At 39.9% G+C, this 234,490-nt stretch overlaps 5 protein-coding genes, 1 long non-coding RNA gene and 1 pseudogene across 9 annotated transcripts; 5 read left to right on the forward strand and 2 right to left on the reverse strand.

Moving 5' to 3' along the window:
• Positions 1 to 12,699: 12,699 nt before the first annotated feature.
• LEO1 (LEO1 homolog, Paf1/RNA polymerase II complex component) lies at positions 12,700 to 46,909 on the forward strand. 2 transcript variants are annotated; one of them, XM_055537958.1, is made up of 12 exons: positions 12,700 to 12,857; positions 22,004 to 22,765; positions 24,565 to 24,669; positions 27,227 to 27,321; positions 28,328 to 28,473; positions 29,202 to 29,286; positions 31,297 to 31,391; positions 31,948 to 32,082; positions 33,269 to 33,404; positions 34,601 to 34,787; positions 37,515 to 37,612; positions 46,666 to 46,909. In XM_055537958.1, exons 1-12 carry the CDS (start codon positions 12,800 to 12,802, stop codon positions 46,768 to 46,770), a joined length of 2,007 nt encoding a protein of 668 aa, XP_055393933.1. In that variant the 5' UTR covers positions 12,700 to 12,799; the 3' UTR covers positions 46,771 to 46,909. The 2 variants fall into 2 exon arrangements, with proteins under 2 accessions (XP_055393933.1, XP_055393934.1); XM_055537959.1 differs by lacking the exon at positions 12,700 to 12,857 and adding an exon at positions 13,213 to 13,231.
• A 1,118-nt stretch (positions 46,910 to 48,027) lies between these two features.
• LOC129622104 (RNA polymerase-associated protein LEO1-like) lies at positions 48,028 to 57,728 on the forward strand. The gene is made up of 8 exons (XM_055539007.1): positions 48,028 to 48,755; positions 52,018 to 52,115; positions 52,730 to 52,875; positions 53,624 to 53,708; positions 54,937 to 55,031; positions 56,266 to 56,400; positions 56,880 to 57,015; positions 57,603 to 57,728. Exons 2-8 carry the CDS (start codon positions 52,032 to 52,034, stop codon positions 57,726 to 57,728), a joined length of 807 nt encoding a protein of 268 aa, XP_055394982.1. The 5' UTR covers positions 48,028 to 48,755; positions 52,018 to 52,031.
• A 218-nt stretch (positions 57,729 to 57,946) lies between these two features.
• Positions 57,947 to 60,119, forward strand: LOC129621469 (RNA polymerase-associated protein LEO1-like). Its single transcript, XM_055537972.1, has 3 exons — positions 57,947 to 58,071; positions 58,550 to 58,647; positions 59,645 to 60,119. The coding sequence occupies exons 1-3, from the start codon at positions 57,969 to 57,971 to the stop codon at positions 59,702 to 59,704; spliced, it is 261 nt and encodes an 86-aa protein (XP_055393947.1). The 5' UTR covers positions 57,947 to 57,968; the 3' UTR covers positions 59,705 to 60,119.
• A 3,654-nt stretch (positions 60,120 to 63,773) lies between these two features.
• Positions 63,774 to 151,291, reverse strand: TMOD3 (tropomodulin 3). 3 transcript variants are annotated; one of them, XM_055537970.1, is made up of 11 exons: positions 151,098 to 151,290; positions 149,119 to 149,214; positions 110,985 to 111,180; positions 105,748 to 105,904; positions 83,495 to 83,617; positions 82,215 to 82,304; positions 80,081 to 80,211; positions 78,254 to 78,361; positions 74,103 to 74,246; positions 72,387 to 72,531; positions 63,774 to 66,782 (listed from the first exon to the last, which is right to left on the reverse strand). In XM_055537970.1, exons 3-11 carry the CDS (start codon positions 111,108 to 111,110, stop codon positions 66,748 to 66,750), a joined length of 1,059 nt encoding a protein of 352 aa, XP_055393945.1. In that variant the 5' UTR covers positions 111,111 to 111,180; positions 149,119 to 149,214; positions 151,098 to 151,290; the 3' UTR covers positions 63,774 to 66,747. The 3 variants fall into 3 exon arrangements, with proteins under 3 accessions (XP_055393945.1, XP_055393944.1, XP_055393946.1); XM_055537969.1 differs by lacking the exon at positions 149,119 to 149,214; XM_055537971.1 differs by lacking the exons at positions 63,774 to 66,782; positions 149,119 to 149,214 and adding an exon at positions 68,701 to 68,965 and having other exon boundaries at positions 151,098 to 151,291.
• On the forward strand, positions 104,281 to 104,830 carry LOC129621468 (prefoldin subunit 4-like; annotated as a pseudogene).
• A 9,139-nt stretch (positions 151,292 to 160,430) lies between the features above and the next one.
• Positions 160,431 to 216,689, reverse strand: TMOD2 (tropomodulin 2). Its single transcript, XM_055537968.1, has 11 exons — positions 216,531 to 216,689; positions 199,968 to 200,162; positions 198,326 to 198,482; positions 194,732 to 194,854; positions 191,942 to 192,028; positions 185,633 to 185,763; positions 183,536 to 183,643; positions 176,963 to 177,106; positions 170,568 to 170,712; positions 168,271 to 168,301; positions 160,431 to 168,122 (listed from the first exon to the last, which is right to left on the reverse strand). The coding sequence occupies exons 2-11, from the start codon at positions 200,091 to 200,093 to the stop codon at positions 168,095 to 168,097; spliced, it is 1,080 nt and encodes a 359-aa protein (XP_055393943.1). The 5' UTR covers positions 200,094 to 200,162; positions 216,531 to 216,689; the 3' UTR covers positions 160,431 to 168,094.
• On the forward strand, positions 177,226 to 185,134 carry LOC129621470 (uncharacterized). The gene is made up of 3 exons (XR_008699380.1): positions 177,226 to 177,502; positions 177,781 to 178,074; positions 184,914 to 185,134. It is a non-coding gene; the product is annotated as an uncharacterized LOC129621470 (long non-coding RNA).
• Positions 216,690 to 234,490: the final 17,801 nt, after the last annotated feature.

The raw sequence follows: 234,490 nt of genomic DNA on the forward strand, positions 1-234,490 counted from the left end.
GAAGTGATGGGACCAGATGCCATAATCTTAGTTTTCTGAATGTTAAGCTAAATTTAAGCCAACTTTTTCACTCTCCTGTTTCACTTTCATCAAGAGGCTCTTTAGTTCTTCTTCGCTTTTGCCGTAAGGGTGGTGTCATCTGAATATCTGAGGTTATTGATATTTATCCCGGCTATCTTGATTTCAGCTTGTGCTTCATCCAGTCCAGTATTTCTCATGATATGCTCTGCATATAAGTTAAATAAGCAGGGTGACAATATACAGCCTTGATGTACTCCTTTCCCAATTTGGAACCAGTCTGTTGTTTCATGTCCAGTTCTAACTGTTGCTTCTTGACCTGCATACAGATTTCTCAGGAGGCAGGTCAGGTGGTCTGGTGTTCCCATCTCTTTAAGAATTTTCCACAGTTTGTTGTGATCCACATAGTCAAAGGCTCTGGCATAGTCAATAAAGCAGAAGTAGATGTTTTTCTGGAACTATCTCACTTTTTTGACGATACAACGGATGTTGGCAATTTGATCTCTGGTTCCTCTGCCTTTTCTAAATCCACTTTGAACATGTGGAAGTTCACAGTTCACATACTGTTGAAGCCTGGCTTGGAGAATTTTGAGCACTACTTTGTTAGCATGTGAGATGAGTGCAATTGTGCTGTAGTTTGAACATTCTTTGGCATTGCCTTTCTTTGGGATTGGAATGAAAACTGACCTTTTCCAGGCCTGCAGCCATTGCTGAGTTTTCCAAATTTGCTGGCATATTGAGTGCAGCACTTTCACAGCATCATCTTTCACGATTTGAAATAGCTCAACTGGAATTCCATCACCTCCACTAGCTTTGTTCATAGTGATGCTTCCTAAGGCCTACTTGACTTCACATTCCAGGATGTCTGGCTCTAGGTGAGTGATCACACCATCGTGATTACCTGGGTCATGAAGATATTATTTGTATAGTTCTTCTGTGTATTCTTGCCACCTCTTCTTAATATCTTCTGTTTCTGTTACGTTCATAATATTTCTGTCCTTGCGACCTAAATGCAATTCTATGCATCCTTAGACTAGGAAGATAGTGGAGATTTGACACATAAAAGAGAAGGCAATATGACTATAAAGGCAGAGATTGGAGTGATGTGGCCACAAGCCGAGTGTCAACAGCCACTAGAAGCTGAAACAGGGAAGAAACAAATTGTTCTGCTATCTCTGGAGGGAGCAGAGCCCTGCTGACATCTTTATTCAACCCAGTGAGGCTGATGAACTTCTGGTCTCCAGGAATGTGAAAGAATACATTTCTGTTGTTTTAAGCCATCAACTGTGTGGTAATATGTTATAGCAGCCAAGGTAAACTAATACAGTATTTTATATTTCAAATGTTTCTATACTTTCTTTCTACTGTTCCCCTTCTTTAGCCTGGGGACTTCTCAGGTGGGTCAGATGGTAAAGAATTTGCCTGCAATGCAGGAGACCCATGTTCAACCTCTGGTGGGGAAGATTCCCTGGAGAAGGGAAGGGCTACCCACTCCAGTAATCTTACCTGGAGAATCCTATGGATAGAGGAGCCTGGTGGGCTATAATCCATGGGGTTGCAAAGAGTTGAACACAATTGAGTGACTAATACTTCACTTTTTTTTAGCCTATGTATGTGTGTGTGTGTATATATATATATATATATATATATTTTAACTCCCATTTATTCTTTTTTTCCTAATAAATTTTTCCTGTGGGTGTCCCTAAGAAAACAACTTTTCATATCTTTTTCAGTACTTAGATATTGGGTTTCAAAACAATTTAAGAAACATTTGAAGACCATTCACTGAACCTCTAGCATTGTTTAGAAACTCTGGGGGGACAGAAAGGATAAATATAAATTCCATCCTTAAGTATCTTCATCCTTAATTAATTAAGAAAGTTTACATAATGTTATGGCCGAACATGTGATAAAGTGCAAAGATAAACACCAAAGACAGGAAGTGCTGTAGAAATTCAGAAAAGTGAGTAGTCTGCGAGAGGTGTAGAGTAAATTGGGAGGGTTTTATTGAATAGGTGGATTTTGAAGTCAGGCATTTGGACAAAGGAAGAGTTAAGATTTCATCCTCTGGGCAGTGATATTTCATCAAGAATTTCATCCTCACTGTTATTTCTTTTTACAGTATGAAAGTAGTCTAGACTTTTCTTAAAATATTTTAGAGATATAAAAATCAGAATGTAAAAATTTCCTTATAATTCCACTACTCCTGGAGAAATGCTTTGCTATCAACTTGACACATATTCATCCAGATTTTTATCTGTAGATAATGTAATGTTGCTTATATACTTATTACGGAAATGGATTATGCTGTAAATATCTGTTTGCCACCTGCCATTAAAGATGAGCAAAATGAAAAGGAAAATCATATTGTAGGATGATTAATCTTTTGGCAACATATATGTAGATCTCTTGCATGCACATTTCCTGCATCTGTTCTAATTATAGTATAGACTGTACTTAGGGGAGAAATGGAAACAAAGGGGAGAAGCTATGGCTGATAAAACAATCTGGGCAAAAATATTAGGGTAATGGCTATGGCAGTAACTGACAAAGTAAGAGACTGGGGAATTTTTCTATTAAGAGTTAGGAAATATGTTTATATATTTATAGATTTAGGGCCACATAAATAAAAGCTAACTTCTCCTTTTAGCTTTAAGAGAGGGAAAAAGATGAAAGATTCCATTTATCCACATTTTAAGTTAGTCATATGCTCTGATTGTAGTAATAGCAGTCCCATAGGGAAGAAACTGCTCTGTGAGCAGTGACAGCAGGGTTAAGTATTTTATGTATAATGATGTCTTTCCTGATTATGAAAGCATTATATAATTATAAAAGCATTTGTAGAAAACATGGAAAATATTGAAAGGTAAAACAAAAAATAAAATCATCCAGAATCCCATCACTCAGCTATAACCACTATGTATATTTTGTCATAGTTCCTCTCAGACATTTTCCCGTGCAAAGGAATGCACATAAATGAAACTGAGATAATACAAAATACTTAAAGACGTACAATTTTTACTTGACAATGTGTCATAAGCATCCTCCCCGGTATTTACATATTCTTTTAAAAATCTTTGTTTTCTTAAATGGGCATTTTTATTCTTTTGGTGGATTACAACAGTGGTGAGATTTTGTTGTAAAAAAATGGAAACGAACACAGAGGTGTGTAGGTAGGACATGAAAGTCTTCTCATAAGCTCTCCTCCAAGAGGTACAGAGACTTCTGTTCAGTGTGCTGGAGTCTGCTCACACTGGCTCGTTGAGCTAATTGTGTGCATCTTTCTCTGACTGATTTCACTTGCATAATGCCCTCAAGTTTCATCCATGTTGTCTGTAGCAGGATTTCCTTCTTTTTATGGCTAAATAATATCCCACTGTGTATTTTTACCATATTTTCTTTATCCATTCATCCACTGATGAACACTTAGGCTGTTTCCATGTCTTGACTATTGTAAATAACATTGCAATGAATATGGGGGTCCAGATTATCTCTTTGAAACAGTGATTTTACTTCCTTCCCCAGAAGTGGAATTGCTGGATCGTATAGTAGTCTAATTTTAAATTTTTGAGGCACCTCCATACTGTATAAAATATCCACTTTTTCTAGTTGGCTTTGGCAATCCAACAATGGATTACAATTATGCCCTCTACTTCAATATACATTCATCAACCTAATCCTTGCTTCTTAGCATTTTACTCTGTGACTGCATTAGAATTTATTCGAACAATTCTACATTGATGGGTACTTTCATTGGTTCCAGTTTCTGGCTATCATATACAAAGTTTCAATGAATATTTTGTACATTTATATCTGCATGTGTTCTTCCCAGGTGGCTCACTGGTAAAGAATCAGCCTGCCAATGTAAGAGGCGCAGAAGTCACAGGTTCGAACTCTGGGTGGGGAAGATCCCCTGGAGGAGGAAATGGCAACCCACTCCAGTATTCTTGCCTGGGAAATCCCATGGACAGAGGAGCATGGTGGGCTACAGTCCACGGGGTCATGTAGAGTTAGACATACTGAACACGAGCATGATCTGCATATCTCTTCAATTATTTTCTTGGGATAAATTTCGACAGGAAAGGTTGAATCAAAGAATATTCCCAGTTACAATTTAGACAGATGATAACAAACGGCCCTTTAAACAGTTTCTTATACTCACATCATTGGTATATGTTAATATCCTGAAAAACATACTTTAAATGATTGCACAGTATTTCAGTTTATAAGTGTCTGATAATCTATTTGATCAATTTCTTACTATGGTGTTTACAGCACTTCTCATTTCTTTAAACAATGTTATAATCAGCACCCTTGTTCTCATGTGACTCTCTTGTTTTCCTAAGAAAAATTCTTTGATAATGGAACTACAGAGTCAAAGGTAAGAATATTTTGACATTTTTATACATATTATTAGCTTTAGCTCAATATTTAGAACTTAAGATTCTTTTAAAGAATTTACTTGATGTTAAGTAAAAAGAATTTTTTTTTAATGACTAATATTGTTCTTGCAAATAAAGTCTTATGGCTCTCAAATAACCTTTAGGCTATTTTCCATTTAGTTATTTCTTTGAGATTTTAGCCCCAGGATTCTACCCTGTTCCCCCACCCAAATTTTGTTTCTGTGTTAAGTAGCAGATAAGATATAAATGTGTTTGCATGTTGGAAAATTAAATATATCCATATATCATATGAATCATTATTAACCTGCAGTCACACCAATTAAGACATAGGATTAACCCTACCTGTCATTTCCTTAAAGAGTAAGGAAATAAACTGCAGTCAAAGAAATGAAATCTTCAGTGGACTCTTTAAGTAAATTTCATTTTATGAAGCACAAGGAAAAAAATTTTAATTTTCCCAAAAGGTAACAGTTACTTTATTTAAACTGATCACTTTTCAATAGATACATAAAAATCAGAATGCCTACAGCTGAAATATTTCCTTAATGTTTGCTAGTCTTAAATGTACTGCTTTTAAAAATCTGGGATAAAGAAAACAAGTGGACAAATATTTCCAACTTTTTAAATATGTTTTTAATGTTGATTACTATGTAAAGTTAGTTTTTCAAATCTCTCCTTCACATCTCCCTGCCCATTTCCTCAAGTCAATTTTTTGCTAGAGGAAAAACTGGTGAGGGGGGTGGGTACGGGTGGTGTGTGTGTGTGTGCACATCATTTTGTAGAAGACAGAGGTGTGTGTGTGTCATTTTGCAGAAGACCTGGGGTTTCTTCAGGGTATACCATCACCATCTTGTGGCCTGTTGCCATATTACTGTTAAATGTTTTAACACCATAATGCTTTTCTTTTTGTTTTTTTTTTTGCAATTGCAAGCATGAAATGCAGTGTATCTTCTTCTGGTAACCCTTCTCTGGATTAGATGAAATAAACTGAGGGCCAGAAACTGCCTGCATGCACAGTTATCACCCTATGGAGAAATGGTATCTCTGCATTTATGTTGTATTCTCACATGATGCTGAAACAACCAGGTGAATAAGGAAATCCAGTGAAGAGATGTAGTTTTACTATAAACTGAAATGTTCAGTTATCTTTTGTATCTTGTGTGTGCCAAATCTGTTTTAGTGATTCCTTCTGATCTGTAAAAATATTGGTTGTCATGGGAGCCTGTAAATCTTTCCCCTCTCTTTGGTTATACTGCTGGAGTATTTTCTCATTTTTGTTTCAATATTCCCCCACTTTAGTACTATTTTATTATTATTTAAAAAATTTTTTTCATCCTTTTCTCTTGTAGATGCTTCTTCTATTCTTTTTGTCTCGTTAATACATTTTTCCTTCTTTTCTCTCCCTCCTCATCCTCACTTTCAGTTTCTTTGGTATCCCTGTAGCAGATCACTTGACTTACTCTGTGGCTTGTACTAACGTCTGCACCCACGGTGCCCCCACCTTCTGTTCTGTATCCTCCTTTCTTTGTTCCTTCTAACTCCTTCCCCCAGTAGCTGACGTTCCAGCTTTTCTAGTGTGGAGAGCACTGACCTCATCTGATCTTCGGCTTAGGTCTTTTAAGGACACAGCTTCCTGGTAACCCTTAAGCTCCCAGGAAGAATCTAAATCCTACCTCTTCAAGGAAGCCACTCCCTAAATTTAACCCTAGATTCAAGAGAAAAGGTTTCAAAAAGACAATCTTAGCTCAGTCCTAAGAAATAACTGACTTGTTGTCTTACTTCTGTTCTTTTTTCTCAACACAAGTGCAAGTTTTCATAGGAAGTGTACCAGGATGTTTTTCAAACTCATATTTGCATGTCCAAACTCTCATTTGCATAGGGAACAATTACTTACTAGTGCTTTGGAGTTGACATTTGTCTTATAAAAGTGAGTTAGATTAATGACAGTGAGAAGAAAAAGATTTGGCCAAAGGGCTTGCTGTCATTTTGGAAAACAGCTGAAACTGTATTGTGAGATGTATATTTCTGTCTTTTCTTGTTTCATCTTCCACCAAAATGCTAGCTTCTAAGAACAGACACTTGTTCTATTTTGTTCTCTGTTGTGCCTAGAATAGTTTCTGGCACAGAGAAGGCACTTAAATCCTTACTGGATGAATGTATCCGGTATTTTATTAGTTTTGTTTCCTTCACAGTCTGTTCAACCTGTCCTCTCACGGAGCCTTCGGTCCTCTGGTTCCAATCTGGACCAGCGTCCCTCTAGGCCTGCAGACCTAACTTTAGTCTCTGCCTCTGTGCCGTCTTAAATTTCCTGCTTCTCAAGTTTTTATCTTCCTTGGTTTAGTCCATCTTTTTTGGTGGGCCACATTCATCAACTGTACAGTTTTTGAGTAACTCTTTCAATTGCTATTGTTGTGTGACAGACCACTTCAATATTTAGTGGCCTCATGCCACAACATTCACTTATTATCTCCTGGTTTCTGTGAGACAGACATGCAAGAAAGGCTCAACTAAGCACTGGTGGCCTATAGACTGGAGCTGGAACTGCAGGGGGTGCACGGAAGCTGAGGGCTGGCCATACATTTCTATGTAGTTCCTCTGCATGGGCTAGTTGGGTTTCTTCACAGCACGGCAGTCTCAGGACTGCTGACATATAGGCTGGTTTCCACTGAATCTTACTGCTCTTCCTGTGTACCAAACGACAGTTTGTCGAGTATAAAAGTCTAGAATGGATTATTTTCCTTCAGGATTTCAAAAGCAATTCTCCATTGTTTCATAACTTTCAGAATTATTGAACAGTTTAGTGTTAATTCCAAGATCCTTTGAAGGTCAGCTGATTTCTCTCTCTAGAAGTTTTTAGAATAATCTCTTTATCCTCAGTGTGCTGGAACTTCATGAAAATCAAGGAATAGATTTGATAAACTAACTGAAGTTTTGCTTGATTGAATTTTAAGTTCTACTCAATTTTATATCCTGATAACTGGGGATAATCCTCCCATTACTCCTTTATTCTAGCTTGAATCATCCTGTCTGTCTTAAGTCTGTTCTCATTATTATAACAAGATACCACACAGAGGGTAGCTTATAAATAATAGAAATTTATTTCTCACAGCTCTAGAGGCTGCGAGGTCCAAGGTCAAACTGCCAACATGGTTGCATTCTGGTGAGAGCTGTCTTCACTGTTCATAGCAAAAGGCTTCTCACTGTGTCCTCACATAGTAGAAAGGGCTAATGAATTCCATTCCGTGGGATCTTTTTAAAATAAGAGTATTAATCCTTTTAAAATGACCTAATCACCTCCTGAAGGCCATATCTTCTAATATCATCAATTAAGCACAAAAATGATTTCAACATGAACTTTGTGGGGACACAAACATTCAGACCACTGTACTAAGAAACCTTTTTCGACTAACTCCTAGGGATATTAATCATTTTCTGGCTCCCCATTCTTCAGCACTTGAATATAATGTCAGCTACAGTGACTACACTAAAGCCTTTGACTGTGTGGATCATAACGAACCGTGGAAAATTCTTAGAGAGATGGGAATACCAGACCACCTTACCTGCCTCCTGAGAAACATGAGTGTGGGTCAAGAAGCAACAATTAGAACCAGACAAAGAACAACGGACTGGCCCAAAATTGGAAAAGGAGTAACACAGGCTGTATATTTAACTTATTTAAGTTATGTAACTTCTATGCAGAGTACATCATACGAAATGGTGGGCTGGAATCAAGATTGCTGGGAGAAATATCAACAACTTCAGATATGCAGATGATACCACTCTAGTGGCAGAAATGAAGAGGAACTAAAGAGCCTCTTGGTAAGGGTGAAAGAGGAGAGTGAAAAAGCTGGTTTAATACTCAGCACTCAAAAAACTAAGATCATGGCATTCAGTACCATCACAGCATGGCAAATAGAAGAGGTAAAAGTGGAAACAGTGAAATTTTATTTTCTCAGGGTCCAAAAACACTGGAAGGCTTCCCTGGAGGCTCAGCAGTAAATAATCAGCCTGCTATGCAGGAGATGCAGGAGACACCCATTGATTCCTTGGTCAGCAAGATCCCCTGGAGGATGGCATGGCAACCAACTTCAGTATTCCTGCCAGGAAAATCCTGTGGACAGATGAGCCTGACAGGCTATGGCCCATGGGGTCAGAGAGTCAGACATGACTGAACAACTGAGCACATAAAATCACCACAGATGGTAAGTGCAGCCATGAATTTAAAAGATACTCCTTGGAAGGAAAGCTTTGACAAACCTAGACAAGATATTAAAAAGCAGAGGCATCACTTTGCTGATAAAGGTCCATATAGTCAAAGCTATGGTTTTTCCACTAGTCATGTACGAATGTGACGGTTGGACCATAAATAAGACTGAGTGCTGAAGAACTGATGCTTTCAAATTGGGGTGTTGGAGAAGACTCCTGAGAGTCCCTTGGACTGCAAGGAGAACAAATCAGTCAATCTTAAAGGAAATCAATATTGGTTTCCTTTAAGAAATCAATTCAAAGTTGAACTGGAAAAGTCATTGGAAGAACTGATGCTAAAGCTGAAGCTCCAATATTTTGGCCATCTGATGGGAAGAGCCGATTCATTGGAAAAGACCCTAATGCTGGGAAAGATCGAAGGCTAAAGGAGAAGGGGGTGGCAGAGGATGACATGGTTAGATAGCATTACTGACTGAATGGACAAGTATTTATGCACACTCCAGGATATGGATGTGGAAGACAGAGGAGCCTGGCGTGCTACAGTCCGTGGGGTCACAAAGAATCAGACATGACTCAGCAACTGAACAACAAACTGGCACTTGCCACTTACTTCTACAAAAATTAAATTATGTGCTGCTGCAACTGCTGATTTTCAACACTCCCTGAAAGGAGCTCAGGATGGTGAGCAGAAATGAGGCACTCTGTGCTGGGGGTGGAGGAACTGGCAAAACATGTGTTCAGATATCAAGATAATTTCAGGAGTCAATTTATGAGTGCAATTCTTATATCACTTCATATCTAGAAAAGCACCAAAATCCTTCACAGTGATGATTCTCTTTCATGCATAGCAGAAGCTTCTGGAAAAATATGTGCTTGACTACATGTACTCCCCCTTCACCAAAATCACATATATACTGTTATTCCCCCTCTACCTCTTCAGAGCAGATTCTCAGAGCTATCTGAGGCTCTGTCTCCTAGGCTGCAGTCTTCATTTTGCCCCAAATAAAGCTTAATTTGCAACTCTCACGTTGTGCATTTTTTTTAAAGTTGACAGTAGTTCAAAGCGCTTCTATATATATGAAAAAATCATCTTTGCTCTTATTTTTACATCTGCATAGCACCCACTGCAGGGACTCAATTCAGTAAGAAATCTAATAAAGGCAGATGATAAGTGAACGCTCTGTGTTTTCCAAGAAATGAGCTGCCCCATTGTTCATTCGGGGCTTCCCAGGTGGCACAGTGGTACAGAATCCATCTGCCAATGCAGGAGACTCAAAAGAAGTAGGTGCGGTTCCTGAGTCGGGAAGATTCCCTGGAGTAGGAAATGGCAATTCACTCCAGTATTTTGCCTGGAAAATTTCACGGACAGTGGAGGCTGGTGGGCTACAGTCCATAGGGTCATACGACTGAGCACAAACACAAGCACACACTGTTCATTTGCTGCTGGAGAGACTTTGGGAATTCTTCTCTTTAGCTTAGATCAAGCTGTGCCTTCTAAAGGCTAACTCCATCCACAAAGTACTCAGAAATGAGCCACACGATCCTCCCATGGGGTGGCAGTTTACCATAAATGGAGTGAATTTGCAGTTAATGTATTGTTTAATCAAACTGTTGTTTTTCCTCTAAGTCTTTCAGATGTTATACAAACTTTATAACAAATATTTCTGTTTTGCAACTTGATGGAAGCATAGATTTTTATCAATTTTAAAGATAGATACCTTATAGAAGTGTTTGTAATGTTACACTAATTGTGTCATGTTATTTGTGTTGTTAGCCAACCTAGTTTAATCTTTGTTCTTTGACTAGTGGGTATTGGTTACTATTTTGAGGATCTTATGAAGGCAGAACATGGGAAAAAGACAAATTCTCAAAAACTGGAAAAAAATGATAAAGCTATCCTGGAAATGTTTTATCCAGTTACTCACCTAACATATGAGATTTTCCATCCCTAGAGCAAAAGAAAAGATTATCTTAATGAATGAATAAATGAATGAATCTTAATATCCAAAGTTAAAGTAAAACACAAACCCAATAGGAAAAACCTGTCCAGCTCTGCTAGTAAATGAAAAGGTTATTTGAACACTGTAAACATCAATGATAGTGATCTGGGTGTAACCTCAGGCAAGCACTACCTGTGACTGATTAAGCTGAAATCTAATTAAATGTGTTAGATCCTGTCTAAAGACAACTTGAATAGAAGAGCAATGTATAGCAAAAACAAACAAACAAACAAAAAACAAATCAAGGAACCAGAAGTTATTTGTTTTGCACTATTCATATGAGATAAACACATTAATTCTGCTAGTCAAGGTGGGTAGGGTGTTTCAGCAGGCCTCACTGTAATTCAATTTGTTAAGATTTAATCAATGCTCTTTTCAAGGATAGTATTCCAAATGATATTGAAACTGAATCACAATCACATAGAATACTGGTTTTTCCAGCATTCCAGAAAGTTTTAAAGCGATCCCGTCTACTTACTCTTATATTACCCATTTTATACACAATAGCTCTAGGATAACATACTCAGTCCCACTTCTTGTCCATTTAAACCTTATCAGGCACTCCAGTTTACAACAAAAATATACCTCATAACCTCCAAACTAAAAAATCTACTGTTGCCTGTCCAAGATCAAAGCCCCCATATTGAGCTAATCAGATAATATCTTAACACTGGATGTACATTTCTGAAAATTCAAAATTCCTAGAAAAGACCTAGTTGTTTAACATATCCAAGTCACTTCATTTCTTTGAGCTTCTGTAAAGCAAAAGGGTTTATCTAGCACTGACCTATTAAAAAATTCTATTACTGCCTGATTTTATAATGTGCAATTGTTTAGCCACATTCCCCAGCAAAATTAGTTTTTTTCCTGAAAAAATAAGTCAATGGAATCGAAATTGTGTTTTTCTAGCTGCAGGCTGCAAGCCATTAAATAAATCACGAAATCAATTTAGTAGATGCACTGCCTGTCAGCATAAAACAAAACAAGCTTAAACAGAATAAAATAAAAGAGAATAGGAAATCTCAGGTTGCATCTTAGTAATCAGTACTGTTTTGTGATTATTTGTTTCAATTTTATATAAAAGTGTGTACCGGGTTAGGATGGCACATTTTTGATGTCTGACATATGGTACTCTAGAGTTGTGGTCTGGAGAAGGCAATGGCACCCCACTCCAGTACTCTTGCCTGGAAAATCCCATGGATGGATGAGCCTGGTGGGCTGCAGTCCATGGGGTCGCTAAGAGTCGGACACGACTGAGCGACTTCACTTTCACTTCTCACTTCCACGCATTGGAGAAGGAAATGGCAACCCACTCCAGTGTTCTTGCCTGGAGAATCCCAGGGACGGGGGAGCCTGGTGGGCTGCCGTCTATGGGGTCACACAGAGTCGGACACGACTGAAGTGACTTAGCAAGCAAGCAAGCAAGCAAAGTTGTGGTCAGACTGGTCAGAAGATGACCCTTTCAGGGGTATGAGAGGTCCTTACTCTCCTCTTCCAATCACACACATATGTGTGTGTGAGGACAGATTTTCTTCACAAGCTTCAACCAAAACCTTTCTCAAGATTGAATGCAGAAGCAGGTATGAGAATTCAGCTGTTTTCATTTGAGGCAGATACCAAAGACGCTTTCAAAACTGTAAATAATTCCACTCTTCAATTTTCAGAAATAAGTCACTTAAAATCTTAAAATGCTATTTTATGTTAACTCGTTTATTATTGTACAACGACGTTTTAAAATTTCTGCCTTAATTACTATTACAGTAAATATCAATAGATACAAGCCACATAAACAAAAGCATTTTGAGTCCTCAACAATTTGAGAACAGCTGATCCGTATAAAACAAAGGACTGCAGGCCTGACTCCAGGCAGGTTTAACACGGTCACAGGTCCTTCCTGGGAGCCCCCAAGTACCACCCCCTCCACTGACACTCAGACCTGATATACCCAGGTGAGAATCCTCGCGAATAAGAACAGATATTGACGAAGGGCGGGGTTGCTGGACGTAAGAGCGTGGGCAAGTGCGGGTTCAAAGTGCAAGCGAAAACAAGCTTCCAGTAGAAAAGGAGACTTTTTAGCGAATCTTTGCGACACTGTCGCGTTTCGTTGGTTCCGTGCCGTAAACGCAGTCGGGGAGCCGCTCCCGGTCAAGACTGCGGCGGACGTGCGCTGCAATGGCGGATATGGAGGACCTATTCGGGAGCGACGCCGACAGCGATCCTGAGCGTAAAGGTGGGGTCCGCAGGGCTTCGGTGGAGGCGAGCGTGGTGGGCCTTCTCCGGCGGGAGTCCTACAGCGACCCGATTCCGGGTCTGTGAACGCTCTGGCGCCGCTGGCGGATGGCGCTTCCTCTACTTCTGCCTCAGCGCCCCCTGCCCTCCCGGCGGTGCCAGCCTTTTCCCGAGGGAGGGGATGAAGGGACAAATGCAGAGTGTGTGCCTCGAGATTCTTGATGTCCATCGAGCAAGCCGAGCCCCCTAGGCGCGGGGCAGGAATGGAGGCCGGTGAGCCGGCGCAGCGACAGGAGGAACCTTAGAGTCCTGCTCTGTCCTGCCTTGCACATGGACTATTGTGAATGAATGGAAATTACGTGTTCAGAAACATGGGTATGGACAGGATGAATTTGCAGAGGGGCTCTGATTGTCCTTTTGAATGAAACCAGAACGTGGCGTGATGGAAAGTTTAAAATGTCTGGGTGAGAAGACTGGCAAGGTTACTGGGGTAGGGCTGCATATAGGTGTTACGCGATGGAGATAATGTGTCCTCCGAAGAAGTGAAGTCGCTCAGTCATGTCTGACTCTTTGCGACCCCATGGACTCTAGCCTACCAGGCTCCTTCGTCCATGGGATTTTCCAGGCAAGAGTACTGGAGTGGATTGCCGTGTCCTCCGAGAATCTGTACAAAACTCTAGAATTTTCTTTGAGTCGGTGGTATTAGATTGGGGAGCATATGAAGTCTGTGTTTGGAGAGAAGGGATGAAGGATTTGGTGATGAAATGAATTAATAAGTGTATGTTCATGATGCAGGGGAGCACCAAGTGGAATCTGGTGTGAGGGCTCTACCAGGATGGATGTCCTGAAGGTTCTGGTCAGGATAGATCTGGAAGTATAGAGCCCTTATACTAACTCTTGTTCCACTTACTTTTCTAATGTTTTTATTACCCTATCTGCTGTATTTGTCCGTATCCCATTCACCCTTCTAAGGAACCGGAGCCATGTGAACCCTGGCATCACTCACTTCCATGAAGTTCATTCATTCATCCTTTATAGATCCTCTATCGTGTTATAGCTACTTTGCTAAGTGTAGGGATTATAATGATGCAAAGATCATCACCCTCCCTCAGTTAACTTCATCGCTTAATACATAAATAATTGAATAGGTAGAAGCAGTAGTGAGCGTTTGAAGGCCTCCTGCAGAGGTGAGGGTTGGAAATGGCCTGCTGCAGGGACAGGGGCACTGGCAGCTGCAGTCCTGGGAGGCATGGGTTGACGTAAGTCCTTTTGGGAGGTCCCCGGTGGTCCTAACATAGAGCCTGTAGACTCCAAGACTGGGTTGCCTCAGTTGTTACTGTTTGTCACTCAGTCGTGTCCAGCTGTTTGTGACTCTCTGAACTGTAACCCACCAGGCTCCTCTGTCCATGGAATTCTCCAGGCAAGAATACTGGAGTGGGTTGCCATTCCCTTCTCCAGGGGATCCTTCTGACCTAGGGATTGAACCCACATCACCTGCATTGCTACATTCTTAACCATCTGAGAGTTGTTAGGCCAAACAGCTATCAGGGAGGGAGCACAGCCCAACTCATTAGCAGACAATTGAATTAAAGATTACTCGGCAAAGCCCTGCACCGGGAGAGCAGGACCCAGTTTTCCTCCCAGCCAGTTCCTCCCATCAGGGAACGTACACAGTCCATCAGACGGCAGACAGAAGCAAGAACTTAATAATCCCACAGCTTTCAAAAGAAAACCAGGATCACAGAAATCTAACCAAAATGATCACATATGAAACTATGAGCCATGCTGTGCAGGGCCACTCAGAATGGTCAGGTCATGGTGGAGAGTTCTGACAAAACGTGTGTGGCCTGTGGGATCTTAGTTCCCCAACCAGGGTTTGAACCTGGGCTATGGCAGCCAAAGCTCTGAGCTCTAACTACTAGACTGCCAAGGAATTCCCAAGATTTCCTTCTTTTTTTATGGCTGGATAATATTCCTTTGTATATATGCCATATTTATAGTGGCGTGGATAATATTTTGTTGTTTGTATGCACCACATTGTCCATAGATGGACATTTAGGTTTTTTCCATATTTTGATAATGCTGCAGTGAACATAGGTGTGCATATATTTTTTCAAATTAAGTTTTTGTGTCCTATGGATAAATACCCAGAAGTGGACTAGTAGATCATATAGTAGTTCTGTTCTTTTTCTGAAACATTTCCGTATTGTTTTCCATAGTGACTGCACCTCTTTACAATCCTACCATTAGTGTACAAATGTTCCCTCTTCTCCATATTCTCTCCAACACTTGTTATTTTTTGTCTTTTTGATAATAGTCATTCCAACTGTGGTTTTGATTTTCATTTCTCTTTCAATTAGTGATGTTGAGCATCTTTTCATGTACCTATTGGTATGTCTTTTTTGGAAAAATGTCTATTCAGGTCTTCTGCCCATTGATATGTATATATATAATATGAGTTCTTTATATATTTTTGGTGGTGTGCTGCGATTCGTGGGGTTGCAAAGAGTCAGGCATGGCTGAGTGACTGAACTGAACTGAATCCTTTATCAGATATATGATTTGTGAATATTTTACCCTATTCAGTAGATTACCTTTTCATTTTGTTGATGGTTTCCTTTGCTGTGTAGAAGTGTTTTAGCTTGATATGTCACACTTGTTTATTTTTGCTTTAGTTGCCATTGCTTTTGGTGTCAAATCCAAAAAAATGATAACCAAGGCTGATGTCAAGGAGCTTACTGCCTATGTTTTCTTCTAGGAATTTTATGGTTTCAGGTCTGAAATTTAAGTCTGATCCATTTAGAGTTAGATTTTGTGTATGGTGTAATAAGATAGTGGCCCAGTTTCATTCTTTTACATATTGCTATCCAGCTTTCTCAACACCATTTATTATTCTTTCCTCATTGTGTATTCTTGGCATGCTCCTTTGTTGTAAATTAATTGACCATATATGTGTGGCTTTATTTCGGAGTTTTTTATTCTGTTGCAGTGATTTATGTGTCTGTAATACAGTTTGAAATCAAGGGCATGATGCCTCCAGCTTTATTCTTTTTTTCTCAACATTGCTTTGACTGTATGGGTTTGTGTGTATGTGTGGTTTCACACAAATTTTAGAGTTCTTTGTTCTATTTCTATAAAAAATGCCATTAGAATTTTGATAGGGATTGTGTTCAAAATGTAGATTACTTTGGTTAGTGTGGATATTTTAACAATATCGATTGTTCCAATCCATGCGCAATCTTTCCATTTATTTGTGTCTTCAGTTTCTTTCATCACTGTATTACAGTTTTCACTGTACAGGTCTTTCACCTTTTTTGGTTAAATTTATTCCTAAGTATTTTATTCTTTTTGTTGCAGTTATAAGTGGGATTATTTTCTTAATTTCTCTGTTAGCTTATTATTTATGTATAGAAACACAACTGTGTATTGATTTTATATTCTGCAACTTTACTAAATTTATTTATTAGTCTTGAAGAAGGAAATGGCAACCCACTCCCGTGTTCTTGCCTGGAGAATCCCAGGGACAGGGGAGCCTGGTGGGCTGCCGTCTGTGGGGTTGCACAGAGTCGGACACGACTCAAGTGACTTAGCGACAACAGTTTTCTGGTGGAGTCTGTAGGACTTTCTATATATAATGTGTCATCTGCAAATAGTGACAGTTTTAGTTCTTTTCAATTTGGTTGCTGAATATGCCATTTTTATGTGAACAATGTAGTGGTATTTAGTACATTTAAAATGTCCTGCAGCCACCACCTCTGTCTAGTTCTAAAACATTTTCATAACCTCAAAATAAAACACCACACCCATTGAGCAGTTACTTACCATTTGCTCCTTTCACTAGCCCCCATCAACCACCAATCTGCTTTTTACGTCTGTGGATTTTCTATGTTCTGGACATTTCATATAAGGAGACTCATACAACATGTGGCTTTTTGTGTCTGATTTCTATCTCTTGCCATCGTGTTTTTGAAATTCATCCCTATTGTATGTATCAATACCTCATTTCTTTTAAATGATTGAATAGTATTCACTCTATGTATATATCCCAGTGTTTATTTAGCCACTGGTGAACATTGGGTTGTTTCCATCTTTTGGCTATTTAAATAGTGATGCTGTGAACATTTGTTTACAAGTATTTGTGTAAGTGCCTATTTCCAGTTCTCTTGGGGTGGAATTTTATATATATATATATATATATATATATATATATATATATATATATATACGTAGGGGTGGAACTGCTGAGTCATATGATTCTTTGTTTTACTTTTTGAGGCGCAACCAAACCATTTTTGGACCAGCCAACCATTTTTGTAACCATTTTACATTAGCACCCGCAATGTTTGAGGGTTCTATTTCTTCACATCTTTGCCAATATCTATTTTACCTTTTCTTTATCCCTTTTTAAAATATAGCCATCATTGTTGGTGTCAAGTGATATTTCATTGTGGTTTCGATTTGCATTTCCTAATGGCCAATGATGTTGAGCATCTTTTCATGTATTTGTTTCATGTTTGTGTAACCGTGGAGAAATGTATATTCAAGTTCAATGTCCATTTTTTAAAATGGGTTGTTTGTTTTTTTGTTGTTGTTGTTGTAAACATTCTTTATATATTCCAGATTGTTGTTGTTCAGTCACTCAGTCATGTTCGACTCTTTGCGACCCCATGGACTGCAGCATGCCAGGCTTCCCTGTCCTTCACCATCTCCCGGAGCTTGCTTGAACTCATGTCCATTGAGTCGGTGATGCCATCCAACCATCTCATCCTCTATCATCCCCTTCTGTCTTCAATCTTTCCCAGCCTTAGGGTCTTTTCTAATGATTCGGCTCTGAGCATCAGGTGATCAAAGTATTGGAGCTTCCGCTTCAGCATCAGTCCTTCCAATGAACATTTAGGGTTGATTTCCTTTAGGATTGACTGGTTTGATCTTGCAGTCCAAGGGACTCTCGAGGCTTTTCCAACACCACAGTTCAAAAGTATCAATTCTTCAGTGCTCAGCTTTCTTATGGTTTAGCTCTCACATCCGTACATGACTACGGGAAAAATCATAGCTTTGACTAGGTGGACCTTTGTCAGCAAAGTATTGTCTCTGCTTTTTTAATAAGCTGTCTAGATTTGTCTTAGCTTTTCTTCCAAGGAGCAAGCATCTGTTAATTCCATGGCTGCATTCACCATCTGCAGTGATTTTGGAGCCCAAGAAAATAAAGTCTCTCACTGGTTCCAAGAAAATAAAGTCTCTCACTGTTTCCATTACATATGCGTCATATATATGGTTGGCAGATATTTTCTCCCATTTTATAGGTTGTTTTTTCACTTTCTTGACAATATCCTTTCTTGCACAAAAGCTTTTCATTTTGAGGAAGTCCAGTTTATCTTGTGTTGTTGTTTATAATTCCTTCATTTTTGAAGAATAGTTTTGTTGAATATAAAGTTCTTGATTGACTCAGCACTTTGAATATTTCATCCCATTGCCTCCTGGTTTTTATGGTTTCTGATGAGAAATCAGCTGTTATCCTTACCAATGCTCCTTTGTATGGGATGAGTTGTTTCTTTTTTGCTGCTTTTAGGATTTTACTTTGTCTTTTAGGTGGTTTGATAATGATGCGCTTGGGTGCTGTCTCTTTAACTTTATCCTTCTTGGTATTTGTTAAACAGCTTCGATGTGTATGCTCATGTCTTTCATCAGATTTGGGAAGTTTTTGGCTGTTATGTCTTCAAATGTATTTCCTGTCCCTTTCTCTTTTTTTCTCTTCTTCTGGAACCCCCATTATGCATAGATTGGTACACTTGCAGTTTTCTTACAAGTATTTTAGACTCTTCATTTTCTTCATTCTTTTCTCTCTTGTTCACCAGACTGGATAGTCTCAATTATGTATCTTATAAGTTTCCTGATTCTTTCTTCTTCTCACTCACGTCTGTTGTTTACCTCTTTAATGAATTTTTCATTTCAGTTATACTTTTCAACTCCAGATTTTCTGTTCAGTTTTTGGAAAAATAATATCTGTCTTTTTATTGATATTCTGTATTTGATAAGATATCATTTTCATTGTCTGGGCTTCTTTAGGGACAAATTGTAACCTTTCTTTTACATGTATGGGCCATACTTCATTGTTTCTTTGCAGGCATTATAAGTTTTTATTGATAATTGGACATTTTGAAATTATATTGCAGGCAGTGGCACCCACTCCAGTACTCTTGCCTGGAAAATCCCATGGATGGAGGATCCTGGCAGGCTGCAGTCCAGGGGGTCACTAAGAGTCGGACATGACTGAGCGACTTCACTTTCACTTTTCACTTTCCTGCATTGGAGTAGGAAATGACAACCTACTCCGGTGTTCTTGCCTGGAGAATCCCAGGGATGGGGGAGCCTGGTGGGCTGCCGTCTATGGGATTGCACAGAGTCGGATAGGACTGAAGCAGCTTAGCAGTAGCAGCAGGACAGCACACTCCCTTCCCCACCCCCACCCCCAGCATTTATTGTTGCTATTTGTTGTAGTAATTATTGTTGACTCTTTTGAACTAATTTTGTAAAGTCTGCAATTTTTGTATGTGACCACTAAAGTTTCTGCTCCATTAGCTTAGTGGTCAGCTAGTGATTGGACAGAGGTTTCCTTATATGCAGAAAAAGAAACAACAGCAATCACAGAAGAACTTCCAGATTTCACAGGTTGTCTCTGTTTGTGTTAGGGCACGGTTTCAGCACTCCAGCAAGTAGCTTACGCCCTGTCTTTGCTTTCATTTCTTGCTTTCATGGAGCCTGAAGGTCAACCAGAAGTGAGGTCTTAGGGCTCTCTTGGTTCTTTCTTGAGCATGTGCACAGCCCTGGGGAAGTGCATGGCTTTCCAGATTGCCAAAACTATATGGGAGGGTTTTATTTGTTTGTTTGTTTCATTTATTGTGGGAGGTTTTTTTTTTTCTCTATAATGAACTTTTGATTTTGTATTAGGATATAGCCCATTAACAATGTTGTGTTTGTTTCAGGAGAACAGTGAAGGGACTCAGCCATACATATACATGTATCCATTCTCCCTAAAACCCCCTTCTCATCCAGGCTGCCAAATAAAGTTGAGCAGAGTTCCATGTGCTATACAATAGGTCTTTGTTGGTTATCCATTTTGAGTATTGCAGTGTGTACATAATCTTCCCAAAGTCCCTAACTATCCCTCCCCCCCAGCAACTATAAGTTTGTTTTCTAAGTCTATGAGTCTCTTTCTGTTTTGTAAGTAAGTTCATTTGTATCATTCCTTTTTAGATTCCACATATAAGGGATGTTATACGATGTTTCTCCTTCTCTGACTTATTTCACTCAGTATGACACTCTCTAGGTCCATCCGTATTGCTGCATATGGCCTTATTTCATTATGTTTTAATGGCCGAGTAATATTCCATTGTATATATGTACCATGTTTTAGTCCATTCCTCTGTTGATGGACATTTAGGTTGCTTCCTTGTCTTGACTGTTGTGAATGGTGCTGCAATGAACATTGGGGTGCATGTATCCTTTCAGATCATGTTTTCCTCTGGGTATATGCCCAGGAGTGGGATTGCAGGGTCATATGGTAGCTCTATTTTTAGTTTTATGAGGAATCTCCATACTGTTCTCCATAGTGGCTGTACCAATTTACATTCCCACCAACAGTGTTGGAGGCTTCCCTTCTCTCTACACCCTCTCCAGTGTTTGTTGTTTGTGGATTTTTTGATGATAACCATTCTGACCTGTGTGAGGTGGTAGCTCATTGTAGTTTTGATTTGCATTACTCTAATAATTGTCAGAGAATCTTCCTTGGTGGCTCAGATGGTAAAAGCATCTGCCTATAATGCAGGAGACCTGGGTTCAATCCCTGGGTCGGGAAGATCTCCTGGAGAAGGAAATGGCAACCCACTCCAGTACCCTTGCCTGGAAAATCCAATGGACAGAGAAGCTTGGTAGGCTACAGTCCATGGGGTCGCAAAGAGTCAGACACAACTGAGCGACTTCACTTACTCATTCACTCAGTAATTAGCAATGTGCACATCTTTTCATGTGCTTGTTGGCCATCTGTATGTCCTCTTTGGAGAAACATCTATTTGGGTCGTCTGTCCATTTTTCGAGTGGGTTATTTGTTTTGATGCTGTTAAGTGTCATAAGCTGTTTGTAAATTTTGGAGACTAATCCCTTATTGGTCATATCATTTGTAAATGTTTTCTCCCAATCTGTGGGTTGTCTTTTCATTTTGCTTATTGTTTCCTTTGCTGTACAAAAGCTTTTGAATTTAAATAGGTCCCTTTGTTTATTTTTGTTTTTATTTCCATTATTCTGGGAGATGGATTGAAAGAGCTCTTGCTGTGATTTATGTGAGAGAGTGTTCTGCCTGTGTTTTCCTCCAGAAGTTTTGTCATCCTTTTAAAATCCTTAACTCCCCATATTATGTCACTCCTCAGCCTTTTCATGGAGAAGGAAATGGCAACCCACTCCAGTATTCTTGCCTGGAGAATCCCAGGGATGGGGGAGCCTGGTGGGCTGCCGTCTATGGGGTCGCACAGAGTCAGAGACGACTGAAGCGACTTAGCAGCAGCAGCAGCAGCAGCCTTTTCAACCAAGCTTTTTAGTTAGTCTATTGTTTGCCCTAACTGTTATTCATTGTCCCAAGCAGACACAACTAATACATCTACCTGTAAAATGTTTTGAGTAGCCACCGTAGCAACAAGAGTGTTCCAAGTTATGTGAGATAAAGTCAAGTCCTTTGAGCCAGTCCCTTCAGTGATTCACCAGACAGATCAGAACTAACAACCATGATTCTTTGCGAATGAGGTGCTGTCTGCTCCCTCCATTAGTGGCACATGGGCCAGAAATTCAGGGTATTATATTATCTTCAAGGCAGTGTTGACCAAGGGGTGGGTTGGGGGCAGTGGGGGGTGGGGATAGGGACCAGAGTATGTTAGAAGATCCCTAAGTTCTGTGTTTTTACTGAGATTCAGCTTTTTTTTGTCTCATTAAACATTCCCCTGGTTGTTGCAACTTTTATTTTCCAGAGTCTGAGAAGATAGATTCTAACAGCTTTTAAGAAGTTTTTTCCTTGCTTTTATGTTGGGATGGACTTTTAGTGTTCCTTATTCTGCCTTTTTTTTTTTGCTTACATCACCCTGTGTTTATATGATCCCATAGATTCTGACTCTGGATCTGGCTCGGATTCTGATCAAGAGAATGTTGCTTCTGGCAGTAACGCCTCTGGGAGTGAAAGTGATCAAGATGAAAGAGATGACGCAGGAAAACCAAGTAATAAGGAACTGTTTGGAGATGACAGTGAGGATGAGGGAGCCTCTCATCATAGTGGGAGTGATAATCACTCTGAAGGATCAGACAATAGATCAGAAGCTTCTGAGCATTCTGACCATGAAGACAACGATCCATCAGATGTAGATCAGCACAGTGGATCAGAAACCCGAAATGACAATGATGATGAGGATGATGGTCATAGATCAGATGGAGGGAGTCATCACTCGGAAGCAGAAGGTTCTGAAAAAGCACACTCAGATGATGAAAAATGGGGCAGGGAAGATAAAAGCGATCAGTCAGATGATGAAAAGATACAAAATTCTGATGATGAGGAGAGGGCACAAGGGTCTGATGAAGATAAACTGCAGAATTCTGATGATGATGAAAAAATGCAGAACACAGATGATGAGGAGAGGCCCCAGCTTTCAGAGGATGAGCGACAACAGCTGTCTGAGGAGGAGAAGGCTAATTCTGATGATGAACGGCCAGCAGCTTCTGATAATGATGATGAGAAACAGAACTCAGATGATGAAGAGCGGCCACAGATATCTGATGAAGAGAAAATGCAAAATTCTGATGATGAAAGGCCACAGCCCTCGGATGAAGAACACAGGCATTCAGATGATGAAGAGGAACAGGACCATAAATCAGGTAATACACTTATGAGAACCAAAGTGGTTTAGTAGAAGCATTGAGGTACAGCGGGGGCTCATTGATTCTTCTTACAGTCCCACCTTTAGTACTCTGGTTTTTCTCTTTTGTTCCTTAATTTCAGCCTTTTCTAACTCTATACATTTTACTCGTAAACATTTTGCTAATCCGTGTATTATTTCTGTCTATTCCCCTTGCATTTCATTAATGATAGATCAGGAAGAAAAAAATTTAAAGAGGAAAGTCTTAGAGTAAGGTGTATAGTGCTAAAGTAGCTAGATAGTGAATAGAGTTAGTTCCATTTTTGTGGGTAACTGAAGAGCATGCCCCAGATGAGAATAGATGTGCCTGGGGGGGAAGTTATAAAAATTGAATTGCAAGATTGTTTCAAGAGCATCAGTTATTTTTCTCTTATCATTGTATCCTTTGGGGGGAAATCTGCATTGGATACCAAATTGTAAGTCAGGAGGTTGCCTGAGGAGCATGATATCCAGAATGACAACACAGGCTGGATGATCTCAGTGAGTTATGATAGCCTGACACATGCATCCTCATCCTGGGGAGATGCGCTTGCATTAGAACATTCATTCCCTGAAGACAGCGGGAAACATGGAGCGGAACTTTGGCTTTTGGATTCCTTTTCATAATAGCCACTTACACTGTTTTCTTGAAGTTAACACGTTCTTTATATAAAATATTAAAACAGTTAACCATCTGATTTCTTTGTGTTATACAAAAGTCACTTTGATTAAGTTGGAAGTCTTCCTGTAGTAATGTCTGGGTTGCTTCATTTTTATAAGTAATTGATTATAATTATATATTGGTTCTGTCTTGTTAGAGAGCTGCAGTATGGGGAGTGGGAGGTCTTTTCCTCTGGAATACATACCTCAGGATAGCTTTTAAGATTGCATTTTAACATTATTTAGGAGAGGAGGTCAAAAAGTTTCCAGAGATGGATATAGGTCTATATAGACTATAAAACTGTGGTAAGTATTCAATAACTAATTCTGGGTAGAGTTATTTGTACTGGGAATACCCAGAATCATTAAGGCTTACGCACTACTTCCCAAATACTAGCAGACTAACATAAAACTAAGAGTGGGAGTCTTGTCGCTGGTCATCCTCCTTAACTAGTTCTACAGCGGTTGGGTTGAAAATTGCGTGAACAGTTGTTCCATCCAGAAATGACATATTCATGTCTTCCATTACAGCGTATTTCCTTCTCTTTTGTCTTCTGTATTGAATGATATATAAATTTAAAGTTTCAGAACTGCTTTTCTCATTCTCCCAAGTTTTTCTGCTCACAAAAACCAATGTTCCTTTTTTAATTTTATTTCAAAATTAACCATAGTAAGTTGATTTGTTTGTGTGTATGTCGAGTTCTCTTAACATTAACGCATGTGTAGATTTTTGTAACCATCACCGCAGTCATGATATAGAAAGGTTCTCTCAGCCCTAAAAAACTCCCTCTGTCCCGTTTGTAGTCATACACTTCCCCAGCTGGGACCCTTAACAACTCCTGCTCTGTTCTGTCACTGGAGTTTTGTCTTTTTGAGAATGTCATCTTATAATGAAATCAGACAGTAGTGGCGCCTTTTTTCTTTCACTTTCTGTAATGCATTTGAGATGCATCCAAATCGTTACTTGTATCGGTAGTTCATTCTTAGTTATGACTGAGTAATCTTCCATTGTATGGGTGGTCCATAGTTTATCTATCTCCAGTGTTGCTTTTCAAACACAAAAAATCAAAGTGGTGGTATGACTGTGATTATGCAGAACTTCTGATTCTCCTCTTACAGAATCTGCAAGAGGCAGTGATAGTGAGGATGAAGTTTTACGAATGAAACGCAAGAATGCAATTGCATCTGATTCAGAAGCGGAGAGTGACACTGAGGTACCAAAAGGTACTCTACTTACTTCTTTTATATATCTATATTTCCATTCCTCTCTCTGCGTTTAACTGTGGTACATTCGCAACCCTGGGTGTTTACCCCCGACTGCAGGACTCACAGAAAAGAATGTGGATACGTTTAGTGTACCCAGGGAAGTTGTACAGATATGAGAAACTGCTCACACTTAAGTAGCTGAAGGACCTGCTTCGTTTGTAGTCTGAGTGAGTCTGCTGTTAGGGGCCCGAGGCTCTGTTGAGGAGGAAGTGGCATTGCCTGTTCTTCAGGTTGAATCGTGACAGTTCCAGGACAGCTTGTTAGCTTGTTCTTAGGTTCTTAATAGGTTAATATGAGATGAAGAAGCTGATTCTTCAAGCTATTTTAGATGAAGAGTTCATAAAAACCCAGTGTTAGATAAGGTAGGTTTTTTGTAAGGATATAAGATCTGCCTGGACTTCCCTGGTAGCTCAGCTGGTAAAGAATCTGCTTGCAGTGCGGGAGACCGGGTTTGATCCCTGGGTGGGAAGATCCCCTGGAGAAGGGAATGGCTACCCACTCCAATAGAATAGCCTGGAGAATCCCCGTGGACAGAAGAGAAGAGCCTGGTGGCTATAGTCCATGGGGTCACAAAGAGTCAGACACGACTGAGTGACTTTGAGGGGGTTCCCTGAAGCTCAGATGGTAAAGAATCTGCCTGTGATGCAGGAGACCAGGGTTCAATCCCTGGATTGGGAAGTTCCTCTGGAGAAGGGAATGGTAGTCCACTCCAGTATTCTTGCCTGGAGAATTCCACGGATAGAGAAGCCTGGAGGGCTACAGTCTATGGGGTCGCAGAGTCAGATATGACTAAGCGACTAACACACACACACACACACACACGAGATCTACCTGTTTATCTCTATGTATGACTACATTTCAAATGGCAAATTATTATACAATAAAGATGTTAGTATAAAAGTTACAATAACATAATTTTGATAATTTACACAGCCATTATTGTGCTGAATGGTAGTTAGGCATTAATGTTAAATAGCTTATATAAATTATCACAAGTAACAGTATAACTAAAGCAAACATTTAGCAGGTCAACTAGAGAGAAAAGGAGACAGCTGGACAGAACAACAAGCTCTGGGATTTACTTAAAGATCTTTGGGTCTATAACTCCTAGTTATGTACATGGACTTGGGAATCAGATAACCCAAGTTAGAATCTTTGTGGTTCTACTTTCCAATTGTTTGATTTTGGTTAAATTAATTACTTACTAAATTTCAGTTTCTGATCTGTTAAGAGAGAGATGATGCTATCACCTTAAAATAGTGTTGTTGTGAGAATCAGATATATTAATTACTTTATTTTGTTCACATTTATTGAGAATCTGCTTTGTACTAGTACTATTCTGTGCACTCGGAATGTAGCAGTAATCAAAGACGTCTCCCTGTAAAATCCACATTCTGTTGGGGTCAGGGTAGGGTGGAGAGACTGATGATAACATGGTAAGTAAATGAAATATATAGCATGTTAGATGGTGATAAAACCTAAGAAGAAAATAATCAGGTGGGCACATGAGCATAGTCTGGAACCAAACCTGAGATATCTCCAAGGTATTCCTGTATTCCATGGTCTGGATGTATCAGTTTATCATTTACGAACCGAAAGACATCTTGGTTGCTTCTAAATTTCGGCAATTATGAGTAAAGCTGTAGACATTTGTGTGCAGGTTTTTGTGTTGATATAAGTGTGTACGTCCTTTGGGTAAACACCAAGGAGCACAATTTCTGGGGCATCTGGTAAGAATATGTTTAGTTTGGTAAGAAACTGCAGACTGTCTTCCAAAGCAGGTGTGCCATTTTGCATTCCTACCTGAATCAGTGAATGAGAGTTCCTGTTACTCCACATTTTTGCTGGCATTTGATGTTGTCAGGGTTCTGAATTTTGACCATTTTAATAGGTTTCCTTCTCTTTTTCAGTGGTCTGTCCTTTACCTTCTCTTAGTGACTCACTCTCATGATTTTACCCTAGACCATGTCATTACCAAAATTGCAACGCTTCTATAATCTGTTTCAAGCAGTCTACCTATTGACCACCCTCCTATCTTCCTGTCATCTCCTTTACTACCCCACTTTGGTTTATTACAGATTATAGTTGATGTTATTGTTTTGCCTGTTTTTGGGTGAAGTTCTTCCTGAGAGGAAGGGAGCCTGGGTAGACATGACCTGTAATTTTAAAACCTGAAGGATGACGTGGAGAATAGGCCTGTATGGTGTGCTTAAGCCCCAAATTTGAGTATCTGGACTGTAGGAGGATATTTGGGCTCCTGAGGAATAAAGGAAAGTGGAAAAACAGTAAGTAAAGGAGGAAAGGAGTGCCTCCTGTGAACTTTGCACTTCACTGGATTTGCCCTCTTCCTTTGCACAGACACTCTAGTTAGATCCCTGAATGCCAGGCTCAGAGTTGTGTTTGGGTGGTTTCCAGGTGCTGGGTCTAGGAACTTTAGGAATATGTTGAAGTGATAGCTTTGAAGAATCATTGTTACAGGTATTAAACACTGTGCCTTTTTCCTCTTGCATTGAAGATAATAGTGGAACCATGGATCTCTTTGGAGGTGCTGATGATATATCTTCAGGGAGTGATGGGGAAGATAAACCACCCACTCCAGGACAGCCTGTTGTAAGTAAAATTACCAGTGAGAACTGGAAGAGAGAACTAAGTGTCTCTTTTATGCCAGGAAGAGGAAGTCGGTAACTGAATTGCAGTATGGAAATACAGTGAATGTGTGACTTCCTCATTTATGTAGAGAACTCCTGGTTATAAAGAGGATTAGAAAAAACTGTCTTGAAACGTCCTTCCGTGGAATACTACTCAGCAATAAAAAGGATTTATAGATGCAGCAACTTGGATAAAGTTTACTGATAAATGAAATTTACTGATATATGCAGCAACTTGGATGAAGTTCCAGGGAATTATGCTGAGTGAGAAACAGCCAGTCCCAAAAGGTTAAGACTGTATAAATCCACTCCTATAACAGTCTTGAAATGACAGAATTATAGAAATGGAGACAAGATTAATGGAAATTACAGCAGCAGAATGAGGGCAAGAGGGAAGTGGATATTGGCAATAAAAGGGCAGCGTGAATCCTTGTGGTAATGGGAATGTCCTTTATCCTCCTGGGTCAGGTCAGTCTCCTGGTTGTGATATTGTACTGTAGTTTTTGCAAGATGTTGTCACTGCGGGAAAGATGATAGAAAGAAAGAACTGCCCAGTGTGAGGTGGGCCCACACCTTAAGAGACTAGACTGCACGGACCTGTGAATTGAATAACATTTATTTGAATGTTTTTCTTGTTCATGTCAGCAAGTGTGTTTTGTTGATAATTTTCTCTAATTTTAATTGATAAAGTGACTTCATATTCAAGTGTCTGTTAATTTAACATTTCTGTTGGTGAGTATGTGGAAGATAGATTTATCATAAAAGAGATGTTTTCTTGCTTTGATGCTTCTAAACCGATCTTGTTTTTCTGTGGGGGTTTTGGGGGGTTGGTTGGTAGGGATGGATAATAGCCCTGAAGTCATGTCTCATTATGCTTCTTATCTTCCTAAACGATTAAAGTGTGGAAATGGAGCTGGACCATCTCTAAAGTCCCATCAAGCTCTAAAATTCTGTGACTCTTTTACTAGGATGAAAATGGATTGCCTCAAGATCAACAGGAGGAGGAGCCAATTCCTGAGACCAGAATAGAAGTAGAAATACCCAAAGTAAACACTGATTTAGGAAATGACTTATATTTTGTTAAGCTGCCCAACTTTCTCAGTGTAGAACCCAGGTAAGGGGATCAGTTGATAGTTTTTTAATATTGGATAGGAATATGTAGAATGTTGATATTTTTCTTACTTTGTATAGATTGACTAGTCACAAAATGGAAAACTGGTTATATATCTCTGAAAAAATAAAAACCAAATATATCCTTTTATAGAAAAAGTATGGACTATTGGTAAAGGAGATTTATAATGCTTGTAGTTGTTTTTAGCAGTCTGTTACTTTCTTATGAATTAACAGGTGTCACTAGTCTTGGGTGTTTCTGACTAATGAAGCCCTGAAAAAACTGAAATTGAGAGTAGTGAAGTTTGCTAGAAAAACTGCAGATGTCCTCTATAGCAGCCGTTGTGGATCTAGAAAAACGAAGGGTTTGGACTGTTAAACAGCACTGATGGATATTATTCACTAAGTTACATGCAAGCTCTTTGTGCTATTTAAAAACTTGTTCCTAGCAAAACGTGGAAAGCTAGGATATACGTGGCCTACTTGTTCAGAGACTTACATAAGAATTAAGAGTACTTGAATATTTCTCCTTGCTTGCTCTTTATTTCGAGCAATATGTATTAATACCAAATTTCAAGAAGGTGCAGTAATTTGAATACATCCTTATAGTTGAACATGAAGATAGTTGACTATTATGATTTTTAGTTATTAGGATTTTTTAAAGTTGCTTTATGTAGCAGGAATATTTCTTACAAAATATGACTAATAATTTATTTTAAAAACAATTTGTAGACCATTTGATCCTCAGTATTATGAAGATGAATTTGAAGATGAAGAAATGCTGGATGAAGAAGGTCGAACCAGGTTAAAATTAAAGGTACCATTTTGTGCTTTACCCTTTTCTTTTTTTCTTTTATAAAGTAAAACCTGGGGATACTAACTTGAGACTTAAGCTTTTGAAAATGATCTCTGTTTCCTGTGTGGTCAACAAGTTAATCGTCTACCTTTTCAGAATAGTTTTTAGAAAGAAAATAGCATAGCTTTTTCTCAAAAAAAATCACAAAAAAAACAAAAGACATCACTTTTTTTATCACTTTTTTTTTTTTTTTTGCTCTATTACATCTTTTGGTGCTTTAAAAAAATTATTAGCTACTTTCTTCATAATAAGTTGTACTGTGGTTTGTGTTTAGAACAGCTCCCTCCATATTTGTTTTGGGTTAAGTTCTAGCAACTTCCTGCAAGGGGAAATTATCTTCAGGTTCTTTGATCTACGGATGTACAAATCATATACAAAAGAAGAATTTATTACTGGTACTTAACACTTCACCACATGGGTGTCTTTGTATTTTTCCAATTGTTCGTGTTCACTATTAGGAGGGATTTTTATTGTGCTAAATTCCTATTAATGCTTCTCTTTGAGATCTTGTACTGTCTGGTTACTCTGTCCAAGGACGGCCTCTAATCTTCCTTTAATCAAGGAGGATGTAGGTTTAAGTAGAAGGTTTAGAGCTGAGTTGTAGCACAGTAACAAGAAACAGTTGAACTCATGATACCAAAACTGGTACTATGCATTTTAAATTCTTAAATCTGAAGATTTCCTGTAAATACTTTCTTTTTTTTTTCCAGTAGATATTGTACATGGTATTAAAATATTAAGAAGTGAGAGTCCGGCCTTCTTAGAATTCAGGGGCTGAACTTTTAGAATAATTCCATCTTTTCAAGTTTAATGGATCCATAAGTACCTAAAGAACCTTGATATAAACTGGTTTCTGTAAAATGCATGAGCTTCCAAAGGTTTTCAGTGAAATTTCATTACTCCTCCCACTTAATGGAAATGTAAATCAGATGAGGAAATGGAGATAAACAGGCACCATTAACTTGGTCAAGGTCACACCATTAAATATATAGGCTCTTTTTTTTGCTCTTTTTTACTTCCCCTCCTCTGTCTCCATGTTAGGTTATCTCTTAATGTTTCCCTTGGAACATGTGTATATCTATTGATTTAAGGGTAGCACTGTTAATTTTTCGTGACTGATTTAGTACCTCTGGAGTTACTCTGTTGCTTTTATTTCTCATCATTTATATAAATTAATGTGATAGTTCCTTATTTACTTACTTTTTACTGATTTTTACATTTTCCCCTTATCTTTTATCATGGTACATCAACAAGTGTCCATGTATCTATGTTTTAAGGTCACATAATACCAGACTCTAATATCAGCATTAATGTCTAGAAATAAATGTTTTACTCTGAAACCTTAGTGTGTAGACTACAAAATGTCAGTGTATAGCAGACTATTGTTTTTTAAAACCTTGATGGGTGATGGAAAATAACCTTGGATCCTTGGCTTTTTTGAATGATGCTCTTGAGACAAGGCCTGCCATTCTTAAAGAGTCAGTTGGTGGTATGATTAATTCTTTAATGAACAAAGAGCCAGGTCCAGTTTACGTACCTCTCTGAGTTCTGTGTCTTTAGAAGTGCTTTAATGTGTCTTTCATCCCAATAGGGTAAGACCTAGCAGAGTATTCTATCATAGCATCATTATTATTTGAATCACCTTATGTAATAGAAAGCGTTTTTCAAAGTGGCTTCACAGTTAATAATGGCCCCTGTGTTTTCATATTTGTATGTGGCTAACCTGTTTTATGCTTCCCTTGTGGCTCATGTGGTAAATAGCCTGCCTGCAATGTGGGAGACTTCTGTTTGATCCCTGGGTTGGGAAGATCCCCTGGAGAAGGGAATGGCTACCCACTCCAGTATTCTGGCCTGGAGAATTCCATGGACTGTATAGTCCATGCTTATTCTGTGATTATGTGATTATGTATCTCTTGTGGAGAGAAGACGCAAAAACGACAGTATTCTAAGGTACTTGTGTTTTTAAAACAGGTAGAAAATACCATAAGGTGGAGGATACGCCGGGATGAAGAAGGAAATGAAATTAAAGAAAGCAATGCTCGAATAGTCAAGTGGTCTGATGGGAGGTGAGCACAGATGCCTGAAGAGTGTGGAAACATACAGAATGTGGCTGGGAGGGATGATGTTTTGCAGTAAGACCTTATTTGGGGTATACCTCTTATTAAAGGATTTCTGTTATTTAGTCTCTGGCATTTCTCTGGTATAGAAAACCTCAGAAATAAGTAAGCAGTTGAGGGTCGTACAGGCTGGTGGGAGACTTGTTAAAAGTAGGCTGGAAATGTGATCATCCTCTGGCTATAGCACCGTAGTCAGGAAAATTAGACCAGCTCCCCTGCCCATTGCGTACTACTCCCTAGAAGCTGACACTTTAGTAAAGCTGCCCTTCGCTGGGAAGGTGGTGGGGGCTGAGTGAATGTCACAGCATGTTTTGCTTCCTAAACATAAGCACACAGTGTTCTTTACTTCTGTGTAAGTCTTTTTTCACATCATGCCTTTTTATTCTTCCCTTGCTTCTGAATTCTGTGTTAGGAGAGAAAACAGCCATTGAATCACATTCGAAGTGAAGTAAAATGAGAGAGTGAAAGCTCTCTGACTAACATGTGAAGTGTTCCTTCTTTTCAGCATGTCCCTGCACTTAGGCAATGAGGTGTTTGATGTTTACAAGGCTCCACTGCAGGGCGATCACAACCACCTTTTTATAAGACAAGGTACCGGTCTACAGGGACAAGCCGTTTTTAAAACCAAACTCACATTCAGGTAATTACTCTCATCAACGTACTATTTGTTAAACAGTAAAAGCAGTGACATACAGGTGGTGTTCAAAGTGCCTGACTCCTGATTGGCATAACCTCACAGTATAGTTCCCCAAAGACCAAGATCTGGTTCTCAGCTCTGAAGGTTCAAAGGCTCTTATGTCAAGTGCTCTGAAAGTTGCTGCTTCACAGGGAGCCAGGTCGTGCTAACCAGAGCTCCAGGAGACTGGTATGTAAACCAGAACGTCAGTATATTAATTCTAGAGATTACTATAGCTGCCAGGAGACCTAAGAGTACTAACTGGGCAGTGTATCTTCCTTTTTAGTAAAATTTACCTGTGAGACTGATAGTTAGAGGTTCTTAGTGGGCATGCGATCAGAGGAAGGGCAGTGAGTTGGGGGGTATGAAGGCCAAGGTCATCTGTTCTTTAGGGCCCTGCATCCATTGCCTCTTCACGCGGTCCTGCACACTTGGGTCAGCGGGCAAGTGCGTTCCCCCTGTCGAGACAGGACAGCAGCACAGTGAAACGTTCATGTTTTTCTTTCCTTGATTCTAAGCAGATCATCCTCCTTGGGTAATGCTTACCTTACCTTTAGAGATGGCACAGTATTCTTGGTTATGAATTACATTTTCAAAATTGTGATGGTCAAGATTATAGCTTTGGAATCAAATAGACCTGTATCTGAGTCTCACTTCCACATGCATGACCTTGTGCAACTTTTCTCAGTTTTCCTTACCTCAGTTTCCTAATATATAAAATGTAATAATTATCTCATTAGAGGAGCTATGACAGTGAAGTCATGTAATATAGAATACACAAGAGTACAGTGCTTCGCACTCAGTATTCAATGAATGCTTCTTGGTTTTTGGTTTTGTTTTCTTTCTTTCTCTTTTAATTTTTAATGAATGCTGTGTGAGCCCATCAATTTACTGCTTCTAGAGGGTGATCATGCTGTGCAAGCCTTTTTTACTCAAGCTTTCCATATTTTACTTCACTTGTGGAGGTGAGAATGGTTTAGTAAGCTGCAGAATGAAGAAAGGTTCGAATCCCCATCTAGTATATTGTTTTGTGTCTCTGCCTATTTTTTCTTGAGAATGGGAAATGCTCACTGGCCTCGTCTGATGTTGGTATGGCTGGCTCACAAATGTATTTGCTAAATAGTGAGATATTTTTGTTCCTTTCCTGCAGACCTCACTCTACAGACAGTGCCACACATAGAAAGATGACACTGTCACTTGCAGATAGGTGTTCAAAGACACAGAAGATTCGAATCTTGCCAATGGCTGGTCGTGATCCTGAGTGCCAGCGCACAGAGATGATCAAGGTATGTTGGCTGAGCTTTATCCTAGAATTTTGATATATTAAGAAAAGCATTTCCCAAAATATTGTTCATCATCTCTTACTGACCCACCTTTCCTCCTTCCAGCTGGCATGAACAGGGAGCTGGTTTCCATTTCCTAAACATTTGGCAAATAAGGGTGATGTGGTGAGGGTCCTAAAACAGACCCTGGCTTGGTTTCTCTCCCACCAAGTGCTGAGAGCAACCTGTTGACTAAAGGAATCTGAACCTTCACAGATAATTTTAAGGATGATGAAATAAGTCATCCATGGCTGACTTGGCGTCCATGTCAAAAATCAGTGCAAGTGCTCGAGAATTAGTGTAGATAGAATATAAAAAGACCAGAAGTTTCCTCCGTTTTCCGCTGAAGGTAGCGGGGCTGAAGGACCTGCAGACTCCAGGACCACGTTGAGAGATGCCCAGGCCCTCCTTCACTTCCCCAACTCCTGTGGAAATGCACAAGGAATCCACTAGATTGTTTTTAATCCATGTTCTGTTGACAGTGATTTTTACAGGATTAGAGTTGTATGCAGTAATAAAGCAATTAAACAAGGAATCAAGGGAATGCCAGAACATCCCTGACCTCTCATTGCCTGGGCCTGCCCGGCGAACCCCAAGGTGTGGAAGCCAGGCAGATAGAAGAGAATGAAGGGTCTATTTGGGGGCTCAGAGCCCCTCTCCACCAGCACCCGCTCATCCTGCTATTAGCTGTGGGGAGTTCCCTGGGTTGACGGCCCCAGGCAGGAATATCTGGGTGCCATGGTAGTTTGGTGGAGCCTGGGTAAGTCAGGTGTGTCTCAGGGTGAAGAGAACCTGCTTCCCTCAGGCATCCGCTGGGCATGAACGCGGCTCCTCAGGCTGGTCATGCCCTCTGGACTGTTCCTGGCAGCAGAGGGATTGCTGCAGCTCCCAAAGCCATGCCCATGCCAGTTGTGATGGGGCGGTTGGTGTGAGGGAGCCTTCTGCCTCTCCACCCTGTGGTGTCTTCATGCGTTAGAATTGAACATGATGATGACCACCTGTGGTAACAGAGGTGTGAAATGGAGGGAACTCACCCTGAGGACACAGGAACTGGTGTTATCCCGGGCAAGGCATTTTCATGTTCTTTAGAGTGAGGTAGTTTTGAGTGGGCATTAAGTGAGGTCATCTTTTTTAAAGTTCACTAATTTGCTTCTTTACAGAAAGAAGAAGAACGTTTGAGGGCTTCTATTCGTAGGGAGTCTCAGCAGCGCCGCATGAGAGAGAAACAGCACCAGCGGGGACTGAGTGCTAGTTACCTAGAACCTGATCGATACGATGAGGAGGAGGAAGGCGAGGAGTCCATCAGCTTGGCTGCCATTAAAAACCGATACAAAGGGGGCATTCGAGGTGAGTTTGAGTAGAAATGAAATTTCATCATTTCAGGGTTGTGGAATTCACCTTTGCATTCAGTATACTGTGAATGCCGAGTCATTGGGCATTTTATTTTTAAGGAATCAGTGTTAATAAGTGAGACGTTTCAAGGTCTCAAGAGCTAGTCGTTGTGAAATTCTTTGGGGTCAGCCTAAAAGAGTAGAAGCTGCTTGTATTTGCACTTCTAGATTCGTCTCTTGAGCCTCTGCTCCCTGGTTTGAATGTCTGCCAACTGTGTATCTTGGAACTTTTCTCAACTTTTAAAATTACTAATTAGAAATCAGGAAGTTCAGTTTTTCAGAGAATACATGTGTTTTCTTTCAAACTTCTCCATTGTATATTCTTTTCTTTCACAAGTACCAGTAATTTTTAATGGTCATTTCAGCACATACTGAGTTCCAGGCAAACACTCAAACATGGATCCTGTTTGGTCCTCATAACAATGTTATGACCCAGTTACTATTATTGTCTTGTTCTTTTTAAAAATTTTTTAATTGAATACTAAACTCATTGCATTAGTTTCAGGGTTATAGTCTAACGATTCGGTATTTGTATGTATTGTGCAATGACCACTATAATAAGTCTAGTTAATAACTTCTGCCACCAAAGACAGTTGTAGAATTCTTCTTCTTGTGATGGGAACTTTTAATATCAGCTCTCAGCAACTCTAAAATATGCAGTGCATTATTATTAACTTCAGTCACCATGCTGTACATTATATCTCCAGGATTTATTTATCTTATAACTGGAATTTGTACTATTTGACTCCCTTTGCCTCCACCCTCCACACCACATCTCAGGCAGCTGCTAATCTGGCTTCTGTATCTATGAACTTGGTTCTTGGTTTTCCATTTTTTTCACATCCCACATATAAGTAAGATCATACGGTGGTTGTCTTTCCCTGTATGACTTATTTCACTTAGTATAATGCCTCAGGGTCCATTTTTGTCTCACCCTTATTGAGGAAACTGAGACTTGGAGAGGTTGAGTGGCTTGTGCAAAGACATAGCTGGTACACAAAGAGTTCGAGACTCAGGCGGCCTGACTTCTGAGGCATCTGTCTCGGCCACAGTACTGCCTCCAGAAGTTTCCCCGCAGCCAGCGAGTGAGATGTTGTGCTGAAAAGTAAACTGAACCCGAAGGTGGGAGACCAGGCTGGACACCCTGGTTCCGCCTGCTCTGATCTTAGCCCTGCCACTTTTCAGCTGGATGACTTTTGGAAAGTTACAGTACCTCTTTTTTCTGTTACCTTATCAAGAAAAAAGCTGCTTATTAGTAAGTGTTTACACCATGAGGTTGTTTTGAAAATTGACTGACATACTGCATATTAAATACTGTATCCAGTGCCCAGCATATAACAAGTACTGAATAAACGCCACACAAAACTATCATCGTTGTACTTAGCACTCATCAGCTTCAGGAGTGACTCCACATCTCTGAATATACCACATTCCCCATCAGTAAAATGAGGATCAAATCTTCTCCAGATGAGCTTTAATAGAGCTTTGGGAATCACTGTACAAAACCTTGGGTCACCTTGTTAATGGTTTTGCTCTGTTAGAATGATAAATTTTAAGAACACCCAAATTTCTCTTTCTCTGACCATCCCATGGGATGCCTTTCTCCTTTTTTTTTTTTTTAAACAGCAACTGCATTTGTTCTGGTGGACTTTTTACACCCTTCCTACCTGCCTATTATTTATTTTGGAACTACAGTATAAAGACCTTTTATGTTTTCAATAGTGCTAATTTCCCACAGAAAAGATTAATTGTAGAAAAACATGCCATATAAACTAAATAAAAACAAAAAATTGAGGATGTCTTTAGGAGAGAGTTGTATAATATTCAGTTCCCCAGTGATTACAGTCCTGACAGGCAAGTTTATTAACAGTCAGTTCTGTCAGGTAGGCAGGGAGTAGGGGGAAAGGCAGGGCTTTGGGCTATGAAGTGAGGAGGTTGGTCTAATAGCAACTGTTCTTATTTCACCCATGCTTCACCTGAGCTGGGGTGTCAGCACAGACTTATTCATCTCCATCTCCCTTGGAAATGTCTACCTGGCAATAGGTGGTCTTACAGGCCCTGGAAACCACCTCCTGTTTTATCTCCAAAGCTTGAGTTAACTGTTACCTCTATGAAAGAATGACTCAGGCTATTTTGGAAGAATACTGATGTCTGTCTCTTTAATCATCTTGCACACAAACCTTAAAAAAATTGTTTTTAAATCAGTCTTGTATTTGAGAGGACAAGTACTTCGCTTCAACAGATCTCAATTTACATTTATCTTTACATTTTAAAAATATTTATTTTTTTATTTTTGGCTGCTCTGGATCTTCACTGTTGCTGCAGGCTTTCTCTAGTTGCGGCAAGCAGGGGCTACTCTGTCGTGGCGCTCAGACGTCACTGCGGTGGCTGCTCTTGTTGTGGAGCATGGGCTCTAGAAGCGCAGGCTTCAGTACCTGTGGCACGTGGGCTTAGCTGTGGCGTTTGGCATTGCTCCTGGACCAGGCATTGGATCTGTATCCCCTACATCGGCAGGTGGATTCTTGTCCACTGTACCACCAGGGAAATCTGAAATTTTAAAAGTTCTTAATTATTTGCTTCTCTGTAAACAATATACAGAAGGAACTGAAGACATACATCAGAAGAAGATCCAGGAATGGATTATCTTTGAAAGTCACTCACAAATCTTCCTCTTTGCTTTCAGAGGAACGAGCTAGAATCTATTCGTCAGACAGTGATGAGGGATCAGAAGAAGATAAGGCTCAAAGGTTACTCAAAGCGAAGAAACTCACCAGTGATGAGGTAAAACCAAATTTATTCAATTCTAGAGGTTTACCCTGTACCCACATGTTAATGACTGAAATGAGGAGGAGCTCACAGCCTAGGAGCACAGACATATGTCTACACACTTCACTGAAGCTCAGTGAGATAAATCCAGAAACAGGCTGGGAGTGGCCCATTAGAGCGTCTGATACCCCTGCTTAGAGAAGGAGACCTCTTCTTGGTGTGTTGAAGGAAGAATGCTAGCACAGGGCACACCAGCCAGGATGGGCGTGCCAGGTAGATGGAGAGGCCTGGGGGAAGACCTGCCCTGAGAGAGCCAGGCTCTACTAGAGAGCTAGTATAGAAAGCATTTAGTGTGGGTAGACTGTGTATCTCTTCTTTCTTTTGCTCTTTTTAAAAAATTTTCAATATGTTTTTAAAATTACAGAAATAATTCTTATGGTAGAAAAATCTTTTCTTTTTATGTAGATGAACTAGTATTTGAAATAGTATTGAGTAATTCAATAAAATAAATTTCCATGTGTTACTGAAATAATAAAATTTCAAAGAAATTTTAATTTATATTTTTAACAGTATCCTTTTCAAATTATGAGAGTTCAGGTACTGAGAAATTTTAAGTTTTTTTTTCAAGATATATGTAACTTGATACATGATATGTGACATATAACTTTATGTGATGTTATATTCAGGTGTACAGCATAATGATTTGATTGATACATGTATATATTGCAAAGTGGTTACCACAGTAAGTCTAGTTAACATCCATCACCACGATAGTTATGTATATTTTTTTTCTTGTGATGAGAACTTTTAAAATCCATGGTCTTAGCAACTTTAAGGTGTACAATAGAGTATTATTAACTACAGTCACTGTGCTGTGCATTACATACCCAGGACTTACTTATTTTACTTAAGTCTTTATAGATTATTGTTATTTTTGGTGTTCTTGAACTGTTCTGTGGTATCCTACTTTGAATTTCTTTTGATTTCTCTGATTGGGATCTGTTAGACTTTCTGAATTTATAGATTGATATCTTTCATTAGTTCTGAAAATTTCTCAGCTATTAATTCTTCAGATATTACTTCCTACCATTCTTTTTCCTTTCTTCATGAAACTCTGATTAGATGCATGTTATTCCTTCTCACTTTATCCTCCATGACTCTCAAGCTGTCCTTCATATTTTCCATGTCTTTTTAGCTTTGCATTCTTGGACAGCTTCTTCTAGTTCACTGTTTCTTTCTTTAGCTGTCTAATACATTGTTGATCTCTTTTACTCAATTTTTAATTGTTTCAGTTTTTTAATCTCTAGAGGTTTAGTTTTTCAAATTGGTCATTTAAAAAAATCCTGCTCCTAATGCATATTTTTCAGTTTCTCCTTTATGTCTTTAAGTATTTTAAACCTACCGGTATGGTCTTTTATATCTGATATTCTGAAGTCTTTACATATGTGGTTTTACTTCTGATTATTTCTGATAGCTGTTTTATGATGACTTATTTCTCCATGTGTTCTGTGATTAAATGATTGATTTACTCAGATCAGTGGAGATTTTTATAGCCTAAATTGATGGCTCTGAAGATGATATAAATTTGCTTCTGCCGGCTACCTTGGGACTACTTCAAATTATATTCTTGGAACAGATCATTTTAGTTATTGGAAGTATGGGTTCTGACTTGTTGTTATGAATTTTCCTAGAAATGTTTAAATTTTTTCTTAATCCCCTCTTAATTAGTTCAAATGTTAGAGACTGGAAATTACCCTTGCAGGCATTTGAAACAGGGGTTGGCAAACTACATCCCGCTGACTAATCTAGCCTGCCACCTGTTCTTTTTCAAATAAACTTTTTTTGAAATCTACCCATAGTTAATCATTTATGTATTGTTTCTGGATGTTTTCCTTCTGCGGTGACAGAGTTGATTAGTTGCAACAGAAACCATATGTCTTGTAAAGCCGAAGACATTTGGCCTCAGGCCCCTTACCGGAATGATTTGCTGACCCCTGCCTCAGAGAAAGGGGCCTGGGCTTATCTGTAGTTCACCTGAACAGTAAAGATACAGTCCTTCGGGGTCTGTTGTTCATCTGCTGCACTTGGCCTTGGTGTCCTGTCCTTGGCACCCTGCAGGGCATAAAAGCAAAGCTTGTAGTTCATACATTTCGGTAACTGTCTTCAAGGAGAAAGCCTGCTTTAGTGCTCTGCTCGTCTCTGTGGGTTCTTGGTTTTGCTTAATTTTTGGCTTGTGATTATACCTTATTTTCTTGCCATCACTTGGGTTTGTTTATAGTTTTTCATCATTGTTATTTTCAGAGAGAGGGTTATTCGAAGGACTGTTCTGCCATATTGTGGAAACATTGTTGTGTTCCTGTTACTCATGATTTTAATGTACTTTGATCATTTTGGCCTTCTATGAACTGTGAACTTGCATGAGCTCTTTTCTCATGTGAAACGGAATTTTGTCCTTGTGTTATTGTTTGTTAATCACAACATTTACTATTTCCCAGTCTTCCTTGGAAGTGGTATGCTATGGAAGATAAATAGACAAAATTGTTAAATTATTCTGCAACATATTTGTTTTAAATTAGATAGGAGATGTCTTAATGATGTATTTACAGTGTGTTGAACTGTTGGCAAACAGCTGTTGTCATCTAAGCAGATGCCGTTTTATTTATTGGCAAGCAGAAACTGAATGAAAATTGAGAAGTGTCATGGGACTTCTGTTTATTCCTAGAATTCTCAGAAATGAGATTTCAACCTGTGATCCATCAGATAGCCTTCTTTGAGGCCGGGCCGTTACAAACCTGTAACTGCATGACTTAAAAATATCTCTTGCGAATGCCTCCTAGATGTCTGTTACAGGGGCTGCCCTCTACCTCCCTCACCCGAATACGCGAATACTCATACTCGCTGTTAAGTCTTCCTGTCGCTCCTCCCCCAGCCCCCCTTCCGCTTCTCCTTTCCTGACATCAGAGACTTTGCTTCTGCCTGGACCTCCCAACCTCCTCACTACCCCAGTTCAAGTCCTGGAGTGGGTTACAGTGGGAGAGTGGAGGGAAGGGGAACCTGCTCTAGGCCTCTCTCCTTATTTGCACACTAAACCCCACCCACACGCCATGAATCTAGGTATTCCTCTGAGATTAAGCCAGTTTTCAAACCTTAAGTTCCCGCACCAGAGAATGACCATTGTCACGAGAGCATTCCTTGATATGGGGGAAAGGACAGGGCTCTGGATTGCTGAATCTTGGGGCTACCCTCTACCTTTTATATTGGCTTGAGCAAGGCATCTCACATTTCCAAGTCTGTTTCCTCACCTGTTCTATGGGACTTACGCTGTCTGCCTTATAAAGTTGTATTCTAGTTAATAACCGATATGAAAGTAGGTGTCACAGTGAATGTTCATTTCCCTTCCCCAGTAGGGACTAAGTTGCGAAAAAAAAACAAAGCTTTTTATCCTCCCTTATTTTTGTAAGCAGAGAAAATTTTAGAAAACCTAAATTACTCCCAGAGTGAAAGGTTGGTAGTAGTAGAAGAAACTGTGGAAAAGGGAAAGATCCCGTGGAAAGGAACATGCAGACGATGGGAAGAAAGGGTGGCATGTCCAGGCTGCAGCTTTCTTGAGTAAAAGAGGCGACCTGCTGAGACTGCCCAGAATGTGGTGCTGGTGGTCTGCTTCCTTCTGTCTCTCTCTCCTCCCCCAGCTCTGCCTCATAGAACCTTCATTCCCCCCTTGGCAGCTTTGCCTTTTCTGTTAGAAGCCCCTGTCTTTATGGAGCCATCAGCAACTTGGAACAACTGTAGCTCCAGCTTCCCCTCCAGTGTGAGGCTTTCCCAAGGCCGAGGTTCAGAGTATGTTTCCCTGGAAGCCTTGGCTGTCTGTGTGTTGGTTTCTTGTACTTTCAGATCAGATCAGATCAGATCAGTCACTAGTCGTATCCGACTCTTTGCGACCCCATGAATCGCAGCACGCCAGGCCTCCCTGTCCATCACCAACTCCCGGAGTTCACTCAGACTCACGTCCATCGAGTCAGTGATGCCATCCAGCCATCTCATCCTCTGTCGTCCCCTTCTCCTCTTGCCCCCAATCCCTCCCAGCATCAGTCTTTTCCAGTGAGTCAACTCTTCGCATGAGGTGGCCAAAGTACTGGAGTTTCAGCTTCAGCATCATTCCTTCCAAAGAAATCCCAGGGCTGATCTCCTTCAGAATGGACTGGTTGGATCTCCTTGCAGTCCAAGGGACTCTCAAGAGTCTTCTCCAACACCACAGTTCAAAAGCATCAATTCTTCGGCGCTCAGGCTTCTTCACAGTCCAACTCTCACATCCATACATGACCACAGGAAAAACCATAGCCTTGACTAGACGAACCTTTGTTGGCAAAGTAATGTCTCTGCTTTTGAATATGCTATCTAGGTTGGTCATAACTTTCTTTCCAAGGAGTAAGCGTCTTTTAATTTCATGGCTGCAGTCACCATCTGCAGTTTTTGGAGCCCAGAAAAATAAAGTCTGACACTGTTTCCACCGTTTCCCCATCTATTTCCCATGAAGTGATGGGACCAGATGCCATGATCTTCGTTTTCTGAATGTTGAGCTTTAAGCCAACTTTTTCTTTTTCCACTTTCACTTTCATCAAGAGGCTTTTGAGTTCCTCTTCACTTTCTGCCATAAGGGTGGTGTCATCTGCATATCTGAGGTTATTGATATTTCTCCCTGCAGTCTTGATTCCAGCTTGTGTTTCTTCCAGTCCAGCGTTTCTCATGATGTACTCTGCATATAAGTTAAATAAACAGTGTGACAATATACAGCCTTGATGTACTCCTTTTCCTATTTGGAACCAGTCTGTTGTTCCATGTCCAGTTCTAACTGTTGCTTCCTGACCTGCATACAGATTTCTCAAGAGGCAGGTCTGGTATTCCTATCTCTTTCAGAATTTTCCACAGTTTATTGTGATCCACACAGTCAAAGGCTTTGGCATAGTCAATAAAGCAGAAATAGATGTTTTTCTGGAACTCTCTTGCTTTTTCTATGATCCAGCAGATGTTGGCAATTTGATCTCTGGTTCCTCTGCCTTTTCTAAAACCAGCTTGAACATCAGGAAGTTCACGGTTCACATATTGCTGAAGCCTGGCTTGGAGAATTTTGAGCATTACTTTACTAGCGTGTGAGATGAGTGCAATTGTGTGGTTGTTTAAGCATTCTTTAGCATTTGCCTTTCTTTGGGATTGGAATGAAAACTGACCTTTTCCAGTCCTGTGGCCACTGCTGAGTTTTCCAAATTTGCTGGCATATTGAGTGCAGCACTTTCACAGCATCATCTTTCAGGATTTGGAATAGCTCAACTGGATTCTATCATCTCCACTAGCTTTGTTCGTAGTGATGCTTTCTAAGGCCCACTTGAGTTCACACTCCAGGATGTCTGGCTCTAGGTCAGTGATCACACCATCTTGATTTTCTGGGTCGTGAAGCTCTTTTTTGTACAGTTCTTCTGTGTATTCTTGCCATCTCTTCTTAATATCTTCTGCTTCTGTTAGGTCCATACCATTTCTGTCCTTTATCAAGCCCATCTTTGCATGAAATGTTTTTGGTATCTCTGATTTTCTTGAAGAGATCCCTAGTCTTTCCCATTCTGTTGTTTTCCTCTATTTCTTTGCATTGATCGCTGAAGAAGGCTTTCTTATCTCTTCTTGCTATTCTTTGGAACTCGGCATTCAGATGTTTATATCTTTCCTTTTCTCCTTTGCTTTTCGCTTCTCTTCTTTTCACAGCTATTTGTAAGGCCTCCCCAGACAGCCATTTTGCTTTTTTGCATTTCTTTTCTATGGGGATGGTCTTGATTCCTGTCTCCTGTACAATGTCACAAACCTCATTCCATAGTTCATCAGGCACTCTTATCTATCAGATCTAGGCCCTTAATCTATTTCTCACTTCCACTGTATAATCATAAGGTATTTGATTTAGGTCATACCTGAATGGTCTAGTGGTTTTCCCTATTTTCTTCAATTTAAGTCTGCATTTGGCAATAAGGAGTTCATGGTCTGAGCCACAATCAGCTCCTGGTCTTGTTTTTGCTGACTGTATAGAGCTTCTCCATCTTTGGCTGCAAAGAATATAATCAGTCTGATTTTGGTGTTGACCATCTGGTGATGTCCATGTATAGAGTCTTCTCTTGTGTTGTTGGAAAAGGGTGTTATGACCAGTGCATTTTCTTGGCAAAACTCTTAGTCTTTGCCCTGCTTCATTCCGTATTCCAAAGCCAAATTTGCCTGTTACTCCAGGTGTTTCTTGACTTCCTACTTTTGCATTCCAGTCCCCTATAATGAAAAGGACATCTTTTTTGGGTGTTAGTTTTAAAAGATCTTGTAGGTCTTCATAGAACCGTTCAACTTCAGCTTCTTCAGCGTTACTGGGTGGGGCATAGACTTGGATTACTGTGATATTGAATGGCTTGCCTTGGAAATGAACAGAGATCATTCTGTCGTTTTTGAGATTGCATCCAGGTGCTGCATTTCGGACTCTTTTGTTGACCATGATGGCTACTCCATTTCTTCTGAGGGATTCCTGCCCACAGTAGTAGATATAATGGTCATCTGAGTTAAATTCACCCATTCCAGTCCATTTTAGTTCGCTGATTCCTAGAATGTCGACATTCACTCTTGCCATCTCTTGTACTTTAAGATACCTTAATTGGTATATAGTCTTAGGTATATTTTGGGTTAAGTAAAGTCTGAGAGCTGTTTATAATGTGAATTTTATAATCAACCTGAAAAATAAATTGTTAGAAGATAGTTCCTGTATAATTGTGGGTTGCCGGTTCTTTTGTCTTTAGGGACCTGCATTCATGACTATGAGGCTTCCCAGGTGGTGCTAGTGGTAAAGAACCCACCTGCCAATTCAGGAGATGTAAGAGGCTTGGGTTCGATCCTTGGGTCAGGAAGATCCCCTGGAGGAGGGCACGGCAGCCTACTCTGGTATTCTTGCCTGGAGAATCCCCTGGACAGAGGAGCCTGGCAGGCTACAGTCCATAGGTTTCAGAGAGCCGGACATGACTGAAGAGACTTAGTATGCAGGACCTCATTCATGACTATATTAGGAAGCTTTGTGTTCATCTAATATACTTTTGTCATGTGTTGTATTTACATGGCACAGGGGTTTATTCCAGCTTAGTTCGAGGCAGAATCCCACACTCCTAATTTCTTAAGATGAGATCTCCCGAAGGGTGCCACTAGCTTTCTAAATCCTGAGAGTAGCAGGCCTGCATGCCTTTGCTGGACTTCACTGTGCTTCTCTGTAGCTGCCAGGGCAGTCAGTCTTGGAAGGGTTTTTCGAGCTGAATTCTGGAGCATTTTATCCCAGACAGAGGATTAGAACTGGTGCTGGTTAGACCTCTTTGGGAGAGCTTTGGCCTGGCTCCTGCCCTCCCAGCTGCTGGGCATTATCTAGGACCCTTCAGGACAGTTGCTCCCACCTTTTAGAAAGCTGTTCTTTTATTCACCCAAACCCATTAAAAAATTTTAGAGCTGAAGAGACCATACACACTGAAATTTACTTGGGCAAGGTTGCCACAAACAGGCTTGCGTGTAAAGTGTTTATTAAGATAAGATTCATCAGCTGAAAATAAATGAAAAATAGTGGCAGTAGTCAGCGTCCTCCTTGCTTTTGCCTGAGTGGTCTTGGGAGAGAAGTATCTGGGTTTGCCCAAGGCTGGGAAGTAGATAGGAGGCTAGTCAGAGCCTGGGGGCAGGATCCATCTTCCAGGCTTGCTGTTGGGGTAACTTTACTGCCGCCTGCCGGGAAGTAAGTGCAGGGGACCTCTGGATCTCTTCCTGTGGGTTCATAACTGTCCTGTTTGAATTCTGTGACTTCGGATCTGTGGGGATGCATTTGGGATAATAAGGCAGGTGTGAGGTACGATCTTGCTCCTCAGAGGCCAGGCATAGGGACCATCAGGAAAAGTGGCCATGCCTGCTTGGATGCTACGTCCAGAAGCAGTCCTTTGGACAGGGTAGTAAGAGGCCTCGCCTTCCCCAGCTTCAGCCTTAAACTGTTCACCCTGTCTTATTTTTGGTGACGAGTTTCATTAAGGTAATTCTGGAGTGTCATATTTAGTATCATTTCATTTTAATCAATATTTGATTAAATTCAAATATTAAATTCAAATATTCAAATATTGATATTATTCAGTGTTGATCTGTTTGAATTCTATCTGTAAAAATTGTTTTAACTTCCTGAGTTTTTTGTTTCTGTTAGAACACTGTGCAGCATGATTTTAAGCTTTGGAAACTTCTGTATGAAGGCCTTTAATTTCTTCAAAAATTGTTTAAAAATTAAAAAAAAAAAACCATATATGGCTGCGTCAGCTCTTCGTTGCATCGTGCGGGGTCTTCATTGTGGCACACGGGCTCGCTGGTTGTGGCAAGCCGGTTTAGTTGCTCTGCGGTATGTGGGATCTTAGTTCCTAGACCAGGGACCGAACCCACGTTCCCTGCATTGCCAGGCGGATTCCTAAACAGGACCACCAGGGAACTCCCTCAAATATTTTTTAAAAAAATCTTTATGAGTTTTTAGTACATCCAAAACAAGAAATTATTTTTTTAATTGACAATCTTTAAAAGTTTTTTACATAATGAAAAAGTGAGGTCTGAGGAAGTGGAGAAAAAGAGTTTAAGTAAAATATTCAGCAGGACAAGTGGTTCACAGGCCAACCTCTTTGGGAGAGCGCTAACCCTTCCCGGGGCAAAGCCGGTTTCCACTTCCCTGCAGCCCTTCTCCATGTACAGCGGCTTCTTCCCTCTGTGAGACTGGGTCACAGCTGCTTAGCAGTTCACCCTTGTGGTCCTGAAGTTGGGTTCTAGGATCAGTTTTGTAATTACTCTGGAGTCATTTTGAACACCTCTAGTACTTGTAAGATTTGGAAACTGCCATGACCTGAACCACTGGTTTTATAGCTGGTAAACATTCTTATTACAACAGTTATGTTATTTTGGGTTTTCTGAGGGCTATTCAGCTCAGAGCTACTTTTGATAAACCTTTCTAGAAATATTCTCTATGAACTTTTAGACTTTAAAGATTTTTATCTGTTTAGGAGGGTGAGCCTTCTGGAAAAAGGAAAGCAGAAGATGACGATAAAGCGAATAAAAAGCACAAGAAGTACGTGATCAGTGATGAAGAGGAAGAAGATGATGATTGAAGTGCAAAATGTGAAAACTTTATATATTTTACTGTACAGTTTGTTTTATAAATATGATGTAAACATGAGTTATTTTGATCAAAAGAAATCGATTTGCTTTTGACTAACTTTAATTGTAATAAAAATTTTTAAAAAGTCAGTCTCTGTTCAAGAAATGGACTTCTTCCGAAGCCGGTTGATTTTGTTCATGCTTTACACTAAATCTTAGGTTTTAGTACATTTCTCCCAGGCCCTGCAAAGAACCTGGCCAAGGCCCAGTGAAGAAAGGAGGCATTCTTCTGGGGTGCAAAGTTTTTAAAAATTGACACAAAAAGTTTCCATAATTGTATTCGTTTGCTAGGGCTGCTTTAACAAAGTACCACAAACGGGAAGACTTCAAACCATAGAAACGTATCCTCTTTTAGGACTTCAGGCTTCAGAACTATATCAAGGTGTCAGCCGAGCCATGCGCCCTCTGGAGGCTCTAGGGAAGACCTCCCCTGCATCGTGTTAGCTTCTGGAGGCTTCCGGTGTTCCTTGGCTCGTAGCAGTGTAATTCTAATCTCACCTCTATCTTCGCATGGTTGTTTCGCTGTGTGTCTGCTCTGTATTGCCAGATCCCACTCTCCTTTAAGGACACGCACTGGTAGGTTTAGGGTCACCCCTAGTCCTGTGTCCACTCATCTTAATAATTACATCTTCAAAGATCCTATTGCTAAATAAAATTACATTCTGAGGTTCTGGTTGGATATGAATTTGGAAGGGTCCCTATTCAGCCCACTACAATAATCAAGTTAAATAATATTGTGATACAGCATTTTAAAAAATTAAAATTAATGCAAAAATATGATGGACAAAATGTCAAAAATTCACATAAAGATGATCTAGCAGGTCTGGGATGAGGGTAAGGCAAGTGACAGGAGTTGTACAAGTCCAGAACTCCATGGATCATCTCTATTTACAATTTTGATGTTTTGTTCAGTGGGATTTTTTGTGATTTAAAATGTATTGCAATATTATTTCTCTCGATCACTGAGATTTTGGCAGCCCTTAAGTGAGTGTCTCATTTGTCGTATCCTAGGCATGGCCCTGCTTTCTCACAGATGGTGATAGGCTTCAACAGTGAGCACTCCAAGAGAGCTGTTTTACCTTTTCTTGAGAGTACCTTTTATGGCTAGCACTGAAAGTCATATACAGAATCCAGCACATTCTGTTCATTGGAAGTCAATCACTAATGTGAGCCCATACTCAGAGGGAGGAAAATTTGACTCCCCTTGATAGTATAAATGGCTGAGTTAGCAGATAGATATATTTTAAATCTATAAGACACATATTTGTGTTTTCTACAGTGCTCTTCTACACGAACTAATCTTTCCTTTATGGACTAGGGCTGTTAATACAACCCAGGAATGGTGGCTATCTATGGGAGGCTCTCCCTGAAACCTGGTTATAGAGAAGTGGCACTGAAGGAGAAGGTCCTAACTCACCTTTGTGTCACTTTTCCTAACTCACAAACCTGTAGCCCCTTTGCTATTGGCTTATCAAGTTGAAACTGATGTCTGGCCCTTGAGAGCCTTCATTTTTGACTCTGTCCTTTCTAGGACAACATAGTTTCTGTTTTTTCACTAGTAGATACTTATGTGACAATGACTGAGCTCTTGGAGTCTCTCATCTCCACACCTGCCCTTTCTATGCAGAGCTTGGTGGTGAAAGGTCAAGCCTCTGCAAGCACATTTCAGCTTTGCCAGCTGCCCCCTGTTAGGGGGCGCTGGAGAAGAACTGGGAGCATAGATAACAAAGAATAGATTGCTCCTTCCTGTTTGCTTATAGAACTTTGTGGGGGCTTCCTGTTGAAGGGAGCCAACCAGGAGTTGTTCATCTCAGCTGAGGCGGTATATTCCCACAGCTGCTCAGTCCAGTTTGCAGTTTTACGAAGACTTGAAGAGCCAGCTTCATTGTATTCCTGAGAGACATCAGTACCAGCTGGACACTTCTCTTCCTCAGGTGTGAGTTTCAGTTCCAAGGGGCTCTGTTATAAGTTTTTAAGTTTAGGAATAATTCTACATTTTCCGTTTGTTCCCTTATCTGTAGGGGTGGAAGTGGTTCTCTGAATTTGCTACTTTTGTCATCCCTTAGGAATTTTCTTTGTATTTCTTGTAACCAAAATCAACAGCTCTAAACCTAATTGTGATTTTTAAAAAATACTAAAATGTATCTGTATAAACAACCGGTATGTTTTCTGTGGCCCAACCTGGACCTGAGTGGTAGTCCATGAAGCAAATCCTCAAAGATGAGGTGCATAGGTTGGTTTGGGTTTGAATGCAGGTCAGAGTTCCTCACCAAAGGGAAACGGTGATGCCTTGGCATCATGATGAATCAGATTATCCCCTGTGGTCGAGGGCTCAAGTGGCTGCTACACTTGTTAGGCAGTCCTGATGACTAAGGACTGGTATGGGGTGCATACCTCTGAGTGCCCTGGAGCACTTACAGAAAGTTTACAAGCTTAGGTTGGCTTTTTTTTTAATTGAAAAATTGATTTACAGTGTTAATTTCTGCTGTATAGCAAAGTATTTCAGTTATATGTATATGTTCTTTTTTATATTCTTATTTATTATGATTTATCACAGGATGGGAATATGTTTGGATTCAGACAAAGGTGAAAAACAAAGTTTGTAGTCTCTCTGAGCCTCTCTTGCCCGTGAGAAGCAGTTTGCCTCTCTATGTCTGAGGAAACTATTAATAGTTGTGTTTTTTTTAATATATAGTTGATTTAAAGTTTCAGGTATACAAAAATAGTGATTTGAATATTTTTTATAGATTATACTCCATTTAAAGTTATGAAATACTGGCTATGTTTCGTGTGCTGTACACTAACTATATCCTTGTAATCTGTTATTTTATGCATAGTAGTTTGTTCCTCTTAATTCCCTACGCCTACTATGTCCCTCCCTGCTTCTCTCTCCCTACTGGTAACCACTAGTTTGTTTTCTATTATCTGTGAGTCTGTTTGTTTTGTTATATTCACTGGTTTATTTTTCAGATTCCACATATAAGTGATAATATACTGTATCTGTCATTGTCTGGCTTATTTCACTAATAAGCATAGTACCCTCTAGGTCCATCTATGTTGTTGCAAGTGACAGAATTTCCTTCCTTTTTTATGGCTGAGTAAGTAATATTTCATTATATATATATATATATTCACACATCTTTTTTTTATCTGTTGATGGGCTGGTTGCTTTGATATCTTGGCTATTGTAAATATTGCTGCTATGAACATTGGGGTACATGTATCTTTTTAAATTAGGATTTCTGTTTTTTTCAGATATAAACCAAGGAGTAAAATTATGAGATGGTAGTTTCATTTCTGATTTTTTTAAAAAATTATTTTTGGCCGTGCTGGGTCCTCATTGTTGTGTGGGCTTTTTCCTCTAGTTGAGGGAGTAGGGGCTACTCTGTAGTTGTGGTGCATGGGCTTCGCAGTGTGGTGGCTTCTCGTCTTGCACAGCACGGACTCCAGGGTGCGTGGGCTCAGTAGTCGCAACTTGTGGGCTCCGGAGCACAGGCTCAGTATTTGTGGCACGCGGGCTTAGTCGCTCTGCAGCCTGTAGGATCTTCCTGGATCAGGGATTGAAACCATGTCTCCTGCATTGTCAGGCAGATTCATCGCCACTGAACCAGCAGGGACACCCCTACTTTTCGTTTTTTGAGCAACCGCCGTAGTATTTTTCATAGTGGCTGCAGCAATTTACATTCCCCACAACAGCATGCAAGGGTCTCTTTTTCTCCACATTCTCAGTGATACTTGCTGTCTATAGACTCTTTGATGGCAGCTATTCAGTGAGGTGATATCTTACTGTGGTTTTGATTTCTATTTCCTTGAATGATTAGGAGTGTTGAGCATCTTTTCATGTGCCTCTTGAACATATCCATGTCTTCTTTGCAAAAATGTCTATTAATGTTTTCTGCCCATTAATCAGATTTTTTTTATATTGAGTTGGATGACCTGTTTATATATTTTGGATATTAACCTCTTATTGGTCATATCATTTGCAAATATTTTCTCCTATTCAGTAGGTTGTGAAAACTAGTCTTCTTGCTTGAAAATCCTGTAATAACATCACTTGGGTCAGTTTTCATTCTCCTCAAGAACCACTCAGCTGAGTGCTGTCTTACCCAATTTTTACCAATAGATCCATCACTAGGATCTTATACACTGGCAAAGAAAGCGTAAACTTCAACTGAAGAAGAAATAGCTTATACATCAAAACAATTGCAAGGTGTTGCTAATACATATGGGCAAAAGCCTGGGGAATATGTGGGAAAGTGGATTGAATGTGAGATGAAGGAAGAACACTTGACTACCTTGGGTGTCAAATGTACTGATACAGGTGCACTTATATATTCTGGACACGGCTCTGTGCTTGACTGGTTAACTAGAAACACTCAGTGGTGGCCTACATTTAATGAAGTTGAGACACCAAAGCTTCCCTGGCATTGTGCAGAGGGAATCCAAAAACAGAGACAGGAGTGTCGAAGTAGACATGTCTTGTATGACCTGCACACCACCCCTCACCTTCCCCAACTACATTCCCTGAGAAGGCCGGCTTAAAATAACAAACATTTCATATATCTCACAGTCTAAGGGTCAGGAGTGGTGTAGCCCTGGCCCAGGGTCTCTCACAAGGCTTTAGTCAGGATGTTGGCTCATCCAACATTGAGTCAGGACATTATCTCAGGCTGAAGGATCTGTTTCCAGGATGGCTCACTCTCATGGTGCTTGGGCGGGGGGACTTTCTCACATGAGCCTCTCCATGGTAGTTCATGTGTCTTCACATCGTGGTAGCTGGCTTCCTCCAGAGCAAGTGACCCAAGGGACAAAGAGTGAGGCAGAAAGGCCATGATGTCATGCTGAGCCTTGGAAGTGAAGCTATATTCTGTTGATCACATAAACCAACCATGATGCCTGTTGGAGGGGACTGCACAAGGGCAGGAATACCAGAGGCAGGAATCCCTGGGTTCCACCTTGAAAGCTGGCCATCACAGCAACTTGACTTCCACCAACTAACTGCCATTTTCCTTCTCTGTAGTCACTCTTGCTTGTTAGGCTTCTGAGGCCCAGGCTCATGGAGCCAGTTTCAGGATGGCTTAATAAAGATTTGGTTTATGAATCTTGGAAATATAGTGAAATGATGGGCCAAGAACTATGTGAAGAACTTCAGTGAAGAGAAATTAATTAATATGATGCATTCTTTCCCAACATTGAAGATTATAGTGGGACAATGGATCTGTTTGGAGACATAGATGACATTTCTTCAGATAGTGATGGGGATAATCAACCACCCATTCAAAGACAGCCTGTTACAGTAAGTACAAATCTCAACTGAGCCCATTATTCAAAGCTAAGAAAAAAGTTTCAGAGGCTGATGGGCCTGACTCTCTCATATAGAGAGAGTCTAGAACATCTGATGAATAGGTGACTTTCTTAGCTATGTTGGGAATTTCTGGATATTAAAGGGCATAGAAGGAATTGCTCAGAATGAATTTGATGCCAAACTTTAGGGGCTAGACTGTGAGGACTCATAATTTGAAAACCTTTGATTCAAAAGCTTTTCTTACTCAAACTTGTGCCAAGAAGTGTGTATTATTTGACATTTTCCCCTGATTTTAATAGTTACTTAGTATTGAAGTGTTGTATAATTTCACACTTGTGTTGCTAAATATCTTATGAAAACTAGGTATGTCAACATTTTTTTCTGGTAATGCAGGCTGACAGGTCTTGTTTTGCATGGTGATTTTGGGGGAGTAGGATAGAGAGGATGAAATTTTGAGGTGAGGCTGGAGGGGCTGCTGACTACTTTATCTCTGAAGTGGTTTCTAAATTTACTTCCTGTCAAACCTGCCATCTGCCTGCTGCGGAAGGACAGCTAGAGCATTTCTAATGTCACCTCAAGCTCTCACATTCTGATTCCTTTCTTAGGATGGATGTGGAGTGCCTCAGAACCAGCAGGAGGAAAAGCCGATTTCTGAAACCAAAATAGAAGTAGAAATTCCTAACATCAATTCGGATTTAGGAAATGCATTATACTTTGTTAAACTACCCAAATTTCTCAGCATAGAATCCAAGTAAGAGGACTGATTTAAAGTTTTATTTTTCCTGCAAGATATTGAGTAAAAGTATGTGGACTGTAAATGTTCTTGTTTGTAATGCGTTGGCTAATCACAGAGGTGGGAGATTTTTCATGTAACTCTGAAAAAATAAATTTAGGGTGTGCTGTGGTAGAAAATGATGAATTTATTGGTATGAGAAAGCTTTATTGCTAATAATTCTTTTAGCATTTTGGCACTTTCTTATCAATGAGCAGATATCATAGCTGATGAAGATGTTTTTTATTCTCATAAAGCTGAAAAATTGGTAAACGAAGGTGAGAAAGTTTGCTGGAAAAATCACAAAAGTTCAATGCAAAAGCCATTGTGAATCTAGAAAAGATGATATTTGAAAACAAAATAGTGTGGATGGATATCAAGATGGTTCACAAGTGCAAGCTCTTGTGCAATTAAACATGATATCTTTCTTTAAAAATTTGAAAAGGTAGATCATGTGTCACCTATCCTTTAGAGGACTATTTCACCAAACAAGAAAACAATTTAAAAATTTTGAATTATTAGTCACATTTGGATTTTTTTCAGGCAAAAAAAATTTTAAATAAAATTTAAAAAAACAGTAATTTGCATACTTCTTTGAAGTTTTACTTGAAGTTATTTGTCAACTGTGATTTTTTTTTAACATATTGGTACATGTTATAAAGACTTATTTTATAGTATTATATTCATACTAAAGATGGCTAATACAACATTAAAAAACAATTTTTAGGCCTTTTGATCCTCAGTATTATGAAGATGAATTTGAAAATAAGAAAATGCTTGATGAAGAAGAGAGAACCAGGTTAAAATTAAAGGTATCATTCTACACTTTATTCCTTTTTTTTCTTTTTTAAGCTTTTTATAAAATAAAACACAGGGATAAGTTTGAGATGAACTTACAAAATGATCTTTATGTTTATTTTTTGATCAATAAATAAGTGTTTAGAGTGAGGAATTAAACGTCTTTTCAGAATATTATTAGGAGAGAAGGTACATATCCTTTTAAAAAAATTGTTGTAGAATTATCACTTTTCTAACCTTTCTTTGGCAGTTGTAATTTTTTGACAGCAGTCAAGAATTCTTGAAAATTGTTAGCTACTTCCTTCAGGATAAATAATAATATAACTAGATATACAGAACTGCCCCTCCAATTTTTATCATGGATAGATCTGAGCTGCTTCCCATAGTAAAAATATTTCAGACTATTTATGGAAATTCAGCTTATGTACAGAGAAGAGGTCTTGTCATTAGGGGGTCCCCCTTGAGAAGACCTGGAAAGCAAAACCCTACCATTGCTCTCATAGGAATGGCATTGTCTTTAACCGGGTATGAAATGAGCGTCTGCCAGAGGCCACAGTGGTAGCAGTGGCAGGAACCATTCTTATACTACTTTTCTAATTTGGAGTTTCTCACCATATGGATAAAGCAAAAGTCTCAGGTTTTAATTTATTGTTTATTATTGAATTACATTTTTTAAAAAATTAATGCTCAGAGCTTTCTTTCCTACGGGGCCTTTCTTTAGTCCTTTCATTGGGTTCATAACCCTTCAAGTGGGGCTGCAATAGAAATCTCAGTTATAACCTCCTACCTCATATGGGCCCTAAGTTTTTGCTTCCACTGCCATGAGGTGGAGCTCAGAAAAGATTAAAACAGAACGTCTGGTGAATTTAACCAGTGTCTATAGGTATCTGTAGTAGGAGGGTTTCCGTGTTGCCTAATCATCTATTTTTCGGTGAGCTTATTTTCTCCCCACCTCTGAATTCTTGGCATGTGATTATAAATCAGTTGAGAAGAAAAGAACATGCGGTCAGTCTGGTTTTGTATGTGAAAGTGTTAGTTGATGAGTCATGTCTCTTTGCGATCCCATGAACTGTAACCCATCAGACTCCTCTGTCCATGGGATTCTCCAGGCAAGAATACTGGAGTGGGTTGCCACACCCTTCTCGAGGGCATCTTCCCGACCCAAGCACCGAATCCAGGTCTCCTGCACTGCAGGCAGATTCTTTACCAACTGGTTTTGTATGCCTTTGTGTTTTATATCAGATAGAAAATACTATACGATGGAGGATACGCCGGGATAAAGACGGAAATAAAATTAAAGAGAGCAATGCTCGGATAGTCAAGTGGTCGGATGGAAGGTGAGCACAGACCTGAGGAGAAACACCCAGAGGGAGGCCTGGGATGAATGAAGTTTTCTGTGTAGGACCATATTTGGGGATCTTTTTTCATTACAGAATTAACAAAATCTAGGCCTCTTAGACCTCATCCAGTAGTCATGTATGGATGTGAGAGTTGGACTATAAAGAAAGCTGAGTGCCAAAGAATTGATGCTTTTGAACTGTGGTGTTCGAGAAGACTCTTGAGAGTCCCTTGGACTGCAAGGAAATCCAACCAGTCCATTCTAAAGGAGATCAGTCCTGAATATTCATTGGAAGGACTGATGCTGAAGCTGAAACTCCAATACTTTGGCCACCTGATGCAAAGAACTGACTTATTTGAAAAGACCCTGATGCTGGGAAAGACTGAAGGCAGGAGGAGAAGGGGATGACAGAGGATGAGATGGTTGGATGGCATCGCCAACTCAATGGACATGAGTTTGAGCAAGCTCTGGGAGTTGGTGATGGACAGGGAGGCGTGGCATGCTGCAGTCCATGGGGTCGCAGAGTGGGACACGACTGAGCGACTGAACTGAACTGAACTGAGGCTCCTGGCATTATCTGGGAAACCTGGGAGAAATAAACAGGGTTGAGGTCACAGTGCTGTGCTGGAAGACTCTAGACATAGACCCAAGAAGTAAACGAATTCACAGTATCTACCTTATTGAGATGAAAACCTAATGTCAGTGCCCATATGTGACCATTAGACATTATAGATTGGTATGTTTGAAAAAACGATTTCTATTTTACTAATGAAGTCGTAGAGATTGGGAAATGATGAAACAATTAGATTTCAAGTTGAAAGGAAGATGGATTTTACCACCTTTTACTTTGAAAGGAGGTAGGTTAGTTGTTTCTAGTATCTTTTGTCTGTCTTAAATCTTCAGTATGGGGACAGGATCCTGCAGTTCCACAGCATTTTAAGAATTGCTAACAGGGTAGAGGAGACTTCCCTGGTAGCTCATGATAAAAACCCCATCTGCCAATGCAGGAGATGCAGGTTTGATCCCTGGGTTGGGAAGATCCCCTGTAGAAGGAAATGGCAACGCACTCCGGTATTCTTGCCTGGAGAATCCCATGGACAAAGGAGACTGGCGGGCTACAGTCCATGGGGTTGCAAAGAGTCGAACACAACTTAGTGACAAAACTTGACAGAGTGGATGCTATAGGATTTGTTAATGATCCATCCTAATAACTGAACTATTTCTGTTTCCAGCTTGTCCCTACATTTGGGCAATGAGGTGTTTGATGTCTACAAGGCCCCGATGCAGGCCAATCACAACCACCTGTTCATCAGGGAAGACAATGGTCTGCAGGGACAAGCCGTCTTTAAGTCCAAACTCACCTTCAGGTAACTATTCAGAGTGACCTATTGCTGCTTGGCAGTTTGAGCAACAGGTTAGAGAGGCTGGATGTGCAAAGAGCCTGACTGACATGATGTTGAGGTGCAGCTCCCCAAGGCCCATGGTCTGGTTCCCATGCCATTTTTCACCTTTGCAACAAGTTCCTGTCTCTCAGGGAGCCAGTTCATGCTATGGAAACCAACACGAGGCTGCTGTCTAAACCAGAAGACCAGTTATTAATTCACATTGATCAGCACACCTGGTAAGAGGCCTAAACTGTCTGTGCCACTCTGCTGGTCAGCATGTCCCTTCTCTTCAGGGCCTTTTACCCGGGAAGCCGGCTGATTGCAAGCATGCTCTTGGTGTGTGCATGTGCCAGAGGAAAGGGCTGTGGGTGCCGATGTTGCTGTCCGCCGCTGTTTGCTGTTGGTGTGATTGCCTGCAAATGTTCTTAGTAGAGTGAGTCATTTTTGTCTGTTTCCCACAGACCTCATGCTACAGACTATGCCACACATAAAAAGGTGACCCTGCCATTTGCTAGTAGATGCTCGAGGATGCAGACGATTAGAATCTTACCAGTGGCGGGTCCTGATCCTGAATGCCAGCGTGTAGAGTCGATTAAGGTATGTTGGCTGAGCTTTATCCCAGGATTGTTTAGGGGCATTAAGAGCTGTGCTTTTCAGAATATTAAATCATCTTATTGTGACAGTCATTTTATTTCTTGTAGTTATCAGGGAGCCAGTTTAGCTTCCAAGTGTGTGGTTAACCATAGAAATGGTCATAGCCAATGGGCCAGTGGTGAGATACAGCAATCCAGACACTCAGGTGTTCTCTCTCCAATCTATGAGCTCTCAGAGGGAAACTGACAGTTTTTAAAAAAACATAACCTTTGATACATATCATTAAACTGTGTTAGCCAGAGGAGAGGTGATGTAGGAAGGTCAGAAGGACATTCCTGACTCAGTCAACACTGGCCCTACCCTTGGAGCCCAACATGTGGAAGCCAGGTGGATGGAAGGTAACAAGGTCTCTACTTTGGGACTCAGGGACCCTCCCCACCAGCACCCCCTTCATCCTGCCATCAGCAGCTGTGGGGAGTGCCCTGGGTTGACAGCCCCAAGCAGGAATATCTGGGTGCCATGGTCGTTTGGTGGAGCCTGGGCAAGTCAGGTGTGTCTCAGGGAGGGTGAACAGAACCTGCTTCCCTCAGGCATCTGCTGGGCATGGACGCAGCTCCTCGGGCTGGTCGTGCCCTCTGGACTGTTCTGGCAGCAGAGGGGACGCTGCAGCTCCCAAGGCCGTGCCCGTGCCAGTTGTGATGGGGCGGTTGGTGTGAGGGAGCCTTCTGCCTCTCCACCCTGTGGTGTCTTCATGCCTTAGAACTGAACACGACGACGACCATGTGTGGTAACAGATGTGAAATGGAGAGAACTCACCCTGAGGACATAGGAACTGGTGTTATCCCAGGCAAGGCATTTTCATGTTCTTTAGTTTCAAGCAGGCACTAAGTGAATTCATTTTTTTTAAGTCCTTACAGAAAGAAGCACGTTTGAGGGCTTCTGCTCACCAGGAGACAATGCGTCTGCAGAACCAGGGGGTGCCAAGTGCCCCCTACCAGGACTCGAGCAGTGACGAGGAGGGTGAAGCCGTCGAAAACCACGACCAAGGGGAACGCAGAGGTGAGTCTGGTGACCACTGAGTGTCTGTCCTGCTGTTATTCACTGAGGACAATGCAAAGGCCTTTTCTCCTGTTTTTGTTAGGACCACTTTCTCACATGAAAAGTTGGCTGGGAAAATAAGGCACCCCCATAATTAAGAAAATCAACTAAATAATTTATGTCCTCATTGTAAAAAATGTATAATAGGCAGTTTGCCTGATTGTAAAATGTGTGTCTGCAGCCCTGTGGGTATTTAAAAGTGATCAGTCTCTCTGAGGGGAAAAAACCTCTCCAATGTAAGTCATTTAAGCATGTTTGAAAGCTGTATGTATCTCTTCATGACAACTTAAAAAAAAAAATGGTTGGCGTCTCAACAAAGGTAAATATACAGTGGGAAGTAAGAACATTCAACAGTAAAAAAAAATTTTTTTTCAGGAATAAATGGGTCTTCATCTTTGAGGGTCAGTCCCATATCTAAAGTCCTCAAATTTGCTTTCAGAGGAAGGGGCCAGAATCTATTCTCCAGAGAGTGATGAGGGACCAGATGAAGATGGGGCTCAAAGATCACTGACAGCAAAGAAACTCACCACTGATAAGGTAAAACCAAATTTATTCAATCTGAAGGGGTTTGCTCTGTAGCCACAAGCCGACTCCCGGAATAAGGAGCTCACTGCCCAGGAGCACAGACAGGTGTCTACACACCTCCCTACAACTCAGTGAGATGAATGCAGTAACAAGCCTAGGCGTGGCCCTAGGCTGACACCTGTGTGCAGTGGGAGGCAGCCCAGAACAGTCACCCTCTTGTTGGAAGTTGAAGGAAGTGTAAGGGTGGGTGTGCCGGTGGACAGAAAGGCCTGTGAGAAAAGACATGTGGCTGAGACACCAGGGCCCAACTAGAGAACTAGAAGTAGTTCAGTGAAATAGATCAAGGGCCCTCTCCCGATCACCATGAGCATAATAATAGTGCAGGGTTATTTCATTTCCATGTTATTAAAATTATCTACTTTATTTCCTTTTCCACTTAAAGATCACAAGAAATTTTAAGTCTTAATTACACAAGTGACTCCCTCTGTTGTTGCCATTGTACCATATCCATTTATCCAGTGTGTTCTGGACACACAACTCACTCCACTGTGGGTCTTGAGTTACAGGTCAGAGGAACCATCCCAGTAACAGAAATGGCTCTTACTATGTAAAAGAAGCACTCATTTTTCATGTGAAAAAATCTATTTAAAACTTGGAAACCATACTGAAAAAAGCACATCAAACACAAGCAGTCCTTTAAAAAAAGTCAACAGGCTTTAAAATAGTGAGAGAAGGTGAAGTACTGAGGAAGCAGAGGAACATATTTCAAGTAGTAATGAGGGGAATCCACACCAGAACAGAGTGACGTGTCCCTTGGCCCTGACCGCTGGAAGTCCGGGCTCCCCTTGCCTGACCTGTAGAGACAGTGTCTGTGGACAAGGTCATTGCTGGGGGGGTCGAGTTCTAACTTGAAGGGCTGGCTCCCCCACCAGCTCAGAACTACTTTAGACAGAATTTCCAGAAACATTCAGTATTGAATTTTATACCTTCTCTCTTGTTATCTGTTCAGATGAACCGTCCAGAAAGAGGAAAGCAGGGGGTGAAGAGGAAGAGGATGACTGAAGCATAGAACGTGTACTCACTATAAATATGGTTTTCAACTGCTTGCTTTAAAACAATGATGAAATGACTTGGGATTGAAGTGAGGAACTGAATTCCTTTTGCATAATCCTCGTTGTGGTTTTAAAATGTTTGGAAGCAAGTCTGTGACTTTAGAAAATCCATTGTTCCCAGGTGAGGCCATTTTGGTAACAGTTTGCACTGTGTCTTGGGTTTTTTTGTCAGGGCAGGCATGGCACAAGAGAGCTCACTGGAGAGTCAACGCTTTGTTATGTGTTGTATGGGCCTTACCAGTTCTAATCCTCAGAACTCAAAGGGCTGCTGCTGTTCTCATACTACAGATATGGAAGCTAAGTTAGAACTTAAGACTTTTATCCAAAGCTTTTTATTCTCAAGTTAAAAAAAAGCATTTTTGAGGCAAGGATCAGGAACTTATGTGCACGGCCATCACACTGCTGAGCAGGTCTGTTACTGACCTTAGGGAGAAAGACATCCAAAATGCGGGGAGAAACGGTCACCAGGAGTTCAGAGGAAAACAGAGCACTGGGAAACAAGATACTAGATTTGACTGTTAGCTTTTTGTCTAGTGCAGTAGCTGGAACATAATAGGTACATGAAGGTTTTTTTTGTTGAATGTACAAACCAATGATGTTACATTGGGCAAGTTAACTTCTCTGAAGTCAGTTTGCTCAACTTGGTGGGGTCTGGACTTGACCACTGTGAATCTTTCATGATTTAATGCTTATATTCCTCTACCTCTGAGACGTGAAAAAATATGTTGTTTTTTTTTTTAAAGAGTCTTATTGTTCAATAGAAAAGGTTAAAGAAAAATGGCCCACTTACCATGCAGGAAACCTGGATATACATTATAATTCCCTCCCTTTTATATATTTAAAGTGTAATTTCATGCAGTAAACACAGCCATAATTAGCACCAGCTCCAGAAAGGCCATTTAGAGACTCATCTAAATTGCTGAGAGGTACTATCACAGTTCAGTCATAAGGTTGACTATTCTTTACAATTTTATTGAGGTATAGGTGATTTACAGTGTTGTGCTAATTTCTTTGGTACAGCACAAGTGACTCAATTATACACACATAAACATGCTTTTCCATATTTTTTCATACTTTTCCATTATAGTTTGTCACAGGCTATCGTCCCCTGTGCTGTTCATCCATCCTGTGTATAACAGGATGTCTGTTTCTGGGCCAGTACCACACTGTTTTGGTCACCATAGCCTTGTAGTATTATCTCAAGTCTGGGAGGGTTATGCCTCCTGCTTTGACAATTCTGGGTCTTTTATAGTTTTATATAAATATTAGGATTATTTGTCTTAATTCTGTCAAAAATGAAATGTGTTAATTTGATGGGGATCGCATTAGATCTATAGGTTAGGTTGGCTATTTTTATAGAGGTGGCCTTGAGTCTCTGCTACTTTAGCAACAGGACTGGGGCTAAAGCTGGGCTGAGCCTAGAGGCCACCAACCCTTGCAGACATGCTGGAAAGCTTAATATTTGGTACCTAGAGGAGTGAGGTGCCATTGGCTGAGCAAGAAGGCTCTCTCCCCACGGCTACAGCGCCTGTCTCCATGGCCCCTCGGGGAGGAGCTGAAGTTAACTGACAACCGAAGCACCCAAGCCTCTGACTCACCAAAGTGGACGGGCATCAAGGCTTCCCGCATGTGAACGTAAGCCCAACAGGCATTCTCGGAAAGCCAGCCAATACTAAAGATTCAAGAGAAATTTCTTTATTCCTTAAGTTTCAAAGCTGAATTATTTGATATTTATCCCTAAAACTTTCCTCAAACCCATTACACGTTTCATTGATTTCCTCTTTTGGTTGGTGGATTTAGGTGACTGATAAGCAGTATCTATGCTTTACCTTAGAAATAATCTCTAATAGCAGGATTGGCTCCCCTCAGGCCCAGAACACACTGTATCATACGTCCCTCTTTCAATTTGTCAACTCAGTTTAAAAAAAAAACAAAAAACAATTTGACTTTATGGACAGGCCAGACTGAGTACTGATGGTATGAGACTGAACCATATGAACTTACTACCTTATGGGTATAAATGGTCAAGTACTGACAGTTTCAGAATAACTCAGGGAAATTAATAAACTTGTTCTTAAAAGGTATGTAAGGAGTGAACTTTAGAACGTAGGAATTAAAGGGATTTTCCAAACAGTCTAAGTCTACAGTATATTTGATAGACTTTATTGAAATTATTTGTTCCAATATGAAATTTTAAATCCTAAATGCCTGTAATCCATATTCTTCAAAAGAAAATTCACTGTGCTATTATGAACCAGTATTATTAATATGAATATTCTGTAATAGTTTATTAAAATTGAAAAAGTAAGCACTTACAGCATTTTTATATTTTAGCATTAAAAAATGTATTTAAATGCCCAATTTCATGTGACAAAGAATGCACTGTTACAAAAGTAATTTTCAAGCTTTTAAACGTACCTGAAACCAAATATAATTCATCCAAAAGACTAAAAAAAAAAAAGTGGGCACTTTCTCAAAATTACAATGGTTTTTATATACTCTGCGTGTGTGCATGCACATGTATGCATGAACAATTTTCTTAAGCAGACAAATCTAAACAGTTTAAACAGCTGAATCAAATTGTTTTCCTTTTGACTTAAGGTGAAATTTAAACTAAAAATTTGCTTTACACCCATGAACAAGCACCCAGAATTTGTTTTTAAACCGTACTCTCTGATGAACTACAATATCTGACAGAAAAATTTTAGACCTATTAATTGCTTTGCAGCATTTAAAACATTCTGATTGTCTGTAGAAAAGGAAGTTAAGCCTCACTCACATATGTGTGCTCTAAGAGAGTTTGATTATTTTAAAAGTGTACAAACTTGAACAATAGTGCTAAATACAAAACATGGCTGGTGGTGTTTCACAGTGTTACAATCTATTATCTAGCTACCAGAGCAGATATCCTAAGTAAAAGTCCTTATATATCAGTGAAGGCTGTGTAAAATGCCTGGTAGAGGTTTAAAGATTGGCTTCTCTGAATGATCAGGCTGCATGTTAGAGTTTAGCATTAACAAACTTATAAATGTTTTATTATTATAAATTTCCAATGTGTTCAGTTTTTGTAGGGAAAGACATACAGAACTAAATTATAACACACAAGAAATATGACATAAGAAAGAATGACCAAATTAAAATGAGCTAATATAAATTCTTTGCTGATTGTAAATATAATTTTCTCAATTTAAAACTTGGTGAAGAGTTCCTTTGAGTGAGAAGTAGCTAGAAACATGAATGTTCAATGAGAAGTGATGGAAAAGAGGGTTCTGTGGATGTTTAGACTGAAGAACTCACACCGCTTGACAGGACTTGCTCTGACACATCCAGTGTGTTTGGGTCTTGTGGGCGCTGTGTCTTCAGTTAATACTGTACGAAAGTGGAGTGGCTTTGAGGGCATTATGTTAAGTGAAACAAATCTGAAAGGAAGACAAATACTACATGATCTCGTGTATTGGAACCTAAAAAGACTAAATCCATTGATACAGCCAACAGACTGCGGGTTGCCAGAGCTGGGGTGTGGAGAGTGGGTGAAATGGATGAACGTGGTTAAATGGTATAAACTTCCAGTTCTAAGAAAAGTAAGTCCTAGGAATGTAATGTCAGCATAGTGATGACAGTTAATAATACTGTATTATTACATATTTGAAAGTTACCTAAAAGTTCTCATCACAAGGAAAAACATTTTTAAAAACTATGTGAAGTGATAGATGTTTACTCAACTTACTGTAGTAACCATTTTGCAAGTATGTGCATATATCAAATCATTATGTTTTATACCTTAAACTATGTTATATGTCAACTATCTCAATAAAACTAGAAAAAAAAATTTAAGTGACGTGACATTGTAATGGAGGGAAACCAGGCAGTACTGAACTTACAGAGAATGGAAACTGCTGTAGATTCCAGAAAAACAATGATCCTTTTTTCTGCCAGGAGATAATGGTGATTCCTGATTTTATAAGGAAAAAGTTAGAAGTTCTAGGACCACAGAGCCAAAATTTTACAATTTTATGAAACCTCATGAATTGTTTAATCTTATTTTAATGGCAGCAAGGGTTAAAATAAAGTAAAACAGAACATAACTTTTTATCAAAACATGTTTTCTTTTATAATTTTCTTTATACCATGGATTCCCCCTTTTAAATGAAAAAACATCAGATACTGTCAATGGAAAAAAGAATTTACAAAGCTCTATACCTGTTAACTTTTTGAGGCAGTACCTACTGCACAAAGCAAGTATGTGGGTTATTTCATTCAAATCATGAGAATCTGCAAGTTAACAATCAAGGTAATTCTCCTTAGAATTTCTTACAGTCTAATTTTTTTAAACACAAAATGTTTATTTGGTCTTTTAAATGACAGGCACCCTTAGAGAATGTATTCCACCTATTCTTTAGACTGCTACTAGGCTTTAGCTACAAGTATATAGCACCAAAATCCATTTTAATATCATCATTCATATTGATTTTAATACATATAATCTCATGTAGACAAACTGGAAAAATTAGAACTTCTGACAAATATGAGTATAAAATTTTATAAAATGCGAAATTAAAAGCTTTTTAAAAAAACAGCCATTTAAAAACGCAAAGAACAGTCTTTGCTTGGATAACGAGGTAAATCTATACTGGTTACACTACAAAAACTTATATGTCTTAGAAGATCTTTGGTTTAAAAATCAAGACTATTTCACAATTCTATTATAAAATTTTAGCATAATACAGAAATATTGAAAGTTACTAAAAGGATAAGAAGTGCCAGATTTTGTTTTTTTGCGAGGTGCCAGATTTTTAAAGATCAAAGTAAACATCCGTTTTCTCCCTTGTGTTACAATTTGTGAAGGATTTTCTGTATTCAGATAGATGAATGCTCACCTTTAGTTAGTTATTAACAAATCTTTTCTTCCATTATATAATGAACTGTAGCTCAGAACTGGAATGGTACAAGCAAAACCCTCAACTTCTTCATACTTTGATAAATAATAAATGAAAAGATATTACTCATAAGTATAATACAGAATTCTAGGTGGGGCCCTACCTACCTATATTTAAAAAAAAAAAAAAAAAGACTTTTGCGAAGACAGGGTAACATACTTATCAATTCATTGACTTACAGGGCAGGGCAAAAAAGGAAGCCTTGCTAAAAGTGTTCTGGCGGCTCTGTACTCTTGCTCCATGCCAACCCCCCCCCCCCTGTTGGAACTGTGCAGTCTCTAAAAATCAAGTACATTTCCAAAGTCATTTATGAAAAAGGAGAGAGGGAGAGCCAGTGAGAGTGAGCCTGACTTGCTAACTTGAAACAAAAAAAAATCTCCAGCACCCTATAACCAAAAGGGAATAGTGGAACAGTGCAAAGTCAATCTTTGGCCCCTTTCAAACACTGGATACTGATTCCAAAGAAACTCACACTCAGTCCTTATGAGGAAAGCTTTCACCTGTCAAGGCGGCTTATTTCTATAGCATGCAGGGAGCCATCCAGCTCGAGACAAACTGACTAGTCCAAGACAAAGGAGCAGACATTTTATAATTTGGTTTCAAGAAGTTTAAAAAAAAAAAAAAAAAAATTAAGAACACATCTCTCCCCTATTCTGGAAAGAGATTCCTCCCTTTAGAAAAATCTCCCTGTAAGTGACACAGGCAGGCCTGAATTGTTCAGATTCCTTTGTGCCCTGTCCTCTGTAGCTGTACGGCCTCTGCCACCTCCTGCTCCCGGGACTGCCCTGGAACCTGGTATGAATACAGGTCCACATCGTCTGTCACACTACTGGACCTGGAGTGGCCTGCCCACCACGCCACACTGTTCAACCACTCACTTTAATACTCTGAGTGATAGGAAGACATCTTGTTATGAGAAACTACTTTTGTACAGTATGGACCAAAAAGTTAAAGATGAAAGGAAACAGTTAATAAAAATTAGATTTATCAAGAATAGTCATTTTCCTTATTGGTTGGAAAATCTGTAGTAAGGGGTGATTGTATACCATCCAGACAACTCTGCACTGCATACAGGAACATCTCACTATCTTGTGTAAACTCTTAATTTATACGCAGGTCAGCTTCTGATTTACTTTACAGTAACCATCAATTTAAAGGACTATTCTGCATGCCCCTGAGACTTAATCTCCACCATTTAATAAGTCTGATTTCATGTGTTTAACAACAGCTTTTTTTTTTTTTAACCTTAAATAACAGAGTTAGTTAGCTGTATGCCTTTTACAGGGAAGAAAATAGCTTTCCTTCTCAGATTTTATTTTTACTATGAACTTTCACAAAAATTTAATAATTCCCACATTATTAAAATGAAAGCCTGTGAATTTAGACATAGCTACTTTTTAAACCAAGTGTGTAACCTAGCCAAGATGATGACTTTGTTTAAAAAAACTGTAGGTGCTGAGACACCTCAGACAGGTGCAGTGTTGGGGAGGCACAGGAGACCGCTTCCTCTTGCCTGGAAACCTGCTTTGACTCTAAGACAGATGACCAAGTTTTAAGTCATCTGTTTTAAGATGATGGCATTTTGCTTTTTGCAAGAAAGAAGTGTGTGTGTTCTAGAAAACATGGAAAAGTCTCCATGCCATGGAATGAGGAAAGCTTTGAAGTGCCTTGTACCTAAGAAGTACGACAGCAGTTCTGACATCAGCAATGTCCCTTTTTGACTTAAAAAATATTGGTCCTTAAAATGTTCATATTATTCTACATAAATGACTTACTAAACTTTTTTACAACCGTATTTTTTTTAACCCAACTCATCACAAAACATTTAATTAAGCTAAATTAAAATCAATTTTAGCAGAAATAATGCTTTAGTATACAAAATATCACCTACTATTGATTTTGCAGTTTGAAACTGGTAACAACCTTAAACTAGAAAAAAGATACATGTAATTAAAAAAAATTTTTCCAGTCTTTTCCCTTCTACCCAGGAAAATTTTACATCTGATATCACAAGAACCCTCGATGACCCTTCAATGTCTTCCAACTATGACAGGTTGGCAGACTTACTGGTGGTCTCCTTCAACTCGTCTCTTGCGAACTATGAGGAAAATAAAGAATGTTAGAAATCCCTGTTAGTTTTTACAATGTTGATTTGCTTGTGACAAACAAGTTTCTGTGCAATCCAGTTAGAGTTGTAAAAAAATGGATTGTCCATTTGTAGTTCACACAGCCATTAAAATAAAAAACTCATATCCTTTATTATTAAAATAAAAAACTCGTATCCTTTACTGTGTTCACTTACCTGCTGAGAACTGAGGAGCTAAGCTCCCCTGTGCTCATACAACAGCAACATTAGAAATCCACAGTAGAATGGTCAGCAGTCACCTTCAACTCACCGTGCCTGTCTCATCCATGTATTAAAAAATTTTATACCTCCATTAAAAATGGTAACTTATCATATTAAATTTTGAAATAACACACAGGCAGCTGGGATTAGAAAGTATTAAAGGTAATTTGCATGCCCTTCTGGTTATTTCCTTAGTTGGTGAAAGAACATACCAAAAATACTTTTGAAAGTTTCAAAGGTAAGTGAGTTGCTACTACTGCTCTCCAAATTTTCCTTATCTCCTACAAAATGAGCCAGTTTGGGGCTCTGAGAATACAACAAATGCAAAGTAATGCAGATGTTAGACCCTAGTAACATGGTGATGTCACCTCTGGCTACCATAAACTCGGGAGGTCAAAGTGGTTGACCCACAGTTAGCAGAGTAAACAAAGGTGCATATCTGAGGGTGCCCAGCCTAGGCACGGGTTGGAGACCCTGAGCTGCGAGGCCAAGATTGTTGGCAGCAGGGTGAGGTCTTCAGTCAGGATCTTGCTACCTTCTCTCTCACCTATCAGCCACCAGAGAACATTTGCTGAGAGCTGGCAGCTCAGGGCTCCTCAGCATTGGGCAGTGGGAACCTGCTGCTTTTTGTAGTGTGCTCTTTGGCAAGCAAGGCAACCTCTCTGAGCCTCAACTCATCCTCTGTAACAGTAGAATAGTGACACCTGAACCTCATGGCTGTGCAATTCAAGGCTGCTTGAAAGTGAAATCGCTCAGTCATGTCCGACTTTTTGCGACCCCATGGACTGTAGCCCACCAGGCTTTTCTATCCATGGGATTTTCCAGGCAAGAGTACTGGAGTGGATTGCCATTTCTTTCTCCAGGGGATCTTCCCGACCCAGGGATTGAACCCGGGTTTCCCGCATTGCAGGCAGATGCTTTACCCTCTGAGCCACCAGGGAAGCCCCAAGGCTGCTTAGTATTGTGTTAATATAGAAAGCATTCAGTGGGGTTAAGGAATGGTCCTGAGGCCAGCCATCTTTTCGGGGTGAGGAAAGCCAATTTAGCCTTTATAAAGTTAGAGGATCTGCATGTACACATAATTGGTTTTGATACTCTTACCAGTAAGTTAAGTTCCTCTGTGTAAGTTACATGGTTGGTCTGTTAATTTCTATACTCTCTTCTGTGGAAGCAAGCAGGAAGGCACCTGCCTCTGTGCAGCCTGAACTGGCTGTTTTAACAGAGGAATGAAAAGCCAACAGGTGCACAGGCCTCCTGGCCAGGCTACAGGTCTTGCTCTCATGTCGTTCTGACTGCTGGCTTCTGTTCACTGGCCTTTAAGAGATGATACTGGACAATCAAGTGATGTGCATAAAAGCCTGTCCAGCTATTGGCTGGGCGCTGGCTAGAAAATGAAAACCAGGAGGGCTGCAGTTTCAGGTCCCCATGAACATTTATATACACAGTTATATATATATATATAACTGTGTGCACCTCAACTCTAATTTTAGCCCATGTTAACAAAGAACAAGTTTACTGAAATACTAGGGGAAGAAATCAAATGGAGAACTGAGTCTGCAAATACAAACTTAATTCATGTATATAGATATCTGAACCACATGGATATATCTGAAAGGAAAATCATATTCTTTAAAGTAGAACATTTCCAAGAAAATTTTGAATTGCAGTAGTGTTTGGATATTACTGGCAGACCATTTCAGATATTAAAATGCATATTATTCTAAAAATGCACATTAAAAACAAGATCGATAGGGCAGATAGAACAAAGTATAGAAAACTGATTACATAGTTAGTGAGTGTCAAGACAGGAATATAAGACAGAGTTCAGTCGAATGTTGCACATACACCATATAACCTCTTTGCTGTTATAGCCGTGATACTTCTTAGCTGGAGAGATGGCGAGTAGGTAGGATTATTTCAGTGAAAAGTTGAGACTAAGAAAACAATGAGAGAGGAAGATGTTATCAACATCGGGACACTAAAGCTAGGATACAGCCCCATTTGCAAGGTAAAGGAAAATTATATGCCCCAGAGATGCTGTACAAGTTGTTAAGTCTTGTTCTCTGATATCTCTGTCCAGTTACCACATACTAGAATGCTTGTAAGAAAACAGTCTTTAGGCTTGCCATCTTGATCTACAGGCAGAAATCAAAGTGCAGGGTAACAATAAAACCAGCTGAGCGTGCAGGGAAGGTAGGCTGCCGCTGCTGCGCGCACAGGACAGCAGAGGATAGGCAGAGGCCACTCCTGACCCCCGTTCCTCACTGGCGCCACGTGTTACCTCAGCAATTCCTCAGTTCAGCCCATAGATGAGAGACTAATACATTTGGCCCTATTCACAATTCTTTAGCAATTTCTTTCCAAAACCCCCTCCACTAACATAAGTTCTCCATACTTCATGATTAGTCAATTGCCAATAAATCCTAACTGATCTCATTTCTTCTCCATCTCTAGAAGAGTAGTAAGAATTGTGTTTTTGAAGCATCATTTTAATCATGCACTCAGTGAGTGCCCTAAAATGGCTCTCAGATACCTCCACATAAATTCCAAAGAAATCTAAGTTCCTGACCATGTAACTTTAGTGCCTCCTATCAGTATTCCCTCTTAATCCACTGGCAGCATTTTATTTTCATTCTGTTAGCTTCAAATAGCAAGTACTTGTGCAAAGTTTATTCTGGATCCTGCATCCTGTTAAGAAAGTCAGTTCTCAAAATCGGCAGGCTGTCTTCAGCATGGAGAAGGCAATGGCACCCCACTCCAGTACTCTTGCCTGGAAAATCCCATGGACGGAGGACCCTGATGGGCCACAGTCCGTGGGGTTGCTAAGAGTTGGACACGACTGAGCGACTTCACTTTCACTTTTCTGCACTGGAGAAAGAAACGGCAACCCATTCCAGTGTTCTTGCCTGGAGAATCCCAGGGACGGGGGAGCCTGGTGGGCTGCCATCTATGGGGTCGCACAGAGTCGGACACGACTGAAGCGACTTAGCAGCAGCAGCAGTCTTCAGCATATAAATAACTTGCTTAGTCCCAAATCTGAGCTTCTATCCATGCAATTCCTCACTCCAGGAATGTCCTTATTCTCATTTCATGCCTGAGACCCGTGTCTGAAGCTCTGGTTTGGACCAGAATGAAACAGCGTGGGGAGGGCAGACGGTTTGTCTAGAGAGCTACCAGCACAAAGCCGTTTGCCCTCAGCTTGGTGTCCGACTGCATGGCCTCTTTATCCTCTTACACAAGCCTATGCACAACTCTTAACTTCCCAGTGTTGACAGAAGGCAGTCCAGGAAATTGTTTTCATTTGTTCCCTGCATCTTCCACCTGCCAAAAGTCTTTCTTGCTCTGATATCAGGCCTTCCTTTCTGACAGAGATCTGGACAAAGCATCTGCCACAACATGCACGCAGAAGAGCACAACCGCTGAGCCTTCAGGGGCCGGCACCCCTTCCACGTGCAGGGTTGTATACATACAGGCCCTTGCGGTGCTGCTCCTGCCAGACGGCTGCTGGCACCTTCTCTAGGAGGGACATAGGTGACAGATGGCTAGGGCTACAAGGATGCTGGTGGGATCCCAGGAAAGCTAAGGTGGTTTCAGAGGGGAGGAAGCATGGAGACTCTCTCCATTCATCCTCTCCATTCTTCCTCTCTGCTATCACCCATTCTGGAAGAGTGTCCCAGGAAAGCTGCTTAGTTATGAGAAAATTCAACTTTGAGCAGGATTCAAATTCTACTACATTCTTTTTTACTTAATAAATCTTACCTACTATTGTCAGACATGGTTTTAAAGAAAGCTGTGGATTCAAAAGATACACATGGCCCCCGACCTTCTAAAGTTTAAAGTCTTAGAAAATAAAATAGATTATTAGAATGAAGTATAACCTAGTAAGTAAAAAACTAACTTTTTAAAGCCAATAAGGTATATGTTCTTAAGGTTTTCTAACTGTGAAGTTCAGTTAGACTTGAGAAACACTGCTGTAAAAGGCAAAATTTAAATTCCTGAAGTGTAAAAAACAGAAGCTAACTAATGAAGAAATACTAAATAATCAGCATACTTTCCGAACTACATCTAAAATAAACAACACACACCAAATTTCCCTTTAAAAAAAGGCTAAAATCTGCTACGAGAAATTACGGTCATCAAAGAACAGAAAGTCTGAACTAATATTTTTCACCGTGATCTGGATTAAAGGTTTTTCTGCTCCAGAAATCTTTAAAAATGCAAAGGCAAATATGGCTGAAGCCTAAAAGAACTGCATCACAGTGGAATGTGACTCCCTTTAAATAGACTGCCAGTCAGGTTCGATGCACGAGACAGGGCGCCCAGGGCTGGTGCACTGGGACAACCCTGAGGGATGGGATGGGGAGGGAGGTGGAAGAGGGGTTCAGGATGGGGGACACCTGTACACCCACGGCTGATTCATGTGAATGTATGGCAAAACCCACTACAATACTGTAAAGTAATTAGCCTCCAATTAAAATAAATTAATTAATTTTTTAAAAAGAAGTATTTTAATTCTCTGCATGCATTTTAAAAAATACTTCAATGAGAAGTGTTAGTCGCTTAGTCATGTCTGATTCTTTGCGACTCCATGGGCTGTAGCCTGCCAGGCTCCTCTGTCCATGGAATTCTCCAGGCAAGAATATTGGAGTGGGTAGCCATTCCCTTCTCCAGGGGATCTTTCCAACCCAGGGATCGAACCTGGGTCTCCCATGTTGCAGGCAGATTCTTTATAGTCTGAGCTACCATGGAAGCCCCTTCAATAAGAAACACCAAACTTAAAATTCAAAAACTACATGTTCGATGCACGATACTGGATGCTTGGGGCTCGTGCACTGGGACGACCCAGAGGGATGGTACGGGGATAGAGGAGGGAGGAGGGTTCAGGATGGGGAACACGTGTATACCTGTGGTGGATTCATGTTGATATATGGCAAAACCAATACAATATTGTAAAGTTAAAAAATAAAATTAAAAAAATTCAAAAACTACAACTATTTTATATATCACCACGTGAAACTGAATTTCTAAAAGGGTGAAACTTTCTGGTTTGATCAAAAGGGTAAAATTTTCCTATAATGTTGAATTCTTTGTTTTAAAACCTCCAAGAGGTAACTTATAACTGAGAACAAAATATCTGTTGTATAAAACTATTTCATATTTCACTAAAAGCTACGAAGTAGGTTCTCATCCACTAACCTAATAATCACTACAACTTCATTTAAACCGAACTCTAATTCAGTCAGTATTAAAAGAACTGCAAATCCTGTGTAAAAACTTACTAAAAACAAAGTTCCTCCAATACATTAGCTTAATATTACAGTTCAGAATTTTGATTTCATACTAAGTATGTCTTACCTAAGTCATTGTTTTTTGTTATTGCATTAGCTGCCCTGGTTCGGGGTCCTTGCTGAGTAAACTGATATCCAAATTTAAGGATATTGGTATTTTCCTCAAGCATGTTGGCCATTTCCAATTCTACAGCTGTCCCCAGCTGCTGCCTCTGGAATAATTAGAAATAAAGAATAGTATTAATAAGCTAGTTCAAAATATAAGTCAAGTCTAAGACATTCATGTACATGCTGATTCTTTAAAAACAGTTTCCCAATTCTTACAACATATAAGAGAAAAAAAAAATTAGTGTATAATCATATAGACATCAAAAAAATGTGGATTATTACAATGAGATACCACTTCATACTCACTAGGATGATTATAATCAAAGAGATGGACAATAGTAAGTATTGGCAACATATATGGAAAAATTAGGAGCTTCAGACAGGCTGGAAGGAATGTAAAATGGTGCAGCTATTATGAAAAGCAATTCGGCTATTCCTCAAAAACTGAAGTGCAGGGTTACCATGTAACCTAGCAATTACACTCCTAGGTATATACCCATGAGAAATGAAAACATATTCATAAGAATTTGCACCTGAATGTTCATAGCAACATATTTCTACAATCCAAAAAGTGGAAAGTATCCAAATATAATAGATTCTTCAACCATAAAAAAAGAATAGATACTGGTAACATACTACCACATGAATAAACCTCCAGAACATTTTGCTAAGTGAAAGAAAGCAGACACAATAGACCGCGTATTACATAACTCCACTTATATGAACTGTCCAAAACAGGCAAATGCATGGAGACAGAAAGTACATCAGTGGCTGCCAGAGGCTGGTGGGACAGCTGAACATGAATTGACTGCTAGTGGGTTTGAATCTCTCTTTGGGGTGATGGAGGTGTTCTGGAGTTAGGCAGTGGTAATGGTTATACAGCTCTATGAATGTACTAAAAACTGTATGTATACTTTAAACAAGTAAATTATATGGTATGTGAATTAAATCGCAACAAAAGATTGGAAACATTGATTAAATAGCATTCTGGTTAAATTTGAAGATATAATTCTATCTTCATAATCTACAAAATTTATTTATGTTGAGAATTGAGGGAGTCATTTACCACATATTAAAAAAAAATATCTGGATTCACTTTTCAAATAAAATAAACTGAAGTATTTCAGTCAAATGTATATGTTGTTTTATTTTTAGTTAACTACACTACGGATGGAAACATTTCTAACATGTGTTTCTCTACTTCTCTAAAGATAAGTACATCTGGCTCTGGGTGATCCAGCAATATTTTACGGGGTCAGCACCCAATGTGGCTGGACAGAAGCTGTGCCCTCAGGGTACCCTGGATACTGGAGTTTTCTGTTTTTCATGAACTATTCTGTTCACCTCGTGTCTGAGACTGACATGTTATAGCCACAGAAAGGTTATTATGTGGCTATTGCTACCTAAGAACTGAAAACTTTGAGGCTGGACTGTCACCTTTAAGAATCCTTCTAGTTCAAAACCACTAGCCATCTCAATCCTCTACAGACCAACTAGGGACAGCTGCTTGTATACCTTTCTATACATTAAGATTCTGGATGCCCCAAAAGTTCTCATCCCTTTTCAGGCCTTTGCCTTCCCAAGGGCTCCCTGGAAAGCCTTCCTCCTGAGTTCCCAAGCCCTGCAGGGAGTGTGGGCTGCAGCTTCTTCAAAGCTGCTGCTGTAGACCACCGACCTGGTTGTCAATTTTCAGCTCCATCAGGGTTTCGTTCTCTTTCAAAGCATCAATCAGTGCTAGAATCCCAACTCCTGTAATAAAGTTGGATTCCATATTTAAGCTCTTCAAATTTTTGTTCACTCTTAGCATATCTGCAAAAGCCTGGAAATTACAGAAAATAATTGGAGATTAGTTTGACAGCACCTGGTAAATAAACACTGAACAAGCCTGAAGAAATACACAAATCAATACAGCTACCTTAATGTTTCTTATTAGATTGTTTAAGCTTGACAGGCCACCTCACAGATCTCACATGTATCTACTTTTCACGTGCACTTGGTCACAAACTTTAAATTTGTTGTCATGTGTAATTCTCTGTTGCTAACACTCTCTACTGCTATTCATTCATGCTTCTGCTTCTTGCTTCTTTCTCCCATATTTCTCAGACTTTCTCTCAGTCTCTGTGTAGGAATAACTTCATCAATGTCTCTTTGGGACAAGTTTTCTTACTTGGGTCCTGCTGCAGCTAGGTTACAGTGAAGCCCAAATGAGGGGAAATTATGAACTAACTGCCAAAGCAAGAACCAAAAGGCCACAAATAACTGGAACTGCTAGAGCACAAGAACTATGGAAAAGCAGGGCCTAACTAAACATTCACCACCTCAGAGAAAAGTGTCTTGCATCTGCTTGCATTACAATTTCTCACAGGATGTGGCAGTGCTAGGCATTTGACCCAGTGCTTAATAAACACTATACTGAATAATTAAAAAAGCCTGTAAGTGAGCAGAGGGGAAAGAGAAGGGCTGGGGAGGGGGGTAATGGAAGAATATGAATGTGAGTTTATTAATACAGCCCTGCAGAGGGGTCAAAAGAAAGGCCCAACTCCAGAGAACAGGGGGTAAGATCAAACTTAAAGTCGTTAAAGGCAACGGGGCAGCCACACTATAAAGAACTTGAGACAGGTATCTACACTCCTGAACTACCTATTAGCAACAACTGGCTATGTGACCTCAGGTAAATTCCTTATCCATCCATCCGTACCCACATTTATTAAAATGTTACTAATGGCCTTAGAAAGGCAATGCCAAAGAATGCTCAAACTACCACACAATTGCACTCATCTCACACACTAGTAAAGTAATGCTCAAAATTCTCCAATCCAGGCTTCAGCAATATGTGAACCATGAACTTCCTGATGTTCAAGCTGGTTTTAGAAAAGGCAGAGGAACCAGAAACCAAATTGCCAACATCCGCTGGATCATCGAAAAAGCAAGAGAGTTCCAGAAAAACATCTATTTCTGCTTTATTGACTATGCCAAAGCCTTTGACTGTGTGGATCACAATAAACTGTGGAAAATTCTGAAAGAGATGGGAATACCAGAACACCTGACCTGCCTCTTGAGAAATCTGTATGCAGGTCAGGAAGCAACAGTTAGAACTGGACATGGAACAACAGACTGGTTCCAAATAGGAAAAGGAGTACGTCAAGGCTGTATATTGTCACCCTGCTTATTTAACTTCCATGCAGAGTACATCATGAGAAATGCTGGACTGGAAGAAACACAAGCTTGAATGAAGATTGCCGGGAGAAATATCAATAACATCAGATATGCAGATGACACCACCCTTATGGCAGAAAGTGAAGAGGAACTCAAAAGCCTCTTGATGAAAGTGAAAGTGGAGAGTGAAAAAGTTGGCTTAAAGCTCAACATTCAGAAAACGAAGATCATGGCATCTGGTCCCATCACTTCATGGGAAATAGATGGGGAAACAGTGGAAACAGTGTCAGACTTCATTTTTTGGGGCTCCAAAAACTGCAGATGGTGACTGCAGCCATGAAATTAAAAGACGCTTACTCCTTGGAAGGAAAGTTGTGTCCAACCTAAATAGCATATTCAAAAGCAGAGACATTACTTTGCCCACAAAGGTCTGTCTAGTCAAGGCTATGGTTTTTCCAGTGGTCACGTATGATGTGAGAGTTGGACTGTGAAGAAGGCTGAGCGCCGAAGAATTGATGCTTTTGAACTGTGGTGTTGGAGAAGACTCTTGAGAGTCCCTTGGACTGCAAGGAGATCCAACCAGTCCATTCTGAAGGAGATCAGCCCTGGGATTTCTTTGGAAGGAATGATGCTAAAGCTGAAACTCCAGTACTTTGGCCACCTCATGCGAAGAGTTGACTCATTGGAAAAGACTCTGATGCTGGGAGGGATTGGGGGCAGGAGGAGAAGGGGACGACAGAGGATGAGATGGCTGGATGGCATCACTGACTCGATGGACACGAGTCTGAGTGAACTCTGGGAGTTGGTGATGGACAGGGAGGCCTGGCATGCTGCGATTCATGGGGTCGCAAAGAGTCGGACACGACTGAGCGACTGAACTGAACTGAACTGAATGGCCTATTTTTGATAGGCACTGCTCTATAGATTCTGATGTAAAACACACAAGTCTCTATCTCATGGAACTTACATTTTAGTAGGGGGCCCAGATAATAAACAAGAAAGCAAAACATAATGTCAAATGGTAAAAAGGACTATAGAGGAGGAAAAAAAGGCAAAGCAGGGTAGATGGGGAGTGTTGGGAAAAAAGCTGGCTTGCTATCTTATATACAGGGCTCAGGAAAGGCCTCCCCTGGAGGGTGACATCTGAGCAAGGACTCAAATAATTTAGGCGATGAAGTGAAACTATGTGGAGCATCTTTAGGGAGATAGGAGCAAGGAGGCTGTACAGCTGGAATAAAATGAAAAAAATAGCAACAAAGGAGGTGAGTCTCTTCAGCTAAGGCCTTACTAGGCCACTGAAAGAATCTGATTTTTACTTAGTGAGACAGGGATCTGCTGGAGGCTTCTGAATATAGGAACGAAATCATTTAAGAGTCACCTGTGATGCTGTATAAAGAGCTGGCTCTGGGGCGGGTAAGGTGGAAGCATGCAGTTAAGTTAGGAGGCCACTGCAATAATCCAGATTAGAGAAGACAGTGGCTTGGACCAGGGTGGTGGTGGTGAAGATGGTGAGAAGTGGATGGATATAAAGGAAATATCTGAAGACAGAGTGGGATATACATTTAAGGTTGTGAGAAAGGGAAGTCACTCCATTATTATTATCTTGACTTGAGCAAATGAAAGAATGACGTTTCCATTTAGTGAGATGGGGAAGAATGTGAGAGAGGCAGGTATGGGATGGAAGTCAGGAGTCTGGTTTGGGATTTCGGTCTGAGACGTCTGTTAGACATCCAAGTAAAGCTGTTAAGGAGAAGCTGAACATGGGTTTGGAGTTCAGGGGTGAGGTATGAACTGGAGATGATAATGTTGGGAGTCACTGGCATACATGGATAACATATGGCAATGAAACAGAATGTGAGTGTAGATGAAGAAAAGAACAGGGATGACGGCCAAGCTCTGAGCCGTTTAGAGGTTCAGATGCTGGGGAGATGAGAAAGAACCAGTTTAGGGACCAGAGGAAGAATGTCTAAGCAGGTAGGAGGAGAATGAAACGGATCGATACCCTCAAAGTCAAGAAGAAAAGGGTTTATATCATGGTCAAGTGGGACTTCCCCCAAAAATGCAAAACTGATTTAACATACAAAAATTAAGCAATGTAATACATATTAATTGAATAAAGGACAAAAACCACATGATCATTTCAACAGACACATAAAAAGCATCGATAAAAACCCAACACTGTAGATCCATAAATGGAACCCTCCATAGGTTTAAAAGAATGATGTAGAACTTCATATGCTGATAGGAAAAGACCTCTAAGATATATTAAAGTAAAAAATTTAGTTGCAAAACAGCTTACACTGCATGACTCCATTCATGTTTTAAAATTTTCAAAGAAGGGAAATACATGGAAAAAATAAATATAAAAGGATAGTAAATAATATATTGCCTAATACTGAGTAATCAGAAATTGAAAAAAGAGTAAAAAAATTTTTTTAAACTGATACTTGCTTTTATTGACTGCTGAACATCATGGTTACTAACAGTAGCTCTTAGAACACAAAATTTTTTAAACTACACTAAAATTATTTATTTTTAAATTTATTTTTATTGAAGTATAGTTGAATTAAAAAAAGCACATCTTTTCATAAAACCAGTTTAATCACCTTTGTAACATATCCTGGTATTACACAGTCATAATTTCAATATTATTAGTCACAGCTTACTTACAATAGCAACAGGGTCATTGCTTCGGGTGGCTGCAAGACTGAAATATTTCACATGTGTGTTGGTTTCCAAAGCCTTTGCAAAATCTTTTAGGGTTGGAATTGGGATATTCTTGAAAGACAAAAATGTGAAACATCATTATATTTTAGTTTTCAGTAAATTCAGTCCAATAATCAAAGACATCTCTACTTTCTCTTTTGCTTAAAATGTACTCAGAAATTATGTAACATATAACCACTGTCCTACAAATGAAAACTAACAACTCAGTCACCTCATCTCTTTGACTTTTCTAGTACGGTATATCTGCACAAACTGTTGGCATAGAGCAAAGCATACATCACTGCTTTTCTAGCACAAGGTTAAAGAAAATTCTCACTATTCTCTTTTTAATTATTTGTATTATGAGTATTTAAAATGGTTCCATTTTTCTACAAAGAGAAAGATACGGGAATCTACTTATAGTGATTTCTGAGGCAGATGACATACTGTTCTCAGTCACAAGCTGTAAGGTGTTAAGACAGATTAACTTGAAATGAGGAAAGAGACAGTTTTAGGAGACACCTGTTTTTCCTCTTAGTATCAAGACTTCAACTTCCTGTAGCCTGGTTATTTTCAGATCATTACTATTGATTTAGAGACCAAGATACATAAGAACTAAATTAAAAAAAAAAAAAAAGATTAGTGATCAACTAGGCACATTAGCTTTTCCCAAGGCATTCCTGCCTCAACTCACAGGAAGGAACACCCACAGAAAGAGCACAGAGGTCTAATTCCCTAGGTTCCTGTAATTTCCAGATGTTCTCTCTGCCTTCAATTCAGATAAATTAACATTTAAAATGAGGAATCTGTAACAAGGCTATTATACAACGGCTAATAATACCTAAGAGATCATCTGAGTTTACTCTTTGGTAATTAATTATCCCTATGCTCTCCTAATTCATTTCTTCTTTCTTTACTTCATGGAAGAGTTGCATTTTAAAAATCCCAGTAAGATCCCATAAAGCCCACTTCTGGGTGTGTAATCAAGAGAAATGAAAACACATATTCACACAAAAACTTGTATGTGAATGTGTGTAGTGGCTTTATTTATAATTATCCCAAACTGGAAGCAACTCTTAAGTCTCAAGTCTATCAGCTGGTGGATGGACACACAAACCATGGCACATCCAAAGAAATACTGCTCAGCAACACAAAACCGCAAACCACTGAGACATGCAACAGCACGGACGACTCTCACAAGCATTATGCTAAGTGAAGAAACCAGATTCAATGGCCACACACTATATGACTCCATTTATATGAAATTCTGGAGAAAGCAAAACGATAATGGAAAGAAAACAGATCCATGGTCGTCAGGGGCTGGAGCTGGTGGCAGGAATGAGGACAGAGGGTGTGACATGTTCTACATCTGACAGCGGTGGTGGTGGTGCGATTGTATGCATTTGCTTTAACTCACAGAAGTGCACACTAGACAGGGAGAATTTCACAACATCTACATTATATTTCAAGGGACCTGATTAAAAAGACAAAAACTGAAAGACTAAAATGCTCCTATAAAAGGGCGGTACTTCGGAAGCCCAAGACATATACTGCCATCTGCAGAGTTTATATTTCTATTAATATATGATAGCCTTTAAAAAGTAAATCAGAAAATACTCTTATATCTTAACTTCTAAAATAGAAGAAATCTCTGTTAGCATACTACTAGAAGTAAAAACTTTACCATTAAGTAGAAGGGATCAGTCTATATCAAAACTGCCCAGCTCTCAGCCGAGATCCAGCTGAGTCAAAGCAACTCAAAACAGCTTTCTGCCTGCTTATCACACCTACCTTTATATTATTCAAATTAACTTCAACAAGATAAGCATCATTTTCTTTAATCCTCTTTAAACTTTCTTCAACATTGGTTGGATTTGGGGGCTCATCGAATACTGGAAGAATCTTTTCCCCTTTTACCACATCTGCAGTAACAAATGGAAAGAGCAAGCATGTCACTGATTGACACTATTACAGTGAGAGCATATATTAACTTGGAAACACATAGTACAAACACACACACACATTCAGTAGAACTAATTTATAAGTTTCTTTCCCCAAATTTCTAAAAGATCATTTATGTGCTGACACACAAAGCACTGAAATAAAATTTTACTGAATATAAGTACCAAACATAATTCAACATTTAATTTGCTTGCAATGTATCAGCCTTCAAAAATGAGTATTTTCACTGCCTCTTGCCTCCTGGTGTTATTATAAGATATCTTTATCACAAAAATATATTTGCTGATACAAGCTGACACAAATGGTGATCCCATTTACTTTTAGCAATGTTCAAGATAAAGTTCTAATATGATAAAATCTCATAACTCAAAGTTCTAATATAATAAAATCTTAACAACTGTTAAGAGATTAAGAAGAAATGAAAAAAAAAAAAAAAAGACAAGCAAATGCAATGCATGACCCTTCTGGATCCTGACTTGAACAAACCAGCTGTGCAATGACATTTTTGAGAGAATATGGAAAATCTGAATGTGGACTGGTTATTGGACGACATGAAAGAATTACTCATAATCTTTAAGTTTGATAATGGCATTGTGGTTATGTTACAAGAAGAGCCTTTGTGAGAGACACATATGGAAATGGGTGAAGTAATATAAACAAACAGGATTTGCTTTAAAATATTTCGGGGAAAAAAAGAAAAAAAAATAAAACAAACAAAAAAATAAATAAATAAAATATTTCGGGGAACAAAGCAGAATGGATGGGAGGGAGGCAGTCGGTGACGAAACAGAGCTGGCAAGATGTGAAAAACAGTTGAAGCTGGATAATGGATATGTTATTCCCTCTTCTATTATGTATGCTTGAACATTTCCACAATAAAGAGAAAAAAAAAACCAGGAGAATGGCCAAATATAGAACATTCATAAAATGGAATGTTATAAAGATGTCTGAATGAGGTAAATCTATATGCACTCACTAGGAAATGTGGTATGTTGCTAAGCAATACATTACATAGCATAGATCAAAATCCTCACCACCGAGTTCATGGGATATTAAAGCTAGTTTCATCATTCTAAAATTTCAGCTCCTTCACAGGCAAATTAGAGATGATAACACTTATTTCATAGAACTATTGTGAGAATTGAGAACAATTTACATTCAAGAGCTGTGCACAGACGAACATGGCCCATGGAAAGCATTCAAAAAAAAAAAATTAGCCAGCAGTATTATTACTGAAAACTTAAGTAACAAAAAATACTTCTTGTATGATCCCATTTTTGTAAAAAAGAAAAGATATTTATAACATGTGTACATATATAAGTTTATATAAGTATAACATGAAGTCGGGAAGGATATATTCCAAATCGTTAATAGTCATGGCTGAGGGTGGGGTGGTGATGTAGGAAGTAGAAGGCAGGATGGCTGTGAATAGAGACACTTACTTCTTGTGCATATAAGTCATGTTTGAATTTACTACACAATATGCATTATTTTGGTAGTTTTAAAATGTCTTATACATGAATTTTTAAAAAAGCTTTGCTTTAGTCTGTCTAACATTGCATCAGACAAAAAGGTTTAGGGTCTGAAGAAGTCTTTGCTTTCTCCTGAATCTGATTTTATAATCTAGTTTCTTTGTCAGCACTGTTGTAGACGTCCTGAAAATTAGGAACACCGAACACAAAATGTCAATTAAAGCCAAGTTTGACTGGTTTTTATAGCATTTACCATTAGCATTATTTAGTAAGGTGAGAGTGGTTCCTATTATGTCTGCTGACACATTAAGCATACAATATTTGATATTCTATTTTCAATGATTTTCTATTGTCAATACCATATAACTGGAATCTCAGGATTCTAGCACACATATGTAACATTTGGCATGCAAATACGGAAGTAGTTACATGCAGGAAACAAAACATAATTAACAAAAGATTAGAATTCACAAAGCATTATAAGTTCTTACTTGAAAAATGTTCTTGGTCGACACCATTACTACTTCCCACTATGTTGCAGAACTGTGTATTTGTTATCAAATTGTGCATCCCAAGAATAGCTATAAATATAGAAAAAAAAATGTTATTGTATACCCCCAAATTTCTATCAACGATTTTAATATTATCTGGACATTTTCATATTCAATTAGACACACATTTTTTAGCCCAAAAAAGGAGACAACATGATTAAAAAAACCCCCTACAATCTCTTTCTTATCAATGCCCTTGTACTTTCTCCCCACTTCTGAATTTAGACACAGCTGGAGCCAGCTTCACCCTATATGTAAACCTGTGCTTAGCTCCATCTGGTGGCCAAGAGAGAAAATGGAAATGATCTACTGCCATCCATCCACCCTTCTCACAATGTTTCTTCAAACAGAATGAGATAAAAAACAGATTTTTCAACTTAACCTTGACTCTTAATAATTAAATTTACATTTGTACTTCAGCTGAGAGCAGAGTACTAAAAAGTACAGTTGAATTCTCACATTTAAGATTAAAATCACATTCCTTAGGACTAGAAATAAATGTGGTTTTGTTTTTGCTGCCCTTTGCACAAATGAGGCAGAAGCTACTACTGTCCTGGCCCGTTCCATTCTGATGAGTGTACTGTTTACAAGTTCATAGTCCTCAGCCCCCCAGGGAATAAGATACCTGCTCCAGGTGTGGTACCACACCCTGACTGTCCTTCTCTTGTTAATTCTTGGGGTTATTTGGTACTAAGATCTTCCCAGGCATCATATTTTTCTATCTAGGAAAATGGGCGTGGGTGGAGGTAGCTGGGGCAGACACTGGTCCAGATAAGAAATGGGTAGTGAAAAATCACAGGGAGGTTTGAAGTTCCATCTAACTTCAGAAAAGTTAGGAAAGTGGGATGATAGCTCAGGACTACTTTATCTAATTTCCAGTTACCCATTTCTGGGTCTTCTGATAAAAACGGGATACCAGTTGACCTTGGAGATAGCTTTTAGCTGAGCACCGGCTGAAGAAAGTCTTTTCTAAAGACTTTCAAAGATGGCAAGAAGGGGGAAAAAAAGACATCCAATAATCAATAAATTCCATTAACATTGAAATTTGATCATTAAGAGAATTTAAAGAAACAAAATCCTTTATGTCAGATTTAGTGTTAAAAACAAAGCCAAATATATGGTTACATATTCAAAGCCAGCATTTGTGTAGTGACTACAGGTGTGTGTTGGCATTTCCCCCCTCTATTCTCACTCACAAATTAATTTATTTTAGGAGATACCTGCGAGGTCACACAATTCTGTATCAGAAGCACTCGTCAAAGCTTCTTCTAGTTCTGGATCAAGAGACACTTTTTCTTCTGTAAAAGTCTGTACAGGTTTCTGTTTGGGGATAAATATTTTCCCTGTAAAATAAAGCAGTTTGTTAATTTCACTATTACTGCTAGTAACTCATTACCATTTTGTTCTAACAGAAATTATTAGAAGTATGTACAACTGAAGCTGAAATAAAAATCAAGATTAACATCTAAAACATATGTATATATGGCTGAGTCCCTCTGCTGTTCACCTGAAGCTATCACAGCATTTTTAATCGGTGATACCCCCTAAAATAAATACAATTCATTATTAAGAACTCTTAAAAAATAAATAAGGAAAGAAAAAAAAATTAACATCTACAATAATTCTTTTCATCTTCAGTGTGTATTTATAAGTTTCCAATGCAATATTCTGGCCATAAGAATCAGAACCAAAAAAAAAAAAAAAAAGAACTGAGAACTTTTCCCATTTGTGAAAGTAAATAGGTTCTTTTTGAAGTAATAATGAGTTATTCTACAAATATTTAAAAAAAAAACTAAATCATAAAAAAATCTATAAAAAGATTAAGGAAATAAAACAATTCACTTTCTTATTCTTAAGCCAAGAACTGCTAGAGTCCCTGGGGGATGGCAGAGGCAATTCAACTTCCAAAAATTTGGACTTCCCTGGTGGTGCAGTAGTTAAGAATCTGCCTGCCAATGCAGGGAACACGTGTTCAGTGTTGGAGAAGATGCCACGGGGCACAAAGCAGCTAAGCCTGTACACCACAACTACTGAAGCCCTTGAGCCCTAGAGCCTGGGCTCTGCGACAAGAGAAGCCACCGCAATGAGAAGCCTGTGCACCACAAGAAGAGTCGCCCCACTTGCCCCAACTAGAGAAAGCCCTTGCACAGCAAAGAAGATGCAATGCAGCCAAAAATAAAATAAATACATTTTAAAAAACTTCCAAAAATTTAAGTTTTAATTGAAAAGAGATTTCTGTATGTACTGAGTGGTCATCTGAAACCTTCTGGCACTGTTCTTCTAAGTCTTGATGGACAGTAACAAGGTTACTTAAGAAAATAGTTCTTCTAGAAACCCACAGTTCTTGGTACGTGAAAATTGGATATTTTATTACCATATGTTCAATGAAAAATGTAAAATGTGAAGGGAATGGAAAATGATAATGATATAACTGCAGCACAAGCTGACCAAACAAGATATATTTACACATAGTGGGACCAAGTTACCAAGACTGCCTCTCATTTACTTCCCGAGAGAGGTGAAAATTGTAACTAAGTGATCTAGGAAGGCCTTCACAGGTGTGTCTTCACAGAAGTTCAATTATTTTCTTTTCTATCAGGAAACTACCAGGAAATAAATCTATGCAGTGTTCTATCAAAAGAAATGTTTGTGGGCTTAATAATCAGGGCAGTGAGTAATGTATAATTTTTGTTCAAGGTAAACAGCAATCAGTGTAACTCATAAGGAAACCTCCCACAATGCACACTGCTCCCAGGAATCTGGCCAAAGCTTGTCAGGTATTTTCAGCTCAGTTCAGTTGCTCAGTCGTGTCCGACTCTTTGGGACCCTATGAATTGCAACACGCCAGGCCTCCCTGTCCATCACCAACTCCCGGAGTCCACTCAGACTCACATCCATCGAGTCAGTGATGCCATCCAGCCATCTCATCCTCTGTCGTCCCCTTCTCCTCCTGCCCCCAATCCCTCCCAGCATCAGAGTCTTTTCCAATGAGTCAACTCTTCGCATGAGGTGGCCAAAGTACTGGAGTTTCAGCTTTAGCATCATTCCTTCCAAAGAAATCCCAGGGCTGATCTCCTTCAGAATGGACTGGTTGGATCTCCTTGCAGTCCAAGGGACTCTCAAGAGTCTTCTCCAACACCACAGTTCAAAAGCATGGATTCTTCGGCGTTCAGCTTTCTTCACAGTCCAACTCTCACATCCATACATGACCACTGGAAAAACCATAGCCTTGACTAGACGGACCTTTGTTGGCAAAGTAATGTCTCTGCTTTTGAATATGCTATCTAGGTTGGTCATAACTTTCCTTCCAAGGAGTAAGCGTCTTTTAATTTCATGGCTGCAATCACCATCTGTAGTGATTCTGGAGCCCAAAAAGCCCATCTAAAATATCTTAATTTCTGATATTATATTTCTTATTTTTTAGTATTTCCGTTTCTTATTAAAAAAAACAAACAAAAAAAACCAGTTTTAATGTTTCTGCAGAAATTCCTCATCTGTTGATCCATGCAGTGCACCTTATCCACCAGATCTGGTATTTCTGTCATAAAGTTTCTGACTCATAATACCAATATCTGGATCACCTCTGGGTCTTCTTTTGATTGTGTTCTTGATTATGGGCCACATGTGTCTTAAGATCTTTGATTTTGTATTGGGCATTTTTGTAGAAAAGTATAGCAGAGACTAAAGGAAATTATATTTGCTCCCAGAAAGGGGCATGGCCCTCAGGTCAAGACTGAAGTTACATGCTTTACAGTTGAGCTGAACTTGGGCTTTTTGTTGCAACTTTGATTCATTTCCTCACTTGAGGAAAGATCAGGACTTAATCTTCAGCAAGGCCTGGGATTAGAGCTCTGGTGAGATTTTGAGAGCTCTGTGATGCCTACTTCTTTCAGCCCTGCTCTCGTGTTGTCTGCTCTACACTTTGTGAATGTGGTGGACGGAAAAGGATTTCTCTCAGTTCTCCTGAGCTAAAACCATGCCTCAGGAATTTTCTCTCAGCTTTGCTTCCCTGCCTTGGTTCTTAGAGTAGGATCCCTAACACTAAATGAAGACCTAAAGGGCAGTGCAGTCTCACTCTGTCTCATGCAATTCACTGTCCAATACGGTAGCCACTGGCCATATGCGACTAGGTTTAAATTAATTAAAATTAAAAATTCAGCTTCTCAGTCACACTAGCTACGTCTGGCTAGTAGCTCCCACACTGGTTAGCACAGATCCTGAACACTTCCATCATGGCAGAAAGTTCTAGTGGACAGAACTTTATAACTATAAACTATTTAGTTATATAGACTATAACTTCACTGGTTTATACTCTATCATGTTAGCCCATACACAGCCATTAGAAGTTTAAAAGTTAGGCTGACTTCTCCTTATTCCTCTGTACAGGCTTCTGCTTTTCCGCTATATTTCAGTCAGGAAAGAAGGCAGAGAGAGGGTCACTTCTCTTATGGAAGACTTACCACTTTCTGGAGTCACTAAGATTTGTGTCTTCAAGCTCTCTGGTATTTTTTTTTTTTAACTGTGATTATGTAGTTTATATTGCTTGTTTTGGTGAGAATAAGAAGTTTCTTGCAACTTCCTACATCTGAATTAGAAGTCTTTTTAGCAAACTATAATGCACTTATATTAGTAAGGAAGCTTTCAACTGCATGTAACAGAATACCCAATTCAAAGTGGTTTAAACTGGTGCTTCTCAAGCTTTAATGTGCATGTCATCCATCTAGTGATCTTATTAAAGTGCAGACTCATGCAGTAGGTCTGATGCAAGCCCTAAGAATCTGTATTTCTAACCAGCCTCCCAGATGACCAATGATCTACAGATCACTCTCAAAGAACCAAGGGTTGGAACAGTAATTATTTTTATCTCATTTAATAACTCCACAGGGAGGTGGCTGAAGGTTTAGTTCAGTAGCTCAATGTTGACATAAAAAATTCAGACTATATTTTCTCTTTGACTATAACCAGCATGAAGGCCTTTGTTCTTAGGCCATTAGTCTCAAGATGATCTTTGTAACACTACATATCACATCCTCATGCAGCAAGGTCATGACAGGAAGGAAGGGAACTTTCTCAACTGCTAACTTTCGTTAAGGAAAACTGTCCGACAGATTCCTCCTCTGGTCTCACTGACCAGCACTGGGGCCATGCCCCCCTGCAAGGGTAGCTAGAAAAGCAACATCTGGCCTTTTCAGTCTATTTCAGAGATGGATTCTGCCAGCAAGGAAGAAAGGATTTGTGAATGGTTGTTAAACAGAAAACGATCACATTTGTCCCAGTACTGAACCAGATGAAGCACTGTGCTTCCTTAATTCCCTGAACATTTCACTATAGCTACACCGACACATTTGGCATGTTTGCCTGTCCTCAGTGAGCTTTTCAATGTTCTGTTCCATCCCCACATTCCTGCCTTGCTCACAACAGGCAATTCAATTTACTGAATAAATAATTTGGTGATTGCCTCCAGCTCAGTTACCTCATTGTATAAACTATAACCTAAATACCCTGGTTCAAAGTTACATGGCAGAGTGAGCACAAGAACACGGGTTCCCAAACTCTCAATCCAGTAATTTTTCCAATAAACTGGTGGTTTATCAAACTTAACCCTTTAACAGTGGACATTTCAACTCAAATCCCTATCCATACAGCAGTAGTGAAGTGAAAGTCACTCAGTCGTGTCCGACTCTTGCAACCCCATGGACTGTAGCCCACAAGGGTCCTCTGTCCATGGGATTCTCCAGGCAAGAATACTGGAGTGGGTTGTCATTTCCTTCTCCAGGGGATCTTCCCGATCCAGGAATTGAACCCATGTCTCCTGCATTGCAGGCAGATTCTTTACCGACTGAGCTAGGAGGGAAGCCCCCATCTATATGGTAGAACATAATTAATCTTCTTAGCATCAAATTTTGGAATTCTGGTGATTATTAGATAATCTTTTATCATTGGTTCACAGGCAAAGGCAAATCCAAATCATAACATCCTGATAATTCCATAACACTTTTCACAGTGGCTGATGTAACAAAGTGGCATACAATTCAGATGGTATGCCTTTAATTGCCATTTCAGGATAATTATATTTTCCTGAGCAAAATTTTATTGGGACTTTCAAATGTCTATCACCACGGCTAATGCTGGCTGCACAGTGGATTCACCTGGACAACTGTGATAAATCTGATGTCCAAGTCCCAACACCCTACCCCACCCACTGAGATTCTGATTTAATTGGTCTGATGTGCTGTATGGGACATCCGGATTTTCAAAAGCTCTCTAGGAATTCTAATGCATAGCAGCCAATGTCAAGAACCACTGGATTAGAGTATTCACTTGGTAAACAAAACTACATAAACTATCAAATAGCTGCCCACATCTTATTCTAGGGACCAATGGAATCTAAAGTGTTACAAAACTCTAAAATGTTTATTTTTGTAATCCTTACCTACAGGCCATAAAGGCATTATTCATATCTAATTTGCCCCCAAAAACCTTTGCTAATACTTACAAATACAAAATGAATTTCATCAGAAAAAACAACAAAGCAAATCAAAATTTCCAAGAACTTAGGGAAATTCTGTGACAGAATTTTGCTTAATTTATACATCTGTGAAGTAATTTGATGCCTCCTCTGATACTCCTCTACATAATTCCTCTGTATGTAGAGATTTTTGCTGTAGCAGTATTTAGTTTATACAGTTTTGTGCTTTTAACAATATAAAAAATAATCACTTCATATTTCTTCATGATTAGTTTAACATGAATACACTGTAAGAATTATACTTTAATGAGTATGCATAAAATCTTACAGAAAACTAAAAGAAAATATTTCTAAAAAAGGATAAAACAGGCAGAACTTAAGTTTAGTATTATGAATACAAAACCTAAGGGGTCTTCCCCAAATTGATTTACAGACTTAAACAATCCCTTGAACAAATCTCAGCTATTTGCAGAAAGTGACAAGGTGACACTAAAATTCATGTAGAAATCCAAGGAACCCAGAATAGCCAAATAATCTTGAAAAAGGAGAACAAAGCTGAAGGATTCACACTTCCCAATTGAAAAACTTAATACAGAGTTATTGTAATTAAGATAGTGTTTTGATGTACAAGGAAAGACATTTACATCAATGAAACAGGGTTCAGAACCCAGAAATAAATTAGTATATTTATGGCCAATTGAATTTCTGTCAGTACAAGGATATCAAGACAATTCAATTGAGCAAGAGTTGTCTTTTTAACAAATGGTGCTGGGACAATAGCAAAAGAACAAAGTTGGACCCTTATATCGTACACCATACAAAAATAATAATTCAAAATTAACTACAGATCTAAATATCAGAGCTAAAACTATAACACTAAAAAAACAAAAACAAAAACATAAGAGTAAATCTCCATGATCCTGAATTAGGTGATGATTTTTTAGATATAACACAAAAGTACAAGTAACAAAAGAAAAAATAAATTGGACTATATAAAAATCTAAAACTTTTGTGGGACAATTGACACCACCAAGAATGTGAAAAGACAAGCTCTGGAATGAGAGAAACCAATTTCGAATTACATATGTGATAAAAAAATCTAGAATATACAAAGAATATTTATCAATAATAAATCAAATATTGACTGACAAAAATCAGCAATAAAAAGACATCAATTTAAAAATAGGCAAGGATTTGAAGAAACACTTATCTAAAGAAGATATCAGATGTCTAAGAGCACATGAAAAAATGCTCAATACCATTAGTCATTAGGATAATGCAAATCAGAACCACAGTGAGTGTTATCACTTCACAGCTACAAAGATGGCTATAATCAAATAGACAAGAGTTGACCAGGATGCAGAGAAATGAGAACCCTAATACTGGTGGTGGGAATGTAAAATAGCACAGCCACTTTAGAAAACAATTTTGCAGTTCTTCAAATTGTTAAAAAAAAACAGTCACCATATGACCCAGCAATTTCACTAGTAGGTATAAACAGCAACTTGTACACAGGAAAATGGAAAGCAGGTTGTGTTCTCAGTCGTGTCCGACTCTGCAACCGTACAGTTTTCTCAGCAAAAATACTGGAGTGGATTGTCATTTCCTCCTCCAGGGGATCTTCCCAACCCAGGGATGCAGCCCGCAGAACTGGCAGGCGGATTCTTTACCACCACGCCACCTGGGAATCACAAATGTTCACAGCAGCATCATTCATAATAGCTAAAAAGTTGAAACAATCCAAATGTTCATCAACTGATGAATGGATACACAAAGTGTGTGTTTCCATACGACAAAATATTATTGATCCATATAAAAAGGAATGAAGCACTGATGCATACTAAAACACAGATGAAACTCCCAACCCAAACATCAGGCTAAGTGAAGGAAATCAGTTGGAAACACATATTGTATGATTCCATTTATTTGAAATGTCCAGAACAGGCAAATTTAGAGAAAAAGTTGATGACTGGTCTCCTAGGGCTGGAGCGTTTCAGTGAGGAGTAGAGACTGGCTGCTCATGGTTTAAGGTTTCTCTCAGGGATAATAAAAATGTTCTAAACTTAAGACTGTGCTGATCATGACACAACTCTGTGAATGTACTAAAACCCATTGAGTTGTACAGTTTACATGGGTAAATTTTATGATAAGGGTTGCATCTTAATAAAGATGTTTTTTAAAAAAACACTAAGGGACTGCAAGGAGATCCAACCAGTCCATCCTAAAGGAGATCAGTCCTGGGTGAACTCCAATAGTTTGGCCACCTGATGCGAAGAACTGACTCACTTGAAAAGACCCTGATGCTGGGAAAGATTGAGGGCAGGAGGAGAAGGGGACGACAGGATGAGATGGTTGAATGGCATCACCAATTCAATGGACATGGGTTTGGTTGGACTCCGGGAGTTGGTGATGGACAGGGAGGCCTGGCGTGCTGCGGTTCATGGGGTTGCAAAGAGTTGGACACGACTGAGCGACTGAACTGAACTGAACTGAAGGGGCTGATGTATTAAATAAGGGCTTTTTTTTTTTTTTTGTCGTTTTGATTAAATTTATATTTGGCCCCCTAAATTATAGATTAAAAAAAAAAAAGTAATTTTCTGAGACACATTCAGCCAGACAGTGTGTGTGTCAAAATCAGCTGTTTTCTGAGAAATACATAGTTAACAAACTGCTTGATCAATTCCATATTAACAGAAAATACCTTTGTAAACATGGGTGTTAATTTAGTCTCATATAAATGAGATTTAAGTTACAAATCTTAATTACTAAGAGACGCTGATAAATAGATTTCCATTTTAACAATTAATGTGATATGTGCCTTCAACATCTTACAGGATGAGTGAAATGCTCAGCTTTTATTCGATGTACAATTATTATGTAGGGGTGTAAAGGGGTGTGTGTGTGTGTTTGCAGCGGGTAGGGAAATGCAAAAATTTGATACTACTTTTATCCAAAACCATCTGTTAACAAACTTCATTAGTATACTATTTTATTATGATCATCTTCCTTCTGATGTGTTTTTTCAAATCATGGATTCTCAATCTCATTCTGATAAAATGATTTAACACATATAAAGCAACTGGTATACAGTAAACACAATAGACCCATGTTAATTCTTTATTCTTATTTTCTCTGGAATTTCTTGCATGTGTATGTGAGAGAGAGAGAATTTTCCAAAAACAATCCTGGAGTACTGAAAACCATTAAGTCCCAAGTGTCTATATCCATGATTCTTTAATTCAGAAAATGAAGATTGGCTAGGATTGGATATTTTTGAAAATGCTCCCTATATGGTTCTCATTTTTACCTACTCATGTTGATAAAGTGGTAATCCGTATAATTACAGCTCTTAAAAGATTAGGATGAGTAATCTGTACTAATTTTACCTTTTCTCTCCTTGAAGTATGGTCAGAAAGCCCTGACTTCTAACTTTTAATATTTGAATTTATTTGAAATAATACAATGTCTAAAAAAATGGCTATTCACTTCTGTTCTTCAGTAAACAGCATTCTATCTGACAACTTTAATTTCCTTATTTAACAAAGCAATGTCTAAAACTGGATTTTAACAAAGCAATATTAAAAACTGAAATTAGAGTTCTTCACATTGTAGCAAAATATGAAAATAAGGAATGATAAGATCATAAAAAATCTTTCGCCACTCCCAAATGCAATAAAACAAAAGCAGGGCTATGACTCTTGGTTGCTAAGAATGTTAAAATAGCTCAGTAATGTTTCTGCAACTACAAAATGACAGCTAAGGAAATAGAAGAAACCAAGATAAAATTTATACAATAGTAGCTGAAATGTAGGCATTTATCCAGACTGTGTTTGTGCCAAGAGGAGAAAAGAAAAAAAAAAAAGGAATATTTTGCCAAGACCCTTGTTATTGTTCCAAAAATCAGTAAAATATTATGAACCATATTAACAATTTTATTGCCAGGACCTTTCTTCAAAAGTCCTCATCTCTTCTGCTCTGATATCAAGTTACAACTACCAGAAATGTTAAGTATTGTCTTTGTCATGGTTCCATCCTTGCTTAGTATATAGAAATAAATAGAAACAGAGTCGTCTCTTAGTTATTTCATTTCTATAAAGGCCCTAGCTAATTTTACTACGTGTATGTTTATAAGCTACACTGTTCCAGAAAAGATTTAAGGGAACTCGGCCACTATAATGTCCAAAGGGATTTTGGGACAGCTTTTTGATAGGAAGTGTACAAACCTGAAATCAAACAAACCAAAGGACCAGGGGGCAGATTCTGGAGAGGAATTTTTGTTTTGACCCAGTAGCACCCATGACACCTGCTCAATATTACAATATGATCATCAACAAATGCCTCGTTTTTTTGTCATTTAAAAAAATTTTATTTATTTAATTTCTGGCTGTACTGGGCCCAGTGCACAGACTTCTCATTGTGGTAGCTTCTCTTGTTGCAGCGTACAGGCTCTAGGGTGTGTGGGATCAGTAGTTGTGGTGCCAGACTTAGCTGCTCCGCAGCATGAGGGATCTTCCTGGACCAGGGATCAAACTCATGTCCCCTGCATTGGCAGGCAGATTTCCAAACACTGGATCACCAGGGAAGTCCCAATAAATGCCTCTTTATTCAACAAATGCTTAGTGAGCTTGAATAGTCTAGACAATGAGCCAGAAAGACAGCATAAGGAAAATAAGAGATTCTTTACTTTGAGGAGCTTATACTCTAGTTGAGGAAATCATGTATCTATAGTATGTGATTCTGGAGTCTTCCATTTCTGGCCAACATGGAGGAATAGGGTCAGGATTTACCCATGATTGCATGCCAAAAAGGGCAAAACATAAGGAAGAAGTTTTGAAGACACTGATCATCGGGCAAAAGAGAACAGTGATTCCTAAGAGGTGAGAAACAGAGTGAGAGCCGTGACTACCTAGGTTATTGCCTAGAGAAGAGAACCCAGGCTGCAGCACAGGGAATAACCCAGGTAGAGCCCGGGGAACTCTCTGAACCAAGGAGACGCAGCTGAGATCCAGAAAGATGAGGGCAGTCAGTGTTTATAGGACAGAGCATCAGAGAGAGAAGAGTTACACAGAGAGCACACTCTGGAGATCTACAGAGGGCTGCCTTTTAACATTCAGCAGAGTACGGATCAGCACATATGAGTGATGAAACTACCTTGGGCCAAGGGAAAAAACCACTGAAAAGATTAGAAATAACAGTGCACAGGCTCATGCAGGGCTGGGCATAGAATGTTCTCCCACTGACCAGCCTGGAAAACTCATAATTCACAGGGCACTGGGTTCAGTTCAGTCGCTCAGTCGTGTCCGACGCTTTGTGACCCTATGGACTGCAGCACGCCAGGCCTCCCTGTCCATCACCAACTCCCGGAGTTTACTCAAACTCATGTCCATTAAGTCGGTGATGGCATCCAACCATCTCATCCTGTCGTCCCCTTTTCCCGCCGCCTTCGATCTTTCCCTGCATCAGGGTCTTTTCAAATGAGTCAGTTCTTCACATCAGGTGGCCAAAGTATTGGAGTTTCAGCTTCAGCATGAGTCCCTCCAATGAATATTCAGGACTGATTTCCTTTAGGACAGACTGGTTGGATCCCCGTGCTGTCCAAGGGACTCTCAAGAGTCTTCTCCAATACCACAGTTCAAAAGCATTATTCTTTGGCTCAGTGGGTAGGGAACTCAGAAGGGTCTCCCTTGCCTCAGTAGTGGAGAAACGATGAGCCCTAAACTGAACACAGCTCTAGTCTCACCTAACAAATCTTAAAAAGCAAGACCCCAAAGGATCAAATTGTTTCCAAGTAACTTAATCATGTCTCAGAATGAAACTCAAGAACTATTTGTAGGTCAAATATCCTGCAGTCAAAAAGTTAAAATTCATAATGTCTGGCATTCAATAAAAATTACCAGCATGCGAAGTAGGGGAATTCAATCCATAAGGAAGAGGAAAAAAATCAATGTATTAAAACTGACTTGGCAATGACAAATGATAAAATTAGCAGGTAAGGATATTAAAATAGTTACTATATTGCATATGTTCATATGTTCAAAAGGTTATGTAGAGACATGGAAGATATGAAACAAAAAAAAAAGAAGAAAAGGAACAAAAACTGACAGGACAAATAGAAAACGATATACTATGCTAACACTAATCAAAAGAAAGCAATATTGGTTATATTAATATCAGATAAAGTAGATTTCAGAGCAAGAACATTACCAGGGATAAAGAAGGTCACTTAATAATGACAAAACGGGCAATTCATCAAGAGGATATAACAAGCTTAAATCAATTAAAATGAAAAACCTAATATTATAGCCTCCCAGTGCAAGATTCTGGAACAACAAAAATCAAAATTCTGCAGTATGTAAATTATATACAGACACGTTGGAGGGAAAGGCATATCCACAGCAGGTATGTTTATTCAGGGAAAGTTTTCCATAAAACATGAACAATGAACAGTCCATCGGGGTAACTCCTCACTCCAAAGGAGTAGTGAGTGAAATCATTCAAAAGATACAGTGACCAGTCTGCAAAGGGGATGCCTGCATCTGCATGACTAATTTAAGAAGCCCAGTCTACTGGGCTGAGAAGACCACTTTCTAGAGATGTATAAATGACATTTACAACTCACGAAATCTGAGCATAAAAATAGACTCAGTCTTTATTCTGAAGTTAGTAGAAAACAACTGCCCACTGCCAGTTACATAATCCTGCTGATTGATTTAGGCAGTTTATAATTATGATCTTTCTGGTTTAACTAAGGAATCAGATCTGCCTTTTCTCCACAAGGAAATCATGTACTCGGCAAGATGAGAGAAGCATCTTTCAGAAAAGAGTGACTATAGTAAGTTTTCTGGAAGGCTAAGGTAACTGTGAATAAAGAATCTGGAAAGTTTATGAGAAACCCTTAGTTTAAGGCAATCGGTTAAATTTACCTTTAGTAAGTTAAACAGAGCAGGGCATAGGAGATTCTTGAGAAGAAAACCCAACGGCATTCCTTTATCTGGAGAGAAAGGGAAACAACCAGAAAGAAGGGATGTCCACCCTAAGGGCCAACTTAAGAGTGCAGGCGTGCTCTTCAAGGAGAGGAAGAACCCAAACTGTGGGTGTCAGTGGCTCGAATGGAGGAATTCTTTGATGGTGCACTGGAGTGAGTGTACAAGGTACAGTAGGCTCCAGTCTATGAAATAAGAGAAAATGAGGGGGGAAAAGTCTTAGGCTAGGCTAGATAAGGGAGAAGTGTGATATCAGAAGTGGGGAGGAAGACTCCAAGCAAAGCAAAGTGAAGTGAGAGTCAGTAAGAAATACTGAAAACTGGGTTCAAATATTCCTCTAAGTGTCAAATCCATGGCCAGGCTCTAAGCCTTATCTATCCTGGAGACAGAATACTCAATGTATATAAAAAGAAGATGAGAAATAATCACCAGTCAAAACTCTGCGTTTCCAACATTCTCAAGAGTGAGAAAGAGCTGGATGAATATTCTCCTTCGCCCTTAGTCTATGCCTCAGTTACATCTTCTGTGACATTTCAAGGAGAAAGAGGTAAAAAGCTTCCCAACATTTTAACATACACCTTCAAGTAAAAGGAGAATTATATTACAATTATGCTGTTTTAATTTTCTTAAATATTTAGTTTCTCAATATCCTGAACATAGTAGGCTTATAAGAAAGATATTTTCATTAATCTTTACCAAGATTACTCGATACCATGACCATTCCTACCTCGAGCTGGTTAGATTTCAGTTAGTCAGTTCAGTCACTCAGTAGTGTCCAAGCCCATGGATTGCAGCATGTCAGGCTTCCCTGTCCATCACCAACTCCTGGAGCTTGCTCAAACTCATGTCCATAGAGTCGGTGGTGATACCATCTAACCATCTCATCCTCTGTTACCCCCTTCTCCTCCTGCCTCCAATCTCTCCCAGCATTAGGGTCTTTTCCAATGAGTCAGTTCCTCGTATCAGGTGGCCAAACTATTGGAGTTTCAGCATCAGTCCTTCCAATGAATATTCAGGACTGATTTCCTTTACGATGGACTGGTTGGATCTCCTTGCTGTCCAAAGGACACTCAAGAGTCTTCTCCAACACTACAGTTCAAAAGCAGCAATTCTTCAGTGCTCAGCTTTCTTTATAGTCCAACTCTTACATCCATACACGACTACTGGAAAAACCATAGCCTTGACTAGATGGACCTTTGTTGGCAAAGTAATGTCTCTGCTTTTCAATATGCTGTCTAGGTTGCTTTTCTTCCAGGGGGCAAGCATCTTTTAATTTCATGGCTGCAGTCACCATCTGCAGTGATTTTGGAGCCCCCCAAAATAAAGGCTGTCACTGTTTCCCCATCTATTTGCCATGAAGTGGTGGGAACAGATGCCATGATCTTAGTTTTCTGAATGTTGAATTTTAAGTCAACTTTTTCACTCTCCTCTTTCACTTTCATCAAGAGGCTTTTTAGTTCTTCACTTTCTGCCATAAGGGTGGTGTCATCTGCATATCTGAGGTTATTGATAGTTTCCCCAGTAATCTTGATTCCAGCTCGTGCCTCATCCAGCCTGGCATTTTGCATGATGTACTCTGCATATAAGTTAAATAAGCAGGGTGACAATATACAGCCTTGACACACTGCTTTCCCAATTTGGAATCAGTCCATTGTTCCATGTCTGGTTCTAATTGTTGCTTCTTGACCTGCATACAGATTTCTCAGGAGGCGGGTAAGGTGGTTTGGTATTCCCATCTCTTGAAGAATTTTCCACAGTTTGTTGTGATCCACACACTTAAAGCTTTGGCATAAGTCAATAAAGCAGAAGTAGATGTTTTTCTGGAACTCTCTTGCTTTTTCTATGTTCCAGCAGATGTTGGCAATTTGATTTCTGGTCCTTTGCCTTTCCTGAATCCAGCTTGAAATCTGGAAATTCTCAGTTCATGTACCATTGAAGCCTAGCTTGGAGAATTTTGAGCATTACTTTGCTAGCATGTAAGATGAGTGCAATTGTGTGGTAGTTTGAGCATTCTTTGGCATTTCCTTTCTTTGGGACTGGAATGAAAACTGACCTTTTCCAGTCCTGTGGCCACTGCTGAGTTTTCCAAATTTGCTGGCATATTGAGTGCAGCACTTTCACAGCATCATCTTTTAGGATTTGAAATAGCTCAACTGGAATTCTATCACCTTCACTAGCTTTGTTTGCAGTGCTGCTTCCTAAGGCCCATTTGACTTCGCTTTCCAGGATCAGCACAAGATGGTTAGATTTAGATGACCTAATAGATGTGTATTGTGGATTCTACTGTAAACAATGCACTTAAAAACAATCTTTAACATATCTTTTGACAGCTATGCCTTATTAGCTGCCTAATACCTTCTTCTTGCTGTCAAAAAAACTACAATTATTAAAAGCAGAACATTTATTAGTGTAGGACAAAACATTCCTCAAATGCATTGACGATATAAGCCTTAAAATTCACCTAATTAGGATTAACTCCTCCTTCTCAAATTTTGACCTATGTTTTTAATTCCATAAAATGTACAACTACAATTATTTCACAAATCACAAATTGAAATTACTAATTTATTTCTATATCAGACCAGATCAGTCGCTCAGTCGTGTCCGACTCTTTGCGACCCCATGAATCGCAGCATATAACAACCCTCAAGTATTCTTACTCTGTAGGTCTTTTCAAGGCATTCTGAGATGATCCAGAAAGAGAAATTTGGCATGAGTATACAGTTTTTGTTCATGGTCAAAAAGAAAAATCATGAAATGTCTAATTTTCAATTTTATGGGGATTCCCTTTCATCACACTAGTTCTGTATAATTTTAGCTCCAGAAAGACAGTGTGCCTTTAAGTGAAAAAGTAACAAGTGTAATTAATCATCATCTAGTCTCAGAATATGAGAAAGTAGTTGGATAACTTTTCCTTTTAGCAGTTTCCAATTTTTTTCTTTAAAAAAGAAGTGAGTCACCTGATTGATCTTTTAAAATAATTTACAATGAAAGGTCCTATGAGATTTTAGAAAGAGCTGGAAGGAGCTCAAGAAACTGAGTGAATTGCTATAACATTCCCTGGCACAGAAAGCTAATTCTGCCAGTGGGGACTGAACTCTGAGACCAGTCATCTTAGTAAGAAAAATGATTTAGAGACTAATGGCACATTTTATGGATTCTTATCTAGTCTGAGCACAGCAAAAAAGTAAAATGTTTTTATTTCTTAATAGGTTTGCAAAATTGTTTTAAGAAGAACCAGGAGAACCTCTTCTGTCTAGGAAGACATACCTCATCTGAAAGTCTATCTCCTGTGAAATAAGGCATTAAGAAACCTGGGACTCAACCCAGGTGTTCAGGTAACAGGTCACTGGAGAGGCAGCTTAAAAAAACAAACTTCTGAATTTTCAGAGCTAAGGAGGGGATTCACAGTTAGCTTGATTGGAAGGTATGCTAACGCGATGTAGATAATTTATTCTGAATATGATCAAGATCTTGGGGATGAGACCCAAAGAAAGGAAGGCAGATTAGTGACTATGGATAACCAAGGCCAACTAACTTAAGGATGAGATCCAGGGTGGCTTTAAAAAGCCTAGAGCCATCTTTTAGCTGTATTTCAAAACAGAGCTCTGTAACCAAAGTTCCCCAACTGATGAAGATAAACTTGTCCTTCGTTAGGTCTAAGACACTTGTAACATGGTTTTTAAGGATTGGCTCCATCAAGTGTGGGTGGTAGTGTTTTCTTCCATCAGATAGAGTGTTGAAACTCAAAAGCTTATCTTTTGGTTTCCCTGGACCCATTCCCTGGGTCCCATGGTTAAGAATCCACCTTACAATGCATGGGACACCAGTTCGATTCCTGGTGTGGCAAGATTCCACATACTGTGGAGCAATTAAACCCATGCACTCAAAACTACTGAGCCCGAGCTCTAGAGCCCGTAAGAGGCAACTACTGAGCCCACGTGACTCAGAGCTTATGCTCTGCAACAAAAGAAGTCACTGCAATGAGAAGTCCACTCACCTCACCTAGAGAGGAGCCCCCAATTGCTGCAATCAGCAATGAAGATCCACCACAGCCAAAATAGAAAATAAATCAATACATCTTTAAAAACATACACACAGACACTTATGTTTGTGGTTCTGAACCACTCCTCCATGACAGAGAATGGAAATCTCTTATTTGGTAACAATACCTTATGACCCTGTACAATGATTACACTATAAAAGATTTTTAACACAGATTTTTCACTATATTCATGAACAAATTTGATCCTCTCAAAAACTATATGAAGTAGGCAGGGCAGATATGCAGGTTATATGAGTCCATCTACACAAATGTCAAAATAAGCAGAACTAATGACTGTATTAAAAGTTATGACGGTGGTTACCTTTGGGAAGAAGAAAGACAAGTGACTGGGAGGAAGCATGAAGGGACTTGCTGGAGGTGCTGATGTCTTGACCTGGCCGGTGATTACATGAGTGTGCTCACTATATAGTTCATTGATTTGTATCCTCCTTATTTGGGCATATTCTGTAACCATGTTACACTTCAATAAAAACTTTATTTTTTAAAAGGATGTGGTGCTAATCACTGCATCATAGCTGTCTATAAATAGTACTGAACAGACATATATGGTGAAAGAGGCAGAAAAATACTGAATGTACTATAAAATGAAAACCACTAATTGTGAATGCAAAATTACTTTTTAAATCAGCCAGTTCCATTTATTTCATACCCATTTACAATGCAAAGTAAAAAGAAAAAAGATTATATAAAAGGAAACAAAAACTATTATAGTTAAGGATATAATATTTTTTTCTATCATCACCATATTCCCCACCTCTATCATTTCTCCCTTTTGATATTTTCTTATTTTCCACAATTCTCCCCCTTCTTTCCTATCTCCTCTAACCCTCCAAGATCTTTTTCGAGATAATTGGAGATGATAACACAAGAGCATATTGGGAGCTTCCTGGGTCAGCTGAGGACAAATGCAGCTCTTTCACATCTCTTCTTTTCTCTTCTTGTCCTCAAATTCTGTATTTTTCCCACCATATCTTTCTCACATCTCTCCTTTTGTTTCTTACATCCATTCTCCTTCCTCATTAACACCCTGAGTCCATATGAAATGCACATAATTGTAAAAAGCAGTCTTGTAAAATTATGTTCCTCTATATAAACAGGACTGAAGCTTTAAATAGTGTTACAAGTATGGCTGTACATATGAAAATATAGCCAGCAGTCTTTTCTTTGACAAATGCAAAGAAATTGATGCTTTTTCTGTCTTTGTGATTTTCCACACTTCAAAACTAGGCATTGGTTTTCAATGCCTTTTCTGGCCCCCAAACACCCGAGGAACATGACATACCCAGCATTACAGCAGTGTGACAGTTAATTTTATACGCCAATTTGGCTGAGCATGGTGCCCAGCTATTTGGTCAAATATTATTCTAGAAGTTTCTGTGAAAGCATTTTTTGAATGAGATTAACATTGAAACCCGTAGTCTTTGAGAAAGCAATAATCTGGTGGGTCTTACTATCAGTCGATGGCCTTAACAGAACAAAGGCTGATCTTCACTGAGAGCAAGAAGGAATTCTGACAGAAGACTGCCTTTGGGCTACAACTGTAACTCTTCCCTGGGTCTCCAGCCTGCCAGCCTATTTGGCAGATTTTAGACTTACTAAGCCTCCATAATCACATGAGCCAATTCCTTATAATAAATCTATTTTCACTGAGGAAACCTATTATACAACTGCATCAAAGAATAAAATACTTAGGAACAAACCTGCCTAAGGAGGTAAAAGACCTATACTCATAAAACTTTAAGACAATGAGGAAAGATACTGAAGACAACACAAACAGATGGAAAGACATACTATGTTCATGAATTCAAATAATTAATATTGTTAAAATGATCATACTCCCCAAGGCTATCTACAGATTCAATGTAATCCCTATCAAAATATCAAAGGCATTTTTTCTTTTTTACAGAATTACAACAAATAATTTTAAAATTTATATGGAAACACAAAAGACCCCCTAATAGCTAAAACAATCTTGAGAAAGAAAAATGAAGCTGGAGGAATCAGGTTCCCTTGACTTCAGACTATACTACAAAGCCACAGGTATCAAAACAGCATGGTGTTGGCACAAAAAGAGAAACATAGATCAAATGAAAAGAATAGAGAGCCCATAAATAAACCCATGCACTTATGGTCAAATCTTCTATGATAAAAGAGGCAAGAATATGCAACAGAGAAAAGACAGTCTCTTCAATAAGTGGTGCTGGGGAAACTAGCCAGTTACCTGTAAAATAATATAATTACAACATTCTCTAACACCATATACAAAAATAAACTCAAAATGGATTAAAGACCTAAATGTCTGACTGGAAACCATAAAAATCCCAGAAGAAAACATACACAGAATACTCTTTGATATAAATCCTAGCAGTCCTTTTTTGGATCTGTACCCTAAGGCAAAGGAAAAGCAAAAATAAACAAAAGGATGTAATTAAACTTGAAAGCTTTTTGCACAGCAAAGGAAATCACCAACTAGATGAAAAGACAACCTACTGAATGGGAAAAAATATCTGCAAATGATATGACTGATAAAGGGTTACTACCCAAAATACATAAATAGCTCATAAAACACAACATCCAAAAAAAAAAAAATTAAAAATGGACAAAAGGCCTAAAGAGACATTTTCCCAAAGACAAACATATGGCCAACAGGCACATGTCAACATCATTAATCATCAGAGAAATGCAAATTAAAATTATAATGAGATATCATACCACACCTGTCAGAATGACTATCATCAAAAAGAATACAAATAACAAAAGTTGGTAAGGATGTAGAGAAAAGGGAACCCTTGGTGAGAATGTAAATTGGGGTAGCCACTGTGGAATAGTATGGAGGTTCCTCAAAAAACTGCAAACAGAACTACCATATGATCCAGCAATTCCACTCCTGGGTATATATCTGAAAAAAATAAAAATGCTAATCCAAAAAGATACATGCACTCAGTATTCACAGCAGCATTATTTATAACACAACAGCCAAGATATGGAAGCAACCTAAGTGTTCATCAACAAATGAACAGATAAAGAAGTTGTGGTATGTATGCACAATGGAATACTACTCAGCTATATAAAAAAAAAAGAAATCTTGCCATCTGAAACAGATAAACTCAGATAGTATTATGCTTAGTGAAGTAAGTCAGACAAAGACAAATCCTGTATGTTATCACTTACATGTAGAATCTAAAAAATAGAGAATATACTAGTGAATATAACAAAAAAGCAGCAGACTCACAGATACAGAAGACAAACTAGTGGTTACCAGCAGGAGAAGACAGGGGGAGGGAAAAAATAGGGACAGGGTATTAATAGGCATAAACTACTATGTGTGGGCTTCCCAGGTGGCTCAGCGGTAAAGCATCTGCCTGCCAATGCAGGAGACTCAAGAGACATGGGTTTGATTCCTGGGTCAGGAAGATCCCCTGGAGTAGGAAATGGCAACCCATTCCAGTATTCTTGCCTGAAAAATTTCATAGACAGAGGAGCCTGGTGTGCAACAGTCCATGGGGTTGCAAAGAGGCAGACACAAATGAACACACAGACACACACATTATGTATAAAATAAACAGGCTACAAGGATATATTGTACAGCACAGGGAATATAGCTAATATTTTTAATAACCAAATGAAGTATCACCATTAAAAATGTGAATCACTATGTTATATACCTGAAACTTATATTTCATACATCAACTATACCTCAATTTTTACAAAAAGGAATGAATGAGCAAATGAATAAATAAATCTGTCTCTACACACAGACACACACACCCTTTTGGTTTTCTTTCTCTGTAGAACACTGACAAATATAAGTATCTAAGTAAGGCACTGACTCTCAACTAGAGATGAGGGGGATGTGGGGTTGATAAAAAGAGCAAAGGAGTTGGGGATAATAGGTAATTTTGAAAAGGCCTGATGCAGACTTTGTGAATACTGATTCAAAAGCCATCCACAACCTTTGTCTATTACAGAGATGAAAATGCTAAAATGAATTTTCTCCCTTTGCCTGCAGCTAAAGGGTCACCCTGTGACAGAGCTGTGGCCATATTCTTGAGAATGGCTTCCTTCCTGAATAAAAAGCTAAAGCCTCCCTAGGAGAAAGCACCATGTTCTAACCATTCTCCCTGCCTGGTCTATGAAGGATTCAGACGTCAAAGCAGTGCCTGGAAGAACTGAAGATCAGCTCTACTGCTGCCACCATTCCCCAGCGCTCCATGCACAGTACTCTCAACAGAAAGCAAGCAGAATCTGGCTTCTCGGGCCAACCTGTATTGAAAGGTGAGAAACTTAACCTATTGCATGTTAAATATTATTATATGCTGCTGCTACTGCTGCTAAGTCGCTTCAGTCGTGTCTGCCTCTGTGCAACCCCATAGATGGCAGCCCACCAGGCTTACTGTCCCTGGGATTCTCCAGGCAAGAACACTGGAGTGTGTTGCCATTTCCTCCTCCAATGCATGAAAGTGAAAAGTGAAAGGGAAGTAGGCGTCCGCCGCGGGTCCGGGCCGAGGGCGAGCGAGGGCAGGCGCGGGGCCGCGGGTCCGCTCGGCCGCCCTCCCCGCCTCGCGCCGTAGCGCAGTCCCAAGATGGCGGCCACCATGAAGAAGGCGGCTGCAGAAGATGTCAATGTCACTTTTGAGGATCAACAAAAGATAAACAAATTTGCACGGAATACAAGTAGAATCACAGAGCTGAAGGAAGAAATAGAAGTAAAAAAGAACTCCAGAATTTAGAAGATGCCTGTGAGGACATCATGCTTGCAGATGACGACTGCTTAATGATACCTTATCAGATTGGCGATGTTTTCATTAGTCATTCTCAAGAAGAAACACAAGAAATGTTAGAAGAAGCCAAGAAAAATTTGCAAGAGGAAATTGACGCCTTAGAATCCAGAGTGGAATCAATTCAGCGGGTGTTAGCAGATCTGAAAGTTCAGTTATATGCAAAATTCGGGAGTAACATAAACCTTGAAGCTGATGAAAGTTAAACATTTTATAAAATTTTTTTTAATTTGTTTAATAAACTTGAATATTGTTTAAAATGATAATTTCCCTTCTTCAAATGAAATGGAAAGCAAAACTTTTTTTAAATTTTTCATTTATTTAACGGAAACTTGCCTATTTTCATGTCTTGCTTATTTATTTTATATTTTTAAAAGAAGACAGTATTCATCTATGTATTTTGCATAACAATTATATCAAGTGTAGGGGCTTCATGTCATGTTATTAAAATCAGTTAAGCAGTCAAAAAAAAAAAAAAAAAGAAAAAGAAAGGGAAGTCGCTCAGTCGTGTCTGACTCTAGCGACCCCATGGACTGGAGTGGGGTGCCACTGCCGTCTCCGAAATATTATTATATACAGAGCTTTAAAAAATATAGCTGTACTCGTTCTCCACTGAGGCTAGCTAAGGTCAAAATCTTCAGTGAGAAGGACCTGGTCTCGAAGAATTTCCCAAAGTAATAATTATGAAGCATTGATAATTAAAATTATAATGGTTATGAATCATTGAATTAATAAAGAAGGCTGTAGGGTCTTAAAAAGAGTCTTTGAAAATATGAACTGAATTTTTTTTTAATGGCATTCCACTTTATATATAAAGAGTTAGGATTGAGTGGCACTTTGACATCACTGCATTTTGTAATGTAGTATTCCATTTAAAATTTTACCTCAGTTAACTTTTAGTATCTGTTACAGTTGAGAACTAAAGAGTTCCTGAGAGAACTAAAAATCACTATGTAATAAAACCTCACTAACAAATCATTAACAAGGAACTTACGGGCCAAGTTACTGAACGTAAAAGAAATGCCCAAATTATCTAATAATTTTTAAAGTCAACAGTATTATATCTTTGAGGCTATCCATGATGCAGCTTTAAAAATATTTTCTCCAGTTCTACCTATAAGAAAAAAAAATCAAGTGCTACTGAATCATGTTCTGTGCTTCAAAGTTTTGTACTTACCTTTTTTTTCTCCAGTGTAGGGCACATAGTCTTCCCTGTCCTTATGCTCCAAAGCTTCCTTCTCCAGATATGAAAGGAGGTGTTCTCGATCAAATGGCCCTGTGGCAGACTTTGATGTCTGGTTCTTCTGCCGGAACCCTGCAGGCAGAAGGGCGTTCTGCCAAAGAGAATGAAGCAGCCATTATGATCAGCAAGAACGCTAATGCTGTATGCATCCAGATGTTACCCATCTAAGAAAGAATTATAGACTAAAATGAGATGTAGGCATTAAAGACTTCATCACAGGGTTCGAGGACAGCAACATAAAAGTATTCCAAACGAAGTTTTTTAAAATTAGGTAAAATTAACTTACACTATTATTTAAATAGGCACAGCACCTCTTCTTCAGAGAGTATTCTACTAGCAGGAAACACCCTTTATTTTTTAAGTGTCCGGGGACAGTAACAAAAAATAGTTTGTGATGCTTAATAACAGCTCAACATATATGTATATACAGAAAATATTGTAACATTCATTGCAAAAGAATGCTAAATGACTATATACATCATAGTCCTTCATAATGTCTATTTCATCATAAAGATTTTTTTCACAAGAAAACTACGTGTACATACAGTATATCTATACAGGATATCTGGCAATTAACATTTACTTGTTTGTGTTTAAATGCAACGTGTTCCAACTTCTGTATGGACGTATGTGTGTATACATTGGAACTAGGATGTATTTGGAGCAACCACTGTCATTGGCTACTCATGCACTAAGACTAAGACACTCAGAGATTCTTACGGCAAGAGTTATATCCCTAGGTTTCCACATGAGTACAGCCTTTTTGAGTGCATGGAGCAACTGACAGTTGGGGGACAGGCGGGAGGCGATGGACTAAAGTTTTCTTTTTTAGGTCCTACTCTGTATTTTCACTAAGCCCAAGAATGACAAGCAGTGACTAGACAATGACAAAAGGGTCATCCTTTTGCTTGTCAAAAACCAAAGAGATGATATTACCTTGTCTCACAGTTCTTAAGTATTCTTTGCTTTGAAAATGGGAGGCAGACAAAAAGTCACATAAAAGGTACAACTCTGTTCTGAAGTACCTCCCAATATCCATGAGGATGCTGAATCTCCTGGCTGTTTTAAGATCATTTTTCATTGGGGTAATCTTATATGGATAATGATAAAAACAAATTTTCATTGTATAACTAAAAATATGGTATGGCACTTCAACTCTGGCCATTTGCTGAAATCCACAATAATTTTCATAAAATTCATCTTTTGTGTTTTCTTCATGTAATTTTGCATGTATTACACAAAAGTTCATCTTTCAAGATGAAATACAAAAGAGATCTGTTCCTCACCATGCACCAAAAATGTTTCTACAACACAAAACTGTCTATAAGAACAAAAAGAAGAAACAGAAGATGTCTACCCTCTGGCTTTGAAATCAAGGCAAGAGCTTCACATGAGGAATCCATTCCCAACCAACCATCCTGCCATTTTTACTTCCTAAAAAGAGCTGTCTAACTTTCCTCCACCTCTAATTGTAGACCAGACAATTACTCTGGTCTACACTGCGATCCAAGCTGGGATGGAAAATTGCAGAGGCCTCTCGGCTGGTCTCCCTGGCTCAGTTGCCAAATACTCTTCAACCTTCACGCCCACCCCATCCCCGCACCCTAGAGGTTACCCCAGCCTCACCTCACACACCCTCTCCATTCTAGCTACATCAGCCCTGCTCCTCCCTTTTACCTGTCATATACTTCCTTCCCTGGGACGCTCTGTCCATCCTTTTTTGTTATTCATTTTTCAGAATGCAGCTTCATCCCTCCACAGAAAGCTTTTCCTGACCTCCCATTATATGCTCTTATACAGCTTGATTATTTGATTAATGTCTAACTCCCCCCACTCCTACCAGCCTGTCTCATGAGGGCAAAGACCACGCTTGTTTAGATCACTCTTGCATCCCTAAGCCTAGCATAGTACCTGAGATATATAGGTTGCTTCCCACCTCCAATAGTTATTGAATAAAGACTTTAAAAATACATTTATTTTATGTATTCATTTGGCTGTGCCAGGTCCCAGTTACAGCACCCGCCACCTCTGACCTTCGTTGCGGCACATGGAATCTTTAGTTGTGGCATGCGGGATATTTAGCTGCCCCATGTGGGACCTAGTTTCCTGACCTGCGTCCCTTGCATTGAGAGCATGGAGTCCCAGCCACTGGACCATTGGGGAAGGCCCTGAATAAGGATTTGAGAATACTTTTTAAAAAAAGATTGTTTTGATGTTGACCATTTTAAAGTCTTTACTGAATTTGTTACAGCATTGCTTCTGTTTTATATTCTGATTCTTTTGGCCTCAAAGCATGTGGAATCTTATCTACTGGACAAGGGGTCAAACTCTCACCCCCTGCATTGGAAGGCGCAGTCTTAACCACTAGTTCACTAGGGAAATCCCAAGGATATTTTTAAAGAAAAATGCTCATTAAGGCAAATTAATAAAAGCTACTTCCCTTCACCATCAATAAGACCCTTATACATATACTGCTATTTCATGGTGGTAGCAATAGAGTTGCAGTGTTCCACCTGCCTATTCAAGCCCATATTAAACATACAGGTTTTAAATGATACAATAGCTGGAATCCCGGCTCCTTAAATACAGTCTTTGACCACAAAATAAATGAGAGCTATCTGGCTTTGGAGGCCAAAAGCTAAGCTTTATTAGAAGTACACTTTAATCAAGTAAGTTAATAGATCATAATTACTTAACAGATAAAAATATATTTTATCTATTAATAAATAGATAAAAATCTCATTAAAATTACATGCTTCTCCCTTACAGTGAAATGCTGTTGTAATAATTCCCAGTTTAGAATTGAAAAAATAGCTTTTGCCTAGACTGATTGGCTGTCTTTTGGAGACAGAAGTTTCAAAAAAACAGTTAAGTTAGCAAATGAGTAAACTGAATGTAGCATAAGGAAAGTAAAATAGCCCTCCAAAATATTTATAATGAGATATCATATTCACACTGCATCAAGCTGTCACTGAACATCACTGTTCCTCTGGTCTCAACCACTATTACCAGGGGTCGGGTAGTCACAACTAGCATTGGGGAGTTTACAAAATACATCCAAACGTTAGAACTCAAGTCTCTCCATACAAGAAGCAGGCCATGGATTTCCAAATAAGAAAATAAAAGCCATCAGCTGTTAGACCTACAGCATAAGGCACAAATTAAAGGGGACTCACTGTCATTTAACAGAAAGACCACCAGACTCTACCAGGCATCAATCAGGTAGTGAAGGATCTAGTCTCTGGTCTTTCCACAATTGTAAAACTGAGGCAAGTCACCTAACTTTTTGTTTTCTATCTGTGAAACAGAGGACAAGAGCTAGATCAATTATTTTCAACTAAGGGTGTTTTTGTTACCCAGGGGACGACTGGCAATATCTGGAAATATCTTTGATCGTCACAACTGGCGGGAGAGCATGTTAACCATATTTTAAATTGTCTGTATTTTAGGATGCTTTGACATTGTGGGGGCCTTGCTAATCCTGGAAAGAACGCCCCTCGCAGGGCTAACCAGTTCCTAGGGACAGCAAACAACTCTGTCTGTCATCACTGTGCCTTTGGTATGAAACCAGAGACTGCATCCCCAACCACCTCTTCTACCTCTCACACACGAAGCCAATACTTGCTCTGCCCTAAATCAGCCCAGGACCAGATACCAGATAACTAGAAGCCACTTCTGTAGCCCAGAGACACTGAAATTATTCAAACTACCCAATCCTACGCTTGCCCACACTTGCTTACTCTGTCTTACCTATTTTTTCCCTTGGAAAGCACAATACAAGTTCTAGGCCATACTTGCTCCTCATTCCTTCTGACTCCTGGCCAACCCCCTCCTTCCCCTGGCGGCCCTGCGCAGCTTGGTGTGCCTCCTGCTGTTGGGGACTGTAAGTAATAAACTCTTCTTTCAATTAAGTTATTCTTACATGTCATCTTACCAGACCTGATTAAAACAAAACCCCAGGTACATTCTAGAACAGGAGGGTGTGCTATTAGCATGTAGTGAGCAGAGGTCTAGGATGCTGCTAAACATCCTATAATGCATCAGACAGCCAACAGCAAAGAATTACCCAGCCCCAAATGTCAACAGTGCCAAGGCTGAGAAACTCTGGACTAGATGAAAGCTTTATGTTCCACTGTTTGATTCAAATAGGTCTGACAGGTTGAAATGCCTGGGGAAGATTCTGCTGTGACATGCAAAAGAGCACTGTTATTCTGAGTTATCCTACAGACTTAGGTGCACTAAAAAATCTTCCTTACAATAACAATTATGGTTAAGGGATTTGATCTGTAGTACAGACACATTAACCAAGTGCTGAAGTAATGCTGAGAATAGGAGTGTAATGCTCAATAAAATTTAAAAAATATTCTAGCAGGAAATAAACGTGTGGTAGTGACAAGAACACTTTCATAAAACAAACTCTACCACAATCCATAAAAGGCACTAAAAATCAATGTCATGGTAAAGAAAAGAAGCCCAGCAATTAGTCATTACCTTCAGAGTAGGGAGCCATAAACTCAGTGTTCTCCCCTCACTGCCACCCAACTGCTGCTACCCCCAGAAACATATCAGGGATTAATAATAATTCAAGGATCAAGGATCTCTACCTTAGCCTTAAGTAATGTATAAGATAAACAACATCCATTTTGCAAAACAAAACATATATTCAGGTCTGCTTTACATGGATTGCAGTACTGCCCAGAGTCTACTTAGATCTATTCTACTAATGACTGGAAACTTTGATCCAGTTTGTTCAGCATCTTTCAGAAAGGTAAGCATTAGATTTAAGGTCATGAAGAACCTTCTAGAGACACTTTCTACACCGCAACCATCCTGATATAGAAGCCCTGAAGAGGCACAGAGGCTGGCATATGCTGTATTTTACCCAAAACATTATTCCCTGCCCAGAGAGAAAAGATTTCTTAAAAGGGAGAAAATTTCAGGATATGTTTGAAAATAAAAACGTTGGAAAAAATGCTTAGACTAGTTATGTTATTAGAGATACAAGGCAAAAGTGGGGGAACTGAGGAGGCAAAAGTTCATTTGGATAAAGAAGAGGAGTGGAAGGGCAGTGTCAGGGAAAAGTCATGAAAAAGATAAGTGCTCGAAGGCAGCTACTTAGTATCAAAGGGTTTCAAAAATTATTTCATTTCTCTTTATGACCTAGCACCTACCTCAGGGTCAAGATCATCCAGAACAGTTTCCAGTTGTTTCAGTTCTACTTCTGACAGATTCCCAAGGAGTTCGTCTTCATCCAGGTCCTTGTATTTTTCTAAGTCCTTCCGGAACGACAGTGCCATGGTTTGCAGAAGAGGAAGTCACTTAATTTTTGCTATCCAATACAGTGAGAAGTGATTTTTTTTCTCAAAACTATGGAGAGAAAACAAAAACATTTAAAATGTTATGCCATGTCCACCTTACTTCGATCTATTCTAGGTTAAATGAAATGTAATTTCCATGTATCGTAAATTCTTTGACCATATATCACGCACTACCCTCCTCTATGAATCATTAAATGCCTTTACCTTTTGTCTTTTGTTGACAAAAAGCAACCAAACAAAAACAGAAAGCCACAACTAGAAAGAAAGAGGTGAAGGAGAGAATATAATTCAAATCCATTAAAACAGCTTCTTGATAGTACTTAGATTTCCTGATAACTGAGTTTTAGGGGGGAAGAATTTATGTATCAAAATATAATTTTTTCCATCAATGGTTTTCAAATGAGTGCTACCAGAGTACTTTGTTTAAGCACAGTATGTTTGAGGTATGCTTGTTTTGCTATAAACTGCTTAGAAGAACATTATTTTCTGACTCAGTGTAGAGGGGATATTAATATACTTTCCACAGGAGAAGTGGCCATTGGAAAAAAATGAGAAGGTGCATTTTAAAAATATTTTTGATAAGGCATTTTTTCCTTCTAATTTATATTTTGCTGCATTATGAAAATAATACATTTATTTGGCATAGTAATCTAGGTTCCAAGTTGAAATAAAATTCTGAAGAAAGTGTACTGATTATTTTTTAAATATGAAATATTATATATATTCTAAACAATACATACTAACATTCTTATTAGGAAAAGGCATCTTTAAAGGAAAAAAAAAAACAACATAGCATTCTGAAAATGCTTTTGAAAAAAACGCAATACTGTGCTGCGATATGTCATCCACTGACCGGAAAGACTGGTCAGGTGGGTCTGGTGATAGGAAAGGATCTCACCATTTCCTCACCCTGTCCGTCCCTCCCAAACAGCTCTGAAGTGACTCAAAAAGCAGCATCTTTCCAGATACAGCAGAACTGTACCACAGGAAAAAAATACTTAAAATAAGAACCACAAAAAGTGTGAAATAAAAATGAAGTATTTCTATAAATTCTAGCTACATATGTGGATCATTTGTCTCACAAATGTTTCTGTGTGATTAAGAAATAATCCTGAGACTTAGCGATGTGGCTAAATTTTTCTCGGCTGTAAAACGCCCAGTACTTTAAAGCTGGGATATACTTTCTACTCCCTTCTCCCAATTTCTCCTAACTTAATATTTTTACTAATACATTTTCCTCCTCAAACTAGCAACACTTTATGGATCCTTTTATGTGTTTTCATCTCCTACGAAGAAAGGAAGGTTCACTACAGGGGTCTGTCAGCTAGCAAACATCTGGGTCCAATAACAAGCAAATAAATGGAGCTGTACTTACACAGATGTTAAATTAGAGGCATTCTGTGTAACAGCCCTAGATGGGTCTGGCTTACACCTGTTCTGCTGGCACCTCATCTGATTTAGCAGCAACCATGGATTATTTTTCGCTTTTTTGAACACATAATTATTATCATTATTGTCATTACTAAGCTTGGTAAACCTCCTCTGTACTTCCAACTTTAAGAATACATGCTTACCAAGCATCCAGGGAGTGTATCTTCTCAACTAAAAACAATAAAGTTTGTGGGGACTATTCAATAGAAGGTATCAGCACTTTCAAATATATTAACCATAAAATGCAATTTTAAAGAAGGTGGCAGTTAACTACAGGGGAAAAAATAGAAAACATTTTGAAAAAATACTTTCTTTATTAAAGTATCAGTGATATGGTATTTGAGACAGATAAGGGTAAGAAACTGATAAGTACATGAATATGTACTAAGAGTAATCAGCTTTTGCTATTTTTTAATGTTTGAACAATCAATTCAAAACGTCTTTAATGTAGTTTAACATATTTTTGAAGTTTATCAGTTCAGTTCAGTTACTCAGTCATATTTGACTCTTTGTGACCCTATGGACTGCAGCACGCCAGGATTCCCTGTCCATCACCAACTCCCAGAGTTTACTCAAACTCATGTCCATAGTGATGCCATCAACCATCTCATCCTCTGTCCTCCCCTTCTCCTCCTGCCTTCAATCTTTCCCAGCATCAGGATCTTTTCAAATGAGTCAGTTCTTCACATCAGGTGGCCAAAGCATTGGCGTTTCAGCTTCAGCATCAGTCCTTCCAATAAATAGTCAGGACTAATTTCCTTTAGGATGGACTGGTTGAATCTCCTTGCAGTCCAAAGGACTCTCAAGAGTCTTCTCCAACACCACAGTTCAAAAGCATCAATTCTTTGACACTCAGCTTTCTTTATAGTCCAACTGTCACATCCACACATGACTACTGGAAAAATCATAGCTTTGACTAGACGGACCTCTGTTGGCAAAGTAATGTCTCTGCTTTTTAATATTCTGTCTAGGTTGGTCATAGCTTTTCTTCCAAGGAGCAAGCATCTTTTAATTTCATGGCTGCAGTCACCATCTGCAGTGATTTTGTAGCCCCCAAAAATAAAAGTCTCTCACTGTCGATTGTTTCCCCATCTGCTTGCCATGAGGCTTATAGCATACAATAAAGCCAACACCTTGCTCAATAAATATTTTAAAGAAATAAGTATTAATTATTTTGAGCATCCCCTCACCTTACTCATAAGTGTTCCAGCTTGGGCCATAAAATAAACAGTCATCCTGTAAAAGTGGGGTTCAGCTGCTCACTGCTTAAAAGCCAGTAAAGAGGCAAGGCTGGGGAAAAGGACACTTTGCTTTATTTTGGATGCCAGCAGCTGGGGGTGGGGGGCTGTCCAAAGGCCAACCCCCACTCTCCCGGCCAACAATCAGTGGGCTAGAGCTTTTATAGGCCAAGGGAGGGGGCTACATACAGAAACAGCACAGTCACCTCTGACAGGCATCTGAAATTGGTCATTGGTGGTCTGATCAGCATCATCTTGATATGTTTTAAGTACAGTTAATCTTTAGTTCCAGAGTTGGTTGGTTTCCATTTCTTAAGGCCAGCTCTTGGAATTGTGTCAACTTAAGTCTTGGCTATAATCTGGTCATCATGTAACTAACTTCTCCACCTGGTGGGGGTTTCAGTATCTATGACAGCTCACAGGACATGGCTCAAAACATTATCTACAGCCCTTGTGTGTGTGTCAGTCATGTCTGACCCTTTGCAACCCCATGGACTCTAGCTTGCCAGGCCCCTCTGTTCCTGGAATTTACTGTAGCTTACAGTAAAGAATTTGCCTGCAGTGCAGGAGACCTGGGTTCAATCTCTAGTTCAGGAAGATCCCTGGAGAAAGGAATGGCTACCCACTGCAGTATTCCTGCCTGGAGAATTCCAGGGACAGAAGAGCCTGGTGGGTTACAGTCCATGGGGTAGTAAAGGGTCAGACACAATTGAGTGACTAACACATACATACAGCCCTTGAGGAGGAACTGAAAGTCCTTGACTTTGCTTAATGGCTAAACTAGTGTTATTTGGCCTCCTTTGACTGTTTTCCTTTGTTTCTTCATGTTCGCACTTCTCTGATTAAACTTATTCTTTAGCTAAATAGTTTCCACAGAAAAAAAAGCAGGTAGAGGACATGAAGGACAATATCCATAGGGTCCTGCTCCATTTCAATCTTACTAATAAGGTACCGTAACAGGCAATATGATAGGAACGAGGCATTAGGGGCAAAGGCAATGTTACATGCCACTCAGGATCTATAGGTTTGGAACATGACATCCCTTAAAGTGACTGAAGAGATTACTCCAAGAGATGGCTCCTTATCCCAAAGTAAAATCTGTCACACAAAGCACTGAATGGTATTGCTTAAAGATTAATAAAATGAACATAATGAGAACATACAACCCAGCCTCAGAAAGAGAACAATACTAGTACTCTCATGTTCCCCTTTCCATCCTTTCCTCTAGAAGTAGTAGCCAGAAGAAGTATTGAATTTTGAATTAATCATTCTCTTACTTTCTTTACAGTTTTACCTCAAATGTACATATCTTTAAACAGTTTTAGTTTTGCTATTTTTGGTACATATACACATGTGGACTTGTACATTATGTATCTTATCTTTTTCCTGATATATTTATTTAATTTTAAAAATTTCTTACAATGCTGTGTTGGTTTCTGCCATACAACAATGCAAATCATCCATAATTATACAAACATTCCCTCCCTACCCTCCCACATCCCATCCCTCCAGGTCGTCACAGAGCACAAGACTGGGCTCCCTGTGCTACAAGCAACTTCTCACTAGCCATCCATCCTGCACCTGATAGTGGGTATATGTTGATGCTTGCTTTATTCATCTCACTCTCCCTCCCCACACTGTGTCCACAAGTATGACTTGCTTTTTATACTCAACATTGCTTTGCGTTCATATTTAGAGCTGAAATTCCTTCCTTTTCATTTCTATATAATGTTCCAATGTATAAATGGACATCTGAAGACCTGCAGTCTTTCCTGCTCTATTTTTCTGCTGTGAAATAGGCTGCTTGTTGCCTATTTAGCTGGTACACAAGTGCAAGAGTTTCTCCAAGTTGTCCAAAGCTAGGAATGGAATTGCTGGGACAAGGGTATGGTATTACCAACTTTACTAGGTAATGTTAAACTATTTTCAAAGTGGTTGTACCAATTTAGATTCCTGGAAGATTCAGTGCATGACAATTCATGTTGTTCATCCTTGCTAACTACTGATATTATCAGAGGTGGGGTATTTTTACCCACTCTGGTGGATATGAAATGATATTTCACTGTGGTTTTAATTTGCATTTTGCTAAGTTGTGATGAGGCTGTGCCTCTTTTTATGTTCTTGGCCTTCATCACTTAGACACAGTGGTGTTCCTTACTCTATGAAGAACCTCTGCCCATTTTTATATTGTGTTATCTTTAAAAAACAGGATAGATGCTCTTTACCATATTCTGGATACTAATCTTTGTCAGTTACATATTTCAAATCTCTTCTTCCATTTTAACTCTTACTAATTTATTAAGGTATTTCTTGGGGAAAACATATCAAAATGTTTTTTCAGTTATCTAAGGAATTTACTTCCTTGGCTTGTTTTTTCCTTTTCAAAGCAATGCAAAGGCATTTCCTTTAGGTTCAGACTATGGAATTTTGCCAAGAGGCAAGAACTTCCAGGTAGTTCATCCTACCTAACGTTGCTCAAAACTCACCAAAAGCGTTCAGATTCCTAACCTGATTGTACCTCTTATCCTTCACTGAGGATTAGCTGTGTAGTGACAATATGCCAAGCATTAGCAAGAGAAGCTTCGAACTTCTTAGGAAGGGAAGCTCTGGAAGCTGTGCTTAGCTCTGCTTTCTGTCCATGGATAACATGTCCTCTCTTGCTTGCCCTTTGACATCTGTGTATTGGAAGGAGAACAAATGCTAAATGGTTTCAACCAGTGTCCTAGAGGAAGTATCTTAAATCTACACTGAGTCTACAGGAACCTCTTGTAATCGCCAAGCTAATGTAAAATCCATTTAATAAAAATACACTTCACAATTTACACAGTACAGGAATAGATTTTTTTTTTTAACATAATAGTCTCATAGTCATTTTTTTTAAAGATTGTATATAAGCAAAAGTTAGTTTTGCCAATTAGGTAAACTTTCAGGCAGAAGTAGAAAATTTTTAAACTTGAAATTCTGGTATGATCAGACTCTTTAATTCTCTATCCTTGACTCATTTTTTGGAGCAACAGTTTTCAAGTTTTAGAGTGAATCAGAACCCCCTGGAGGGCTTGTTAGAACGTCACCCTGAGGCCCCACCCCAGGTTTCCTGATTAAGTAGGTCGAGGGGTAGGGCTGAAAAGCTGCATTTTTAACAAGCTGCCAGCTGGTGCTGATGCAGTCGGTCTGGAACCAGGCTTTGAGAGTCACTGCTCTGCTCTGGAGGAGCCGGCTGTATACATTCTGACAGCCGGATGGCTCATCCTCCTGGCAGCTGTCTTGCCCTGCTCACAGGCTGGAGAGCTCTGTTAGAACAGCCCCAAAGTCTAGAGGGGCTGTTGCCAGGATGCGGTTCTCTTTTCACTCCACCACTGCTCCCCTGGATTCAGCTATTGGAAGCAATACCAAGGAACACAGGGAAACTCCTGGAATGTTCCGCCAAAAGCCTTCATTCCATTAACCAACTTCTTTTCAGTTATTACCTGTCTCTAGAATCCTTCTCCTTTTCCACACATGACTTCCAGATGGATTGTCAGCCATCTCATTTGACAGATGTTTAAAATTTTAGCTTTCTATTTAGATTTTTTAATAGCTATATTCTAGATCTTTGGGATCACTTTAAATGAAGCACTATTATGAGATTCCAGATGCCATATTTACATTTATATTTATCATTGCATTAGCACCAGGTAGAACTGCTTTAATTGTTCTTGTGGAAAATTCATAAGGAGATGGGAAAACCAGACCACCTGACCTGCCTCCTGAGAAATCTGTATGCAAGTCAAGAAGCAACCGTTAGAACTGGAGATGGAACAACAGACTGGTTCCAAATCGGGAAAGGAGTGGTCAAGGCTGTATATTGTCACCCTGCTTATTTAACTTATATTCAGAGTACATCATGAGAAATACAAGCTGGAATCAAGATTGCTGGGAGAAATATCAATAACCTCAGATATGCAGATGACACCACACGTAGAGCAGAAAGCAAAGAAGAACTAAAGAGCCTCTTGATGAAAGTGAAAGAGGAGAGTGAGAGTTGGCTTAAAACTCAACATTCAGAAAACTAAGATCATGGCATTGGGTCCCATCACTTCATGGCAAATAGATGGGGAAACAATGGAAACTGTGACAGACTTTACTTTGCTGGGCTCCAAAATCACTGCAGATGGTGTCTGTAGCCATGAAATTAAAAGATGGTTGCTCCTTGGAAGAAAAGTTATGACCAACCTAAAGAGCATATTAAAAAGCAGAGACAGTACTTTGCCAACAAAGGTCCATCTAGTCAAAGCTATGGTTTTCCCCATAGTCATGTAAGGATGTGAGAGTTTGACTATAAAGAAAGCTGAGCGCTGAAGAACTGATGCTTTTGAACTGTGGTGTTGGAGAAAGACTGTTGAGAGTCCCTTGGATTCAAGGAGATCCAACCCGTCCATCTTAAAGGAAATCGGTCCAGAATATTCATTGGAAGGACTGATGCTGAAGCTGAAACTTCAATACTTTGGCCACCTGATGCGAAGAACTGACTCACTGGAAAAGATTGAAGGCAGGAGGAAAAGGGGAGGACAGAGGATGAGATGATTGGATGGCATCACCAACTCGATGGACATGAGTTTGAGTAAACTCCAGGAGTTGGTGATGGACAGGGAAGCCTGGTGTGCTGCAGTCCATGGGGTCACAAAGCGCTGGACACAACTGAGTGACTGAACTGAACTGAATACACAGGCAGTTTTAATACCTAAATGATGCATTTGCACAAAATGGAGACAAAGTACTATGTAACCAAAGGATGCTCTGAGGTTCAAATACAGAAAAATAGTAGGAAGACTTATGTTCGCACATGGCAGATGGTTGGAGAGGCATAATGAATTTATACAGAACTTGAAGCAGTCAGTACCATATTCCCATTGATGGCAATTTAGTTTTTGCAAAAATAATCAATTAACACTAGGATCTACAATAATTTAAGAGAAATACCTCTCTACTTAACCAGTGTCCAGTTATTCTCCTTTAGTTTCACTTTTTTTCTAAAATAGAGTTAGATCTTGACACTATTTAAAAAACAACTGGCATACAATGGGCAAAGATAGCCTCTTCAAACTGGACAACTACATGTAAAAGAATGAAATTAGAATACTTCCTAACACCACACACAAAGATAAACTCAAAATGGATTAAAGACCTAAATGTAAGACCAGAAACTATATAAAACTCTTAGAGGAAAACATAGGCAGAATACTCGATGACTAAATCAAAGCAAGATCCTCTATGACCTACCTCCTAGAGTAAGGGAAATAAAAATAAACAAGTGAAACCTCAGTTCAGTTCAGTTGCTCAGTCGTATCTGACTCTTTTCGACCCCATGGACTGCAGCACGCCAGGCTTCCCTATCCATCACCAACTCCCGTAGTTTACTCGAGCTCATGTCCATTGATCTGGTGATGCCATCCAACCGTCTCATCTTCTGTCATCCCCTTCTCCTCCTGCCTTCAATCTTGAGGAGTCAGTTCGCATCAGGTGGCCAAAGTATTCAGCTGAAGTTTCAGCTTCAGCATCAGTCCTTCCAATGAATATTCAGGACTGATTTCCTTAGGACGGACTGGTTGGATCTCCTTGCAGTCCAAGGGACTGCAACACCACATTAAGTGGGACCTTATTAAACTTACCTGGAGAAGAAACTGGCAACCCACTCCAGTATTCTTGCCTGGAAAATCCCATGGATGGAGGAGCCTGGTAGGCTACAGTCCATGGTGTCGCAAAGAGTCGGACATGACTGAGCTACTTCACTTTCACTTATTAAACTTAAAAGCTTTTGTGTTGAGGTTTGACAGAAAACAACAAAATTCTGTAAAGCAATTATCCTTCAATTAAAAAAATGAATTTTTAAAAAAAAAGGCTTTTGCACAGCAAAGGAAACCACAAACAAGGTGAAAAGACAACCCGCAGAATGGGAGAAAATAACAGCAAATGAAACAACTGACAAAGGATTAACTCCCAAAATATACAAGTGGCTCATACAAGTCAATACCAGAAAAACAAACAACTCAATCAAAAAGTGGGGAAAAGACCTAAACAGACATTTCTCCAAAGAATACACAGAGATGGTAACAAACACGTGATGAAAAGATGCTCAACATCACTCATTATTAGAGAAATGCAAATCAAAACTACAATGAGATATTACTTCACACCAGTCAGAATGGCCATGATCAAAAAGTTTATAAACAGTAAATGGTGGAGAGGATGTGGAGAAAAGGGAACCCTCTTGAACTGTTGGTGGGAATGTAAATTGATAGGCCACTAAGGAAGACGGTACAGAGATTCCTTAAAAAACTAGTAATAAAACCACCATATGACCCAGCAATCCTATTTTTAGGCATATACCCTTAGGAAACCAAAATTCAAGAAGAAACATGTACCTGAATGTTCACCGCAACACTATTTACAACAGCTAGAACATGGAAGCAAACTAGATGTCCATTGACAGATGAATGGATAAAGAAGCTGTGGTACATATATATGAAATATTACTCAGCCATAAAAAGGAACACATTTGAGTCAGTTCTAATGAGGTGGATGAACCCAGAGCCTATTGTACAAAGTAAAGTATGTTGGAAAGAGAAAGATAAATATCATATACTAACACACATATATGGAAACTAGAAAGATGGTACTGATGAAATTATTTGCAGGGCAGCAATGGAGACACAGACATAGGGAACAGACCTGCGAATGTGGTGGGGGGAGGGGAGGAAGGCGAGGGGGAGACGTATGGAGAGAGTAACATGGAGACTTACATTATCATATGTAAAACAGACAGCCAACAGGAATTTGCTATAAAACTCAGAGAACTCAAACAGGGGCTCTGAAACAACCTAGAGAGGTGGGATGGGGAGGGAGGTGGGAGGGAGGTTCAAGAAGGAGGGGATATATGCGTACTTATGGCTGATTCATGTTGATGTTTGGCAGAAACCAACAAAATTCTGTAATGCAATTATCCTTCAATTAAAAAATAAATTAATTTTTAAAATTCTTCCAGTAAAAAAAAAAAAAAGGACCAAAAAAACCCCCACAACTGGAATTACATGATTCAGAGTTACATTCTTTTAATATATGAGGAGTTAACCCTCATTTCATCACTATTTCAATAGGCAGGCTCTGGGTTCAGCCTCTTATCTCTTCTCTCTTTAATGCACACATGTGGTCATGTGCTCTGGTTCAAAAATCTAAGTCTCACAGTATCTTCAATGGGATAAGGTAAAGTACAGGGTCGTTTGGCCTGCTGCCTATTTTTGTAAATAACGTTTTACTGGAACATACTCGCAGTCACACTCTTATGTATTGTCTGTGGTTGCTCTTGCGCTACAATGGCAGAGTTGAGTAAATACAACAGAGACCCATATGGTGTGCCAAACCTGAAGTATTTACTATCTGGTCCTTCAAAGAAAACATTTGCCAACTCCTGACTTACCAGATAAAACCCAAACTCCTCAACATGAGATACGAAGTTTACAAACGGATCCCAGCTAGCTTTCCAACATTATTTCTGGCTGCTGACCATCACATAGCCTATATGCCAAACAGTCCCTAAAGTTTTAGGTCTCTATGCCTTTGCTTATTTCCCTCTCTCCACAATGAATGCACTCTTTCTCATCTTCCTCTGTCCTCAAATCCTTACATATTCTTTAAGGCCTAAGTAAACGTCATACATATCATCCTGGACATTTTCTCTGCTCTCCATTCCCACCCCCAGGAATGATCTTCAACTGATAAGATCAACATACAAGGATGAAAAGAGAATGTTTCCCAAAAAAGTAGAACAAATGACTCTAGAATGGTTGTAACATAACCACAGAAAGAAAGGGTTGCCATGCAGATATAAGAAAATGGGGTTCATTAAACAAGATTTGGCCATGTTCATTCAGCACAAGGAAAGCTCAGTGTCCTAATCAGCAGATGTGATTGGCTAGTTCCCACTGCAGTTATAAGCCTTGTAGGAAGCAGCTCAGATGGCCAATGCTTAATGTCATTCAATATTTACTCAGTTCCCCTTATTCTTCTCTGTGCTCACCAAGTAATCTAATTAAAACTTGGCTATTCACATAGCTTTCCTCACTGTAAATTAATAAACTCATGTTTGACTGAAGCACCAGTCTCTTATAAGCGTGGTTAGTACGGGCCATTTTTTAAGAAATCAGGCACCTACTGATGGATTGAAATCAGGTCTCTGCAAAAACAAAGCTGAGGACCACCACATGAAATTCTATCCCAGGGTTTGCTGGCCAACTACTTATAAACACACCCTCTATCTCAAGTCAAAACAACAGTGACAGTGTATTCAGTCATTGTCTGTCTGTCTTGCTGGACTCTGTGAGTCCCTTGCAGAAGAGATTCTCTCCCAGAGCTCATTTCTTACTGGGATGCCATCAAGAGGCACAATACTTGGTTATTCATAGGGAAGACAATTTTGATTTAACTGGATCATGTATCACTCTCCCCTTTCCTTTTTTTGGTAGTCCCTCTACATGCCCCTTTCTGTACTGTTCATGGCGTTCTCGAGGCAAGAATACTGAAGTGGTTTGCGATTCCCTTCTCCAATGGACCACATTTTGTCAAAACTCTCCCATGACCCATCTGTCTTAGGAGGTGGCCCTGCACAGCATGGTTCATAGCTTCACTGAGTTACACAAGGCTGTGATCCATGTGATCATTTTGCTTAGTTACCTGATGTGAAGAGTCAACACATTGGAAAAGACTTTGATGCTGGGAAAGATTGAGAGCAGGAGGAGAAGGGGGCGACAGAGAATGAGATTGTTGGATGGCACCACTACATCAATGGACATGAGTCTGAGCAAACACTGGGAGATAGTAAAAGACAGGGAAACCTGGCGTGCTGCAGTCCATGGGATCCCAAAGAGTCAGACACAATTTACTGACTGAACAACAACTACCTGTCCCAGATATCTACAATCTCCTTGTTCCCAAATTGGGAAAGAAGTACAACAAGGCTGTGTATTGTCACCCTGCTTGTTTAACTTATATGCACAGTACATCACATGAAATGCCAGGCTGGATGAATCACAAGCTGCAACCAAGATTGCCGGGAGAAATATCAGCCACCTCAGACTACGCAGATGATACCACGCTAACGGCAGGAAGTAAAGAACTAAAGAGCCTCTTGATGAGGGTGGAAGAGGAAAGTGCAAAAACTGGCTTGAAACTCAGTATTTTAAAAACTAAGAACATGGTATCCAGTCCCATCACTTCATGGCAAATAGAAGGGAAATATGTGGAAGCAATGACAGATTTTATTTTATTGGGCTCCAAAAACACTGTGGACGGTGACTGCAGCCATGAAATTAAAAGACAATTGCTCTTGGCAGGAAAGCTATGACAAACCTAGACAGTGTTAAAAAGCAAAGACATCACTTTGCCGACAAGGGTTCACTATAGTCAAAGCTATGGTTTTTCCAGTAGTCGTGTACAGATATGAGAACTGGACCATGAAGAAGGCTTAGCACTGAAGAATTGATGCTTTTTGAACTGTGGTGCTGGAGAAGACTCTTAAGAGTCCCTCGGACTGCAGGGAGATCAAACCAGTCAATTTCATTTCCTAAAGGAAATCAACCCTGAATATTAATTGGAAGGACTAATGCTGAAGCTGAAGTTCCAATACTTTGGCCACTTGATGAGAAGAGCTGACTCACTGGAAAAGACACTGATGCTGGGAAAGACTGAAGGCAGAAGGAGAAGGAGGCACCAGAGGATGAGATGGTTAGACAGCATTACTGACTCAATGGACATGAATCTAAGCAAATTCCAGGAGAGACTGGAAGACAGAGGAGCCTAGTGTACTGCAACCCATGGGGTCGCAAAGAGTTGGACACGACTTAGCTACTGAAAAACAACAATCAGTCTTTCCATACTTCTGCTAATTCTTTACAGCCTCTGCATTAGTCATCTTTTCTTTACTATCAAAACATTCAGAATTCTCTGCTGTCTAATCTTCCCCAGTTAAAACAAAAGAAAGAACATCTGATTATCAGTGACCAGACCTCTGAAATGAAACACATGCCCTGATGAAGATTTGATTTTGAGTAAAGAAATGAATTTCCTCCTTGCGGAATACCAAGCCTCACTCTTCAGATGTGCTGGGCTTAAGACTGTGTGTCTTTTCCTCACTGGCTTCTCCTAGGACCCACTGGTACTGAACTAACCTGGTCCACCAGATTAGAAACTTTTTTTTTTCTGTTTCAAGATTCCCAGATGATTATTTGCTTTCCAATATATTTACTGTTCATTCAACAAATATTTTTGAATATCTCCTGCACCAGAAATTGACTTGTTCCAGACAACAGGCAGGAGTAGTATACAAGACAGCCAAGTTCCTTGCTCCAATTTAGTTTAAAGGTAGCAGAAAGACAAAAACAATGAACAAAAGACCCAAGGTAATAATAACATATATGATAAGAAAAACCTAGGACAATGCTATAGATGACATGAGGGTCAGAAAAGTTACTTTAAGTGGTTTTGATGACTGTTCTGAAAGGTGACTTTTCAGCCAAGATCTAAAAGTCTCTTGCAACTTTCTCAACCTAGGACTCTCCTAACAGTAGTAATCTAGGTGAGAAGCAGTGATGGCTTTGCTTGAATTTATAGCTGTGAAGACAGAAGTGGAAAAAAACATGTAATGTATTTTAGAAGCAAAGTTAAAAGGACTTGTTCATAGACTGGCAGTAAGGAGATAAGGACAAGAGACGCCTGAAGGGCTGACCCCTGTGCTAATTTCAGTTTGTATTTAATAAACTTTTTGTTGTTCTATACTTATTTTTCCTGAAGAGCTGAACATGGCCCTATGCTACCTATATTTCTAGGTCTGGGAAAAAAAAAAAGGTTTTTGGTTAATAGCTTCATAATGATTTGTTTTGAGATCCACATTGTAAATTGTTTTAATAAATTTTCAACAAACTAATAATAATAATAATAACCAACTAACCCACCCAAATAAACCAATTAAAAATTACTAAATAAAACTGCTGGCTATGGCTTGGTGGCCCAGTGATTAGGATTCTGGGCTTTCTCTGCTGTGGCCCAGGTTCAATCCCTGGTCCAGAAAATGAGATCCTGCAAGATAGAGCTCAGTCTAAAAAGTGAAACAAGCAAATATCTGCCATGATTTTTTTTAAAAAATACTACACAACTACTGCTCCTAACTTACTTTCTCGCCAATATTTTTGACAATTATTGTCGAACTGCTGAGGAAGAGGCAATCATGAATTTGGCACACAGCAATCCCTGTGATTTCAAGATCCACACAGCTGACTCTTCCAACACCCAGTTTGAGTTCCTTGACTTTCTTCTGAGGGTCTGGTCCTCTGCCCTATATTAGCTCTACAGTCCCATGGCTGTAACCTAATGCTAATCATTACCAATAATTATATCCCTCCATAACTCAATTTCTTTAATCTTCTATCTCTCTTGGGAACTCTTTTATCAAAACCCCAATCCTAGTTAAAACGCTCTTCCTACCCCTCACCTGTACCAGACTGGAAGATAGAGCACGAAAAAAACACACGAACTGACTAACCATATTTAATATTTATCACCCTACTAACATCAAACTAGTGGGTAATCCCATTGTATTTCCCTGGTCCAGTCACTCTCTCACAATCAAATATGACTATTTTACTTCTTATTTTCTTTACTTTCTTATTTTCCCTCAAACCTTTAATATTTCTTACCTATCACTCTCAGATGAAGATTCCACCTTAATATTTCACTAAGAATATTGAAGCAATCATAAAAGGATATGTAAGTTCCCACTGCTACATCTACCAACTGACCTGAATGTGTACCCATAAGTCTACTTTCCTTCTTGTTTTCATAAGCTGTTGAGACTCTTTATTTACGGCCAATCCCATAGTCCGTGACAAGATCCCATTCATGCTCATATATACATTATTACTCCAATAAGTTGACCTTTCTCAACAGCATCATGACCATCATCACACAGATAGGAACATACCTTCCAAATTAAAAACAAACATTCCTTTGACTTTATATCCCCCCCAGACACTTCACATCTCCCTCTCAACTATTTCTTTACTCTTTATAGCAAAATTCCTCAAAAGAACTATTTGGTTTTGGTACCCCACATTGCCGCCCTCTTATTCTACCTTCTTCAATCTGGTGTTCATTCCTAGCACTTACTCCACCCAAATTGATCTTGTCAGCAATAACCTGCATGGTGCCAAATCCAACTGTCAATTCTTGAAGCAGCATCTGATAAGAGATCACGCTTTTCATCCCAAAACACTTTTCTCACTTGGCTATGGTGCCATTATTTTCTCTTGGTCTCCTCGTATCTCGGCTGCCTCACCTCATTCTCCTTTGCTAGTTTCTCCTCGTCTTCCTAGGACTTACGATAGCCTCTCTTCTATACTTACTCCCCAGGTGACTTCATATACTGACAACTCCTGGATTTGTATCTTTAATTTGGACCTCTCTCCCAAACTCCAGACTTAAAAATTTCTACCTATGTAACATTTCTACTTGGATGGCTTACAGATATCTCAAACACATATATACTAACAGACTCTTAATTTTTTCCCCCCAGACCTACTACTCCCGCCATGTTTTTACCATTTAATAAACAGCAACTCAGTCAAATCTTGGAGTTAACTTGGACTTCTCTCACACTCCGCATCTGATCCATCAAACATTTGGCTCTATCTTTAAAACATCATGGACTTACCATCTCCACTGCTTCCACTTTGGTCTAAGTCATCATTATCTGTTTCCTGGGCTATTGCAATCCCCTCCTAACTGGGGCTCCTGCAGGCCCATATAGCCTGTAGTCTATTTTCAGCAAAGGTAGCACAGGTACCTTATTCTTTTTAAGTTTTTATTGAGATTATATATAGATTCACATGCAGTTGCAAGAAGCAACACAGAGGGATCCCTTGAACATGTTGTCCAGTTTTTTCTGACAGTAATATATATATTCATATTAATACATATATTACATATATATTATATATTATACATACATATATATGTATTATACATATACACATACATGTATATATTATATACATATAATAACTTATATGTAGAGTACATCATGAGAAATGCTGGGCTGGAGGAAGCACAAGCTGGAATCAAGATTTCTGGGGAAAATATCAATAACCTCAGATATGCAGATGATACTACCCTCATGGCAGAAAGTGAAGAGGAACTCAAAAGCCTCTTGATGAAAGTGAAAGTGGAGAGTGAAAAAGTTGGCTTAAAGCTCAACATTCAGAAAACGAAGATCATGGCATCCGGTCCCATCACTTCATGGGAAATAGATGGGGAAACAGTGGCTGACTTTGTTTTGGGGGGCTCCAAAATCACTGAAGATGGTGACTGCAGCATTGAAATTAAAAGACGCTTACTCCTTGGAAGGAAAGTTATGACCAACCTAAACAGCATGTTAAAAAGCAGAGACATTACTTTGCCAACAAAGGTCCGTCTAGTCAAGGCTATGGTTTTTCCAGTGGTCATATACGGATGTGAGAGTTGGACTGTGAAGAAAGCTGAGCGCCAAAGAATTGATGCTTTTGAACTGTGGTGTCGGAGAAGACTCTTGAGAGTCCCCTGGACTGCAGGGAGATCCAACCAGTCAATCCTAAAGGAGATCAGTCTTGGATGTTCATTGGTAGGACTGATGTTGAAGCTGAAACTCCAATACTTTGGCCACCTGATGCGAAGAGCTGACTCACTGGAAAAGACCCTGATGCTGGGAAAGATTGAGGACAGGAGGAGAAGGGGACGACAGAGGATGAGATGGGTGGATGGCATCACAGATTCAATGGACATGGGTTTGGGTGGACTCCAGGAGTTGGTGATGGACAGGGAGACCTGGTGTGTGGCAGTTCATGGGGTCGCAAAGAGTTGGACACAACTGAGCGACTGAACTGAACATTTTGCAAAGCTATAGTATATCACAATGAACATACTGACACTGACATAGCCCACTGATCTTAGTCTGATTTTCCAGTTTTACTTATGCTCATATTTGTGTATATGTGTATAGTATGTTCCATACAATTTTATTATCTTTTAGGTTTGTGTGCCTACCACTACAGTCAAGATACTGAATAGTTTCAACATCACAAAGATTCCCCATGTTATCCTTTTATAACCACACCCATCTCCTTCTCTAATTCTATCAAACAACATTTGATGCCCTCCATTTCTAAAATTAAGAAATGCCCTCCATTTCTAAAATTAAGTCATTTTAAAAAAGGTTATATACATAGAATCACACAATATGCAACCTTAGGGATCTGGCTTTTATCATTAAGCATAAATTCCTAAAGATTCATCCAAGATGTTCTGTATCAATAGTTCACTTTAAAAAGTTATATTCCATGGTATGTATTTTCTGCAGTTTAACCATTCAGATGTTGAAAGACAGTTCTTGACTATTACAAATAAAGTATCTATGAACATTTGTGTATAGGTTCTTGTGTGAATTGGCTGGATTCCATTAACTGTGCTGCTCACATCTTCTAATGTCATCTCATCTCAATCAGAATAAAAACCAAATGGCTTTCCAATGATCCACACAGCTGTACAACATCCCAGCTCCCCCAACCCAAGTCCCAACACATCTCCAATCATTCTTCACTTTGTTCACATCACTTGAGCAACATTTATCTTCTTGTTCTTCCTCCAACAAACCAGGCGTACTCCTGCCTGAGGGCTTTTCCACTTGCTGTTCCTTCTACCTGGAAAAATCTTCCTTAAAACGGCTAAATGACCTGTTGTTTCACTTCTTTAAGATCTTTGCTTAACAAGCAACAAAAGTTTGCTGTATTGCACAGGAACTATAGTCAGTATCTTGTAATAACCTATAATGGAAAATAATATATGCACATGTGTAACTGATTCACCTTGCTGTGTACCTGAAACACTGTAAGTCAACTATACTTCAATAAAATAAATATATTAAGAAAAAAAATCTCTGCTTAAATATCAACTGATTTGAGAGGAGTTCTCTGTCCACTACATATAAAATAACAACTCCCACAGGCTCCTCCACTACTGTACGAGGCATTCTCTACTTTCTTACCCTATATTTCTCTCTATATTATCTAACATGCTATGTATTATCTATATCTTGTCACTAAAACCTAAACTATATTCCATCAAGGACTTTGCTTTGTTTCGTGCTACATCAAGAATACATCATGGCACAGGCCAAAACTAAAAAATAACAAACATATCTAATCTTAAGACTAAGGGTAAACTTACGAAAGTCACGTTAAGTCAACCTGGAGTCATTCAGGATTACTGAAACACTAACCTTTTACCTTTAAAGGACAGTAGCTTTGTTCAGGATGTTTCTTCCTAGATCAAATATAAGTTAAGAAGTTGCTTAAGAAATAAATCCAGGCTTATTTACTAAGAAGCAAATAAATTAAGCTAAAAATTAATAGGAAAATTAACATTTGATTGAGCTAACTCTGTATTTTTAGCTTTTTTTCCTCAAAATTTGCCTTTTTCAAAATAAAAATACTAATACCTACAAGCATAGCCAAAACAAAAAAGAATGACAATACCAAGTACTGTTAAGAATGACAATATCAAATACTGGCAAGGATGTGGAGCAACTGATATGCATAATTTGCTAACAGAATGCAAATTGAGTCAACCAGTTTAGAATACCCACACCACAATGGTGTAGCAATTGCCAGTCCCATATTTCCACTCTTTCCAAAAACCATATATAAGAAATTGGTATCCTCTGCTCAGAGACACTGTGTTTAGCTAGCATAGCTCTCTCTCTAATTACAGTAGGTATTAAATTCAGGTTTGTCTTTTGTTTCAGGTACTGACTATTGGCTGGTAGTCTTATCCTTTTATGCTAAAGAAAATTTAATGACTACACATTTCTTTTTAACCAATAAAAGTATTTCAATGTTGATACATATTAGATAACAGTACTCAGGATCAAAATATTCTCTCTGGATACATATCTATTAGTCTTTTGAATTGAATATGGTTCATCATCCAAAACTTGTTAAGTATCTGATTCAGTATGTTTTGGTTAAAAAAAATTCAAATCAACATTCCTTTTTCATTCTTGTTTGGGCCTGGCTTCAAAAATAACCTGGAAACAATTTTAAAATAAGCTATCTCTAACATTTAAAGCATCTAAATCTGTCCTATTTAGTGTCAGCCCTGAGTTTCAACTCTGCTGGTTTGAGGAACATTCCCTTTGATGGAGAAGGCTGGAGTAAAGAAAGTCCTCTATTCCTGGCATTTGCTAAAGCACAGGAATATCTGTTAGGAATACTGTGCAGCAGATTCCTCAACTGCAGGAGTTTAAAAGTCTCACAGGTCATTTCCTTTTTATGAGCTTATGATTCTAGATAACAGTATAACCAAAAAATGTACTTTGGACACCACTGTGTCCAAAATACTATGCATACCATATTTACCTTCTAAAAAATAAAAACCATTTTATTTTAGGTGTATATAATGTATATTACTTTTGTAGTAAATAAGACATTTTTTAAAGGAAATAATTGGATGTTAAATCTTTCTATTCTGTTCACTGCCTCTTTTATACCATGAAGCATAAAAGGCAGAGTGTTAAATAATGATTTTTGTGGCATTCACAGGATGCTACAGTTGACCTAGATGTGGGTACATCTGAGTGAGGAAGTTGCTCAGCACACAGAAGTTTGAGAAAATGGTAGTTGATTATTCTGTGTAAAAGTTCCATGGAAACTTACCAACCTTCACTAAGTAGGAGATTAGTTAAGCAGCTCTTTCTTGCCATTGTAACTGATGTTATCTTGATTTTTTTTAAAAAATGAGGTCTACAGACCCACCCCAAAAGCACAAGGAAAGAATATAAAGTCTGGAGACTGAGGGCAGTCCAGAAAAACTTGTTAGGGCCAGAACAAAAAAGAGATTAAACTGGAAGCAGGTTATCCAGTGTGACCTTAAGGGCAAAAGCAACCAGGTCATTTCTGTGACTATTAGGAGAAATACTTCATAGGTTATTCATACCACTTCAAAAACAATCTTTCAACAAGACTCTACTGAGAGACCTTGTGGCTCCTATGGGAGCACCCCCACTTCCTTTTCTGGTTCAAAGTAGCCAAGCCAGCTCCCAGTTGTAGCCCACCTCCTCTCGATCTATTCTTGGTGTAGTTGCAGCATCAGAGATCCAAGGCAAGGTCAGAAAGGAACCCACTCTATTTGGATGAATGCCACATCAACCACGCCCTTAGCAAACCCAGTTTATAAGTACCAAATATTTTTCAGTCTTCTTTTTGGTTTGTTTAATGGACTGGGTAAACAAGGAAATGTTCAAGCTTTTCTAAAAGTTACTGTAAACTCAAAAAAACCTTAAAATAGAAATGACATCATAAACAAGTCTCTCAGGGTATTAAGGTTACAGAGCTCTTTATCTCTGTTGGTTAACCTAAAGGATCCTTCTACCAGTCACACTGCGGACAAAACCAAATATGAGGTGACTTGCAGGAAAAGCGTATCAGTGCTCAGCCATCAGTCAAAATGCTGCATTCACTCCAAGTATACAATGGAGAGACTGAGAGTTTTCTCTCTCTCTCTCCCAAGGGAAGTATTGCTATGACTCATTCTTCCTCTCGCAAGAATTTTCTTAATACACCGAGTTAGTAAGCAATGAACTAGATACTAAATCCTAAAATAAACTAGGCTAGATCTAAAAGAAATCATGCTGAGATCAAGCTGAGTTTTATGCAGTGAGCAAAAAGGTGAACAGCAACATCTTTCCTCAGTCTCACCCTTTTGAATTTCTTGGGCTTCAGACCAGATTTTTTCCTTCATTCTGAAAAACTCCTTTTCAGCCTTACCAATTTCCCCATCTTCAAATCAGTAAATGTATTTGTATACATTTATTAAGTGCCAATTACATTTAATGTGCTGTCCAGGAGAAGGCATACACTGGACGTAAGCGGGTGGGATATAGGGAGAGGAAAAGGACCATGAAAATGAAAGGAAAAGAATTTCAGATAATTCCATAAACAGATTGCTATTCTCTCTCCCCATTTTATGTTTCTCAAACTGGAATTTTTAAAAATTAATTTATTTATTTGAATTGGAGGCTAATTACTTTACAATATTGTGGTAGTTTCTGCCATACATTGACACGAATCAGTCACGGGTGTACATGTGTCCCCCATCCCGAACCCCCCTCCCCATCCCATCCCTCTGGGTTGTCCCAGTGCACTGGCTTTGAGTGCCCTGCTTCATGATTGAACTTGGACTGGTCATCTATTTCACATATGGTAATATAAATGTTTGAATACTATTCTCAAATCATTCCACCCTTGCCTTCTCCCACACAGTCCAAAAGTCTGTTCTTTACATCTGTGTCTCTTGTGCTATCTCACATATAGGGTCTTCATTACCATCTTTCTAAATTACATATATATGCGTTAATATACTGTATCAGTGTTTTTCTTTCTGACTTATTACTTCACTCTGTCTAATAGGCTCCAGTTTCATCCACCTCACTAGAACTGATTCAAATGCGTTCTTCTTAATAGTTGAGTAATATTCCATTGTAAATATGTACCAAAGCTTTCTTATCCATTCGTCTGCTGATGGACATCTAGGTTGCTTCCATGTCCTAGCTATTGTAAACAGTGCTGCAATGAGCATTGGGATGCACATGTTTCTTTCAATTCTGGTTTCTTTGGTTTGTATGCTCAGCAGTGGGGCTGCTGGGTCGTATGGCAGTTCTATTTCCAGTTTTTTAAGGAATCTCCACATTGTTCTGCATAGTGGCTGTACTAGCTTACATTCCCATCAACAGTGTAAGAGGGTTCCCTTTTCTCCACACCCTCTCCAGCATTTATTGTTTGTAGACTTTTTGATAGCAGCCATTCTGACTGGCGTGAGATGGTACCTCATTGTGGCTTTGATTTGCATTTATCTGATGAGTGATGTTGAGCATCTTTTCATGTGTTTGTTAGCCATCTGTATGTCTTCTTTGGAGAAATGTCTGTTTAGTTCTTCAGCCCATTTTTTGATTGGGTCATTTATTTTTCTGATATTGAGCTGCATGAGCTGCTTGTATATCAAACTGGATTTTTTTAAAAATTTTATTATTGGAGTATAATTGCTTTACAATGTAGTGTCAGTTTTTGCTGTACAACAAAGTGAATCAGCGATATGTATACATATATCTCCTCCCTCTTGAGCCTCCCTCCCACCCCACCCCACATCCCATCTTGCTAGGTCATCACAGAGCACCAAGTTGAGCTTCCTGTGCTATATGCATCTTCCCACTAGCTAGCTATTTTACACATGGTAGTGTATATATGTCAATGATAATCTCCAAATTTGCCCTACCCTTTCCTTCCCCTGCTGTGTCCACATGTCTTTTCTTCACCTCTGCGTCTCCATTCCTGCTCTGCTAATAAGTTCATCTGAACCATTTTTCTAGATTCCATGTATATGCATTAATATATAACATTTGTCAAACTGAAATCTAAAGATCATAAGAATCAAAGACATGGCAAAAACAGGGCACAGAGGCCATAATATTCAACTGCAGATTTAATGATAAATGCAGATTCAAACTCAACACTGTAAAGTTTTCTTCAGATACACTGCTGAGCTCTCTCAATATGCCAATGTGGAGACCAGCAAGCGGGGCACACAATGAAAGTAAATCTGATTCTCCCTCAGACCCTCTTGCCACTTTCCATCCTAAGAGTACAGCCCAGGTGGTACATTAGATGAACCCATCACTGGGATGTCTCTTCACTTCTCCTTCTCCACTCCCTTTTAACATCCACTGGTATATACAACCCTATCCTACAGCAATGCTATGTATCAATAATTGTGCCACAGAAAAGGATTAAGAAGTACATCATTCACTGTTTAACTGAAAATGTGTTTCTATAGAAAAATATACTTCTGAATGAGGAAACTATCCTGGGATAAATCCACTATTCTCAAAAAAATGTGACTATATGAAGATGTACATAAGTGTTGCTATCAATACTTGCAGACCTGCTGACTAACATTTTTAATAAGGCATCAAAATACTTTGTGTGAAAGCTGTCTCAGCATTTGTGAGACTTAAAAAAGTGAAGGTTTTGGTAAAACATGGGACAAAGTGCTCTAAGGAATTATTAGAACTAATCTAAGCCATCAAAAAAGCTTAAAAACCAAGAGAGTTCCAGAAAAACATCTATTTCTGCTTTATTGACTATGCCAAAGCCTTTTACTGTGTGGATCACAATAAACTGTGGAAAATTCTGAAAGAGATGGGAATACCAGATCACCTTACTTGCCTCTTGAGAAACCTATATGCAGGTCAGGAAGCAACAGTTCGAACTGGACATGGAACAACAGAATGGTTCCAAATAGGAAAAGGAGTACGTCAAGGCTGTATATTGTCACCCTGCTTCTTTAACTTATATGCAGAGTACATCATGAGAAACGCTGGGCTGGAAGAAGCACAGCTGGAATCAAGATTGCCGGGAGAAATATCAAAAACCTCAGATATGCAGATGACACCACCCTTATGGCAGAAAATGAAGAGGAGCTAAAAAGCCTCTTGATGAAAATGAAAGTGGAGAGTGAAAAAGTTAGCTTAAAGCTCAACATTCAGAAAACAAAGATCATGGCATCTGGTCCCATCACTTCACAGGAAATAGATGGGGAAACAGTGTCAGACTTTATTTTTGGGAGCTCCAAAATCACTGCAGATGGTGACTGCAGCCATGAAATTAAAAGACGCTTACTCCTTGGAAGGAAAGTTATGACCAACCTAGATAGCACGTTGAAAAGCAGAGACATTACTTTGCCAGCAAAGGTCCGTCTGGTCAAGGCTATGGTTTTTCCAGTGGTCATGTATGGATGTGAGAGTTGGACTGTGAAGAAGGCTGAGCGCCGAAGAATTGATGCTTTTGAACTGTGGTGTTGAAGACTCTTGAGAGTCCCTTGGACTGCAAGGAGATCCAACCAGTCCATTCTGAAGGAGATCAGCCCAGGGATTTCTTTGGAAGGAATGATGCTAAGGCTGAAACTCCAGTGCTTTGGCCACCTCATGTGAATAGTTGACTCATTGGAAAAGACTCTGATGCTGGGAGAGATTTGGGGCAGAAGGAGAAGGGGATGACAGAGGATGAGATGGCTGGATGGCATCACTGACTCGATGGACGTGAGTCTGAGTGAACTCTGGGAGTTGGTGATGGACAGGGAGGCCTGGCGTGCTGCGATTCATGGGGTCGCAAAGAGTTGGACATGACTGAGCGACTGAACTGAACTGAAGCCATCAAAGTAAGCCCATATCCATAACATACACACAGAATACAGCTACTATTGTTATCTGTGTTGTGTACCGTGATACTTGTATCTGTAATTACAAAATAATGCACAATCTTGCCCAAAATGTCAACTAGTACAGGTGATATAACTGCTAGTGTTTTAATCCTTTCAGACCGGATTTTGTTTTGAACCAACAATCTCTAATAAAATTCATTCTTTCTAATAAAATTCTACTTTCCCCTACCTTTTTTGGAGGGTAGGTCTGGTTGTATTGTAATGAGGATAATATAGCAAGTTTTAAAAGTTTAATAGGAAAACTTTTCAGTCTTAAAAATAAGTGAAAAGAAAGTTCTCAGTTTTAGCTAGACTATAACTCAAGTCCCCTTTCTTTCCTAGAATGAGGAAAATTTTATTTCTAAACTGCCTGATGAAAACTTCTGAGTCTTTTCGGAAGACACAACAGGGAAAATGAAAAATTGAAGTATTGGGTTAGCAAAAAAGTTCCTTGGGTTTTCAAGTAAAAATAAAAGATACATTTTTCATTTTCACCAAGAATCTCATTGAACAACATATTCACCATTTTGTTTCACTACCTTCTGTCATTTTTCAAGGAACTTCATAATTCCATCTTTATAAAACATTTTATCTTTTTGAGCAAAGAAGTGTTCCAGGTACTTTTTACAATCTTCCAGAGAATTGAATTTTTTTCCATTTAGAGAACATGGTAAAGACCAAAATAAATGGACTCTGAAGGTACAACGTCTGGTGAATAGAACAAACGAATCAGAACTTCCCAGCCAAGCTGTAATAGTGTTTGCCTAGTCATCAAAGAAACATGCAATCTTGCTTTATCTTGACAGAAGATTTTGGGTTTTCTGTTGACTAATTCTGGACACTTCTCATAGAGTGCTGCTTTGAGTTGGTCTAACCGGGAGCAGTACTTATTGGAATGAATCATTTGGTTTTTCAGAAGGAGCTCATAATAGAGGACTCCCTATGTACATAATCCACTACGTACATAATATCAACTTCTTCAGATGAAGACCAATCTTTGGTGTGGTTGGTGGTGGTTCACTGCACTTCCCCACCATCTGTCTGTTTCACATTATTGTACAGTATCCAGTTTTCATCGCCATCACAATTTGTTTTAAAAACAGAACATTCTCATTATGTTTTAGAGAATCACATGCAGAAATACAATCAAGGTTTTTCACTTAACTTATGTGAAAACCATTAACATAACCACCGATAAACATAACCAAGCTGGTGCAAATGATTCTCAGTGCTTGATTTGGATGATTTGAGTATGTTGGCTATCTCCCACATGGTATAATGCTGACTGTTCTATCTGATCACTATCAGTGTCAACTGACTGGAGCACTGTTCAGTGAGAAATGTCTACCATGAAACTTCACAAACCACTTTGGACATGTTCAATCATAGTACCTTCTCCATATGCTGCACAAATCTTTTTTCACATTTCAATTGTGTTTTTACCTTTCTTGAAATAATATAGCATAATATGCTGAAAATGCTTTTTTCCTTCCACCTTCAATATTAAAATGGCTACATAAAAACTGACCTATTTTGTTTTTTTTTTTAAATGCCACACTGATATAACAGCTGTCACAATACAATCTAACAAAACTGTCTTAAATGAAGTTAAAGACAACTGAGCACAACTAGAGCCATGGTATGGAAAAAATAAGCAAACTTTTTGGCCAACCCAATACTTAATAGAATTCAGTTATCCCTCAAGGAGAAAAAAACAAACACAAACCAAAAAATACAGAAAGTAATCCAGAATTCTTGGGGAGAGAAAAGCTTAGCATTTAGTTCCAAACATTGGCGGTCAGTAGATCCATGGACGTAAGGGCTCTGTGACTTTGAGCAAGTTACTTCCCTTCTCAGTTTTTCAGGCTAGATGAGGAATAACCAAGATATGTCTTAGTTCTGACAATAGACTCCTCCAGGTCCAGACACAGCAAATCAAACCGTCTTCTCCCAGTCAGCGTAAACTCTCCTCAGTCTTCAGGCAGCCACTACCAACAGATGAGAAGTGGCAAAGGGATGAAGCCTATTAACTTTATTCCCAACTCCAATGTCCTCAGGCCTCTTCTAGCTCTAATGTCTGTGATCTTAAAGAAATACTAACCAAACTTGAGGGAAAAAATAGTAACTTGCCCTTATCGCTGTCAAGATGAACAATGTATAAGCAGAAAGGGAAAATATGAGCGCTGAATCATGCTGCTGCTGCTGCTGCTAAGTCGTTTCAGTCGTGTCCGATTCTGTGCGACCCCATAGACAGCAGCCCACCAGGCTCCGCCGTCCCTGGGATTCTCTAGGCAAGAACACTGGAGTGGGTTGCCATTTCCTTCTCCAGTGCATGAAAGTGAAAAGTGAAAGTGAAGTCGCTCAGTCGTGTCCGACTCTTAGCGATCCCATGGACTGCAGCCCACCAGGCTCCTCCGTCCATGGGATTTTCCAGGGAAGAGTACTGGAGTGGGGTGCCATTGCCTTCTCCGAATCATGCTAGGTAAGCTCAAAAACCATAAAGTGAAACACTTTAGGAAAGTGACTTGGAAAACAAGAACAGATTAAACAACAAAAAAACTAAATAATGAAGTCAAACATGGGCCTATGTTGTTATGCACTAGAGAAGAAGTTAAAGTGGAATGACCATATTAATAAATGCTTTCTTGATAAGTTGCCAAATAAAGCAAATTTCTAGAGATAATTTCCTATTTTTCCAAAATAAAATTAGAAATGGTTCTATGAAAACATGAATTCCCAATACATAATAAATCATAAGAATGAATGCAAAAGAATTTTAGTTACAAAATTAAATTCAAATTTTATTAATATAGTAAAAATGCTGAAGTATAAAGCAGCATATGCACTTCTGCCTTGTTCATTTTTTCTTTTTAAAATAAATGTACAAGTAACTTCTGTCTCTATTTCAATTAAAATTTAAAACCAAGACACTCAAAAATAGGACAGTACTAGAAGATATTAGGGAAAAGACTTTAGAACAAGGAAAATAGATTGGGAAAACAGATTTAGAATCTAGGAAAGAGGCGTTTGGGAAACAGGCTTCATAAATGCTTTAGTTTCAGAAGATGATAGTCTAAGAAATTTTAGAGGAGTCACTCAACCCCATTAATTCATCCATGTCCATTCCTCAAATCTGGCACTTTTCTCTATTACCACAAAAAATACTAATGGTAAACAAATGATCCCTAGGTCTTTCTAAAAGTCTAGGATCACTCAAGTTTTAAAAATAAGGGCCTTGGGACCAACTCTGGAAGGGCTCATAAGAACCAGAGACAAATTAGAGAACTAAAGAAACAGGGAGAGTGTGCACTAGATCTCCAGCGGTCCCTTTTGAGTTCTGTATCACGCACATGTAATTTTTAATTTAAATAACAAATACATCATTCATTTTACTTTGCAGTTGTGTATGAAAAACAGTGACAAATATTGCCTCTGAGTTTATGCATGCCATAACAAAAAGTTTCATTAAAGAGTGTGGCAGATTCATGTTGATATATGGCAAAACCAGTACAATATTGTACAGCTAAAAAATAAAATAAAATAAATTTAAAAAAAAGAGTACTATTAAAAGAATTTCAGAACATTAAGGGGAAAACCTAACAATTTATGAGACCAATAGTAAAAATCATTTAAAGAGATATATAATTATCAATTCTCCAAAGCTCCAGAAGCTTGGGACCAAAGGCCTTATATAATTAAAACTCAAACTGGGAAGGGGCCAGTTTTGGGGTGTTTTTCTCTAAGGAAACATCAAGAGGAATCACTTTAGCTTTCCCCAAGTTCTGTGCAGGCCTTTAAAGATTTCTGTTTCTGGACTCTGCCTCATCCCAAGAATGGTTCCAGTACCTAGGAAAATTTCTGGAGTCTCATAAAGAGAGGAAGTGAAAACAATGCTGTACCAAGCCCTCTTTCCTAGGGACAAATGAACTCCTTGCCTGACGTAAGCTTTTGCTTTCCTGCTCTAATGATCTTGATCACAGTTACCCAACTACGCTTCCTCAAACAGTGCTTCTATATTACACTTGTTTGCTTAGAATTCATTTTTATTTGTTAACGGTTTGTATTTTGACAGTTTGTTGGGTGATTTTCCTAAAACTCCACCTTTCTACTTTTTAACTAAGGATTATTAGGAATCTTCAGGTCTAATCAAGCTGGCTCAAGGTCACACAAATATCCTAAAGTTCACCTTTACATCTGTGGCTCATTTGTTGCCCCAAATGGACTGCACTTCTCTTCAACAATCCTCCCTACCCCAGTGCCAAATTTCACTTCTCCATCCTATCCAAATTTGCATACCCTTCAAAGATTAGCTCAAGTCCATCTTCCTCAAAGCCTTTCCTAGCTCCTCCCAGGCTACTTGGCCTCTTTTCCACCCTGAAGGTTAACAACGCTCAAGATGCACCACACCATTTAGCCCCAGCACTTTCATTAATTCAGGTGTCTGGTGCCCTGTCTGCTATGAACACATGCTCCCCTTGGACTGTGCCTTACTCCTACATGGTGAAGTATTTCATACATAACATTGGAGAAATAGCACACGTGTGACTTTTAGGGTCACCACTCATTTTACCCTAATCAATTTCAGACCAGGGACACACCAAGCTCGGCCATAGCAATTAATTTTCAGACTAACATAGAGAAGCAGTTATGTCTGGAGAGGCACATGCCTACAATTTACATAACATGTCCTGATGTCTCAAGGGGTAGGAATTAGGGTATAATTCTCATCAGGTGAAGAATACCTGGCAGGAAAGAATGAGTTCCCTTGCTTAATGCCAAAAAGGAGCCATTCTTCAAGAAAATAGCACTATCGCAACACTTTGACTTTGTGTCCCAAGCATAGAGAACGTCACTGTTGATGAGATACTATGGTATCCCAAGTGAATAACTGAAGCAATGATCAACAGATGGAGACATGTAAGTAACCACTTGGCAACCAGGAGCAAGATCACACAGCCCACCACAAGTGATCTCAGGAACAGAAAGGGAGAAGGCCAAGATGACTATCCTCCTATAGACTAAAGACAGCACTCAATATTTTTTGAGAAGAGAAAGTTATTTGCTGTTACTGAATTGTACACTTAAAGTGGACAAACTTTACAATACATAAATTATGCTTCAGTAAAACTGTTTAAAAATCTTTGGGGTGACTTGAGCTGGCGTACTTGCTTGTGGTGAAGCATCTAACAGTCCCGTAAGGAGAGGGTACCACAGGTTTTTACTGGAATTTCAAGACAGAAGGTACAAAACCTCTGGTGCAAAAGCCGAAAATTTTCATCATATTACGATAGTAGAGCTTCCAATAAATAATAAAAATTATCAAAATATAGTCTTTGAGAAATACATATACATACAATAAAAACCAAACCATATAAAACTAATGAAATAGAACTGTGCAGCTAGTGGGGATAGTTCAGGAGAAAGGAGAAATGAAAGGGGTGGGGTGGAAAGAAAAACTAATATTTAAGACTGTTGATAGTTGGAAAAAAGCAGAAGTGATGAAAGAAAGGAAATCTTAGAAATCATTGCTATTGGTCAAGAAGCTTGGTTTACTGTCCCCAAGGTCATAATGTCCGCCTTGGCATACGTTCTTTTAGTAAGGGCTAGGGACATTTTTCCTTTAACAGCAGACAAAGGAAGTCAAGAAAGCCACATAGAAAGGAGTAAAGGCCACTTAATTTAATGCAGAGAAGGGGAGGAGGTTACTAAGAGCTTAGTATAAGACCCAAAACAGGAGTTTAGGATAATATTCAAATGGACACTTGATGCCAACTATAAACTAAAATTTTTAAGTGTTAGAATAAGACTGTCTATACCTTTCTTACATCTTAGAAACAAATTTCTTTCATTAATCTGAGTTCTCAGATTACCAAAGAGGCCATATGTCATACTCCAACATAATGAAGAGAAAAATAAAGGAATAATTTTTATTTGCATACCTGTTATGTGTCAGCTACTTTAGCAAATACATCTCCTCATAGCAAAATATTTAAAATATTGCTATCCCCATTTCATAGATGATGAAACTGAGGCTCAGGATAAACAGCCTGTCGAAGGATACACAACTTCTTTCTCAACAATGGATGTGAGATTTGAACCTGACCCTAAAATCCGTTTTCTACACTCTATCATGCTGCCTCTATCAAATACTTTCTACCACGTTTTTACTTTTATGTTACTACACACCACATACTAACAGAAGCAAGTTGCTGAAACGGCAGTAATTGGCAAAAGAAGCCACAGCTGGAGGCAAAGAGAAGGAAGAACCATAAAAAAACACAGAAGTGTGGGGCAATTTAATATAACTACCCCCAAACTGCCAACAACCTCAGAAGGCAAATCAGCAGCACAGAATAATACCTGATGCACAAGGGTATGCATGTTCAGCTGAACACAATGAACTCTGAATTCTATATCCTCCAAATCATCTTAAAAGAATTTAAGACCAGGAAGAGCTTTATAATGCATTTTACCAAAAATGACATTTAAAATAGATTTTTAAAAAGAACTTAGTCTTCTTACAGACAGTTCACTTTGCAAACTTGGGCAAGCTAGTGAGTGACCTTTTGTCTCTGTTTTCTCATCTGTAAAATGAGAATAACAACAGTACCTATCTCAGGCAGCTGATATATTAATTCATCAAATGAATACATCTAAATCAAAACAGTTCTTGACATAGAGCAGATGTTTGATAAATTTTGGCTAATAAAGTCATTATCTTCAAAGTTCATTTTAAAGGAATAGCTTCATTAGTTCATGCTAGGTAAATGAGATATCATACTGAGATCCATATAATCCAAGTAATTAATTGAAAATTCTGGGTGAGAGCAATGAAGACTAAAAAAAGATTATAAAAAAAGTGAGAGATGACAAATGTACAAAGAAAGCAGCACAAGAGAGATGTTAAGTCACCACTTTGCCTACACTTCTATCAACATTTATCTCATAATATAATCAGTTGCTTAATATCTATTTTCTTCATAGGCCAAGAGTCTTTTAAGGACAGGCATTTATTTTTATATTATCAGCTCAGTACAGGGCTTGCAGCATAGCAGATACTAAATGTATAACAAAATCAGAAGGGAGTGGGACTCAGTAAGATTTGAGATCTATGATGGGAGGACCTGATTTTACCAGTCCTAACAGGACTGGGGGCAGAGTCAGTAAAAACTTATTATCGCTTTTTATTTAATTGATTATCAACATTCTACTCCTTTATTCCTTCTGAACTAGGAAATACATTTCAAAAATGTTTAAAAAATAGTTAATTTGCTCTAAAATGAGAAATCTTTCAAGTGATGATAAAACAAACTTTGGTAATTTATTTTTAATATTAAAAATATTGCCCTGATTTGCCTGTTATGCTCCAAAGTTAATTCTAACGGTCAGAAAGTGGAAAGTGAAGTTGCTCAGTCGTGTCCGACTCTTTGCAACCTCCTGGACTGTAGCCTACCAGGTTCCTCTGTCCATGGGATTTTCCAGGCCAGAAGTCATAGCAATAAACTGATGCTAAAGAGACACACCTACTTTTTAGCTGTCAATCTGCCAAATGCAGTGCAGATACAAAAACACAATGACCTCTGGTACCAAAGTAAGCATGGCTGGGGATGACCAACCCTAAACCCCCTTGTCTGAGACCTCCCTTACCTCAGGCCTTTTGAAGCACACAGCCATAACAATGTCTCCTTCCTCACAGATGTTCAGTACAGGGAGTACCCCTAGCCTAAGAAAGATCAAATCCATCTTCAGGAATCTGAAAAGCTGGGAAACAAAACCTAAGTTGAGAGATCATATATCGTCCAGTCTAGTCCGGAGGCAGCCTCATAGCAAGCCAAAGTCACAAATTAAGCTGAAGCTAAGGGGGAAGCAGAAGCCAAAGGAAAACAGAGAAAGTCAGGAGAGGATGGAGCAGGGCTGGGACATTTGCCACAGGTGTAAGATGTAAGAGGGCACCAAGAAACTCAGTTACAAAGACAGATGGTATTTTAAAAAATCCAAATTACTGCTCTGGAATGGAGTGGAAGCACAGAAAGAAGCTGAAGAGAGCCCATGCAAACTGTTCAGAGGGAGGAGGACAGGGGCTTTCCAAGTGCCTGCTCTGGGTTCCAGCTGTAGTTCGGTGCAAGGAGCTCAGGCGCCTTAACTGGGTAACACCCACTATAACTCCCAGCCTTTCTGCCATACCTTCGAGTAAGCTAGCTTAAGCGGGTAGTGTTCTGAGACCTAAGAACCCTGATTAATAAACTCTATTTTGGGAAAATGAGACATGCACATAAAGCTTTTGTGTGTGTGTGTTGTTTTTTAAATCAAGGCAATATATAAATTACTGACAAAAGAATGGTACCAGCAATTAGTGCTACAGAAGTTCAGAGATCACTGTGGGTGATCAGGGAAGGATCTTATATCCAGATAGCAGGGCGGAGCTATATTTGAAGCTAGAAGATCAAAGTACATGTTAAAAAGGGATGGGAGGAGGATGAGAAGGGAGCCAGGGAAAGGAAAGGAAGAAACTTAAAGGGGAAGACGTGATCCTCACATACTCTGTATTACAGCAACGAAGTAAACATGGTTCCCTGCTCTTCTGCCTCCAGCCCTCAGATAACACTGCTCATTACACCTGAAATGTCCTTTCACCCTCTGTTCACGTTGAGACCCGTTCTTTCGGGGACTGGTTCAAACATTTCTTTGAAGAGGCTCCCCTGGTATCTGACTCAGAAGGAGTTATAAGCCAGAACTCCTATTTAGCAGTGGGAAAAGATAGACAAGAGGAAATGGCAGATGGGAAGGCTGACTAAGAAGCTGAATGCAGTGACGAGACCTGTACCCTGGTGGAGAGCAAATGATGTCTTAGAGGAGAACAGGAAGTGAGACTCTTTACAAGGAGGACTAACAGGGGCTCAAAACTGGCAAAGCTAAAGCAGGTGTAGCTGCACAGAGGGCTTGGCAGAGATAAAAATGTGTAAATCCACCAAGGTCCATTTCTGTGTATGGTTCTACCATCTTCTCTAAGATACTGTAGTTCTTTGGGACAAACAAATGGAGGGGGTTGACTTTTAAATAATCCTTTACTGATTTTTCCTAATCATAATAATCTTTCTTCCCTACTTCCCCACTCCCCCATCCCAACCACCCCTCCAATCCCACCTTCAAGCCAAGCAAAGTAGCCCAGAGGCCATTATGACAAAGGGGGGAAAAAAACAAACAAACAGTTCTTTAAGAATACTAACTTGGGTTAATAATCACCCACCATGAACAAAAATAAATCCTGGGGTTATATCAAATCTAAGCTAACTACAACAATCTTACATACAAGTCTATAAGTGAAAGTGAAATCACTCAGTCGCGTCAGACTCTTGGCAACCCCGTGGACTGTAGCCTACCAGGCTCCTCCGTCCATGGGATTCTCCAGGCAAGAATACTGGAGTGGGTTGCCATTTCCTTCTCCAGGGGATCTTCCCGACCCAGGGATCAAACCCGGTCTCCTGCATTGGAGGCAGACGCTTTAACCTCTGAGCCAATATATTGGTACATATTAAATAATACAAACATCAGACGATTGCTACTGATTTAACAGATTGAAAGTTTCAGGAAGTGTTTTAACACCAGGAGAATATACTTGAAATAAACTCAACTTGCCATCAGTTCTCATTCACTCTTGTCCACTCATGCCTCATTTCCTCCCAGCTTACCATATTTCTACCCGTTTTCTCACATGCGCTTCAGGAATTACGTTCACATGTGCATACTTGTAGTGACATTAGTGCTTAGATGTGCCCAGATGTAAAACTGTTATTTTTAAAGAGTAATCTCCATGTATCAATTACCTTAGATTTTAAGTGTGTCTTGGTGTGTTTGTGTTCCTCCCTCAGACAGTAGGTGTGTTTGAGCACACATACCCGAGGGAGTGTCTCTCTCTACAGATCAAAAAGGGTGCATGTCTGTGGAGGAACCTAGCCTGTGGTACAATTCTCAAAGTGAATTATTAAAAGGGTGAAATAATAAATAGAAAACAAGCAAAAAGAGGAAAAACAAGAAAGAGTATAAGGGCAAAAGAGGTCTGTCACAAAAGATGATGTATTGCATGATTCCATTTATATGAAATGTCCAGAACAGGCAAATTCATAGACAAAAAGTACAACAGTTGCCTACGGCTAGGGGGGTTGGGAGGAAGTGGGTAGTGACTACTAATGGGCAAGGGGTTACTTTTTGATGTGATGAGAATGTTCTAAAATGAATTGTGGTGACAGTTACCCAACTCTATGAATATACTGAAATCCACTGTCTTTTACACTTTAAATGAGTGAACTGTATGCTGTTGTCGTTCAGTTGCTCAGTCATGTCTGACTCTTTTCGACCTCCTGGACTGAAGCACACCAGGCTTCCCTGTCTTTCACTATCTCCCGGAGTTTGCCCAAACTCATGTCCATTGAATTAGTGATGCCATCCAACCATCTCATCCTCTGTCGTCCCCTTCTTCTGCCTTCAATCTTTCCTATCTTCAGGTTCTTTTCCTATAAGTCGGCTCTTTCCATCACGTGAACTGTATATGTGAATTATATTTTAATAAAGCTGTTACTGAACTGAATTGAACTGAAAGCTGTTATACATTAAAAAGAAAAAGAATAAGGAAACCAAAGTTGTCCTGCATTTCCATGGAAGGGTAACTCTACCTTCGAAAATCTCAACTGTCTTCTACTTCAATTTCAATCAAGCTTTAGTTTCAAGGTTTCCCACTGCTAAGTCCCCTAGTGGTCTCATCTCCATCTCCAGCTTTATTTGTCTTTACTAACAAGGGTGACCCACATACAGAACACGGTGTCCACTGGTTACCACAGAAAAGGACACGTACGCTATGATTTCAACCATAAAAATATGTATGTGGATGAACAGAGCCTGGAAGGAAATGAGAAAAAACAAAATAGTTATATTAGAGTAATATGATTAAGGTGATGTTCTTTTTAAAATGTTACTATATTGTGTTACCGGTCAATAAAATCTGATAATCTGATAACCAAGAAAAAAGAACCAACCTTAGAAATTGTTTCAAGACAAAGTCAGGAACTGTGTGTCAAAAAGGATTGGACTGAAGTAGTGTAGCAGAAAGATGAAAACTAAAATGCATGGGTTTTATATATATATGTCTACGTGTATATATATGTGTCAGTCGCTCAGTTGTGTCCGACCCTTAGCGACCCGGTGGACTGTAGCCCTCCAGGCTCCTCTATCCATGGGAATTTCCAGGCAAGAATAATGGAGTGAGTTGCCATTCCCTTCTCCAGGGGATCTTCCCGACCGAGGGACTGAACCTGGGTCTCCTGCATTGCAGGCAGATTCTTTACCATCTGAGCCACCAGGGAAGCCTTATATGTGTGTGTGTGCGCGCACACGTGCTGAACAGAGGCAGGTGCCTTCCTGCTTCCTTCCACAGAAGAGAATATAGAAATTAACAGACCAATCATGTAACTTAAACGGGGGAACTTACTGGTAAGAGTTTCAAAACCAATTATGTGTACATGCAGATCCTCTAACTTTATAAAGGCTAAATTGGCTTTCCTCACCCTGAAAAGATGGCTGGCCTCAGGACCATTCCTTGACCCCACTGAATGCTTTCTATATTAAAACAATACTAAGCAGCCTCGGGGCTTCCCTGGTGGCTCAGAGGGTAAAGCGTCTGCCAGCAATGCGCGAGACCCGGTTCGATCCCTGGAAGAGGATGGCAACCCATTCTAGTATTCTTGCCTGGCAAATCCCATGGACAGAGGAGCCTGGTGGGCTAAGTCCAGGGGGTGGCAAAGAATCAGACACACTGAGCATGCAAAGCACTCAACATCCTTAATCATCAAAAAAAAAAAAAAAGGCAAATTAAAACTATAGTGAGGTACCATTTTATATCCTTTAGTTTGACTAAAATAAAAAGGGCTGATGGCACTAAAATTTGGTAACATTAAAATTTGGCAACTAGAACTCACATAAACCACTCTGGAGACCTGTTTGGCAACTTTTTAATAAAATTAAACATACATCTTACCCTGTGACTCAGTAAATCCACTCTTAGGAACTTATAAAGAGAAATAAAACACTTATCCACACAAGACTCATAAAACGTTCATAACAACTTTATTCCTAACAACTCAAATCTAGAAATAGCCCAAATATCCATCAAGAGGAAATGAGATACACAAATTGGAGAGAGAAACCACTGATACTACCTACCACTGATACACACAACACTGACAAATCTCAGAAACATTATGTTACCATTTATGTCAAGTCCAAGAATAGGCAAAACAAACCTATGGTGTCAGAAATAGGGAGTAAGAAAGTGGTGGCTTTTGGAGAATGTGTAAAGGAAATGGCTGGAAAGGGGCATGAGGGTACTTTCTATGGTGATAAAAATTATGTTCTATCTCGTTAGTAGAAGTTACAGTGTATAAAATGGACAGAACTACTTGAACTGGATATTGAAGATGTGTGCATTCCATCAAATGTGAATTATACCTCAGTTAAAAAAAAAAAAAAGAAAAAAGAAAATGTAGTACTCTGCTTCAAGACAGAAGTTAATGATTTTGTTTCAAATGAAATTTTAGAATACCACACACATGTTCAATTACTTGCTATTCACCTCTCTATTCCTTCGTTATTGTAAACCACCTAATGGGTTACAGATGCCTATAGGTATATAGATCAAAAGTATATGTGTTCATGTTCAGGTTTCATTAATGTCAAATCAACTTTGACTATTCACAAATTTCAATACATGCCTAATGGACTGTGAGAAGTTCAGTAAAAAATTTTTTTCTAATATGATTTTATAGTTGTCATTTTAGAGGGTCTGAAATAAAACTGAGAAAGGAAAAGGCAGCTAAATTGGATGTCAGCAAGGATGGAAGATAGTATTTTGGCAATTATTACAACCCAAAGAATAAGGCTCTCAACTACTTCAATCAAGACAGAGTCATGTATGTTTAAATTTAAGGACAACTGAAAAGCATGAAGAATAATTTGCCAGGTAATTTGATCTTTAAAAGATAACATATCCTAAAGAATAGCAGCAGTGTACATCACAGACACCTAAAACTCACTGAGACCTTTTCTACCGTTATCACTGAGTCCTCTGTGCCTCTATCCAGGTCTGTTTTCATCTTGACCACCTCCTACCCTCCACAGGACAGTGCTCAGATCTAACTGATTTTCATAAAGCCACCTCACTCCAGGTTCCAAATAAATAAACTTATGAAGTTGCACTCTATTCTATGTAGATATATCATAAATACATTCAAACAGTATAGAGAGTATATAGCCTAGGGGAATGCAGATGATCACTTAGTGGGAAAAAGATGACTTCATTTGTTACCTACTCCCATGACTGTTGAAGCTCTCCCTCTGAACTCCTACAGCATGTTTTTATTCCCTACAGACAAGCTTACAGTGCTCTGAACTATAAACAAGTACACATGCCTAATCCCGGAGACAGCAGACTCTCAGACAAAAAAATATATATATCTTCTATGTCTGTAGTCACCAGAAGCCTAAGGCAGGGTCTTGTACAGGTGGGGGCAAAACACATGTTGAATCAGTGAATTACCTAACTAATGTGAGTGAAAACATGTGAGGGTGAAAGAGGACGAGAGATGAGAAAAAAAGATCAGAGAATACAACAAAGAGAAAGGAGAAGGGAAGGAGCAAAAGAGAAAAAAAGAAAGGGCGAAACCTTGGGGAGGAAATTATGTTTGTTAGAGAGAAGGATTATTATTATTTTTAATAATGAAAGAGGGTTGGAAAAAGCCATTGCTATGCATCTCATATCACAGCTATCAGCACTGGTCTTTAAACTGTCATTATAAACACCCTAAAACATCTCCCAGCCCTTCATATTCCAAGTGTCATCTCCCCATGCAACTACAGTATTCCCTATCTGACCAGAAGATACAAAGGCCCCACTTCAAACCTACCAGACACTGGGTAATTTATGGTGAGAAGCGTCACTCTACCCCATTCAAGTCCTTTCTGTTGTGATGAATCTATGTTTCATTTAAATAAACCAGCAGCTGAAAGTTGAAAAATCTGATTAGAGGAATCTGAGCACTGTAACTGGATTTGACCTGTAAGTATTTAACTTTAGGTGAAGTTACTCATTGCAGAGTAATTTGACCTGGAAGATACACCACAAAACTTTGGAATTAGTCATAACAACACACACACAAATTGAGCATTAGGTCAGTGACATCCTAAAGAACTATTTTTGTTCCTTTATACCTAGTACAAGGGCTTGGAATGACAGGTGTGCTCAATGTTTCCTGAATGAATAAAATGAATTTTTAAAGTCAGGTATTTAGGGCTGATAATCTTGGGGTCATCTGGCCGAACAACCTCATTTTAAAGATGAGCAAACTAGAAATCCTGAGAGTTTTGAAAGAAAGCAAGCTAAACAAGCCAAAATATACTGCATCTGACATTTTCCCTTTTTCTTACTTTCCTAGAAATGTGTTAAGTGATTCTAAGTATTCTAATAAAATAACTTTGGCTCCTAAAGAAGTGAGAGGGTTAAAAAAAAAAAAGGTGCCAAAGGACTTCCCTGGTGATACAGTGGATGTGAGTCCGTCTCCCAAGGCAGGGGAAACAGGTGGGTAAGATTCCACAGGCGGTGTGTAACTAAGCCTGAGAGCCACAAATACTGAGCGGGTGTGCTGCAAAGTCGCTTGGCCTTTTAACCTGTGTCACCGAAATGAGAAGTCCTCGTACCCAAGGAAGAACAACAGCCCCCCAGCCCCCGTTTGCCACAGCTAGAGAAAGCCTGCCTGAGGCAATGAAGATCCAGAACAATCAAATAAATAAAACTTTTAAAAGGTGCCTAGGACTAGGAAGGAGAGACTAGCAAAGGTAAATGAGGCTGAAGAAAATTATTTTTCTAAGCCTAATATATTTTTGGACAGGCCAATTAATTAATCAATTTAATCTGAAAAATTAATCTGAAGGAATTCTCAGAAAAAAGAAACACGAGGTACATGAAAATGTTACAAACCAAGGGAGACCGCACATAACTAGTTTAAATCTCCACAGGCTTATTTCCTGTTCAAGTACGACCTCCTGGGATTACGTTTTACTGCAATGTTCATTACCAGATGACTTTTGGTTTTAAGAGAAGCCAAGGGCAAGTTGGAAATGCGATTCTTAACTAAACATAAAAAACCCCCCAAACCAAACCAAACAAACAAAAAAAAAACCCCTATGTCTGTTCTCACTTGTTTGTAATCAGAATGCAGGCTTGCAGAGGTAACACCCCAATTTCTGTAAGCAAAAATACAACGACCCAGTCACGTCCTCAAAACAAACCAACATACAAACCTCACAGCCGGATCCAGCTGTCCTGCATGGGAGCCAGGAACTTATTCTAACAGCAAATAGATCAAAAGGGGGAACGCAAGACAAGCCAGATTTCAATCAAAAAGGAAAGGGTGTGCCCTGCTTTTTTTTTCTTTCCAACTTTCACCAACCAGAAATCTTTGAAGGAGTCTTGGTAAAAAAAAAAACCTTTAGACGCTAGTCCCCCGAGCTACACCCGGGCGAGGGGGAAGGGGCAGGCACCTCGAGCTCTCACGACAGCGGCCCGCGCGAGCTCCAGCCCGGCGGGGAAGGGGCCGGTCCCGAACCCCACGAGGCCGGGCCCCCGAGTGATTCATCAGCAACTCGGGGTTCGCGCGCCTCCACCGCGGGCGACGCCCCAGCACGTCCCACGGCTGCTACCCCGGCCCGTCAGCTCTGAAGCAACCCCTAGCGTCCCCTCACTCCCCGAGTGGGATCGGTAGGGAAGGAGATCGCAAGCCGGGCGGCTGGAAAGCAGCAACCTCTCCCGCCTCAGCCACCATGGCCGGTGCGACTCCCTGCCCGCGCCCGCAGACGGCCTTCCTGGAAAGCACCAGGCTGGGCTTACCTGACGGGCGTCCGCTGCGGCCACCGACCTCCTTCACAAACCTGCGGGGACTGCCTGCCGCTCGGTTCCCAGTACCCGCCCGTCCGCCTGCGTCCGCCTCCCAGGGAGTGGTCGGATCCACCCGCCGGCGTTCCCCCAACTCGACGGCGCTGGTTCCCACTCCGCCCCCCAGACGCGCGTGCGCACTCCCAGGTCAAGGGGGCATCCTGGGAGTTGTAGTCCAAGCGAGGAGGGCGCGACTCGGCGAAGCCCTGGTATTTTCTATTTGGTGGACGTTGAAAGAGGCTGCGAATACCAAGACTTAACACCAGCCCGAGGAAACGTCCTCTACCTTGGACCCTTTGGGAGCTATAAACAGAAGCTAACGGCTCATTAGTATAGATTTTCTTTTTTACTTTGACTTTTAGTCAAGAGGGACTCACGGCAGGACTTGTATGCTTGGTTGCTAATGTGAGGACATGACTTTGAGTCCTCTAAATTTTTCTTGAAAAACTGATAGAAAAGGAAACAAAGGCCAAGACACGAGAGAGACATAAATAAGGAGATGTCACCTCAAGGGCATTGTGACCCTAGTGAGTTCCTTAGGTATGAAACCAGGGATGATGTTGCAGAGATCAGTTTCAGCCCCATCCCAACCTCGCATTTTAGCTACAAGCTGTACACCAGGCAGTGGAACTGAAGTGATGGAAGTGGGAGAAAAAATAGAAGAGCTGCTTAGCCGGGAGCTGGGGCAGGTGGACACTCTGGAGGCGAAGAGGAAAAGAGCAGGAATACTTTAGAAGACAGCTCCACGGTGGCCAGTGAAATGGCTGCCTTTTGTCCTGTGTTCTGAGGACAGGAAATAGCCATGACCTTGCATTCATTAATCACTCGCCGGTAATTTTCCTGGTCTGCCCTTCAGGAATAAACTATTCCTCGGAGCAAGCTCCACTTTGATACGCCTTCTTAAAAACAAAACAAAACAAAACAAATGCATCCAGATAGAGAACTGAAGTGCCTGCTTGAGATACATTCCAACTACACCCAGTATCAGTTCAGTTCGGTTGCTCAGTCGTGTCCGACTCTTTGCGACACCACGAACCACAGCCATGAACCACAGCACACCAGGCCTCCCTGTCCATCACCAACTCCCGGAGTCCACCCAAACCCATGTCCATCAAGTCTGTGATACCATCCAACCATCTCATCCTCTGTGGTCCCCTTCTCCTCCTGCCCTCAATCTTTCCCAGAATCAGGGTCTTTTCAAATGAGTCAGCTCTTCACATCAGGTGGCCAAAGTATTGGAGTTGCAGCTTCAACATCAGTCCTTTCAATGAACACCCAGGACTGATCTCCTTTAGGATGGACTGGTTTGATCTCCTTGCAGTCCAAGGCACTCTCAAGAGTCTTCTCCAACACCACAGTTCAAAAGCATCAATTCTTCGGCACTCAGCTTTCTTCACAGTCCAGCTCTCACATCCATACCTGACCACTGGAAAAACCATAGCCTTGACTAGGCGGACCTTTGTTGGCAAAGTAATATCTCTGCTATTTAATATGCTGTCTAGGTTGGTCATAACTTTCTTTCCAAGGAGTAAGTGTCTTTTAATTTCATGGCTGCAATCACCATCTGCAGTGACTTTGGAGCCCCCCAAAATAAAGTCAGCCATGAAGTTTCCACTGTTTCCCCATCTATTTGCCATGAAGTGATGGGACCAGATGCCATGATCTTAGTTTTCTGAATGTTGAGCTTTAAGCCACTTTTTCACTCTCCTCTTTCACTTTCATCAAGAGGCTCTTTAGTTCTTCTTCACTTTCTGCCATAAGGGTAGTGTTATCTGCATATCTGAGGTTATTGATATTTCTCCTGGCAATCTTGATTCCAGCTTGTGCTTCCTCCAGCCCAGCGTTTCTCATGATGATGGTTAAGCACCTCCTGGCATTTACTTCCGGAAGCACCTGGGTAAACACCCTGGAATTTCATGCAGTTAGCATCTGCTAATTTAACAATAAACATCACTAATGATTTGGGGGTTTTCAGAAGAAGAAAAAAAATAAAAAGTTCCAAAATGCAAATACTCTTAGAAGGCTATTAATATGAAATCGTGTGCCACTGCATCTTATTTTCTATAGCATATTAGTGGGAATCAGTTTCTCAAATATTCTTGGAGATAATAACTGAGAGCAATGTCCTACAGAATTCAGAATTCAGGTTCAACTAATATTTATTGAATACTTAACCCACACCAAGAATTGTGCCAACACTCCCTTACTAATGTATCATCCAATCCTCTAAATAACCTACAAAGGCTATGTTAGTATCCTCTGTTTCTACATATGAGAAAACTAAGACTCAGAAAATTTAAATAATCTGTGCAAGGTCACACAGTCAGTAATTGTGTGAGATCCAGAAATGAAGTACAGGTAGCCTGACTCAAATTCTAGCATGCTTTCCACCGTTGATCAGACTGTCTCCTGGTGCTGCTGCTAAGTCGCTTCAGTCGTGTCCAACTCTGTGCGACCCCAGAGACGGCAGCCCACCAGGCTCCCCCGTCCCTGGGATTCTCCAGGCAAGAACACTGGAGTGGGTTGCCATTGACTGTCTCCTAAATCTCATCAAATTCTTTAAGATAATCTCTGACTACATCTTAGTTCAGTTCAGTTCAGTCGCTCAGTCGTGTCCGACTCTTTGCGACCCCATGGACTGCAGCACGCCAGGCCACCCTGTCCATCACCAACTCCTGGAGTTTACTCAAACTCATGTCCATTGAGTCAGTGATGCCATGCAACCATCTTATCCTCTGTCGTTCCCTCTCCTCATGCCTTCAATCTTTTCCAGCATCAGGGTCTTTTCAAATGAGTCAGCTCTTCTAATCAGGTGGCCAAAGTATTGGAGTTTCAGCTTCAACATCAGTCCTTCCAATGAACATTCAGGACTGATTTCCTTTAGGGTGGACTGGTTGGATCTCCTTGCTGTGACCACATCTAAGGTACATTAAAAAATTTTCTAATACAGTCCAGGAAGATGCTCTTACTGGAAGAGCTGAATATCTGGATTCATTTGATAGTTCTGTATTTCATTAGAAGTTAATATATAGGTACTGTGGCTAACTAGAAAGTCTCTTGTGAGTTCATGCTACACCTTGGGAAAAACTGACAAACCAGAGTGTCTGAAAAAGCAAGGGAGCAGGGTTATCCACATATGGTTTATTTTAAGGACTTTGCAGTAATACAGTTTCTTCTGCTTTACTCTTTAGGCAGAGAGGGCTTTTAATTCAGTATCTGACTGATTTAAAGATGACACATTTCCTCCCTGACCTTCCAATATGGGGTATTAGGCATACACTAAATATATTTTCTTTTTTAGCTCTTTAACTTGTCCCTAACAAATGCCTTCATCTTTTGAAAATAAAGTGATTTGGTGATGGGTTCTTTTCCTTTCTTCAGACAAATGTTATCATATTATAATGACAAGGTTGACAAATATGAATCTCCTAAACCCACATACATTAAATATCACAAATGGGGCCAGAGGCATTACGAATAACATTTGAGTATTGGATAAAACTGTAAAAGCAAAACAAAACCCAGAATCTTCCTCACTGCTTTCTCTCTCTAACTATAATCTATTTCTCTATACAAGTGCCAGAATGGGTCTTTTTAAAACAAATCAGATCATGTCACCCCCTTCTCCAAACCACTTAGGGCTTCCCCAAATATTTCCAATACAATCCAAAGTTACCACCCCCACCAGTCCTTATGTGATTATTTTATTTCCTACCACACACACACTCTTTCTCTCTGCTCCAGTCACTTCAAGTTCTTTCTAGTATACTGGAGAATGCATTCCTCCCAAATACTCCTGGCTCATGCCCTCATTTTCATGAAGGTTCTGTTCAAATGTCACCTCTGAAATGTCTTCTCTGATCATCTTACCCTTTCTCCCCTTTACTTTGTCTTCTTAGCACCCTGTTGCTACCTAACATCTTGCTTGATATACTAATGTAAGCTCCAGGAATTCACATCATTTACCCCTCTCTCCCTAGCATCTGCAACAATGCCTGACATATAGTAGGTATTCAATAAATACGTGAAATAAATAACCTTCCCTCCCCCTCCTGCACAAGAGTGGGACACAGAACCACAGGGTTCATGGTAAATACCAGTCAAGGTTCTGATGCAGCCATAAACACCAGCTGGGAGAGGATTTGGCTCCACAGGCAAGAGCCAGTGAAACTCATCCTGAAATGGAGACAGAGCTCTCTTTTTAAAGGACTATGCTTTATGAGTTGCCATTATTAGCTCACAGTTCGAAAAGCACAATTGTGGAAGAGGGAAAAAAAAAGGTAAAACCTGAAAATTATATTTACATAATTAAGTGGAAAGGGTAATCTAACTAAAAGGTTCAGTTCAGTTCAGTTCAGTTCGGTCACTCAGTCATGTCCGACTCTTTGCGACTCTAACTAAAAGGTTAATCTGACTAAATAATCTAACTAAATGGAGGATTTCAATATTGTTCCCAATTATTTGCTGTCCTGTAAAGACTGCTTTACCCACTGTTATATGATTTGGAGTACCTCCCTACATATATTTTCAGGTTTCTTTTCCTTCTTTCTTCACACAAATGTTTTCATATCATCATCGCAAAACTTATAAACATGAATTTGCTTTGACCAGTAAAATGAGTGGAAGTGACGCTAAGGCATCTTTGGGTGGAGGCTATAAGAGTGCTATTTCCACCCTTGTGCTTACTCTTTCCTTCTCCCAGGAGGATGGCATGTATCAGATTGAGTCTTGTCCTGCCTGGGTTTTAGAACAGGTCACATGGAATCAGAGCTTTGGCTAAAAGCAGGTGTTGACATGTAACGCGAGCAGGAAGTAAACTGAGAGTTAGGTTTGTTTGTTACTATAGACTGACCTAGCAAAGCTGACTGCTGCAGTGCCTATTCCATGAAAGGCAAGCCTCAGAAATAGAAGTGGTATGGCGCCCCTCCCCCATGCATTTAGCCCCACTTCAAGTAATTGAAGTAACTTTCATTAAGTTTAATGTACAGAAGAGAATGAATCTGAGGCTGTTAGGTAAATATTTGAGTAAGGAACAGAGTACACTTCCTGTTTTCAGGGTTTAGTAAGAGTGAAAGTGATTGATAAAGTGACACAGTAACTTTACTCAATGTTTTACAAGCCTAATTAGTGTTATCTTTAAATTTCCAGCCAGAGTAACTCATAAAGCCTGTTGCACTGAATCATCATTTGCAAATTAAGGCCAGCAGCAATTTTCTTGTTATCAAAAGTTTCCTTTAGGAAATAGTTTCCTTGATATACTTATTTTTTTTAATGTATTTTATAGCCCAGCAGAGAAAACGTAAGCTGAAGACATCAAGTTGTAACAAAAAAGGTAAAGATTTCATTCCTGGGAGCCTGGAGTTGGTTAAAGCAGTGGGAGGTAGGAATTAGAGAAGACAGACACCATAGCTGGTGTGTATGATTTTAAAGGAAGGATTTAAGCCTTTAGCTTGAAGTATCCTTCCTAAGCACCCCCATGTCTGCTTGTTAGAAGCTTTCTCATGTTTCATTGTGCATCTCAAATGCCTGTTTCTCACTCAAACTTCCCCTAATGCCATCAGCTGGAATTAATTTTGCCATTCCTCACATTTTCATATCCTATTGTGCCTCCACTGGAGGTGCACTAAATATACCCACCTTCCAGCCAGATGACAAAGGGCTAATTCAAATTTTCAGCCAAAGCCAAAGTTGCTCATAAATGTCACTATCAAAAAATAAATTTCTAGGATACACAAATAAACCTAAAAACTGATGCCAAAATTTAACTTACTGTTTTAATATTATTTAAAGTATTAGTGCTTAAATAGTAAAGCTTAACATAGCACAGGAATAATAATTTCCAAGCTCTGTGAGCTGGAAGACTCGTACAGTCACTGGAGAGAGTCATATTTCAGCTGAGGTGAGTAGATGAACAGAGCCATGTCCTAAATGTAACTAAGAATTAAATTCTTGTTTTAAATTATATGTTCTAGGTACACCAAAGATTTCCACAAAGAATAGAGTTATGATATAATCTCTTCTTATCCTTCCATGTATCATTACTTAAAGTTTTAAAAACATTTATTGAATAAAAAAGATATACTTGTTATTCCTAAGGTATCTAGCTAATGTAGTCTGTATTACAAAGAGTCTGACTCTTTGTGACCCCATGGACTATAGCCTATCAGGCTCCTCCATCCATGGGATTCTCCAGGCAGGAATACTGGAGTGCGTTGCTATTTCCTTCTCCAGGAGATCTTCCCAACCCTGGGATTAAACCCGGGTCGCAAAGAGTCTGACACGACTGAGCGACTTCACCTTCACTTTCACTTCACTATTATTTCCGTTATCCTTGAACTTTGTCATTTAACTTAACTTTGTCAGTTAAGATTTGTTAGTTAGGATGCTAAACCTAGATAGCATATTGAAAAGCAGAGGCATTACTTTGCCAACAAAGGTCCATCTAGTCAAGGCTATGGTTTTTCCAGTGGTCATGTATGGATGTGAGAGTTGGACTGTCAAGAAAGCTGAGTGCCAAAGAATTGATGCTTTTGAAATGTGGTGTTGGAGAAGACTCTTGAGAGTCCCTTGGACTGCAAGGAGATCCATCCGGTCCATTCTAAAGGAGATCAACCCTGGGTGTTCGTTGGAAGTAATGATGCTAAAGCTGAAACTCCAATACTTTGGCCACCTCCTGCGAAGAGTTGACTCATTGGAAAAGACTCTGATGCTGGGAGGGATTGGGGGCAGGAGGAGAATGGGACGACAGGATGAGATGGCTGGATGGCATCACTGACTCGATGGACATGAGTTTGAGTGAACTCCGGGAGATGGTGATGGACAGGGAGGCCTGGTGTGCTACAATTCATGGTTGCAAAGAGTCGGACATGACTGAGCAACTGAACTGAACTGAAAGTCTTTATCCACACAGATGGTAATTAAGTCACATTTTTTCCATTCTATCTTTTGTAGTTGGTTTTTGGATTAAGAGTAGAAAACTGTACTGTTGTTTCTATACAACTTTATCTGTTTAGATACAGGCATAGACTTTGGCCTGTCCAGATAGTTTTGAACCTGTCAAAGTATTCCTTGTCTATCCTGGAGCCTATGAGCTAAAGATTCAATCTATAGTCTATGAGTATCACATCCAGATTACTGAAGAACTGCTAACTAAAACTCACCAAGGAAATAGCTGTGTAGTGGCTAAGCCCTTCTGGTTGAAATTCGTCCATTCATCAGCCTTTACTTATGATCATGAATTAAAAAGACTGTTTAAACCAGCCATTTAATTACTTTGATGAATTGTTGTGCAGCCCATGTTTTTCAAGGATACGTGAGACTTTCTCAAATGTCTCAATGAGATCTAAACACTGTATGTTCTTTGGACGGTACTCTTATGATTTCCTACCATTTATTTTATGTGAACCTATGCTGCCTCTTTGGAGAAGGCAATGGCAACCCACTCCAGTACTCTTGCCTGGAAAATCCCATGGGCGGAGGAGCCTGGTGGGCTGCAGTCCACGGGGTCGCAAAGAGTTGGACATGACTGAGCGACTTCACTTTCACTTTTCACTTTCATGCATTGGAGAAGGAAATGACAACCCGCTCCAGTGTTCTTGCCTGGAGAATCCCAGGGACAGGGGAGCCTGGTGGGCTGCCGTCTATGGGGTCGCACAGAGTCAGACACAACTGAATCAACTTAGCAGCAGCAGCATGCTGCCTCTTAGAGATCACTGCTTCACTTCTAAGGGCTTACAAACCACTAAAGTGGATAACACACTTTTCTAAAATGTTGCTCAGGACCAATAAGTTCAGTGGTCTACAGTCTGGAGAACGCTCGCATCTCTGCCCAGCTTCCACCTCCACCGCCAAACCTTTTAAGAAATGCATTGATTCTCCTACAGCATCGCATTTCTTAGGTTGGTTGAGTCCAAAGTGTAGCCCGCCTCACTGAAGCACACATACAGCTAGTTCCTATGAAGGCCCTGTGATATGCGGAACCCTTGCAGGACGCTGTGGGCATCTGATGTGTTCCCTGAGTGGGAGGACTGAGAAGTTAGTTGGAAGCAGGGCAGAGAGGGTGTGGGGCACCACTTCCCACAACCCCAGAGAAAAGCTGTATGATCAAACCAAGAGATGGTGTCCATAACAAAATCAAGCATAACGTACAACTGACCCAAAATCAAGGAGTCACTCCTGAGGCCAGACTGCCAAATCCAAAGGAGGGCACCTAGAAAGCAGGGCAAATGCAAGCAGGGTGAAACGCCAGGGGATTCACGAAAAGCTAAGTGAGGGGGTGGTCAGGAGTAACTCCTGAGTCAGCTCTATCTTATTCATATTTGATTCATGGAGTGATGGGGGAGGGCCTATCTGACAGAAAGGGGATGGACAATGAAAACACAAAAACTAATAAGATTCAGTCCTTCTTAAATTCCTAACACTGTCAGCATAAAATGGAGAACTTTGTTGTTGTTAATATCCATGGATATTTATTTAGGTTAGAATTTTTCTAATATCTAAGTGCCTTCTGTATGCCAGGGACTGCTCTAAATGTTTACATGTGCATCCTCATGATAGCCCTAATGGGAAGCTGGGTTGTGATTCTTATTTTAGAAGTGAAGAAACTGAGGCTGGGTAATTTGCAGAAACTCACAAAACTAACAGAAGTCAGATTCTGATCCCAAAGTGCACACCTGTAATGCCTATTCATTACAGCCCCATAGACTGAAAGAGAATTCTTCAGATAATTACCATACTTCCTTGACCATGAAAAGGTGTGAGACAGCAAATCCAGAAACTCGACACAGGCCTTCTATGCTTCTTCTTGGACTTTGTCATCAGTCCAAGTGACAAAGAGTTTGAGCACAGTTCAACAGGGCAGCAGAAAGAATAGGTTTTCCTGTTTTTCCAGGACAAGCCTTTACAATGTAACTATTATTTTTAGTGTTCCCTGTTTTGAATTCCAGCCTACTTTACAAAGAAAGCAATTCCAAAATTAATATAAAAAATTCAAGGTAAAACACTTAAAACCTCTTTGAGTTACCTTTGTTCTTGTTCCCATTTATTGTAACAAATGTGAACTGTTTAGCTGAATGTTGTGTGTGTGTCTGTATTTTCGTTTTGATAATAACGTCTTGTTTCTCCTCTGGCTACTTCTGGTTGTCTGTCTACTTCTTATCTTCTTCATAATAGGAACACTCTAAGGTCCTTTCTAGCAAATGTACTTTTCTAATATGAGAACACGGTGCCAATCGTTTATTTTAAAAAGACCAGATGTCTTAAAATTATCCAGATTAAATCAGTCCTTGCTTTCATTTTTAAAAAGAAAACTTTATTAATTCCTAGTGTTCTGTACATTTTCACTTGGAAATTTCATTCCAGACACAAATGAATACATTATTATCTTTAAAAGCAGAAAGATATTGATTAATTAAAACAGTATACATTTACCTTAGCATTAGATCAGGCTGGCAAATTCCAAAGAGTCAAACACTGCATCTATTTATGCCACCTGGGATCCTTATTAATTATCATGGGAAAAGAACTTCACGCTTCATACATTTTGCTTTTTCACACATTTCCCACAAAATGTTCAATTTCACATTTAAAAGGCAAATTAGTCTTCAATTCCTTAATGAATATAATCAATATCTACCTTTGGAAAGTTTCAAAGTGAAAAATGAAACTATGTGCATTTTCCAATAACCACTTAGCGAAATAAATATTGCCATTATAAGTTCAAACAGCTTACAAAGTATTATTTCCTTTGTTCTCTTCAAAATAATACAGGGACACATAAAGTCACATATTACAAGCATCTGAACTGGGAAAGTATTACGCACTGGTGGCATGCAAGTATTTTACACTTTTTAATGCAATGAAAAATGCTCTTGTTTTCTTTAAATAGATGAAACAGAATTAAGATAAAGTTTTAATTAAAATATAACTATTATTCCATGAATATAATGGGTTTTTTTTTAAAAAGCAAAGTGGCAGAGATGAGAATTTTAGTTCCGAAGACTTTCTTTCTTAACTAAAGATTGTCACTGGCAAAATTTGGTACTAAAATAAAATGTCCTTTAAAAGTACACCTTCTATCCATCTCACCATATGGCCAATTCTTATCTATCCACATTTAGATTATCCATGGGAAAGTGTTAGTCCTGGACAAGCTTCTCTCAGTCGCACAGTGTACTGTGCGATTGGCTTCTATTATCCAGTCGATATGTGCTCAGACTCTCTCCGTCTTTAAATAAAAATCTATGAAAAACATGCCATGTTTACTGTGCTCAGTTTCTTTACATTTCCTTCTTTTGCTTTTCCTTCTTTTGCTTCCTTTCTTTTGCTACTAATTTTGAGGAGAAAATATATTTTAAAATGTCCTTTTTGAAAAGGCTGCTCCTCTAGAACTATTCTGAAGACAGTAAAAACCACTGAAGAGGAAGAAATAGCTCTGTGGAATGTTCAGACCCCTTCCTCTGAACAAAGCCTACGGAGGAGAGAAGGAGCCACAAGGGAGGCATAGAGCACCCACGTTCACAGGTGACGGAAACATTTAGAACCACAGGATTGTACCATTTGGGAGCTGGAAGGGACCTTAGACAGCATCTAATCCACTCACTCATTTTATAAAGGAAATAAATGAAGATTAGATGAAAGACCTGCCCAAAGTCAGACATAGTGAAAAAAGTGAGAGTGTTAGTTGCTCAATTGTCTCACTCTTTGTGACCCCATGGACTATAGCCCGCCAGGCTCCTCTGTCCATGGAATTCTCCAGGCAAGAATAATGGAATGGGCAGCCATTCCCTTCTCAGGGGATCTTCCCGACCCAGGGATCAAACCCAGGTCTCCTGCTTTGCAGGCAGGGTCTTTACCATCTGAGCCACTAGGGAAGCCACACAGAGCTGACATCGAAATCAGTTTTATTTTCCAAAAGTATCACATGGTGGCAAATGGAGCATGATTCTTGCGGGGCTGGAGGACATTTCGATTCAAGCAACATTTATTAAGCACCTATTATGTACAAGGCACCTTACTAGATGCTACTGAAGATGCAAAGATTCATGAGACAGTCCCTGCCTCCCAGTGCTTATGAAAGTCCCTTGAGGCTATGTTTCAATATCTTAGCAGAAAATAATACTGATTAGGGCTAAGGTTGCTGGTGATAACAAAGCAGCTGATGCCTGGGAGAGCTGACCTCACAAGTGATACTTTCTCCCCTTTGTTAATAGGGCTCAAGCCTGTTACACAGCTGCTGGGGCCCTAACGACAGTCTTCTTTCCTAGGCCTCCAACCACCACCTCAAGCCTTAGCCGAACCCACCCCCTGAGGAGTGACAGAGCTCACTGGAGAGCAGCGGTGCTCCAGACCCTCCCCTCAGTTCTTAATTACTGTTTGTTTCCCCCTGTGTCCAGCCTTAGGCTCTCTGCAAGGGTCCTGACCATATCCCAGGGTGCTGTCAAAATGGCCCAGGAAAATACTGCCCCCCCCACACACACTTCACTGGTATGTCTAACACCCACAACACCTATCTACCACTTCTCCAACTTCTATGTTGAAACTGAAATAACTCCAGTCCCCGACATCATACCCATGCTTCAATTCCCTGTATTCAAAAAGACGTGAAAGATGTGATTGTTGCTTAGAAGAAAAGAAAACAGATTCAAGAGGCAGTGGAAAACAGTAGTGAATAGATAATAAAAAATGATCTCCCACTTTTGTATAGCCCTTTCCAGTATAGTGTTTTCATCCCAATAGCTGATATATTCTCACCACAACTCTGTGAGGTAGTTAGTGAAGGTTATTCCCACTATAGTATAACTGAAGAACCTTAGGTTTGAGAGACTGAGTGACTTGCCCCATAGTCTCCCAGCTAAGAAAGTATGGAGCCAAGTGTCCAAGTGTCTTGACTCCAAATCCAGTGCTCTTCCCCCTAGATAGTCTATAATTGTCAGGCAATTGAATGAATTGCCCATGATCATATACCTGCTAAGTGTTGGTGATGGGATTAGGAGTCAGTCTCCAAATCTGTTAGTATGGTGCCCTTCCACCATACCAACTAGCAGAGCCAATGTGCTCAGAATGACTACCATGGAAAATGTCAGAGAAAAGTCTGGTCTCCTTCACCCTCCTCCAAATCAACGATGCATCACAGAACTGGGATAACCTCTGATATGTGTACAACCTTCCTAGAACAGGCAGGTTATAAATTCAAACCTTGCCACTCTTCCTCCATCCATCTTCTGAATGTTTAATCATAGCTGTTACGGGCAGAGGAGAAAGAGGTAAGCTGAGCAGAGCTTACTTCTACCCTTAGGCAAGGGAAAAACATTAATTTCCATTTACCTTCTCCACAGCACCTAGCCCCTCCACACTACTAAACTCCTGAACCACAAAACAAAATTTGATCTGACCTAGAGTTGGGAGCAAGAACAGTGACTACATCCTTGAAGTTCTGGGTCCTTTTCTCTCTCCAGCTTGTTACCAGGGGCCTGATCATGTGATTTTCGTCCAGAGGGCACGCCTGATGCTCCCAAGCATTCTCACACCTTTCCTTTGCATGTGTCTCCATCCTTGAGTATTGAGGATGGCACAGTGAGTGGCAGGGATGTTTTAAATTAGGAGTAATAAGGGGAAACTGTTACTGTTACTGGAAGGCAAAGCTAAAATATTTCTTAGTTCTCTGCTCATTACAATGAATATAGCTATCATTGCTTCATTAGTGGAAGAGAAGAAGGAAGCTACAGAATCATGATTTCAAACCCAATTCCAGAAACAGTTCTCCTGGGGATAGGTAACACAGCACAGAACCCAGTGTTCACAGCTCCCGGCTAGTTTTTGCATATGCAATCAATACTTGAGCTAAAAAATGGTATCTACTTTCCAAAAGAGCACTCTACCCCAAAACCCAGAAGCACAGGTCAAATTATAATAATCTTACACTTCCTGTCTCCTTCACAGTGCCTAGAAGAGGGCTAAGTACATCATGACCACAAAAAAGGAAAATATCCTCAAACTCTTGAAACTTTTAAAGGGCTTACACTTAAAGCATGTTGATGCTTAAATCGGTTTCAGGTTTCACTGAAATGTTCTCATGGCAGTTATTCAGAACACACTGGTTTCCTTAATGCTGGTGCCCTGCCAGGGGCCACATTTCTGTCTGGAAGGGAAGCAGCCGTTCTTTTGATTTGATGTGCCAGGCTTCCCTTACGGAAATTGTTTTGAGGAGTATAGGCATTGGGATGCTTTGTGAGTTTTTAAATGGAGATGGGCTTGTATTGTAAGATGAAGTGCGTGCTTTAAGATGGGTGAGTTGCACGAGCCCCTCCAGGTTAGCGATTCTCTACCTAACCTAGGCCCGCATCAACTCTGAGAGAGGAGAGGGGAGAGGGACTGGGAGACAGCATCTCCCTTCACTCAGGAGTCCAGCTTTGGCCAAATACCTCCTTTATAGTATTTGGCAATCTTTAATTTACAAAATATTTATATACAATATATCCTACAAAAATGGAAGGAAGGGACCTAAGCATGTTGATGGAGATGAAAGCACTTTCACTCATACACTTTAGGCATATGGAGAGATTTGGTGCTGGAACAATGAAATGATTTCCAGGCTTCCCTAAGAGTTATCTTCCATAGTGCTATGAAATTTGGTGGTTGGTGACCTAAGCTGCAATTTCTAGGGAGTGATTTCATATTTAACCTGGGCGTAAAGCAGCTCTAAAAAGAATAAGGGAAATGGGGCTGGGGAGAGAGTATCTCCCTTCAATCAGTGGTCCAGATGCAGCCAAATACTCAGGTAGATATTTGGCAACACACACACACTCACATGACATTTATTTACATTATGCCCTACTAAGATGAAAGTCAGGAATTTAATCGTGCTGATGAGGATAAAGCAGCTTTCATTACACACTTCTGGCAGATGGGGAGATGTGCTGGACTAATGACATGATCTCGCTAGACTTCCAGAATATCTCCTAAAAGTTATCTTCCACATATGCTGGGATGGGTGTTGGTGACAGAAGCCTGTAAGTCCAGGTGAATGATATTACACTTAGGGTGGGCCTGTACAAGTCTAACAGGGGAAAGGAGGTGGTCTGGGGAAAGATGACCTCCCTTCAATCAATTGTCCAGATGCTGCCAAATATGTTGACATAATATTTGACAAAATGCATATGCATAAAGATATGGTATATACATTATGCTCCACCATGATGGATGGTAAGGGATTAACCATGCTCAGGATCACGAAGGAACTTCTACTTACATACACTGCGGAGATGGGGAAATGAAGTCCTAGGTTAATTAAATGATATATAGGCCCTCTAAATTTAAGTTTATCTTCTAATAGTTAAGTGAATACTCATGGAAATGCCACCTTTAAAGCTACTTCAAAAACACAGGTAATGATAAGTTGATTAGTAATAAATATTTGATTTAATAGATTCTATATACATTTGACCTAACTATTTTGTAAGCTAAAAACAATGCTAAATTTTGACAATATCCCATTATTTTGCTTTAATACTATCAACAACTGCAGCACAGCACTATCAAGTCCTGACCTTTTCCCTTCTTCCTGCCAGGGTTTGCCTTTAGCCCCGGGTCCACAGTATCTTGGGGCTGCAGGGAATACTCTGTGTAGGATCCAAGATTTCTTAGGGGAGAAGACAAGAAAGAGAGTAAATGAGAGCAGAAAGGAAAAAGCCTTACTTAGTGGGGCATGTCAGGGACTCTGCACTTGAATATATTTGCAACAAATCTGAAGGGAAAGGAGAAAGACAACTAAGAAACAGAAGTGTTCTTCCTTTTGGCAACATGGTAACCAAAACATGTATACAAAAAACAAAAAAAGAAGAAGAAAAACTGTATACATTTTACCCAGTGCTATGCTGATGGTAGATGCATGAACCAGCAACCTGGGGACAGGTGAGATAGGGGAAAGTCTTGATTTATAACATTTATCAATTTCCATGCCATGATCAATTTCAAACTACCAACAAGAAGTATGGAACTTCTTAGTTGGGAAGAACTAGCGAGTTGGGGAGAGATGTATAATAGCATACCACGATATAGTATTTCTGCCAAAAAAAATTTGTGCCAAAAACACAATAGGTGCAAATAATCTCAAGAGTACAAAAATGGCAAAATGTATTTTTGAGTATTACTTTTGTTTTTTGATATAATTATTTAATTGTAAGTGCATGCCATTTAATTTTTAATAATGGTTGTGCTTAGCAACCAGTTTGCAAGATTCTTGATAATTTAATAATGGTGAAACCTATATGAGTTGGCTCCAACAAACCACACCTAAAAGGGAAAGAAAAAAAATCAAATAGTAGTTACTACTTTTTTTTTTAATAGATAGGGAAATCTAGCAGAAAACTAAAGAATCTTTGTGATTTCCAAAATTCAATATGCTCTGTCCATTATGCCCTCAAAAAGTATAATAAAATATTCTTACATCTTAAAGGATTTTATTTTGTTTTCTTCTTTTTTTTTTTTTTCTTTTTCCAAAAGATTTTAGAGCTAGAGATGTGGGCACTTACAAGTAAATATCTAATTTTATTGGGTTGGTCAAAAAGTTCATTTAAAGGTCAAAAAAGTTGGTCGAAAAGATATTACAGAAAAACCCAACAGCCTTTTGTGGCTAAAGAAAGGACTTTCTCTCCAGTTTCTGTGTGTTTTATAAACTAGAATAATGTATGAGTTGTTTTCCCATTTATTTGTTTTATTGCTATCAAGCAACTCAGGAACACTCAATTACTTAGTGAATTCCTCTGCCTGAGTCAGCAACTCCTTTAGCTCCAGGTGTCATCAAGACGAAGGACACCACCTTTACAAGGCTCAGGATTACAGAGAAGAAAGAGAATGAACTGGAAGGAAAGGAGGGGGAAGAGGAGGGAGAGGAGCCTAAGGCAATGTCAGAGGGCCATTAATTCTAGCCTTAGGCACTGACAGTTATCAAAGAGCTGGTGCCAGAGGCTGCAGTCACAAATGTCCTTAGCTTAACATGACAGTGTTGGTTGCTGGATGAAAAGATTCAAGCATCAGTTGTACTTTCACAGGCTTTGTCCTTGAGATGACAAACTCTGGATAAATAATAATTCACATTTTTTCCTGATATTTGCAAATGTCTGGATGGATCATGCCATGTGAACAAAATCTACACAATTATCTTGAACGTTCATATCTCATCCTGTGATCTTGTTGCCCTAAAGACAAAGCAATAAATGCTTCTAAAATCTGCCAAAATAATGTAATCGTGTGTAACAGATAACCTTGGAGTGCAATTATTACTGTTTTATTTAGAATGTACTATTTGAAAAGCTTTCCTCTTATAATTTAAAAATTTCTCATCATGGCTGGAAAACTTTAAAACAGTTTTATAAAATGTTATCCATAGAGTGATGTTAAAGATCGAATGTATGTGGAATAATCAGTAAAAGTAGCTAATTCATTTTGCTATGCATGAGTCTGGCTTAAAGCTATATTTGTGGGTGAATAAATATTTCATACTTATTTGCTAAAGCTGTGTTTATGTATCATAATGCTGTCTTCTTTTTATGAGGATGACACCACTGATCTTCAACCAGCAGGGCACTTGCATTTAGTGACTTTTCTGGAACTAAGGGAGAATTTGTGCCAAGCTGGTCACATTTTCTCACTCAGTGAAAGATTGGCAATACTAACTTCTTATGTGGTCAGGAGAACACTTCTGTTGTATTTAGCCTAACTCAAAGCTATGCATGTAAACAGAGATAGGCCTCTATCTTAATCACAGTTACAAACACATTTATATATTAAGTTCCTTTCAATGGTTAAAAAATAAAGTTCACATAAGAAAGCAAGATAACCCAATATGAAAATGGTTAAATCATTTTTGATTGCTGTCACCGACTAAGATCTGCATAAATCCATTGGTGCAAGTCGCCAGAGGTGTCCAGGGACAAATAAAGCAGTTGCATATGTTAAAAAATCCAAGACAAATATGTAGCACTAAAAAAGAATAACAGTTAAATTATTAGTTGCTTGGTTAATGGAAATGAACAACCTTTGATAAAATGGTCCCAGTGAAGAAGGAGAAGAGCTTCTGTTTTTAAATTGCTGCCGTGGGGAAACGTCGCCTCTTTTTGTGGAAGTTTACCTTCTGTCTCCTTCAACTCGCTTTTTACGAACTAGATGAGAAAGAGAAAAAGGTTTGAAAAGACAAAATGAAGGAGAGGGAATATTCCTTAAATTTCAGACAAACAACAATAATCACACAGAATAGCAATCCCACACGCTTGAGAACAGTTATCAAAAATTTCAATAATTATCCATGGCAACACATGGAAATGATCGAATAGCCCAGTGCTTTGTGGAATTTACATTTAAATAAAGCTATGTCTGATAGTTGGGAACTTGAATCTTAGAGCTTTCCAATTTCAACGGAGTAGAAGTCTGAAACAAACCCATGAGACAGTGAACCTCTCATGTTTACTTATCCACAGCACATCTTCTCAGCTTCTATGTAACTCAGTCACCAACTGGCTAAAACTAATTCCCTAGGATGATACATTTACAAGTCTGATTTTGAATTGAAGACCAGGAGGAGCTGCAAACAGAAGTTTAAAGTTTCTAAACCTGTTTTAAATGGAAACTTCAAAATAGCAACCTCCAAGGAAGGTGTGCTGAAGAAGGGAATGGCTACCCACTCCAATATTCTTGCCTGGAGAATTGACAGAGGAGCCTGGCAGGCTACAGTCCATGGGGTCGCAAAGAGTCGGATACAACTGAGCAAAACAACAACAACAAGGAAGGTGTTATTCAGGTGTCAGCAAACTCAGAGATTAAGGTTCATTTAATCCAGTGTGAGTGCGTGAGTGCTCAAATCACTTCAGCCTCTTTGCGACTCTGTGGACTGTAGCCCGCCAGGTTCCTCCAGTCTCCTCTGTCCATGGGATTCTCCAGGCAAGAATATTGGATTGGATTGCCATGCCTTCCTCCAGGAGATATTTTCAACCTAGGGATCGAACCCACATCTCCTGTGTCATAGGCAGATTCTTGACCCACTGAGCCACCTGGGAAGCCCCCTGTAATCTGGTACTTAGTAACAAAGGAGCTAGCCTGACTGCCTTTCCCAACTTCTACAACCTTCTTCCCCCTTTCACATCCCTACATGCAGGCTCCTCTGGTGGAGAGGAAGAGGACTGCTCTAATCTTTCTGGATTTGGCAAAAAAAAAAAAAAAAAGTGCCCTGGGCTGTGCCCTATCTCATCTCCTCACTTTACATAACCCAGACTGCTCCTGCCTCAGATGCAGAAAATCTGACAAAAGCTATTCCCATGACTGCTGCTCTTGGGCTCAGGATTGCCTCTCCATTTACTCTAAACCTCCAGTTTGCCTATTTTTCTTTGTTCAGATGAGGGCCTATGTGTTTTCCCAGGTATCTTCTGACTGTTGCTCTAATCATGCCCGTTTGCTGCCCACTGTGCCTCACCCTTTGCACCTCGGAGGTAAGCACTGCCGTATGCCCAGCCACCCTCTGGGTGCCATTCACTGCACCTTGGCTGGGCTTCAGGGTTGTGGGTAAGCATGTGTGGGCCGGGACCTGCACACTAACATTCACCTGCCTTCTTACAGTTCTAACCCTTCGCTTCCACTTTGTCTACCATCTGAACCCTCCCCAAGGTCAGCAATGTACTTGGTGGGACACCTTGTCCAGTTTCTCTAAGGCCTGGCATTCTGCCCCGTACCTCTATTGAGGACTGAAGCCTGTATTGGCAGGCTACTTGCCAAGTGGACTGATGGTACCTGGATGGTCTTTTTCCACACTGTTTCAGGTGGCTAGGATGTCCCTGGATCAAGCCTTCCCAATCGGTGCCATTCTTTTTCACTGTGGTTGACCAGGACATTCCCCATCTCATTCTAACATAAGTCACAAAAGAGTGGGTAGCAGGAAAGATAAAAGAGGGACTAACTGAAAAAGCTACTTCTGAGTTTAACCGTTAAAAAACATAGCTCTATTAGGTCATTTCACATGTAAATCACCAAGGTATCAGACATAACCATACTTAAACACAAGTACAAAAACACAGGAGTCAAACATAAATGAACTGGGAATTTCCATGTCACTGTGTCCACTTTCTGGTGTAGATTAACAACAGAGGATGATTACACATAAGAAGTAAGTAAAGGAGAAATAAATATACAGAGGAAACCAAGTAAAAATCAAAGGCTGCTTGGGAAAAAAATTTTCTCTTGGAAGAATGCCACGATAAAACGTAAACACTGTAAAGATGATGTGGATTCCTATGACCATGTAATAATATACTTCTGATGAAGGGCTGACACCAAAGGCCAGTGGAATGGTTATCTCTCTGTGAGATGTTATATCTGAAGTGGAGCAATGAATGGCCATCCTGCTCTTGTAACTACTAACAGCACATATGCCTGCATTACCCAGGTCATTATTCTTTGTGATGGCAGCTGCCACTCTTGTTCGTGGTCCTTGCTTGGTAAACTGATATCCAAACTTGAGGATCCTGCAATTCTCCTCCAGCATCTGGGCAATTTCCATCTCCACGGCTGTTCCCAACTGCTGTCTCTGATTGCAGATGTGGACACAAACAGAAGATGGCCAAGAAAGAAGAGGAAATAGTTACTCACATTAACCATGCATGGAAAGATGTACAGCTATTTGTTGGACAAAAAGGCAAAAGTCTCAATTTGAAACAAAGTCACTTGAGATATTTTCTCTCATACACCTGTTCCTTGTTTAAAAGCAAAATCCAACAGGCAGCTGAATCTGCTGGCATGTTAAATTGAAAAGACTAGGCAAATTATTTACAAAAGAAATGACAATTCCAGATATAAAATTAGAGCAAAATTAACATGTGGTGTTTCCACTTTACCCCAGTATCTGTTGTTTAAACAAAGGGTTGTTTTTTTTTTTATAGTGACAGTCTTATAGCAATCAATCCAGTTACAAAATCTTCTATTCTGGGATCCATATCCAAAGATATCTGAAGATCATCAACTAGATGGGTGGCCATTCTCTCAGAACAGAGTCTCAGTAGAAGATCCTCAAGAGGTTTTATTAGTGTGGTTTGAACCATGGCCAGGTGTATTATCAAACACTAAATGGGTTATTGGGCTACAGAAAATTCTCTGTTTTTTTAAGTGGTGGAATGAGTATTTTTGCTTTTTTTGCTTGTTTTTTGAGAAACAGAACAATAATTTTAAAAGTAGGGTTTAAAATGGGGGCATGTAAATATAGGAATCCACAGATAAATTTAAGGAACATAGTACATTTTTTCCATAGTCTATCATTAATTTTTTTAAAAACTACAAAGAAAAGACAAAAAAGTATATAAAATAAAAAGCTCCCTTCCTCCAGACTCCCAATTCCCATGAAGAAAGTCAGTTTGGCATGTAGTCTTCGAAACATTTTCTGTGCATTCATGTCCATGTAATCACATGTAATGTCTATGTTTTCTTCATATAAATGGATTACACTAGAATATTATTCTGGGTTTCCCTGGTGGCTCAGACAGTAAAGAATCCGCCTTCAATGTGGGAGACCTGGGTTCAGTCCCTGGGTTGGGAAGATCCCCTGGAGAAAGGAATGGTTGAATGGCTACCTTCTCCAGTATTCTGGCCTAGAGAATTCCACGGACAGAGGAACCTGGCAGGCGGACCCACAAAGAGTCAGACTCGACTGAGCGACTTTCACTTTCAGCATATTATTCTAGGGTTTTTTATTTTTCATTTAACATCAGGAACATCATTTCATGTAGGTAAATATATGTTTCCCTCATCCTTGTGAACAACTGCATAGCATTCCATTGTAGTAAGTGATCATATTTGATTTAGCTACATTCTACTGACTTACACTGCTTTCCAGTCTTACAGTTCCAAACAAGGCTGTGGTGAACCTCCCTTGTACACAAAGTACCAATATGTCCTGGGGCATTTCTGCCACTGTGCCTGTAGGGTACATGATAGTTGGCTCCAAGAGGAAGCATTTTTCAAATGTTGATAAATGATTGACTTACCCTCAAAGGTTATGACAATTTGTACTCCTGCTGATAGGGTCAGAAAGTTAGTTTTCTCTACTCTAGCCAACATGGGATATTATGAATCTTTTTCATCTTTTTCAATCCAAGGGGTAAAAATGTATTTCACTTATATTTAATTGCTTTAACTTGCACTTTTCAAATTATGACTAAGAACAATTAATTTTCTTATGCATTTGTATTTCTCTGGAAACTACCAACCTGTCATTTGTATATTTTTCTCCCAGCTTGTGATTCCTGTTTTTAAAATTTATACATTAGGAAATTAGCTTTTTGTCAAAAATGATGAAAAAATTTTGCTCAGTTTGTCTTTTGACTTTCCTTTTGATTACTATACAAGACCATTTTTCATTTTCATATGGTCAAATTTGTGTCTCTTAGATTCTATGTCATGCTGAGGAAACCTCTCCACTTCTGGTTTCTTTCATTTGTTTTATGATTTCATATATTTTAATATTTAAATCTTCATTTTACCTGGAATGAATTTTAGCAGAAAAATTAAGATATAGCCCCAATGTCATTTTGTTCCAAAATGCTGGAGAGTCACGTTGTAAATCAACTATACTCCAATAAATTTTTTTTTTAAATGCCAGTGAGTAGTCCCACCATCTTTTACTTCATTTGTTCCCCTACTGAGTTAAAATGCTACCTTGCTGCAAAATTCTCAGGTGTACTAGGCTGTGTTTCTGGACCCTATAGTTCTGCCAAGTCTATGTCTGTGCCTGACTCATGCAATTTTGATTAAATGTATTAAATTACATATCAGTCAAATACATTAAATTATATATTATTATAATACCTTTTAAATATAATACATATATTGAAACATATATTTTAATATATATACCTTTTAAATTTGGAAAATTTAAGTACTGAATACATGAGGAAGAAAAGTTAGTGAAGGAATTTCTATGTCCTAGGCAAGTTCTAAGGATTAACTCTGCTCCTCTTTTTCATCCAGCAACCTATCAAACGAGTTTTTCCTCAAGAAAAGAACAAAATGTGATATTTCCAGTCAGACAACAACAATTCTGGATATCCACAGCATAGAGATTAGTGTGCTCAGCAATCGGCAATGTAAGTTTATGGGAGGGAGAGGCAGCAAAAATGTTAGAGATACTGACCTCAACGCTTCATGAGCAACTTTGGCTTATGACACGACCCCATGAACTGTAGCCCACCAGGCTCCTCTGTCCATGGGATTCTCTGAGCAAGAATACTGGAGCCGGTTGCCATGCCCTCCTCCAGGGGATCTTCCCAACCCAGGGGTCGAAGACCCAGGTCTCCCGCATTATACAGGTGGGTTATTTACCATCTGAGCCACCAGGGAAACCCACACTTTGGAAAAGCAGGACTGGACTAGGGGTTGAGACCTGAGCTAGGTCAGGGCTGCCGTAGTTACGACTTATGTCCCCGGGGTACGGCACAGGTGCTAAGGGTGGAGGTAGCTGACCAAGGAGGGTGACATAAAGTCCCTCTATTTCCTTTCACAAAGCTTAGGCATCTGGAGTCCTAGATTTGGGTAACACACAGGTTGGGCATGCGATGGTGTATATAAAGGACATAAGATCTGAAGACAATTATATTAGGAAAAGGACATATATAAGAAGGTGAGGAAGTAATACAGCATAGAGCATCTTTCTTAGCCTGAGTCTTTTTTTTTTGTTTTTCTTTTTTGAGATGTTTTGTGTTATATAAACCTAGGGCAATAAATGGGCACCAAAATTTCTTATAATTTGGATATATTTCTCTTTTTTTAAGTCACTAAATACAAAGAAGAAGAAACAAAATTTAAGCATATGGTTCTTCAGATCACATTTTTTGAAGTGACCACTTTTCTCTTCGCAGATTTATTCAGCAGTTACCCATCTGTTTCACTAATACGCATCACTGATTGTTCTTCTCACAGGGGCACCTGATTCAATCACAGCTTGTTTACCTGGAGCCTAGCCACGGCAGCCACCCCAGTGCAGGATTCTCTGCAGGCCTTAGCTTTGGTGCAGCTGTCTGCTGCAATGGTGCTAAATTGGTCTCAGCTGCTGCTCCTGCCTGAGACACTGTCTTAGCGATCATTTTATTTCAGACCCTTCATCATACAGATAAGGAAACTGAGGTCTGCTTCTAACAGTCTATGCTGCCGCTGCTGCTAAGTCGCTTCAGTCGTGTCCGACTTGTGCGACCCCATAGACGGCAGCCCACCAGGCTCCCCCGTCCCTGGGATTCTCCAGGCAAGAACACTGAGTCAACAACAAAATTTGGATGGAAGACAGGTTTTGACTCTGAATTTCCTCCTTCTGGGAATAAAGCAAATAATTTTTCCAGTTGCTCTAGAACTTAATCCTCTTGTCACAAGTGAAAAGAACCCATATCAGAGGCAAATTAGGGAATGAAAGTTGAAAAAGGACACAAATCCCTTCTGAGCTGACTAAGGAGGAGGTGGAGGTCGATGCTTCAGTGCAAGTTTGGACATTGTATGTCAGGGTCTTCTTCACATGACTTAAAAAAACCCTTTTATTTATTTATTTATTTATTCCGGCTGTGCTGGGTCTTTGTTGATGTGGGCTTTTCTCTAGTGGTGAGCTTTTCTCTACTCTGTGATGAGTAGAGAGGGGCTATTCTCTATTGTGGTCCACAGGCTTCTCATTGCAGTGGCTTCTCTTGTGGAGCATTCTAGAGTGGCTCTAGAGTGTGCAGGCTTCAGCAGCTGTGGCACATGACCTCCGTAGTTGTGGCTCGCAGGCTCCAGAGCACAGGGTCAGTAGCTGTGGCACATGGGCTTAGTTGTTCCGTGGCAAGTGGGCTCTTCTTGGACTAGGGATCGAACCCGTGTCTCCTGCATTGTCAGGCAGATTCTTTACCACTGAGCCACCAGGGAAACCCCCACATGCACTCTTAAAAGGTACTCTAAATTTTCAGGATTTCAGGTCATTTACTAGGTATAAAGTTTCTAGATTTAGCAAATAAAAATACAGGACACGTGGTTAAATTTGAATTTCATAAAATAACAATTTTTCAGCATGAGTACATCCCAAATATTTCATGGGACACACTTGTATTAAAAACTCTTGTTTACCTGAAATTCCAATTTAACTATATTTTATCTGGCAACCCTAAGTAGTATTAAACATCTTAAGAGGAACTAGAAACAGTATCTGGGACATTATTTCAGATGAGGGGTTTCACAATGGCCTAAACCAACACAGAAAGTTAAACCTGCTTTGGAACAAGGTATTCACTTCTGTCTTAGCTCTCCTGCAAACATTTACCAGGAGTCCTCTTAACTTCTTCCTGATACTAGTCTATTTGATACACATCCCTGAACCATCACTCCTTTTTACTCCCTTCCTATTTCCCTCTTGCTTGTCTTCCTACTCTCCACCCCTTCATGCTTCCCTCTTAATTGCCTAGCAGCCGGACACACATCAGGATACAAGGAGTGAGCTTCCTGAGCGGGTACGGCCACATGTGCACATTCCTAAGGACTCACTCCACATCCCTGCACAGGGATGATGTTTTGATGATGCAGCGCTCTGGGGAGGGTGAGACTGAAAGGGTGCCTGTCTCTTGGTGGGGCTCCCCTGCTCCCCTGGCAACAAGCCTCAGGAGGAGTCTAGGAATAGATTAACCTACCTCTAATTAATTAATTCAAATTAAATTTGAATTTCAACTAGACAATGAATAATTTTTAGTACAAGTATGTTTCAAGAAATATTTGGGATGTACTCATATAGCACTGAAACAGCCCATGTGTCCTGGAGCCAAATAAAGGAGAGAAGAGCTATTCATGGGTCTGCCATGGCTTTCCAAGCTTAGGTGATAGTTTCGGGTGGGGTCTAGACCAGGGATTTTCCCAGAAATTTGAGGACACTCCCCCCACTGCCCTTCCCATCACCCCACAGAGGGGATGCCTGAAGCACTAGTCTCCTTGTTCGCTCTTTCTGGTCCATTCCAGGGTTCTTTATTCCAACTATATTGTGTCTAGACCTTTCAGATTTCCTGAATCCCATGGCAGACACATCTCTGCAGCCAAAGGGACAGGGCACGACATCATGCTGAGAACGGAGAGTTGTTGCTTGCAGGCAGGAGCCAGCTGAAGCCGGTAGAGCAACTCCAGAGACTCTGTAGGCTGAGGCTGGGAAAAGAGGTCTTCAGTGTACAGGAGGGGGTGTCTCCAGGGAAAAGCAGCTTGCTTTGGCTGCCGGGACCCCAAGAAGTGCTGCAGCAGAGCTGAGACTGTGATCACACTGTGGGTGTGGCCTGTCACTCTAAACCAGGCTGTCTTCTAGAATCCCAACTCCTTTAAATAGGCTCTATGGTCAGCACCAGACAGGAGGAGCCTGGGATTGCTGCCTGGCTCTGACAGCCTCCAACCCAGGGCAGGGAGGCTGTTTCTGGGTGTGGCCACTCTGCTTTTTTTCCATAGTCCCAGTAAGAGGCAACAGCAAGACTGGGGCAGGACTGCACCAAGGTTCCTACTAACAGGCAAGGTTGATGAAGGCCAAACAAAGCTGCTGTCAACACCTCTGCCGGTCTCCTCTCTTTCCTCTGGTGCCCGACCAGCCCAGGGCTGGGGGAGGCTGGCTCTTTCTGTCCCAGGCTGCCCCACTAGACTTTGTTTAATTATTAAAACGTTCTCCCACTCACCCTCCACAGGCCAGAAGCTGTCCTAATTACCAGGAAGCCAGAATATCAAATTAAACTTTTTCACAGAACTTTGTCTTTTAACTCCCTCCATTATGGTACTCCTCCCTTTCACATGTACCCTGTGAGTTAACTCACCTGGTTGTCGATCTTGATCTCAATCAACGTGTCATTTTCCTTCAGTGCTTCTACAAGGGCCAGGATCCCAGCACCAGTGATGAAATTGGATTCTATGTTTAGACTTTTCAAGGTCTTGTTTACTTTTAGCATATCTGCAAAGGCCTTATGATGTGAAAAAGAAATAACCTTTAGGGTTTCTAAAGATTTATTTACCAAACTTCTCGCCACCACATTAAATATTTTTTTACAGTACTTAAAACCTTAATTAAATCATACCTTCAAGTAACAAAGATAATAATTTAAAAATGCAATAAAAATAGTTCGGTTCAGCAGCTCAGATTTATAAATTCCACATACTTGCAAAATTAAAAAAAAAAAAGATTGTTGTTGTTTAGTTGTTAAGTTGTGTCCAACGATATTTGACCCCATGGACTGTAGCCCTCCATGTTCCTCTGTCCATGGGATTTTCCAGGCAAGAATACTGGACTGGGTGGCCATTTCCTTCTCCAGGGGAGCTTCCCAACCCAGGGATTGAACCTGAGTCTCCTGCATTGGCAGGTGAGTTCTTTACCACTGAGTCACTAAGGAAGCCCCCCTAAAAAGACACTGACATAGAATTAACAACTTTGTTTTATTAGGTAAGGACATTAAAAAACCCACAACCATCTGTTATCATTGTTAATTTTTTTGAGAAAAGGCATTTTAACATTAGGAAAAATAATGTAGAAAGGATTAATCTCAGAATTATTTCATTTTTATCCTTCTACTATGAATGGGTAAAGATTTTTATCATTGACTAGCATTTGGGCACTACTAATTTAGTCGTATTATTTCAGGTCATCTGTAAATCAGGATTTTTCAAAGATAACTTTTGGAACAAAATCACCAGAGTGGCAGAATCACTAAAGACTCCCAGATTAAGACAGTAGATGGCACACATGCACCTGTTTGTTCCCTCTATTCCCAAAGTTTCCCACTGTCATAAAGAAAAGGTATAATTTTTAAGTGGCTGGAACTCCTACAATGCAAGAAAACAAAAACAGAGGGCCGTTATCTTGAAGAGTTGCTAAAATACAGAAAACAGAAAGATTGGTGGAGAAACGACCACAAAATTGCCTGAGATGCCCGAGGTAAGTCCCAACAGTGTGCGTGTGTGCTAACTTGTTTCAGTCGTGTCCAACTCTTTGCGACCCTATGGACTGTAGCCCTCCAAATGCCTCTGTCCATGGAATTCTCCAGGCAAGAATACTGGAGAGGGTTGCCATGCCCTTCTCCAGGGGATCTTCCCGATTCAGGGATCAAACCCACGTCTCTTAAGTCTCCTGCACTGGCAAATGGGTTCTGTGCCGCCTGGGAAGCCCCAATTAGGGTATCTCACTACAAACAGGAACAAGTGGATCAGCGAGAGCAGGTGGAGAGCACACCAGCTCTTCCTGAAGCTTCCCTGAAAAAGAGCAACTGCCTGCACAGCCATCAGCCTCCCAGGAAGAGGCTCGGTGAGGGTGCTGGGTCCCAAGAGTAAAGCAGTGCAGAAATGGAGGCACCCCCAGATCTTCCACCAGATACAGAGTGGGAGAAGGGACAGGAGAGATGGCAATGCCCAGGATGGAAATACACTGAACCATGTCCCTCCTAGAGGGAAGCCCTCCCAACTTGAGCAGTTGCCGAGGACTCGCCAGTTGCCTGCTAGCTTCTCATACACACACTACAGAGAAGGCGGCTCATCAACTCATCTGCCTGCTTACAAAAGCACTCACTCATTCGTTCATTTATTCACTCATTCACTTAGAAAAGATTATGTGTCAGGCTTCTGCTTTGTGCTAGCTGTAGAGAAAACAAAATTCCTGTTTTAGGGAGCTTATATTTCAGCAGGAGAGGCGGAGTCAATAATTACTAAATAAAATATATGGCCTGCCAGATGGTAACAAATAGAGAATTATAAAGGGGCTTCCCTTTTAAGGGATAGGTCTTCTGGTGAACCAGATATACATAACTGCAGCGGAAATAGTCCCAGTTTACACAAATCAATTTTGTTCTCTATTTGGAACTATGAACAGGCAAACAATGACTGCTAGACCTAACAGGAAAACCAACATCAGGAGAGAAAAGTTGAGTTCACGAAACAGGTCAGCATGCTATGCAGGGAACACAGAATATTCAGAGAACAGAAATATGTAAAACTTCTAAATGTTATCAACTCTCTCCACCTTGCCCCACTTCAAAATAAGAAAGAAAGAAAATAGAGAAAGAAAAAACACTGTAATCTACTCACAAAGAAACAAGAATCAGACTGCCATTAGTCACTAGACTTTAAGGCCCATAGAACAGAGGCTTTAATATATTTATACAGCCAGATAATTATAAATGCTAGTGATAAGTTCTAATTTTTTTTTGGTGTCAATCTATACACCTAACTGAATATAATGAGACAAAGTATATAAAGCCCAAAGGTGTGAAACGATAGAATAACTACAATATAGAGCTAGAAAAGGAAGATGAAGTAGAAAGGAGAGAGAGTATAGAGTTGCCCAATATTTCCTAATGGAGAATCAAAAACTATCTGAGATAATAAATCAAAAATAAAAGTGCATATGTATTAGTGCATTTCTACCTGGTTGCACACTAGAATGACCTGGACGCTTTAGAAAAATATACCAGTGCTTGGGCCCCACCAGATGAATTAAATCAGAATCTCAGACTGTGGCCTAGACAGCTGCTTTGTTTTGCTTTTTATTATTGTAATTGATTTACGATTGCATTTTTTAAAAGCTCTTCAGTGACTAATGTTCAGCCAGGATTCAAAATCACTTTAATTGAAATCATACAGACAACAACGAAAGGAATGGAAAACAAACTGCTAACAGTGATTGCTCTCTGGAGAAGAACAAGGAACTGCTGAACTCTTTTGTTTTTATGGCAGAAAGGACAAGAAGAAGGAAGAGGAGAAGGATTTCAACTTGGGACAAGAACAGGTTTTCCAACCTCGAGACTATCGACATCTGAGGCTGGAGAATTCTTTGTTGTGGGAGGTATCCTGTGTCTTGTGGGAGGTTTAGCAGCCTCTGAGACCCACAAAATGTCAACAGTACCCTCCCAGTCATGACAACCAAAAATATCTCCAGACACTGCCAAATGTTCCCTGGAGGGCAGAATCACCCTGAATTGAGAGCCACTGGACTAGAAGAATAATCCTGTGTATTAGTCAAGCACTTGTTTGAACTACAAGGAAAGCTCAAGGGTTTGCACTGATGTTAGTGTACACCATGTAAATTAAAGTGTATTTATTCAGTGCTAGGTCTTTAATTAGAAATAAATGTACACATTTTAATTAGAGCCCCAAAAAGGAATGCATCAGGCCTTTCCTTATGGATTCTCCAAGCTTTGGGATTTACGTCTGCTATTAGAATAACAAAATGTCAGAGCAATTAGGCCTTTATAAAAAACTTGCAGGACCTACTGGCAAGTAGCCACGATCTTGCCAATTTCTTTTAAACTGGAGAAAACACTTTTCTTATACCGAACAAAACAGGGAAGAGAGACCCAGCCAAACACAAGCCTGGGCTCCAGGCCCAGGTTCACTGAAGTTCAGCAAATATCTGAGCATCTATTACATGTGCTGGGGATAATAACGTTAGTGAAACCAAGACTAGATTTCTTAAAGGTTATATAAATAGTGTAGAAATACATTTTTAAAGAGAAGGTTTTGCTTTCTGTACTTCACAGTGTTGTGTGGAAATTGCAGTTTCCTGCACTGTCCAAATCTGTACCCCCGCAGGCGGTAGCCACAGGACTCACGTGGCTATGGAGGCCTTGAAAAGTGCCTCTTATGAACTGAGATGTGTGTAAATATTAAAATGCATGGGATTTCAAAGATGTAGTATGGAAAAAATACTGCAAGAGACCTCATTACATATACATTTTGAAATGATGGTATTTTGGATATGGTGGTTTAAATAAAATATATTATTAAATTTAATTCCACCCATTTTTTTTTAATGTGGTTACTGGAAAATTTAAAGGTCCATGTGTAGCTTACATTTGTGGTTCTCACTTTATTTTTATTTGATAGTGCTGTCCTAAACTTCTGATTTTTATGTGGCATCCCTATTAATAACAGCATTAAAAATAACATATTTGGACCTTTTCTCTGCATTGGCATTCACTAGTGTGGCAAGTTTCATTAACACTCCCTGCTATAGGTGTGATTATATGGAAGTACTTGGAGCATGGTAAACTGAATTTGACTACAGATCACTTAAATTTGCTTCCTGTCTTGGTCACAAGCTGGGTAATCTTAGTTAAGACACTCAAACTCTGAGCCTCAGTTGCCACATCTGTAAAATGGGGATAATGTCATCTCACATCCACATATTTTGTCTGTATTCACTATAATCCCACAAGTATTTTGTAGAGTCTATTTCTGAACCTTACATAGAAAAGAGTCTCCAAGCTCTTGCTTTAATGCTGATCTGTAATTCTCAACACTGAGTTGTTCAGCCATAATCACAGTCTGAATATCTCTGCTGCCTGTAGGATAATCAACCAATCTTCAACCTATAGAACAGTTCTTTCCTGATGATAGCATAGCTGAAAGGGGAACCATATGGGGTCAGCAGGTGAGGGCTGGATCTTGTGAAGACATCCAGGTTTAACGCTGAAAGAGGCTTTTCTTTTCACTCTAAAGGATAACAGTTATTCTTTGCAGTTGTATGGTGTGTTTGTCACAAGGTGTACATGCAATACATAGTTGTTGGATTGAAAACTATATCAAGCAGATTATTATATTTGATATAATAATATATATTTTAATATATTATTAATACATTTGGGCCTATATTATATTTTATATAATAATATATAATATAAATATATTATAGATATAATGTGTGTTAATGTATATTATTAACATATTGGGCTATGTAATGGATATATATATTATATTAGTCCATTTAGCAAGGTATCTATTTGACCTAGAGTAGAAATTAGATTATTTACTAGTAGTGCTGACAGTAAACTATGAACTAGTTGCATCCCTGCCATTTTACTGTAAATATTATATTAAACATAAATTATAAATCATTTCTTTATTTATCCCTTTAGTTATTTACATACGAAATGCACTGTGAATATTTTTGCTTAACTGAAAACAAATCTAGTAAAGGGCAGAGATTATACACAAAATCATACACAGATAAGAACCCCTAAATTGCTAACTTTACCTCGCCAATGATCTAGTTCTGTTCTTTTTCTATTTCAATGATAGGCTTCAAATTCAAAACTGCTTTCAACCTACAAATTTAGACATGTAATAATTGCTGGTGAAAACATTGTTCTGTAGCTTAGCCCCTTTCTTACATGAGTGCTTACATCACATTTGCTGTCGTCATCATGGAAATACTGCCTATTGCTCAGAGGTTAGAGGGCACATCCATTCATTCATTTAACAAGTATTTTTCAATACTTGGTTTTCAACATCTACTCTGCACCAGCACCATGGTGGGTAGCATTACTTTCTTGCTGTCCCTTTTTAATGCTATTTTAAATCTTCCAAAAGACATGTTACTTTAAGTCACATCATCAAGTCGAGAAACTTTTATTTTTCAAGTGCTGAGCATCAGATCCTGTAGAACCATTGATGTGGCCTAATGCTCAGGCTTCTGACAACTGGCACAGTTTAGCAAACATTACAACAGTGAGGTAATGTATTTAAATATAGCATAGCTGGGTAGTTAGGTATTTTGATTGTGGAACCAGGACCCGGTGGTGAATCCTGGCTCTGTCCTTTGCTGATTGGGTTACTTTGGAAAAGTTACTTAACCTTTCTGAGCCTCACACTGCTCATTTGTTAGAGTAGGAACTAAGAACAGTACACACCTCATTGTGTGTCCTGAGGATTCAGTGAGATGACCTAGCAAAGGACAGGGATCAGAGCTGGCAGTTACTAATTGCTCAAGAAACGTGAGCTATTAATAGGAGGAAGAACAGTAGTATTAATGTAATAACAGTAGTAGTATTTACTTGGGCTCAGCTCAGGGGTTTCCTTATTTACCTGAATCAACTAAGGTGCATAGAAGGAATAGACCTTTTTGTTTTCTTTCATCTTCTGGTTAACAGTATCAAACAAAAATGTTTTAAGATTTGGTTGTTTAAAATATTTTTGAGACATTTGAATCCACTTAAAAGATTAAAATGAAATATATGTTAACATTTTTTCTATGTGCTGAGTTCCTATAGGCTTTCATGGAGGAGGGGTCTCATATCCATTTATTGTGACGGAATGCTACTGCAGGTGCAAACGTTTCAGAAAATTTGTACTAAGAATAGAACAAAATCTAAATATTTATTTAGCTAGATGCCTAATCTAATCTTATATCTTTCTCCTAAAATTGTAGTGTGAACAAAATTCTAGTGAATTCAAAGTGCCTGACTTGTGGGTTCTTGTTTTACCATCTCATTATAACTAATTTTGTTTATTAATTATACAGAAAATACATTGACCAGATCTGAACATTGTTAATTGATAAAACAAATTACAAATAGCTTCTACTGAATTAAATATCTGAGGGCTGTATTTCTAGGGATTCTACTCACAATTGCCACAGGGTCATTGCTGCGGGTTGCGGCCAGACTGAACTTTTTCACGTGAGTGTTGGTCTCCAGAGCCTTTGCAAATTCCTTCAGGGTTGGAATTGGAATGTTCTATGAGAAAGACACAGATTGTTGATGAATCCTTCTATAGCACCTTCACCCTAAGCTCAGGACCCACAGCTTTTACAAACAGCAGGTCCCCGACCTACACATGAGTTTTGTTCTGAGAGCACATTCCCAGGTCCAATGTGTACGTAACTCCAACAAAGTTAGCCTAGGTACCCAACTAACACAATCAGCTAGATAATACTGTATTGTAACAGGTGTATAATACTTTTTCACACAAATAATACATATATAAAAAACAAACACAAAAAACAAACGTTTTTAATCTTACAGTACAGTACCTTGAAAAGTACAATAGTACAGTACAACAGCCGGCATACAGGGGCTGGCACGTATGTTTGCATCTTTGAAAGTTCACAATTTGAAGGTTCGTATTTTGGTGACTTAGATGTACCTTAGATTTTATCCTCTCTAAAAGACATCGATCGTCCATCTCTAGCAACCAACCTATCCAGAGCCAATAGCACCACTTAGTGTCCATTAAGGGAATCTAACATAGTGTGACACTCGGGCATCACTTCTGTTTACCCTCCGCATTATGCACAGACCACCCTTCCCTCTTTTTCTCTTTCATTCTCTATATTCTAGCCAGACTAGAATTAAACTAGCTCTAACTCATCTTTCAAGACCCAGCAGAAATATCACTTCGTTTGTTTATTGATTCTCTTAGGCAGAATCAACTTCCCTTACCTGCAATTCCGCAGAATTTGGGGGCTTACCACATCACGTTATAATTATCCGCCTAGTGTTTTTCTCCTAATTTAAGTTCTTCAGAATCGAGACTGAATGAATCTTACTCCCCCTTCCATAGCACTTAGCACAGTACTGAGCACCGGAGAGGCAGGCAGTACGGGGCACAGCTAGAGGCTACCATGGGTTCATGGAGCACTACAGGCCAGCTCTGTGACTGGGGACACTGGAGTCTTTTAAAGTCCCACTAAGGATTAAATGAGATAATGAATTTCAAGTATTTAGCAACGTATATGGCACATAGCTAGTAGTCAATAAAAATCAGTTGATATTATTAAATGCTAGAAATTGGCCTAATAAGAAGGAACACAAAAGGTGTCAGCTAGTGTTTTCTCTCATTCTTTCTCTCTCTCCATCTCACACACAACACAATTTCTCCTCCCTTTGAGAGTGCTAAGACATTGTAAAAGCAGAAGTGACTTCAGAGAATAGGTCATAAAAGACATTGTGGCTTTCAGTTTACTCTCTTTTTTTCTCTTGGGTCATTTGCTCTGGGGGAAGCAAGTTGTCATGACGTGAAGATATGTTGGCGGCCCTATTAAGAGGTCCATGTGCTGAGGAAACTGAGGCTCCTGCCAACAGTCACATGAGTGCGCCATCTTGAAAATGGAGCCCCAAGCCCTGGTCAAGCCTTGAGACGACTGCGGCTCTGGCCGACAGCTTTACTACAGCCTCATCTGAGACCCTGAGCCACAGCTACCCGGCCAAGCCACTCTTAGATTCCTGATACTCAGAAATTATGTGAAATAATAAACTGTTTGTTGTTTTAAGCCTCTAAGTTTTGGGGTAATTTGTTCCTCAGTAGTAGATAACTAATAACACTTGTTTAACACAAGTACTGTAATTCTTTTCAAAGAATTCTAGAAATAATTCTTTTTTTTTAAACCTATTTCATTAATTTATTTAAAACATTTATTATTTTTTTTAACTTTTTATTTTATATATTAGAGAACAGCCAATTAACAATGTTGTGATAGCTTCAGGTGGACAGCAAAGGGACTTAGCGATACATACACGTGTATTCATTCTCCCCCAAATTCCCTTCCCATCCAGGATGCCACATAGCATTGAGCAAATAAATCCACTCCTTCTGAATAGGATATTTTGCCTCAAAATCAGCGACTATAAAGGATTTAGAACATGTATAAAGGCAGGCAGTCATCTCCAGTACGTTTTCTGACTGAACGATAAATCAAGTTTCTGACAGCAATCATAATGAAATACCTTAATGTTGTTGAGGTTGACTTCTTGCAAGCTGGGATCATTGGCTTTCATCTGCTGTAGACTTACTTCCACATTTGTGGGATTGGGTGGTTCCTCAAATACTGGCTTGACCTTTTCACCTTTGACCACATCTAAGACACAAGTTTAAATTTTAAAAATAAAATGTAAGGTCTCTCCCATAAAAATCAGAGACAACTTCTCCCCAAATGACCTTGTTTTCATATGTGGTGATTCCAATAATATTCTAATATCAGTGACAGCAAGCTTATTCTCAACTCAGCAAGCAGAGGAATGGTGTGGCTCTGAGTTATAGCCTCCCAGGTTGGTGTTTTCAGCTGCAATGAGAAGTCTCAGTGGTTGATGCTCCATGGAGCCAAAAGTGCAGGAAGCTCTACAGCAAGCTCAAACTCCTAAAAGAATATCCACAGGTAGTTATAGCTGCTCCATATGGACCTCTTTCAAACTATAATAACCAAACCAAAGAATCTAAGACACACAAAAATGAGTTCCTTTATTTCCTAAACCTTAATTCTCCCCTGGCCCATCCTCTGATTTCCATCTTGGAGCTTTAATTTTGAGGATGGTATAGGAAGAGAAAGGAATAGAAAAGAAAAGTGGAAGAATTCTCAAAAGCAGTTAACAGAAAATGTTTGCAATGTATGTAACACACAAAAGGTTCATATCTCAATATACACAGAGCTTCTACAAGGCAGTAAGATAACCCAGTGGAAAATGAACAGCTAATGATCAGAGGAATCTCTATCAGTCAACCAAAAAAATATAAAAAGTAATTAAATTCCGAGAAATTTAAAAATAAGATACCGTTTGATTTGCCAAAAAATGTAAAAAGATAATATTCACAGTCAGCAACAATGTGGAGGAAAAAGCATCTTCATATATTGTTAGTGGGAAGGAGAGATATTCCATGTACAGAAATATTCAGTGTTGTCAAGATGTCAGTTCTTCCCAAATGCAATGCAATCCCAATCAAAATCTCAGAAATTTAGTTTGTAGATATTAAAAAATGATTATAAAATTTATATAAAGCGGAAAAATACACAGAATAGCCAGAACAATATTGAAAGAGAAAAACAAATCCAGCAATTCAACTTAAAGAAGACTTAAAGCTATAGGTAGGAAGATAGTGATATTGGTGAAAATATACAAATAAATCAGTGGAACACAATGGAGAGCCCACAAATAGACCCACATAAATACAATCAATTGATCTTTGACAAAGCAGCAAAGGTAAAATGGTGGAGAAAAAAGTAGCCTTTTCAACAAATGGTGCTGGAACAACTGGACATCTACATGAAAGAAAAAATAAAAGAATCAAGATACAGACCTTATGGGCTTCCCAGGTGGTGCTAGTGGTAAAGAACCCACCTGCCAATGCAGATGCAAGAGCTGGTTCAATCCACGGGTTGGGAAGATCCCTTGGAGGAGGGCATGACAACCCACTCCAGTATTCTTGTGGAGAATTCCATGGACAGAGAAGCCTGGCAGGCTGCCTACCATCCATAGGGTTGCAAAGACTTGGACACGACTGAAGTGACTTAGTACGCACACACAGACTTTACACTCTTCACAAAAATTAACTCAAAACAGATCATAGACCTAAATTTAAATGCAAAACTACAGAACTCCTAGGAGATAACATAGGATAAAATCTAGATGACCTTGGGTTTGAAGATGAAGTTTTACATACAGCCCTAAAGGCCTAATCCTTAAAAGGAAGAATTGGTAAACTGACATGCATTCAAATTAAACATTTATACTCTGCAGAAAATACTCTCAAGAGCAATGGGGAGATAAAGCACAGACTGGGAGAAAATATTTGCAAAAGACACATCTGATAGACTCACAGATATAGAGAAAAAACTAGTGGTTACCAGTGGGGAGAAGGAGGAGGGGAGGGACACTATATTGGTATAGCAGAAAAAAGGGTTGTTATGGGATTATTTGAAATCATGTGTGTGAATACATCAAGGCTGTATATTGCCTCCCTGTTTATTTAACTTATATGCAGAGTACATCATGTGGAATGAATGCCGGGCTGGATGAAGCACAAGCTGGAATCAAGAATGCCAGCAGAAACATCAATAATCTCAGATATGCAGATGATACCACCGTTATGGCATAAAGTGAAGAGGAACTAAAGAGCCTCTTGATGAAAGTGAAAGAGGAGAGTGGAAAAGCTGGCTTAAAACTCAACATTCAAAAAACCAAGATCATGGCATCTGGTCTCATCACTTCATGGCAAATAGATGGGGAAACAATGGAAACAGTGACAGACTTTATTTTGGGGGGCTCCCAAATCACTGAAGGTGGTGACTGAAGCCATGAAATTAAAAGATGCTTGCTCTTCGGAAGAAAAGCTATGACCAACCTAGACAGCATATTAAAAAGCAGAGACATTATTTTGCCGACAAAGGTCTATCTAGTCAAAGCTATGGTTTTTCCAGTAGTCATGTATGGATGTGAGAGTTGGACTATAAAGAAACCTGAGTGCCGAAGAATTGATGCTTTTGAACTGTGGTGTTGGAGAAGACTCTTGAGAGTCCCTTGGGCTGCAAGGAGATCAAACCAGTCAATCCTAAAGGAAATCAATCCTGAATATTCATTGGAAGGACTGATGCTGAAGCTGAAGTTCCAATACTTTGACCACTGATATAAAGAAGTTACTCATTGGGAAAGACCCTGATGCTGGGAAAGATTGAAGACAGGAGGAGAAGGGGATGACGGAGGATGAGATGGTTGGATGGCATCACTGACTCAATGGACATGAGTTTGAGCAAGCTCTGGGAGTTGGTGATTGACAGGGAAGCCTGGCGTGCTGCAGTCCATGGGCTTGCAAAGAGTTGGACGTGACTGAGTGTAAAATATTATATAATTTAAAAAATCTTTGATTCATTAAAAAAATCAGAAAAAAGATACATATGATAAAGCACTTATCCAATATATACAAAAACTCTTAAAACTCAATGATAAGGAAACAACATGATTTTAACAATAAGCCAAAAATGTTAAGAGATATCTCACCAAAGAAGATATACAAATGAAAAATAAGCATATGAAAAGATGCTCCACATCATATGTTATTAGGGAAATGCAAATTAAAATAGTGACACACCACTACACACCTATTAGAATGACCAAAATCTGGAACATCAACAAAACCAAATGCTGGTGAGGATGTGGAGCAACAGAAATTCTCATTCATTGCTCATGGAATTCAAAACCAAACATCTTACCATAAGATTCAGCAATTGTGCTCCTTTATATTTATCCAAAGGAGTTTAAAATTTATGTCCAAAATCTGAACATGGATATTTGTAGCAGCTTTATTCTTAATTTACAAAATTTGGAAGCAACTAAGATGTCCTTCAGTAGGTGATCTGATAAACTGTGGTATATCCAAATAATGGAACATTATTCAGTGTTAAAAAGAAATGATCTATCACTGCCACATGATTTAGCAATTCCACTCCTGGGCATATGTCTAAAATAAGCAAAAACACTAATTTGAAAAGACACATGCATCCCCATGTTCACAGAAGTATTATTTACAATGGCCAAGATATGGGAGCAGCCTAAACGTATATCAACAGATGAATGTATACTATATACACGTATGTACAAACAAATATGGGCTACTACTCAACCATGATAAAGAATGAAATTTTACCATTTACAACAATATGGATTAACTTGGAAGGTAGTATGCTAAGTGAAATAAGTCAGACAGAGAAAGACAACTACTTTAAGATGTCACTTATACGTGAATCTTAAAAAAACAAATTAGTGAATATAACAAAAAGTAAGTAAACTCACACATACAGAGAACAAACTGGTGGTTACCAGTGGGGAGAGGAAAGGAGGGAGGAGCAAGACAGAGAATTAAGAATTCTCTTAATTAGAGAATTATTTTAATAGAGAATTAAGAAGTACAAATTCTTATGAATAAAATAAACTATGGGGATATATTATATAACATAGGGAATATAGCCAACTCCATAATAATATATAATAACTATTAATGGAGTATAACTTTTAAAAACTGAATCACTATGCTGTATACCTATAACTTATATAATATTGTACATCAACTGTTACTGTTACAATAAAAAAGAAAGGCTCTATCAAATCTTGAAAAGACACAGAGGAACCTTAAATGCATATCACTAAGTGAAAGAAACTAGTCTGAATAGGCTACATACTATATGATTCCAATTATATGACATTCTGGAAAAGGCATAATGATGGAGAGAGTTAAAAGATCAGCAGTTGCCAGAGGTTAGTGGGGAAGGAGAGATGAACAGGCAGAGCACAGAGAAGTTTCAGGACAGTGAAACCACTCTGCCTGATACTGTAGTGGTGGAAACCTGTCATTGTGCATTTGTGCAAACCCACAGAATGTACAAACCCAGCAGAGAGCCCTGTTGTAAACTTTGGGCTCAGAGTGATAATGATGTGTCAGTGTAGGTTCATTAAGTGTAACCTACAATGGTTCATTAAATGCACCACTCTGTGCAGGATATAGCTAAGTGGAGAGGCTGTGCATATGGAACGGCATATCTCTGTACCTTTCTCTCAATTTTGCAATGAACACAAAACTGCTCTAAAAAAATAGTATTTTAAAAAGTTAATGATATGCGTGTATGTGTATGTATAAAAGCCCAGTAGGCTATGCACCAGACTTTTTTTTCATAACATGTTGTCAGAATGTTACATTTTGGTACTGAGATTAAAAGGATGACTATTTTTCATTTGTATGCATAAGAAACCAGAAGGAAAATAAAAGGAATATTGCTCACCGTCTGGGTAAATTACCCAGTATAAATGGTGGTTGGCAGACACATTGCTGAGACTAGAAAGCATTGCCAAAGTCACCATTAGAGAGAATAAACTATAATTTTATTAAGAAAAGCTGTGATCTTCTGTGAGTTTTCCTAACAGCTGGATCACACTGTACTGAAATTATTTGATTATTGATCCGTCCCTCCCACAGATAGATAAGTTCCTCTGGGCAGGCACCATCTCTTTTAACTTTGTACCTAAGCCTAGAACGTTCCTGACAGTAAATATTTAGTAAATGACTGATGAATGAGTAAGTGAGAGAGGCTAATGAAGGGTATATTTCTCCAGAAAATGGTGACAAAGAAGAGAGTGGTCTGGAATGTTCTGTGGCAAATCCACACCAGTGTGTCTTTCATGCTTTCTGGGGGAAGTAGGTACTCAAATTCTAATGACAAACATCCATTATTGAGACAAAGAGGCACTCGAATAGAGAAGGAAATTTATCTAAAATACTACAGGAAATCAACTCTGAATATTCTTTGGAAGGACTGATGCTGAAGCTGAAGCTCCAATACTTTGACCACCTGATACGAAGAGCTGACTCACTGGAAAAGACCCTGATGCGGGGAAAGATTGAGGGCAAGAAGAAAAGAGGGCAATGGAGGATGAAATGACTGGATGACATTGCCGACTCAATGGACATGAGTTTGAGCAAACTCTGGAAGACAGGGAAGCCTGGCATGCTGCAGTCCAAGGAGCTGCAAAGAGTCAGACACGATTTGGCCACTGAACAACAACAACAATCACAAACATCCATAATTAAGACAAAAACACGTTTCTCGAATAGAGAAGGAAAACGTAGCTAAAATACTATAGCTAATTAAAGCATTATTATGACATAAAACTCTCCTTTCTGTGCTAAGCAAACCTTTTTATCTGTCATTTCCTCCTTTGACTGAACCTATCAGGAGAGAATTTGCCTGCAATGCAGAAGATCATGGTTCGATTCCTGGGTTGGGAAGATCCCCTGCAGAAGGGATAGGCTACCCACTCCAGTGTTCTTGGGTTTCCCTTCTGGCTCAGCTGGTAAAGAATCCGCCTGCAATGTGAGAGACCTGGGTTCGATCCCTGGGTTGGGAAGATTCCCTGGAGAAGGGAAAGGCTACCTACTCTAGTATTCTGGCCTAGAGAATTCCATGGACTATATAGTTCATGGGGTTGCAAAGAGTCAGACATGACTGAGTGACTTTCACTTTCACCAGGAGTGTGTTCTGGGCAACACACACTGATCGGTACTAGTCACACTGCCAGACAGGGCTCCCAGTGCTGGCCACTTACTCTGATCTGATTACTCACAGCCCAGTGATCCTTGGTGAACTGACAAAATCCACCTTCAAAGCCTAAAAGAATTCCAGACTCCCCAGGGGCCCAGTCAACAAGCCTCTCTCCTATCAGCAACACCCAGAGGCTCCCAGGTTTCATAAAACCACAGATTTCACATCAACTTACTTCTCACAGGCCCTTTGCCGCCTTTCGTGTTGGTTGTTTCTTCATCAAACTTGGGATTGTTGAGCAAATTGTGTACTCCAAGAACAGCTGAAAAACAAAAATAATCTGTGAATAAAACTTAAGTTTGAGACATCTTGTTAAGATGCCCACATTGTTAATTTTCCCTTTGCAGAACAATTCTTCATACCATAAAGATAAGTCTCTTGACCTCACTTGCCTTGCACAGTGTGTGACACATGTATAGTATTAAATAAGCTTTTTTTTTAATCCCTCCTCCTAAGATCACTAGCATTCTTCACGTCTTTCTACATCTATATATGTGGAGTCGTGTAGGATCTGAGGGACAACGGGCTAGTGAAAATGAAATCAGCAAATGAAAATCTGCTTAGATCTCCTAGTTAAGTAGATTCATCCCTATGTTTTCTCATCTGTAAAATTTAAACGTGGGGCTGAGTCTAATGATATTTTAAGCTCTAAAATTATATAGACTATAGTATGTAGTTTTTCTGGAGACAAAGGGCTGAAAGATCATGGTCCTCTTTCAGTGTAAGCCTCCCCTTTGCTTTCATCTCTCAGTACCGAAAAGAGTGGTTCTTTTCTCTTCTAGAGCATCCCTGGGTGGGAAATAAGAGATGTCAGCAATAAAAGGTCCGGTAAGTAGGAAGAGATTTTGAGTCTCCTGTACTACAAAGAACGAGCACCAGGGGGCAGTACAGTATGCAGGAGACAGCACCGGCCATAACTGAACACGGAGCAGGCACTAACTGCCACTGCCCACCCAGCTTTCCCTTCCTTAATGAACTCCAGGTGAGAAATTCCAGGAGGCCTACTGGGGAAGGATCCCAGAATAATCTGCCAATGGTGGCAGGGGCCCACCTCTGAGCTCCTCATCCGCTGTATACTATACTCTAGAAGGACTGCCCATATAGCCAACAAAGGGTAAATGTTCAGAGCCAGCGAGTGTAGGGGTTTAGAGGAGCAGTCAGGAGCAGTCAGCCTGAGTTTAAATCCTGACTCTGTTACGTACTGTCTGTATGGCTTGAGAAGTCATTAAACACCGCTGAGCCTCAGTTTCCCCATCTGTAAAACGGATAATCATTACACTTTACCTATTACAAGGGTTAAATGACTTCCTATGTGTTACGCACTGTTCTAAGTGCTTTACAAATTCTTGTTAAATAAATAAGAATTTGTCACTGTGTTTTTGGCCTTGTCTAGGGAGAATAAACACAGGACACTGAGACCATCCAACAAGCATATCTTGCTTTGGCCCCATATTCACTACGCAATTTATGATTATTTCACTCCCCTTGTCAAGTTTTAATTTTAGAATAAGGCAGAGTTGGTTCTCCTGGGAGGAAGGAGATTATTATTACTCATGTCTTCCAATGGAATAACGATGTGAAAATTCTTGCCAAAGCTGTGGACTGTTTTTCAAAGCACCTCTATCCTGTGGGGACCCAATGACCCTAATAATGCAAATTTCCATCCAATTAGCACACAAATACGCGGGTACATGCATGGAATCTTTTTCAAAGGAAATACAAGAAACGGGAGGAAGCTTATATAATTCATTACATATTATTTTGTACTATTTGGGTTTTTTCTTTAAAAAAAAAAACAAAACAACTTTTTACTTTATATTGGAGTATAGCCTATTAACCAGAGAAGGCAATGGCACCCCACTCCAGTACTCTTGCCTGGAAAATCCCATGGACAGAGGAGCCTGGTAGGCTGCAGTCCATGGGGTCTCGAAGAGTCAGACACAACTGAGCGAGTTCACTTTCACTTTTCACTTTCATGCATTGGAGAAGGAAATGGCAACCCACTCCAGTGTTCTTGCCTGGAGAATCCCAGGGACAGGGGAGCCTGGTGGGCTGCCGTCTATGGGGTCGCACAGAGTCGGACACGACTGAAGCGACTGAGCAGCAGCAGCGGCGCGGCGGCAGCTTAGCCAAGTAACTATGTTGTGACAGTTTCAGGTGCACAGCAGAGTGACTCAGCCACACATACACATGTATCCATTCCCCCCCACACTCCTCTCCCATTCAGACTGCCACATAACACCCTGTGCTATACAGTAGGTCCTTGTTGATTATCCATTTTAAATACAGCAATGTGTACATTTGATCCCCAATTCCCTAACTATCCCTTCCCTGGGTTTTTTCTATCTGTATGTATAACCAATTCACAGTTCACATATAATAATAATTATTATTATACTGTTGCTATTGTTAAGAAAACTAGAAAAAATGAGCAGACTGGGCTGAATATGGATGTAACTTTATTGGGGAAATATAACAGTAAAATGGGTTCTGCTCTATGGTTAGGTTAATATAACTAAGTGGGATTCAAAAACAGTGACTGTGGGAAAGAACAAGAAATTTTGTGATGGAAATGGAAATTTTGTGATTATAAAATGCCAAATGTGAAGCTCTTTTGAAGGCATAAGGGCTGTTATTTTATTGTTTAAATTCTCAACACTCCTTCATATTTCTTCTCTTTGACTTCTCACCGTAACTCTTGGATTTTGTAGGATAGGCGTTACTGTGGGTACTTTTCAACTGAAATATGATTTTACATTTTATAGCTGAGATACAGTGAAATATTTGCTCAGAGAGCTTAGGTGACCTGCATCCAGCCTCTCAGCTGCCTAATGGCTGAAGTCAACTTGATACCATAGTAACAATCAACAGTTACACAGGGGCTCGGAGGCTGCTTCCAGGGGGTCAGGGCATGTCTGGAGGTCATAGAGCTAGACAGAAAAGCTTCCCAGAACTGAGGACTAACCTGCAAGGTCATAGAGTTCAGTGTCGGAGGCGCTGGCCAAAGCTTCTTCCAGTTCTGGGTCCAGGGTCACCTTTTCTTCTTTATGAGTTTCTATGGGCTTTTCTTTGGGGATAAAGACTCTCCCTTTAAATCAGAAGAAAAACAAAAACATTGTGTGCTGGTGCCTTGTTCTAGGGGAAGTGAACTAACCAGAGAATGTACAGCTCTGGTCATTAAGAGCTGAAGCATTAAACCAATGCAGGTCTAACCAGGATTAGTGGGTTAGTGACATTGGCATCATCTCAGAAATTAAGGAATCCTGGTTAGACATGCTCCTGGGTCACTGGTGGTCTTCCTGGGGCCCTGTACACACCTCACTCTGATCCTTCCACTCTTTCTGGAAAACTCGTTCTCTGCTCCTTTAACCCAATCATGTGGCTTCTCCTAAGCTCCCCTGAGCAGCTGTCCACCCCGTCTGGACCCCTATTTATTACTCTGACTGCTCCTGGATGCCTAACCCCCTAAGAACCATCTGCAGATTAATCTGGATCAGGAGTTAATTCACCATAGCTGCTTCCCAGACCTCTGCTCCGAGAACAGAAGATGACAGCTTTCCTCTTGTTATTCTCTCACTACCCTAATACTGCAAGTTAATTGGCCTTTTATTGAAGAGTTGACATTACAATTTATTTTTTCCTTCACCATTAGTCTAACAATAACCACGCTGCCATAGAAACAGCTCCATGTTTCTACTGCAAACCTTGGTTATTTGCCCAATTTGTCACTGCCCAACCTTACTTTCTTAATAAAATGACACCATCAGTGGTTCACGGGGCATTGGATGCACATGGTTCAGAGCTGCCATGATGCTGCATAGGGAAGGCAGCAGCCAAGGAGCTGGGACTCCTGCTTCCGTGGCCCCAGCACAGAAGCTCAGAGATGGCATTCATTCCAATCCATGTTGTCCAGTGCCTGCCCCATGCCAGTTTCTGTGCCAGGATGCAAGAGAGACACAGTCCCACTGTGGATCTCAGATTCAGGTGACACACACACAAAACTGGAAGTAAACAAAAGGATGAATGCTGTCACAGTGCTATGGGAGCAACAGAAGGATGTCATGATAGAAGGAGTGTGTTTTAGACAGAGAGGTCAGGGAAAGCTGGAGGCCCTGACATTTAAGCTGGGACTCTCAGCAGGTAAAAAAACGGGGAGGCAGGTGAGAGAGAAGAAGACCTTGGGGTGGGAAAAGAACTTGGCAGGTTTGGGGAATGGAGTGAGGACAGTGGGGCTGAGCTTAGTGAGGGGAGGGGAGATGCAGTCAGAGAGGTGGGCCAGGTGAGCTCTCCATGACTCTGAGCACCGTGGCAATGGTTTGAGACAGTAAGCAGGGAATGACATGATCGGATCTGTGTTTTAAAAAGACAATGGATGCCACGAGGTTATCAGTGATTCCAGTTGTATTTTGGGGACCAAGTCACTGTAACAGCTGAGGAACCTGGATAGGGGATTGGTAGCCACTTTTCCTCCAAAGGGGAGCTCAGGGTGGGGAGCTAGGGAGGAGGATTTTCCTGTCTTAGTTCAGAGCTCACTCCTTGCTGAAGGAACATCCTCTTACTCCTCAGGCCCCTCCAGGTCTATCAGAATGTTTCTCACTAGACGACATGCTCCCTGAGGGCAGGGCAGGGTCTGCCCTGTGGTCCCAGCAGGGCTCTGAGGCCAGGAGGTGGCTGGTAGGTGCTAGAGGAACAGATGATTAAGTGCACTGGCCTCTAGTGGAAGCATCTAACAAACAGAGGCAGACCCGGGCAGACACCTGCAACTGGGACAGGCCCTGGTCAGGAGGAACACGCCAGTGCTTGGTGCTGCTTTACACTTCTGAAGCTGCTTCTTTAGGGCTTACATTTTTTTTTTTTTTAATGAAACGAATTTGAATACCATTACACTCTAAGTATTCAGTTTATTTTGGGCTTCTCAGGTGGTGCTAGTGGTAGAGAACCCACCTGCCAATGCAGGAGACTTAAGAGATGCGGGTTCGATCCCTGGGTGGGGAAGATCCCCTGGAGGAGGGCATGGCAACGCACTCTGGTATCCTTGCCTGGTGAATTCTATGGACAGAGGAGCCTAGTGGGCTACTGTCTATAGGGTTGCAAAGAGTTGGACACGACTGAAGCAATTTAGCACAGCACAGCACATTCAGTTAATTAGCCTATGGGTTCCTTTTTCTGCCCCCTTACTCAAGCAGATTATTACTTTTTGTGGCTAAGCAGTTTTTTTTTTTTTTTTTTTTTATAAATTATGGTTACCTGTGTGGGTTTCAGAAGCCAGATTCACACTTTTCTAATGACAATATTCTCTCTTTTGAACTGGCAGCTTCTTTTGTTGTTCTTGCTGTTCAGATCGTTAATTTCTCTGCACATTAGTCTGTATTTTTTAAAATTTTATTGAAGTATAATCAATTTACAATATTATATCAGTTTTAGGTATACAACAGAGTGATTCAATATTTTATAAATTATATTTAAAATTATCACAAAAGAATGTTTATATTTCCCTGTGCTATACAATACATCCTTGTTACTTACTTACTTTATACATAGTAGTTTGTGTTTCTTAATCCCGTACCTCATCTCATCCTTCCCTTCCTTTCTTTCCCTTCTGGTAACGACTAGTCTGTTCTCTATTTGTAGCCTACGTCTTCTGCCATGGTTCTTTTTTTTTTTTTTAATTAATAGGCTTTATTTTTTGGAGCAGCTTTAGATTGGCCTTGGAAAGTACAGACAGTTCCCAAGTCTGCCCTGCCTCTAACTCACAACCTCCCCTCTAATGACAGCCCACAGCACGGTGTGTACTTGTTACAACGGCTGAACCTACACTGGCATCACTGTCACCCAAAATCCACAGTTTATATTAGTGTTCACTCTTTTTTTTAAAAAATTGGGGTATAGTGGCTTTATAACATTGTACAACAAAGTGAATTAGCTATATGTATACATATATGTATCTCCTTCCTCTTTGCCCTTCCTCCAACCTGTCCCTCATCCTACCCATCTAAGTCACCACAGAGCGGCGAGCTAAGCTCCCTGTACTATGCAGCACGTTCCCACTGGCTATCTCTTTACACGTGGCAGTGCACATATGTCAATCCCAATATTCCAATTCATCCCACCTCCCTCCTGGGCCATGCCCACATGTCTATTCTCTATGTCCGTCTCTATTCCTGCCCTGCACATAGGTTCATTTGTCCCTGTTTTCTATATATGTATTAATATATGATACTTGTTTTTCTCTTTCTGACTTACTTCACTCCACCTAAATATCCATCAACAGATGAATAGATAAAGAAGATGTGGACTATATACAATGGAATATTACTCAGCCATAAAAAGGAACACAATTGGGTCATTTGTAGAGACATGGAGGGCTCACCCTTGGTGGTGTACGGTCTGTGGGTCTGGACATGTGTACACACACATATGTCCACCAGCCACGATGCTTTTTAATCCTACTGAATCCAGTTCAGGCTTAGTTGCCACTGTCAGGCCAGTTCCCTCACCTGACCCTCCACAACAACACATTGGGGTACTTATGTTGTCAGACTCCACCTGTGGTCCTCACCTTTCTTTTCTCCAGTGAAGGGCACAAAGTCTTCTCTGTCTTTCTGCTCCAAAGCCTCCTTCTCCAGGTACATAAGGAGGTGCTCGCGGTCAAACGGGCCCGTGGCTGCTTTCTGTGTCTGGTCTTTCTGTCGAAATCCAGCTGGCAGCAGTGCACTCTGATGAGACAGAGGAATGAGCAGGAAAGGGGGTGTCTGATATGTTTTCCCTCCCTGACCTCTGCTGTGTAGGGGGAACTTGGGCAGAGCACACCTCGCAGAGATGAGGGTTGGAGCTCTGGCATATCTTTGAGGCCCTATTCACTCTAACATTCTGTGTTGACGACAGGTGTTCCCAAAGAGCTCAGGCAGAACTCAGGTGGCTGAAACAGCCTCAGACTGCTGCAGCTGCATGCATGGTGGCAAAAGGCCAGCCACCCTTCACAGCCTCTTTCCTTGCAGATCCCACTTAGGTCTGTCCAGCTGTGCTCCCAGGCATGCATATGGAAGAGCCAATATGGCCACCCTCTCTCTCTTTTTTTTTTTTTAATTTTAAAAAGCTTTTTTTGGCTGTGTTGGGTCTTCATTGCCTTGTGGGCTTCTCTAGGTGTGGCACTCGGGCTTAGTTCTTCTGAGTCATGTGGGATCTTAAGTTTCCCATCCAGGGATGGAATTCTTGCATTGGAAGGTGGATTCTCAACCACTAGACCACCAGGGAAGTCCCCACACTCATTTCTAATCTCTCCTGGGAAACATCCAAGCTGGTAAGTGAACATTATGATAGCTATTGATATCTGCTTGATTAAACGTAGAGGTATTTCTTTTAAGTTTAAAAAGCAAAAAAAGATACTTGTATTTTTTTTAAGTAAAAACAATATCCAAATTATCTGGCATTATAGAATATCATACAAATATTTTAATGGATGTTTTTATTTATAGTAAAATCACTATTTTAGATGTCCCTGCCTCTAAGTTTGAGATAATACTAGCAGGGCTGAAGAAAGTGCTTGATAAACAAACATTATAACAAGCTATTTACCTTTGTAAGAGCTCATAAAAACATGAGATGCTCCATTTAAATTTATTTGATATTACAGTTACAGTTATTCTAATATACCCATTATTGTGAGATCACCAAGATTTTAACTTGTTTATATATATTAAAGAAATGAGATATTAAAAATATCTGCTTTGGGGGCTACAGATTTGGTTTAAATACCATCTCTGACATTTACCAGGTTACCAGTATGGGATCTATGTAAATTACTTTTCCTGGTCTTTCCCCTTATTTATGAAATGGGAATAATATAATTTAAGTCAAGGACATCTGGGCCCAGCAGAATACATGACTCAGAAGAAACTTGGTCATGTTTCTTTCCTCTTTTCTTTTTCCATAAGTCAGTCTAGTCCTTCTTGGAGTCAATGGAAAATATTTTCTGGTATTTACATTAAACTGGTTTTTGAGAAATGTAATTGCCATATCAAATATGTGGCTACTGAGGTTCTCCATGGTTTATAAAAAAAGTAAGTGATTCAGAACCAATTACGGAAGAACACAGAATCTGCATTTGGAGCTCAGGGATTCCTATACTATTGTTTAAGGACATGCTATATCATTCATCCCACCTTATCACTAACCACCTGCTTCAGTTCCAGGTCACTAACCTCAGGATCTAGGTCATCAAGAACATTTTCCAACTGTTTCAGTTCCTCTTCTGAGAGTTTGCCAAGAAGCTCATCTTCATCAATGTTCTTGTATTTCTCCAGCTCTTTTTGAAAAGGGAGTGCCATGGTTTCTTATATGCCTTTCTCATGGGCCACGGACATTGAACTGTGCCAGCTTCCTAAGACTTCAGAATACTAATAAGAAGAAAGAAAGACTGTTACCTCCTTTTGATAAATAGGACTTATTAGCAGGAGACAGAGCTATGCTATCTGCCCATGGAGTCTTTCCACTGGACGAAATAGTCAACAAAATAAGTAGTATTATCTTCATCGCAGCCTGTCTGCTTACAAACTATTTTCATGCATATTATCTCCCTTATTTAGATGTTTACAATGACGTGGAAAGGAAGCCTGGAGAGGTATAGATATCACATTTTACAGATTAATATTCTGAGGCCAAGTGAAACATGAGGCAAGGGGGCAGGGCACAACTTTTAAAAGAATGACATAGCCATAGGACATGACAAAAATTGGTTAGAACCAACAAGGTCCAAGGTGGCAGAAGATGTGACTTCCAGTAAACATTGAGCCTTATTATATGCTCACTGTAACACATTAGCATCTAAATGACACACCCACAGGAGCCAGGACAGTTCTGAGGTCAACCAGCAAAGGCCAAAAAGTGGGCAGTGGCCCATTTCCTGGAAATCTCCACCCTTTTCCCCAAACAGCTGGAATACTCCTCTCCCTTATTCAGTTTCAGCTTAAGTTCAGTCGCTCAGTCGTGTCTGACTCTTTGTGATCCCATGGACTGCAGCATGCCAGGCTTCTCTGTTCTTCACAATGTCCCGGAGTTTGATCAAGCTCATGTCCTTGAGTCAGTGATGCCATCCAACCATCTCATCCTCTGTCATCCTCTTCTCCTTCCGCCTTCAATCTTTCCCAGTGTCAGGGTCTTTTTCAAATGAGTCAGCTCTTTGCATCAGGAGGCCAAAGGATTGGAGTTTCAGCTTCAACATCAGTCCTTCCAATGAATATTCAGGACTGATCTCCTTTAGGATGAACTGGTTGGATCTCCTTGCAGTCCAAGGGGCTCTGAAGAGTCTTCTCCAGCACCACAGTTCAAAGGCATCAATTCTTCAGCGCTCAGCTTTCTTTATAGTCCAACTCTCACATCCATTCATGACTAAGGGAAAAACCATAGCTTTGACTAGATGGACCTTTGTTGGCAAAGTAATATCTCTGCTTTTGAATATGCTCTCTAGGTTGGTCATAACTTTTCTTCCAAGGAGCGTCTTCTAATTTCATGGCTGTAGTCACCATCTGCAGTGATTTTGGAGCCCAAATAAATAAAGTCTGTAACAGTTTCCATTGCTTACCCATCTATTTGCCATGAAGTAATGGGACCAGATGCCATGGTCTTCATTTTCTGAATGTTGAGTTTTAAGCCAATTTTTTCACTCTCCTCTTTCACTTTCATCAAGAGGCTCTTTAGTTCCTCTTTGCTTTCTGCCATAAGGGTGGTATCATCTGCATATCTGAGGTTATTGATATTTCTCCTGGCAATCTTGATTCCAGCTTGTGTTTCTTCCAGTCCAGCGTTTCTCATGATGTATTCTGCATATAAGTTAAATAAGCAGGGTGACAATGTACAGCCTTGATATACGCCTTTTCCTATTTGAAACCAATCTGTTGTTCCATGTCCAGTTCTAACTGTTGCTTCTTTACCTGCATACAGATTTCTCAGGAGGCAGGTCAGGTGGTTTGGTATTCCCATCTCTTTAAGAATTTTCCACAGTTTGTTGTGATCCACACAGTCAAAGGCTTTGGTGTAGTCAATTTAGCAGAAGTAGATGTTTTTCTGGAACTCCCTTGCTTTTTGATGATCTAGTGGATGTTGGCAATTTGATCTCTGGCTCCTCTGCCTTTTTGAAATCTAGCCTGAACATCTGGAATTTCACAGTTCATGAAATTTCACAGTTGAAGCCTGGCTTGAAAAATTTTGAGCATCACTTTGCTAGCATGTGAGATGAGTGCAGTTGTGCGGTAGTTTGAGGATTCTTTGGCATTGCCTTTCTTTGGGACTGGAATGAAAACTGACCTTTTCCAGTCCTGTGGCCACTGCTGAGTTTTCCAAATTTGCTGGCATATTGAGTGCAGCACTTGCACAGCATCATCTTTGAGGATTTGAAATAGCTCAACTGGAATTCCATCACCTCCACTGGCTTTGTTCATAAAGATGCTTCCTAAGGCCCACTTGCCCCCTCCCCCTCATTAGCCTATGAAATTACCTATTGCTATAAAAACTGACAACCCCATACCCTGGTGCTGCTCTAGCCTCAGGGATGGCCCACACTCTGCGAAGTGTGTTTCTAAATAAATATACTTCATACCTATAACTTTGGAGAAGGCAATGGCACCCCACTCCAGTACTCCTGCCTGGAAAATCCCATGGACAGAGGAGCCTGGTAGGCTGCAGTCCATGGGGTCGCTAAGAGTCGGACACGACTGAGCAATTTAGCAGCAACAGCAGCAGCAACCTATAACTTTGTCTCTTACTGAATTCATTCTGTAATGAGACATCAAGAACCCAAGCTTCATTAAGTCCTGAGACCAGGTGTGTGCTCTCAGTTAAAAGATTGCAGGTTCAAACCCCAATCAGACTTGCATGGTTTACGCAAGCAACTGAGCGCCTTGCTTGAGGTCTCAGAGCTGGGATGTGCCAGGCCTGCGGAGTTCCTGTGGAGTAAATGCCTTCCCACCAGATTACTCTGCCTCCTTCAGCTTTCCACAGAGAACAACAATGAAAAACAATGCACTAATTGTAAGGCGTTGTAAGGAGCAGACTTGGGTCTTTTCAGAGGGAGAGTGATGTGAAGAATACAAAATGGGGCTCATTCAGGAAAGAGAGTTTGAACCATCCGTGTGAGAAAGCTTTGTCAAGAAACTCCCCTGCAAGTACACTAAGACAGAGTCTAAAATTCTGGCTACTCTCTCCACTCTTCTCCCTTCTTTTCTTCTTTCTCCACCTCCCATTCTCTTTCTAGTCTCATTTTCTTTTTGTTTCTAAAGCCATTCTCCCCAATTCTTTGTGCATGCTAAGTCACTCCAGTCATGTTCGATTCTTTGCGATCCCCTGGACCGTAGCCCACCAGGCTCCTCTGTCCATGGGATTCTCCAGGGAAGAATACTGGAGTGTGTTGCCATGTCCTCCTCCAGGGGATCTTCTCAACCCAGGGAATGAACCCACATCTCTTATATCTCCTGCATTGGCAAGCAAGTTCTTTGCCACCTGGTGCCACCTGGGAAGCTGTAATTCTTTGTACCCCTAGACTATTCTTTTTTCAACTTTCTCTTTTTATACTACCTCCCTCCTAAACTTCCATTCAAAATGAAAATTTTCTCCAATCCCTTCTTTCTGGCAGAGGGACTTTACCAATCTCCTCTAGAAAGATAATACTGCATTCAGGAAATAGCAATGTGCTTAACTGACTGTGTTTCTCTTTTGGCAGTATTAATATCAAGCAGATATTTCAAGGCAATAAATACTTGCGTAAACCTACTGTTTGCCAGGCATTGTTCTAAAAAACAGGAATACACAGATAAATAAGATATGACCCCTTCCCCAAGGGGATCACAGCTCAGTGATATATACGTATGTGTGTGTGTGTGTGTGTATACATATATATGTACATATGTATAGGATGTCTTCCTTATACATCTTGCCAAAGAACCAGGGCTTTATTCTGTTCCAGATGGGGAGTTACTATACATTTTTCAAGAGATATATAACCTTTGATATATAGGCTGCAAAGCATGTTACAGCCACTGTAGCCAGCCCAACGGTGCACCCTGAGGGGACTCAGGATAGGAAAGAACAGAATACTGGCCCTAGATAAGGTACATATCAAAGGAATGATTTCAGTGAGCCCAGTCTTTCACAGCTCCCCACACATAAAAAAGTGCTAAATTCATTAACTTGAGATGTTTGGTTTTCATTAATTAATAGTAATCTTTTGATGGTCTGATTCCTTGGTTTTTGTAGCAAAAAACCCTATATATATGGGTCCCTATGGGTTCCTAGCATACCCTGGAGAAGGCAATGGCACCCCACTCCAGTATTCTTGCCTGGAAACTCCCATGGGCGGAGGAGCCTGGTAGGCTGCAGTCCATGGGGTTGCTAAGGGTTGGACACGACTGAGCGACTTCACTTTCACTTTTCACTTTCATGCATTGGAGAAGGAAATGGCAACCCACTCCAGTGTTCTTGCCTGGAGAATCCCAGGGACGGGGGAGCCTGGTGGGCTGCCATCTATGGGGTCGCACAGAATCAGACACAACTGAAGTGACTTAGCAGCAGTAGCAGCAGCAGCATACCTCTCAGAGTTATCTGAGAGACTTCTGACCAGGTTTGAGTCCTCAGAAAGTCCACTGAATAAAACACAATTCTCAGCTTTGAGGCTGTGCATTTTTTTTTCAGCTGACAAGTGTTATAACAGAAGTCATGAACACAGTAGGATGGGGTGGGGGAGTTGAGTGGAAACTGTGAAAAAAGTTGTGTTCGAGTCTTGAAGGAAAAGGTCATAAGGTGGATGGTGTATGCAGGGAAAGGCAACAGCATAAACAAAGGTACAGGATAAGGAGGGACTTTCCTGGTGGTTCAGTGCTTAAGACCTTGCACTTCGACTGCCAGGGACTCTGGTTCGATAGCTGGTTGGGAAACAAAGATCCCATATTGCAAGGTGTGGCCAAAAAAACAAAAACAACAAAGACAAAAAAGAAAGTACATGATGCTTGGTGAGTGGCTGGTGTGGCTAGAGGGGAGGAGCAGAGGGGAGAGGAAACAAGAAAAGAGGAGGTGGGGATGCCTGTGAAGGGCCTTCCGATACATCTTGCCAAAATCTGGGCTTTATTCTGTTCCAGACGGGGAGTCACTACACATTTTTCAAGTAGAAGAGTTGGTCTGAGAAGACTTGTTTTCAATAAGGTAATTCAAATGGTAAGAATGAAAACCAGGTTGTTATAGAAAGAGATTGGATGTGGGTGGGCCACTTAAGAGCTATTGGAATATTGTTCCTCTCTCCTTATTTCTACTGTTTACCATGTACCAGTTTCTGGTTTTCTATTTTGGTGTCTTTTCCATATCCAACGTAACTCTCTTTCCCTTCCATCTGCCTCCCTTCTTTTAAACTTCTGTTTTGGTGTCTTTTCCATATCCAATGTAACTCTCTTTCCCTTCCATCAGCCTCTCTTCTTTTAAACTTCTTTTAAACATCAGCCTCCCTTCTTTTAAACTTCAATATTCCAGTAAAAAAAACAAAACCAAAACAAACCAGAAAAACTCTATCCTACTAAAGTCAGAGAAACCAACTGGACTGTATACACTGTTTTCTGGTCCCAACTACCACTAATTTATTATGTGAGTCTGGACAAGAATCTCAGCCTGCCACGCTCTTAGCTATCAAATGAAATGGTTGAACTACCCTATGGAATAGATTCTAAGACACACGGTTTCTCACTTTAACACTTGGAAATTGAGGACTGTCCCACAACTGATGGTCCTACAATTACTCGTGACCTAGCAATGGTCAAGAAGTCACATCTGCCATGCCTATATATACATAAATATGAAAAGCAACAGCTTCGAAACTAGCAAAAGGGGTGTCAGGGATTTGCAAAATGTCCCAGGGACTTTTTAAAAGAGTGAAACACTCTTTTAAAACTTATCATAAGGTTTAAGAGCCAACATCAAAGGCTTTTAGATTTTTTACAGGTTTTTAAAATTTAATTTAAATAATTTACCATTTATTTAAAATTTTAAAAATTACCACTCTTCATGGCATGAAGGAGATACTGTGTGGAAAAGACCAGTGATTCAGAAAGTTGGAATCTGAACATGAAGAAGCTTTAGGACTATTAACCAATTCATTTCCATTTTCCCTTTTTATGTATGCACAGAGGTGATACATGATTTTTTTTTAAACTATGCGTATTCGTAGACACTTTATTTGTAATAGCCAAAACCGTAAACAACCTGAATGATCATTAGTAGGTGAGTAGATCAACAAATTGTGGTAATCCACCTAATGGAATTGAGAAGTAGAATATTTCCTGCCATATCAGTAAACAAAGGCTCTCACAGTCATCAGTGATTGCAACCACTATCAATGCTGAGCCCTGAAGGAAGTCAGGAAGGAAAGAATACCTGCCGTCTAGCAGCCATCAGACCACAGTCATGCTCTACAGTAAGCCTTGAGGAAAGTCAGGATGTGAAAACACAGGATACTGGCCCCAGAGAGGTGAGGTATATATCAAAGGAATGATTTCAGTGAGCCCAGACTCCTGCATCTTCCCTACATAGAAAATCGCTAAGTTCCTTAATTTGAGATATCCGGTTTCCCTTTAATTAACAATAATCTTTTGATGTTCAGATTACTTGTCCTTTGTTGCAAAACTTCTATATAATCTGTCACCCCCATTTGCCTCTTCAAAGCGGTCTCTCAGGATTACTTGAGAGGCTGTCTCCCAGGCTTGACATCCTAAAAATTCCCGCTGAATATAACATAACTCTCAACTTTTAGATTGTGGATATTTTTTAAGTCAACAGAATCTACTCAGAAATAAAAAGTAATGAACTATTGATACACACAACAACACGGATAAATCTCAAAACAATTATACTGAATGAAAGAAGCCACACCAAAAAGAATGTATGTGGCATGGTTCCATTTGTCTAAAATTCTAGAAAATGTAAACTGATCTATATGACAGCAAGCATATCAGTAGTTGCTTAGGGATGGAAGAGAGGTAAGGAGGGGAAGAGGAGTAGGAAGGGGCAAGAGGAAATTTGGTGGGTTTCTCATAACGGCTTCACAGGTGTATGCATTTGTCAAAACTCATCAAACTTTTGTTCAAATATGTGCAATTTGTTGAATGTCAATTCAAAAAACTATGTGTAAATCTAAAACAGCTCTTCAATAAAGTAAAAAATACATTTTTAAGAAGGGTCACTTTCTTTTTGGTAATGCTGTGTGCCTTTCAGGATCTTAGTTCCCTGGCCAGGGACTGAACCCAGGCCCCGACAGTTAAAGAATCAAGTCCTAACCACTGGACCACCAGGGAATTCCCAAGAAGGGTCACATTTTAATTGGTAGCACAGGCACTTCCCTAGCAGTCCAGTGGTTAAGACTTCATGTTTCCAATGCAGGGCGTGCAGGTTTGATCCCTGATGGGGGGGTGGGGTGGAGGGAAAAAGATCCCACATGCTGTGTGATGCAGACAAATGATGAAAAAAATTAAAGACAGTAATTGGCAGAATTTTTCTTCACAGTGCTATGTAAAATATTGGTATATTTTATGACTCAGGTATCTTAGATAAGATTCTATTTGTAGTTCTGGTCCAGAATTCTACAAGTATACCCCAACTTCTTATCTTCCCCTGAAACAGACTAGTTCTGGTTTTCTTGATCATACCATTAATTTACCAATCATGAGTAAGTGTTCGTGTGCGTGCTTAGTTGTTCAGTCGTGTCGGACTCTTTGTGACCCTAGAGACTTTGTGACCCTACAGTCTGCCAGGTTCCTCTGTCAATGGGATTCTCCAGGCAAGAATACTGGAGTGGGTTGCCATTTCCTCCTTTAGGGGATCTTCCCTACCCAGGGATTGAAACCGCATCTCCTGCACTGGCAGGCAGATTCTTTACCACTGAGCCACTTGGGAAGCTGAATCTACCACTCACTTCCAAAATTCTGATCAGCTGAATTTCCTCCCTTTCCACCCTTGTCTCACTGGTTACCACTTCCACTGGATTCTTCCTGCATGATACTTTTCACATCATCCTTTTCTGTCAGTCTTGTTTTAGATCTTTGTTCCTTTGGACTTGGAGTACCCTCATTGCATTTTTAAAGGATTCTATTCTTCCCTCTAAGCCATCAGAGTACTATAGTTAGATCATCTTTCTTCACACTGCAAACAAGCCACTTCCCTGATTAAGGACTCACAATGGCTCCCTTTTGTCTACAGAATGAAATTTACACAACCTAGCATCCCAAGCTCCCACTATTTGGCTTTGATCTGCACTTTGCATTTTCTGTCTTCATAACTTTCCTGAGGGAGCCCTCCAACCCAGCCAAAATGGTTTATTCACTCTCTGTGGTAGGCAGAATAATGGTGCCCTAAAGATGCCCACATGCTAATCCCCAGAATCTGGGATGTTACTTTACATGGCAAAAAGGACTGGGTGTGATTAAATCAAGGATCGTAAACTAGGGAGACTATCCTGGATTATCTGGGTGGGCCCACTGTAATCACAAAGGCTCTTAAAATATGGGACAGGAAGGTAGAAGAGTCAGAGAATGAGATGTGATGACAGAAGCAGAGGGACAGAGTGATGCAATTGCTGGCTTTGAAGATACAGGAAGGGGCCAAGAGCCAAGAAATGTGTGCGGCCTCTAGAAGCTGGAAAAGGTCTGGGAATGAATTCTCCCCAGAGCCTTCAGAAAGAAATGCAGCCTTGCTGACAGGCTGATCTTAACCCAGTGAAATCTGCTTTGGACTTCCCACCTCCTAAGCAATGCCATAATAAATTTGTGCTGTTTTAGGCGCCTGCATTTGTGACAGCAGCAATCAGAAACTAATATACTCCCTTATTCATGGACTTCCATTTTCCCAGATAATTTTTCTGGACACTCGTTTGCCCCTTCCCTCTCCATTCACTCCCGGCACTGCTCTGTGCCCCAGGAAGGTGATGTATTTACACAGCATCATCAGGCTTCCTTGCTCTCTGACTTGTTTGGCCAACAGGAGGCACCAGCAGGAAACTGGAGGGAGGCTGGTGCAGAGGGCAACACGGCCCACTAGCAAGCCTTCCCTGTAGGGCTCCCCCCCCTCCGCCCCCGTCTTGCTGACTTGAGGCCTGGGGGTGATGAAGGGTCCCTGTGTGGCTGGTGCCAGATTTCCGCCTTGTTAGACTCCTTACACCCTCCCTACAACTCTGTAAATAGGATCCTTATTTAAATTCCCTCAAATTACTCAGTTGAGTGTGTCCTCTGTTTCTTGTTGGGACCTTGGCTGATACTGTAATGTCACTTGGAATGCTGTTCTCTGCTCTCACGGCCAATCCATGAGCTCTGCTTTGGAGACCTGGCTCAGGTCCCAGCTCTGCGGACCACAGAATGTCAGGGCTGAGTGAGGCCTGAAAGGTCATCCAGTCCAGCAACATAGATGGTTTTTCTCCTACTTCTCTGACCACTTCTTCTTGATCTCCTTTGGCAATTCTTCCTCTGCCTTAACTACTGCCATGTTACAAGATCCCGTCTTACCATTTCTTTTCTTACACTGCACATTCCCCCTGGGAGAAACTCGTCCCCTCCAAAATTCTCATTATAATCCACATCCTGAGGACCCTCAAATCTTTGATTAAGACTTTGTTCCTTGAGGACTAGATCCATGTATTCCTGCTGCTGAACCAACATCTCCACTTCACTGAATCAGGCATCTCAAATGGTAGAAGTACTTGCATCATCTTTCCTGCCAAATAGCTTTTCCTCCTCTGGAATTTCCAATTTCAGAAATTTGGCCAAGGAAGCAGGGGACCATCCTTGACATCTCCTCTTCCTTGTCTCCTCCTCATTCATCAATCCAGTCCTTAAACCTAAACATGTTGAGGATCCATCTGCTTCACTCATCTGCACTTCCACATCCAGTCTCAGTCCATTTTGATCAATTCTTCATACAAATGGCCAAAGTGATCTTTTTAAACAATTCTGCCCTAGTTACTTAAAATCTTCCTGTGGCTTCCCTTTGCCTTCAGGATAAGGTTCAGACCCACAGTCTGACCTCTGTCATCTTCATCAGCCTCATCCTGCACTGCACCCCCAGCTTCCCCTGGCTCCAGCCTCCTGGACTGCTTCCAACTCCTGGATCACGCCTTATGTTGTTTCCTCTGCTCAGAGCACTCTTACCCCTTCTTCCTCTGGCTGACTGCTAGCCAGCTCAGCTCATCTTCCAGTCTCAATGTAAGCTTCACTCAGTTTGGTGCTCTGTAATAACCTAGAGGGGTGGGATGAGGGGGCGAGTGGGAGGGAGGCTCATCAGGGAGGCGAGGGATACACGTATACATATAGCTGATTCTCATTGTTGTACAGCAGAAACTAACATGACACTGTAAAGCAATTATACTCCAATTAAAAAATAAATATGAATGTAAGTTTCAATTCCTCGAAGTTGCCTTGTTTGTAACCCAGGCAGGTCTGAGTCATTCCCCACCCCAAGCCACACCCCTTGTTCAGAGCTCTTCTTGACTTTATTACAACTGCTTGTTTTATCTCTTTTTTGCTAAGCTCTGTGAGGGTGGGGACCGTATCTGTTTTAGTCACTGTTATGGTCCTGGCTCCCAGCACAGGTCTTGACCCAGGATAGGCATCCAACAAATATCAAATGAAGGAAATGAGCTCAGAAAGGTGAAGTGACCTGTTGGTTCAAAACTCATCCCACCATATCCACAGCCTCCACTTTCTGTCATGGAACTTTCTGAGGCCACTTAAGCACAGAACAGTTGCTCTGTTCCCTAAATTCAACTACACTGCCAAACCCTAGAGGACAGGGATGATGTCATGATTCTTCTATTCCTAGGCCTCTTGTAGATTCATTCAACAAATATCTACTGACAGCCCACCTTTTTTCACTGCTGGGACAAGAGTAGTGAGCAAAACAGATGATACCTCATACTGGACCAGAGCTGAGCTTACAGTTTGGCAGTAGGAGAGACATTAATTAGGTAGTTACAATAACATGTTAATACTATGTAACAGTCCCTGTTAAAACAAACTGCATATGTTGCACTAGTGCCTCAGTAGGGTATGAAAGCCACAGGAGAAAAATAAAAATAATGCACCCTCCTGAAGCACAACTTTGAAGATTTGGGGGAAAGCTGGTTTTATTTTTAATAACAAATATAGATGTATGTGGACATATTATTCACACAGCTTTTAAAGTCAAATCACAGATTTCTGGCTCAAGGATGGCCTGCTTTAGCCCCTACTCAGGGCCCCGAGTGTTCACACTTGCCCTCTCCTCCTATTAGTGATGCTGCAGTGGATAGCTTCCAACATCACTGCAGTCTCACCTCTGGCAGATTGCTTGTCCCATGGCGAGCTCTCAACATGCAGCAAGAGACTAATGGGCACACTGGAGCGAAGCAAGTGCCAAGCAGCGCTTTCAGGAGTCCAGGTGCACATGCATACCAAGAAGGTTAGAAAACGAAAACAGGAGCAAGGACTGGAGCTGAAGAAGGACGACTTGGGCCCTTCAATAACTCTCCCTATGAGAGACATGAACCCTGAAAAGGAGAGCAAGGAGTGTGGCTTTCTTTACTTCTTCTCCCACTACCTTACTTGTATATGTATTTCAAACTGGCATGAAAGAGGAAAACCAGGTACAACACAAAGTGCCCAAACTTTGGCCTCACCTCCACACAGACTTGGAATCAAACCCAAATTCAGCCCTATTTAATAAGCCTGCTCCAAACCAAAGACCCATTTTTACAGAAGAGTAACAAAAAACACTTGTAAAACCTAGTGAAAAGTTTTTTAAATGGGTAAAACTGCCATGAATTGCTTAGGAGTACATATGTATCTGGGAAAGCTACAAAGGACAACACATGGAAAGGACAGACATCTCAGAAGGAGGGGCGGGGGATCTGATGGGGAAAGGACGACCTGACCTTCCACCTCACTGATGATGATTTCATCCCAAGAGGGGAGGTCAGTATGTGAGAAGTTATTATTCTTTATTATGTATCTTCAATATTTTATAATAATCTTTAAACAATGAGTGAACCAGTTTACACAAGACAGCCAAATCTACATTTTCTAAAACTAATAAATTAGAAAAAAAATCAGCTTAGCAATATATCCTCCAACAAAACAAATCAGGAATTTTTAAATTGGAGTATAATTGCTTTACAATTTGTGTCCATTTCTGTTGAACAACAAAATGAATCAGCTACATGTATACATATATCCCCTTCTTCACCCCCCCAATCCTACCCCCCTAGGTCACCACAGAGCAAGGAGCTGAGCTGCCTGTGTTATAAAGTAGCTCCCCACTAGGTATCAAAACAGGAAGTAATCCTACATATTTAATTTGTTTCTAGCTGCAGGCAAATACAAAGATGTGTACAAAACACATAGCCTATGTTTTGGAATCTAGCTATTTCAAGATGGCTCTTTCGAGTCTGTTTTTTTTTTTTAAGTAACCAAGTGGCTCCTGCCATATCCTCAAAAATCTGTGCAGGAGATGCAGGACAGAGAATGGGGTGTGATAAGGAGGAATTTCAGGCAAAAAATATGAGAAAGCAATTGGAAGGGGCAAGCTGAATAGAGAATGAGGAATAGATCTTACCAGAATGAAAAGATCTCACAACACAAACGTGGCCATAGCTTAACCTGCTCAAAACAGTCTCCTTTTAAAACAGTGTGCCCACCAGTAACCACTCCCTCCAGGTTCAGAAGAGAACAGAAGACAAAAAGCATAGGCCTTGGAGTCAACTAGCCCTGGATCTGATGGTTACAATCCATGTGCGAGTGACAGCCTCTCCGAGCCTCTGTCTCATCCTCGGTGAAACAGGCAGAGCAGTACTTATCTCAGAGGGTGGAGGTGATGTTTAATGTGGTGATGTATGTACCAGGAACAGCTGCTAACACATGCGAGCCCTCAGTCAAAGCCATTTCTCTTTTGTCCTTGGGTGCAGCCTTCTACGTGGGCTATTTGTTCCCTCCATTATCCTTGTCAGGATCTGTTGAACGTGGAGAGGCAGCACCCTATAGGAACCCTGGGTCAGCGCTGCCAGGTGTAGTGAGCTGCCATGGGGAGGCTGGCCAAAGTATGAGATAGGTTTCCACCTGGGCAGGAAGTTGCCAAGAAGCTTCCTGGCAGGGGCAGAAGGGCTCTAACATGGAAAATCTCACTGTCTGCTCAGACCGCCACCTGGTTTCTAATTCTCCTGGCAGGTCCTACTCCCTGTCACTGCCCTATCCTTTGTCTGGCTCTATTCTCTGCTTTCTAAGGAGTTCCTGTTTATGGACTTCCGTGTACCTCCTTGCCTTCCACTTGGGTGTCTGGGTCTCCAGCTGTCTATTGGTTCTAGCTATGTCCCCTCATCTTGGCTTTGGGAAGTTATGGGCTTCTCACCTCCTGACTGGCACCAAGGGTTCCCTACTGTTTGTTGACAAAAGCTGGCTTCTGTCTGCTTATGAATCTTGGACTCAACTATCTTCTCTCCCTCTCTGGCATCTGTCTGCCAGTTTGATTTTGAGCAAAGCTTTGTTAAGGGTTACAGGTGCTATGTGCCCTTTGACTCATGACTGCCTATCAAGATGATATGCAACATATTTAATAACTGGTGTGAAATGGGCATTGGCCATCAGAATGGATGTCGGCTATAAACAAGAGGGGTGGCTGACCCTGCATATATTGGCTGAACAGCATCCCAGCTCCCTAGACTCCAGACCCCTCCCTCTGCTCTGACAAGAGGCCTCCTGGTTCTTTCACTGGACTGAAACCTCAGATTTCCTCCTTACTCCTCATATCCTGGCTTGCTGCAGCTGGTCTTGTGCCTTGTGTCATGAGCTCCTATTACCCACAGTCCTAGGGCTGACCTTCTCATTCCCTCTCTATTCAGATATCACCAGGGAAACCCAGGAATACAGATGATACACAGGAAAGAGATGGGCTAGCCTTGGTGCCAAACCAGGGGGGCAAAACATAAAAGCATATGAGTGTGTCTGTGTGTAGGAAAATATCCTTGAGCAAAAGATTCAGTATAAAATTAAAGTGTTATATCTTAAGAATTGGTTTCTTAAAATATAATCTTAATCTGTTTTCTTAGTCTGGTAATAGGAAATCTCTTCTGCACTTGCCTTCTATGAGCTCCTTTGATCCACTTATAGTCTATAAGGAAACATTTGGTTGTATGTGATTCACAAATAAAGCGAACAAGAGGAAATCCTTGAACTTCTGTCAGAAAGCTGGGTCTGTTTTTCCTCCAATGTTCCCTAATTCAAAATAAAAAGAACCAGCACCTAGAACTTCCTGCTATAGAGGCACAGTTCTTGAACTCAGAGAGAAAAGGGACAGCGCTTTCAGGATGGTTTGTGGGGAGGGCTAGAAATTCTAAGGTATGGGAATTTCAGAATTTGAGGTTGGAAGTAGGGGATGGGGTGTCTTAAGAATAAATGATTGATAGTAGTTAAGACAAAGCAAGAAAGAGAACTTCCCCTGACCCCGCTCACTCCTCCAACAGGACTGAAGTCTTGAGTGAGCGCAGTGTGACACAGACTCACTGAGCTCCCTGTAGGTTCACTGCAGGCGTCCACACTGTCCCCCGCAATCCTTTCCCTTTGTTTGCTTATCTATTTGATCGATCACCCCAATTTTTAATTTAAAAAGTTCAAATCTACAGAAAAGGTAAAAGAACAGAACACCCATATACCATTCTCTTTGATTCACTGTCAGCATTTTGCTACATTCTCCAGCTTCCTCCCCAACCCTTTACTCCCCCTACCCTGAACCAGCTGAAAGTTGCAGATGTCATGCCGTTTTGCCTCTAATGCCTACATCTCAAAAGAAAATGACAGTGTCCGACATGACCACCGTACCATCGCTGCACCTAAGGAAGTGAAAAGTAATCCCATGATATTTATCTAATATGTAGTCCATAGTCAAATCTCTCCAATTGTCTCCAACTAATCAATCATAGCTTTTTTCTCTTCTTCTGATTTAGGATCCAAAGTTCATACATCCCAATTTATTGTTAAGTCAGTTGAATATTTTAATCTACAATACCCTGGACCCACCATCTTTTTGGCAGGAACATTACACAGGTGAAGTTATGACCACCTCATTGCATAACCCAACCGGAGACTCATGGTATGTGTTGGTATGCTTGATCATTCAGCTGAGGTGATGACTTTCTCATCTCTCTATTGTAAGGACACATTTTCCCTAGGTACTATGTGGCAAGATACTTTGATATAATGTCAAAATCCTCTTCCCTAACAACCTCTGGCTCAAAGGTTTTGTCATCTGTGGATGAATCCTTGCCTGAATCAGTTACATTAGAGTTGCAGAGCACTGGTTTTCTGATTCTCTCATTTCTTCTATTGTGTATTTATTATTCAAACAATGACCCATCAGTACCCATCCTCTCTATCCTCAGTGTCTGAACTCTCTGGTTACTTTCTCTGCGGTTCCTCCCCTTCTCCTTGCTCACCACCTCTGGGGGCTCCTGCCTAGCCCTGGGGAGCCATTTACATCTCCCTTTACCTCTCATCAGTTCACCTTCAGCCAATTAAAAACAAACACAGAAAATCCACAGCATGTTGTTGTCTACATATTTATAGTAATTCACAAAAATTAAAACAGTTGTAATGCATATTTATTGGATTAGGCTGCAGAGAGTAGAGAAAACCAGTTCTATTTTTGAAAAAAATCAAGTTGCCTAAACCCTGAAAAATCTTTTTTCCTCACTAGGTAAAACCTCCTCTTCTGTCAGTGTCAGGCTTTCTATAATGGTGTTGAACAGACGCACCCTCCTCTCCTTAGTTTCTTGATAGGAGACCCTTGGAAGAACAGAGGTTTAGAAATCATTTAGGCGGAATACCCGGTTTTACGTGGAGAAAGAGGTTAACAGAGGTGAAGAGACTTGCCCAGCTCCTTAATGGCAGAGCTAGGGAAATGGGTTTTTATGATACCTGCTCCGACCTTCTTTTCATTCCCTTCCCAAGGACCTGGTGATCCCGATGTTTAATAGGCAAGAGGAAGCCCATAGCATTCACAGCCTTCGTTGCTAATTCGCATTTTGCCTGCATCACCTTCCCATCTTTGAATACTTCAAAAATTCCCATTAGGAGCCATTATTGTCATTGTTATTATTAAAAACCAATTTTCACTCCTGCAGGTCAACCAGGAAAATTTAGGAAGACTCAAGGGAGCACATGCTAACATTACTTAAACCAGAAAAAAAAAAAAAAAGAGTCTCACGACCTGCATCAGGCCGCTCTCAGAACGCTGCTTTCTCGGAGGCTGAAACACCCTGCGGGTGACAGTTCCAGCCGGAGTCCACCCTTCCCCGCCGCCCGATCTAACGCTGCAGTGACAGGCATTAGGCTCCAGGAGCTTGTCAAACGTTCACAGGAGAGAAGTGGGGAACAAAGCCCAGCGTGGAAACACCCGGCCCCGCAGCTCAGGGAGGACAGAGACCGCGCCCTCCCTGCGGCGGCCGGGGGATGCAGAGACTGCGGAGCCGCAGTGCAGCGCGTGGGACCCACACCCGCTGGGCGCCTCCCTCCCGCGCAGCCCTCCACCGCGCTTTCCTCCGCGCCGCGGGCCGAGCCGAGGAGGCCAGAAGAGGTGCCGGCTCCGCGCGCCCTCCCGGCTGAGCGCCAACCCCGCAGAGCATCCTCCCGCGGGCAGGGAGGGTGCGGCCGCCCCGCGCTGCTGGCCTGGGGGCTGCAGACGGCACCTCTCCCGGGGGGGCCCCCACCCACCCCCGGCGCGCTCACCCGTGCGTGCGCCCATCCCGGAGCGGGCGGTGCGGGCAGTCAGTCCGTCTACCCCGAAGTAGCGGGGCCGGCGAGCAGGGCGGCGCCGTGGCCCGGGAGAGCGCGGCGATCAACAGGCGGCTCCCGGCCGGGCGCGGCGCCGGGGCGCGCGGCTGCCTCGGAGCAGGCTGGGAAGCGTAGTTCGGAGCGGCGAGAGGCGGCCGCGCGGAGGCTGGACCCCCTGTCCCTGGCTGTCACCCCGGGCTTCCCCACCCTCTGCTGCAGGTGTTCTCGCCCGGAATCTGAGTCCCGACCCTGTAAGCGCTGTGCGGGCGAACAGGACCTCAGCCTTGGGACCAGGCTGTAACGGGCTCTCTTGAGAAGCCCGGGGTTACGGATAGGTTGGGTGGCAAAGGCTCTCCAAGCTCGTGAGGAGCAGCTGGGTGAGTGAGCACCGTTACTTCGAAGCCGTGAGAACACCGGCTTAGACACAGATGAGGCCTGTCCTGGGTTTTACTGGCTTTACGCCGGCCTCAGGCGGAGCGTGGGGAGTAGTGGTTGGGGCACATGCCTGGGCGTAGGGAGATGGGGTGTGGCGAGGCTGATCTAAAGTTTGTGGGTGAGGATGTTCGCCAGCCCACGCACACGCGGTGGCTTCACTGAGAGCCTCAGCATCCTCATGTGTAAAGTATAGACTTAAAGCTTGAAGGTAAGTTGTGAGGACCAAATGCATTTTAGGTGCGTATGTGAAAGCCCTGTGGTCAGGCCCTTAGCACATACTCAATAACGTTCCTCAGGAGTTACAGGGAGACCCGGGCATACTTCCGATCTTGAAAGCCCTGTGTATAATGCTAAGCTAAAGATAGTTGGCCTCGTTGGTCGGGATAAATAAATGTTAAAGCCCACCGAGTTCGCTGTTGTCAGCTATTTAGCCGGCTCACTTCACCCAGAATATGTACTGTGATGTGTCCTCTATGCCAGGTTCTTGGGAGCTACAGACAGAGAAAATACTGTCTGGTCTGTGAAGCATGGAAGCGGGGGGTGGGGGCGGGGGGGTGGTGCGACCTAGGACAAAGATTGAAATTATGAAAATACATGGCATAATAAGGTTACCTTCCAAAAGCATTTTCTACCACATGTGACATCTTTCCTTTTTGAACTCTTGCTGCATACTTTCAATGCAATATTTCACATTATGGTGGGATTTGCATTTTCCAGATGTGGTGGAAGGAAAATGAACCAAAGGGATGGATGCAGCATTGCTGGCATAATCTCTGAAACAGGCAAAGAGTGAATGGATGTAAATCAGCATCATAATCTGGCAATGACCTGTGCAGTGGTCATGTGACCCCCCCCCCCCAAAAAAAATGCTGCAGAGAAAATTCCATGTTTGAAAATAGTAGCATCACTTTGCCTTTGTGGAAGTACATTCCTATCCATGTTCTCATTTGACTTTTCCAACAACGCTGTGAGATGCAGGGTGAGGATTTTCTTCAGTCAGAGTTTCAAGAGGCACAGAGAGGTGATATGAGTTATTCAAGGCCATCCAGCTGGTCACTAAGCCTTCCTCTCCTTCTGTCCTGGCCTTCTCTGAAGAGGCACTCTCAGTGCTGTCTTTCATTTGTACATTTCAAAACAGGGCCATGTTTTCCCCAGGAAGAGGGCTGAATCAGAAAATAAAGTTAATTCTTAAAGGCTCTTGGAACTATAAGCTAGAACAATGGCATCCGGTAGCTGCTGACCGAGAGACCAGTGTTGTGTCCACTAGCAGCACTGTAGTGGTGGACTACAGCTTCTGTCACTACACTGTAGTGATGGACTACACCTTCTGTCACTACACTGTAGTGGTGGACTACAGATTCTGGGGAACCTCCTCACCAGAATGGCGAATCCGCAAGAGAAGGAGTGAAATGAAAGGGAGGTGTGGCCACATCAATTTAAATCACATTCCCATGTTTTCCTGTATTTTTTTTATTCCAAATGTCCTATGTAACAGATCCGATGCCTTTGACTTTTTTTATGTTGTACATTTGTCACAAATTATAGCTTTCTGTTAAATAAGAATAGGACTGCTAACAGATCAAGCTAGTCGCTTCCCCAGAGAAAGCTGGTGGTAGGCATAAGCTGAAAATAACAAAGCAATTTTATCAGATTGTAAGAAAGGGTAGCAAATGTTTAATATAGCAAAGATGCTTTGTTGTTGTTGTTCAGTCACTAAGTCATGTCCAACTCTTTGCGACCCCATGAACTGCAGCACACCAGGCTTCTTTGTCCTTCACTATCTCCCTGAGTTTGCTCAAACTCAGGTCCATTGAGTCAGTGATGCTATCCAACCATCTCATCCTCTGTTGTCCCCTTCTCTTCTTGCCCTCAATCTTTCCCAGCATCAGAGTGTTTTCCAGTGAGTCAGCTCTCCATATCAGGTGGCCAAAATATTGGAGCTTCAGCTTCAGCATCAGTCTTTCCTATGAATATTCAGGGTTAATTTCCTTTAGGATTGACTGGTTGGATCTCCTTGCTGTCCAAGGGACTCTCTAGAGTCTTCCCCAACACCACAGTTCAAAAGTGTCAATTCTTCAGTGCTCAGCCTTCTTTATGGTCCAACTCTCACATCTGTACATGACTACTGGAAAAACCATAGCTTTGACTATATAGACCTTTGTTGGCAAAGTGATGTCTCTGCTTTTTAATACACTGTTTAGGTTTGTCGTAGCTATTCTTCCAAGGAGCAAGCGTCTTTTAATTTCATGGCTGCAGTCACCATCCGCATTGATTTTGGAGCCCCCAAAAATGAAATCTGACACTGTTTTCACATTTCCCCCATCTATTTGCCATGAAGTAATAGGACCAGATGCCATGATCTTAGTTTTTTGAATGTTGAGTTTTAAGCCAGGTTTTTCACTCCCCTCTTTCACCTTTATCAAGAGGATCTTTAGTTCCTCTTCACTTTCTGGCATTAAAGTGGTATTATCTGCATATCTGAGGTGGTTGATATTTCTCCCAGCAATCTTGACTCCAGCTTGTGATTCATCCAGCTCTGCATTTCACATGATGTACTCTGCATATAAGTTAAATAAATAGGGTGACAGTATACGGCCTTGACATACTCCTTTCTCAATTTTGAACCAGTCCATTGTTCCATGTCCAGTTCTAACTGTTGTTTCTTGTCCTGCATTCAGGTTTCTCAGGAGGCAGGTAATGTAGTCTGGTATTCCCATCTCATTAAGAATATTCCATAGTTTGCTGTGATCCACACAGTCAAAGGCTTTAGCACAGTCAATGAAGCAAAAGTAGATTTTTTTTTGGAATTCCTTTGCTTTTTCTATGATCCAGTGTTTGTTGGCAATTTGATCTCCTTTTCCTCTGCCTTTTCTAAATCCAGTTTGAACATCTGGAAGTTCTTGGTTCATGTACTGCTGAAGCCTAGCTTAAAGGATTTTGAGCATAATCTTGCTGGCATGTGAAATAAGTGCAATTGTATGGTAATTTGAACATTCTTTGGCCTTGCCTTTCTTTGGGATTGGAATGAAAACTGACCTTTTCCAGTCCTATGGCCTTTCTTAGTCCTGCTGTTTACCAAATTAGCTGGCATTAATAAGTGCAGCACTTTAACAGAATCATCTAAGATTTGAAATAGCTCAGCTGGAATTCCATCGCCTCCACTAGTTTTGCTCAAGTGGGCCTTAGTAATGCTACCTAAGGCCCACTTGACTTCACACTCCAGGATATCTGTCTCTAAGTGGTGAGCGACCACATCATTATTGTTATCTGGGTCATTCAGAGCTTTTTGTACAGTTTGGTGTACTCTCTTTCTCACTGGCTTCCTTGTGTTTTCCCACAAGGAGAATGTATGCATGTGATGAGATGAATGAAGCACTGTTTCAGTTGAAGACTGTGAAAGGAAGCTGGCAAACAAATGATTTCGTAGGTTAAAGTCATAGTTGGCAGTCAAAGCAGAGATACAAGAGCTATCCAACAGTCCCAGCCCCATTTATATGAAAATGCAAAATTGAAACACAACTCCTAGAGCTGGAAGGGACCTTACAGATCATCTTGTCTCGTCTCTTCTTCATGCAGTGAGGAGGCTGATACATCAACAGTAAATTCTCAATGGAACATATAGCATACATCACTGAGAACATACAGAAGATACTGTTGCTTGCCTACTCATCATCCATTCCCCTCTCTTCCTTCTTTACAGAAGCCTGTTCAGATGTTTGTCTATTGGGGAATGTGATGCTGTTACCATCCCATACCAACCTATCATGGGTACAGGGAATAGAATCCTATTGACTGGCCTTTCAGAGATTAGGGGTGGGCATGTGACCCAGTTCTGGCCAGTGAAACCTAAGGAGGGGTTTGCTGAAGGGCTTCTGGGAAAGGTTTTCTTGCTCTTAAATAGAGACACAAAGAGAAATATGCCACCATCTGCATGGGATGTTGTTGCATCTGGCTATGTTCCCTGAAACTGGAATAGCCATCTTAGAGCTATCAGAGGTTCCAAGCTTAGGACAAAGCCAACACACTGATGATGGCAGACTAAAGAGAATGAACTTGGGTCTGTGATGTTGTTGTTGAGTCAGTAAACCAGTCAGCCCTGGTGCTGCCCAGCTTCTGGATTTCTTGTAATATGAGATAATAAATATCCTTATTGTTGAGACCATTTGAGAGAGAGTTTTCTCTTACTTGAAGCTGAAAGAATCCTAAGTGTTGCAGATGAAATGTGAAAACAAGTTCTTTGGATAGAATGAAGTTGATAAAAACAAACAACAACCACAACCCAAGGCAAAGAATAGGGATATTATCACCTTATGGATAGAAGCATGCATTTTAACTATGGTTAAACTATGGTTTCCAATCCAGACAGATGTGGATTGAACCCATTTATTTACTGCTTGCTTGACTGTGGTCACATTTCTTTAACCTTTCTAAGCCTCGTTTTCTTCACTCCTAGACTGGGAATATTAATACTTACTACATGGGGCTGTTGTGAGGATGAAATGAGATAATTCGTGTCAAGTAGGCTACAAATAATGTGGTGCTCAGTAACCACTAAAGGAGTGATGACTATCTTGATGAAGTATGAATTATCTTATTTATAGTGTAATAAATAACACAGTAACAAGCATCTAGAAGTGAATCACTGTATAATAGTGATCATGTTAAATGAGACCACAAGTGTGCAATCACCAGAATCCAGATTGTAGGAAACTCTACGGGACAACCCAGTTCTTCGGTAAATAAATTGCAAGAAAAATAAAAGATGGAGAGCTTATGCTGCTGCTAAGTCACTTCAGTCGTGTCCGACTCTGTGTGACCCCATAGACGGCAGCCCACCAGGCTCCCCCGTCCCTGGGATTCTCCAGGCAAGAACACTGGAGTGGGTTGCCATTTCCTTCTCCAATGCATGCAAGTGAAAAGTGAAAGTGAAGTCGCTCAGTCGTGTCCGACTCTTAGTGACCCCATGGACTGCAGCCTACCAGGCTCCTCTGCCCATGGGATTTTCCAGGCAAGAGTACTGGAGTGGGGTGCCACTGCCTTCTCCGGAGAGAGCTTATAGATACACAGAAATAAAAGAGACAAATAACCAAATGCAATGTGTTGATATTGATTTGAATAAAGCAGTTGTTTGGTTATCTTATGGTATTAATTTAAAATTGTTTGCATGTGATAATAGTATTGTTATTTTTTAAAGAGTCCTTATCTTTTAGAAAGATATTACTGAATATTACTGAAAAAATGCTGAATATTTACAGAAGAAATAATATCTGAGATTTTTCTTTTCAAATAATCCAGCATGAGAGTATTTATGAAATAAGATAGGCTGTGAGTTGATAATGGTTGAAACTGAGTAATGGAGCTTTATTAAACCATTCTTTTTACATATTCTGGGTACCTTTTGACCCCTTTCCTCATGATGAGAACTTTTTAAAGTCTATTCTCTTAGCAACTTTCGAATATGCAATACTGTATTATTAACTAGAGTCACTATGTTGTACACTATATCCCCATCACTGGTTTATTTTATAACTGGAAGTTTGTATCTTTTGTCCCCCTGCACCCTTTTCACTCACTCCCCACTCCTTGTCTCTGGCCACCACTAGTCTGTTATCTGTGTCTAGAAGCTTGGTTTTTGTTTTTGTTTTTGAGTACACATGTGAGATTATACAGAATTTGTCTTTCTCTTCCGACTTATTTCACTTAGCATAATGCTCTCATGTTGTCGCAAATGGCAAGCTTTCATTCTTTTTTGTGGCTAAAATATCTCTGTATTTTTATTTTTTATTTTATTTTTTAAATTTTATTTTATTTTTAAACTTTACATAATTGTATTATTTTTTTTTAATTTTATTTTTAAACTTTACATAACTGTATTAGTTTTGCCAAATATCAAAATGAATCTGCCACAGGTATACATGTGTTCCCCATCCTGAACCCTCCTCCCTCCTCCCTCCCCATTCCATCCCTCTGGGTCGTCCCAGTGCACTAGCCCCAAGCATCCAGTATCGTGCATTGAACCTGGACTGGCAACTCGTTTCATACATGATATTTTACATGTTTCAATGCCATTCTCCCAAATCTTCCCACCCTCTCCCTCTCTCACAGAGTCCATAAGACTGTTCTATACATCAGTGTCTCTTTTGCTGTCTCGTACACAGGGTTACTGTTACCATCTTTCTAAATTCCATATATATGTGTTAGTATACTGTATTGGTGTTTTTCTTTCTGGCTTACTTCACTCTGTATAATCGGCTCCAGTTTCATCCACCTCATTAGAACTGCTTCAAATGTATTCTTTTTAATGGCTGAATAATACTCCATTGTGTATATGTACCACAGCTTTCTTATCCATTCATCTGCTGATGGACATCTAGGTTGCTTCCATGTCCTGGCTATTATAAACAGTGCTGCGATGAACATTGGGGCACACGTGTCTCTTTCCCTTCTGGTTTTCTCAGTGTGTATGCCCAGCAGTGGGATTGCTGGATCATAAGGCAGGTCTATTTCCAGTTTTTTAAGGAATCTCCACACTGTTCTCCATAGTGGCTGTACTAGTTTGCATTCCCACCAACAGTGTAAGAGGGTTCCCTTTTCTCCACACCCTCTCCAGCATTTATTACTTGTAGACTTTTGGATCGCAGCCATTCTGACTGGTGTGAAATGATACCTCATAGTGGTTTTGATTTGCATTTCTCTGATAATGAGTGATGTTGAGCATCTTTTCATGTGTTTGTTAGCCATCTGTGTGTCTTCTTTGGAGAAATGTCTATTTAGTTCTTTGGCCCATTTTTTGATTGGGTCATTTATTTTTCTGGAGTTAAGCTGTAGGAGTTGCTTGTATATTCTCGAGATTAGTTGTTTGTCAGTTGCTTCATTTGCTATTATCTTCTCCCATTCTGAAGGCTGTCTTTTCACCTTGCTAATAGTTTCCTTTGATGTGCAGAAGCTTTTAAGGTTAATTAGGTCCCATTTGTTTATTTTTGCTTTTATTTCCAATATTCTGGGAGGTGGGTCATAGAGGATCCTGCTGTGATGTATGTCAGAGAGTGTTTTGCCTATGTTCTCCTCTAGGAGTTTTATAGTTTCTGGTCTTACGTTGAGATCTTTAATCCATTTTGAGTTTATTTTTGTGTGTGGTGTTAGAAAGTGTTCTAGTTTCATTCTTTTACAAGTGGTTGACCAGATTTCCCAGCACCACTTGTTAAAGAGATTGTTTTTAATCCATTGTATAGTCTTGCCTCCTTTGTCAAAGATAAGGTGTCCATATGTGCATGGATTTATCTCTGGGCTTTCTATTTTGTTCCATTGATCTATATTTCTGTCTTTGTGCCAGTACCATACTGTCTTGGTGACTGTGGCTTTGTAGTAGAGCCTGAAGTCAGGTAGGTTGATTCCTCCAGTTCCATTCTTCTTTCTCAAGATCGCTTTGGCTATTCGAGGTTTTTTGTATTTCCATACAAATTGTGAAATTATTTGTTCTAGCTCTGTGAAGAATGCTGTTGGTAGCTTGATAGGGATTGCATTGAATCTATAGATTGCTTTGGGTAGTATACTCATTTTCACGATATTGATTCTTCCAATCCATGAACATGGTATATTTCTCCATCTGTTAGTGTCCTCTTTGATTTCTTTCACCAGTGTTATATAGTTTTCTATATGTAGGTCTTTAGTTTCTTTAGGTAGATATATTCTTAAGTATTTTATTCTTTCCGTTGCAATGGTGAATGGAATTGTTTCCTTAATTTCTCTTTCTGTTTTCTCATTATTAGTGTATAGGAATGCAAGTGATTTCTGTGTGTTGATTTTATATCCTGCAACTTTACTATAGTCATTGATTAGTTCTAGTAATTTTCTGGTGGAGTCTTTAGGGTTTTCTATGTAGAGGATCATGTCATCTGCGAACAGTGAGAGCTTTACTTCTTCTTTTCCAGTTTGGATTCCTTTTATTTCTTTTTCTGCTCTGATTGCTGTGGCCAAAACTTCCAAAACTATGTTGAATAGTAATGGTGAAAGTGGGCACCCTTGTCTTGTTCCTGACTTTAGAGGAAATGCTTTCAATTTTTCACCATTGAGGATAATGTTTGCTGTGGGTTTGTCATATATAGCTTTGATTATGTTGAGGTATGTTCCTTCTATTCCTGCTTTCTGGAGAGTTTTGATCATAAATGGATGTTGAATTTTGTCAAAGGCTTTCTCTGCATCTATTGAGATAATCATATGGTTTTTATTTTTCAATTTGTTAATGTGGTGTATTACATTGATTGATTTGCGGATATTGAAGAATCCTTGCATCCCTGGGATAAAGCCCACTTGGTCATGGTGTATGATCTTTTTAATGTGTTGTTGGATTCTGTTTGCTAGAATTTTGTTAAGGATTTTTGCATCTATGTTCATGAGTGATATTGGCCTGTAGTTTTCTTTTTTTGTGGGATCTTTGTCAGGTTTTGGTATTAGGGGGATGGTGGCCTCATAGAATGAGTTTGGAAGTTTACCATCCTCTGCAATTTTCTGGAAGAGTTTGAGCAGGATAGGTGTTAGCTCTTCTCTAAATTTTTGGTAGAATTCAGCTGTGAAGCCGTCTGGACCTGGGCTTTTGTTTGCTGGAAGATTTTGATTACAGTTTCAATTTCCATGCTTGTGATGGGTCTGTTAAGATTTTCTACTTTCTTCCTGATCGAGTTTTGGAAAGTTGTACTTTTCTAAGAATTTGTCCATTTCTTCCACGTTGTCCATTTTATTGGCATATAATTGTTGATAGTAGTCTCTTATGATCCTTTGTATTTCTGTGTTGTCTGTTGTGATCTCTCCATTTTCATTTCTAATTTTATTGATTTGATTTTTCTCCCTTTGTTTCTTGATGAGTCTGGCTAATGGTTTGTCAATTTTATTTATCCTTTCAAAAAACCAGCTTTTGGTTTTGTTGATTTTTGCTATGATCTCTTTTGTTTCTTTTGCATTTATTTCTGCTCTAAGTTTTAAGATTTCTTTCCTTCTACTAACCCTGGGGTTCTTCATTTCTTCCTTTTCTAGTTGCTTTAGGTGTAGAGTTAGGTTATTTATTTGACTTTTTTCTTGTTTCTTGAGGTGTGCCTGTATTGCTATGAACTTTCCCCTTAGGACTGCTTTTACCGTGTCCCACAGGTTTTGGGTTGTTGTGTTTTCATTTTCATTCGTTTCTATGCAAATTTTGATTTCTTTTTTGATTTCTTCTGTGATTTGTTGGTTATTCAGCAGCGTGTTGTTCAGCCTCCATATGTTGGAATTTTTAATAGTTTTTCTCTTGTAATTGAGATCTAATCTTACTGCATTGTGGTCAGAAAAGATGCTTGGAATGATTTCTATTTTTTTGAATTTACCAAGGCTAGCTTTATGGCCCAGGATGTGATCTATCCTGGAGAAGGTTCCATGTGCGCTTGAGAAAAAGGTGAAATTCATTGTTTTGGGATGAAATGTCCTATAGATATCAATTAGGTCTAACTGGTCTATTGTATCGTTTAAAGTTTGTGTTTCCTTGTTAATTTTCTGTTTAGTTGATCTATCCATAGGTGTGAGTGGGGTATTAAAGTCTCCCACTATTATTGTGTTATTGTTAATTTCTCCTTTCATACTTATTAGCATTTGTCTTACATACTGCGGTGCTCCCGTGTTGGGTGCATATATATTTATAATTGTTATATCTTCTTCTTGGATTGATCCTTTGATCATTATGTAGTGACCATCTTTGTCTCTTTTCACAGTCTTTGTTTTAAAGTCTATTTTATCTGATATGAGTATTGCTACTCCTGCTTTCTTTTGGTCCCTATTTGCATGGAAAATCTTTTTCCAGCCCTTCACTTTCAGTCTGTATGTGTCCCCTGTTTTGAGGTGGGTCTCTTGTAGACAACATATGTAGGGGTCTTGTTTTTGTATCCATTCAGCCAGTCTTTGTCTTTTGGTTGGGGCATTCAACCCATTTACGTTTAAGGTAATTACTGATAAGTATGATCCCGTTGCCATTTACTTTATTGTTTTGGGTTCGAATTTATACACCATTTTTGTGTTTCCTGTCTAGAGAATATCCTTTAGTATTTGTTGGAGAGCTGGTTTGGTGGTGCAGAATTCTCTCAGCTTTTGCTTGTCTGAAAAGCTTTTGATTTCTCCTTCATACTTGAATGAGATCCTTGCTGGGTACAATAATCTGGGCTGTAGGTTATTTTCTTTCATCATTTTAAGTATGTCTTGCCATTCCCTCCTGGCTTGAAGAGTTTCTATTGAAAGATCAGCTGTTATCCTTATGGGTATTCCCTTGTGTGTTATTTGTTGTTTTTCCCTGGCTGCTTTTAATATTTGTTCTTTGTGTTTGATCTTTGTTAATTTGATTAATATGTGTCTTGGGGTGTTTCGCCTTGGGTTTATCCTGTTTGGGACTCTCTGGGTTTCTTGGACTTGGGTGATTATTTCCTTCCCCATTTTAGGGAAGTTTTCAACTATTATCTCCTCAAGTATTTTCTCATGGTCTTTCTTTTTGTCTTCTTCTTCTGGGACCCCTATGATTTGAATGTTGTAGCGTTTAATATTGTCCTGGAGGTCTCTGAGATTGTCCTCATTTCTTTTAATTCGTTTTTCTTTTATCCTCTCTGATTCATTTATTTCTACCATTCTATCTTCTAATTCACTAACCCTATCTTCTGCCTCTGTTATTCTACTATTTGTTGCCTCCAGAGTGTTTTTAATTTCACTTATTGCATTATTCATTATATATTGACTCTTTTTTATTTCTTCTAAGTCCTTGTTAAACCTTTCTTGCATCTTCTCAATCCTTGCCTCCAGGCTATTTATCTGTGATTCCATTTTAATTTCAAGATTTTGGATCAATTTCACTATCATTATTCAGAATTCTTTATCAGGTAGATTCCCTATCTCTTCCTCTTTTGTTTGGTTTGGTGGGCATTTATCCTGTTCCTTTATCTGCTGACTATTCCTCTGTCTCTTCATCTTGTTTAAATTGCTGAGTTTGGGGTGTCCTTTCTGTATTCTGGCAGTTTGTGGAGTTCTCTTTATTGTGGCATTTCCTCACTGTGTGTGGGTTTGTACAGGTGGCTTGTCAAGGTTTCCTGGTTAGGGAAGCTTGTCTGGTGGATGGAGCTGTATTTCTTCTCTCTGGAGTGTAATGAAATGTCCAGTAATGAGTTATGAGATGTCTATGGTTTTGGGGTGACTTTGGGTAGCCTGTATCTTGAAGCTCAGGGCTGTGTTCCTTTGTTGCTGGAGAATTTGCTTGGTATGTCTTGCCTGGAACTTGTTGGCCCTTGTGTGGTGCTTGGTTTCAGTGTCGGTATGGAGGCGTTTGATGAGCTCCTGTCAATTAATGTTCCTTGGAGTCAGGAGTTCCCTGGAGTCAGGGTTTGGACTTAAGCCTGCTACTTCCAGTTATCGGTCTTATTTTTACAGTAGTTTCAAAACTTCTCCTTCTATACAGCACCATTGATAAAACATCTACGTTAAAGATGAAAAGTTTCTCTACTGTGAGGGTCACTCAGAGAGGTTCACAGCGTTACATGGAGAAGAGAAGTGGGAGGAGGGAGTTAGAGGTGACCCAAATGAGATGAGGTGGAATCAATAGTGGAGAGAATGGGCTAGCCAGTAGTCACTTCCTTATGTGCACTCCACAACTGGACCGCTCAGAGATGTTCACAGAGTTATACAGAGAAGAGAAGAAGGAGGCAGGAGACAGAGGTGGCCAGAAGGATAAAAGGGGGAAATGAAAAGGAGGGAGACAGATCCAGCCAGTAATCAGTTCCCTAAGTGTTCTCCACCGTCTGGAACACACAGAAATTCACAGAGTTGGGTAGAGTAGAGAGGGGTTAGGGAGGAGATACAGGTGACCTGGTGGAGAAAACGGAGAGTCCAAAGGGAGAGAGAGCAGTCAAGCCAGTAATCTCGTTCCCTAGTGAAAAATGGGTCCTGAAGATTGGGTTCTTAAAGGTACAAAATTGGTAACAAATACATAAAAGCAAAAATTAAAAATCTAGAGTAGAGTTTGGAATTTCAAAAATGCGATGTTAATGAAAAGAAGAAGGAAAAGAAAGAGAGAAAAAACGAACAAAGAAAAACAAACAAGGTCGCGAAAATTACAAAGAAACTACAGGTACAAAATTGATAACTAATACCAAAAAGCAAAAATTAAAAATCTAGAGTAGAGTTTGGAATTTCAAAAATACAATGTTTAAAAAAAAAAAAGAAGAAGAAGAAAAATAAAGAGAGAAAACAAACAAACCAACAAAAACAATGTCGCAAAAATTATAAAGAAAATACAGGTACAAAATTGATATCAAATACCAAAAAGCATAAATTAAAAATCTTGAGTAGAGTTTGGAATTGCAGATATACGATGTTATATAAAAGAAAAAGAGAAAGAAACAGAGGGGAAAAAAAGAAAAAAAAGTCACAGAAATTATAAAAAAAAACTATATGTACAAAATTGATAACATATACCAAAAGGCTAAAATTAAAAATCTAGAGTAGAGTTTGGAATTTCAAAAATATGATGTTAAAGAAAAGAAGAAGGAAAAGAAAGAGAAAAAATGAACAAAGAAAAACAAACAAGGTCACGGAAATTATAAAGAAACTACAGGTACAAAATTGATAACTAATACCAAAAAGCAAAAGTTAAAAATCTAGAGTAGAGTTTGGAATTTCACAAATACAATGTTAAAAAAAAGAGGAAGAAAAATAAAGAGAGAAAACAAACAAACCAAAAAAAAACAATGTCGCAAAAATTATAAAGAAAATACAGGTACAAAATTGATATCAAGTACCAAAAAGCATAAATTAAAAATCTTGAGTAGAGTTTGGAATTGCAGATATACGATGTTATACAAAAGAAGAAGAGAAAGAAACAGAGGAAAAAAAAAAAGTCACAGAAATTATGAAAAAAACTATAGGTACAAAATTGATAACATATACCAAAAGGCTAAAATTAAAAATCTAGAGTAGAGTTTGGAATTTCAAAACTACAATGTTAAAGAAAAGAAGAAAAAGAAAAAAAAAAAAAACAACTCACGGTCAAAAAATTATAAAATATATATATGAAGTTTGCTGAAGAAGAAAAAAAAATAGGGTCTTTTTTTTTTTTGCAAAGTAATACTTATAAAAGTGAAAATTAAAGGACAATAGAGGACTTAAAATTTAAAAAAAAATTAAAAATTAAAAAAAAAGAAAAAGAAAGAAAGATTGATCGTAAAAATAGTAAAAATATATCTAGGTCTTTCTCTGGTTTTGTTGTGAGTATTGTGGGTTCAGTTCATTTTTGGCTAGTTCCTTGGTCCGACTTATATTTCTCAAGATCTATAGGCCCCTTCCTATGTAATTTGTAGTAACCACAGGGTTTTAATCTATGGCCTGTAGCTTCCAAGGCGTTTCCTCTGTTATAGCTTCTTCTGTTTGCTGGTCTCTTCAGTGTCTGGTTCCCGCCCTGACACAAAGGGGACGGTGGAGGACACTATTTTTTTTTATTTTATTTAGGCTCACTTGTTCAGCCGCGCTGTGGGGAGGGAGGGAGGGATGCTGCAAACAGATAACACTGGCGTGCGCTCGCAGTGCCTCAGCCACACTGGGTCTGCCCCTGCTCACGGCGCGTGTAGCCTCCCTGCCCACACTGCTCGGGCTCTAGGTTGGTCCGCCGGGAACAATCAGAGGCCGGCCCTGGGCTGAGCTCCCAGGTCCAAGCCGCTCAGGTTCAGGCACTCAGGTAGTCCTCAGAGGCGCAGACTTGGTTGGGCCTGCGTTTTGTGCTCTTCCCAGATCCGAGCAGCTCAGGTGATGAGGTGTTTGGCGGGCGCCAATGCTGCGACTTATCGCCTCCCCGCCACTCGGTTATCTGGGTGTAAAACCGGCGCACCTTCTCAGGCAGATGTTGACCGTCCAGACCCCCAAGAAGTTTTAGATAGCAAAGAAGCCTGCTTACAGTTTTATAGATAGTGTCTCTCTGGGGCTGCGATTGCCCCCTTCCGGCTCTGGCTGCCTGTCACCGGAGGGGGAAGGTCTGCAGCCGGCTATCTCTGTTCAGTCCTTTGTTCTGTGCGCGGGCCTGGCGGTGTCTTAGGTTAGGGCTGGCTTTTCGCGTGGTAGATATCCCACAGTCTGGTTTGCTAGCCCAAATTATTTCGCTCAGATAGCGCTCAGGACATTTGGGCCCGATTCTTACTCTAAGGGACACAGCCCGCGCCGCGCTTCCCTGCCCAGCCCCCGCTTGCTAATGCCGTGTGCAGGCGTCTGCGCTGCTTCTCCGCTGGGGGAGTTACCGTAGGGCTCACAATCTGCGATTTTAATTGTTTATTTATTTTTTTTCTCCCTTTTATGTTGCCCTCTGTGCTTCCAAAGCTCGGCACAGATTCGGCAGTGAGAAGGTTTCCTGGTGTTTGGAGACTTCTCTCTTTTTAAGACTCCCTTCCGGGGAGGGAACTCCGTCCCTCCCTCTTTTGTCTCTTTTTTTGTCTTTTATATTTTTTCCTACCTCCTTTCGAAGAGTTGGGTTGCTTTTCTGGGTGCCTGATGTCCTCTGCCAGCATTCAGAAGTTGTTTTGTGGAATTTACTTGACGTTTAAATGCTCTTTTGATGAATTTGTGGGGGAGAAAGTGTTCTCCCCGTCCTACTCCTCCGCCATCTTGGCTCCTCCCTCCTAAAATATCTCTGTATTTTTAAAATACAGCTTCCCTGAGGTAGATTTCGCATATCATAAATTTACCCTTTTAAAGTGTACACTTCAATGGTTTTTAGTATATTCACAAAGTTATATAATTGTTACCCAATCTGACTTTAGAATATTTTCAAAATCCCAAAAAGAAGCCCCATATTATATATCAGCAGTCACTCCCTCTTCCCCTAACACTCCCAGACCCTGACAAATACTAATCTATTTTTTTGTCTTCTCTGGATTTGCTTATTCTGGGTATTTCATATAAATGGAATCATATAACATGTGGTCTTTTGTGACTGCCTTCTTTCACTTAGCATAATGTTTTCAAGGCTTATGAATATTGTAACATGTATCATTACTTAACATTTTTATGATCAGTTCAGTAACACTCTACTGTATTGGTATATCACATTTTTATTTTTCAGTTGATGGACATTTAGTTTAATTCCACATTTTGGCTATTAAGAATAATGCTTCTATGCACATTTGTGCACAGGTTTTCAAAAAATTTTATTTATTTATTTAAAAAGAAACAAAGATGAATATTTTTAATGATAAAAGTTACAATTCACAAAGAAGATAGACATCATAAACTATTAGACACCTTAACAACAAAGAAGCAAAGATAATAAAGCAAAAATCAGAAGAAATAAAAGGGAAAAGAAAAAATATATAATCATAGTGAGACATACTAACATTTCTCTGAGAATATTTTTATCAAGTGCAGAAAAAATAAGAATAGGAGTATCTTGAATGATGTCATTAATAATTTAAATATATTTCTATTTAATTTATATTAATCATATCCTATTTATAGCTCATACTTTGTTATTAGCTGTCCATAGGACATTTAGAAAAACTGGCAAAAAATTAGACATTACTAAATTTCAAAAAGTAGATTTTTTTTTATGTGTGTGATTCATTTATACACATATGTTATTTTTAAAATTATTTTCCATTATGGGTTACTACAAGACACTGACTAGAGTTCCCTGTGTGCACAGGTTTTTGCATAGACATATGTTTTTATTTCTCTTGAGTATATACCTAGGAATGGAATTGGTAGGTCATGTGGTAACTTTGGGCTTCCCTGGTGGCTCAGATGGTAAAGTGTCTGCCTGCAATGCAGGAGACCCAGGTTCAATCCCTGGGTCGGGAAGATCCCCTGGAGAAGGAAATGGCAACCACTCCAGTACTCTTGCCTGGAAAATTCCATGGACAGAGGAGCCTTGTAGGCTACAGTCCATGGGGTCGCAAAGAGTTGGACACGACGGAGCGACTTCACTTCACTTCACTTCACGGTAACTTTATGTTTAGCAGTACTATGTTTAGCATTTTGAGAAACTGCCAAACTGTTTTCCAAAGTAGCTGCACCATTTTATATTCTTACCAGTAATGTGTGAGCATTCCAATTTTTCCATATCTTTGTCAGCACTTGTTGATGTGTCTTTTTAAAAATAATTATTATAGCCATCCCATTTAGTGTGAAGTGATATCACATTGGTTTTGATGTGCATTTCTTCAGTGCATAATCATATTGAACAATTTTTTCATGTGCTTACAGATCATTTTTATATTTTCTTCAAAGAAATGTCTATTCAAATCTTTTGTCTGCTTTTTAAAAACAACTTATGTTTTAATTTATTTTTGGTCGCGCTGGGTCTTGGTTGCTGCATGTGAGCTTTCTCTAGTTGCAGCGAGGGGCTACTTTCTAGTTTGGTACATGGGCTTCTCATTGTGGTGGCTTCTCTTGTTGAGGAGCACAGGCTCTAGGGCACACGGGGCTCAGTAGCTGCAGTTCGTGGGTTCAGTAGTTGTTGTGCATGGACTTAGTTGCTCCACAGCATGTGGAATCTTTCCTTACCAGGGATCAAACCCATGTCCCCTGCATTGGCAGGCAGATTCTTAACTATTGGACCACCAGGGAAGTCCACTTTTAATTGGGTTATTTTTTCTTTTTATTACTGATCTATAAACCTTTTCCATATGTTCTGATTATAAATTCCTTATCAGACATATTATTTGCACATATTTTTTCTCATTCTGTGAATTGTTCTTTTTTCTATTAATAATTTTTTGATGGTATCCTTTGTTAAACACTCTTTATCAGTTTGAAGAAGTTCCTGTCTATTCCGACTTGGTTCAATGCTTTTATCATGAAAGGGTGTTGGATTGCATCAAAGACTTTTTCCAGTTTATTAAGATGATCATGTAGATTTTTTTCATTTATTCTATTAATATGGTATATTACATTTATTTTCAGACCTTAATGAATTATTTATTCCTGAGATAAATCCTACTTCATCATGGTATATAGTCCTCTTTATAATCATTGCGTTTAGTTTGCTAATATTTTGTTGAAAACTTTTTTCATATTCATTGGAGATATTGGTCAGTGATTTTCTTATCTTCTGATGTGTTGACTAGTTTTGATATCAGAGTAATTCTAGCATTATAGAGTGAGTTAGAAGTGTTGCTTCCTCTTCTATTTTTGGGAAGCATTTATGAAGGATTGATATTAATTCTCTAGATGTTTGGTAGAATTTACCAATGAAACCATCTGGGCCTTGGCTTTTCTTTACTAGAAATTTGAAAATTACTAATTCAATCTTTTTGGTTGAATTCAGATTATGTATTTCTTTTTGAGTCAGTTTTGTTAGTTTGTATCTTTCTAGGAATGTATCCATTTCATCTAAGTTTTGTAGTTTCTTGGCAAACAGTTGTTCATAATATTTCTTTATTATCCTTTTTATTTTTGTTGTGTCAATATTGATGTTCCCCCTGTTCATTCCTAATTTTAGT

The sequence above is a fragment of the Bubalus kerabau genome, chromosome 10 (assembly GCF_029407905.1).
Source record: "Bubalus kerabau isolate K-KA32 ecotype Philippines breed swamp buffalo chromosome 10, PCC_UOA_SB_1v2, whole genome shotgun sequence".
NCBI classification, from domain to species: domain Eukaryota; kingdom Metazoa; phylum Chordata; class Mammalia; order Artiodactyla; family Bovidae; genus Bubalus; species Bubalus kerabau.

Coding starts and splice junctions, on each gene's coding strand:
- LEO1 (XM_055537958.1), top strand. CDS start 12,800: ATGGCGGATATGGAGGACCTATTCGGGAGCGACGCCGACAGCGATCCT. Junction 33,405..34,600: donor AGCGCACAGAGATGATCAAG/GTATGTTGGCTG, acceptor GCTTCTTTACAG/AAAGAAGAAGAACGTTTGAG. Junction 34,788..37,514: donor ATACAAAGGGGGCATTCGAG/GTGAGTTTGAGT, acceptor CTTTGCTTTCAG/AGGAACGAGCTAGAATCTAT.
- LOC129622104 (XM_055539007.1), top strand. CDS start 52,032: ATGGATCTGTTTGGAGACATAGATGACATTTCTTCAGATAGTGATGGG. Junction 52,116..52,729: donor TTCAAAGACAGCCTGTTACA/GTAAGTACAAAT, acceptor TTCCTTTCTTAG/GATGGATGTGGAGTGCCTCA. Junction 55,032..56,265: donor GTCAAGTGGTCGGATGGAAG/GTGAGCACAGAC, acceptor TTCTGTTTCCAG/CTTGTCCCTACATTTGGGCA.
- LOC129621469 (XM_055537972.1), top strand. CDS start 57,969: ATGCGTCTGCAGAACCAGGGGGTGCCAAGTGCCCCCTACCAGGACTCG. Junction 58,072..58,549: donor CGACCAAGGGGAACGCAGAG/GTGAGTCTGGTG, acceptor ATTTGCTTTCAG/AGGAAGGGGCCAGAATCTAT. Junction 58,648..59,644: donor AGAAACTCACCACTGATAAG/GTAAAACCAAAT, acceptor TTATCTGTTCAG/ATGAACCGTCCAGAAAGAGG.
- TMOD3 (XM_055537969.1), bottom strand. CDS start 111,110: ATGGCACTGTCGTTCCGGAAGGACTTAGAAAAATACAAGGACCTGGAT. Junction 82,305..83,494: donor AGAATTGTGTGACCTCGCAG/GTATCTCCTAAA, acceptor CTATATTTATAG/CTATTCTTGGGATGCACAAT. Junction 80,212..82,214: donor CGACCAAGAACATTTTTCAA/GTAAGAACTTAT, acceptor TTGTTACTGCAG/ATGTGGTAAAAGGGGAAAAG.
- TMOD2 (XM_055537968.1), bottom strand. CDS start 200,093: ATGGCACTCCCTTTTCAAAAAGAGCTGGAGAAATACAAGAACATTGAT. Junction 183,644..185,632: donor TCAACCTCAACAACATTAAG/GTATTTCATTAT, acceptor TCTTTCTCATAG/AACATTCCAATTCCAACCCT. Junction 170,713..176,962: donor AGATCAAGATCGACAACCAG/GTGAGTTAACTC, acceptor ATCTGCAATCAG/AGACAGCAGTTGGGAACAGC.